Source organism: Hyperoodon ampullatus (assembly GCF_949752795.1).
Source record: "Hyperoodon ampullatus genome assembly, chromosome: 2".
NCBI lineage: Eukaryota > Metazoa > Chordata > Mammalia > Artiodactyla > Ziphiidae > Hyperoodon > Hyperoodon ampullatus.
The window spans coordinates 153,592,425-153,880,782 of NC_136915.1; the positions used below are offsets into that span (position 1 = coordinate 153,592,425).

Sequence of the window (288,358 nt, forward strand, 5' to 3'; positions counted from 1 at the left end):
AAAGCTAAACCTTGACTTAACACACAAACCCAATTGAGGAGAGGAGTACCCGTGTTGAAGCCCACCCATTGGCCGAGGACACAATCAGAGGGTTATTGGCAGGTATCTTCTTATCTCCCTGGTGCACTGAAAAAACTCAATTCATTAAAATAATAAAAAAAGATCTTGGTCCCTCATGTGAGCGGCATGTGATTTTTCCATGAACGTTCGGCTCAGAAGGCATCGTGCCTATTATACATTCCATTTATAAATCAAACGCCCCTCGCCCAGCGGCTGCACGCTGACATGTCAGCGAGGTTTGGGTCAGCCGCATACACTTCCACGTGCACAGTAGATTAAGGCAAAGAGACAGGGAAGCGGCTCTTTTTTGCCCCCCTTTTCCACCAGTAATAGGCAGCTTGAACGTTAAAATTGGGCTGAGACTCCAAAACCAAAGTCCCATGAACCATAGAAGCAAAGCGACTTGAGATAAAAGAATCTGTCTGTTCTCTGGGATCCATCACCTTCCTTTCTCTCGCCTTCATCATGTTCACTGGAAAGGAAAGGATACGCATGTGTGTGAATTAAAGAATATATCTAGGAAAAGATGGGATCAAACCTAGCCCAAGAAAGACTTTGGTTTCTAAAGTTTGGGAAGGTGGTTTGGGGGCTGGAGTCTAGGTCTCTGTCCATGCCCAGAAATGAAAACAGAAAGAAGACTCGCAGGTGGCCCATCAGAAGGCCGCGAGGGCCCCGCTGAGTAGCTCCACCATGAAGGCAGCACCTTCCAAGTCAGCCCTGCCAGCTTGTAAGTCACTCAGCTGTTCCTCACTTCACGTGGAACTAGTTTCATCTCATAGCCTCCCAACCATGTCAAAGGCAGGCGATTCACCAAGACCTGCTGGGGAAATTTTGTTAAAAAAATTTCCGACCCAACAAAGTCCATCAAAACTTTCCAGTCTTTGCTCCCTTGCCCTCATTACCATCACCCATTTCCCTATTACCTTTTGTCATGAATAATAGAAAACAAAATGAGAGGAGAGCAAAGGAGAAGAAATCTACTTGTAATCTGTAGTTCCTTTGGACTTTTTTACCCACTGTACCCTGAATGAACAGGGAAGAAATGAGTTCAGGGGATTTAAAAATCGACAAAAAAAAAAAAAAAAAGTGAGATTCTGAAATTGTACAGTATCTTTGGAAAATGACTACATATGGTAGGTATTGATCCTACATATAAATGAGGGAAAGCCAAAGGGGGAAATGAGATATTGAAAAGTGGTGATAACATAATATATTATCTATTTTTTTCATATGTCATGTCCTAAGACATGGATCTCCCTGTTCTCCATGCTCTGAGGGATATAGAATAAATAATTCAGTAAAACCTCTTAAAAAGGAAAAACAATGAAGATGATTAAAATAGACTATAACAAGTTATCTTCCTTAAAACAATAAAATACTGTCCAAACCAGTAGTCCATGGCTTGGTAAGCTAACAGGGCATATCTCTGACATTTCCCTCCCAAAGACCCTAGAGTAGTGGTCTAGAATTCAGATAGATTTTAAGGTAAATTGGTCATGTCAGAAATGTTTCATTGAAGAGTTTAATTATCATATAAACCAGTCTTTTTCATCTTTGGTTGATAGTAGAACCAGCAATTAACGTAGTTTTCAAAAAATATAGATTGTAGACAGGTTGAGCAAAACATCAAGGGATAGGGTTTGGGAAACATGAATTTGATAATAAAAAACCTCAGACTGTTGCAGTGTATATCAAAAGATGAAAACCACTGAGGTAATGACTTGGCCTATGTACAATTTAAGGGCTTTAAATAATAAATCATGTGTGATTACTTGAGCATGTGGTTGACATTTCAGGTTACTTTTCCTAGTAACAGGAATGGATCAGTGTTTTCACCTGGTTCCCTTTTATGGCATGACATTTGCTAAAAGTGGTAGAACTGAGGAAGGAAAAGCTGGTTGTCCTCTAACTGTAGGTCAACTCCCTGCCAGCAGAGAGAGATTATATAGCCTGGACTCACCAAACAAAGCAAGTACAGTATGGCCTGCCTCATCCTTTAAGACCTTTTAGAGTTGGTGTAACTCTTAGTATTAGAGGCAATGTTTATTACTGTTTTCATTAAATAGAGTAACTGAAATGAGGATATTTTTCTTAGATGGTACATTATGTATATCCACTGAGCATTTTTATGTTATAATCTGACATCATTTTCAGGATAGTTTCTAATTCTTTAGTTAACTGAGTATAGATGACTTATGTTTTCAAGGTAGTTATTCATCCAGTTTTGCAAAATCAGCTTCTGACTTGGCTGGCGACCTCACAGAGTGCATAAAACAAGCAGTGATAGTTGTGGCAGAATTAAATCCAATGGATTAATATTTAAAGTAATTAATTTGATGAGATGTAATGTTTAGAAACATAGAATATATGTCCTATTCACTCACAAATGTGCTGCAACTAGTCAAGAAGCATTTATCCCTAGAATATCATGCTAGACACACCAGTATAGATAGAACGCAATATTAAGATTGTTCTTTACTTTAAAGAATTGTGTGTGCTCTTTACCCATATATTTCCTTCATCCAGTGACTTAAGTCTATCTGGCTCTTTCCTTCAAGTCCTTATTTGTCAACCTATTACACACACTGATAGTCACAGCTTTATAAAGAAAAAAAAGTCCCAAGTTGTTCATACTATGATTTAATCTTGTAATAAAGCCTTTAGATAAATGCACATGCCCAGAATCATACAATATTGTAACTGTTAGATTACTTAGAGAGGTTCTATTCTAAATCTTTCCATCAAGAAGTGAGAAAACGAAGGTACAGAGAGGTGAGACACTCAGATGGCCCAGCTTGGATAAGAATCAAGTCTCCTGATTCCCGGTCCAGTGTTTTTCCCATTAAACCATGCTGCCCTGATAGTTACTAATTAACAGGGTTCAGATTAATTAAGAAATGGGAGATACTGACTCTTGACTAACAAATCTCATCCACCAACCTACAACTAACATAAGATGTGAGTAGAGGAAAAAGAACCCACAAAGAGGTAATCAATCACAAGGGATGAAGATTGATCTGCAAACTGTAAGAAGGAGAGAACTTTGGGGATGACTAAAAGCCCAGCCAGTCATGATTACTAACATGCAGAAAGGTGGAAATAATTCAAGCTATAAATGCCTTCATTAATAAAATATTTAGACAGAAAGTTTTTCATTTCTACGTATTTTGGGTAAGATTATATCTGAACCAAATACAAGAATTCACTTTCAGTGACAACACAGGAGACCTCTTTCTTAGTTTAGTCTAACTCCATAAGAGCAATAGGCCTACAGTGTACAGTGTGTCACATCTGGTGTATTATGTCTGCCAATAGAAAATTATTCTTGAGATTTTTTTAAATGTCAAATGAGACTTGTAAACTTCAAAATAGTTTACTAAGAATGGAAACTTATATTAGCAATCCTTGTGTTGCCACTGATTTATTTCAAATTTAAATTTTATATTATCAAAGTTATATATACATACTCTAATATTTCAAATACATAGTTCAAAGCCTTACTGTTTTTTAAAAAAAGAGTCCTCTGACCCCAGGACTGCTATCCAGAGGCAATCTCTCTCAATTCTTTTAGCTAATATACGTTAATATCATCTTTCAATAACGTTTACTTGTATGTCATGAATTTTCAAGATTAGGCATAAACAATTGCTTTCTCACCATAAAAATTCAGGATTTAGCTTTGCACCAACAATGATGCACCCATCACCATCATACGTATCATCATATGTATATACTTTCCCTTCCCCATTCCTCCAATATAGTTACATCTTAACTTTTGATTAGTTTATATTCAGTGTTTATAGTATTATTACTATGTTTATCCTAATCACAGCTGAACTACTTTATTAAATAATTTTTTTCTCACATTTTAACATCTCTGAAATCTGGATGTGTCTTTCATTTATGGTTAGCCAGACAGCTATTGTAATAATTGTCACTGTATATGCACAAGTCTGGTCAAAGCTGTTGATAATGTCATCACTTCAGTTGAGATTGTACATGAGAGGAACTACACATGCTGAGTTTAACTGCCACACAAAAATATCTTCAAACTATTACAGTATGAATTGACATTAAAACAAAAAATTATTGTGTACCTAAAAAGGCAAAAAAAAAAACCCACAATAGTGGAGCATAAATTTATTATTAGTGAAGCTAATATCTGTCATTGGAAGAATGACAGCAATTCAATATTTTCTTGCAAAGCATAACCTAGTGCTTTGTGTAGATCTAAGAAAAAAGATGCCTACAGGTAGAGAAACTATGTTATGTTGATTAATAAGAATATGGGAAGGTACCTTATCACAGCAATGCAAATGAAGACAGGAAAATATACCAAATCCCTCCATACAGAATGAAGAAATTTCAAAGCAACAAGAGACTAATGTCATTGATTCATACATCACACAGGACTAACATTAAGTAATTGTGTCATTATTTGATTACAGAGATTTTTCTTTCTTAGTAGTCTAAAATGTTGGTGCATTTTATAATTTATAGCCTCTTAGAGTCAACAAAATATGGAATGTAATAAATTATTATTATATTTATTTTTTTGAACATTTTGTTTTCCTTAGGGTTATTATTTCATTGTTTTCATTTGCATTGTTTTCTAAATGTTTATCACAAATTCATCCACAAATTGTTCTCTAAAAGTATAAATCTCTGAAAGAAATCAAGATCAGAAATACTCCCAGTTTCATCTGATTAGTTGCAATCTGAACTGGGTGCTCTGATGTCTATTTCACAGCTGATGTCCTATGATCCTCCATCACTAGCATCCTAGGAAACTTCTTTCTCCTTGAGTATGTGTCCTAGATAACATATCATTCCCTTTGATTTATTTCCTTATTTTGGTATACCACATACCCTAGTTAGTTCTGGGAAAAGGATTCATAGACTTCATATTTTTTGAGAACTTCTATGTCATAAAATATCTTTACTCTGAATGATAGTATTGCAGGATATAAAATTCCAGGTTGGAAATCATTTGCCCTCACACTTTTTACATTATTCCATTCTCTTCTAACTTCCGGTGTTATTATTATTAACTCAAATGCTATTCTGACCTTCTTTGTATGTGACTTGGTCCCCACTTTCCACTCCCTCTGGAAGCTTTATGGTCTTCTCTTTGTCTCCAGTGTACTAAAACTTTATGGTGATCTCTCATAATGTAGATAGATCTATTTTCATCCATTATGCGAGGCTCTTGGTGGGTTCATTCAATTAATAATAGAAAATTTCATTTTTCTCTGCTGATTTCTATTTCTTATGTTTGTTTATTTTCTCTTTCTGGAACTCCTATTATTTAAACATGGGAATTCCTAGACGGATATTCTAAATTAAAAAAATTTTTTTCTATGTCTTGTCTTTGTCAAATTGTTCTACTTTATTAGAAATTTCCACTATTTCATCTTTCCCCTTTATTTTTTTATTTCTCCAATCATATTTTTAATTTCAAGGATTCTTTTATAGTTTCTGAATTTTTTTATAGCATCATGTTCTTATTTCATAGGTATAATAACTTCTCATATTTCTGAGACTAATTTTTCTCCTCACAGCTTTCTTCTCTACACATGGTCTCTATTTCCTCCACATTTCTTTTTCAGTTATTTGGTCTGTCTTTCCTGTTAGAAGTTTTCCTCAAATGTATCTGTTCATACCTTATGATGGAGAATGAAAAAAAAAAATTGGAAGTTGTAAGAGAGCGAGGCTTCATGAATGATGGACTTCAATCTAAGATAATTTTGCTTGGCCCTTTCATTACTGGATGCTATAAATACTTTTGAGTCTCTGCTCTTGGGCTAGTCAGATTCCTCAGAGAAAGGACTTCCAATCTCCTGCCTGGCTCCTGGCATTTATCCCCTGTTGAGGGGATAAAGTTGAGATTCTCTCCTCTTTTATGATCATTCTAATCATCTGTTTTTAGAGGTTATCCCTCCCCTCAGCTGTGCTGGTGTCCTCCAGTCCAGAGCTCCTTGGGTTCACCTCTTCAGAAAATAAAACCCTTCCCTTCATATCATAGTGTGGAGGAATGGAGAAGGGGGGCAATTGCCAGTATTAGAATACTGATCTGGGGCTTAACTGATTCTTTAACAGCCTTGCAAACAATTCTGTTCTCAGCCCCATCTATACCTTAACTTTCAAAGACACCTTGTACTGCCAGCTCCTGCACCTTTTGTGGTTTGGAAGTTCAAATCCGGTTGCTTCTGTGCTTTTTTCCACTGCAAGCTTTCAGTTTTCATGGTCTAATACCTGTGCGTTGCCTTTCTAACTTCCAACACTGCATCATTGTTGTTATCTGTTCTCATGTTCTCTTTGTCCTTGATGATCTATGCCTTTAAAAACACCTTTATTTTCATTTTAGTATCATTTTTGGAGGAAGCTGTGGTAATCACATATGTTCAATTCATCAACTAGTTGAAGCCTCCTCTCTCCCATTAAACTGTGACATAAATATGATGTTTTTCTCCGAATCACCCATATAATGAAACTTGAAGGTGTTAGAAATAAGCTTCTATCATAAAAATTTGTTAAACAACATCAGTGACAGAGAAATGCTCATATAAAAAGGATTTTATGTATCTGTTGCTCTGGTAACAGAAAAAACCAAGGACATTATAGATGCAACAAAGACATTCTCTAGAGATGCAACAAGGCATTGACTGTTTATATTGACTAGTAGATGAGGAAAAGTAAAAGTTTTTCCTCTTGTCTATGTCTCCTGAGTTTTAATTAAATGTTTTTTCATAACTAGATATAGTCAGTTTTCTGTCACTACCAAGTGGAAAAAGGCCCTGAGCGAGAGAAATATAGTCAAGGTTAGGAAGCTGAGTCTCAACAATAAATCAAAGTGGAGCATCGGTCGAGTCTGGATCATCTGGATGATTCAGGCCCGTAGATTTTCTGTGATGGCTGTCTCCCCAACATTGTGCCACTCCACCCCTGCTGTGTAGCAGCCCACGTGCTTCAAAGGGCATTGACCCCACTGACATCTCCAAAGATGTAAGCAAGTCAAGGGAATCCGATCCCTGGGTCATTGAGTGACCTGGGCCTTAACACCATCCTCACATGGCATTCTACCGGTCACAAGGATTGACACTAAGCTCAGATCACTTGCTTACTAACTGAAGAAGGCATTCCTTCTCCTGAGGCATTTTCAAGAAAGCAAATAGCCTAGCTATTTTGGCAGCCTCTCTAGGCCTGTCAAAGCCAGTTTGAGGTTGAAGACAATATATTAGATGGCAGAGCAGAGAGGCAAGAAAAACCCCAATATTAGAGTTTTGATAAACAAACCCAGAAGCCTGACTACCTCCATATTTTCTATTATATATGGGTCAGTAAACTCCCTTATTTTTAAAGTTGGTTGAGTTTGGGTTTTTCTTTATCTTATCACATGCCTATATTTTCTAGATTGCCTAACCACTATTATACAGTTCATTATGAAAAAAAAAAATGCTCCTGAGCTTGCCCATGTTTACCCAATTAACTATAAAAGAGTATAAAAATAGTTCTGACATTAAAATTCAGATCTTGACAAAATGCATTTATGCCATGGGCTTATTTGCAGTTGAGTGAACTCTTCATCTTCATGAATTGTCTTTATTAGATAAAACAACAAATATGTTTACATATTTTTATCTTTGCCTGGAGACAGCATTTCCTTCTCTCCCTCTCTCTCTCTCTCTCTCTCTCTCTCTCTCTCCTTGATTAGTAGTAGTTCTGCTCAGGCAAAACTTTTAGAAGCCATTTACTATATCATCAAAATGAGAACTGTCAATTCATAAGCATTAGAAAGTGAGGAAACGATAATCATATTCCAACAAAACATTTTATTTAAATTCAGAAAATAAATACAGATGAGGATTACTCCACCTCAAGGTTTACTTGAAAGCATTTTTGAACTTTACTGCCCTAAAGATGAATATATTATTGATTAAATAACACTAGTCTAAACCAGCTCAAACTGTAGCTGTCCTAGTGTCTGAATAATGCAGACATTTATAGAAAATCAAACCAGATAATGGATGAAAATTAATATATTTTGCAAATGTAATTATTTGATGGACTACCTTCAGTAATTTAGGTAACTGTCAATTTTCCCTTTTATTTTGTGCAGTGTAATATTTTTCTAAACAAAATGAGAAACAAAACAAGTATAAACACATAAAACAGAACAATTCCAAGGCACAGTCCTTAATATTCTTCTCTTCTCTATTCACAGTCACTGTCTCGGTGATCATACCCAGGCTCATGGCTTTAAATAACATTTGTACACCAATTATGAGCAGTTTTAAAATCCCCACCCCTGACCTCTCTCCAATCTCACAACTTCTATCTCCAAATATCTTCTTTTTTTTTTTTTTTTGCGGTACGCGGGCCTCTCACTGCTGTGGCCTCTCCCGTTGTGGAGCACAGGCTCCGGACGCGCAGGCTCAGCGGCCATGGCTCATGGGCCCAGCCGCTCCGCGGCATGTGGGATCCTCCCGGACCGGGGCATGAACCCGTGTCCCCTGCATCGGCAGGCGGACTCTCAACCACTGCACCACCAGGGAAGCCCTCCAAATACTTTTTGACATCTCCATCTGGATGTCTAATCATTTAAACTCAGCATGACCAAAACTCAACTCTTGCTCTTCCCCTCAAAATCTGTCTGACTTTCGTCTTCCCTATTCCAGTGCAAGGCAACTTCATTCCTCCAGTTACTCAGCACAGAACACTGAGTCACCCTTGACTCATCTCTTTCCCCCAAACACATCTAATTTATCAGTAAATCTTTCCTGTTGGCTCTACCATCAAAACATACCCAGAATTGGATCACATCTCTCCACCACCAATTCCATTTGCCTATGTGGAGTCACTGTCACCTCTTGCTTGGATCATTGCAATAGCCTCCTATTTGGGGACCCTGCTCCCACCTTTGTCTCATAACTTACAAGATAGATCCTTTTCAATGTTAAGTCACATCATGTCAATTCTCAGCTCAAAATCATCCATGGCTTCCTTTTTTACTCAGCATGAAAACCACCACCTTCATAATGACCTCTATGAATAGCCCTCTACTTCCTCTCTGACTTCATATCCTTCTATGCATTTCCCCTTGATCACTCAGCTCCAGCCACACCAGGCACACCCTCACCTTTGATGGTCTTTCTTCCCTTTCTTCCACTTTCCTTCCAGATCATTGTGAGGTCATATTTGAATGAAACCCACCCTGGGGAGCCTATTTAAAATCGCAAACCCTCTTCTCTGCAACCACCTGTTCCAATTTCCTGCCACACTGTTCTATTTTTCTACTTTTCCTTGGCACTATCACTGTCTAACATTCTCTGCACTTTACTTAGTTACCATGTTTATTGTCTCTCTCTCCTGTCAGAAGATAAGCGCCATGCATTTAGGGATCTTGGTTTGTCCACTTGTGTATCTCAAACACCTTGATCAGTGCCTGGAAGATGGTGAACATGCAATACATATTTCCTGAACAAATAAATAGGAAACATAGACTACTATACACGCCTTACTTGTTGGCGACAAAAATGGAACAATCCTAAGACTGAAATTAGACCTTTTTTAGTTTTATAAAGGGCTTTACAATTTGCTTTATTTATTTTCCATTTCATGGAAACGTGAATATTTTTTGAAAATACATACTGATGCATGTAATACTAGTACTAATAGAAACTCATTAATAAATAAGCTTTAACATTTCATACATCCACACATAACACATGTCTACAGATTTCAAAGCTTGCCTATGGCTTCCAACCCCAGCACACTTCTCTCATTTGTCCTAACTCAGTCCAGGCAAATATATTGGCTATATCTTTGGCTGGCTTTTATCTTGAGATGAAGTTTATTTCTCCTCTAATTTTTACTCCCCCAATTCTAAACCTACAAAAAAGTTTTAAAAATAATATATACTCCTTTATCTATTGCTGCCTATTTTTAACATTTTGCCACATTTGCTTTCTTTCTTTCTCGTATATATTTTAATTTTTTTCCTGAACCCTTTGATAGCAATTTGCTGATATCATGATATTTCACCCTAAAATACTTCATTGAGCATCACTTAAGAACAAGAACACATCCTATATCACCACAATAAATGAATCATACTCAAGGAATTTAACATTAATATAATATTTTTACCCAATATAGTCCATATCGAAATTTCCTCAATTTCCCAGTAATGTTGTTTGTAGTCTTATTTTTTATATTTAGGATATAACCATAGACTCTGCATTATATTTAGATGCTTTTTTTTTTTTTTTTTTTTTTGCGGTACGCGGGCCTCCCACTGTTGTGGCCTCTCCCGTTGTGGAGCACAGGCTCCGGACGCGCAGGCTCAGCGGCCATGGCTCACGGGCCCAGCCGCTCCGCGGCATGTGGGATCTTCCCGGACTGGGACACGAACTCGTGTCCCCTGCTTCGGCAGGCGGACTCTCAACCACTGCACCACCAGGGAAGCCCTAGATGCCATATCTTTAAAATAGTTCCTCCTCCCTCTCGCCTTCTCCCTCCTCCTCTGCCTCTCCTCCCTCTTCTCCTTTTCCTCTTTTTTTGTCTGTGATGTCATTGACATTTCAAAAGTGTCCAAGCCAGTCACTTCCTCATTACTAGATTCAGGTTAAAGATTTCCGCAAAACCTCTCCCTTAAAATTAGGCTCTTGGTGGATACTTTAATAGCTATAAAAGTGGCAGTTCAATGAAGTGGTTACAAGCCTAGTCCATGCAGCCAGACATACCTGGATTTAAATCCAGCTCTACCACTCATGTACTGTGACAACTATTTAATAGTTTTTTGCTTCAGCTCCCCTATTAGATGGAGATGATCATATTACTCATAGTGTTATGTAGATTAAATAGGTTAGTGTATGGGAAGCACGTAAATAGTACCTGGCATTTGGCAAATGCTCTGTGTTAGCTCTACTTACAGTTTTCAAAAAATCTGGACTGATTTCTATTTAGTTGTTGAGAGGGGGACACAGGAAAACTATGAAAGGCCTAGCTTAGAATTTAATTGTCCCATTATTGTTTCTGGAAGTTCAGAGTGTTTTTTACCTCATCCCCTCTTGACAAATGGCATTGGTTGGAGATTCAGAAAGGAGAGTAAGGGTGGCATGTGTGTGCAACCCAGGGGAAAGGTTCAGAGATGAGCTGTCATCATCTGACACGCCTCTAGAGGGCAGCAGAGGCACTAGCGGCTCTCGTCTCGTTGCAAGCGAACCCCACGTGAGTCACTCCATAACCGGGGTAGGAGGTTGGCTGTAGTTGACAGAATAAAGGGGTGTGCGATTCTTTACTTGGGAGATGGAGCACATAACCACAAGTAACACCGACGTACATTATCATTTTGGTAAGAAAGCTAAGCTTAGATTTAACTGTTTCCGAAGACTAAATATATCACACTAGTGTGCATGCCTCATCCAAACCATGGTAACATGAAACTCACTAGGTCTGGTTCCAGCAATTTAATTCTTAGCAAGCAGCTAAGTGTTAAGAGTGACTCTGATATAATTGCTGCCAGTGCCAGCTCCCCATGGGCAGGGAATACCATCCTCTCCCAGCAGAACAGAGAGCTCATCGGCACGACTGCCACCTCTTGTTTAGTTTCCAAACACGTACAGGGGTTTTCTACTTCATATCAACTTTGACCTTACGGTTAATGTTTCTAACGATCAGAATTCAAGTGTTCTATAGCTTAGCTATTTCCAAGTGTTGAAATAGAGGTCTCCTAAAAATCTTTCAGAGTATTCAAAAATTGATTAAACTACAAATAATTAATTATCAGCAACATTGTTAGCACATTCTCAACATTTCAGATGGACAGTACAGGGTCATGGGTAAGGTCATGGACTCTGAAAGCAGATAACCTGGGTGTGAATCCCAGCTCCACAACTAACTAGCTGTGTGGTCTTGAACAAGTTAATCTCTCTGTACCTCAGTTTCCTCATCTATAAACTGGGGATATTGATAGTACCTACCTCATAGGGTTGTTAGGAATATTGAAGGAGTTAATATATGTAAAACTCTTCGAACAGTCCCTTGTACTTAATAAGCACCATAGAAGTGTTAACATCTATTAGCTAGGGTCTCAGGATCTTTGCCAGCATTCAAGCCTTTCCCTGCCCACTTCTCCCCTTCTCAACAACCATGGTGGCAGAGCAGCAACTAGGATTCAACGCACCCACAGAACATTACTCTGCACAGGTATCTGCAAAAAAGGAGCATTTCTCCTTTCACTCAAAACACACAGGAAGAAAACTGTGCAACTTCAGCATCTCCTAAGCCTTCTCCTTTAAGTGCCCTTGATCCATCTAGTCCCTTCCTATAAGCTCTGCATCATCTTCTCTGGACCAGCAAGGTTCTGGCTGATTTTCTTGATGCAGGTTTGGTTATCACTTGTTTCTCTCTTGATCACCTGCTCTAGCACAGCCATTCTAACCTCTTGAGGGAATACTTAATTGGTCACCCACCACTATGCACAAGCTTTTCCCCTCTTTTAACCGAGCAGAGGAGATAGACAAGAATTATACATATTCCCCATGTTAAAACAGAAAAATAGAGTTCCTTTAGTAAAAATAAAGTGAACTCCTTTAAAATTAAAAAAAAAGAATTTAAAAATGTTTTGGAAAACAGATATTGTTACACCAAAACCAAAAAATAAAAAATCACTTTAGTGATTTGGAGATGAAAATAAACTTTTTTTAAAAATAGGAGATTAAGAGGATGATGAATATATAGAAAATCAGATCAGCATTTTAAACTGACATTATCTTATGTAAAAACAGGATCTGTGTGAGTACATCTTGTTAAGAAAGACTTGTGGAATCACTTTTTACATAATTTTCTGAGAACGAGGCAGGTTCCATTGGTTAGAGTGGTTTGGGAGCAGTACAAATACACCAATTGTCTAGGTTTGGGGGTTTTTTTGCGGTACGCGGGCCTCTCACTGTTGTGGCCTCTCCCGTTGCGGAGCACAGGCTCTGGACGCGCAGGCTCGGCGGCCACGGCTCACGGGCCCAGCCGCTCCGCGGCACGTGGGATCTTCCCGGACCGGGGCACGAACCCGTGTCCCCTGCATCGGCGGGCGGACTCTCAACCACTGTGCCACCAGGGAAGCCCTACAACATTATTTTTAAATTAAGGTATGTATTATACGTTGTCCTTTTAGATATAATGCTACTGCACACATAAAAGACTCCAGTAGAGTGTAAGCATCACTTTTATATGCACTGGGAAGCGAAACAATTTGTGTGCCTCACTTGGTTGCTATATTTGTTTTATTGCAGTGGTCTGGAACTGAACCCACAACATCTCCGAAGTATGCCTGTACCTACCTGTAGCAGACAGTGTAGGCGTTTCTGACCCATCGCCTTTGGTAAGCAGCTGATGCTCTTCCTTCATGGATTCTCCCTCCACCCCACATTCCCGGCCACTCCTATTGGTTGTTAACCAATAACTCTGGGGGAGGGTGGAAACCAAGCTCCCTTTCCTAGCAGTTACCCCAGAGTTGCCCCCTAAAGTCTTTGGCCTGGGCTTCCCTGGTGGCGCAGTGGTTGAGAGTCCGCCTGCCGATGCAGGGGACACGGGTTCGTGCCCCGGTCCGGGAAGATCCCACGTGCCGCGGAGCGGCTGGGCCTGTGAGCCGTGGCCGCCGAGCCTGCGTGTCCGGAGCCTGTGCTCCGCAACGGGAGAGGCCACAACAGTGAGAGGCCCGCGTACCTCAAAAAAAAAAAAAAAAAAAAAAAAGACTTTGGCCTGATACGCATCCTTACTTGGCTCAACTCCATTTCCTGTCCTGCTTCCCCCACTCCATACTGGTCTCTTCTGGGGCCACCTCAGGGATAAATCCCTTGCATCTGAACCTCATCTCAGTATCTGCTTCTGGGGACCTAGGACTTCACATTTAACCCTCGCAGAGTTTAGAAAGGATAGAGGAGGATAATACACCTAAAGCACCTAAAACAGCCTCTGGCATATCGTGAGTGCTGTGTAAGTGTTAGCTATTGTTCTTATCTGAGGTTGGACCTCTAGTACCAAGAAGAGCCGAGGGAGCCATACAAGGACTTCAAACTAACATAAGGCCACAAACATACAACCTCTTGAGAATTGTTGAGGGAACTGAAAAATCCACATAACTGCTTTCATTTGCATCACTGGTTGCACCCTTGGCCTTAATTACAAGGGAATAAGTGCTTCTGGCTGAGTTGTAATATAAAGAGGCTGCCACTGTGTGCTCCCATGAGACCCACCACAGGCATTCAATTTAGTTAATAAGTATGGGTACTGAAGACTTGAACGTTCTCACTCCCATGTGCTACTTTTTTTTTCTTTGTAAGTGAAAAGTCTTTGGTTCGTCCTTTAACTGGGTTTCATGGAGTAGTTTCAAGGTTGCTTGTCTGAAGGTAAACAGCAGGAGTCTTAAGAACTTAATTTTAAGAAATTCAAAGAGCAAAGGATGCACTTTGTTCTTCAAGTTTCTTAAACCTATATTTCATATCCTTTCATAATAATTTGTCTTTTATGGATAAAATATACACAAATCACTTAGAAAAAAAGACATCTAAAATGACCTTGGGAGACCAAGTTCTGTTTTTAAATGGCAGGCACAGGGTATATTATTAAGATTTCTGTATGGTAGCATTTCTAGCACAGCTCAGAAAGAGCATTTACCATTTCTTTATTATTCAGTTCAAATATAAGGGCAAAGAAAGTTACTCATAGGATTTCTTTTTTTATGGTTTTCATTTATCAGCTCCTGGAAAAAAAAAAAAATGATATAGGCAAAAATCCCAACATGATAAAACCAGAACTAAAGTAATAGTGGTTGGGGGGAACCTCTAAGTGAATTATTATGATCCTAGGTCCTAAAAAAAATTATTCTTCTCTGGTTCTCTCACCTGACCCCACTACAGACTGGCTTTTGTCCACTTCACAGCACTTGAGCCATTAATGATCTCTTCCAGGACAAATGGAATGTTCTCTCTTCTACCCTTATTCACTTTAATCTATTTGTCGCCTTTGTTCGACTCAACCACTATCTTCCTCCTCCTCCATAAGCCTCTCTTCTCCTAATTTTGTCTGATCCTTTAGTATTTCCTTTCTTTTCAATTTTATTATATATTTTAAAAATAAAAATGAAAATGACAATTAGAGGTGAGGGGAAAAAAGCACGCCCCCCCCAAGCCAAACACTGTTATTTCATTGGATTCCTCAGGTTTTTTTCTTATTGGTTTTCACATACTATGTATAGGATTTTGTAATCTTTTTCTACCAAATTTTTATTTTAATTATTTCACATGTTGCCATATAATCTCCATGACCTCCATCCTTAATTCCTTTGAATAATTTCATCTCTTTCTTTGATTCGCTCCTCTCCCCAACAAATCTGCTGATGAACCAAGACTACTTTGTATCCCACATTCTCCTTTTTTTTTTTTTTTTGTGGTACGCGGGCCTCTCACTGTTGTGGCCTCTCCCGTTGCGGAGCACAGGCTCCGATGCGCAGGCTCAGCGGCCATGGCTCACGGGCCCAGCCGCTCCGCGGCATGTGGGATCTTCCCGGACCGGGGCGCAAACCCGTGTCCTCTGCATCGGCAGGCAGACTCTCAACCACTGCGCCACCAGGGAAGCCCCCACATTCTCCTTTTACATTCAACTCTCTCTTTTGTTCTAATGATATGAATACTATAAAGGAAACAAAACTCCAGGGTCCCACCAAAATACTTGTACCAAAATACTACTTATTCTGAAACTTAATCGGGCAATTCAGATCAAAGATGTAATCTTCTGAAACGCCTAAAACATAGGCATTTCTTTGCTCTAAAAAAAAAAACCAAACAAACCCAAGATTTTTTCAGACTTCCTAGAAAAATGACAGGTAGGTACAGGCACTTAATTAGTAGTTTTTAACAAGATACTAGATTAGCATTTTCCAAATTCTGCTCCAGATAAAATCAGTGAAATACTAGTAGATGTTCTATTTTAAAAAGGGGAAGGGAGTGAGAGGGATTTCTATTATTTAAAAAAAGTTGGAAAATCTTAAATTAAAAAAAAATTTTAAGGGTTTCCTTACTGAGAGAATTTTCAGAGCCTTTAATATATTAATCCCAGCACCTAGCACAGTTGGTAGGTGCCCAATAAGTTTTTGCTTAATACATGAATGTGCACTGTGAATCTCCAAGAAATAATACTACGTGTGACATGTAAATTGCTAAAGAAAAGCAATTTATTTGAGATATTTAAACAATTTAAAAGATTGTTTATTGCAGCATTGTTTAGACTAATTAAGAACTCCAAACAACCCTAACGTCCATCAACTTAGAGGTTGGTTGAATGAATTATGGCGCAATAAAAGGCCATGTAGCCATGACAAATTATAATATAGGTTAATATTTATTGACACTAAAAGATGTCAATGACATATGAGAAAAAGTAGATTCTAGAACACTGAAATTTTGTATGCTATCTGTCTAAATAGACAGATATATCATATATACATATTATATATATATATATGATGACAATGATATATACCAAAAAGCTTATAGTAATTATTTTTGTTTGGTGCAATGATTTTCACTTTGTATTTTATATCTTTATTATTGTGTATGATGGTTTGTGCAATGAACATGTCTTATTTAGTCAGAAAAAGCAATAAAGCTATTTCAATATTTAAACAATAAATAAATATAAGCAGCATCGATTGAATGGGATTACGCAGCACTTGGTGGCCATCAGTATAAAACTGCAGATAATAAACCAACCTTTTAGAAAGCTTTTTCAAGCTGAAAACTTTCATCACAAAATTATTTTTAAATACTCTATCTTGCTAATAGCAGCAATAACAAAATTTGTGGTGAAACTTATACTTAGAATCTATTTACTTCCTCGCATCCCAATTCTCAGTGTTACTTGAATATCTAAAGAACAATTTGACCTTCAGTGAGCACCTTGGGAGCAGAAGACAGCACCTGGGGCCAGGATTGGATTGGCTCTCTCCTTGTTAACTATTACTGTGAAGAGGATCTGTAACAACTTTAGCCTCGATTTCCTGAACTCTAGAATAAGGCTTAGGGACCAGATGATATGTAGGATTCCTTTAGCCAAAGTTGTATGATTTTATCTAAGATGTCTCATCTTAACTGTAAAGAAATGCAGGGAATGCTATACAATGATTTAAATTATCTTTCTATCCTCTTCACCAATGGTAAACACTACAATAAATCATCAAATAAATATATACACATATTTTTACATCAGTTTCACATAATGTATCAAAAGTTTTATAAATTTGTATGTGCTTTACCCAGCAATTCCACTTTTAGGATTTATCCTAATGAATTATTCAAGAATGTATATAAAGATTTAATTTGACAAAGATGTTCATTTCAAGATTACAATAGAAAAAAAAAAAGGACATCGACAGTATCCAACAGGAACTAGTTAAATAGATTACTGTACATTACAGAATACCACAATAGTCATTAAAATGATGTAGAAAAATATTTGTCATAGAAAGAGATTTACAACACATTTTTAAGTTGAAAAAGCAGGTTATAAAACAGCATTTACAATATAATCCGTATTTGTTGTAAAATATTTATATGTTAATAAACAAAGGGATGGAAGGATCTACAACAAAAATTTACCTGGCAATCACTGGGTTTATATGTGTTTTATAAACTTTATAAAGTTAATATACATTGCTTATGGAGCAATACAATTAGTGGACTTATGAATTTTTTCCATAGTTTGTTTCCCTTAGCACTCTGGATAACATAAATAAAACACTTATTGTCAAAAAAAATGACTCAATAAAACTATATCAGTAAATGCTTGCTTAAAGTGGTAATGTTAATAACCCCATCATCAAAGATGCCTAATCACTTTTCTAAAAATAATAAAATTGTGATAAGCACAGAAATGAATTTTTAAAATGCCTTTGAAGAAATGTTAGTTTCAACTGAACGTGGCCTTATATTTCTTGATCCACAGTAGTCTGTACATTAGATGGTACAGACAAGCCCCAGGGTCCATGACCAAGAGGAGAATAAAGAAAATCAAGATGCCATAATTCTGAATACTTAGCATTGGGTTATTTGAAGACTCACCATTCTGCACTAAGGAATAATTCCAAGTAGTCTCTGAAATGACACTGTAAAGCCCTTCTTAACATTCACACCTCTAAATTTCACAAAATAGTATAATTTATTAAAAAGCTGATGGGATCCCCAGAAGACTGACAATTTTTATTTTGCCTAGAATATTCTAAAGAATATCACTTACAAATATTTGCAAATGAAGCAACTGACAAAGGATTAATCTCCAAAATTTACAAGCAGCTCATGCAGCTCAATATCAAAAAAAACAAACAACCCAATCCAAAAATGGGCAGAAGACCTAAACAGACATTTCTCCAAAGAAGATATACAGATTGCCAACAGACACATGAAAGAATGCTCAACATCGTTAATCATTAGAGAAATGCAAATCAAAACTACAATGAGATATCATCTCACACCGGTCAGAATGCCCATCATCAAAAAATCTACAAAGAATAAATGCTGGAGAGGGTGTGGAAAAAAGGGAACCCTCTTGCACTGCTGGTGGGAATGTAAATTGATACAGCCAATATGGAGAACAGTATGGAGGTTCCTTAAAAAACTAAAAATAGAACTACCATACAACCCAGCAATCCCACTACTGGGCATATACCCTGAGAAAACCATAATTCAAAATGAGTCATGTACCAAAATGTTCATTGCAGCTCTATTTACAACAGCCAGGACATGGAAGCAACCTAAGTGTCCATCAACAGATGAATGGATAAAGAAGATGTGGCACATATATACAATGGAATATTACTCAGCCATAAAGAGGAACGAAACTGAGTTATTTGTAGTGAGGTGGATGGACCTAGAGTCTGTCATACAGAGTGAAGTAAGTAAGTCTGAAAGAGGAAAACAAATACCGTATATTAACACATATATATGGAATCTAAAAAAAAAAAAAAAGGTCATGAAGAACCTAGGGGCAAGATGGGAATAAAGATGCAGACCTCGGGCTTCCCTGGTGGCGCAGTGGTTGAGAGTCCGCCTGCCGATGCAGGGGACACGGGTTCGTGCCCCGGTCCGGGAAGATCCCACATGCCGCGGAGCGGCTGGGCCCGTGAGCCATGGCTGCTGAGCCTGCGCGTCCAGAGCCTGTGCTCCGCAACGGGAGAGGCCTCAACAGTGAGAGGCCCGCATACCGCAAAAAAAAAAAAAAGATGCAGACCTACTAGAAAATGGACTTGAGGATATGGGGAGGGGGAAGGGTAAGCTGGGACAAAGTGAGAGAGTGGCATGGACACATATACACTGCCAAACGTAAAATAGACAGCTAGTGGGAAGCAGCCGCATAGCACAGGGAGATCAGCTCGGTGCTTTGTGTCTACCTAGAGGGGTGGGAGGGAGGGAGACGCAAGAGGGAAGAGATATGGAGACATATGTATATGTATAACTGATTCACTTTGTTATAAAGCAGAAACTAACACACCATTGTAAATTATACTCCAATAAAGATGTTAAAAAGTATATATATCACTTACAGCCTCCATCATTTAAAAAGAAAAGATACTCTAAACTTAAAAAGATCCTAATCTCAGATTTTTTTTTAAGTCCTTTAGGAAAAGTCACTTTAGCTTTATAAATATAAGCAGTACATTGTTCCTGTTTGTCTCATTTTACTGTAGACTGGTGAAAGTTGAGCAGGCACTAGCACTGCTTTTTGAGTCAGTTATCTAGTAAAGAGGTTCCTGTTTAAAAAAAACAAAAAACAAAACCCAGGACAAACAAACACTATGTGCATTTAATCAACTATTCAGAAAGTTGTTGAGAAACGATTCAGAGGATTTAAGAAAGTGAACTAAGTTTAATATTATTTAGGTTAGATAAAGGACAGTTTTTCTTCCACTTGAAGTTCATTTAAATAACAAGACAGTAAAACGAAAATGAACTGAATCATCTTTCTTCCCATTTCCCAAACATGTCATTTATGTGTTGTATTTACAAGGTTTGTCATATTTACATAACACCTCTACTATTATTTATTAAATATTTTTCCTTTCAGCCTCTCTCCTAGGCAATAATAACCTATGAAACCAGAGATCTGATGGGCAAGTGTACACACTTAACCGTTCTGCCATCTAAAGGATCTTGCCTATTTGTCTCCACACTCACCTAGTCTAACTTCCTCATTTCACTGAGGAGCAGCATGTTAAAAAGTGTGCTTTTTACATATGTGTTCATGATCCTACTTGAAGAGGATGGCAGAGCAGTTGATGGACTTGAAAAACAATAGCAATGCACAGAATCTCTTCAGGACCTGTCAGCTTAATTGTCTGTAAGATACATGTATAATTTTAAAGATACTGCAAGTTGACCTAACTCTCCTATTACCAGTTTCAATTTTTTAATGGTTCTTAAATGGCTCAACACTCTCTACCTGGTATTATCCATTCATCCAACAAATATTTCTTGGGTGCCCAACTTGTAGCTGGCACTGCCTGGGTAAAGCAGTGGGCAGAACAGACAACATTCCTTGCGCTCATGAGGCTTACACTCTAGTAGATTTTTGTTGCTTTCTAAGTGTATGGCATGTTTCCTCTTCTAGATTCTAAGTCCCTAGAGAACAAGATCTGGCTCTAATGTAACTTTGACTCCTCCATAGCACCCAAGGGAGCGCTTTGCACTGTTATATCAGTAAATAATTGACTAGGAAAAGGATGCATAGCTCTTTGGTTTGTTTGACACTTTGACCCTGAGAACCACACTTATTAATCATTTTCCCTTTTTTCCACTTAATCTATTCTTTTTTCAGTTTTCAATTGTGCTGATTTCAATTTACAAAATCCTGAAGATGAGAAAAAACAGAGAGAAGGCTTGTGGTGGAGGAAAACTAGCAAATGATGGAGCAAAAATGCACATTTCATCTGTTGCATTCAAAGTGCTATAATTCAGAAACGTGTCAGTGAAATAAATGCCTGAATGTTTAATTTTTCATAAAAAGTAGCCTTTAAAATATATTCAGATAAGAAAATGTTTTGACCTGTGTATACTTTCCAAAATCATTCGAAAAATTATTGGGGTCTTAAATTTGCTGTATTTAAAAACACCGTTGCATACACTCATTTTGTATCAAGTAAAGTCACAAATCCTCTTTTTCCAGCTTAAGAAAATATATTGTATTTACCTTAAATTTTCATGATTTAATAAACATTTAATCTTACTAATTTTTAATGCTTAATAGGAAAGAAAACTAAACCAGAGATTTTTTTTCAAAGTGTTGCCATAGCTCGCGGTTGAGATGATGACGGTCATTTTTGCACGGATTCTTCTTCAAGAATTCAATTCACGGCTATCGACTTTTTTCCTCTTGTATTTTTCTTCCCTCTTATAAAAGAAATAAACTATACTGATATATTCAAATTCCGTGTAAAGATTAAACCTATAAGAGGCGTAGACTCAGGCTTTAAGGTTTTAAATATCATATCTCATCTCTTTTTTTGGTGGAACTCTTCTGCCCTCACGTAAATCGGTGGGGATTTTACACGTAGCGCAAAACCCTGAAAATCTGCCTCCAGGGGAGTTGTTCAAGGTTATGGGCCTTTGGTAACAAGTCAAATTCTGTACCCAGCACCCCTCCTCCAGCCACTTAGAGACACTGCTTCCCCCAAAATAAGAAAGTTGTTAACAGTTCTCAGTAAGACGGAAGTATGCAAAATCTCTAAACTTTGTTACAGTCAGTACTCTTTTTAAATGGGGAAAAAAAGGTAGCAAGAGATAAAGAAAAAAGTTTACAAGTCTAGATCAGGGCCAAGTATGTCAGTAATGGGCCTTTTCTTGGGTCTTTGTTGCCTTTTTTTTTTTTTTTTCTGATTTATTTTATTGAAGTATACTTGATTCTTAACCACTGCACCACCAGGGAAGTCCCTTGTGAAGACTCTTGTGATTTCATCGAGGGCCCACCTGGATAATCCAAGATAATCACACCACTCAAGATCCTCAATTTAATACATCTGCAAGACCCTATTAAACCACAGAAGGTAACATTTACAGGTTCCAGGGATTTGGGCCTAATATCTTTGGATGCCATTATTCAGCTACTACAGAACTGCTTGCATGTGTGTTGGTCTTTTCACCTTTGTATAATAAGGGTCTCTCGCAGTGTAAGCACATGATGTGTAGTCAATAAATGAAAATACACGCAGAGGTATAGTGGTATAGGCTAGGGGTCCACTATCAGTGGTCATTGGTATTCCTTCTTGGCTAAGGCTTTATTTCCCCAGGCCAGAGTTATTTCTTTTATGTGCTAATCTGTGGTTGGAAGGATATTTTACTCATGAATCAGATCAACTTATAGGTTAGAGAAATTAAGTGAAGGGGGCCTTCACGCTCTCATCGCTTCTTCTGAGCTATGGTGAGGCAAAGTAACCAAAAAACTCCATTCAAACTCCATTCCTTCCAAGCCGTGGGGTGGGAGGTAGTGGAAAAGGTGGAGGGGCCCTGGCAGCTGAATGGCGACTTTCCCAGAATGTGAGAATGCTGCGTAGCTGGCTGACAAGCATGAGCTGCATTAAGAGTTCTGTCATCAGTCTACAGGGCTGGTGAGTTGCCATTCCTTGGCCGTTTATTTTAAACACAGTATTCTTCATAAGCTAAGCTCCTAAATTCATGGCTATTACTTAACTGACCATTTCTCCATCTCGAGTCATTTGAGTTCAGTACAGGCATTTTTTTGAAATGAGGCTGTTTCTTTTCCAGCCACCTTCACCATAAAAATAAGTCTGTTCCAGCCACCACTCACTTGGAAAGACAACTCAGCCATTAAATGATTGTTTTGCTCAGCTGTTGGAAATCTTTTTCAGTAAAAGAGGAAAAAATGACTTGCAATAAAGTAAACAAGCAGATTACTTTGCACAAGTAATCCTTGAAACAGTCAATTGTTTACTGCATTATAATTGTTTGTTTACTTCTATGTCGGTCTTTTCATCTTTGTGCTGGTTAGAGCCGCCAGGAATCAGAAAGTTAAAAAACTATAGAGTCCCCAAATTTATCTAAGATTTGCCTAGGGAGGTGTGTATTTGGAAACTTCTGAGGCTTGAGAAAATTCTTTCATTAACATACAACATCCATCTGTCATAAAACACAATTGTCAAAATCGATTTAGGTGATGGCGACTGGCATAAAGCTCATCTAACGTAGTCTGGCATCTGCCAGAGGTTTTTTTTGATCAGAGAGGACTCCTTGCAGGTTGTCCAACAGGACCTACTTACCTCCTAAGAACATCTAGAACAACATTCTCCCTCTAGCCCTGCTCTAGTCACCCTTTCATGGCGGTCATACTTCTTGCAGTCAATGAAACTTCGGACATGTGTTACTAAACCAAACTTGGATCTGCTCGCCCATGCACCGTAAAGCCAATCTACTGACACTGGGTTGTGGTGAAGGAAAGTGCAGCATTTATTGCAGGGTGCCAATCAAGGAGTCTGGGTAGCTAGTGCTCAAAAGGCCTGAACTCCCCAGTGACTTTCAGGGAAAGGTTTTTAAAGATGGGGGCGTTGGGGTTGTGGGGATGCATGCTAGTGGACATTCTTCTGATTGGTTGGTGGTGAGGTAATCGGGAGTCAACAGCATCAACTTCCTGGTTCCAACCAGTCTGGAGTCCACGTGCTTGTGGTGAGCATGAAGTTAATTAACTTCTACCTGGTAGGGATTTCTGTATCTGCAAAGCAGCCCAGAGGATATGGCTCAGAATATTATCTATGTTCCTTGAGAAAGAACTAAAGATCCTTGACTTTGTTTAATGGCTAAACTATTATTATTTTGTCTTGCTTGACTGTTTTCCTTTCTTTCTGCATTTTCTCACTTCTCTGATTAAATTTACTGGGGGAAGGCCTAGGAGGCTAAAGTTTTTCTACAGACAAGAGGCAGGCGGGGGACCCTGTGGGGGTGGGGTCTGTTCTGAGAAGGCTCCATAGGGTCCTGCTCGATTACACACGCTGCTCCCTCTGCTTAGAATGCTCGTCCCTCCTCCTCTTCTCTTACATTCTATTCATCCTTCAGATCTTAGTTCAGTCATTACTCTCTCTGAAAAGCATTCCTAGATTAGGTCATATCCTCTAAGCACTGCCCTAGCACTTGAGACCGCTGACAGTTTGTATTTGTTTATATGATTGTCTGATTAATGTCTGCTTCCTCTGCCAGACTGTACAAAGCTCTGTGAGGACAGGGAATAAGTCAGTTTTTTTTGTTGTTGTTGTTACCGTTATATCGCCAGCCTTTATCACTGTTGCTGGAACACAGTAAGCATATCATAAATATTTAAATGGTGAACGAATATGTCATGGAATCTCACACTAGCTCTGCCACTGGGTTATTAGGCAAGTTATTTAACTTCACAGGGTCTCACTCTCCTCATTAGTAAGAAAATGCCTCTTACATTCCCCAAACTCTAGGATATTTATGGTTCCTGTTTTAAGCCTCCAAGATTTACTAGGCTAGAAAGCCAGCACTGTTATCTGCCTGCCGTGGAGAAGCCATATGCCAAGCTAGAAATTAGAATTACCCTCGACACCTTTGCCTTTTGCCCTCATGCCACCGCCTTGATTCCAGCTTTCCTCTACTCTCACTTAAAATACTGCAACTGCTCTCTTCACTGGTGGTCCTGTGTTTGGTCCTCTCCTCTTCCAGTCTATCTGCAAAGCTGCCAGCAGAACTGTCTGTAACACTGGACTGATCGTGGCGCCCCTCTGCTAAAACACTTTCAGTGACTTCCGCACCACCTGGGACAAAACTCACCTCTTGAGAAGATGCCCTTCCACTGCTCCTGCTTCACCTCCTGCCCTCTCCTTGAGAACTCATGCTCCACTCAGAACTCCTCAGGGGGCTGCAACTAGACACCTGTTTCCCATGCAATTCTCTCAGCCCAGAAAACTCTCCTCCTCTCCTGCACTTACAAAGTCCCATCTGTCTTTCAGACTCAGCTCAAACGTTACTGGAATGTGGCCCCTGCCTTGACCAAACCCTCATTCTCCAGTCAGAGTTTGTCACTCCTTGCCTGTATTCCCACAGAACACTTTGTACAATCCACCATAATAACACTTAGAGAGTTGTCTTTGTTTGCAGAGGGACATTTGGGTTAAGTGCATGGGCCTCAAATTCAGACTGACTGGAGGTTGAAACCAAATTCTGCAACCTAGTTGTGTGGCCTTGGAAATTATTCTGAGTTTTAGTGTCCTAGTTTTGGGAATGGGAGATATATAACACCTAACTTACTGGGCAGTTGGAATTACAGATTAAATGAGATAATGTGTTTAAGGCACTTAGCACAATGCCTGGCCCATAATGTTCAATAATTGTTGATAATTATTAATTGTAATTGTTGTTGGATTGTGAACATGTCAAAAGCAAAGAACCAGGCCTACATTTTGCCCATCTTTGTATCCCAGTGACTGGCCATAGTGGATGCTCACTGAATGCTTCTTGAAGTACCTAAATGGGAAAGTATCCATTATTTTTTTTTTTCAGGTAGGCCAGAGGCTTATTCATTTTGGGAATTTTATTGACGTGTCAAAAATTCTCCTAACCTTATGACATACTCCAAATCACATTTATCTTTCCCTTTGCTAAACCAGCCCTTAACTTACACATGCAACATAATGCGATCAAACTTGAGTTTTAAGTATTAGTGGTTTTGGCTAAATTCTCTCTTCATACGTTGAGTCCTTACTGCATGCACATCTATTTCAGCCTTTACACATTCCTCGGTGAAACAGATTACATCCTTCTTTCTCATATCGCATTCAAGTGTATAGGACTTACGTCCTCAGCCCTGTTCTATGAGCTTTGCGTGTCTTAAACCCTCTACCGTGACTTATAACCTAATTGACTTTTCTAAGATGACAGTGCGTGGTCAAACCGATTAGAACCACCGCAGATTCTAGCCGTGTACTCTGGCCACAGCATGGCATCGCCCCCAACAAGTCTAAGTCCCTTGACTGCAAGGTTATCTCCTTCCTTCTCCGCATCGCTGCCTGGATGCAGAGACTGAGGGAGCAAGCCTGACCAGTGCATTTCCTTTTCCGTCTACGTAAGTAACTTCCACCAGAGGGGCAGAGGCAGAGGAGGTTCACAATGAATACTTGAGAGACTCTCTGGAAGGTTTGAAGTTTCACAGGGTTTAAACATCTTTAACCTTGGGGAAGCACCCTTTAACCCTCCGCACATCAAACTTTGCTACTGCGGTTTCTCTTCGGTGTCCCCCGAGGACTCCTTCTAGGGTCCTTGACAAGGACAGTGGAACTAAACTTAAGGTTGAGAAGCATCTTGGGCCCCCAGCCCTTCAATTAACCAAGCGCGGGTCACGCTACGGGCTTCTCCCGGAGGCGTTGGATACCTGACCCCGGGCGACCCCATCCCGCCCACCGGAAAGCCGGCAGCGTCCAGCGCTCTCCGTGGAGACGCCGCGGAGGCGCAGACGCCTCCCGCCCTCCTTCTAGGAGCCGCCTGGGATGCAGATACTGGCAGCTGCCACACCGGAAGCGGCCCCGGGCGCGTGCGGGGCGGCAGCCGAGGGTCCCGCACGCGGGGCGGGGCCGCCGGGCAGGTCCCCCGCCTCCCGGGGGCGCGCGAGGACCGGGCGGGGCCGCCGTCCCTTCCGGGGAGCGGTGGCTGCCGCCGCGTCCGCCGGGCAGCTTTCCACCCCGTCCCCCCCGCGGCTCTGGGTGACGCTTCTCCAATAACAGCTCGCGGGGAGCCGTAGCTGGGGGCTCCGCCGGCGCCGGGGACCCTCCGCGCCAGCCCGGCCGCCGGCATGAGGGCCGAGGGCGACGGCGGTCTGGAGCGCTTCTGCAGCCCCGGCAAGGGCCGGGGGCTGCGGGCCCTGCAGCCCTTCCAGGTGGGGGACTTGCTCTTCTCCTGCCCGGCCTACGCCTACGTGCTCACGGTCAACGAGCGGGGAAACCACTGCGAGTTTTGCTTCGCCAGGTAGGGCGGTGCGGGCCGGCGGCGGCAGCGGGCGGGAGCCTGGGGCGCCGCACGAACGGGCGGGCGGACCGCGGCGGGAGGAAGTGCGTGCGGCCCGCGGGGTCCTAGCGCCGGCGGCTCGCGGGGGAGGGGGCGGGCTGCGCCCTTGAACCCCGGACCGGCTGTGCCACGTGCGTTAGGAAAGACCAGCCAAGTTCTCGCCTCACGTCCTGTTTTCCGACTCGCTCCCGCGGGATGTGCAAACTGGCGAGGTGCAGGGTCCTGCCCTCACACGTGGGCTTGGAGCCAGGCTTGCTCCCAGCGCTGGCACTCACTGCCCACTCGGTGCGTTGCCAGCGGGGCCCCAGCTTCGCGCAGCCACAGCCTGTCACCTTTAACTTGTGCTTCCTGCGATGTGTTCTGTGCCCCACAGTCTCTTCTGCCGCAGACTTGCCGTGTTTCCTCCAAGGAACTTAATGACACTTAATATTTCATGTAAAGTACATGGCCCCTCTTCTTTCTTGTCACCCTCTGCACTTGGTATTTGAAGAGAAGCCAGAGGAGTACTGACCACACACCCGTGGTTCAGAGGGCCTGCACTGGTGGGACGTATCTAGCCCTGGTTTGGGATTGGAAAAACATGGCTGCCGAGGAGATGAGGCAAAACGTATGGCTGGAATTGGTATTTAATTGTAGCATATCATGTATGTGTGTTTATGTGTATATCTTCACATACACCAACACATAATTATAGCTTCAAGCCTTATGATAGTTTCAGAGCTGAAAGTCACGTTAGAAATCATGAATGCAACACTCCATTTTACAGGGGAGAAAACTAATGCCCAGAGAGGAAGTGTCACTGTGTATGTGTAGTCACACCCATAGTTAAGAAAATGAAGTCTGGTGTCTTTAGTTCTGCCCATTTCCTACCTAGTTAAGTGCTCAATAAAATTACTGAGGCAGGAAGCATGGCATTGGAGTTAAGTTTGTACAGGGCCTTCCAGGACCCTGCTTTACTTTCTTTGAACCTCAGTTTCTTCATCTTTGAAGTGGAGATTCCTGGGCTAGATTAAGCCCACCTGAGCTCCTGCGGGTACTTTTGGAATACAGGTCTCAAGTCCAACACACGCTGAAGTACTCAATCTCCGAGACGTGTTCCAATCATTCCACGGTAAGACAGAGCAAAAGAAGGGACAAAAGCTAAATACTGTAGTAGTCTTGTCCAGACTCCCTGCCAGAGCTGTCTTCCGCTTGGGGGGACCTGGAAAGGAACTAGACACAGAATCATGCCGTGGGCAGCTTAAGGGCTGTATGTGATGTGGCTCTTTGAATTGGTGAGCCAAGAGCTAAAGGGTCATGGCACCACTTTGCGACGTTTGAGTGAAGTGAGCATTGGGTTTTCCCAAAGTTAAAAAGGCTGCTGTGTCTGGTCCCTTGATCTTCTGAGCCTTGCTGTGGCTCAGAGTCTGAAGCAGTGTGGGTGTCTGGAGTGGCAGGAGCAAAGCAAGGTCACCCAGCACAGAAGGGGCCTCCCTCCATCAGGGATCCTGGTGATTCCTGGGGTCCAGCGTGGGAGAGAAGACTGCGGTCCAGGCACATAGTAGGTGCTCAGATGGTACTTGCCTGACCACTCCTCCAGTGAATTAAAGATCAAATCCAGCTGGGTTCTCACTGGAGAAAGCAGAGCTGAGAGATTCTTCTCTTTTGCTGTGAGCCTCCAAACTCTGTCTACTACACACACCCCAGACCTTAGAACAGGAAGGTACAGTCGGGTGCAACTTGGCAAATCACCCTGCCATATGGGACAGTGTTCGCCTTTGTTTTCCCTTTTTCTGAATGACATTCATCAGTGTCACTGTTGCCTTAGATCCCTCACCAGGGCTACCCCCTCCCTGCATTGGGGTGGGACTGCTGCACCTCCCCCCGCTTTTCTCTGGCTTAGGTGAACTGTCAACAACCACAGCTCCTTTCCTCTCTTTCCCCAAGGACTCATTTGAAATCAACTAAAATAACACACAAGAAATGATGACATCATGATACCTGTGAAATTAGAGATATATTTGTACTCCACTCTGGTTTCCATTAAATGCGATTAGTTTGGAATTAGTGGCTAGATCATTCTCATAGATTTAGCACCATTTCCTCTGTCAACTGTCTGTATAGACCAAGGACAGATTATTCTGTCCAGCTGTACTAGAGGAAAGCATGTATGTCCCCACGATTCCCCCAGGGGGTAGGAGCAGAATTCTCAAATACTGAAGCATACAGGGCAAAATCCACGACTTCCCCTCCCCTCCCATAAAAAGAAAACTACACCTTATCGTTTCTTGTGCCAGAAGTTGAAGGTAAATAACGTTGCTTAAGACAAATGAGCCACTACAGATCTTCCCTATTGTATTAATTGTATCAGGGTTTGACTTATTTTGAAGGAAAATAAGTGATTTTTTTCAGGAATAAGTATGTTCTATAAGTTGAAAAATAATGGGAATTCTCTTAAGTCACAGTGGGGTGGGATTCTTACTGTCAGGGCAATGCAGACAAAAGTTTGTATGTGTATCACATTTACTCAGGGTGACACTTGGGAAGATGTGTATCTTGCCTCAGGTGCTAGAAGGCAGCCCCTAAAAATATAAATGTCTTCCAGTTGGGAGCTGTGCTCATCAGACTTCTCAGATGTGTTTTATGTACACATACACACACACACACGTTGGCCTGGCCAACATTTTGTGGCACATTTTTTACATTATATTTCACTTGGTATTTGACATCTTTTAACACTTGCTAGTATTTGTCTCAGAAAGGAAAAAATCTGTAACCCTGGGTTCCATCTGAATATTCATTGTGTGTGCAGTTCCTCAGGAGGGCGGATGTACCCCTCTTGATCTTTCATTCTCTTGGCTCATGGGTCATTTAAAGGCAGGAATATTGTCTTTTTTGTCTGTTTGTTCAGTGTATCGGGGCAAAGTAGGAAGGCCCACTTCACCTCCTTGGACTAGAGCTGTTGGAACCTGGTTTCAGGAAATTTATATTCTGTCTGGCTCAGTCAGAGCGGTTGACTTAAATATTAAAATGTTTGCACGATCAAAATACTGTGATTGAGATGGCCTATTTCAGCAGTTATACCGGTGTAATGTCCCCCCGATTTTTTTTCTGTAGCAGCATTCATCTCTTCCCCACTGTTTTACCAAACTGAAGTCATCTTTAGTTGATCTTAATCAGTATTAAGAGATGTGAACCCTTGATCCTGTTCTTAAGGTTCTCTGAAAGAGCCCTGGGCCTGAAGCTGCTCTCAGAAGGGGGTGTCACCCCCAGGGCTGCTGTGATTCTGCTTATGCCGAGAACATTCTGTGAGACTTGGAGAGTCTCTGAGGAGAGAAATGGCTTCAGATTGTTCTCAAATTATCTTGTTCTCTGAATGAAAAATTGTTCACACATGCTCCAATAAAGGATTCCCTCCATCTTTTTACATGTATTTTTAAGAAATGGGTAGGAAGATTAAAATATACAGACAACAGATTTCCTCTAAAAAGTTACATGAAAGAATATAAAGTTAAGCCATCTGTATAGTAGGTAATGAGGTATTGGGTTGCCATTTTCAACATTTCAGTATTTCAAGTTTTTCGTTTATTTAGAGACTACAAAGGAGGGACTTTGGGGCCAGATTGACTGGGTTTGAATTCTGGCTTCATCCCTTCCCGATGGTTTGTCTTGAGGCAAATTATTTAACCTCTCTGAACTCTCGGGTTCCTTTATCTGTAAACTGCACATTAACACCCACCTACTGAGCTGGCCCTGAGACAGTGAAGTCAAGTGCCTAGCACGGCCCGGACACTTTGGGAGCTGTCAGAACTGGCCCCGTGTCTTGCTTGTACGGACGTGTTTGATAAGCTCTCTTGGCTAAATGTTAAGTAGTGTGATAACATAGTCTTACTTCAGGGACTTTTTTTTATGGTGGTGGCATTGGGGTGGGGAAAACTGGGAAGGAGATACTGTACCTTGTTGGCCAGTGGAGTCATCATTCAGATGGCATGTTGACCCAGAGTTAAAAGTGGCAGTTCTCAACCTCGGGTCCCCCAGCATAATAATGGGTGTCTGGAATCAATTTTCAGTATTTTTCGAAACCTGACAGAACTGATATGATTAACCTACACAGATAAAGCTTTTTGAAAAAAATGAGGCTCGTGTAGCTCCAAAGTGCTTAGATACTTTAATACTCTTTTACCGTGGGATTAAACAAATGTTTGAAAAGAGAAATGGAGGAAACCAGAATTTTCCACCTAGCAAGGATACCATGGCTCCTCTCTGCTCTTTGCTTCCAGCATGATTCTTTCAGCTGTGGCAAGGAGCTGTCCTGCAAGACTTCAGATGTGCTGAGTGCCAGAACACACACATTTTTCATACGCGGGGAGCATAATTTCTGTTATAGCTTATCAGGGCTCAGTGACCAAGCTGCACATTTGGAAGCGATTTGAGATGAAAGAGACAGAACGGCAGCAGGATATCCTGAAGTGAAATTCAAACCCTGGTGAGTTAAAACCACCATCTAACACCTTTCCCTCCCAAAAGCAATTGCACAAAATCCTCTCACAAAAATCTGAAGATCCCATATAAAATGACGTTCCTTTAAGTCGTGTTGCTCTTTGCAGCTCATAAAGCATTTCCAGATACATTCTTATTTTGATCCTCCCAAGGATGGCTTGTGTAGAAAAGACCTTATCCCATTTTATGTAGGAAGTAAGTGAGAGCTGGAAAGGTTGTTTCCTTGAATTTCACATTTTTGGGGTCAGATATTTATTGAGCGCGTCCTAGGGCCAGCCTCTGTGTCCTTCATGGAGGGAACCATGTCTTCCTATTCTGAGTGTTGTTTTCCTTCCCTGTCCCTTTTGACCTGAATCTACCGTGTGGTTCACACCTGGACACCAGGACTTAATTCACTTCTGATTTCTCCTCAAGTGAATGCAATTTTTATCACCTCTTTTCTTTTGCTTCCCCTTCCCCCAAGAGATAATTCAACAGATGAATGCATTGTTTCTAAAAGTTCAACAGAGAAGTTGATTCAGCTGTCTTGTATCTTGTGCTGCTTTGGGTTCAGAGATTTTTTATTCCAATACTTTGGAATTTGCATAAGAGCTACATATATTCTTCTGTATTATCCACTATTACCTGATAAAATGTAAAAAGAAATACAAGGCTTTGGTCCTTTTGTGGGTTTGGGACATTTTTCAATATGCTCGAGTTATTTAAGACGAGTTTACCATCTTAGTCTTTATAGCTATGTATAAAGAGTTTGTTTCTGTGCCCTCTGGTAGGGCAGCATGAGAGTATAAACCCCCCGTCCTTTTTTTTCCTTAAACATACCCAGTCTTCAGAACTCTACTCTGTGCAAGGTTAAATGGGCATGGTTTGGAAACAGAATTCATGGTGCAGCTGTGCTAAGAGGCCCCAGGATGGTATTCCTGTAGGACAAGCATATGGCACACTATCTGTCAGAAGATTCTTTAAAAGATCCTCAGAAATGTCTTAAAGTTCTTTGGGAAGATCCAGGACTCAGGGCTGTAGTTTGGCAGCAACTGGTCTTCAGGAGAACTCAGAACGGGTGAGAACCTGAAGTTGTCTCTTACAGAACTTGAAATAGAAAAATGCAAAGAAAGTTTCTACTTGATTTTGGTGTTTGAAACGTACCTCTTTTGCCTGAGGTTATTATCCCCTTTCTTTTTCTTGTCAATATAAAGAAAATATGAAATAATTACAATTTTAAGCCACTTTATTTCTGCTTCCCAAGGAGGCAATCAGTAATTACCAATATCCCTTATGTAATTGGAGTCATCAGTAATAACTGAGGTCACTCCCACCATACACACACCTTGTTTTCTGAACGTCAGATGTGGAGTAATCACATTTCTCAGTTCAAGGCATGCTTTCATCTGATCTGCATAAGGACAATTTGACTGAAATGAATTTCTCCTCTGTTATTGATTCTGCATTCCCACTTCCTGTTCTCTCACAGACAGCCCCTCTCTGGGTTTGCCTACTTGTCTTTGCACCTGTGAGTATATATGTCCTGATCACCTCCAGGGAACTAGACAGACATGGAACAGGCCACCCTGATTGTACTTGACCAGATGCAGACTTTGCGCCATCCTTTGGTCAGTCTGGCGGCTAGGTGGTTTCTGGAGCAGTCCTCTTGCCCTGGAGAGGGGCCAGCTCTGGCACTAGAGGTCTCTCTGTCCCCTCTCAAGGGATTCGCAATATCAGCCTCTGTACACCACCATCACTCTCCCACTCACATCCCCAACCCTTGCATCTCTGGATTTCTAGCAAATCTGTGGTAGTTTAGGGGTGCAGCCCTCCAGCGGGGAATTGACTGAAGTAACTGCCTTTTCAGGGGCTGAACCCATGACCTTGGCCTCATTAGCACAGGCGCTCTAACCAGCCACAAAGCCACACACCTCACTTTGTGTAACTTCTGCTGACTCTGTTCCTACCACCCTCGGAGGCCTCCTTTTCAATTGCAAAGGCGTTCACACCAACACAATAGAACAGAAGGAAACCAGATCTCTTCTAGACTTCTCTGAAGGCCAGAAATATGCAATTTAGTAGGAAAATAATACCAAAACGTCTTGAGGGTTCAGGAAACAACTTATCTTTCTAGTCCGTGCACTTGCTGAGAATCCAGCTGTATGTCTCAGATTTTTCTTCAATAAAAAATTTAAAAATACTATGGAACTCCCTGTGCCAATTTATTAACGTAAAATCTAGGGACAAAGTGGAAGGTTTCAGATGACTGAGTGGAAATATGGCATGTACCTTATTAACATGGATTGGGTTTGCTTTTTAAAGAAGGAGAATCCGTAAGTGCTTATCTTTGGCAAGTTTATAGTCCCTAGAAACCAAAATAAACGCTGGCTGTGATAGCTGAGCCACCGGCGTGTATCAGCAAGTGCACCATGACGAACAAGGCGTCTCAGAGCCCCGGGAATCTGCACTCACCATGGGGGAGAGGAAAAATAAGGGCGACTCCCTTACCAAGAAGCGAATTTCACACTGAGGCCTGAAGACATAGGCATATCCTGGGGGGAGAGGTGGAAAGAAACTGGCTGACCAACAAGATGCAGTTTTTCATCTGAGTCAAGTGAAATCTCAAGGATTTTATATCCAGGCACTTGAAAGGAGTTACATTGCCATCTGTGGCAAAATGAAAAGATCTTGGACAGGAGGAGCTTTTTCTGTTCAGTCTGTGAGGACCAGGAAAGGCTCTTCAAGGGATATGGGCCCTGCGCTCACATCTTGCTGATTTTCCTCACCACAGCAATGTTTGTATAGGAAACACCCTTGTGCGATCCGACAAATCTCTTATCTATCTGTCAGTTGCACAAATGTGTAGCAGAGCGATGATTGCTGTTCACGGTGATAGCTTCACATGTTCTTAAAACCTCAACAGTAAGAGACATTTAATTATGAGCAGATGGTAAACTCCCTGAGAGCAGGGATTCTGTTTTTAATGTATTCAGCAAATATTTATATTTATGGAGCCCTCGCTGAGTTCCGAATCCCTAGGAAACAACTGTGCAGAAAAGGAACACCCTCCCTCCACAGAGCTTATATTCCAGTAGGTTTTATTCATCTTTATAAACCCGTTGTCGACTGAAGAAAAGCACAACATGAGAATTGTGAGTTAAGTTTTATTTGGGGCAAAATGAGGACTGTAGCCCGGGAGACAGCCTCTCAGAGAGCTCTGAGGAACTGCTCTTAGCAGGTGGGGTGTGACAAGGTCAGTGTATGTGAGATTTTGGTGAAGGGGCGTATTACATGCAGTCAAGCACACGTTTTGGCAGAAGGTTCCCGCCAGTCTCAGGAAGGTGGCTGCTAGTCACGACGAGCAGATGTCTCTGTTAATCATTTCAGTGCTTTTCTGGATATGAGAAGGTGTCAGAAATTGGGCTCATAAAATCTTCTGAAAATTTCTAACTATCTGAAGGCCTGTTCTGCCAGTTCTTTCCAGAGCACAGAGTGCCTCGTTCCTGATCTCCCCACTGAACTCCTTTCGGGGGTGTCGAAGGTCAACGACTGCAGTGGCTAGTGACTTCATCCTTGTAGAGGCAGATGGCAAGGACAGTTTTTAGCTGACACTGTAGTGCATTGAACTTTGTCATTTTAGCAGATTTTTTGTTAAAGGCAGTAAGGTTTTGGGTTGAGTGTTTTTCTTTTATGGAACACTGATAAAGTATGTCATAAAGAAAACTCTTAACAAAGAAGTTTCACCACACACGCTGGTTCATGACTTATGCAAACTAAGGGAGGGCTTTGATCAGATAATAGTTTGGTCTAATAAAATTGTGGCATCCCTGCATTGTGTTAAAATAACAGCACTTTGGGTAGACATTTTTTAGAAGTTGATGAAATTTAGTCTACTCATACACCTGAATAAATATTTCTAAATACTATTTTAAAAAAAACCTTTAGGGTTTCTTCACCTTAAAAACTTTCAGGCTCCCAAAGTAGTAGAGATTTAGAAACAGTCTACTTATTTCACTCAATATTTAATTGATTTCGGCACGTGTTCAGGCCTTTCAAGACACCTAGCTGCTAAATATTTTCTAGGCACAGAGGGGGAAAGCAGCCCACTGCCATCTTCTCTTTCTGTGCGTCTTCAGAGAGTGGCCCTGGTAGAATTCCACTGCAGGGTCAGTGCTGCCTGCTGGCACGCTCCCAGGGCTGGGCATCTGGGGTGATGTTTGGGTCCAGCTTGCTCTGCAGTGTTAGTTTCATTCCAGCAGCGCCTAACTGCTCTTATAGTGGTACATAGACACACACACACACGCACACTCGTGTGTCTTTGCACCCATAGCACCTTGTGCATGCTTCCTCATCACACTCGCTCCTTGACTGCAGAAACCAGGTCTTACTCAACTTTGTAGCCTAGCACTTAGCCTGAGGCCTGGCACCCCATAACCTCAGTAAATATTTATTAAATGAATAGTCTCATTTCTGCAACTTATTTTACTAGCGGTTCTTTGGACAGGCCTCATCACCTATCTATATATGTACATCATGTACCAATATATATACAGCTCTGCTTGTTCTTGGAAATGAATCCTTATAAGTAACCACAGAACCCTTCATTGATCCCTGTTTTCTTCAGGACAAAATCTTGACTGCTCAAGTCCTCCGTATTCAGTGCTCTTCCCACCCTGTCTAGCGTTATCCCTCGTTACTTTTTCATTTAAACCCTAAACAAAATCCGAGTGGTCTTTCCAGTACCCCACAAAGGTGCTGTGTCATTCCTCATTCTTTCCAGTGTCCCCTTGAACCAGGAATGCTCCTCTGTGCATTATTCCCCTACTTACCCTCTGACTTCTTCCCTGGTAGGGCCTTCTCCTCTAAGTCTGTTCATCCTGAACAGAGACCCAGCTCAAATTGCATCTCTTTTTTTTTTTTTTTCTTTTTCTGGCTGCACCATGAGGCTTGCAGGATCTTAGTTCCCTGACCAGGGATTGAACCTGGGCCACAGCAGTGAAAACGCCAGGTCGTAACCACTGGACCACAGGGAACTCCCCACATTGCATCTGTTTTTATGAAGCTTCCTCTTCAGTACTTCAGCCCACAATCTCTTCATTTTATTTAGTTAGTACTTTATGTTTATTTGACAGTTTACTATTTACTATTTATTTGTATCTGTTCAAATGATATATAAGCTTGAGTTATCAAGGTACAGTCCAAAATTGGGGGTAATTCACCTAAGTAAATTGACAATTCGATTTTTTATTGCTTGACTGTAGGAAAAAGGAATGAAGAGGATGAGAGTGTCACCTCTTAAAATTCTTCTGTAACCCATTAAGGTGCACTTTCTTGCAAGATTTAGAGCAGGTCACATGTTTCTTGGGCCAGGAGTTAATACTCATATTTAACTGCAGACGGCCTGACCATATTCTGGAACTTAGGTTTATCATTAGGTTATAAAGGTATTTTTACATGGTCTGTTTCTACTCTGTGGCCAGAATGTTGAAGTGAGGGGCATTGTTAGGAACATTTTAAGCTTTTAAATAGTTACATTTGTATGACTGATTTTGTCCTTTTCCTTGATATTTAATCACCTAGGTGTTGTAGAACTTAGGGCAACAGCAGTTATAGGAGAATCTAGTATTGTGTTCGTTACAAAGCACTGTTGATAACATCTGTCATTTATTGTACCATTGGAAGAAATGGTGGCTGTTGCATATTGTCAGTTCCTATATGAGAGAACTCATTGGTTGTTTCTTTCCTTTTTTTTTTCTTCTTTAAATTGCATATTTATTTTTTCAGCTTTAAAAATGTGGTAAAATATACATAAGACTTAAACATTTTTAATGCTTTACAATCAGTGGTATTAAGTAAATTTGTGTAACCATCACCACTATCTATGTCCAGAATGTTTTCATCACCCCAGACAGAAATTTCCTATCCTCTAAACATAACTTCCCATCACCCCAACCCGAGGAGGCTGCTCTGAGAAGGGTCGCTCTGGAGGGAAGCCCCTCCTCAGGGCCCTGCCTTTCCCCAGGACCCGGTGCCCCACTCGGCTGGCACCTGCCAGACACAACACCAAAACGCAGCCCCCAGCGGCAGCCTCTTCCCTAGCATTTTCTCAGACTTAAAGCCGAGAACAAGTTAAGCAATTATGTGCTGCTTTAACCTCCTCTCTCAGTACTGCACCTTCAGAATGAAAAAGTGAGGTGGACAGTTACATGTGATGTAGCATCCTTGATGGGATCCTGACACAGAAGAAACACATGGGGGAAAAACTAAGAAACTCTGAACAAACTATGTACTCTAGTTAATAATGTATCAATATCGTTTCATCAGTTGTAGCAAATGTACAACTAATGTAAGATGTTAACAATAAAGGAAATTGTGTGTGTGTATGTGGGGGGCTGTAATGAGGGCACTCCATACTCTTAACTTTTCAGTAAATCTAAAACTGATTGATTGCCACGTTGCAGGGCGTGTGGGATCTTCGTTCCTGACCAGGGATCGAACCCGTGCCCCCTGCAGTGGAAGCTCGGAGTCTTAATCACTGGACTGCCGGGGGAGTCCCTAAAACTGTGTTTTTGGTTTTTTTCTTAATATAGTCTCTTAACAAAGAAAGTGAGGCAGGTCTGTTGTGATGATCTCATGACTGGCACACACAGGATGTATTAGGTTGTTTATACATAGAGGTTGTAGAGTGATTACTAAGATCAAGATAATCAACACATCCATCACCTCACCTTGGTAACTTCCTTTTGTGTGGCAAGAATGCTTAAGCTCAACTCTTAGCAACTTTCAAGCATACAGTGCTCTATTATTAACTGTAGTGACTGTGCTGTACAGTAGATCCTCAGACCTTATTCTTCCTACAACCGAAACTATACCCTTTTGACCTGCGTCACCCCGTTTCCCCCAGGGTCATCGTTTTATAACAAGGTCAACCATTCAGTGCTGACCACCAAGCCCAGCTTTCTCCTTGTAAATCACAGCTCCTATTCCAATATTGGGGAAAACCTATTAGTTGCTGCCTTACTGCCCTAAATATTTCCCGCCTCCCCAGAGGCCCTGGGCTCTAACTTTTAACAAGCCTCAGAACAAAGCCTGATGCCCAGGGGAAGGTTCAGCCCTGCTCTGGGAAGACGCTCCCACAGCAAGTGGTCCCATTTTCACCGTTACATTGTGGATTAAAGTGCTATGTGGAGCATCTTTCACTGTTACACAAAAACCAGTACCCTGAATATTATCCTTGTCCCCTGACCAGGGTTATAATAGGGTTCTGCCACAATTTCTCCAATTTTTATTTCTCTCAAATGGAAATTTGCTAGTGTAACCACCCTGTCTGGGTGGGAGGCTAACTTTGTTTCTGATTGTCTTATTTCAACCCGTGGAGAAGTTACATTGCGCCACTGGGGCTTTTTTCCTTTTCTCTTTTTCATTTGGCTGGGACTGCCTCTGTTCAACAGAGCCTACTTGTCATTTCTTCTGTCACCGTTAGTTAAAAGTAATTGTTATTGCAAACCCACTCCATGCCAGTATCATTCTCTTTCATGGGGAAAACCCACGAAGCATTCATTTCAGTAGCAGAAAGGAGGGAGCTTGCAGGATCAAATCCTTTTGATCTCCACCAGCAGTGCCTGTGGCAACGCATTTAACTAGCAGGAGTTGTTAATTACAACCCTAACTTGTTGATCTTCGTGGCTTCCGAATTTTAAAAGCAAGAAAATTAATCACGGCGTGTGTCTCCTCCAGTAGAAAATGACAGGAGCGTGTCTTCTAAGTTCTGTCCCAGTCACTAATAATCAGATACTTGCGTTCTCCTATAACATTTCTTTCCTCCCTTTGTGGATAGAACCATTTCTTAAGTTCAAAGAGCCCTTCCATTCACAGCAGGATAGATGTTTGCCTGTAAAACAAAGGCTTTAGAAGCATAAATCCTCTAACTATGAGTCTGAGTGACATTGTACTGAATATATTTCAGGAGTTGACATCACTTAAAAAAAACACACACAAAAGAATGAAGGCTAATTAAAAGTCTAGTAGTCGTAGGCTTCACGGGTTATTTTCTCATTTAATTTGCATAACAAACCTATGAGGTAGAAACTGTATCTTTACAGTGGAGGAAACAGGTTCAGAAAGCATTCATAATTTGCCCAAGATCACACAGCACCTCAAGCACCAGAAAGAAAAAAGGACTTGAGATAGGGAAGTAGGGAAAGTAACTCATCATTTTCATCCTACATTGTGAAGCGGCAATCAGGAGGAGGCGGAGAGAAAGCTGAGCCTTTCTTTTTTAAAATTTGCACCTGGCTTCTAGAATATTTGCTTGTCAGAGTTAGAAAATACGGGGTCTGCCACTTTATTCTGACCATCATCAAGGTAGCTAAACAACCTAATACATCCTGTGTGTGCCAGTCATTCTTAAGAAGAGTTACATTGTAAAGTCTGCATTGCAGAGAAGAATGCTTCAGCACTCTTCTTAGGTGAATTCAGCACTCAGAAACACTCAACCCAAATGGATGACCACAGGCCTAGGCCAGTGGTTCTGCATTCTGGAAGCACGTTAGATCCGGGTAGTTCTCTAAAACTCTCAACACACATCAGTCTGCTGAGAACTGCTAGACACAACCCCACCCCCAGATGGACACATGCGGCCGAGGTTGAGAGGTTATGAGTGTGATTCACCAGTAACTTTCCTTTGGTTCCCTTCCTTTTCAGTTATTTCGCTTCATTCCTCCAAATGACCTTTATTAATCTTTTCTTTGAGGGCAGTTTTCTTTTCTTGGTTTTTGCAGTCTTTCCCCAAACCTCCTGGACAATTCAGATCAGGTTACATTGCAAATGAAAGATTTACAGCTGTGTCTTCTGCAGGAACGGAGTTTATTCTAAAAGCCTGTATATTCCTACAGTGAAAATGGATCTCCCATATGAAGTTTCTCTCTGGCTAAACTTTGCAGTCAGCAATAGTCAAACTCTCACAGGAGCTCTCTCTTTCTCTCTCAAACACATACACAGTGCACGTTCCAGCTCAGCAAATTTTAGTTTGGGTTTCAACCATTAGACTTAAGAAATGTGTACACCTCTCCCTATGAAAAGCTATGGGAAACTACCCCATTTCATCGAGGACTGCTATTACCAAATAGATCAAAGTGGATTCTTACGCCATTCGCTCTCCGTAACTGGCTTAGCTTCTCTCCTTTTCTACTGTGAAGGCAGTTTGGCTCAGGAGAATCTTTGCTAAGAAAATTTACATGTAGCCAGGTAGATGACTCCATAAGCATATATACAGCAAAATCTGCCTCTGAGCCAGGCAAGGCTTTTCTGTTGTTTGTGAGAGCTGCAGTGTTCTATCACCCAGGTCCCAGAGGACACAGTCCTGCTTGGACTGGCCCAGTGTCTGAGAAACACCTGGATTTAGCACACTGAATGAGACAGAGGGACCTTCTTTGCACAGACTGAATACAAAATTAATCCTTATTTTATTCCAGTCTGCTTCAGATGATATTGATTCCTCTGGAATAGTTGATTGAGAGACCCTCTATGGGGATGCCCCCTCCCCAGATCTCATTTTCAGAAATGATCCTGGATTCTCCCCATTGCATCTTTGAAGCCAGGTAGCATTAATGGGATACCATTGGAGCTGGGACATTATGTAGACCAGAGTAAAGAATGCCTCTATTTATACTTTGTTATTACTGTTATCCAGACACATAGATTATTTTTGTTTCATGTCACAGTACTCAAGGAAGGATATTTTTTCACGATGGAGACATAGTATGTACCTTGATGTGTGAATTCTGATTCTGCTACCTTCTGAGTGACCATGTTGGGTTAGATATTTCACCTCTAGGATCCTCAATATCTTCATTTGAAAAGCGGGAATAATAACTTCTTCACAGCTGATGGAATTATTGCAAGAGATCAGCTTTCAAACTTTTTGGTCTTTTTTTTATTGGAGTATAGTTGCTTCACAATATTCTGTTAGTTTGTACTGTACAGCAAAGTGAATCAGCTATACGTATACATATATCCCCTCTTTTTTGGATTTCCTTCTCATTTAGGCCACCACAGAGCACTGAGTAGAGATCCCTGTGCTATACAGTAGGTTCTCATTAGTTATCTATTTTATACATAGTCTCAATAGTGTATGTATGTCAATCCCAGTCTCCCAATTCATCCCACCCCCGCCCTTCCCCCTTGGTATCCATATGTTTGTTCTCTAAGTCTGTGTCTCTATTTCTGCTTTGTAAATAAGATCATCTGTACCAATTTCAGATTCCACATATATGCGTTAATATATGATATTTGTTTTTCTCTTTCTGACTTACTTCACTCTGTGTGATAGTCTCTATGTCCATCCATGTCTCTACAAATGACCCAATTTCATTCCTTTTTATGGCTGAGTAATATTCCACTGTATATATGTATAACGAAGGTCTTAAGAGCCCTCGCTACCCTTAGAAATTGAGAACTCCAAAGAGCTTTTTTAATTTACCTTGGTATTTATCAATACCATATTTGTATTAATAATTTAAAATAAAGAATATTATAAAGCGTTTATTTATTTTAAAATGACAGCAACCATTACTGTTAATGTTACTTTTTTTTTTTATGAGGACTGTTTTCCAGAACAAAAGAATTAATGAGAATAGTGGTGTTTTACAGTTTTGCAAATCTCTTTAATGTCTGGATTTCCAGAAAACAAGTGGATTCTCAGATATGCTTCTGAATTCAGTCTGGAGAATTATGTACTTTTGGTTGAAGTATGCGAAGGAAATCTGGCCTCAAATAAATATGTAATTGGAAGGGAAGGAGTATTTTAATAGCCTTTTCAGTTAATTGCAGATATTCTTTGATTCAACACTAGAACTCAGTAAGTGATTTTGTCTTAAAGACTAGTTGTAATGTGCAATCTGAAGCCATCTGTGAATTTTATGTACTCTGATACGTAAAATCCCTTAGTCCGTCTTGTACTTTGAATGACTCTTTTACCCATGCGTAATTTTTAAAACATCGTACACTGGTCATTTGGAAAACATTGGTTCACTAAATTATGTAGACCTTCTAAAACTTTATTTCATCAAACCACATCAAAAAATCATAATTATGAAAACCACCACCAGTCTCATCAGACGAGAGACTGTCAAGCCTAGGGCGACAGATGTATGTGTTCCGAAATTTTAATTTTTGCTCAAAAGCCCAAATTTTATCATTGGCAACAAATATTGCTAGTTATTTTCCTTGATGTGATGGGCTCACTTCATTCATTTCCATAATATAGCTGCCAGATACACAAGTCTGCATAACCAGTTTGTCTAAAGTTGTTCTTTCAGGTAAAAGTGGTATTTCAAGAAAACAGTGGCTAGTTCAGTTTATGGCTCCAGGGATGGCCAAGAGCTCTTCCTTGAGACAGCTCTCATCCTTCAGTAGGAGCAGAAATGCTTCCTGCCTTCTTCCCATTTCATCTCAGGATGTCAAAGAAAACACATACCAAAGAGTTGAGGTTTAGTGACATTAATATTTGTTACTGCTTCATTAGGGATAATCTTTTTTTAAAATTTATTCAAGTATAGTTGATTTACAGTGTTGTGTTAATTTCTGCTGTATAACAGTAATTCCGATATATATATATATCTATATACATTCTTTTTCATATTCTTTTCCGTTGTGGTTTATCACAGGATATTGAATATAGTTCTCTATGCTATACAGTAGGACCTTGTTGTTTATCCATTCTATATATAATAATTTGCATCTGCTCATCCCAAAGTCCCAATCCATTTCTCTCCCTCCCCTCCGCCCCTGTTGGCAACCACAAGTCTGTTTTCTATGTCTGTGAGTCTGTTCCGTAAGTAAGTTCATTTGTGTCATATTTTAGATTTCGTTAGGGACATTCTTAAGTGATACTGGCTTTCCCCCCCTTGCTGTAGTGTGTGGAAGTGAGGAATACAGTGACCACTCGGACAGTTTGGTGCCAGTGCTTTGATTTGTACTAAAGCATTGCAGGTTTCACCCTCCAGGCACCTTTCACCTTCTAGAGCGCAGATGTCAAGACATAAAAGGCAGTAGTAGTATTCTGGAAATAGTTTTCACCTCACGGACTCCCTGAAAGGGTCTCTGGGCCCCCAGTAGTCTACAGACCACATCTTGGGAACCACTGGGGTGGACAGTAGGAATTATGTAACCTCTCGCCAATCCTGACAAGTTAGCTCTTTCTCCCTGATCTTCATTGTTTGTGGCCGTGGACTTGGTGACTGGCTGGGCTGAATGAAACCCGGCCTTTGGGAGATTTATCATGTTGATGAAATCCCACTAGAGTTCTTCCTGAGCTCACCAGAGCCCATTTGCTTTTTTTCTCTCTGGGATGTTACCTTGAAACTGAAAACAAGCCTTGGTTTCATATGAGCTTTACTGCTGGCATTTGTGCAGGAAGATCTCTGTATATAATCCTTGTTTTTTTGTATGGTGTAGAGCTAATAAAGACATTATAATTTCCTAATCTTTTATATCAAGGGGTCTTAACTCTAGTTTCAGAGCTAGTCCATGTATAGACTTCAGGTGACTCGTGAGCCTTTGAAATTTCACAAAATTTTCTGTTGTTTTTTGGGGGTTGGGGAGAAGGTGGGTTGTTGGGGAGAGTTAATAGCTTCAGATTCTCAGAGAGGTTTTGTGATCTCCCCCCATGCAAAACCAAAGCTTAACTAGTGGTTGTTTCAGATGGACGTTGTTATGGGTAGCATCTACCCATCCATTGCCCATTTCCAAACGCACTTCTTTTTGGAAAGAATTTTCAAAGTTCCCTCCTTGGTTTTGCCCGTCTCTACATGCCATCCCTTTGGCATTCCTTCACGGTCCATGTCACTTAGCACTTGCTCACAGCTCACTTCATGGCTGTCTTCACGCACATCTGTCCTTTTCCTCTTGGCATAAAATGCAGGAGAGCAGGGACCGTGCATCTCGTCCAGATGTATCTCCTCGGAGGGTATTTCAGGCTGGAGAATATGCTCAGCCAAATCAGTGGGTTCCTTTTTGAACCACTGAGATGTGCAAACTTGGAACATTTATTTATACCTCAACCACAAGATGCGTTTTTCTCCCACACATTCTTCAGTCTGCTTCTTGGAACCCAAGCGCTGTCATGAAAACTGCAAGGCAGTCTGTTTCGTTCCAACAGTAGCACTTTTGGAACACTTTCCTGATTCCGTGGGAGTAGTGTGGTGACTACCACTTGCTGACGAGACGCAGAGGAGGACTCTGCAGCGTGATTATATGTATATCATGAAATATCAGCTCTCCGGGGAAGCTGCAGAAGGGATGGGTGTGAGGGGGCTCCGCTGCAGGGCAGGAGGCACCCCTGACAGTAGCAAGAGTGCTCTTCGCGGCATCAGCATTTCTGTAAGTCAGAAAGCTGGCTTCAGTGTGGTGGGTGAGAATCAGACAGCGAGCTTTACAGATAGTGCTCTGATTTAACCATGTGGTGGTTCCCCGCCTCAAAAAAATTTTTAAGAGTTCTATCGTATGTGGTTTAACTTAGAGGCTTCACAGTTTTTGAAAAAACTGTGGCTTGTCTAACGCAGCAAACATACCAGCACCTAACAGTTGGGAAACAGCAATATCCCTGTCCTCTGTGGGAAGCAGGAAGGTAAATAATATGGTAATGAACAGGGAGGACTGACCTAATTCTGACGAGGCAGAAGAATTGCTCAATAGGATACCGACAAGGTGGATGTGTGTACCAGTCAGACCTGGGAATATTTTATTCAGGAATATGTTCCCACTTGCTGGGTTGCATTGTTTTTAAACTTAGCTTCCCGGACAACATTTGAGTTCCTGACATCCTCCATCCTATCTTCTGCATCACTTGCGTCTCTAAATACTAAAAGTTGCCACTCACAGTGCATTTTCACCAGTGAGGGTGGACCCCAATCCTCCATCTGTACAGACGCAAACTTCCAAGATGGCTTTGTTTATTTCGGTCCCTGTCTAACAGGTGAGAAAATCAGGATGTAAGAGCCTTTGACTTGCCCCGAACTGTTGAATGATAGTGCAGGTGATGTTAACAGCTGTGGTGTCCCAGGCCAGGCTCATGAGTCAAAGAGCGTGTCATTCGTCTCTTTGGAAAGTGCCTTTCATGCTGTCGGGGTCGGTAAATGTTGGTGCGTGTCCTCTTTGACTAACTCACTCCTACTCAAGGGCTGAATCTGGTCAAACTCTCCTTTGGGAAAATGCCACCTATCCATGGGAGAGCAAGGTAAGGTGACTCTTGGCTCTGCTTTCGGACTAGATGGCTGTTGCTACTGCATGATAAAATGTGCAGCTTCACGTTTCCCTGCCTCTCGACACTACAGTGCCCTTTCTGTTTTTTAAGGAAAGAAGGATTGTCCAAATGTGGAAGATGCAAGCAGGCATTTTACTGCAATGTGGAGTGTCAGGTAGGTGTTGGGCCAGCTGGCAGGGAGGGCCTTGTTTCCTCGGAAGATCGGGACCCAACATCCTTCTCGTCCTTGTCACGGCATCCCAGAGCCCTCCTGCAGCCAGAGCTACAAAGCCTCCTTGTGGCATAGGAAGTGGCTGGGTCCCCCTGTGTGCTGCCAGTGATGACGGGCAGCCAGCAAGTAGCATTTTGGGGCCACACAGAAGATCAGAAATAGGGGAGCCATGTTGGATACAGGCATGTGTATCACTAAGGTTGACAGTCTGCCCCCCAAGACTACCAGCAACAGACGGAACATGCAAAGATGACCGATGAAAAATGTTAAAATGCTATCTTTAAAATTGTTTAATCTTTACTATCACAGGTCTGTATTTGTATATGTCCCTCTAGCAGGCCACACGTTGCACTTGGGCTGGTCTAACCCAGCCTGATTCCAGCTAGACTTAGGTGAGCCCCTGGCACAGCCTTTGTACAGCCAGAGGCGAGCTGCTCTGAACTTGGACCTGGAGACCTGGGGATGGTGCCTCGGCAGCCATCAGTGCTGAGTGGGTTCTGGAGGCAGGTTGCATGTAGACCATGGGCCATCTGGCTTGATGGATACGTCTCAAGGGAGTCTTGGAACACGGGACTGGGAAGCTCAAGGGGGAGTTTGGAGGAGCTCTTGGTAGATTCTTTGAGGGACGAGGAGTGGTGTTTTCCAAACTTTTCTACTTGATACTATATAGTTATACAAAATGTTCATAGATATTTTACAGAAAAAGTGTTCCATGTTCCAGCAATTTGAATTTGGGGAGAATATGATCTTTGATTTCAGAATACCCTCCCCAATCTATTTTTTTTAACAGAAACCTGCTGATACTCCTTGGGAAATGCTGATGCCATTAAACAATGGCTCTGTATGACAGGGAGGATTTTCAACATATCTGTACCTCTTGTTGTTGTTTTTCTTCCCATACTTGGTGTCATTCCCATCTGTCCCCTCCCCCCTCCCTGGTCTGCCTCATTACCCACGATTTCATTTTTTTCTCTCTCTCTTCTCCCTATGCAGCTGGTCTCTGAAAGTCTCCAAAGAGTGTTATTTGCCAGTGGGAGAGGTTGCTAAGCTCCGATGTCTAGCATGTCAGTGTCATCTAACCGTAGAGCTCCTGTCACAGGGGCCCTGGCGAGAATGAAACACAGGCTGAGTCACTGGCTTGGGAAGGTCAGCCTTAGTTCTGAAGGCCACGTACACAGTCCCTCTCCCTGTGGGCTTCCAGAGGCTGTCAGCCTGTGGGGCAGTGAGAATATAGATGGGTTTGTCGTTGAGTGTTTAGGGAGTGTGGCTTCTTTTGAAGAGGAGAGATCATACTTTGCCCCTACTGATCGTACACAGAGAATTCTATGGTTAGATTGCTGCGACATTGGAGAGATCAGTGAGCCCTGGAATGACATGATTTGGTTCCAGGCCTGATAAGTTAGCTGTTTCTGTATTTAAGTTAAACACTTAGAGAAGAAATAACTCATGACGTTCTGGTTCTTTAAAGAAGCAAGCTAGTAACTTACAGACAGTTCAGACTATTGAAACACAGAAGACTAGGAGGACATGGTCCCAGCTCTGCAAATGACTGGCTCTAGGAACTTCATAGGACATAGGCAATTCAAAGGACATCTCAGAGTCTCCGTTTCTTTAAATGTAAATGAGGACAGTGGCCCCTATCTTGATGAATTTTGTAAGGACCAAATGATTTGACAGATATGAAAGTTCTATGTAAACTGTAATGCTGTGTACAGGCGTGAGGGCTTATAAATAATAATATTACAGTAACTCAGGCTGGACGGAAGCTTAGCTGTATGCACAGAATAACGTATACAGCATATGTTAGATTTAAGGGGCTTGTTTTTTTCTTTTTTTTTTTTAACTTTTTATTTTATCTTGGAGTATAGCTGATTAACAATGTTGTGATAGTTTCAGGTACACAGCAAAGCGACTCAGCCATACATATACATGTATCCAATCTTCCCCAAACTCTCCTCCCCTCCAGGCTGCCACATAACGTTGAGCAGAGTTCTCCGTGCTATACAGCAGGTCCTTGTTGGTTATCCATCTTTTTTTTTTTTTTTTTTTCCCGGTACACGGGCCTCTCACTGTTGTGGTCTCTCCCGTTGCGGAGCACAGGCTCCGGACGTGCAGGCTTAGCGGCCATGGCTCACGGGCCCAGCCGCTCCGCGGCATGTGGGCTCTTCCCGGACCGGGGCACAAACCCATGTCCCCTGCATCGACAGGCGGACTGTCAACCACTGCGCCACCAGGGAAGCCCGGTTATCCATCTTAACTATAGCAGTGTGTACACGTCCATCCCAAAGTCCCTGACTGTCCCTTCCCCCCACCCGAGGGGCTTGTTTTTTTCACCTAAGAGAATGGATGGTTCCTAAGAACTTGAGATCCCTAATGGCGTACATTGTATGAGTAATGCTTGTTACAAAATGCTTGTTAACTTCTCTGATGCACTGTAAACTCTGCACTAATATAAAATATGAGAATCTGTGAGATGCTGAGCTACCTCGGGGTCTCCTGAGCGGGCCGCTGAGCTGTCCTCCATTAGGCCTCACCAGATGGCATTGTTTTGATGAATCATCGTGGTCCAGGTTGGGGTCTTGAGGTGGCCATTGTGGTCCCCCTGGCTTTAGGACCTAGTCTCCCAGATTTGCACACTCACAGTAAGAGGTGCCCTGCCTTGGAAGGTTCACAGTGATCGAGTTCATCAACCCATGTTAACCAGATGCCTCTTTTTTCTTTTCTTCTTCTTTTTTTTTTTTTTAAAGAAGGTTTTCTTTTCTTTTTTTAATTTTTTGGATGTGCAGCGCGGCAGGTGGGATCTTGGTTCCCCCAGCAGGGATCGAACCCGTGACCCCTGCAGTGGAAGCGAGGAGTCTTAACCACTGGACCGCCAGGGAAGCCCCCCAGAATGCCTCTTTATTACTTTACAGTAAGCAGCTTGAAGTCTGTACGTTCTCCTCCTGTAGACAGATTGTACAGGTTAAAGCATAATGCTATTGCTTGTAGCAAGGAATCCCAGGATGGGGGATACAGTGCTGTGACTATAAGTCACGTTGAAGGTCTGGGCCAAGACAGCTTGCTGTGTCCAGCCTCGTGACGTGCAGTCTTCCCCCCGTGTCGCCCAGGTTCCGGGCTAGGACACAGTCAGTCCTCAAGAGCACTTCTGCAATTCAGTTTTCCTGTGCTCTGTGAAGCATCTCTCGTGACAGAAGTAGCCTCCTAGAGGACAAGTGATAACGCAGCTCCCAGAGCCACTCGTTTTCTAGAGGTGAGGCTGGATTTGACCTGTAAGTTTCGCTTTTGTTTCATCTCTCTCCTGTTGTGGAAGGAAGAGGCTAATAGTCATTAAGGTGTTCTATCCTACGGTACTGAAAAACTGAATAAGTGCAGGACACTGTATTACAATGAGATAGAATGGTCGTAAAGGTTTAATCAAAGTAAGTGCCTAGAAATAAATGGCTGTATAAGGGCTTCATCCATAAAATCATTAGGGAGGAATCTGGGGCATTTGCTCCAGAGAAAAATGTATTCAGGGTTCTGCCCAAGGGACTGCTTGGATAGGATCAAAGTGGAGACTCTGCTACAAGTGGCACAGAACAAGAGCAGCAAGGAAGAAGGTAAATGAGTGATTCTCCGCCTAAGAAAGCATGGCCCTCAGCTGCTAGTCATTCACTGGGCCTTCTTCAAAGGCAGACCCCACCCACCTGGAGTCACCAGCGGGTCGGTACCACACATCAGATGATGGGGTTGGAAAGGAGGTTATCAGCAGATGAGAAAACTGTGTCCACACTGGTTGGGTGACCCACCCAAGGGGACACAGCAGCAGAACCGAGACCAGACTGTGCAGGCTGCCTGGGGAGGGCTTTCACTGCTTTCCAACACTGTGCTTGGGGGTGCTGAGGACCCTCCAGGAGAAGAGGCACTGGGGGAATGTGTCAAAGACTGAGAAGTGGCCTTTCATTGAGGTGAAAGGGAAGACCCCTTCCAGTGGTGTTGTCTTTCCAGAAACCTCTCCAAGAGTGTAAGGCACACATCCTTCCACAAGCGCAGCATCTTAGGAGACCCTCAGCACTGTGTTTACTCTCCCCGGGCCCTCCTCTCTAATTGCAGGGCTTTAGGATCGTGCTTTGTTGTGTACAGTTTGGCTCTGTCTTGTCCCATTTCCTTTCCTCTTCATTCATGTGGCTCAGTGTGATCCTGCCAGAGGAAAGATTTTAACTGACGATGCATGAAAGGGTAATGGGAGGAAATATAAAAGAAATAGGAATTCCTTTTTAGTTAGGCTTGGTTTGTAACCTGTGTGGGTTTTTTTGTTTTTTTGTTTTTTGGGGGTTTTTTTTTGCGGTACTCAGGCCTCTCACTGTTGTGGCCTCTCCCGTTGTGGAGCACAGGCTCCGGACGCGCAGGCTCAGCGGCCATGGCTCACGGGCCCAGCCGCTCCGCGGCATGTGGGATCTTCCCAGACCGGGGCACGAACCCATGTCACCTGCATCGGCAGGTGGACTCTCAACCACTGTGCCACCAGGGAAGCCCCTGTAACCTGTGTGTTTTAATGAACTATATTTATTTTTATAACTATGCCTGGAAAGCTAAGTGTATTATTCACTCACTTAAGACTTTTTCATTAAATCGTACTATGACACGTTGAAGAGAATAGTTTTAGAAAGTTATTACATAGAGGAATTGTGGAGTAGAACTTTCTAGGGTATTATTTCTTAACATTAACAAATAGAAGAAAATGATTTGTGTTTTGTAAGTAGAGGTGATAGGATTATGAGTGTGCTTTTGAAAGTAGGAAGAGGCATATCCCAATGGAGATTTAAAAAAGCATGTGTGAGGAGCTTGTGATCAAAGATTCGTGAACATTCTTGACTTTTATCATCGATTAGAAAGTAACTGAAGTGTAGAAAGTGTCCAAGAAGTGCTCCCATGACCCTGTCGTTGTTTGGGTGATTAGTGAGTGGGGCCAGAGTCATAGGTTTAGTCCTGATTAATTTCGCTTTGTCTTCTTAACCCAGACACAGGAACCATCTTCAACAGAGCCACTCTTTTTACTAAATGGTTAATACCACCAGTAGGAAAAAACGTGTAGGAATGAATGGGTGCATCCCAATCACTCTTTTATGGGAAGAGAAAACAAAGCAGGTGTCCTTGTGATGGGGGCTCAGCAGTGTCTGTCATCTTGGTGTGAGATGGTCACTAAGCCCCTGATTCCCTCTTCATTCTTCCTCTCGCAGAGAATGGTAGGAGAGAGCAGCAAGCCTGATATTTTCTTACTATTCCACATTTTAAGAAATCACCTATGCGTGCTGCTCCACATTGCAGGAAATCACCTATGCGTGTGTACAAGTAGACATGGTCTAGATTGAAAGCCCCATTAGAACAAGAGAAACACCAAATGCGAGAGTTAGAAAAGGGGACGTCACGATAAAAATCCGGTCTTCTTACGCAGGGAGGCAATATATCGTTTGCTCAGCAGAAAACTGGATGACATAACAATCACTCTTTTCTTCCAGTGTTGGAAGTGCCGGTGTACCATGAAACAGTTTTGCAACTCTCTTTACACATCTTTAAGCATTTTTGTCCATGCGCAAAAAGGAAAGTCATGCAGAGCTGTTATTACATTGGCTGAAAATGAACTAGAAGTTTAAAAATTGTACCAAAAAATTCCCTATCTTACTTTTACGATAGATTTAATTGTTCAAATTAATTGCACGAATAATCTGTGCTCAATATAGAAAAATCAGAAAGTAAAGACTGAAAGAAGAACAGAAAGAGTAACCATGCTTCATAATTTTATCCTTCCAGAGAAAATCACTAGTAACACTTCAGCATGTGTCTTTCTGAATCCTTCCTGTGCATGTATTTGTATATTACTTTCCTGGGAAATGGGATCCATTTGAGTTTATATAAAATTTTATAAAGATTGCAATCAGGCAAGGAGTAACAGCTTGAATTTTGAAGAAAACTAGTAGAGAAAGTTTTGGAAAAACGGGCAAAAATGTTTTTAAAAGCATAAAGCGTTGCAAAATCATTCTGTGTACAATGAAACTGCCAGTACTAAAAAACAAAACAAAACAAATAAAGCACTATTAATTGATAAGACTTATTCCTATCCATCAGGTTAGCTTAATTTTTTGTTTCAATTTTGTCCAATCTGATTGTTTATAATTTCTTATGGGGAAAATTGGGGCAGATTATATCAGGATATGCTCAGAACCTAGGGGCAGATTATATCAGGATATGCTCAGAACCTAGCTGACATTTCTACCAGATGTTCTTCTCCCCGCCCGGTGGTTTTTTTTTTTTTTTTTTTTTTTTAAGAATTACAACTGAGTAGTGCCATTGTGGCACATCTCTGTCATTTCCACCTTCTGACAGAAAGTGAAAACTTCTTATCACCTAGTAAATTTCCCTTGATGAAACTTATATGATTCTGCACGTCCTTGAATTTACCCAACTGTCTGATTTAACTGCTCTGTGTGGGGCTGTATCACATTCTGGGTGCTCTTACTTTTACCTTGTGTTCTGATATAGTCATAAACTACTTGAAGTCAAAGACTCCATCTCCCACCTCTGCCTTTACGGTCAGTCGAGGGCTTATTGGGTGAATGAAAGAACCAGTAAATGAACAATTACCAGCGTTTGTTGAGAGTGCAATGTGTGCCAGGCGCTGGTCTGAATGCTTCTTGTGGGTTAGCTTATTTGCTGGATCCCCACAATGACCCTTTGTGGTTGGTTGCATGAATGCCTAATTATCCCATTTGAAGATCCTATATTTGTTGGTAGTCTTCAAGCTTTTGTGTCTGATTATCACCGTTGGAAAGCGTAAAATCATAGACTCAGAATTCTGGACCTGCTAAATAACTTAGGGATCATGTTATTGACAGCCAAGGATATGGATGCAGAGGGATTAAGAGGCCTGCCTGGTGTCACATAGCTGCTGCGCTGCAGAGCGGGGGTGAGAATGCAGGTCTCCCCGAGCCCCAAACCAGTGTCCTCTTACCTCACAGCACTCTGCTCGCCTCCAGACCGTGCCCTGTAGTTAGGTTCCCTTCCCTTTGAAGACATTAACATCAATAAATGTCTACATTGTATGTTGCTTTTTATTCACATTAGTTTGACATTAATTCTATTAATAATATGTAAGTCATATTAAGAAGTGTTAGTATTAAACTTGTTTCTCCCAGGAGCTCATTGTTACAACACCAAAAGACACCACCTACAATTCAGAAAACTAACATCTTCAAGGCCCTGCAGAGACCTCGTATTGGCGTTCCTGGGGTCATAGTGGACACGTGTGTGTTCATAGTTGTCAGTTATCCATCTGTCCCCAGCTGGTGGTCCTCACTTCCCTTGGATATCCCAAGGCCAGGCTTGAAGCCCTCTTTGACTTTCCCTTTTTGCCTTGCATTTGGGGAGGGAGCTGGTTTGTCGGCTGGGAGCTAGACCCACCTGTTCCTACCACATTGCCTCATCACCGTGCTCTCATTTTAGGCTTTGGCTAAAAACAGATCCTCTTCTGCCTTGTGCATATCTTGTCATTTCTTTCTCCCCCTGTTCTTAGTTATATTTGGCATGGTGTTATTTAACTCTGCAGAACATCTTGGCACAGAACATCTTGGCACAGAACTTGAGCCAAGGGTCTGTGCCACGGGCTGCCTTAAATCATTGTGACATCGTGTCTTTCCTATATTTTGCATGGGGGAGGGGAGAGAGACATCTTTATTCATTCAACAACTTTATTGAGTGCCTAGTAAATACCAGGCACTGTTCTAGGTTCTGGGGTAACAGGCGTACACAAAACAGACTAATAAGGTCCTTTATTTTAGTGGGAGCGGGAGGGAGACATAGTAAACCCAACAACTAATCAGTATGTAATATGTCAGGTGGTGAGAAGTACTAAGAAGAAACAAAAAAGCAAGGAAAGGGAGAGTGTTGGGGAGAGTGCTGGTTTCGACAGAGTATTCATGGCCGGTACCTTGAAAAGGGGCATCCGAGCAGAGACGTGGAGGAGGGAGGGAGGGAGGGAGGCGGATGTCTAGGGGAAGAGGCGTCTAGCCAGGAAATACCGCAAGTGCCAGAGATCTCCTGGCAGGAGCAAGCATGGTCTGTTCAAGGAGCAGCAAGGAGACGTGGTGGCCAGCGTGGAGTGAGGTGAGGGAGCATGGTGGTGGTGATGAGCTCAGAGTAGTGGAAGCGGGGGGGCACGGGTCAGCTTTAAGTCTTGGCCTTTCACTCTGAGGTGAGAAGTCATTAGAAGGTGCTGAGCTGAGAAATGGCAGGATCTGAGCTGTGCTTTGCAGAATCAATTACTCCGGCTGCTCTCTGGAGCAGAGTCGGGTGGGGGCAGAGGCAGGTGTCCAGGTAGAAGGCGAGTAGCCACCGGGCGAGGTGTCGGGTCTGCAAACCCAGTAGAAAGGTTGGGGGGGGGGGCGGTGAGGCAAGAAGTAATCAGAGGTTAGGTGTATTCTGCAGGCAGACAGGATGGATTTGCCAGGGAGATGAATGTGGAGTGGGAGGGAGAGAAGAGAGGCAGCCAGGAGGACTCCAGGGTTCTGGCCTGAGCACCTGAACCATCAGACTTGCCATTTTCTGAGGCAGGAAAGGCGGAGGGGAGAACACAACGGTACCCAATTCCGTTGCGACAAAGAGTGTCTGCAGACTCGCACTGAGTCCTCTCCCACAGCCTCTCAGCCCCATCACGCCACCGCGGTGGGCTTTTATTGGAGCCCGTGTGGTCCAGGCAGTTCCCAGTCACCCCACAGTAACCCTGTCACTGGCGCCGGCTTCATTCTTCATGCCCAGTGCTCAGTGACTTCCTCCACGGCACCCGTGTCCTCCTACCTTCCTCAGCCTTCCCGTCTCGAAGGGGGCATCTCCACCCTTCCAGGGGTGAGCACACGCCCTTTACCCCCCAACCTGGGGCAGAAAGCTTCAAGACAAGGGATAGAAAGGAGTACAGTTCTCCTCTTTTATCAAATGACTCTTCAGGAAGTCTGTGTTCCTGAATATTCCCAAGAGTTGCCCTGGCCAGACTCTTAGAGGGCCCTTGACAAAGCCCTCATTTGTGTTTTGTTTTTATCACCTGTAAAAGGGTGCTGTGCTGTGTCTGTGTAGACACACACAGACTAGGTGCTGTGTGTGTCACTTCTTGGTTATTTGCCCTGACGTGAGAACAGAGCCAGAACAGAACCGTAGGTAGCAGAGCCAAAGCAATGGCTAATGCCAAAGTCACTCACCCCTGTGACTTGACAGCGACCAGAGATAATGGAAAGGTGTGTGTGTTGTTTGGAATGATGAGGGGCACGAGATGCTTGATGAAACAACACAAAGCAAATTTTCTCTTGCCAACAACCTTGGCCAGGCCTGAGTCAAGGTTATACAGCCACAACTATCTTAAAGGATGTTTTCATCTCTAGCTTTTGTGAGCATCATCGTGTTTTCCAAAAGGAAACATATTTCACTTGACCTTAGTAGGACTTATTGCATCCTCTCTTCTCGAACTTTATTGCAGTATGTATGTGTGTGTGTGTGTGTGTGTGTGTGTGTGTAATAATTGTTTTTTTCACTTTCCCAGAGAGAAGATTGGCCCATGCACAAGCTGGAATGTTCTCCCATGGTTGTTTTGGGAGAAAACTGGAATCCCTCAGAGACTGTAAGGCTAACTGCACGGATTCTGGCCAAACAGGTGAGGAATTGGGATCACGTTCAAGTGTGTTTTATTTTTATTTTTCTTAAAGGTCAGAAAGATGAGTGAGTGACCCATGTGATCATCTCGCGTTAAGTGTCCTTGGGACCCCATTTCCGGTCACATCCAAATGGATGGGGTTGGGAACAATGCTGCACGTGTGAGCTGGTTTGTTTGACCTGTGCAGCTAGGATGTCACTTACCCCAGGCCAGGAACATAGCCACAGTTACTAAATTCTGACCTTTTTATGAGACAGGTTTACATAGAAAAATACGGCCTTTCAGGGCGTGAAAACCTGACTGACCATAATTAGAGCGTCCTAGGGAACCAGACCGGCCTTCGAAGCTTTGCACTGTTCCCATCTCTCCCCAGACACAGAGTGCACGCTGCTCCCCGCTCCCTCCGCCCCCATCCTGGGCTGGGTCCTGCTCCTCTCGTCCTCGCTATTCGCCCTGCCCTGGGGTAGAACAACCAGCATGGCGTGTGCAAGGAGAGGAGAAAGGAAAGGAGCAGAAAAGTAGAAATCGAGGCAAGGGGAGGGTGGGGATGAAGACAGCCATCAACAGTGTCCTCCAAAGACGAAGCCGGGGCTGGCGGTCCTGACTCCCCCCAGTTTGCTCAGGCCTTATGGATTGCATGATAATGAGACGCCTGATCTTGACAGGACCAAACTAAAAGGAGGGGCGGAAAATGCCATAGGACTTGTCCTTGTGACACGATGAAATGGGCCACACGGAGCTTAGAAGGTGTCTGTCCACGGAGCTGCTTGCTAGTGATAAGCAGGGGGCAGGGCCTCGGTACTGTAACTCTTTTAAAGCTGAAATTTCACCTGCCTCTTCTTTCTGTCTTCCCCCGCCCCACCTCCCTCCGTTTAAAACTTTGTTTTTTCCTTCATCGAAACCAAATGTGATCATGACCAGCTCATATCTGTCCCCAGACCAAGTCAGGCTCCTCAGCATCGTAAACAGAAGGACATTTCTGACCTCTGAAGTCATGCTTCTGTTATGTTCAGCCTGGGTCAGGTGCTTGCAGACATGCGCCTTCGCTGGCATCAAGGCTGGCTTGTAGAGTGAGACCGAAAAATCAGAATGCTTTTTTGCTGGAGGAGATTAACTTTTGGGTCCTTACTAAGTGTCATCTTTAAATATATGCCAAATACTTGGTCGGAAGGAAAGGGTGGGAGAAAATGGTGTGACTGGGTGAGGTGTCAGGGTAAGTAAGCCATCCGATTTGACCCATAAGCATCTTGGGAGGATTGGGTGACCAGTCTGCTGGTTCCCCCGCAGCCCCACCTCCTGACGTTATTGAAAGTGTAGTGGTTAAGAATTCAGAAGGAGCTGGTGCCCTTTCTGAATAAAAAGTTTTCCCAGGCAAAATGACTTCCTAATCTTGTAGAAATGGATCCCGTGAATGGGAAGATTTCCACTCTAAAAAAGAACTATTGGGCCTCCCTGGTGGCGCAGTGGTTGAGAGTCCGCCTGCCGATGCAGGGGATACGGGTTCGTGCCCCGGTCTGGGAGGATCCCATATGCCGCGGAGCGGCTGGGCCCGTGAGCCATGGCTGCTGAGCCTGCGCATCCGGAGCCTGTGCTCCGCAACGGGAGAGGCCACAACAGTGAGAGGCCCGCGTACCACAAAAAAAAAAAAAAAAAAAAAAAAAAAAAAAAAAAAAAAAAAGAACTATTGAAATGTTTTGGCACCAGGAGGGTAGTCTGAAAGCTATGATGAGTTTATACCAGTTTCATTCAACTTTTATTATAATTACTACTATGACTAATAGTCTATTAAATGACAAGTTACCTGGCCATCTTTTCATCCCTATAGGACTTGATGATTAAAAAAAAAAACAGACCATTTGTATTCTAGTCACTTGCAAAGGATTCAGGGAGACAGGCTACCCAACTACCAAGGGGAAGCATAGCATGTTAACTAGGAAGGTGAGAGCGCCCGGCTGGACCACCTGTATACCCAAGTTGAATAGCCCGATTACAAAGACACGGCCTTGGGCCAGCTCTTGAGCTCGGCGTTTGAACTCTTGTCAACACCAAGTTTATTCATGTTCTCAAAGCCTGGCGGGTTTACTATTGTCAGCTCCTCTTGGGGTGTCTAGAACAAAGCCGGCAACACGTTTCAAGTGAATCTGGGCTCACGGATACAACCCAAAGTGTTCTTTTTAAAACATGGAATTTGAGATCATTTTAGCTTATGCTTAAAGAAAGTGCAAAATGGATGGGGGGCTTGATTTTGTTCCTTTTTAGAAGGAGAAATAATAAATGGGACGGTTCATCTGTAGACTCGGTCCTTTTAAGTCAGGGACCTAAAAAGTTGTTTTCTAGCCGCCGTTCTTTCCCATAACAAGCATTTTTGAGCCTACTGTGTGCATAGCATTATCAGGGTGTTAGGAACGTGGCAGATGCTTTTAAAAAGCTTTTCAAAAGCGTCCTTTGGATTTGGATGTTTAGGCAAAAGCTCTCAGAGCCCAAATGGCAGACTCCTTGGCCAGCTCTCTTTACTTCATTCAGAGCTATTGCCTTTTTCTTCATGTTGATGTACAAGTGAAAGCACTGTTTTTTGCACGAGGTGTTGAAATCTGTGTCTGTGTGATTTCTTCCCCAATTACTAGAAAATCCACCCAGAGAGAACACCTTCAGAGAAATTGTTAGCCGTGAAGGAGTTTGAATCACGTAAGTCTCCCTGTGACTGGCTGAGGAGTTATCTTACCCACACATTATCTGTGAATTAGACAGGATTGAGGAAAGGAAGAGATAGCTGGATTCTTAGTGGTGGGGGGGATTTTACAATTACCAGTTTTTATTTTGACTTGTGTGCTGTTTTGAAAAATGAATATAACTTTTTTTTCCTGAGTTGCTAGGACTGCTAGGAAATAATTAAGGGGAAGTAGGAACTTACAGGATGAATTGTTACATCCTACGCTATCTCCTGCTGGCTCTCCTGGCATGCTGAGCAGTTTTTGGATCTTTGTTGAATTGCAGTCCTGTAAACAGCTGACGTCCTTACTGAAAGGCATTAAATCAAGGGCTGTCCCCTTTCTCGATCATGACATAGACTCCAGGGCCACTCAGGGGGCCCTTGACTTGACCAAGCTAGTTATCGGTCATCGCCACTCATTCCTGACCTCGTTGCTAATGGTCAGTTGAAATTCCCTGTCCTGAGTGATTTCCAGTTGTCAGAGGAAGAGAAGAAAGAAATGGCGCACTTTTCTTGCCCTAGGGTTTATCTGTTAGACCAAATGAGGAGGAGGAATATTTCCTGGGGGCTCCACGTATTTTCTTCTCCCGCTTCATGCCATTTACAGTACCAAAAGGATATAGCTAGAAATCCAGAGTTTTCTCCCAGCTGAATGACGGTTTATCCACAGATCTGGATAAATTAGACAATGAGAAGAAAGATTTGATTCAGAGTGACATTGCTGCTCTCCATCACTTTTACTCCAAGCACCTTGAGTTCCCTGACAACCATAGCCTGGTAGTTCTCTTCGCACAGGTAAGAATGCGAGCATCAAGTGACACGTAGTCTAACCTTTCCCCGCCTGAGTCCCTCTCCCCAGCACGTGGTCGGTGAAGATGAACGAAAGTAGAATGATGGCATCTGCTTGGCAACATGGTTCTTGACCTGTCGGGCCCTGTTTTGCATCACCTGGCTAAGTGTCCTTGAGCAGATCAGGGTGGCACCTAGGAAGTTGATGGTGGCACATAGGAAATTCACCCTACCTCTGCCTCCTGCTGCAGGAAGGGTTTATGAAAACAGAGGAGTTGCCAGTGCCTCAGTACCATGGCATACTGGAAGCTCTTTGAATAGAAAAGACCATTTGAGGTTCCTATGTTAAATTTTACTCTTCTCTTAAAGCTTCCCTTCTGACAGTAGTGGGCTTTTTTTGGTTGGTTGTTTTTGTTTTGTTTTGTTTTTTTCCTCCTACCAACACTGTATGGATAAATAGAGGCAAATGCAGATGGCCCCAGGAAGGACAGTTACCACAGAGAGGGGCCCAAGTGGGTCTACGTACAGGAAGTCTTTCCTGATGGTTGCTAAGAAATCCTATTTAGAGGAGCCTAGGTTTACCAAAATCAGATACGATAAAAAAAAAAATTAAAGAGGCTTCTAGACAAGAGCAACTGAAAGGTGCTAAGGCTGGTTGCCAAATCAGCCATTTGGAAAGGCCGAGGCTCCGTTGGGCACGGCTAGGACACGAGAAGACAGTGCAGCCGGCACCCTTTGGCTGAACGCAGTCTGGCTGCATCAGTCTTCTGTTACTGTGAGGGTGGCTTTCCCTGGCATGACTTACCAGATCGGATTTCTCTCCCTAACGTACCCTTGCGTTTTCCCCTCCAAGCTGAACGTGTAGTTGAAGGTGACCTTCCCAGAAAGAGAGATACTGGAATACTGCTCTGTGGGCACAAGTAGTTACATTCCCCTGCCAGAGCCTTCAGTGCCTAGATGGATAAAAGAGCTTGGGTAGATACTTACACATTTTCATCTTAGGACAGAGTAAGCATCGCCTATATACCCCTTGACCCACTAATTCCATTTTTAGGGATCTAGCCTAAGGAAGTAATCAGAGATTATGGACAGAAATTGACATGCAAATTATCTATTGCGTGGTTCTTTTTAAAACCAAAAAAAAAAAAAAAATGAGAAGTAAAAAAAAGAGAAAAAGAAAAGGAAGTACATATTATAAATGTTCAGCCGTAGGAGTTTGGTAAATAAATTTTGGCTTAGCCTTACGATGGAAGGTTACATAACCTTTATAAATTACATTTCAAAGAATATCTGAAGATGTGAAAAACATTGATGATAAAACATTAAGTGTAAGAGCGGGGGAATGTGTAATATGAAAATTTACTTATGTAAAAAAAAAGTTGAAATGGAAGTTCACTGTTGGTTATCTCCTGAGTTACGGAAAATTTTTGCTTTTTTGTTGGATGATTTTTCTGGATTTTCTACAATGAGCATGGATAACTTAAGAAAATACTAAAAAGGAGAAAAGATGAAAAGCACCCATAGTTCTCCCACTTTAAAAATTGCACATATCAAGAAAGAAGTGAGTCATCACCACTTCATTCACCTACTTCAACCCCTCTGCGAGAAACACAGTTTGATGAGTTCCTTGATAGACTTTATGTGGATATATTTCTATTGTGTGACTGTCATAATCAGAAAAAAATGCTGTTCTCGGTAAAAGAAGAAATGGGTCCAAGTTATGAGTGTTAATAGACATAATGAAAAACCTTCCTGATTTCATTATATGATCCTGGGATTATTACAGCATATTTCCCTAAGCATCCTAAGACAATGGATTTGGGTGACAGTACAAAGTTGAGGAATTGACTTCCCTTACATTTTTTAAAAAGCTAGATACATGACTTCTTTTCTGGATTAGATGAGGCATGGTTCTGTGAGAAAGCAAGAGAGATGAAATAAATATAGGTATCTTTTCACTGCTAGCTGTGGAAAAAATAACTTTTTTCCAATACAGTAATGCATGCTGATGGGACTTCTCAATGTTGACATAGTAGATATGGGACCATAGTTACCAAAAATCAAGGCACTTGGTGTCACAAGCAGAAATATATTTGTGCTGAAAATGACTCAGAGTCCTTGAAATTTGGACTGACTCAGAAAATCCTGGAGATAGATACAGATATATATATATATATATACACACACATGAACACACACACATATATAACTATAGGTAATTAATTCCTTGAAAGACTTTATACTTATCAAATCATAATATCCACTCTGAGATTGTGTGTGTACACATAGGTGCACATACACGCACACATACATATCTTTTTTCCATATATAAATTTGAAAAGGGACATTCAGTACCCTCAAAGACAACTTTAAAGCAAAAGTGAAAAGTGCTGTTCCAGCCCCATACCGCCTTCTGGTCCTGCCTTTCAGCCCTCAGCTGCATGTCTGCTGTTCCAGCCTCTGAGCCGTTTCCTCTCTCTGGTTCGTGGGAGGGTGTTGTGGGTTAACTCGTGGCCCAGCAGCAGCTGGCAGCAGAAGGTGACTGCACTCCTTCAGCAGCGCCGAGGTGCATTTTAATCACCGGGAACATATGCATGGTTGGGAAATGTATTTTTGGTGTGCAGCCTACATCTAGTCTAAATGCTGATTATGAGAATAGCTTCAGGAAGGCACTTAACGCCTGATTTGACTTGAAAAAACGGACGATGGCCTATGCATCTTTCTTAACAGGCAAATTCACTTTTCTTCCCTAGGAATATTTCAGAAGGGAGGGAAAGCTAGCAGGCAAATTGCTATGCAAGTTGGCTTAAACACCATTACCACCTCCCAGAAAGGAACAGTGATGACACTTGTGCTCACAGGAGCCGTTCTTTGCAATGAAGAAACACACTGTCTCCTCCACAGTGAGAGGAGGGCGGCAGAGGGAATAAAGCCGACCAGTGGTCGTGCACCACTGAAGCCTGAAAGCATTTGGAGTCATAGACAGTCCAGCTGAGAACCTTGAAGAGGAAGAGATTACGAAGCAAAGGGGCAAGTCTCCTTCCCCAACCTCCCAAAGCTAGTCAAGAGCTGTCGGTCCCTAGATCAGTGGTAAAATTGCTAAATTCTCTCATTCATTCTTCCACTTTGCAGACGTTTGTTGTCATCCTGTGGGTACCAGCCACTGCTGAGGCATGTTAGTATCCAGTCTGAGACTGGGTATAGAGCATTCAGTTCCTGGTACGGTGCGGGACGCATAGTTCATGCTCCAGTAAATTTTGTTGAATGAATGAAGGTGCTGATTTCCTCTTAACATAATGTTGGTTGATGGTCACTGATTAATGATATGATAGTTGGTTAATGTCCTGATGACAGAATAGGTTAGAGTACCTGAAGCTGGCACAAAAAATAGTATGCTAAGTCTTCTACATAAAAATGCCCAACACCTCAGCATTTCAAAAACTGTATATTGTTCTCCTAACCTACAGTCATCTCTTTTTATGTTGAAAATTGTAAATACTGATTGTAAATGTGTTGAATTGTAAAAACTGCAAGTCAAACCCATCAGAGCCTTTACTTCTCTATGTGCCAAGATTTCCAAGCCTTTGACACTGGCCCTTCAATTTTAAGTAAAATTGAAACATTAAGAATCAGAGATCAGAACAATTTTAGAAGAAGCATGGTACAGTGAAAAGAAACACTTGTGTTTCTGATGGCTTTGCTATCAGAATGTCTAGTTTGAATTTTGACTCCTGTTCTGCCACTTGCTACTTACATGGCCTTGAACAAGTCACTTAATCATTGACTTCCCTGAACCTCAGTTTCCCCATCTGTAAAATGGGTTATGCCAGAGTAGTAGTATGGATTTATGAGAGGGTAAATATGCAGCACCCAGCCCAGTGCCTAGCCCAGAGTAAGTGCTTGGTGGGTGCTAGTTTTAAAAAGCCCATCCATTGGCCTGAAATGCGCCAGTGTGGTGTGTCTGGTAGGAAGGAGCCTGGCTGCAGCTCACGGGGTGAAATCATTCAGCACGCAGGCTTCACAGACAACCTCATAGCTGTGGGGGAGAGCAGGGCTCTCAGCCTTTGCCAGTGGCTTTGGGTGAGTCACTGCCCCTCTCTGACCTTATTTTCATCATCTGAAAAGTAAAGCGACTGAGTCCCCTTCCAGTTGTGAAGTTTTAGATCCAAATGAAAAACACCCACTGAATTAACTGTCTCCCAGGAGCCTGGGTGTTCCTGGAGAGCACGGATTTTGGCCCGTTCTTCCTTCTCTGCACAGGTGCCCAACATATAAGGGTTCCTCAGTGGATGTCTGTGGAAAGAGTGAGTTTATGAAACAGCCTGAAATTGGGGAAGTATCGTCCTTATTTTCAGCCTATGAGCTCTAAATTAGACTTCCAGGATGTTGTGAGCTGCCCTTGGTGATTTTCAATGTAATATTTCTTTTCAAAGATGAACAAATGGCCCAGTAGTTGATGTGGCTGAGGCATGAAGGAACATTCTCAGTCCCAAGTAACTTCAGGGCCTTGGTCCCCCTGCCTCTCAAGGGGATGGACAGCAGTTGGATTGGCTATGTAAAGGCTATTTGCCGCCTCACCTTATGAGCTAGGTAGCAGGTTAAGTGACTCCTTTTTTTAATGGAGGAGAACCGAGGGCAGAGGGACACGGTGATGGGCTTAAGATCCCACACCGGGTCTGTGGCATAATTAGGATTAGAGTGCAGATGTCTTGACTCCCATGCAGATGTGCAGACTTCAGTCCTTGGAGCCTTAGTGGTTTGTTGTGCTCTTGGGCTACCATGGGCAGGTGGGCAGGTGGGCTAGACTAAGGGTGCTTCAGCCCTGACAGTTCTGCTTATATTTGTTTACACATGAGACTGATCTGTAAGCTGTGTTTGAACATAAGATATCTTGGCCAAAAGAAAGGTTTTCAAATCACTAAATCAAACATCTTCCTAGTTAATTTGTTAAAGGTCAAAATTAAAGAAATGATTTCTATCCAGAGAGAAGCTTTAGCTCATTTTTTAAATTCTTCTCTCTCCCCCTCCTTTCTCACTACAGGTTAACTGTAATGGCTTCACAATTGAAGATGAAGAACTTTCTCATTTGGGATCAGCAGTGTTTCCTGAGTAGGCTGAGTGTGACTTCATTTTTTTTCTTTTTACTTATTTATCACTAACTTGAATTTTTTTGATTTTTAAATAAGCTCCCTAATTGCATGTGGCAGACGTGAAACTCCAAGTGAATTAAGTCCCCTTTTTAATTATGCCAGATTTCAAAATATTTCCCCTGCATTTAAGGATCTGAAGGTAGTAGTTAAGACAACAGTTGCTTGGTAAGTCCTGCTAGGTAGAGAGTTGTTATTAAAGAATATTTTAGAGTGTGCATAGAAGGAGCAGCCCAGGCCCTGCTGAGAAATTTGCTTTTTGCATATCTGTGGTTCTGGGAATCTTTGGGTTTCTTGCACTCAAAGGAAAACATTAATTGCCAAGAATTGGCTGTAGACTTATGTAGAGACTATGTAAGCTTCTTGTCCATCTGTCCTTTTTGAAAAATACCAGTATAGAAACAGCACATTTTGGAGGGAGGATATGCTAAAGTAGTGAACTAGGGAAAAATTTCAAAGAGCTGTAGGATTTTTCTTTATGTTAGGAATACTCAAGTAATTCAAGAAAGGCCAGCCAGTTGAGCAATGGAGATCATTATAGCTCTGATTGTAATGGACTGCCAAGCATGGCTTTGCCGTTATCTATTTGATGGACAGGATAGTCTCCTGTCCATAGATGCGTCAGTCCCCTGACATCAAGCCTTGGCTTCACAGATGAAGCAAAGGAGCCCTTCCTGCATCCCCTGTCTTGAGTTCCTCCACCCTGTAGATTAGTTTCATTTAAAGTGATGTTGCTTGATATAAACTACAGGAGCCTCTGCCTCTAGGTTGAAGCAATTGCAGGAAACCCTTAACACCCATGCTTTGGCCATGGATGGCACGTGAGCCCTACATGTCTGTCTGTTGCTGCCCAGCTCTGTGCATCGTACGGGTCTGAAGGACAGAGAAAAATCTGTTCAGGTCCATGTCCCCTGATCAGCTGTCACAGGCTTTCTTGAACCAGAGAAACAAAAAGTTTATTTCCGTAGTATTACTGTTTCTGTGGCCAAAATGGTGTTATCTGCAGTTTGAATTCTGATGGTGAGGAAAGAAGTGGTTTGGGGAAAGGTTCTTTGGGACCTTTGCCCTTGGGAAAAGGAAGGAGAAAAAGAAGAGAAAGGTGATTAGACCCTCTTTAGAAGGCTCATCTTGACATCTTCAGCCCTGAAATGAGCTCTGGAATGTCTGCTCTTGGTATGTGAAAGATCGAAAGCAAGGCTAAGAGTGGTGGTGCTTGAGGTTTCACCCTGTCCAGCAGTTGCCAAGAGAACGGCGGTACCAAGAGCACGAGTTGTGATAGGTGTCCTGCCTTCGGGCAGCTCCCCCGCCTTCATGAGGAAGATCACCAGGAATCTGTCTTGAAATGAGTTACTTAGTACTTTTGCAAAATGGTTCTAGAAACCTGCTCTTCCACTAAGAACAACTTCTGGTGCCTTTCTTTATCCGATTTCCTAGTGCCTGATTCTCTGTGCATGACTTGCCGGGAAGCAGGGTGGAGGTGAGGCTCCCCACAGACAAGACAGGGAAGCCACGGCATGGCCCTGCCCATGGCAGCCGCCCCCTTCACCCGGACCTCTAGCAGCCGCTCCGCTGGTACACGACGATCCGGGGGCAACTCCTCTGCATCAGGCTCTCCAACCCCCTTGCTTTTTTGTGTTCATGGAGCAAACAGGAGAAGGGGTTTTGGTCACTGAGGGTCAGGCGAGTCACACCGGCCACCAGAGCCATGATGCACAGGGATGTGAGTGCCCATCTGAGCCCCAGTTTGGATCCAGGCAGTTTTAATTGGAGGGAAGAAATCCCTTTGGCAGAAATCATATCAGCATTGTGATTTCCAAGGCAGCATTTTCAGAGATCAAGCACTTTTCCCCTGTAGTTTAGACATTTCTGTTCTCAGAACTTTGACCTTGATATAATCAGAAAGCTCAAAGCCCTCGCATAGGCGACTCTCTCTGTCCTCACCGTCCCTGCAAAGCAGACCGCAAGCAGCCGGAGCAGCAATGTCCCAATTTTCCAGATGAGGAAATTGAGGTGCAGAGACTCAGACGGGCTCCTCCAGGTCTCTCAGGGAATCACACACCCTCACTCAGGAAGCCGGTATCTCCCGCGGTGGCGATTTCTCAACATCTAAAGACAGCATGTTAGAAGTCATCCTCTGATATAAAAAGCTGCCTGGCAGTGACAGCCCATTTGTCTTGTACAGTGTCCAGTGGAGGAGCTGTTCACTGTAGGTGTTGAGTTTTGAGTCCTGCATTTAACAGGAAGGAATTTGTTGTTGTTGCTGTCTTTATCGTTGTGGGGCGGGGGGGTTGGGAGGTCGTTTTTGGCTTAGAAATCACCGTTTTGAATTGCAGATCTCACTTTTCAGTATTGTTCAAATTCAAGATGTTAGATATTGTCGTAAATGCATGCACAACAACCTCTTAGACTCTGATGGCCAGCTATTAGATTTTTTTTAATGTCCTACAAAGATCCAGTTTCTGTAACTTAGCAAGTAAGTGGCCAAGGAGTTACCTGAACAGTCCGTCTGCCTTCCTGAGAACATTGGATTTTCTCTTCTGATTGACAGTGTTGCACTGATGAATCATAGTTGTTGCCCCAATGTCATTGTGACCTACAAGGGGACCCTGGCAGAAGTCAGAGCTGTACAGGAAATCCACCCGGGAGAGGAGGTGAGTGCGTGGCTGAGGGCAGCCGTGGTGGTGAGTACCATCCTCAGTCCCTCCAGGGTTCAGGGTCAGACCTGTGGCTTGATCCAAACTTTCAGCTTCCATTTGGCTCTCGCCATGTCCATCTGTGGCCAAAAAAAGAAACCAGGGAAGAATAGATTCGAGTAAGGTTCCTCACAGAGATTTATAGAAAATTGAGACTGCCAAAATGGCCAAAATGCAATCTTAGAGTCTGTGTATTCCCATTTCCAAATAATTGGGTTTGAGTTTATTTTTGATTCATGAATTTTGGCCTGTTCCCCCCCGGCCCGCAAAGAGAAAAGCAACCCAGCAGTAGCTAACTAAAGTTACAACTCCAAATGACATCAACGGTTCACGTCGTATCAGTTCCACATCTGAACTTGGGAGGGTTCACTTTCTAGGAATGGAATGCAGATGGCCGGGTATACACACTGATGGGACAGGTAGAGGCAGTCTGTGGCCAAGGGCCACCATTAGCTTCCCTCCCTAACTTAGGGATATGGAGCGAATCTGGTCAGTGATTCCCTCTCCTTTCCTGTGCTGTGGGTCCATAACTACCATGTCAGGTGCCTTGAGAACGCTGGCCAGGCCTTGCCAGATGTATGCTATACTTTCTTAAAGTAAATCTTAATATCCCTAGCAAGACACATGAATTTTTAGGGCATGTAATCACCCACTTTAGATACATTTCAGTTTAAATAATCTCTAATGCTATTTTTTAAGTCGCATGTCTGGATATTTCGAATTTTTTAAATATCATGATTAGTGTAGGAAATGATATGGGCCTCGGTTTCTCTGGACATTGTTAACTAACCCACAGCTAAACTGGGAGCCCCACGCCCCAGGTACAGATCAGACTTTCCACCCTTTGTGGAGTTCGTCCTGAGGAAGGCATCTTGTTTTGAGTCGGTATCCTAGTTTCCGAGTGTCTTGTGGAGGCTGCCCGGTGCCTCTTTTGTTAAAACAGCCGATTGCAGTCAGTAGAAACCTAAGTCACCAGGACCCATGCTTGGGGCTGCCTGGAGCAGTTTGTCACCTGGACTGGCTGCGTCTGGGCCGCGAGCGGCCTTTGTCGCCATCTTCTGGGCCCTTCTGTCTGTTGCACTATGTGCCCATCAGTCATCTCAAAGAGATGAGGCAGGCTCTGGCCACTGGGGCAGGGCAAGGCTTGCTCCTGTTGTTTTGCCCTCCTGCTGTCACAAGTCAGACATGCAATCTCCTCCTTTTGGGCAAGTCACTGTTTTGGGGGTTACCTGCTCTACAAAGGGGAAAAAGCCACTCCCTGAGGTGTCAGATGAGCCACAGGGTCTCTGTTACTGCCTGTTGCACTGGGGAGAGCTCAGGGCACCTGCAAGCACCTGGCCTGTGTGGGTCCCCCACCCTCGCCTGCCTGCCAGTGCCCGAGGTTACTGGCACAGTGACGGCTTTGGGACCTCCATCTGTTCAGTCAGACGTTTGCCTGATGGTGTGGGACGAGCAGCGAGTGCCATCCCAGTGAGTAGATAATGGACAGTTAAATGCCGGCCTCCTCCATATGCTACAAGTCTGTTATAGAGCCCGTTAGAAAAAAAGCAAGGACGGGAGAACTTGATGAGCCCAAAGGTAGGACTTTTCCAAGTTCTCTGGCCCAGCTGGGTAAGGCAGCAGCTTGCTGGTGGCCTAGGAGCTGCATCCTCCCTGTGCTGGCCTCTCCCGGCCTGCTGAGCCGAGCTTCCTGCTCCATTGCCAGCTGATGGCAGGATAAAGGGAAACATACCATGTGTGTGTCCATGTCCCCCCTGCACCCACCCAGCAGTGCATCTAGGCCATCCCGGGTTGTGAGATCAAAGAGGCTAAACAAAGACCAGGAAGAGAGAGGGCAGGGCCAATCCCAAGGATGAGTAGACTCTGCCCATCGTGGCCTTTGCTTCTATACACAAGACAAGGGCATCTACTGCTGGGCCAGATTCACGGCTTGCTCTCTGGGGAGGAAGGAAACGGGATGCTTTCAACCTTCCAAATTACCGTGTTAGTGATTCCTTGATTCTGTAGGAGATGGGTAGAGAAGCCCTTTCTTTTCACCACAAGGAGGTGAGCAACACTAGCGGGTGCTCAGTTTAAGGAATTCAGTGTGTTAAGGTAAAAGACTGTATCCTGAGCTCTGGCCCTCCTGTCCCTGCAAGGTCAGCATCAGGAATGTTTGCAGAGCGACAGGCAGGATAAGGCGTGAGTTGGCCTGTAGCAATCTGCAGCATCAACTTTTTGGACCCCCTTAGGTTTTTACCAGCTACATTGACCTCCTGTACCCAACAGAAGATAGGAATGACCGGTTAAGAGATTCTTATTTCTTCACCTGTGAGTGCCAGGAGTGCACCACCAAAGACAAGGTAAACTCCCCGATCCAGCACAAGTGCTGACTGTGCTCTCTCTCTCAGGGCCTCTGTGCCAAACGAGCACCCCTGTTTGACTTGGGGCGTCTCCTCCTGTCGTATTTTTGAGGCTTTAAACCCGCCTTACTAGCATTAGCCCGGGGGAATCCAGTTAGACCAGATCTTTGTTCAAACCTGATTCTCGCAGCTGATTAAAACATTTCCATCACATTGTTCAGATAAGAGAAGGATTTGCCAAATTGCTATGTCTTGAAAAGAAATGGCTGCTCAAAAGAGAGGGAAGGGAAAAAGCACATGAGAAAGAAACATTTTCAAGCTTTCCCACCTATTCAGCAGAATCTGAAGAATTTTTTCTGGCATTGCGCAAATTATTTTGTCAATGGCACCCCTCCTTATTTCTATTCTCTTGATTTCACAGATGTCTGAACACACATATCTGCCCACAGCAAACATATTCTCGGTGTCTTACCTAGATAAGGAGGGTCTAGAAAATAAATATTTTTGTTTATTTATTAAAAAGTAATGAGTATTGAACTTCTCTTAGATCCCCTGCCTGATTCCCTTTCATTCTTTTGTAACTTTAGAATGGGTAAGCCTCTACCTCTGCATGGGAAAACGTGCTGTTTGAGAGGTTTCCCCATCAGTATGGTTTCCGTGGGAAGTAACCTGTGGACACTTTCCTCAGGATAAGGCCAAGGTGGAAATCCGGAAGCTCAATGATCCCCCAAAGGCAGAAGCCATCCGTGACATGGTCAGATATGCACGCAATGTCATTGAGGAGTTCCGGTGGGCCAAGCACTACAAATATATCCTTTACAACCAACCCTCCTTTACAGGGAGTGTTGGGGAGCTGGGCACGGGGAACGGGAGAAGAATGGGTTTCAGATCCTGAATATTGGAGGAAGGATGTGTCCTGGTAAATGTTTAAAGATTTACTCGCCATCCATCACTTCGAGGCAACTACATCAGCATTTCATGATGTTGACCTTATCTGTTTCTCCTCGTTTGACTAGTTTGCTCAGGAGTGCATCCTTGTGGAAGACTTTTATTGTCTAAAACTGCAGAACAGTTCCTTGAAGACCCTCACTGACTGGGTATCTTCCTTTGGGCAAGGCACCTCACCAAGGGTTTTGCTGTGTAACAGATGGAAACAGGCTCATAGATAGCAAGTAATTTGCCCAAGGGACACAGTTCGCCAGGGCCGAGCCAGGTTTTGCCCCAGGTCTGCTAGCACAATCCATATTCTTAACCGCTATGGTATAGCATTTTCTTGGGTGTTGAAAAGGCATTAGATTCGTACTGAAGAAAGAAAGAAAACCAGTGACAGGAAATTGGAGAAAGGCACATTTTCTTCTGAGTGTAAAAAAGAACGTTCCCATGGTGGGGACTTTTTCCTTAAGAACTTTAGCGAAAATTCTCAGCTTGGGTGAGGATTTAAATTTAACTAGAAAGTTGAAGATTTTTGATTCTAATCAACATTGTTTACAGCTGAAAGGAGGCTCTGTTCCCTGTGGCTAAAATTCTTTGTGTTTAACAGCTGAGGTCTCCCGTTTCTCCTAGTTTTTTTCTTCCAGAAAAATATGACTCCTTTCACTTTTGCCCGGCTTTCTGTAATTTACTTTTTCGGAGGGTGAAGCTAGGGATGGAGTGAACAAAATAGTAACTCCTTGCCCCTGGGGCCTTGGGAAGCCTCCTAGCTGATCTGCCAGGCCTGTCCTTTCCTTGACTCCAGAGCACCCCCTAGTGAGCTGCTGGAGATCTGCGAGCTCAGCCAGGAGAAGATGAGCTGTGTGTTTGAGGACAGTAACGTGTACATGCTGCACATGATGTACCAGGCCATGGGCGTCTGCTTGTACATGCAGGACTGGGAGGGAGCCCTGCGGTACGGACAGAAAATCATCCAGCCCTACAGGTGAGTGCAGTGGCTCTTCCCATCATCTTAGCACAGAATGGAAGTGGGTGATTTAGAATGGTCCCTTGGGTGTTCTATCTTGATGCTGTCATGTTGGAGCATGCCAGGAGCAGCTTTCTCTCCTCTGTACACATCTGGAGGTGCAGGCACAGGGTGCTTCCGCTGGGCCCGGCCTGTGCCCTCCACCACCCAGAAGAGGCACCCAGGGAGGCAGGCTGAGGTGATGCAGGGGGTGCTGGGGCAGGATCCCTCCCAGGACCCATTCAGGGTACTCCGTCCACAGTAGTTAATTCAGACCAGTATTAAAAAGCCACCGGGTTGTTTTGTTTCCCTCCCATGCCTTCCAAGTTAAATGGCACTTAGTAATCCATTAGTGGTTTTCTCTCCCCTTCTTTTGCTTTTCTCAGGGTGCAGCATCAGGTTTGCAAATGGGGAAACTCTGGGACTGGTGTGTTGTCTGTGGTTATTTAATAACCTCCCCTAGATTTGAATAAAATAAGTTGGGTTTTAACTTGTAGTAATAATGAATGTTAACCGTGGGGAAGTTTCCATGTTGAGAGGGTTAGTAAACCTTAAAGTGGGTGACAGAAGGAGGCTCTGAGTAGCCACTTCAGGGCCTGGATGGCCTAGATCAGACCACTGGGGTGTCTGTTAAACACATGTACGTTATGCATTTACAGGGTCCTCTCCAAGACCAAGTGGATCAGAATCTCTGGGTATTGGACTTGAAGTGTCTGTGTTCCAGAAGCACCCTGAGGGCTTTTGAGAAGCCCTCAGTACTTCTTCAAGTTCTAAGATTGGGAACTGTAAAGTTTATGTCCAGTCTGAATTTCCACTGCCCAGTCGGCCCTCCACTTACCTCACAGTGCCCTGATTAGCCAGCAGGGGGAGCCCGTGGGGGAAGCCAGCTCCTAAAATCTGCTCCTGGAAACAGAATTTGATACTTCAGGGATAATCTCAAAGCCTGTCCTTCTTCCTGAGGTGGGTGAGGAAGTCCTCTAGGCCATGTACACGTCCCTCTGTAGATCTATAGGGAGAGAGACAGAGAATGAGAGTGAATGTTGGCCTTGTGGTTGCTCTCCCAGCAGGGCTTGCTGTGCTGGACCCTCTGTTAGCTTAGGGAGCTCTACTGGGGGGCCCAGCCCTGGCCTTCTCTTGGTTGCTGCCTCTAGGGATCCCTCTGGGCAGCAAGCTGCCCGCTGCCTAGGAATACAGCTAGAATGTATCTGTTTTGGATGGACTTTGAGGATAGAGCAGGTAGAACAGACCAGCCTGTAAATAAACACCTTGAAAACACACACACACACACACACACACACACACACACACACACACACACACACACACACACACACACACACACACACACACACACACACACACACACACACACACACACACACACACACACACACACACACACACACACACACACACACACACACACACACACACACACACACACACACACACACCCCCTGCCTCCTGGTCTCCGTTCCTAGGGAGATGGCTCCTTCCTAGGTAGGCCCCATCAGTCAGCCTTCAGTTAAAACCAGAGAGAATACCTGCTGTCTACAAAGCCTTCTCCTGGGCAATAGAGAAGGAATATCTAGAAGAAGTAGGAGGTGTGTACCTGACTTCAGAGAGCTTATATATAATTTTGCCAAACCAACTGATATCATAGAGTGTGACAGAAAGCCAATGTCTTGAGACATTGGTATGTTTGTATCTTTAAGTATACTGTCTTTTTAATATGAGGGGATAGGCCTATTGTCCTCATAAAGAGGGAATTTTCCCAATGCCCTGCGATGCGTGCACCTAAAAGACAAAAATCTGGGGCTGGGACTGAATGTTGTGTTTATACATGTTTTTCCATAGGATCTCCCCTGTAGTTTTTAATGTGGTTTTTCAGAAACACACAAACTGCATAAAATGAACTGCATCCATGATGGGTAGACAGGGTTGAACCATCCATGCCCTCCACCCAGCACCTGCCGGGGTCTGGAGGAGCCTGGCTGCTGTGGAGAGTGTGGCCATCAGCTGGGCGACCACAGCTCACTGCACCCGGCCTGTGGGCTCTCGGCAGCCATTGACAAGGTGGCCTGTTGTCTCTTCTGTCCTTCCAGTAAGCACTATCCTCTGTACTCCCTCAACGTGGCCTCTATGTGGCTGAAGCTGGGAAGATTGTACATGGGCCTGGAGAACAAAGCTGCTGGGGAGAGAGCTCTGAAGAAGGTATGTGTGTGATGTGAGGTTAGGAGGCCCAGTGCCGGACAGACTCCTCACACTTCCCTTCCTGCAGGACTCGGGTGACTGACAGAGTCGTGGGGAAAGACTAGCCCTTGGCCGCCCTCCGGCCATAGGAGTGGGAGGCGGGTGGATTCAGCAGGCGGCAGGGTAGTAAGTAACTGAGCCTTTGGCACGTTTGCATCCTGACCCTTCTGTTGGGAAAGGGGTGTCCACATTGTGGTTACAGGTTCACGGCTGTGGGGAAGGGGGTACTTGCCCTTTGTCCCCTGGGAAGCCATGGAAGTGCTATAAGTATGTGATCATGGTATGAGGCTGGCATTATTAAAATGTCTTTTCTGGTCCACTATTACTGATAAAAAGAAAGAAAAAATAAAAAAGGGGCCATGGATAGGTCAGGAGACCGTAGTGAGGGAATTCTCCAAATTTCTGCCCTTTAGGATTTACAGATTCGTGATGCCTGATTGTGGTGAAATCAAGGCAGTTGGGTCTGGAGAGGCCCTCAGCATGAGGATTATCCATTTGCAGTTTCTAAAATAGGCTTAATAATCATCGTTAGCGTTCATTGAGTATGGTTATGTGCCAGGCCCTGCCGCTCACAGAAGCACAGCCACCATCCCGAGTATTGGTTCTCATTGCTGTTTATATAGGAATCAACAGTTGATAAAGTACAATCTTTGGGACAGTTATTATTTATGTAGAAGACAAAAGTTGATAATCTGTAACCTTTGGACAATCTGTTCATACCTGTTAAGAGAATCTTTGTGAAAGTTGGGGCCGTGGACTAGGCCTGGATGCCTAATTCTCCAGATTCCCCAAATCTTCCCAATACAGTATACGGGAAGATGGAGTAAGGTCCGACGTCCCAAATGGAAGGGCCAGGGCTGACCCAGCCTCGAAGTGGGAGTTAAGGATAAAATTTTCTGTTTTTAAGCTGTGGAATTTGTCTTCTAAGATGACATTTATTGCTTTGGTGAGGTTGGAAAAAAATTAACCAGTTAGGTCTCAACGGCAGAGTGCTGTTAAGTAACGAATTGCTGATCAAGGAAGGATAGAGTAGATCTGAGGAAGGAACACGAGTCCTGACGTGAATGCAGGGGGCAAGGAGAGACATTTAAACCAGGCGATTCCTGAAGGCTCACACTCCTGTTGGTTTGAGATCTAGGAAGAGAATGGTAGAATAGAAAGGAAGGCCCGTCAGAGTCACAGGCCATCAAAAATTCCCTGTTTGGGGGACGTGGGAATAATTTAAGTTTTTCGATCTGTGAAGAATACAGTTGAATACAAAAGAGCAAAATAAATTATTATGGATTACATTAGATATGTAATTCCTATGTGCCAGGCACTATTCTAAACACTTTATGTGTATCAACAACTCTGAGAGGTATGTGTTATTCCTATTTTACAGATGAGGAAAGTGAGGCACAGAGTAGTTAAGTAAATTGCCCAAGGTCACACAGCTAGAAAATAATGGAGCCACTGGAAACTCTTGCACTTAAAGAAACCTTATTAAATATGTGCTCTCTGGATTCCTCACATGAAACTTGTGCCTTTTTAAGTTTTTAAAGAATATGTATAAAGATGTAAGCATGCACTTTTTGAAAGGGAAAAACGGTTTAGTCCTGTCTTACACATTAGTAATATGAACTAAAATCAAAAAGGTTTGTCCCTAAATCAATTTCTCTATCATTTCTTCAGCTTACTGAAGAATGTTTTCCTCAGCAGTAGAGACTGGGTGACTAGTTGGGTGTGAGAGAATCTTGTCCTCTTTTCTTTTTTTTTTAAAAAGCCAGACTCTGGAGGCTAACACAGGCTCTGAAAGCCAGTTTGCATCCTGTGCCTTCAAGCAGAGAGGTCCAGCCTGAATTAAAGTTAGCCCGGGGGAGGGGCAAGGGGACTGGCTTCAGGCTCTCAACCCCTGTTCTCTCTCTCCTAGGCCATTGCCATCATGGAAGTAGCTCATGGCAAAGACCATCCATACATTTCTGAGATCAAACAGGAAATTGAAAGCCACTGAAACTATGCTGACATTTTAATTTTTATTTAAATCCAAGTGCAGAAACCTTCGAGGATTTCACCGTTTCACATCATACACGTCATGCCAGCATCTCTGTAAACTCATTGGAATGAAAACACGACTTGCACTTAACCTTACAAATGGCTTACTTGGATGTTGGTCTTAATCTTTAACCTTAATATCAAATTAATTTTTGAATGCTTTTTTCCCCTAAAAGATAATGGCATGGTCTCATATATTATAATATACATTTTAAAATGCAGTTACTTTTCCCTTCATGCCTACTGTAATGTTCTAAACAAACATGAATAATGAAAGAGAATTTAAAAAGGTAATAGTATGTGAAGTTTGTGTATTCCCCTGTCGGTCGGGGTGGGGGAGGACGTCGAAGTGGTGATGGAGCCGGGTCTTGGCATGGATGTTGCACCTGTTCTGCATCAGGCAGGGAGCCCAGGCATGCTCACCCCCAGGAGTGGGGTCTGCAGCCTCGTTAGCCTGCAGCTGCTTTCCCTATACAGTGCCCATGGAGGACGACAAGACCCAAGACTGAGAAGGTGCAAGAAGGGAAGAAAGGTACCAGTAGCTGAGAGCAGTTGAGTGATATGGGTGCCCCTCCCTGGCAGGAGAATGCGTCAGTTTCAGTTTTTTCTGTCCAGTGTCTGGTATCCCTTCAGTGCATAATGATTCTGTGCTCAGGGTAAGCCTGAGCAGGAGAAACATTTTTTCCTTACCGACTCCATGTTCTTGAGCAAACGCTGATCTCTCCCTGCACGGCCGGCAGGAATCCAGCTTCGCCACAGCCTGGACCACAGCAACCTGCAAGTTTCTCAGCAGCTGCTGCAGAGAGGGGCACAGCCCTGAGCACCGCAGTGCAGGGATGTTTCTTAGATGAGTTTCTTCTGATCCAAAGAGAGGAACCTCCTCATTAGGTAATAATTAAAGCTTGATGGAGTTTACACTCAGCTTTCTTTCAGATTCATGGTCTGCAAACAGCTTGGAAACAGCTGTGAATCTGGTCTGTTATCCTTCCTTCCTCATCTACAGACACCCACACACATCTCTCACTTGCAGTTAACTGCACACAGCGGATTCAGCAGGTAGAATGCCTTCTCTTGTTCAGTGAAGTGCATTAAGATGTTTACTGAACACCTACTATATGCAAAACATGCTCCAAGTGCATAGAGATGAAGAAGGCATAGTCCTGGCTCTGGGGAGCTTAGTGTTTTAAGAATGCAAATTTACTCTGTAGCTAGGCCTAAAATAAGCTTAGCCCAACATCTGTCTAGGTTTTATAAAATTGGTAAAGGTAATAATTTCTCAATAATTTTAAATTCTATGAAAAAGTGAGCTGTTCCTTCTTTCTCAGCAGTCCTACCACCCAGAGGTAACCACTGTGATAGTTTGCTTATGTGGCCCCAGTGTTTTCCACGCCCGTATAGTATATCTGTATAAATAGATTTAGAAAAACAAAGGCAGAATGGTACTGACATATTTTGTAGTCTGCTTCTCTGACCTAACAATAGGGACCCTTTTCATTTCAGCATTTACAGATTTGCTTCATTCTCTTTAGAGGCAGAACGTTGCATGGAATGTGTATGTCATAATCTGTTCAGCCATTCTCTTATTTATGGAGATGTGGGTTTTCCACTTTGCTGCTATTATAAACGACACCACAGTGAACAGTCTTAGACGTATAGCTTTGCTGACATGGGGTACCATTTTTGGAGACAGATTCCTAGAAGTGAAATTTCAGGATCAAATAGTGGAAACTTTTTTTATTTGAATAAGTATGGCCACATTTCCTTTTTAAAAAACTGTATCAGGTACCAATAGAATATAATATTTTTAGTATTTGTTTTCCTCTACGCTCATAACACTGTATTGTTTAAATTTTTTTGCCAACATAATGTGTGAACTATTTTGTTTATATGCATTTATTAATGAAGTTGGGCACTTTTTCATATACTTAGGAATTATTGTGTTTCTTCTGTGAGTTGATATTCACAGCCATTGCCTATTTTGTTATTTATGCCGTTCATAATAATTTCTAAGATCTCAATGTATATTGGGATATTAACTCTTTGTTGTGTTGACAATATTTTCCCCTGGTTGTCCATTAACTTTATTTTTCATGACACTTGTACTAAGGCAGATTTTATTTTCATTTTTAAATGAAGAAAAGAAATACAACTTTGTCTATGATCTATCTGGAATTGTTTTATTTAATACATTGTTTAATGGTTAAGGGATCTAATAGTACTCTAAATTTTTTAATGTTCAAAATTGCTAGCCACTTATGCCAGCATTGTTTATGGAATGATTTCTTTTCCCCTGCTGATTTGAAATGATACCATTATCATTTCCCTAAGACTTAGGTTTATTTCAGCAGTGTTTCATTCCATTGATCCGTCTACTATAGAAGTAAAGTACTTTTAATTATTGTTGCACTGCAGAACTTTTAGTATCTACTAGGGCTAATCCTTTTGCATTCTCTGGAGTTTTTCTGACCATTCTCCCATGTTTAACCCTACAAAGTACTTTAGAATCACTTGGCCAAGTCCTCTCATGGCCTTTCCCTACTCCCCCAGCAAAAGTACTCCTGGAATATTTATTAGAATTGCATTGAACTCATTGGTACTCAGAGAACTGACCTCTTCATGAGTCTTTCTATCCAAGAATGTGATGAGTTTATCAGTTTGTCTACATTTTGCCTCTGAAGTAGTTTAGTTACGTTTATACAGGTCCTGCACATTCTTCTTAATTCCTAGATTTTATGTTTTCTATAGCTATTAGGAAAGATCTCTTTTCTTCTATATATTTCTTAACTGTTAAGTCTGACAGGTTTTCCCTATTTGTTGTTAAAGATTAAAAAAAAGTAAAATCACATGAAATTGATGTGTTTGATCCTGTTTTTGTCATTTTATTGCATATTTGTGTTTTTCTTATATTTATCTTTTGCCCTTTTGAGTTTTCTTTTCTCTCTTTTTTAATTTGCTTCCTGCTAGTACAGTATTTGGAAGTAAACAGGGCTATCTACTCATGGTTAGTTTTATGTCTAAACTATAGGGTAAGACTACTTTTTCTGTTCATCAGCCAAAGAAACTGAGTCCATTTACTCATTCCATGAATGACAAAACAAATTAGTGTATGTACCTATTCTCTTGCCATTCTACTTGACTTCTCTCCATGTTCATTGGTATTTTGTCTAGTATCATATTTTTTTCTGTTAAAGTAGATGCTGTACAATATGATAAAAGTTATAGGTATACAATACAGTGATTCACAGTTTTTAAAGGTTTTACTCAATTTACAGTTATTATAAAATGTTGGCTATATTTCCCCTGTTTTACAATATATGCTTGTAGCTTATTTTATACCTAATAGTTTGTACCTCTTAATCCCCTACCCCTATATTGCCCTCTCCATTCCCTCTCCACACTGGTAACCACTAGTTGGTTCTCTATATCTCTGAGTCTGCTTTTTGTTGTTCTTACATTCATTAGTTTGTTGTGTTTTTTAAATTCCACATATAAGTGATTTCACACAGTATTTGTTTTTGTCTGACTTATTTCACCAAGTTTAATGCCCTCCAAGTCCATCCATGTTACTGAAAATGGCAAAATTTTATTCTTTTTTATGGCTGAGTAGTATTCCATTGTATATATGTACCACATATTCTTTATCCATTCATCTGTTGGTGGACACTTAGGTTGCTTCCATATCTTGGCAGTTGTACATAATGCTGCTATGAATGTTGGGGTGCATGTATCTTTTCGAATTAGGGTTTTTGTTTTCTTCAGATATATACCCAGGAGTGGAATGTAGTTCTATTTTTAGTTTTTTAAGAAACCTCCATACTGTTTTCCACAGTGGATGCAGCAATTTACATTCCTACCAACAGTGCACGAGGGTTCCTTTTTCTCTGCATCCTCGCCAGCATTTGTTATTTGTGTTATTTTTGATAATAGCCATTTCTGACAGGTGTGAGGCGATATCTCAGTGTAGTTTTGATTTGCATTTCCCTGATGATTAGTGATGTTGAGCATCTTTTCATGTGCCTGTTGGCCATCTGCATTTCCTTTGGGAAAAAAGCCAGCTCTTCTGCCCATTTTTTAATAGGGTTTTTTTTTTGATGTTGAGTTGTATGAGCTGTTTATATATGTGGGATATTAATCCCTTATTGGTCATAACATTTGCAAATGTTTTATTCCATTCAGTAGGTTGTCATTTTGTTTTATCAGTGGTTGCCTGGCTACTGTGTAAAAAGCTTCTAAGTTTAATTAGGTCCCATTTGTTTATTTTTGCTTTTATTTCCTTTAGGAGATGATTCAAAAAAATATTCCTGTGATTTATGTAAAAGGGTGTTCTGCCTATGTTTTCCTCTAGGATTTTTATAGTATCTGGCCTTACATTTAGGTCTTTAATCCATTTTGAGTTTATTTTTGTATATGGTGTTAAAGAATGTCCTAGTTTCATCTCTTACATGTAGCTGTCCAGTTTTCCAAGCACCACTTATTAAAGAGACTGTCTTTCTCCATTGCATATTCTTGCCTCTTAATTGACCAAAAGTGTGTGGGTTTATTTCTGGGCTTTCTATCATGTACCATTGATCTCTATATGTTTTTGTGCCGGTACCATACTGTTTTGATTACTGTAGCTTTGTAGTATAGTCTAAAGTCAGGGAGCATGATTCCTTGAGCTCTGTTCTTCTTAAGATTGTTTTGGCAATCTGGGGTCTTTTTTGTTTCTATACAAATTTTAAAATTATTTGTTCTAGTTCTGTGAAAAATGTCATTGGTAATTTGATGGGAATTGCATTGAATCTGTAGATTGCCTTGGGTAGTATGGTCATTTTAACAATATTGATTTTTCCAATCCAAGAACAAGGTATATCTTTCCATCTGTTTCTGTTGTCTTCAGTTTCACTCATCTGCATCTCATACTTTTCAGAGTACAGGTCTTTTGCCTCCTTAAGTAGGTTTATTCCTAGGTATTTTATTATTTTTGATGTGATGGTAAATGGGATTGTTTCCTTAATTCTGTTTTTGCTAGTTCATTGTTAGTGTATAGAAATGCAACAGATTTCTGTGTATTAATTTTGTATCCTGCTACTTTCCCAAATTCATTGATGAGCTCTAGTAATTTTCTGGTGGTGTCTTTAGGATTTTCTATGTATAGTATCATGTCATCTGCAGACAGTGACAGTTTTACTTCTTCTTTTCCGATTTGGATTCCTTTTATTTGTTTTCCTTCTCTGATTGCTGTGGCTGGGACTTCAAAACTATGTTGAATAAAAGTGGCGAGAGTGGGCACCTTTGTCTTGTTCTTGATGTTAGAGGAAATGCTTTCAGTTTTTCACCATTGAGTATGATATTAGCTATGGGTTTGTCATTTAAAGCCTTTACTATGTTGAGGTAGGTTCCCTCTGTACCCACTTTCTGGAGAGTTTTTTATCATAAATGGATGTTGAATTTTATCAAAAGCTTTTTCTGCATCTATTGAGATGATCATATGGTTTTTATTCACTTTGTTAATGTGGTGTATCACATTGATTGACTTATGGATATTGAAAAATCCTTGCATCCCTGAGATATCAATAAATACCACTTGATCATGGTGTACGATCTTTTTAATGTATTGTTGGATTTAGTGTGCTAATATATTGTTGAGGATTTTTGCATCTATGTTCATCAGTGATATTGGCCTGTAATTTTCTTTTTTGTGATGTCTTTGGTTTTGGTATCTGGGTGATGCTGGCCTCCTAGAATGAGTTTGGAAGTATTCCTTCCTCTGCAGTTTTTTGGAATAGTTTCAGAAGGATAGGTGTTAATTCTTCTCTAAATGTTTGGTATAATTCACCTGTGAAGCCATCTGGCCCTGGACTTCTGTTTGTTGGGAGTTTTAAAACTACTGATTCAACTTCATTACTGGTGATTGGTCTGTTCATATTTTCTATTTCTTCCTAGTTCAGTCTTGTGGTGTTGTACCTTTCTAAGAATTTGTCCATTTTTTCTAGGTTGTCCATCTTATTGCCATGTAGTTGCTCACGGTAGTCTCTTATGAGCCTTTGTATTTCTGTGGTGTTGATTATAACTTCTCCTTTTTCATTTCTGATTTCATTGATTTGGGCCTTCTTTTTTTTCTTGATGAGTCTGGCTAAAGGTTTATCACTTTCATTTATCTTTTCAAAGAACCAGCTTTTTGTTTCATTGATTTTTTTCTATTTTTTACATCTGTATTTAATTTATTTCTGCTTTGATCTTTATGATTTTTTTTCTTTTACTAATTTTGGGTTTTGTTTGTTCTTCTATCTCTAGTTGCCTTAGGCATCAAGTTAGGTCATTTGAGATTTTTCTTGTTTCCTGAGGTAAACTTGTATCACTATAAACTTCCCTTTTGCTTTTTGCTTTTGCTGCGTCCCATAGATTTTGGATCGTCATGTTTTCATTTTCATTTGTCTCTAGGTACTTTTTGTTATCCTTTTTTATTTCTTCAGTGATCCAATAGTTCTTAAGTAGCATATTGTTCAGCCTCCATGTGTTTGTGTTTTTTCAATTTTTTTCTTGTAGTTGATTTCTAGTCTTATAGTATTGGGGTCAGAAAAGGGGCTTGATATGATTTCAGTTTTCTTAAATATACCGAGGCTTGCTTTGTGGCCTAGCATGTGATCTGTCCTGGGGAATGTTCCATGTGCACTTGAAAAGAATGTGTATTCTACTGGTTTTGAATGGAGTGCTCTATACATACCAGTTAATCCATTTGGTCTAATGTGTTATTATTTTTTGTTTTTGTGGTACACGGGCCTCTCACTATTGTGGCCTCTCCCGTTGCAGAGGGAGCCGTTGCACAGGCTCTGGACATGCAGCCTCAGCGGCCGTGGCTCATGGGCCCAGCTGCTCTGCAGCATGTGGGACCTTCCTGGACCGGGGCACGAACCCATGTCCCCTACATCAGCAGGCGGACTCTCAACCACTGCACCACCAGGGAAGCCCTAATGTGTTATTTAAGGTCTGTGTTTCCTTGTTGATTTTCTGTCTGGATGATCTGTCCATTGATATAAGTGGGGTGTTAAAAATCCCTTCCTATTATTGTGTTACTGTTGATTTCTCATTTTATGTCCATTCATATTTGCCTTCTATATTTTAGGTGCTCCTGTGTTGCGTGCATATATTGGGTTGGCCAAAATGTTCATTTGAGTTTTTCTGTAAGATGTTACAGAAAAACCCAGTGGAACATTTTGGCCAACCCAGTATATTTACAACTGTTATATCTAGTTCTTGGATCAATCCCTTGATCATTATGTAGTGTCCTTCTTTGTCTCTTTTAACAGTTTTTTTTTTTTTTCGATACACGGGCCTCTCACTGTTGTGGCCTCTCCTGTTGCGGAGCACAGGCTCTGGACGCACAGGCTCAGCGGCCATGGCTCACGGGCCCAGCTGCTCCGCGGCATGTGGGATCTTCCCAGACCGGGGCACGAACCCATGTCCCCTGCATCGGCAGGTGGACTTCTCAACCACTGCGCCACCAGGGAAGCCCAACAGTCTTTATTTTAAAGTCTATTGTGTCTGATAATAAGTTTGCTACTCCAGCTCTCTTTTGATTTCTTTTGCATGGAATACCCTTTTCTATCCCCTCACTTTTAGTCTGTGTGTGTCTCTAGATTTGAAGTGAGTCTCTTGTAGGCAGCATATTCTAATATATGGATCTTGTTTTTGTATCCATTCAGCCACTCTGTGTCTTTTGGTTGGAGCATTTAGTCTGTTTACATTTAAGGTAATTATCAATATGTATGTTCTTATTGGCCATTTTGTTAATTGTTTTGAATTTGGTTTTGCAGGTCTTTTTTTTCTTCTTTTGTTCTCGTGATTTGGTGACTATCTTTAGTGTTATGTTTGTCTTCATTTTTGTGTGTATCTATTAAAGAATTTTGGTTTGTGGTTACAATGAGGTTTTTATCTAGCAGTATATATATATATATATATATATATATATATATATATATATATATATATATAAATAAACACACACACTCTCTCTCCTTCCCTCACAATTACTGTTTTTGATATCATATTTTTTATCTAATTGTTTGTGTATCCCTTAACTGCTTATTGTGGATCTAGGTGATTTTACTACTTTTGTCTTTTAACTTCCCTACTAGCTTTCTGTGTGGGTGATTTCCTACTTTTACTGTATGTTTGCCTTTACTGGTGAGCTTTTTCATTTTGTAATTTCCTTGTTTCTAGTTGTGGCCTTTCCTTTTTAACCTAGAGAAGTTCCTTTAACATTTGCTGTAAAAGTGATTTAGTGGTGCGGAACTCTCTTAGCTTTTTCTTGTCTATAAAGCTTTTGATCTCTCCATCAGACCTGAAGGAGAGCCTGGCTGCGTATTCTTGGTTGAAGGTTTTTCCCTTTCATCATCTAAAATGTCTCGTGCCACTCCCTTCTGGCCTGCACTTTCTGCTGAAAAATCAGCTGATAGCCTTATGGAGATTCCCTTCTGTGTTATTTGTTATTTCCCTTGCTGCTTTTAATATTCTGTCTTTATCTTTAATTTTTGTCATTTTGATTATAGTGTGTCTTGGTGTGTGTGTTCCTCTTTGGGTTAATCCTGTATGGGTCTCACTGCACTTCCTGGACTTGGGTGACTGTTTCCTTTACCAGGTTAGGGAAGTTTCCAGCTGTTATCTCTTCATATATTTTCTTGGGCCCTTTCTCTCTTCTTCTGGGACATTCCCCTATAATGTGAACATTAGTGTGCTTGATGTTGTCCCAGAAGTCTCTTAAAATGTCATTTCTCTTCATAATTTTTTTTTCTGTTCAGTGGCAATGATGTCCACCATTCTGTCTTCCAACTCACTGATTTGTTCCTCTGTATCATGTAGTCTATTGATTTCTTCTAGTGTATTTTTCATTTCAGTTATTGTATTCTTCATCTCTGGTTATTCTTCATATTTTCTAATTCTTTGTTAAAAACTTGGAACTGCTTGCTCTGTGCATCCATTCTTCTCCTGAGTTCTTTGATCATCTTTATGATCATTACTCTGACCTCTTTCTCTGGTAGATTGCCTATCTCCATTTCACTTAGTTCTTCTTCTGGCGTTTTTATCTTGTTCTTTTGTCTAGAGCATGTTTCTCTCCCAACTCTTTTTGTCTAAGTTGCTATGTGTATTTTTACGTATGTGGTAGATTAGTTATGTTTCTTGACCTTGGAGAAGTGGCCCTCTGTAGCAGATGTCCTATGTGTCCCAACAGTACACTCCCCTCTTGTCACCCAAGCTATATACTCTAGGGGTTCCCCCTAAGAGGGCTGTGTGGGTCCTTCTGTTGGGGCAGGCTGGCTATGTGGATGGTCTGGTAGGCTTGGTTGGTCCCTATCCCGATTGGTTGCCAAGCCCTGCCTTGTGTGGATGCTGCTGGCTGCTGGTTAGCAGGGCTTGCTTGCGAGGCAGCTGGCTGCAGAACCTTAGGCAGCCCAGGCTAGTGCTGGTACACTGATGGGCAGAGTCAGGGTCTTGCCTGCCCATGGTGGGTGAAGCCATGTCCTGGATTTAGTGCTGAACTACTGGCAGGCAGGGCTGGTCCTGGAGTTTGGCTGCAGGGCCCAGGGATCCTAGAGCTGGTGTCAGATTGCTGTTTGGGGTGGGTGGGGCAGAGGTGGAGACCAGTTACTGACACAGTTAGGTATGGGGTCTGGGGTGTCCCAAAGCTTGTGTTGCCCTGCTAGTGGGCAGTGCCAGGGCCCAGCTGGTCCCAGGGTAGGGTCTGGCCTCTTTTGGGCAGGCTTGGTCTGCAGGCTGCAGGACTGTGGTTTTCTTATGTCTGGTGTCTGCCCTCTGGTGGGTAAGGCTGGTTTAGAGGTTAGTGCATGGCTGGTCTACAGGCTAGGCAGGGCTGGTGCCTGTCCACTGTTGGGGTGGAGCTGGGTCCTTCCCTTCTGGTGGGCAGGGCCCTGTCTAAAGGCATGTCTAGAGGTAGCTGTGGCCTCAGGAAGCTTTTAGGCAGCCTCTCTACTGATGGATAGGGCTGTGTCCCTACCCAGTTAGTTGTTTGGCCTGAAGCATCCCAGCACTGGCCCCTACAGGCTGTTGGCTGGGGCCAGGTTTTGGCACTAATGAGCTAGATGTAGGATACCATGATGGTACGAGCCCCAGTGTCCACACAGTAGAATACACCTCGCTATGGCTGCCACCAGTGTCTATGTCCCAAGCGTGAGTCACAGCCACCCCTGCCTCTCCAGGAGCCTCTCCAGGAGACTCTCCAAGACCAGCAGGTAGGTTTGGCCCAGGCTCCTATCAAATTACTGCTTTTGTCCTGGGTCCCAATGTGTGAGAGATTTTGTGTGTGCCCTTTAAAAGTGAAGTCACTATTGCCCCCAGTCCTGTGGGCCTCCAGAAATTAAGCCCCACTGGCCTTCAAAGCCAAATGCTCTGGGGGCTCATCTTCCCAATGCAGGACCCCTGGGCTGGGGAGCCTGATGTGGGGCTCACACCCCTCACTCCTGTGGGAGAACCTCTGCAGTATAATTATTCTCCAATCTGTGGGTCACCCCACCCGGGGCGGGTATCGGACTCGATTATATCGTGAGTCTGCCCCTCCTACCCTTCACATTGTGGTTCCTTATTTATGTCTTTAGTTGTAGAAGATCTTTTCTGGTATGTTCTGATCTTATTCATCAATGGTTGTTCTGCAGATACTTGTGGTTTTGGTGTGCTCATGAGAGGAGGTAAGCTCAGAGTCTTTCTACTCCGCCATCTTGCTGGGCTCTCCTATCATCTTTTTTTTCCCAAACTTGATGTAGTTTTTCTTTTAAAAACTATCATTGTTTTATTGCCACAGTCAGCTTAGGTACAGCACGATCTATGTGTTTAGTGAAATTTGCTTGTCATCTCCTTTCACCCAGTGTGGTTTACAGTATCCTCATTTTCATGATGTGAAACAAGCCGGGACCTCTGTAGGCGAATGACTCCTTGTACAGTGATAGGGCTGAAAGTGGGTTCCTCACTTTAGTGGTTATAATGCCCTGCTACTCATCAAAGGGACGTAAAGTATCCACCCTCATCACCCGGGGTTCACCACATGTGTCTGTGGCAGTTGAGTGGCTGAAAATATGGGGCAGGGCAGCCACCTTTAAAGCTAGAGATGAGTTGTGCTGTTGATAAAGTTGAAAGACAAAAGCAACGATTTAGGTCTTCTATAGCAGCCTGCTGCTTGGCTCTTCTGGGCCAGCAGTTCGGGCTCTGAATAAATGACAGCTGCGGGGGGACTTGGCATTTAATAAGGGTTGTCACTGCAGCTGTGAGTAAGCTCCAATTCTAGGTTCTTCGCTCCATTTACCTAACAATCACCCCTTTCAGCTTTTTCCTAACTATGATGACTTTTGGAAATTTCAAACTGATTCTTCAGTGTGATCCAATTATACAGGAATGAAAAGTGGGTAGAAATAAATGGGCTTTGAAGAAGTGAAAAGGCAGATCTTCCCAGATACGTTTGCCTATGAAAATAATCCTAAGAGAGAAGATGCTTTCAATGAATGCAAACATACATAGGACAGAAAAGATTCAGCTGTTTTCTCTGGAAAAAAAAAAAAGTTTATTGCATTTGGAAGTCAATAGATATCTTTTACAAAAAAGGTTAGAATAAAGATCTCACATTTGTAAAGGCACATATGAAACATTTTAATAACAAGGGCAGTGAGAACATAAACAATACACAACTAGGACCAATAGCTAAAGACTTTATAAAAACAGATAGGAAACAGTGCAAAAATACTGTCAAAAGTCAGTTTCATACACCTCTTAATTGTGTATAAAACTGGCAAGCAAAAGCTTATTTACTGATATAAAAAAGCACATAGAATAGCATGCATAATTTCATTTAAGGCTTTTAATATTATTAAATTGAGAGGGAGTCTATACCAAAGTAAAGTTGACATGTGAATATTAATCACTCCCCAACTTAGGGAACGTCCTATAAATGTCTCACTCCCTCTCTCCCCTTACAATTAGTTTGTAGTGAAGAGACTGGGCCTCCATCTTGCAAGGTAGCAAGTGCCCACCACGGGGAGAAGAATGTGTTATCAGGATCCCAAGCCCCTATCTGGAATGCATTTCTCACAGCAACAATATGATAGGTGGTTAAATGTCCAGGTCAGCCCATGCCAGCCAGATCTGGCTGACACCGCCCTGCTCTTCAGCCGTGTTGTTGGACATCAGAAGGCTTCTGTGGGCTGACCTAAGACCCTTAAGAACAAACTGGTTTCTACATGAGGGACTTGTCTGTACGTTCGAAATGAGACCTATTAAATGTCAGTTGGTTTGAATGATAAAACAATTCACAACATTTTATAAAACACAGACCAAGGAAAGCATCAAAATACTGAATTAAGTCTCACAACAATAGTCCAGTGAAACAAAATAGATCAGCATGTTACTTGATGTAACACAAATTACTTAAGGTTATCTAATAGTCATCTGCATATGTAAACCTTTTTTTCCCCATTTACATGTCCTCAAGCAAGTTAGCTGACTATTGAAGGAACAAAGGACATACACAGGAAAGCATCTCTGGTGAAGAGGAACCTTACTTTTGAAAGGATAAGGTTAATAGATTGTTAAGATTTCAAACTGGCAAGAAAGTTCAGTCAAAGGAAGTTGCGATAACATTTTATGGTATTCCAAGTTGGGGGAAAAAATGGCTCTGAATGACAGCTCTCAGTTCTAAGCTGAAGGTATTTATTAGCTAACACTACATACAGTTCAGGGAGGTGGGAGGCCCCCTGAGAAATGCTGAGAACGCCAAGCACCTCTGCTCTGAGAGCCAGCTGAGCTCAATGCAGAGCAGGGTTCCTGAGATGTTAGCAAGCTAGTTCCACCCTAAGGCACAAAAAGACCCCAATCTAATGTTTTCAGCTTTTTCCCAAAACCTGTGTCAGGTGAAGCAGCCTCTGTGTTTCCCTGAAGGAGGAGGTGAGGAATTAAAAATAGGACACATTGCAGACTGGATGAATAGCATGTCCTGCCCCTCCCTAGACAGTGGAGAACGGATCACAAGGTAACGTATAAACGTCCCTGCGGAGCCCAGAGCTTCACCCATTTCACCAGATTGGCCAGGCTGCGTAGAGGTGACGGTGAAGGGAACAGAGTCAGCTGGAGAAGGCTAGAAACGAATTAATCCGACTACACGTATCATGATGCCAAATGCAGCCGCTGTGGCTCCATGTCAGTGCGCCTCGAAGCCTGAGGGAGTGGTGCAACCTTTGTCCTAAACAGGACGGACCATCGATCCAGCTTGTCTCCCACTCCTAGTACTGACAGTGCCCATCGCCAAGGGGAGATAGGGGTAAAGACAGCTTCCTGGTTGCCGACAGCACCTAGCTATTTTCATTATGGTGATTTCCCTTTGCCAGATTTCATTCCTTGAAACTACATAAATGCCAAATTTTATTTTTTGAAACTATATAGGCTTTTCAGGATTAAAAGTAGATTTTCGAATTACATTATTTGGAGAGATTTAAGAGAGTGATTACCTATGACTAGATTCAGCTGCTTTGTAGGGGTTGCTAAAAGGGTAGGGAAAGGAAAGAAGAGGTGTGCTGTCGAGAGCTGATCCATAAAGCAAATGAAAAACAAGAAAAGGCCGGCGTAGCCCTAAGTGAATGGGGTGCTCTTGGAAGAAGGTGACATCACAAAGCAGTCCCACCTGTGTCGTCAAGTGAGACAACAAACTGCCGTTACTACTGATATATTGACGTCTACCTGCTTTTTATGCCCTGATTAGAAACACGATGTGCTGGGAAGGGGGATCCGCTCTGCAGCACTACTGGGCCAGAGGAGAGGCGCATCAAGATGCACAGGAGGGGCTTCCCTGGTGGCGCAGTGGTTGAGAGTCCACCTGCCGATGCAGGGGACACGGGTTCGTGCCCCAGTCTGGGAAGATCCCACATGCCGCGGAGCAGCTGGGCCCGTGAGCCATGGCTGCTGAGCCTGCGCGTCCCGAGCCTGTGCTCCGCAACGGGAGAGGCCACAACAGTGAGAGGCCCGCATACCGCGAAAAAAAAAAAAAAAGATGCACAGGAGCTGTGATAGCTAACTCCAGAGCCGTGTGTTTGAGCAAATCTTCTGCTAATAAGGTTGCAAGGAAAGGGAGGGCCACCAGCAAGTGAGGGGAGGTGGTCTTTCTGAGCAGCAAATCTAGGCAGGCATCAGAACCCAGAACATTCGTCAAGCTCCACTGCAACAGTGAGGACACGATTTAAAACTACAAGCGAGGGTACGGACTTCCCTGGTGGCGCCATGGTTGAGAATCCACCTGCCAATGCAGGGGACATGGATTCGAGCCCTGGTCCGAGAAGATCCCATATGCCATGGGGCAACTAAGCCTGTGCACCACAACTACTAAGCCTGCGCTCTAGAGCCCGTGAGCCACAACTACTGAAGCCCGTGCGCCTAGAGCCCGTGCTCTGCAGCAAGAGAAGCCACCACAATGAGAAACCTGTGCACGCAACGAACAGTAGCCCCAGCTCACCGCAACTAGAGAAAGCCCGCACACAGCAACGAAGACCCAACGCAGCCAAAAAAAAAAAAAAAAAAAAAACTGTGTGAGGGTGAAACAGATCTCCCCACTACAGCGTGGTCTTTCCCAGGATCACCACCTCATCTCCATCCCTCTGGCCTTATAGAAAGGGAGGGGGTAGGAGAGACATCCCCGAGTTCAGAAAATTGTGAATCAAGAACTTTTTGATAGAAACTCCAAGGCTGGTCTGAAAAGCCTTCCTCTTCCTCTTCCCATTTATAGCTCTTCTCTGGGCAAGCTTATGGCATTTTTTGGAAAGAATGATCTTGATGGCCCAAAGCGTGGCAGAAGGAACAGTGACTTTCTAGATAGATGCATTCTCACGTTCAGGCTGCCCATCAGCTTTTGCCCTCCTGGCTTAAAACGAAAAGTTCCTTGAATTTATTTTTTAAATGAGAAGGCTGATCAAAGCTCCAAACAGTAGGAACTGATGCACATCCTCCTTTTTACTGCACCAAGCAACAATAAATTATGCAGTCCTGTGAAATCGATTAATGCCAGATATTCAGTGCCAGGCTCATGGACATTTTAATAGAGAACCTTTTAGTTTGGCCTTGAGGAAGAAGACATAGCTATTTTAAGCTGGAAAAAAAATAAGGTAGTAAGTTGGATAAAAACACTCACGCATCTGAGTTTCTAACAGAAATGCAAAAGCTGAGAGCAGGCAAGATAAACGTCGAGTGTTGGGCAAGCAGGCCATCGAGTTCTTAGGACCCCATGAAGAACAGCAATTTTGGGGGCAACACATATGAGTTGGCAGAATTTGATTGGATATACCTGTCCATTTCTCCCAGGCATGTTGCTGTTACTTTCAATAGATGCATCAGTAAGGTCTTTTGCCCCAAATGTCTTAGAAGCTGAGGCAAAGACAAGAACCACTGTGCTTGCTTGCTCAGAGTTCACGGGAAGTATCAAACATAATTTAACATCCTAGAGATTTCCACCCTATAGGGCCGAGTAGGATTATTTCAACCCTATAGGGCCAACTAATTTGTCACCGTAAAGCTCTAGACCAATGAAAAATTTTTGCAGTCTCCATGAAAACCCCAAATTTCTCCATTTGGAATCAGTGCTAAATGAGTTGTTACTTTGCTCACAAAAAGAAATCACTAAGTAAGAGCATGATGAGTGTCTGATAAAATCCACAGGCAATAAAATAAAACACAGTTGCAGAAGTATCTTTGGTAAAACAAGAGGACACTATTCCCACAAAGACCCACCTTAAGAGCCCAACAGTAATTACTTGGTGCTTCTGGAAATTTCTTACTCTGGGATCCTGACAGTTACTCCCGACACGAAGGAGGAATGAAGGGTAGATTAACACTAATATGGCTCTGCCTCAATCCCCAACCCTTGAGTCTAAGCTCCCTGGGACACATCTTAGAAGGTCCCTGCATTTGCCCACCCCCTGACCTCAAGTGATTGACAGATCTACCCCCCAAAGAAAATCAATAACTATACCCACTTTCTCCATCCCACGCACCACTGGAAGTGGGGAAGAGAGATTCAAAAGCACATTCTGCTTTGTGACTCTCGACACCTCGGGCCCACATATTGTGTTCCACAACCACTGGGCTGAGGTCAGCTAATACAGACAGTACATCAAGAAAGGATGACAGCTAAAAACCCCATAGTCATGTGCCTGATGGCCAACCCTGCCTATGAGAATCCAAAGCGCACTCTGCAAAGAGTGACTCCAAGCCCCAGGAGATGGCCCACTCAAGTGAGGCAAGGGTTGCCGTAGCAAGGCAATGAGTTCACAAAAAGAGCCAAGCCGCCCACTGTACATGCTTTCGTGTTCATTAGCACTTGAGAAATGACATATGGTGCGCTGGGATCCATACTAATCGGGGAGGAGAAACAAACTTAGGTTGATCCATGTGAACTTCCTGTTATTCTAAGTAAAATATGATCCAAATATTGGAAATTTCATAAGGGTCAACCTATATTAAGCTGGAAAAGATAAGAAAGGTAGGCAGTTGCATAAAAGTGCTGACTTACTGTACCCACTGGTGTTTCTAACAGAACTACAAAAGCTGAGTGTAGGCAGGATAAAGGTTAAGTGAGTCCTGGGCAAGCCAGTGGGGAAGGCCCACAGGATGTCACCCAGCGGAGCCCACCAAGACCCTCTCTCCAGGCCGACGGGGGAAGGGGCCAGAGATGGCCGTGGGACTCGGAGGCAAACAATAACTGACTAATTACAGTCCAAAAATAGTTCCTCTTCTCAATCTAGGACCACAAAAGTTGTAGAAGTAAAATTCTCTCTAGTTAGGGTTCTCAGAAGTTTATTACTCAGAATATACCACGTCTGACATCCCTGCCTAAAGCTGCCAAATCCTCCTTTACTTCCTATCCAGGGAAAGTGGTGTATAAATGTAAATGAGACCAAAAGGTGGTGTCCCCTTAAAGCCCAAGGAAGCCAGTAAAGCACAACAGGATACGGTTCGGCTTTTCAAGCAGGCTCAGCTCAAGGATGAAGACGTCAAACTCAGCCCCCCTGGTTCAGGGACCACAGTAAACAAGGATGAACACTGGGTCAATATATCCAAATGGGAGTGGATGAAAGAAACAAAACATTTCCACTGGAAAAACTTCAAAACCAGAGGCCTGAAAGTGTTGGATGGCTTTGTTGTAAGATGGTATCTTTTTTTTTTCCCCTCCATTTTTGATTTTCTCCCTTCAAGTCGAAACTGCAGCAACAGACCCCGATAGCTCCAGCTTCAGACTTGATACATCGTCAGGAGCTCACTCCAAAAGCTCTAACTAGATAACTAATTTAATACACTTTGCTTCAAGGTTTATTCCTTGGCTTGCTTCCCAGATATAAAGCATCTCTGGGCAATTATTATGCAGATGCCACTGACAGGACTTCAAATGGCTGCTGCTAATTTAACAGGAGATAGGTTGGCATTTACTGGAGATGTGAAAAGGAAGGCAAAATGGGCTCAAGGGCCAAAAGCATTTGTTTTTAAAGACAAAATATGGGGAATCACTTTTAAATGTTTTCCTTTGAGTTTCAATACAAACTTTGGCTAGGAAATTAGATACTGAACCTACTTCTGTGCATTTTGTGCGTTCATGAATATTCCCAGAGCACCAAGTGGCAACAGTGGATGAGTTGAAAGGAGGGCCGTGAGTGATGAGCTCAGAGACAGCAGATCTACACGCTGCCCACACGAGACATTTTAACACTGCCCACATTGGGGCCTGAGAGACGAAAGAGAAATACCGATGTGGTTCCTCAAACAATAAACCAGTAACGGCAGACCAACTGTTAAAACATCCCTAACAGCAGAGTATCCCAAGGATAGATAGTCCCTAAGGAAAAGGAAACAATACCTCTTTGCTTGCTGATGATCCATTTCTGAGTGTCTCCTAGTGAGGGTTACGAGCTCTGATCCACTGAAAATACACGTCACACTAGTGGTTTTCTTTTTCAGATCACACAGCAAAATTCCAGAATCTATGGCGCTCAGCTGAAGTTCTACTCCTTGACTGATTCTTTAGACCTTGGAGGAGAAGGTAGGAGGCCCTCCATCGCCAGATACTGAGTCCAAATACAGCGAACCACCACTATAACACCTGGCCAGATGTGAAACCAAGTTGATTCAAACTCCAAAGTAGTTCATCAGGAATCTGCTTCCACACCCGCCTGTTGTGGTGACCGGAAGCCACAAAGGCGCACTCTTTCTGGTCGATTGGATGCCATTCTTTCTTTGCATTTGCACCTCAGGAGGAAAAAAAAAAAAGGGAGCAGTGGAAGAAGGCATCATGGAACACCCGCAAAAGTCAATTTTAAGAACAAAGCCACAATTAAAATTTGCATCAAGAAAAACTAGACAGTAGAGGGAAAAATTCCCCAGAAGTCAGCAAGAGGGAAGATGTGCAGAACATGATTATGTACTAACCTACAAAATTCAGAAGGACAGTGACCAACGAAGGCACAGAAGGAGACGAACTAAGGACTGAGCTTCAAACTGAGGGCAGGGTTAATACCACAACTGACCAGAGTGGGCTGTATGGAGAAAAGGAAAGCTGCACAAATCTTACCATCTTTCAGCAGGTGGGCCAAGATTTGGGCTGCAAGGTCCTGGGTGGGCTTAGTTCTGCTCCTGCAGGCCAAAGGCTGGAGATGCTAGCAGCACAGTGGGGATAACACTTGGGGTAGCTCCTGGCAGGGCCCCTGCCACCTGAGTGCCAAAGAGCCCCCATACATCAGCTTTCCCAACCTTTCCCTTTATAACCTTTCCATGCCACCCAGCACCTTGACCTTCAGATCCCCCGTCTCCTCTCTCTTCCACACTGGTCTGTTATCTTCTCTCAATCAGGCAAGAAGCCTAGCTGCACAGACGGCCTGGCCCAGGGCCTCGAAGGCCACCAGACTAGGGTCCACTGAGCCAACAGGAAGAAGCAGCAAATATCAAGGGTGCAGTCTCCAGCAGGGGAACAGGCTCCGGAGCCTAGAATAAGGAGTGGTTGAGAAAGATACAACACAGAGTCCTCATTCTTCCCAGGCAATGGCAATCGCTGCATTGGAAAGGGAGCGTTTCCTCTAGCTGTTCCTGTCTTTAACTCAAGCCTGGGAGGAAAAAAGAGACTACTGAGGGAGAGGGCAAAAAGGGGAAAGGGAAGGAACTGCCCATCAAGCCGCAGGAGCCCCCAAATATAAGAAAAGAGTGTTGTTCTTCTCCTTCAGGAAAGGGTCTTAGCCCTTATCTTTATATTTTAGGATGAACTCACTTTCTTGCCATCTTTGATTTGGACGTGAGCAATTAGGCCGACAAATTTCAGGGCTGGTTACAAATCTGGCTGCAACTTCACTAGAGATGTGTTCCCTTATGCCTCTGTCCCCCAAATAATCCACCAGGCAACCCTCCCTACTGACCTATTACAATGCAGATCAGTCAAAATGTGGTTCAGATGAAAAGTACTATATTATTGTGAAAACTGCATTACGATGATTCACAAAAGTTATTCCAAAGGGGGGAAAAATAAATTATCTCATATAAAATAATACATGATGTTTGTGAATGATCTTGGCTCCTGTCTTCAGGGAGCCCGTGACCTGCCTGCTCCGGCCATCCGCGCCCTGCTGGGGGAGCAGATGTTGTCTGGAGGTGCTTCCCCATCTGTAAGATGGAGCTCAGTGCCTCTTCCAGGAGCTGAAGCGGGGGGTTAAATGAGTCTGGAGTTTTGGAGGAACTGGATGAGGACCTGGTAGACAAACTTGTACTGAGCGATGGTCTGGATCATGAACATCCTTTGCTCCCTGAGGAGCCTCAGCATCATGGGTACTTCCACCTTCTGCAAGAAAAGAGAAGAAGATCCTGAGATGGGGGGGGTGGGGATGGGGGCGCTTCCCTTGGCTCCTTTCTCATTCCCTCATCCAGGAAGCATTCACTCGCTGCCCCTGTGCAGGTCCAGGAGAAAGCCAAAGACAGCCCCCTCTAGGTTATCCCAATGAAAGACCCCAACAGTAACTGGAGAAGCTGGTCGTCATGTACCACTGGTGTGATATTTTAACTACAGACCAGTCCACTAGAGAAAACAGGCTGGAGTTAAACCCGATTGGTACTCTTAACCCTACCATGGCCCAATGGTAGGATTTAAGCCCTTTCTGGGTCTTCGTTTCTTCATCTGTAAAATAAGGATAATGATGCTTTCCTCCAATGGCAGCGTGGCCTTGGCCAAGTTAGTGACATTCCCTCGGCAATAACACAGGGTGATAAACAGTACCCTCCTCAGAGGATCAAATGAAGAAATACATGTAAAGCATTTAACACAGTGTCTGGCACATAGTAGGCTCTTAATAAAGACTACTCACTGTCTTATTAATATTAATGAAATAAGAACACTCATGCCCATCCTGCTACCCCACAGGATCGCAGGCATAACCAAGTGAGATAATTTACGTGTAAACCTTTAAAACATCAAAGCACAATCTCTGGACACCAGTCATGCATGTTTGGCGTGAAAGTCTTTAACTAACGATATCTTGAGTATTAAATGAGATTGCCAATGTGTAAATTCTTTGAAGATCTCCAATGGAAAGGAATTAATACAACAGATCATTAGTGCCATGGTGTCCCCTCACTTGTGTCACTTTCATCCTCCTGGACCAGCCAAGGCAGAAGCACCATGGAGTCAATGTGCCATCATGACCTTGGTATACTTCCCCATGCTCTGGGAGCCCTTAATCCAGGCAAACGACCACACCCACGAAGTTACCAAGGACTGAGCAAGCATCAGAAATAAAATAATAAAAACTCAGCTGTATGTCTTTTCTTACTTTACTTTCAAAAGTCATTTCAGCTATTTCCAAACTTTGTGTAGCTACAATACCATACATGCCATCCTGTTTAGTCGCTCTTCTCCAAAACTAGTTAAGTAATACCACAGATTTAAAAGGGACAAGTCCCTGGTAACACACAAAGAGAAAAAGGCATGTGGATCCTTAAACTGTTAGTCAAAATACAGAGCCTAGACCATAAGCTTCTGATGGTAACTAGTGGGTCTGTGCCTAAACTCTACTCCAAAGTGACTGACATCATGATACACAACACAGAGCACCTAATAATGAACTTAACATAATGCATGATAAGCATTACCCTGTGTTGGGCACTGAATATAAGGATAGAATAAGGCTGCTCCTACCTCATACCCATCAAAGGCTTTGACAAGAGAGGCAGGGTCACACAGAAGCTAAGAGGTCATCTCCCTGTGCCTCAGTTTCTCTTTGTTAGATGAGGGTACTAACAGAACCTCTCTCGTAGGGTCATTGTGAAGGCTACAAGCTGTAAGGCTCTTGAAATAGTGTTGGCACATGGTAAACACTACATACACGTTAGCTGTGGTTATTATAATATTTTCATTCTTGTTATCATCACAACCACCACCACCTCCTCTCCCACCACCATCTCCTTTACCTCTACCATCTCCTCCACTTCCATCTCTGCCACCACCACTATCATCATGGTCATGACCATCTCAATAGCCTGTAAGACTCAGCCCCTCAGGCTGACTCAAGGACAGTATACTAGCTGATACAGGGCAGTTTGGAGACAAGACAAAGTTCCCCCCGGTCCTCAATGAAAGAATCCTTCAGCTTGCCTTGAAGATGCACTTCCACAGGCTCTGCTGCCCACCGTCCCTACCCCAAGGAATCTGGAGGCAGCTGATGCTTGCTCCATCTTGCTTAGAAGACATCCTCCCACCCCCCCTACTCTATGAAGGAGGGATAACCAATTCAGAAAAGCAGCAAGATCAAGACATCTTGCTCTTTGGCTAGTGAGAACCTGACCTTTTGTAATACAGCTAATCTGGGACAGGTGGCCAAGAGAGAGTATCACAAACCATGAAACTGGTACGTTCTGAAAACAAATGTATGGGCATTAAAATGTTACAGCTAACATTCAGTGACCAAAAAACAACAGGGCACAAAGAAGCTTCTCAGGGCAGCCCAGGAGAATCCCCTCACAGCTACCCGACTTCACGGTTAAGCATCTTTGCTCCAGGAAAAAGAAAAGGCATTTCACTGACAAAATTAAAACTCTATGGATTATAGACTAAAATATAAAGTATCCTAAATCCAGAAGCCATGGAAAGAAGACGGGAAAGTTTAGACAGGAGAAAAGTGGGACAACCAACTTTCTATTGATTTAGCAAAATCTTTTGTTTAAAAAACAAAGAAACGGTTCCACTCCTCTTCTAAAATAAGGGTTTGAATTTTACGAGCCAGGTCTGAAGCAGAACAAGTAGAAACCTTTTTTCTCCCTAGCCGTCTACCAATAGCAATTATGGGAAATGGGACAGATAAGGCTGGCTACATGTGCTAGGGGAAGGGAAGTGAAAAATATGAGTCATCTTGCTATCTTTGAATATCAGTGGGAACAGAAGTCCTTTTTGGACTGACCACATTCCAGTAAATGTTCTGGCATGCAACTGGGCATTGAGGAAATCTATGTCTGGATACACCATAGAGAATTTAATCACCCTGAGCCCTCACCAAGTCCACTCAAGGCCCTAGTGGCTGAACCCCTTACTCTGTACCACGCTGGCTCTGACATCTGTTATGTTCCACTGGGCCAGTGACATCTGGTGATCGATGAGCCTTCATGTCATCGTGTTACTGAGGCTCAGCCTTTGATGGGTCTCCAAAGGGCTCTCAGAACATGGCAATCCTTCATGTCAGACCAGACTGACAAAACAGCTTCTCAAGTTGAAAAGGAGGAAGGGGGAACAGAGGAAGAGCACGGGGGAACAGAGGAAGAGCACATGGGGAATGCAGAAAAGAAGGGGAATGTGGCGAAGAAAGTGACATGAGGAAAAGATCTCTAAGTGGGGAGGGGATGATGAGACCCTTCTTCCTCCCCAGGAACCCACTGGCGCTGCCAGTGGAGCTCGGCTATGCTTGAGCCACATGTACCCAGATTCCACTGCATCTTCATCCATCTTCCCAGCAGTGAGCGGATCTGGGACTTAGTGGCGAGCTATTCACTCTACTAGAAACTCCTAGAGACTTCTAGTAGTGACAGAGAAGCAAACAATCAAGAAATCTCCTGTGAGACAAAACGATAAAAACTCATAGATGATGAGATTTCTGTTATGTAGACTCAAGTGATTCCATGATGGGCATTTTGTTCCCCAATAGAATGTTTGTTTGTTTGTTTGTTTGAACAATAGGCCACATGTGATATAACTCCTCTTCTACTTTTTAGCAGCACAAACATTCATATGTACAGACTGAAAGTTTCCAAAATTAACCTTTTATAGGCAGGGAACTTAAAAATCCTTTGAACATATTTAAACTTGGCATTTATTGTTTTCTGAGAAGTTTGAATATAACAAACTCCATGGGGCAATATTTAATCTGATCTTCAAACCATTGAGTAAATACATATATTGTTATATAAATTCCTTCACAGAACATGATTATAACATTTCCTGATTTTAAAACTATCAAACCACTTCAGAAGTTTCCTTTGATTCTCCAAGCTGTACAATTTGTAAATTGAACAAGAATCAAATGACACTTGGCATTTGGAGGCAGAGTGAAGACAGGAAATAACTCAGGGCCAGGAGGTGAAAGACCTCACTTCAAACCTTGGCACCACTGCTTAAGAGCCACCTAGCACTGGACAAGCCACTAGATTGTTTCTGGACCTCAGCATCCTCATCTGTAAAACAGGAACGGGACATGTGCTGCTAGCAGTGATTAAAGAACCTAAGAAAAAAAAAGTGAAAGCCATCTAAAACCCCTAAAGCCCCCTGTGAGAATAGAAGGCAGAAGAATTGTTCTTTAGCCTTTGATTGCTATTTGTCTCATCTCTACAAAATCAAAAGCCCCTCGGTGTAACTCCCTGACCTACAGCAAGAAGGGAATGCCACACACCGTGTGGGCACAAATTCAGCCGCAGCCCGCGTCTATGGGAGAAAAGCTGGGCCTCCAGCCTCAGCGAAGGCAGGCCACGTCTGTGCCCTCGGATTATCTACCTGGCTCTGCTACACACCACTGCCAGTCTAGACAAGAGCAAAGAGCCCCCTCAATAAAACTCCCCACTAAAGAATGAAAAATGTTTTTAAAGTACACAGATTTTCATGTAGGAGTTAGGTCAAAACACATCCCAGAAATGCAAGACACATCTATACTATATGCGACCCAATAACCCACTGTGGAAAATTACCCACAATAAAACCAGACCTTCTACGAAACACTGCAGACTTCTGGAAGTTGATGCCAGCGAAGATCAGATTTTCTAAATGTTGCCTTTCTCACAGTTTCAACTCTTTTTCTATATTATCTGGGTCTCTACACAGAGCAGTGAAAGGCAAAAGATCAGGAAGGTTGTAAATGTCAGAGTCCAACTAGGAATCATGGGTCTGGAAAACTCTCGTCAGGAGAGAGGAAATTAAACAGTGGAAATAGAAGGGCACAAGTGAAGGTTTGGCCGTGGTGTCAATTGGTCCCCAAGGTGGAGGATTCAGAAGCCCAGAATGACTTACTTCATTATGCTCCAGGCAGTAGATCATCAGCTCAGAAAGGATGACCACGCCGGTCCTTCCCACCCCAGCACTGCAGTGGACCACTATCGGGGGGTGCTGGTTCTTGGTGCTTTCCAGCATGCTGTTGGTATGGCGACGGACCGACTGGATCTCCTCCAAGTAGGCTGCAAGACAAAATGCAAATCTTGTCACTGATGTCCTGCATCGCTTTGCATACAAGTGAGGGGAAAAAAAACTGACTGTGAATTTTTTTTTTTAAGTGACAATAATTTAGAGTACTTACAAGACACTAATTATTTGGCTGGTACCCACTCTACAGTCCTGGATCCAGAAAGGACCAGCTGGGAGTCAATTAGTCCATGGGAGAATTTGTTCTTTAAATTAAATAGTTCTTTTTTAAAAATTAAATTCTGCCTTCCCCTCTGCAAATCCCAAAGTCCCCCAAGCAGATGATTCTCGACATTACTTACAGCAATTCCTACTATTAACAGACTGGGATCAGACACCAGCTAGGTCCCCTTGAAATGCCCGCCTGTCAGAGCCAATTTCTGGTGGGAAGAGCGTCCATCTGCCCTTTCTTCCTTCCCCTCACTGAATGAGTGAATGTCAGCTGAGGCTTGACTCCATTTTTAGATTATAAAATAGACTTTGGGGAGCCTGATTTTCAGCTTGGATCCCATGTGATTATGTGAGTAGCTCAAGATAACCCCCCTTTCCTGGAGGCAACATGTGGGTGGGGTGTGTGCCACGTGCCCCGTCAACATCTGCTTAGCCCCACAGGGCTGTGCAGGAGACTGTTTACTACTCCAACTGGGCACAAACGGAAAACTGCTCAACCCAAGCCTTAAAGACTATTTTTTTTTAATGGTCATGAAAAAAGGAAAAGTATATAAATGTAATCCTCAAACAATCCAAGAACTGGAAAAAGTCAATTAGTAACTGAGATTTTATAGTAGCTAGTTCAGGGGAGAAGCAGAGTTGAAGGTTCCTAATACTCAGAAAATCTCATCCCAGTGCAGCAGTGTAAAACCAAATGAGGAGAAAAACTCAAACTGCTGAAGAGAAAACAGCATCCAAACCATTCTCATAATTTTTTAAAATTTATTTATTTATTTATTTATGTTTGGCTGCATCGGGTTTTCGTTGGTGTGCGTGGGCTTTCTCTAGTTGCCGCGAGAGGGGGCTACTCTTTGTTGCGGTGCGCCGGCTTCTCACCGCAGTGGCTTCTCTTCCTTGCGGTGCACGGGCTCTAGGCGTGCGGGCTCAGTAGTTGCGGCTTGCGGGCTCTAGAGCGCAAGCTCAGTAGTTGTGGCTCATGGGCTTAGTTGCTCTGAGGCATGTGGGATCTTCCCCAACCAGGGCTCGAACCAAGGTCCCCTACATTGACAGGCAGATTCTTAAACACTGCACCACCAGGGAAGTCCCCATTCTCGTAATTTAAAAGCACCAGTTTACACACAATGACTAAGAACTCCAATTTCCTTTATAACCTTATTTAATTAGTAATCTGAAATAGTTTACCCAAATAAACGTCTACTACCATCACCATCACCACCACTAATAATGTAAAATGAGATAGAACAAAACAAAAGAGGGAAGGCAATCTGAGGTGACTAGATAAGGTAGTTGCTATTGGTACCAACATGAGCTAAATACTGAGCATGGAATTCCTTTCACAATTTTTTTTTCCAAAGGGGAAAAGATACTAGGCAATAACATTTTCTGACGGCAGGCAACGTTCACATACAAGAGACAAGGTTTTTCTTGTGCTAAATTTAAGAAGAGAAGTAAAGGAATATTGATCAATAAAGCTGATGCCACCATCAAGGGGAATTTCATGAAACACAGAGAAATTAGATTTAAGCAGATTCTTTCTCCAGCAATCATATTAATAAAGTTCCTTACGGTGTAACTCAGTGAAGACCTCTGGAAGACAGCTGGACCCAGTTCCTCTGCATCCAAGTAATCTCATTTAAACACAAACAAAAATCTCCTAAAATTCTTAAAAACCTAAAGAGCCAACATTTCTTAAGACCCTGCTCAGCACACTTGTCCTGAGTTTCTTAGAAAGGTACATTAATAAATACTGTTTAAAAATATTCTCTATATTTTTCTGTAATTTAGACTGGCTGTCCTTAAATTGGTTCTGATTTAAAAGATTTGATTATAATTTTAACCATCTTATAAAACCTTTTATCAGATCTGTTAGCCAGTCATCAAACGGATCTACTTTTATTGTTTCCATTTTCTGAGTCTTGCTTCTAATAAAGCAATTAGCAAAACAGTACCAGAAAGGAATAAAAAGAACACTGTTATGAGGAAAGAAAGCTCTGCAAAGGCCACTGTGCTCATTAATATTTTGAGCTGCAGGTAACTGTTTGACCTCAGGCCAACCACCAACCTGCTCTAGATCTCATTCTAGATCCTTTGATTCCAATCATCTTTCTTACTCTCAGTGTCCGACTCCTTAAGAACCATCATCACTTTAATGAAAAATGAAATAGCTGCATTGACAAATAAGTGTGCATCAGAATCTTTCTGTTGGAACTTGTGAAATGGTACTTTTAGGTACTTGAAAACCTATTCTCTCTTCTCTCTCCCACCCCTCCTACTCTAAGTGAATATCAAAATAAAAATCAAGGTTTTGACATTCTCCAACCTCCTTTTGTTGTGGCCACAGGTCTTCTGCCAGCTGGTGAGTCAACAACATAGCAGGTGTAGTAAACTGCAGGGCACCCTCAGGCCTCCTTCCTAGCTGGGTGAGGAAGGAACGGGGTTTCCCGCAAGTGGAGGATGTTTAGGCAAGTCTGTGGAAGGGAAGGAGGCTGCTGCAGCCATCACCAAAAGCATCAGATCTCACCTCTGGGCTGTGATCACCGGCCTGTCTTCGTCATGAGACCGCAAGAGCCTTTAAAACAAAGACTGCTTCATTTCTGCGTTCTAAGAGCCCGATTCAGTGCCTGGCACATGGTGGACACACACCCAGCTTTTGGCCTTACAAATAAAGTACTGCATACAATCTGGATGAATTAGTTTCTAAGATAACCATAGCTTGAAAAATACACATAAATTAATGAATCCAAAAATGATAGTTTCAAATACTACAAGTTGATTTCAATAATTCTTAGTATGTTTAATCGTAGGTATGAGAAACTACTAATTGGGATTTACTGCTGTAGGAAATACAGGGCTTCCGAGATATAAATTTTCATGAGAAATTTTTAAGGTTGTTTTTTCTTTATTATTGCTTTGTGTTTCTGTTTTTTTTTTTTTTTTTTTTGGTTGTGGTAAAATATACATAACATAAAAATTTACCATTTTAATCATTTTAGTGTACATTACATTAAGTGTACAGTGGCATTAAGTATATTCACAATGTTGTGCAAGCATCACCACTATCCACTTCTAGAAATTTTTCATGGTCCCAAACAGAAACTTTCTATCCATCAAACAGTAACTTCCTATTCCCCTTCCCCCTTGCCCCTGGTAACCTCTATTATACTTTCTATCTCTATGAAGTTGCCTATTTTGGATAACTCATGTAAGTGGAATCACACATTTGTCCTTTTGTGTCTGGTTTATTTTATTTAGCTTTTCAAGGTTCAGACACGTGACATGTTATCAGAATACTAAAGGTCTAAATCAAGGTAGAACCAATTAGTTTACCACATTGGCTCATCTGCATAAATGGTAAAGAGAATATGATAAATGCCATGTATTAGTCTTCTCTGTTCTACACATACTACTGAAGTATTATATACTGAATGTTGTAGTACTTTTGCCACTTAAGAGAAAGTAGACTCTCTTTCCATTTCACCTCCAACTGATAAGACCATTATCACTGTTGGTAAAACCCCGACAGGGAAGAAAAGACTTACACAAAAATCCTTGGACATCCTCTGGGCAGCCGTGATCTGGCCAATCGGTATATTGCAAATGCCACACTGTCCTTTCCTGCCCGGACAAAAGGTGCTTGACCTTTAAGCCTGTGGTTGCATAGCAACCAGAATCTGTTCGGAACTTTGTGGTGACCTTGAACTTGCCATAGGTGGCTGAGCTGTGCTTGGAACCCAGTTTGGGCCAGTATCGGTGGCTCTTGGTTCGTCCGCCTTCCTGAATCAGACACAGAAGCAAAATTGGACATGAGTCAGGGGAAGCTCTTATCCTCTTAATCTTAAAATCTAAGGACAGCGGAAAACTTGAATGGCTTCTAAGTCACTGACTCAGTAGCATCATGCAGTGTCTATCCCAGAGTAGATACCCATACATTTTAGCTAACACCAATAATAAGATTTACCATGCAGTTATATCAATGGAAAAATCTAAAGATTCACAACTGGGCTGCAGTTGAATGTTAGAGAGAAGAGCCAGGGTGAAGACCAGAGGTGGGAACAAGCTAGGTGTGTTCAAGAAACAGAAAGGTCTTCAGTGTGGATGGCAGAGAGGAGGTTAGAAGGCCTCCTGGTCCACGGTAGGGAGTTTGGATTTCACCCCACGGTCAGTGGGAAGCCATCCAAAGGTGATGAAGTGACCTTAAGCAGAGGAGTGACAGATCCCAGTAATCGTTCTAGGTCATGCTTCTCATGTCGGATGCTCGGCCCTGGGCTCTCTCTGTTACACCCCACCAGCCACTGACACTGTCTTTATCATCTAGTGTCAATCTCACGGTTTTATTCAGCCTGACCCATTTGTTTTAGTTCCATTGACAACTGAAACAGAGGAAAACTGGCTTTACCCCTCTTTTCTCTCCCTTAATTTTATAATCTTTTCTGGGGGTATGCATTCTCAACCATTTACAAAATGGGGTCTATTTTAAAGTTCTGCACAGTTTTGATATCATAGGAGTGGGAGCCGGGGTGGAAGAGATGGCAGCTTAGAAGGGGACCCAGCGGAAGGGGGTGGTGCGAGAGGAGAAATGCCCAGCGCACGGAGCTGGGGGAATGAGTGGCAAGTGAAGGCTGGCCTGCTCACAAAGCAATACAGCTTTGGGTGACACAAGTCATCTTGCCCTGATTCTTTTGGTTGAATTGAGTCTTCTTAAATTTGAAGCACACCTGCCTCTTTTATTTAAGCATCCTGTGAAAGTAGGTTTATCTGAGGCGTTTAATTTATAGAACTGCTGAATACCTACATCAATTACAGATTTCAAAAGACTGTTAAGTCTCTGGCTGCCTCACAGATCACTGGATTTTGTTCCTAAGACTGGTCCCTTCTTGTCACTCAGGTTTCAGCTCAAATGCAACCTCCTCAGAGGCCCCTGGGCTGCAGTCTAATCTAAAGTAGCCCCACAGTCACCCTCCATTCCACTACTGGTTTCATTTTTTTCCATGTCACTTACCACTACCCGAGCTGACTTTGTTCACTTTTTACTGTAAATCCCACCGGGATGTAAGCTCCCTGGGGACAAGGATCATGCCTGTTGTGTTTACCCTGGGGTCAGCACAGATGGTAAGTACACTGTTTTAAGTTGAATGAATCCCTTCCAAGGATGTACTTCGATAAAGTGATAAAACTAGAGATTTTCAGGAACATTTACTCTTTGTGGGAAGGTGGGACAAAAGGTCAGCCTAGAGAAGTACAACTGGCCCGAAAGAGCCCAAAGTCTTTCATCACTACCTTCTAATGGGCTGTTCTGGAAAGCATCTGCTCAGAAGAGTTACCGAAGGGGACATGACTTTTTTTGTTTCCAGTTCTTTCTGTTCCCCATCCTTTTAAAGTTGTTAGGAAAGGGATATGCAATACCATACATATGGTAAAAAACAAACAAACAAACAGAAAACCCTTTTTCCTTAAATGACTTCAAAACATAAGTTAAAATTTAATGAAAGGAACAAAAGGAAGTGGTTAAAATAAAATTTTAAAAAAATCGAGACTGTGACAAGAGAAGAAACCCAAAACGTCTTCCCCCCAAGAGAGCAAGCTCCAAGCGAACTGCTATACGGAATGGGGGTATATGCCAGTTTTTGGAACACCACGTAGACTTCTCTAGTTACAAGGGAAAAACTATGTTTGACTTGGCAAAGGAAGAAAAAGAATTTTTTTTCCTCTCCCCAAAGAAAGAGGCCTCTACAGGAACAACAGCTCTGGTCTCTTTTCAGCTGATAAGCAGGAGGGCATGGGAGCTGGCCACGCCCGGGGTTGGGAATATACGCCGATTTACCCAGAGCAGCCCCAAAGTTCTCAAACTCCAGTGGAAAGATCATTGCTTTGTTTGGCACACGGAAGTGAGCTGGCTGAACTGAAGTTTGGTTCTTTTTTGTTTGCTTGTTTGTTTAATTTTAGTTCATGGTGATCCAAGGAAAAGAGTTAAGAGCTGGATAAAAACGGGATATAACAATAAATTATCTTTGGAAAACAAAACAAACCTATATGCAAGTAAGGAGAGAAAAGAGATGCACATCAGAGAGAAAAGGATTTGCAGAGAAATGGTGCTGCCGGAAGGAGGATGAGGCAGCAAAGTCATCAACACAAAGCCCACCTTCTGCCCCCCGCCCCCGCCGGGACAGATGGCTGTACGGCCATTCCCCCTTACCTCCTCTGCGGTGACCATGGCGATCACATTCGCTCCCTGCTCCCACACCATCTGCCAGAAGTCATGGCATGTGTGCGGCAGAGGCCCCTGAGTGGCGATGTAGTGCCATTCTGCCCCACCAACCACCACCTGGAAACCAAGGCAAGCATTAGTGAATAAACCCCAAATCCAGGATAGAATTACATGCTGACCACGGGTCGTTTTGTAGCCACCTGAAAACCTTGAATAATGTTTTTAGGCCAAATGTGTTAGTGCTATCATCAAAAGCCCTGACACCATGGATGGCTAGTGACACGTGCTCACATGAAAATACTTTTTGCCACTCAAGCTTATTAAAATATACCTCATCATTTTTTGGTCTACAACCCACAGTAATTATGTACAAACCAGTGCATATTAAACATATATATAAAACATATATTTATATACCCACATATATAATATTACATGAATATATGTATATAACCTAACAATTTGTTACAGAAATAATAGTTATGTTTCCAATGTGCAATGTACTGATAATTGCCATTCTTTTCTCCTTTTTCTAGTCTATTCCATTAAAAAACAAAAGAAAACAACAAAAAAAAAACCCCAACTGCTCTCGACTACTAAATTGATTTCATATACCACTACCATATTGTGGTCCACAGTCTGAGAAACAGTACTCCATGACATCCTTTTAAATAACAGAAAAGTCTACCATGGAATAACACTCCTTTGGGAGCAATGTCTTTCTACCACTGCCCTGGTATGAAGTGTGTCCTAAACCTCTGTTGTACCCGCTACTCTGTACCACATACAGTAGAGGTATCATGAACGTACTTAAGCCAACAGTACATGATATTTTATCATCACCTTCCCCTCGTACAATACCACAGCATCCAACTGAACTTTGGAGTCATTAGATGATTTTGGATAATAAAATCATTACCCCACACAGCTCAGGGTGATCTTGGGAGGATAATTCTGCAGCTATAAATATTAGCAGCAGAGACGCATCAATAAAAAGTCACGCCTCAAGTGTGAAAGCTCATGCTATCAGGGTGAAATGGTGGCCTCCGGAGGGATTCTTTCTGGGTTTGCCTCCATTCCTGTGCCTTGATACTGCCAAGTCAGGCTCCCTTACACATTCACCAGTGGGGATCTCAAGATGGTGCTAGGGGCAATGAAGTGATCACTTTTTGAAACTTTTTCTCTCATTTATTTTATGAAACTATATACTAACTTGATTCAAACAAAAACAATGTCAGTTATTGTCTCATTACACAAGGCATGTTTAGGTCAAAGCTGGCAAGCAAAATCCATTTTCCCAGTACTGGTGGGAGATAACACTCATACATTTGCTGGCTGGCTGGCTAGGAGTTTGGCTTATCTGTGGAATTGTGATTTTAAACATTGGCCTCTCTGGCACCCAACATATAGGAGCCATAAATACTTCCAGAGTATGCTGCTGCCTGGGGCCTTTCAGCATATTCCCAGTATTGACAGGAGGGTATTAAAAACTGCATTAAAAACACAACCACCAAAGCTACTGAGGTAGATTTCACAGATGTGATTCCTCGTCTGGAGCAAATAAATCTCTGTTCTGTGTTAACGGCTGCTTGGAACCCAGGGAGAAAACATTGGCAAGACATACAACTCTCTTCCAAAAACACAAGGACAAGTTCTTGCAAGCTCTCTGGGTCTATTAAACACACCCATGTCTAACCCGGATCCACAAGATGAAATGTGGGCCTCAGAGAATGTGGAGGAAGGGATGGAAGGGATGTTTACAACACCCACTGGGCACAGCGCATGCAGACTGACAGCTTTTTCCACAGAGCAGATGGAAAATGGGGGAGGAGATCTGGCCAAAAGAAGAAGATAGTATATTACAGCTGTGGAAGATTTTCTCAGACAGTCTAGCAAGATGCAGCTGTGTGATCTGCATCTTTGCATGCATTATTTTGGTCATTGTTTCGTTATCTAAACTAAGCTCATGAAATTCACCACCGTCAGTTTCCTTCAGAGTTTCCTGGGGCTCAGTTTTTACTGTTTCATTGTTTTGAGAGTTCTCACTCTGAAAAATAAGAGTAGAATACACAATATGATCCATGAGAGTTACGCCATCCTATTTCTTTAGACAGGACTTTCTGACACTTAAAAAATATATGTGGTTATCTATGCTGGGTGAACAAAAACACTACACCCAACCACGGTACACTTCCCATATTCTGTATCAAAACCGTTAGAACTGATACATGGGCCAGACATCTGGCTGTATTTTAAAGGCTCAAAGGAACCTACCTATAATTTGGCTGCAGTTGAAAAGTCCAATGAAGAAAGGAAATAAGGCCAGATACAGGTTTTCTAAGGTTACTGATCACAGCAGACTACGAATCTGAACCTTGTATTGTTGAAAAGTATCCTGTAACAACTGTAACAATTATACTAATACAATTCACATTAGTACACAGATAATTCCCCTACTTCAGAGGTCAGAGCAAATGGTGGCATTCTAAACAAATATGCTCTGTCATTACGAGCCCTGAGGAAGGTAAGCTATTTAGGAAACACTTCACTGTATGCACACATGTATCCATAACTCTAAATTCTAACTGACGTAAAGCTAAGCTGACCAATTTTAAAGTCTATGAAATACTGAGATATGAAGATTTGGAGTATTTGAAATAGTAACAAAAATTTAATGACTCAAATGCATTGAATAATGTGGCACATCTTGCAAGATTCATTATCAACCACACCGTTATGGCTTATGTTTAAATTAGCGCACTCTTCTAAATATCATGCAAATTTGGGACTTCAGCTCTGGGACTTGAGCTCTAAAATGCCTAACCAGTAGTGTACAAGGGAGAAACAGTAAGTTTCTGTGGCTCTTGAACATCATAACTCCAGTGACAGAAATATAATGCCTGTGATTTCCAAATTCTCCATCATCTGCAAATTACAAACTGAAAGGGCTAATCCTCAGCTTTACCTGTGAGTTTTCGGGAGAGTTACAACGCACAGAGAGAAGAAAAAGTTAAACCCTCTGTAATGAGCAAGCTTCAGAAATAGCTGACCTGAGGTTTTTTCCCTGAGGCCGCTGGGCTTCCTTCTCTCTGTGCAGTGATAGGCATGGCCTTGCAGTTGACTAAGAAAAGCACAGGAGTTCAAAAACACTCCCTTGGGGTTTGGGGACAAGCCAAGATGCACAGTGGCAGCCCGTATGTTTTCTCCTCCCTGCCTTTTTAACATTAACCCAGCAATCTTCAACCAGCCTTCCCAACACGCCCCTCTCCACCTCCCACTTCTTACCTTGATGTGGGAGGCGTTAATGTAGCCTGTGTTATTTTCTTTGGTCGGTATGAGCTCTACGCGGTTCTCCTCATAGGGGACAACCTCCCGGATACGGCTGCGCTCAGCATTTTCTGGCAGAGCTGCTGTGCTGAAAACGCCATTTGCCTTTTTCTTTGGAATCTGCTCATATTCTGTGAACACCATTCCCTCTTCGAGCTTCTTCTTCAGGGTTCTGAACTGCAACAGAAATTGATCTCCAGCTCTCTGAATTATCTTATCCAAACACTCCAACCAAGCCACCAGATTTCTTAAAAATATTTACAGTGACAATGCTAATAAGTAGTTTCAAGATGGACAACTAAGGTTTGATTATTCGGTCTCATTACTGACCATATTGCTAGTGTCTCTTGTCCAATAACCAATTTCCGTCTCACTCATACCTTAAACAGAACAAATCTGCCAGACCAGGCAAGAGTTGAAATTCAAAATTAGTATTTTTGTTATTATCACCTCTGTTTAAAGTTCTAGTGATAAGGAGATTGTTCATCTTAATTACCCAAACGTCCGTCCCTCCACTTACACAGCTGTTCTTAGCTAAATTTTATGATGATACTGGTCCACAGTCCTCTAGTCGTGAGGATTAGACGCCCCACCTTTTATTTTTCCCACGGTCAAGCTACTAATAACAAAACATGGTATTAATTAAATGATCCCTCTAAAGACCCTTCTGGCTCTAAGAACATGCTAATACTTCATACATGCTGGCAAAACCTAAAACCCTAATCTTATTGTAATGCACTCTATGACATTCACATGACCTGTTTCTTAACCTGACAGCAATTTCAGGAACTAAAAGAACATGTTTCTTCACCTCTGAAACACTACCACGCAACTTCTGGTTACTTTTCAAAACCAAAGTTCCCACAGTGCATTACCCTAACAATTATAAATCAGCCATATGTTATAGCCAAACAAGGGGCCAGCGTATTAAAGAATTCTATAAATGCGTGGGTAAAAGAATCACTCCCTAATAAAGGGTATTTGTTCACAAAAATCACAGAAATTGAGAGCTACAGCAACTGCTTAACTTCTCCACTTTGCAAAAAAATAATAAAGACACAGGCCCAGAGAAATTGAATGACTTGACCAAGGCCACACAGCTAGGTAGGGGCTGGTGTCTTTAGGGGTCGTCATGGCACCAACCTGACAAAGAAACATGAGATGTTGAAAAGGATCAATTTAATACAGCACAGACCAGGTCTTGCTAAGCTTCAAATTGAAGAATGAATTCGTCAAACACGCCTTCGTGCTGGCATGTCTGGGCGAGGAGAGAGCGTTGGAATCCTAAGACCACAGAGAATGAGTCACATGTTTGACAAGCCCAGCGCTTACCCTCTCATCCATGGGAACTCGGGTGGCATCAACGCGACTTTCTTCCCGCCCCGAGCCCCGAGCAACCGAGAGTCCGTTCAAGGCTGCCAACATCAGTGGCCTCTTCTGTGCCTCGAGGCCTGCCATCTTCTGCTTCTCTAGATTCTTGCGGCAAGAAAAGGCATGTTCTCATTGTTTGTAATACCAGGAGAATGCTGGAATGTGTTTTAATCTCCCCAAATCTGTAACTCCCCAGCCAAGGAATGCAGACAATCACCATTAGCAGGGCAAATTCAAACACAGTCTTCCCATTATTCCCACTGTGCCGGAGGAAGCCGGTTCCTCCAGGCCTCCTGAGCTTTTATTTAAAATCGAGGAATGAACGAACAAACAAACAAACAAGAGCAAAGACTCCATACAAATACACCCTGCCACGGGGCTCACAAGAAAACAGTGTACATGAGACACTTTAGGAAGATAAGGGCTGAAGGAAGACAGGACAAGGAAAAGAGAAACAGAAATTCATGAATAATCAAACTTAATCCCACTGATGGACCTTTTATACAGATTAAACAGTAAAAACCTTATAAAAACTGTTTGCTGCATTCTTAAGAGGTTGGATACATACATAAATAGACAAAAACCTTCCGAAGTTTCCATTCAGAGGGGCTAAGACTGAGGGTGTTAATCCTGTATTGACTCTCTCTGGTCCCCGGGATATCATCCCCAAAATGAGAGCTGCTGTGGTTTAGCAAAGTCACTAATACCACAGCCTGGGGCCACCTGAGATGCCCTACCCAGCAGCACCCTTCATGCTTCATCCAGAAGACCCACAGGAATGGACACCATGGCCCCCAGTGACCATGGTGGAGCACCACTGGATGTGACTAAGCCATGGGAGAATATGGATCTAGGGGCCGAGCAGAGGACTTAGGGGAAGGTTTGGTTGTTAACACCTGGCCCTTGTTTGTGGCTTTTCAACTCCTCTCTATCTCACCTGCACAGACACTCTGAAACTGGATCTGTCGGGGCTCCTGTTATTTGGTCTATGGCTGTGCTTCCTCACGCCCTCTAAACTGATTGAGGTACCAACAAACCTCCATTTACTCATTTCAGGCAAGGCAATGGGAGCATTTTCCACCAAATAATTTTGTCTTAGAAGACAAAAGAACAGAGAGACTTCATAAAGCATAGAAACAGATGAGTTTTACAGAGTTTATGATTTTGATCCACACGAAAGTGAAACCAATTTGCAGGTTCCTTTGGTTGCCACAGATGAAGGAGTCATCTTATTCCTGTTTTCTTTTTTCAAACCTTTAGGTATTTTTTTTCTTAGTCTGTCATTTAGACATCTACTCCCCAGAGAAGTATCTTGATGGAGCCACGGTGCAGATTATTCTAATTGTGGGTGTAGGGGATGGCATTACACCCCTACATGCATCCCCTCAAGGCCACCTACAGTCAGAATGGAGCCTTGGGAACTATATCCAATATCCTGGGATAAACCATAATGAAAAAGAATATATATGTATATAAATATATCCGAGTCACTTTGCTGTACAGCAGAAATTAAGCACAACATTGTAAATCAACTATACTTCAATAAAGTTAAAAAAAAAAAAAAAAAAGAATGGAGCCCTGGCCTTTATGAGTGATTCTGTCAATAAGATGCTTGGTCCAGTGACAGGGCTGACCCATCAGACAAACAAAAGGAGCATCTCAGAGGAAGATTAACTGTGAGAAAGTGAGAAAGGTCCCAAAGGTATAATATTCTTAAGAATGGCCCTGGTTTCTCAACCCCAGACAGATTTTGAAATTTTTGGATTTAAATGTGGTGGTGTGTGTTGGCGGGGGGGAGGTGTTAGTTTACTTGTTTATTAGTTCGTTTTTGTGAGGGAGAATTTTCCCCCCATTATCTCTTTTAGTTGAGAATGTTTTACTCCTCTGCAAAGTTGTAAGAGAGCAAATTTTTTTTTATAAATGGTCCTGAGGTCCTCCCAACAGTCCTTCTGCGTCCTTCCCACCTGCACCATAAGGTAACCCCAACTGGGCCCAAAGCCCAAAGAAACCTATTTGTCTTTCTTGGGAAAGGATTACTACCTACCTAATGAAAACTGAAACCCCAGTGATAACCTATTTCTCTTAGGTCCTCCTCACTTATCCTATCAGCTTATTACCAGAGATCAAAAATAATTAATTCAAAGATCTGATTTGGTCTTTTCTCTTCCCAGTACCTGATTTTGGGTTAGGTGACTAAAGACAGTGAAATGTCTTCCAGGCAGCAGCTGGAGCCAGGGGAAGCTAAGACAACAGGCCTGAACTATCCATCAAATGGACAAGCAGCTCCAGAATTGGAGGGAGAGACTTGCCTGCAGGGCAAATTCTCACCATAGCTGTCTCCCTCCAGTTCCTATTTGGTTACATTTTCTCATTTTCTTATCCTAGGGAGGCCCTGACAGCCTTCTCTTCTTAGCCATGCCTAACAAGCCAGGCAAAGGCTACCCATGGTGGGGGGGTGGGGGCGGGGGCGGGACAGACAGCCATCTGAGATGTGGGGAGGTCACTGGGGTGAGTTTCTTCATAAAGACAATAGAGACCCACCCCAAGCGTCAGTGCCAGTGGTGGTCACCACCTTGCCTGGCTCACTGAAGACCCTCCAAGTCCTACTCTGAGGTTGGGACACCAGCCAAGGGCGGCAGCCCTTGAGCTCACAAGTGTGTAGGATTTGGGAAAAAATCAGAGAAGGGACTTCCCTGGCGGTCCAGTGGTTAAGACTCCATGCATCCAATGCATGGGACCAGGATCTTAGCTGCTGGTCGAGGAACTAAGAACCCACATGCTACGAGGCACAGCCAAGAAATAAACATTTCTTAAAATTAAAAAAAAGAAAGAAGAAGAAGGTACACATTTAAAAAAAAAAACAGGAAAAATGACATAGGTCTGGGGTAATGATGTTCCTGAACTAGTTAAGGGGTAAAATTGGCCATTCGCTCTTACCCAATGGATGGGATGCGAGGACACGTGGAAACAGTGGAAAAGGCCCTTGCTCCTTTGGGATAATGCCTGAAGCACTATGTAGGGAACCAGTGCCATGAATTTGGCTACAGGCTTTTGTTTAATACAGGTAACAAGAGAAGAGAATGAATACAACCTAAGTGAGGCTAGGGGACCATGTAGGCAGCAGCTGAATGCTTAGCTTAGACTGATGGGTTCTTGATACCGAGTTGTGTTAGAGGGGTGTGAGGCCAAGAAGTGCTGAAAATCCCTTTCTACCAGTGATTACTTTTCCCAAACTCAGAAAGCTCTGCCCCCAGGCACCCAGCCCGCATCTCATTCCAGCATCTCATTCCATCCCCAGGAAAAAGCTCCCCCGCAAGGCACCTAGCCCCGCATCTCAGCCCCAATGGTCTTATTTCCCACAGGCACAGCACAACTTTCACAATTTCCCTCTAGGTGGAAAAAGTTACACCTGTACCAAATTCTTAGCAATACTCCATGGATGGCCAAAACCGAGAGGCTAAGAATGTTCTTAAGGTTTGTCTAAACTAGGAACGTTGCTATGGACTAGATTCCTAAACCGAGGGACTTGGCTTCCTTAAAACGTTGGCTCTTTACTCTTCTTTACAGGTTGATTCCCTCTGGAGAACTGGGAGACTTATAAATGAAGAAAGTCTAATGAACTCCATCAAAGCCCATTTTAAGTTACAACTGCTCTGGAGTTCCTAAAATAAGCCCTGGCTACCTTATAGTTCAGCTGTGGTACATGCAGAGGAGAAGTCAGTCTAGGTTTGAATGGTTATATTGAGAGGATTTTTTTAATTTTTTAAGGGAGTGAATACTTCCAGGACAAGCGTGGTGTGTGTATAAATATGCATGTGTGAATTCTTGATAGAATAAGAATGGTTAATGGAAGCTCAACGGTAAACTTCTGGGTTTATTGTAATTCTCTTGGATTTGTGTTAAACATCTCTCGAAAGAAGCTTTGAAAATAAAGCTGGATACATCATGGACAATATTGATGAACGATCCTGACATCTAGATCTACACAGAAAGCTGTGCTCTGAAGGGATGTTGCTCTTTTAATATCTAATTGGGGGAGGAAAAATGCTTTCCCCTGGAAAAACCAAAGTACCAGGAGATGGAGGAAGGTGAGCTCCTGGCAGCTCATGCAATGGGAAGTCTGACCCTGAATAAACAGCAAATGCTGGCCCAGACACCAATCTCAACACCACCAACCTGTAAGATCCTGACTCTCTCACAGCACTTTGCACCAAGCACACCTATGAGAAGCCATGAATGAGAATGGAAGGTTTATGTGAAAACAAAGTTTTGTGAAATGAAACACTACCTGTTTATATGCCAAGTGCTTTTTAAATCCCTACCACATTCCCTGAATAAGCCTTGCGCTTTCTTCAGTGCCCAGAGGATGTATGTCTAAATCATGGAAAAGGAGCAGAGGGGGGCTGCGGGCGAGGGTGGAAATCAGCCCGTTCAACTGTCCCTTGCAAGATGCCCTGGGAGAGGAAGCCACTTACCCGGATCATCATCTCTCTTTCTATAATGCTGTCCTCCAGGGAGAACATTTCAGACACAGGTCTCTCCTTCACAGGCTCTTTCTTGACCCGCTCCTTCACACTTGTCAGGTCGGGCTCTGAGATGGATGGACCAAGAGAGGACCCATTGACGGCCATCTGGTCAGCCCGGGAGATACTGATGACCTTGGCTGGCCCCTGCCTCAGGACCCTGGCCCTGGCGATGGCGGGAGGAAGGCACACCTGGTCTTGCCCCAGCGCCCCGTTGCTCACACTTTTCCTGGGTCCAGGGTACTCCGGTGGGGGCTTGTTTGGAATGCGGGCTAAGGCGGCTTGTAGCTGGGCGCTGTACTCCATCTTCTCGCGGAGCGCGGGGATCTGGGGCACTGGGTCCGGAGCCTCCTCCTCTTCCTCCTCGCTCTCACTGCTGTGGATCAGCATCGTGGCATCTGAGAAAGTCTTCCTGTGGTGATACTCGGGAAGCTGGGGGACCTCGTGGCTCCCCGGCACCTCCTCGGGCGGCCCCGGCTCTCGTAGAGTGTTGCGGCGGGCCATGGGGATGTTGAGTGACTTCAAGGTCATGGCTTCCATGCCCCGCACCATACTGCTCATCACCTCCAGGCTGTGGCGCTTGTGCACCGTGCCGTGGTGCTTGGTGGCTGTGAGGGGCTCGCTCACCTCCTGGAGAGACTGATGCACCACCGGGGAGCTGTCCTCCTGGAAGGTCTTCACGGACAGCTGCACTTTGCGAGTCACCAAGTCGGGGCTACTGCCGCTGACGTACTTGTGGCGGTGGCTGGCGAGGTCCGGGGTGCTGGTGGCAGGGCGGGGCCGTGGGTAGGGGGGTGGTGGCCGGAAGAGATAGTTTTTGAGCATGTGGGCCGTGTTGTAGTTATAGGTGCCCTGGAGCTGCATGTTGGCCAACTCCGGGGTGCTCACCGTGTGTGAGATGGCGCTTGCCCCGGGCTTGCTTGGCACCGTGGTATTCTTTGGGTTGATCTGGTCCGATGGACTGACCAGTTTGTTACCGTAGCCCCCCTGGGGCCCATAAGGGACAGTGTAGGGGTGCCTCTCCCGCATCTCGGGCTGGCTGTACACCAGATCCTCTGGCTGGTTGTAGGCGTGGGTGTTGATGATGTTGAGGTTTCGCAGGGACTGGCTCTGGCTGTCCGTGTGAACAACCCCCCTCTTCATCTGCCGCATGACTGTCTCATAATCGGGGGTCGGCCGGTAGGACGGCACAATGATGGCGCTGTGCCGGTGGCTCGGGATGTAGTCAGCCCGCATGATGTCACTCCCAGGGATGCTGAGGTTGGAGGACACGGGAGAAGCCTGGATGAAGCTTTGGGAGCAACTGAGGGAGTTGACGCTGTGAATGCTACACACACTGCCGTTGGTGACAGTGCCATTTATATAACTTAAGTCCAGGCTGTTGTGCGAGTTGCAATACAAGGCTTCTTCATTCCCATGGAAGATGCTGTCTGCAAGAAGTCACACAGAGGCACATGAATGTCCACACCATCCTGCTTCAATCAAGTTCATCCTCACACTTACAGAAGTCATAAAAAGGGAAATCTCATGGTCTCCACCCACATATTCCATGGAAAAACTGGTAATTTCTTGGGCAAGATGCCAACATATGGAAGGAACATTTTAAAGCACACTAAAAAGAAAAAGAGAATCTAAACAAAGAAAGCTATGCACATACGGAACCGTTATCACCTGGGTTAAGTTCTTTATTTGGCCATGAGCTTTTAAATCAGGCACCAACAATGGCCCTCACATTGGGAGACCTGTCCTCTTGTTCAGGGCTCAGTGACAGAACTGGATGTTTGGGCCAGGAAGTCAAGAACTTTAATAGGGCAATAGATTTGAAATTATTGAGTACTGGGAGCTGATCTTCCTGACTGCAACGGGAAAACTCCCTGTATCTGAGGGACTGCCGAGCCTCCGTCAAGGCACAAGGCAAATAACAGTCAGGATGCCAGCTTGCGTGGCTGCTTCATTCTGATCAGCAACCAACGGACAGCAAAATAAGAATCAGGAGGTTTTTTTAGCCACTGTCTAAAACCCTCCTCTAGAGTTGGTTTCATCACTGAGGTCAGTTTCACATGAAAATTAATAATACTTTAAAGTGGTACCTAAAGAGATAAAAAGCAGATTTCTAAAGTAAGGCCCATTCTGGGTGTCCAGTGTTCCTTTAACACACACACACACAGACACCCCTAGGCAGGCAACCTCTTGCCAACACACTTTTCTGTGGGCAAAGTATATTCATTTTTTACACTATAGATTTAAGCATGAGCAGAGTAGAAGAAAGCAAAGGCAGAAAAGATTAAAAAGCAGAAAAGGTGACAAAACACTTGGCTGCCTGAAGGAGGGGTGGGAACACAGACCAGATGAGATGATATAGGCAAGAAAAACTAGGAGAACATGTTGCATTTATCCACCTTAATGGGGTCTGGTGCCCTCCCATAGAAGCAGGGTAACTTTGCTAGTCTGCTTATAAAAAGTTGTGTTTTACTAAATTACATCATCTTGATTATCTTAGTCTCCATGGTCACATTTAGACAGTGCAGAAAGATTCAAAACAGCTAGCATATGATAACCCAGAAACAAATTATCCATTTACCATATTGTCAACATCCAATGTTTAATCCCATTCCTTTTTTGAGATACAGTTAGTGTAATGATTACAGAGCCTGGCTCAAGAGTCAAGACACCAATATTCGTATCCAAGCTCCCCAGTACCCTTTCTGTACCCCAGTCTCTGTATCTGTCAAATGGAAATAATAACAGTACGTATCTCCTAGGTTTATTTTGAGGATTAAATGAGACAATACAGTGCAAGTGCTCAGAACAAGTGCTTAAGGAGAGGAATTGCTCTATAAATGCTCATTCTCAGAATAATTATTATTGGAATGGGTTTTTTTACACACTTTGCATGGGAGTGTTTAGGGAGAAAAAGAGGAATAAAACAGTTTAACAAGTGCACTGAGAAAGGGGCCAGTGGGAGAGATCGGAAAGGAGAGTTAAAATGAGGGGCTGAGGTGAGGGGCTGAGCGCTTCCCTGGTGGCGCAGTGGTTGAGAGTCCGCCTGCCGATGCAGGGGACACGGGTTCGTGCCCCGGTCCGGGAAGATCCCACATGCCGCGGAGCGGCTGGGCCCGTGAGCCATGGCCACTGAGCCTGTGCGTCCGGAGCCTGTGCTCCGCAACGGGAGAGGCCACAACAGTGAGAGGCCCGCGTACCGCAAAAAAAAAAAAAATGAGGGGCTGAGATTTTGTGTGTATTTCTTTCAGTTATTCTGGATGCCTGTGTTCTCTGTCACCTTGAAAACCTGCTTGACTGTTACAAGCTCTCTGACACTGACCAGGAGGGTGAAGAGTATTCTGTGGGGCTTAGCTGTCACTCTCCTCTCTATCCCACTTACAAGAAGGAAGAGGAGAAAGGAACTTGCTCACTGCCTTCCCCCAAGTCCCTCTGGAGTCAATTCTGGGGAAATCTTCCTCTCAGGGGTAAATGATATTCTATGCCTTTCACAAATCCAAGCTGTTGCCTGCTGCCATTCAGACCATGACAAAGTTAAAATGAAAGTATCACGGTCACCCCCCAAAAAAAGTCTCAGTGCCCATCACCAGTTCTCAACTTTGCGTCTTAAGAAGGGACATCGGCAAGCCAGTTACCTTGAGAAGTGTGTGTTTCCGAGTAGTGTTCGCCACACTGGACGTGCATGGGAGGCAAGATGTACGGTTGTTGCCGGGGCTGAAACAGAGAACACAGCACAGGTGGGAGGCCTTGGCACAAACGGCCGTAACGCGCGCGCGAGCACCAGCGCGAGCACACGATGGTCCCCATCGCTCACCCCGCCTGCAGGGAGGCACGCTGCAGATGCTCCGCCCTCCACACTCAACCCCACCCTTCCCTAAGCATCTGCACCCCGATCTCATCACCAAGCTTAGGACTGGAGAAACAAGAAGGGGGGAATGGGGAGGCTGGTTCAAGGGGAGACAGAGGCTGTAATCAACACGAAGGCACCTATTTGTAACGTATTTTCTAACACACCTGCAAGGCTCCCAATGCCTTTTTTAAAGGAATAACTCAGAAGATGTATTTTATTATGTTCCACCTAAAACATAATGAGAGTAAGGGGGAAGCCTGTTTCCTTCTATTCAAAATTGGGTCCCTCCTGAAGCCACAAGTTCGAACCCATCAGCATAGTTGTACCTAGGACCCTAGTTCACAGGGCCACATCAGCCTCAAATAGGGCCAGGGGAGGGTTACGATGGGCCCACTTGCAAATTTATATAAAATCTGAAATGTGATCCCTAACAATGAGCGTGCAGGTCCCAGGACCACTTATTGACCCTCCCATTGCAGAGGATCCAGCTCAACCATCTAGCTCTTCAGTGAGGGCTCTTCGCCATAAGACTCTTAAAGATGGACATTTAGACTCAACCTGAATAACTCCGTGCTGCAGAGGAGGGTGAAACTTTTAGAGAAAACACCAAAATGCTTAGAGAGCTTCACTAACTGGGGAGCTGAGAAAGGAAATATGATTAATGGCTAATATGGTCTAGAGCAAGTCATTTAACCTCAGTAGGTCTCAGCTTCCTGTCACTCAAATCAGTCTCCTCCCTCCAACATTATCCATTTTATTCACGTATTAGGGTTCCAGATAAAAATATGTTTGAAGGAAGAGTTTTGATACTAAAAAATAGTAAGCTTGTAAACCACCAGACAGGATGATCTCTTATATTTCTATTTGATTATTTTAAAATTAATCTTATAGATATTAATTTAAATGTTACTGCTTTGGGACAGAAGCTGAGATCAAGTCAAAAAAAAAAAACCCACAAAGCCAGCAGGGGTCACACTTTCTCAGTATTCCTCAACAGAAGAACACTACGCAGAGTCCGAGGCTGGGCAAATAACTCATCTACTATTTCCTTTGCTACAAATAATGTTTAATCATCAAAGGGGCAAATAAAGAAGGTAGTGAAGACAAGAAATCCAAAAGTTAAAGAGAATCAGGGTAGAAGAAATAAAGAATTGAAATTAATCTAAGAAAGTAGTTCAGAGTATCAGCTCTTCTAAATATTCCCAAATCTCTCTTGGCTGGTTTTTGAGTAGCAATTTAAAAATATTTTTCCGCTTTTTGATAATACGTAAGTCAACTCAATTTTTCCATGATTGGACAGCCAGTTTTTAGGTTTAAAAAAACAAAACAGAACAAAACAAAACAGTAGGGAGGGATTCATACAAGGGAACAGAAATACACAGCAAGGCAAAGTTGGCTCACCTCTGCCTTCTCTTGCTCTTATTTAAAAAAAAAAAAGAAAAATCCTATAAGTAGGTGACTGTTTATGAACTGGCATAAGTCTGTAAGCAGTACAAGTGGGAAATAGTAATAGCTAATCCTCCAAACACCATTTCAGGATTATTTATTGACTCTTTATATATTTCAACATATTATTCTGTTTCTTTCCAGATCTGCTAACACAAAAACAAATTAGATGCCACAATATAGGAGCCAGAAGGGCAAGAGAAAAACAACAATTAGAAGCCCTTGTTATCAGCCAGGAAGCCCAAAGGAGACAATGTTCTCTGGTTTTACTCTCACTCATCCCAAGGAACTCTTGCTGAAATGGTTTAATCCTAAGGGGCAGAGGAAAGGGAGAAGCCAGGAATCTGGCTTCCTGTAGATTATCTTCATCCAAACAAAACAGGAAAGCCTCTGTATCTTCTCTAGGTAATTAGGATGAGATCAAATCACAAGATAGCCCTAAAACACTTTGCTTCCCCTGGTGTTTCATGGACACAAGTGAACATTTATCTCACTAGTAAAGACATGTGGACTTTAAGGAAGAGAAAAGGAAAATAATATCAACAAAGGAGAAGAATTAGGAAACCAGTGCCATGAACAAATCTATTGGTACTTCAGGGGAGAAGCCCAAAGCAGCCCTCTACATCTCCAAGGCAAAGACCTCTTGTGCGATGTTGCGCATTAACACAGAGATTAATAATATTCACATGGGTTTGCAGGAATTATCAATATTATGTGATATGATGATCAAACTCTAGAATTCTAAGAGTTCATGTCAATGCATTTTCCAGAAGAAAAAAAAAATTCCTAAAACAGTTCCTTTTAAAAGACAAGTGAAAGATGTGCTATAGGATATATATTGTGTATAAAGAAAAATTCAATTTTATTCTCCCATCAACTCAAAGGAACTGTTCAACCTACAAACATTTAAAGGTCACATGTTTATTCTGATTTTGTGTAAAATAAATCATAATCTAAAATAAAAGAATTATGACGTAAAACAAGTAGACATTTTAAAGGAAACTCTCCCACGTCTTGCTATATTATCCTTAAGTAATTCTCAAAATAAAACACAGTCTAAGACAGAACACATGCATTGAAATGAGTTGTTTCCTTATTCACATGATTAGTAGAGCAGTTTTTTAAAAAAGGCTAATGGTAGGTAGAAAAGTGGATCAACTCAAATTCTGTTGGCCTTAAAATTAGAAAATTAGTTAATTTTAATTTTCTTCCCCACTGAATACTCTACCTAAGACCATCAACTAGACTCCTTCAATTTTTGCTCATTTAAAGTAGACATTTTCTGACTAGCTTACTAAACTCTGTCTATGGCAGTGAATATAAAAGAATTTGTGGAGATTATAACTGAAGACATGTCTATATGCAAAAATCAGAAATAGTGGATAAAGATAGATAGATAAAGATAGATAAAGCAAGTGGAAAAAAACACACAGTAGGTTGCGTGCTCAAGGAACATGGTCTCAGCAGCCCAGACTAAAATTCATGGGGGTGAACCCTGAGTCACACTTAGAAAAGTGACGGACATGGGTGGGCACAAGAGGGACAAAATGGGTGTGCATCACACCTGCATAGCAGACTGATACCCTTCTGTGTTCTCACCATATCTCGCCTGGTCATGAGGTCATGACCTAGTCATGATGCCTTAGTCATCCCTCTCCTCAAGTTAACAACAAAGGGACACTCACACCCCGACAGTCAGAGGACTTGATAACTGAAGATTTCATACATACCAGGGAGGACCGGCTCCAGGTGGGCTGGCGTCTGATAGGGGGTGGAGAATTTGATTGTCTACATGAAAAGTTGAAAAAAAGTGAGGATGGTTATTATTATTTACCATGTACAAGAAGACCAGAGAGACAAGAGAGGGAGAAGAGGGGAAAGGAGAAAAGATGAGTTAAGAATTACAGCAAAACATAAACATTTTCTATTTCTGGGTGCTGAAGCTAAGAACAATTTCGATTTTGCTTTTGTTCTTTTTTTATTTTCAAAATGTTTGGAACATACGATACTTCTATAATATGTTTTACAAAGTAATATTAGAAGAATGAGGCTTATTTCTAAAGACAAATTATAAGGGAAATAAAAATCAACAACAGTCTTTCAGAGGTTAGAGAGTGGAGACCTCTGGAGAAGGATGCTGTTCAGATGATGCTGATTTCATAAAACTCCAGAGGGCTATCCCAAGCCTTCATGTAGCCCATGCTGAGGCTCTGAAACTATCAATATATACAGAATTTACTGTCTATGTGGGGTAGGGGGTATGCTTTTTAGAGAGCCCCAGTTTTTATCAGATAAGAGGTTAGGAACCTCCCATACATGGTTATGAAGAAGAAAGGAATGATTATTACAGAAGTAGAAAGGAAAACAGAATTTCCTTAATTTTCAGTCTAATATGTGATGCTCACTCATGTAAGTAGAAAAGGCCACAAAAGAAATACAAATACTCAGAATATTTTATGTTAAAGCCACTTGCTAAGAAATGATCAAACCAGAAGACTACAGTGAAGACTACACTTCTCAAAATAGTTTTGTTTTTAAATTCACCTGACAGAAGTCAACTATAGAATTCTTGTTAATGTCAAAGACACCCCAACAAATCAAAGGCAACAGCAGAGAACTGCAAAGATGTGACCTATAGGGAATCTGTTCAAAAGAATGGTGTGTGTGTCTATGCGCGCATGCGTGTGTATGCACGTGTGTACCTATAACAGATATGGTGGCTTAAATTGCTGCTCTCTAACTAGTGCTCTTCTGATTTACGTTTGCAAACTTTGCTGGCAGACCTAATACTATATAGTCATCTCTTGGTATCCAAGGATGATTGGTTCTAGGACCCACCTCGGATACCAAAATCCATGTATGCTCAAGTGCTTTATATCATCTGGCATAGCATTTGCATATAACCCATGCACATCCTCCCACATACTTCAAATCATCTCTAGATTACTTATAATACCTAATACAACGTAAAGAGCTGCAGTTCATAGTGAATTTAAGTTTTGCTTTTTGGAACTTTCTGGAATATTTTTTAATATATTTTGATCCACGGTTGGTTGAATTCACAGATATGAAACCCACAGATACAAAGGGCCAACTGTACTATCAAATATACTTTCAGACTCTGACAGTGGCCAATGGCAAAGACTGGTTTGAAAGAGCCTCCATCACGTAGAGAAAAAAGTCTGTCAGGACCTGATGCTCCAGTTCTAAAGCAGCACCTTCTTCAGCAGGAACTGCTCTAGGACAGTATTTTCACACTCTTGCATGTGTCCACTGGGGAAGTGGGAAAGCAGTTCTTCTCCTGCATTTACATCCCGAGGTTCTTTGAAACAAAATTAAGCACCTTGGGCGTCCCAACTGCTGACGTACTCTGCTGAGGAACGTCTTTTGAAGGCAACCAAAGGAAAGGCTATGATAGTGTGAGCCCGGCACGCTATATCCAAGGTCAGGTCACAGTGAAGTTCCCTCATCAGACTCCCTTTATCACCTTTATTTCCAAATTAAATTGAAAAACACACATATGGATTTGTGACATCTATTAGCGTCTTCCAAGTCTTCCTCTAATTACCCTGGCCTCTCATTTACAGGAGGGTGACATGACCCAGAAGCACACGCAGGGTCAGCCAACTGTGTGAGCAACACAGGGCTGAGGATGACAGCAGCTTCTTCTCTTTCAAGTTGGCTCGTCACTCGGCTACCTGCTTCTGAACACACTCCACATCTGACACGAAGGGGTGCCCCGGCAAATTGGGAACCGCTCGGTTCCTCCAAACTCATGGCAGAGGTTGGAAAGGCACTGATGTCGGCCAATCCGTTCAGGAAGTCAAGCATTCACAGTCAATTTGCAAATCATTTTCTCCCTAGGCATATAGACTACATAAGACAGTCTTCATCATTAAAGCTCTCTCCCTCCCGCCCGGCTTTAACTTGCCCCTTTAGCTTCTACAAGGAATGAGGAAAAAGAGTCAGTATAAAAAGCGATCTACACCATCCCTAAAGCACAAGAATTTAAGCTGATCCAGGGAGAGGGTGGACAAGATGTTTACTTACTCAGTGCAGATTTTGTTTTGTTTGTAAAACTTGTGCCGTGTAGCAAACAATCGAGATATATACTTGGCATTTTCGATATCATCCTTGGAAAAGAAGAAACAGGGGAAAAATAAACGTTTGTTTGATTGTATTGGGCTGGCCAAAAAGTTCATTCGGGTTTTGCCATACAACACCGAAGGAACTTTTTGGCCAATCCAAATATATGCATTTCACTAGGATTCCTCTGAGCAGGGACACATCCCTTCCTCCCTTCATGTCAAGCACAAAATAACCCCCTGAGCCAGAAACCAGTGTGCTGAAATTCAGTGGCGGTCATGCCTATGAAGCCCACCCAAGGATGGCAGACAATACTGTCTGCTAAAGAATCCTTTATGCTCAATGCGCTGGGGTTACACTGATGATCTGGCGTGTCTTTACATAATGCCAAACCAAGTGCTTTAAAAATCAGTAAATGAATCAAGGCAGAGCGTAGCACGAACGCCAAGCATCATCACATGGGAGGCAGGGAGGTGCAGGGAGTGCCCTGGCTCTCAAATAGGCACTCAACAGAAAGGCAATCACCCAGTTTGCTTCAGATCAGCCTTGGACTATGATGGCAAAGAAAATCCAAACCAGCCAGTAAAAGAAAATACCATGCAATATCATCAGGGGTGACTAGTCAAGGGCATGCCAGACAATGGGATCCACCACAAATAAGGCTGGTGGAGGAACCCAAACCCTAGAGACAAAACTCAGCTTGAAACCCCAGCATTGTGAGCATGAAGTCCCCACCACCTTCCAGAAATGAGGGATGACAGCACTGGGCAAGTATTGGAAAGTTATGGGTTCAACAGAATACTTATTCTCTCATGACATGGAGAGCGAGGAAAAGATATTATAAGTTGAGAAGACAAACAGCAAGCTGCCTGTGGGACCCTGCCTTCACCTGTCCGTTTTGCTTACCGTGTGAAAGAGGGCAGTCTCCTCTTTGCTGATGAGCTCCACCAGGATAGTTGACTTGTTGTGAGTGATATTCCCCATGTCATTCCACCTGCACAGAAGAAAGCCAACGGCGTTTGCCCAAAGACTTTCTAGGCATTTATGACAGCATAGGAGTGTCACCTGTTATTACTGAGTCTCATTTTACAAATTATGATTTAACCATATTTTTAAAAGCTAAACGTCCCTCCTCTCAAAGCAGAAAAGGAAATAAAATGCCACACGCATCTATTTAAGTAGCTAAAAATCCTATGTAAACGACGTCTAGATATTGCTGTTAATAAAGTACACTTTCCTTTACGACCTAGGAGGAAAATATGCCAGAGACTTCCACTGCCTTGGTTTTCACACTTCCAAATGGACAGAGCATTTCCCGTGATCCCCGTTTTCAATGCTGGAGGGGGATGTCATTTAAAAGTCATGTGTGGAATTCCCTGGCGGTCCAGTGGTTGGGACCCCGTGCTTTCACTGCCAAGGGCCTGGGTTCGATCCCTGGTCGGGGAACTAAGATGCCACAAGCTATGCAGCGCGGCCAAAAAAAATCATGTGTCTCCAGGAATCTAGGCTGAAGGATGCACAGAGGTTCTGTGTTGTGATGTACACTACAGATTTGATTATGCCACTTGGAAAAAATGCCTAGGGAGTGTTTAATGTGCCTACATTTCTGTGATCTAAACACACACACACATTTCCTTCCCTTTCCTCATGGAGATCTTATCTAAAATGAGATACACAGAAAGAACCACCAGACAAGGGAAGGTAAGCTCCTGCTTCCCATTCTACTTGGAGCCAGTTTCTAATCATCTCTTACACTACCTACCCTTCACTCTGCTCCCCGACCTATAATTCCCTGCCCACCGCCTTCTCCCACCATCCTGCTTTTGCTCACTACACTTCTGCCTCTGCCTGCATGATTCCTTTAAGACTCAGAAGAAGTCACTTTCTCCAGGAAGCCTTTCCTCAGCCCCAAGCACCCACATGCCAGGAAAGAGCCTAGTGTAGTCCTCTATCAGTCACCACATTGTATCACAACTGTTCATGTCTGTGACCAGATCCCTAACTAAACCAAACTCGATCATAGGCCCTCGTGCCCCGGGCAGAGATTCTGCTTTCTTCACCTCTGTATTCCAAGCACCAAGTACACCTGGCACACAGCATACAATAGATGCTTGCTGAAATAATGAAAAGTAATGAGGTTGTCTCGCATCTGTATAGAGTACAGTTCTTTTATCAACTCTCTTAGGTAGACAAGGCGGCTATTTACGTTCCACCCTGGAGATGAGGCAATTCAGGCCAAAGGGGATGACTTAGCCTCACTCACTCTGCTCATCAGGGACGGATGAGTTCTATACCTTCCAGGTTTTCCTCCAATCAGCTTTCCGTTACACCAGTACCACCTGTTTTTACATACATCTACAGGTGTTCTGCACAGTTGTCTGCTGACTTACGATTCCATTAGATCACATCTATGTGGACTCACAGCTATGTGCTCCTTAGTGAAAGTCTCAAGAGATAAGAGATATGTGGTCTCCTCTAGCTCCATTCCCCCAAATCAACTGCCAAAATTCTGGGTCCACTCCTCACTCCACCATATGACTTCACCTTAGTGGCACAATTAACATGACACTGTAGTAGAAGTAAATTTCCATCTTGTAAGGGTTCCAAGGCAAGGGCTAAAGGAAGCAGTCTAGAAGCAGTTCCTAAGGAAACTGAACAAAACCTGTGAGGTGCTTATGATCAACAAACTTTCAAATTGCTATTTTCTATTTAATCTAGATAGCCAGAATCCAAGATGTGTCTGCTTCTCTTCTCCAGACTCAAGCACTGATTTAGCTACAAAGAACTGTGTGGGACAAAATGCCTGGATAGCTTTACATGGGCATAAAAGTGTATAGTTACAACTCTGCACATATTTATATATTTTGTTTAATTTGTTGTAGGTATATGAGTTAACTGAATATGTCCAATAGTCAAAAAGCTTATTCTGTAGCTCCAAAGAGCTCTCTCCCCACTCCTGTTTCAATAATGTCTCTATTCAAAGAGCAAGAGAAAATAAATGGACAAAAATAATGGCAGGGTGGGGACCTAGGAAAATAAAAGCCAATTAGGAAGCTTTTAGTGGGAAAACTTTTTCAAAATGACCTGCAGTAACTGCTGATCCAGAAAATACACGGCTGGCCAAGAATTCACTTCCAGAAAGTGGACCGTGCTTTGCCTCTAAGATCTGTCTTTGATCATCTGCCCTGCATGTGCAGCTCTGCCTATCAGATGCACACACAGGAAAGCTGTCTTTCCGGTAAATAATAGGCCATACTGCCCTCATAAATGAAAGCAAGCATGCAGTTTTTCGGATTGTTGATACTAAGACGGGATCTGTGGGCACCCATACAAGCAAGCTCATTGACATGTAATGCAGGGGACACCCTGCCACTTCCCTATGCTGCTTCTACTCACGTTAAATGGAAAAGAAGGTTGAAGGGTCAAAATAATAAAAAGTACCCAAGTCCTTTCAGTTATGATAACAAATTGATTGCTTTTTCAAAACACACTTTCACAAATAGACCTCTTTCGTTAACAGAAAAATTAGTTTGCACTTTTCTGGGACATGTGGTTAGGTAGAGGGTTCAGGGCAATGGAAGGAAGCCAGTGTGGATTTAATGACTGGTCACGGGTAATCGAAGCAAAGGTAATCCCATGGGGGCCTGACTCATGGAAGAGCCCATCTTCAACCAGACTCACAGAGTTGTGTTCCACTCTTTGGCTCAGTGGAGGTTCAACTATACATTTCTTGGGGTCAGATGGAAAGAAAGAACATCCCCCATCCCCAAACAAACCCCCAGGGAAAGTGAGATGAATTTCTCCATAACCACTTAAATCCTGCAGAGGGGGCGGATCTTACCAGAGTTGAGAAAAGCTCAACTCTGATCCATGGTCTGCCTCTTAACCCATCCGTATAACTTTCATACTCCATGGGGTTTGCTAGAGCACCTCGAGGGGAGAAAGGAGAAAGACAAATCAGACTACCTGTATATTACTGCTTGTCTTCCAATTCTGTTTCTCACGAAAATCCCCATAAAGAAAATGCCCAGGTGCACACTGTTTCCATGATTGTCCTGCATAAGATCAACAAAAGATCGTTGTGATGAAACAGATCCCCAGCGGTCTGGCAGCCTACCCATGGGGACCACACCCCGTTTCTCGCCCGTACGTGGAATGAATCATAGAACGGAATGGGGTCAGAAAAGCCACTAGGTCCGAAGGGACGCATTGCACTGCACATCCTAATAGACTACATAGATACCTTTTTTTCTTTTATCTCAGTTTGTCACAATACATTTCCTGTTTAAGAAAGAATTTTAGGATTTTCTCAGATTTGTTGGCAGTTAAGATTTTCTCTTTCATGAGTATCTATTAATATCTTTTCTAACCCTAGTTTTTGGTTTTGTAAATCAAAATTATACATGCACATAGTTTGATTATATCTGCATACTGCATATGTGCAATTATTTACACATACAGTTTGAAGAACTGAATCCTCTTTAGATCTTATTTAAAAGCAGCCTTGGACTCACCATTTCCTCTCCCTTAAAGGCATCCACTTCCACCACTTAAAGCCCTAGAGTGTGTCTATTTGCATCCACCATGCTTGGCCTTCCAATTTAGAACCTCATGTTCCTCAGTTCTGGGATATTTTCTCAAATTACTACCTTCTGTTTCCCCTTTTCAATCATTTTAGAACTCTCACTGTTCAGATGTTGGACATCTGGGTTGGCCCTCCAATTTTATCTCCTGCCTTCCACATTCCATTACTTTGGGTTTTTTTGGGTGACATTTCTCTTAATTTAATCTTCTAACCTATCTATTAAGTTTTCCATTTCTGATATCATATTTTAAATTTCTGAGAGTTCTGTTTTATTTGCCGAATGTTCCCTTTTAAAAGCACTCCATTCCTTCAAGAAGGTAATATATTTTTATTTTTTATCCTTGAGACTCATAGGATGGTATTTTGGGCAGGGGGCCCTTCACCCTGCAGACTCTCTGCCTCTTTCACACTGCTTCATTCTCATTGGGTTGACATCTTTTGTTCCTATTAGGGCATCATGGGGGTTGATGATGCTCGGCTGTCTATTCATGTTCCAGGGTGGGATGCTAAATGCTGGTTGGGACCTTTGTGAGCACAGGAAGGGCACGTGGATGATAGGCTTCACTGTCGGGCAACCTGCTGGGCCCTGTCTGGGGGAACCCAGAGGTCTTCGGTCTGGTCTCTCGGTCCAGTCAGGTGCCTCCAGCCTTCCGCCTAGAAGAGTATAACCCGGCTGCCAGTGTTCTTGAGAGCAGAGTGGGAGCAAGGCTCAGCATCCAGGGAGTAAACTGTCACCCAGCCTCCTGCTTTCACTCGGGGGACATCCTCTTTGTGGAGTAAGTGGAGGGCCATTCCCAACTAGGCCTAAGATGGAAAAGATAAACCCCTACCTCCCTCAGAATACTTGATCCCACTTAAGACACAAAGATGACAGTGTCCCTTCTCAGGGACCTCTTCTCAACCCACCTCCCAAAGCTTCCATTCAAGTAGGCGTCTTCTAAAAGAGAGAGAGAGAAAGGGAAAGACAACTGCTGATGGCAAAAGCTGAGACAGAAAGAACTGGGGAGGAAAAAAGGACCTCGGGGACTTCCCCGATGGTGCAGTGGTTAAGAACCTACTTGCCAATGCAGCGGACATGGGTTCGAGCCCTGCTCTGGGAAGCTCCCACATGCCGCGGAGCAACTAAGCCCGCGAGCCACAACTACTGAGCCTGCACTCTAGAGCCCGTGCTCCGCAACAAGAGAAGGCCCCGCTCGTTGCAACTAGAGAAAAGCCCACACACAGCAACGAGGACCCAACACAGCAAAATAAATAAATAAATAAATAAATAATAAAAATTTTAAAAAGAGGGCCTCAGTAATTATGAGAAGTTCAAAGGTAAACTGTATTACAGAAAAATCTGTGAGGGAAAAGAAGATAGGTGAAGTAGAGATGGGAAGAAAAAGGAAAATTCTGCAGAAAGACTTTTCTGGGCATGTTGCCAGTAGGTGGGTGCAGAGGTCTGGTGGGAGTGGATGGGGACATGGGAGGAGCAGGCCACCAGGGTGGAACAATGGAAAAAACACAGAACGGATACCCGTCAGAACAACTTAGCCAAGGATTGAGGCTCCAGACTCTGCATGACCCATTCCAGAAGCTCCGTCCCTCCATGCCCACGTGCTCTGACAACACAGGAGGATGCAGGCTGTGGCCAGCCCCGTGTTTGTGGAGGGGGAGGGGCAGACCTGTCAGGAAATGGAAGGGACCCCCGCCCTGAGCCTTGAAAATTTTTGAGAAACATGGAAAAACCCACACTAAACATAAAGGTTCTTCCCTGGGACATATCCATAACACACTTTTTAAACGTTACTTGGTCAAGAAGGACCTGTACTAACCCAAAGGGACCCCATCCCCATGTGCAGGCTGCCCCTGCATACTTTCCTGGTGGCTTTTTCACTTAGAGCTGACCCCATCACTGCCCACATGGCTACTGCTGCCCCACCCATCATCCTTGAGTCGCCAGGAATCATGTGGTCTGTAGGTGGTCACCTGAGTCATGAACAGATATGTGGCGGAGGAAGAAAAAAAGCAGCAGCCCAGCTGAGTTACACCCACTGGCAGTGAGTCAGCCGTGCCTATCTGCCCACTCGGACTAAGCTCTGGTATCTCCCTTGTACTTTTCCCACTAAAGGACAGACTAGAAAACACATCAGAACCAAGCATGGTGGATTTCAACACTGTCTCCACTGCCTCTATTTCCCACAGTTCAGAATGACTAAAGACAACACAAGCAAATGACCACCATGACAAAACCTCCAACTTCCAGGGCCTGAGAAGTCAGTTTTCTAGAAGTGGAGAAAAGTTTACTCTGATTTTCCAAAATGTCATGACTATATATGGGCTGGTGAAATGGAAGTGGGATGCAGATGGCTTCATAAGGTATTACTGCAAGGAAAATGGATTACAACCCTATGAAAGGCAGCCATTAGAGAAGCAAAAGGAAATTAAACAAATCTGAAAAAGAGCCATTTAGCCTTTTTTGCAAGCTGCGGACACCCTGCTCGCTTCTACTTGATACACATGGGCAGTTCTCATTAAGGCAAATTGCAAGCGTGCAACAGAGGGGGAACAGAACACTTATACAACAGCCAGCGGAGCCAGTCTGGAGTGAAATGTTTATGCTGAAACTGCAGGCATCTCCCAAATTGCCGAGATGTGCCAGTTGCTTTAGGTTTCTGATAAAACTCTAACTTTTGTAAAGTGGGTCAGCAGAGAGAGGAAAATGAGTTTGGATGATGGGCTCAGCTCTGTAAATGACCTTGCACCATGACCCCCCAACCACACCCAATTCAGGAGGTGGATTTGTTGCAAAGGATGGGATGTGCTGTAACCGTTTCCTAGGCATAGTTTCCAGACAACACCAAAGGGGCTGGGAACCCACAACAGAGGCTCTGTAGAGCTGGAGAAATAAAGTATGACTGCATACAGGAAATGTTATTCTTCCTCACAAACAGTTATCACTGCATCAGCCCAAAGAAGAGAAAAGAAAAGAAGCACGGGCAAGAAAACTGCTGGGGAGGGTCTGTATTAAGGCACGCATGATGTTTGCTCCTTGTCCCACTGGAAGGCTGGATGTGGCCTCGATAAATTCTTGGTACCAAATGGGCTGATGTTTGGTACTCAGAAGGTTGTCTTACAAATGAGATATTCTGCTGAAGACCACGGAAAGCTTCAAACTCTCTCTGTTACGAAAAAGGGTTTGCTTTACCTAAAGTAAACTGGACTTGCCAGCTAATGCCACGTAGCAGTAAGAAAGCCAAGTCTTCTGGCTCTCTGCTCTCAATAAACACTGGTTTTTCCAAACGCCTGTGCTGTTCTGAGATGGCTGAAGCAAGGAGAGGGTATGCTACCTTCACAGGGAAGATTTCCTGTCCAAAGCCATCCAAACGTTCCACCTCATTGATGTACATAAGCTCAGCTTCTGCTGGCAGGATTCCACTAAAATCAAAAGAGCATCAAAGGAGGAAATGGTTAAGAGCAATAAAGTCAGTGGAAGATCCTACCCTCCTGGTGGCAAATTCCAGAACTGTGGTTTTAGTTCTGGGAAAAGCCATTGTCACCCAACCAACTGTGCAGGCATGGTGCATTACTAAGTAATGCATTAACATATTCCTCAGTAGCCTTTTACTCAACAGGGAATAATAAGAGGAAGGTAAAATATTTAATTAAGAGCCACAGCCCTATAAACACTAAATAATTATTCCAGACATCCTGGTGAATAATGCTGTCTGCTTTAAAAAAAAAAATGTATTTTTCTCCCACCTGGGAAAAAAATCTCCACTGTTAAAAAGGAAAGAAGGAAAAAGGAAGAAAGGCAAAAGTTTCTGAGGATGACATTTTGGGAGCCAAGTAACCAAGAGAAGAGTCTAGGACCACTGCACATGTCCCAAAGAGCTCCACGTAGCCCTGATCAAGCTCTCAGGGATGCCTTAAATCTCACTCTTTTCCCTGCTGACCTTGACTTTCCCACCCAAAGCAGCTCTTGAGGTCTGCACTCAGCCCAAGCAGTCCCAGGCTTCCCAGGTCTGGCAACAGTTTTAGGAAGGTCACAGAGAGGAATTCCTCAGGCCAACATGTGGGCCAATTGGTGTTAACGAAAAAAAGGAAAAAGGAAAAAAAAAAAAAGAAGAAGAAAGGGAGGGAGGAGGAAAAAACAAAAGGGAGAGAGAGAAAAAAAGAAAGGGGAATGGTAGCACAGTTTTCAAATCTACATGCACTCTCAGAACAGAGCTGAATCACTTGCTACAAGAAACAGAACTGTGTTGACTCAAGCCGGGGCTTGCGGGGAAGGGCCAAATGTCTCCTGCCTCGGACAGGATGGTGGCCACGTGCTGAACCTGGCAGCCCCCGACTTACCTGTGGGCTTTGTGTTCTTGGGCCACCTTCTGTGTCAGCTCCTCCAGAACAGCTTCTTCCAGGGCCAAATCCTATCAAAATGGAAAGCAGTTAAGGTCACTTGCTATTTTGCTTGCAAACCTTAGAAGCTCTCTTTTTTCTAGAAGTTGTTCCTGATTAGCTTCACTTCCTCAGTCTCCCTTGACTCCTTTGACTTAAAGGTTGTCATTTTTAGGACAGAGGTTCATTCTTACTTTTGTAACAGGGCTCTCCACTATGACAGGCTATTTCAAGGCATATTTGGGGTTGCCATCTAAATTCTGGAGGATCTGGGAATAGCTCTTTTTTCATTTACCTTCTTCCCTATCTGCCTGCCTCTTGGACTTTTATTAAAAATGCTTTGTAAGAAACAGAAACAGACTCACAGACTTAGAGAACCAACTTATGGTTACCAGGGGGTAGGGTGGGGGGGAAGGGATAGTTAGGGAGTTTGAGATTGACATGTACCCACTGCTATATTTAAAATGGATAACCAACAAGGACCTACTGTATAGCACAGGGAAACTCTGGTCAATATTATGTAACAGCCTAAATGGGAAAAGAACTTGAAAAAGAATAAATACATGTACATGTATTGAATCACTTTGTGGTACACCTGAAACTAACACAACATTGGTAATCGACTATACTCCAATATAAAATTAAAAGTTTAAAAAAATCCTCTGTAAGTGCTTACACGTTTTTAACAATGAGGATATACAGGCAAATGAGTTTCCAGGTCATCATCCCTTCCAAAGCGGAGCCCAAGAAGGGACTGTGCCTGGCCTTTTTATCCACCAGCACAATCCCAGCAAACTAATTCAGAGCCACCTGAAGTCAGAGCTGGCTCATTCAGAGACCAACTGATGGGGCCTTGGGAGCAAAAGAGGCCACGACAGCTCAACCGCCGCAGCGGAGCTCCAGAAGGTAACAGGTGGGGAGCTGACCAGCTGGTGTCTTGACCAACTGAATCCCAGGCCCCTGGACCCGTGCTGTGCTGGCTCCCACGGGATTAGAGTCAACTGGACACATTGCTTCCCAACTCCCCTTCAATGACGGCAGGAGTAGTTAAAGGGCTTGTTAAACATTTAGCAGGAAAGTGAGATGGAGTCTGGAGGAATACATCCAAGACGGGGAGACCAATCAGTTCCTGAGACACCGACAGGCATGGAGATTCTATAGCTCATCCCATCCCTTTCGGTGGCTCCAGCGCAGATGCCGCTGCCCTTCCCAGGTGCAACTTCCACGCCCCCCAGGCTGGTGAGCACCAAGGAGGGCACAGATGTGCTCCGTCTTCCTCTGAGCTCCAGAGGGGGCGTTAGAAGGGGCTCCGAGCTGTGTGTCCCGGTGAGCCTTCCAAGGCTCATCAAAGACACTTGAGGGGGGGACTGATGTTTTCACAGAAAACATCCAAAACGCCTCATTCCCTTGGTTCTAAAATATCATTTATATAAAGATTACATCCAATTTAACAGCTTTTCATGAAACATTACCCCCAAAACTGCAAGAAACATCCCATCTCAAATGATGCAACTGGAGAAAATCAATATTTCTTAAAGCTGGAACATGCGAGCCTAACTATATATTGGAAATTCTATAGCTCCGCAGATGGTCCTGAGAAACCTTAGAGAAGACGGAGGGAATTGCTGGCAGCTCTCATTTTTCATGTGTTACTGATTAATTTGCTCTTTTCTGTTTAGCCATCCACTGAAACAACTCAAGTCCATGATAGGAAACAAGCTCGATGTTTTCAGTTTTATGCTGTGGAATCACAAAGATGCCACGTGGCTTAGGAATCCAGCTGTGTCTGTGCATCTAGGTACCGAGTATTAGGAATAACTCAATATTAATTTTGAAAAGCTAATAAAAGGCATGTGGCAATAGAATAAAATAAAGATAACTGAAGATCAAAAAGTGCTCCAATAAACTGCTGTCTCCTACTTTGAAAGAAGAAAAAGTCCGAAGGGACCCCTCTACTATTGTACTCAACCCCACCGCCTCCATCTGTGTCTGGGGCCTCCCTGAGGTATGTGGTCCCACCACAGGGCCAGGCGAGAGTGGCTGCGCTCGGATGAAAAATGGCAGAGAGCGAGCCTGCACACAGCTGCACACCTGGGGAGCACCCTGTGTACTTAACTTTGTTCTTTGCTCGGCTGCAGAAATGCCATTTGACAAATTCGGTTACTTTATAAGATCAAACACAGCCATTCATCCCATCTTCCCTCCCCCACCAAAGGAATGCATTCTTCCCTTTGAAAGCTCTAGTGGAACCAAGCAGAAAGTTTGCAACTTTCCATGGCTCCCCACTGCCTACTCAATTAGGTCAACACCTGGGCCTGGCATTCAGACCATTCTTCAGTGTGACTCGGCCGTCCCTTCAGACCTCTTCTCTCAAGGGTTCAAGACCTCAGGCCGACTCTTCCTAACACAAACTGCTTTCACGTCTCACCCCATCTTTCAGGTCCTGACGCACCTACCACTCCCTGGACAGGGCTTCCATATTCTCTCACGTGGGACAGAAGCCTTTCCCCCTCTGGACCTACCTCTTCCGCCCTGTGTGTCTCTCTAGAGTTCTTACCATAGTCTACCTATTGTCTTTCTTACATAGTTATTTGGACACTCATCTTACCCTTTATCGTTGTCTCCCTCCCTCTACTAGATGACAGGCACCTAAGGTCAGCAAGCAGCAAGCCTCCACACTGCCTCCAGAGCCCATCTCAGGGCTTTGAACAATGCCAGCTTATAAACTCTCAACATACAGTAGACGATCAATAAACATTGACTGAGCTGAGCTGAGCTCAATATGCAACGTGTCAGTTTCATATTGTCAAGCGAGGGTTTGTTTTTGTTTTGTTTTAATTTGTATTGGTGTATAGTTGATTTACAATGTTGTGTTAGTTTCTACTGCACAACAAAGTGAATCAATTATACATATACACGTATCGACTCTTTTTTAGACTCTTTTCCCATATGGGCCATTACAGGGTATTGAGTAGAGTTCAAGTTACGCGAAGCCGCTGAATGATAATTTATGCACTCTGCTTGCCCTCTGTCTGCTCACATTTCAAAGGACATAGAGTACTGTTGCCTGGAAATCACACTCTTCAGCATCCTGTGCTTGTCTAACAGAGACAGAAAAATCATGCTGATGATAATAATAATGTGAGGACAACGATGATTATGATGACAACTCAATAAACACTCACTGAGAATTTACCATGTGCCCGATTAAGTCCTTCACATGCATTCTCTCCTTTTATCCTCACAGTCAGATTAGGCTTGTTATCCTCATTTTTAGATGAGAAAATGGAGGCTTTGGTTAAATAACTTGCCCAAGTTTGTACAGCCAGTAAGTGGCACAGCCAGGATACGGGCACAGAACACTTGACCCCTATACTCTAAACCTCCTGACCACAGGCCACAGTGTATCGAGGCTACAACAGGGGTCAGGGTCGTGGAGCGGAGGAGAGGATACATGACTGATGGCAGAAGCCTAGGAAAATTCACGAATCAGATATGCATGCTGACATCAGCTTCTGCCACGTCATCCTGAGGGCTGTCCGACAGGACTTTCTGGAACGATGGAAATGTTCTATACCCAAGCTTTCCAGTACAGTAGCCATGAGCCACATGTGGCTATTGAACATTTTTTTAAATGTAGCTAATGCAACTGAGGAACTAAATTTTTAATTTTATTTAATGCTCATTAATTTCAATTTGAATGTAAATAGCCACCTGTCACTAGCAGCTACTATACCAAAGAGGGAAGTTTTCGATCCAAGGACAACCACATCAATATCTGTCTGGCACAGTGAGACTGAATGAGGTGTTTGCTGTTTTAAAAACTGATTTGCTTAGAGCCCAGCACAGACATGGTCTTACTCTGAAAAAGGTACGATACACAAAATAACTCCTTCTGCTGCTTTACAGCACTTTAACCTGTCAAAGCATTTTACCACCTACAAACTCATACATCTCATGCTCGTAATCACCTTTGAAAATTCTCCTGATCTCTGCCTAAAGGCTATGTGATAAAGACCTTGAATGAGAGAAAGGTAAAAAACAAAAAAAAATTGTGAAAAATCATCAACCCAATTCATTGTCTCCGTTTGACACAAACATACACGTTCTCTAAAATTCTAAGGTATCACTTTCACTTTCCTCCCGCGGAGCACACCAGAAAACATCCTGACTTTTGAGTGAGCTTCTGAGATGTTACAGATATTGACACCAAGTCCTATGAAGAACTTCTCAGCTAAGTAATACGCTAATCTCTTTGAATGGAGGTTGATTTAATCGGTGGAATTAATAAGGCATAAAAAACAGCAGGCCCAGCAGATAATACTGCTATTATCTTGGTGGGAAGAAGAATAAGGAGAGAGCTATTCATAAAAAGTTAGAGATTTTGCAGTATTTCCCTAACCTAGAAGAATAAGGTTAAGTTTTCGACCACTTTAGAGAAAAGGTAACCCTTGTACACTGTTGGTGGGAATGTAAACTGGTGCAGCCACTGTGGAAAACAATAGAGAGGTTCCTCAAAAACTAAAAATAGAACTACTATATGACTCAGCAATTCCACTCCTGGGTATGTATCTTGAAAAAAAAGAAAACACTAATTCTAAAAGATACATGCACCTCAATGTTCATAGCAGCAATATTTACAACTGACAAGCTATGGAAACAACTTAAGTGTCCATCAGCAGATGAATGGATAAAGAAGATGCGGGGTGTGTGTGTGTGTGTGTGTGTGTGTGTGTGTGTGTGTGTGTGTGTGTGTGTGTGTGTGTGTGTGTGTGTGTGTGTGTGTGTGTGTGTGTGTGTGTGTGTGTGTGTGTGTGTGTGTGTGTGTGTGTGTGTGTGTGTGTGTGTGTGTGTATGGATACACACACACAATGGAATACTACCCAGCCATAAAAAAAGAATGAAATTTTGCCATCCTCAACAACATGGATGGACTTGGAGGGCATTATACTAAGTGAAATAAGTCAGACAGAGAAAGACAAATACTGTATGATATCGCTTATATGTAGAATCTAAAAAACTACAACAAACTAGTGAATATAGCAAAAAGAAGCAGACTCGCAGATATAGAGAACAAACTAGTGGTTACGAGTAGGGGAGGAAGGAATGGGAGGTACAAATTACTGGATATAAGAGAGGCTCAAGGATGTATTGTACAATATGGGGAATACAGCCAACATTTTGTAATAACTGTAAATGGAAAGTAACCTTTAAGAATTGTATAAAAATTTTTTAAAAGTTTTTTTTTAAGTTTTGGACCAATTAGATTCATCTCATCACTGACACAGGAAATAACTGCAACCTTACTTACCCTAGTCTCTCAAAACTTAAAACCTTTGTCGCCAGACCCTCTACTTTCTCCCATATGCCATAGTAGTTTAGATGCCAAGCTCTGCCCACTGTACTTCCAAAATATCTTTTGCATTGTTTTTTCGTTTTTATCTTCACTGCCAACACCTAATTCCTATGTCTTGCCGAGAACACCACAACAGATTCTTACCTGACGTCCTTCCGCAAACGGTCTCATTACTCTAATCCAGTGGTCCTCAAAGTGTGGGGTCTGGAACCCCTGGACGGAGCCCACGCGTTCTAACTCCTCAGATGGTTCAGGCTTCTCTGCCACCGCTCCCCTCCGCACCCCTGAGCGGCCGTCAGACTGGCCAGCTGACTCCCACCCAGTTACGCAGGCCGCCTCACCTCTGCTCCTCCACCCTCTGTCTAGAGCATCCCTTGCTCCTTCCCTCTCTGCCTGCTGCAATGCTGCTCATCCTCTAAGATGCAGCTCACACACCAGTAGCCTTTCAACCTACCCTCAGCTCCCAAAACAGGTAACCTCTCCCCACATAGAATCCCTATCATACTTCGTGACACTTGGATTTGCATTAGGATTTTGCAAACTTCCTATTGACTCAGCCACTTTGTCGTCGCCCTGAGAACAAGCACCGTTTCTTATATAACTTTATCCCTCAGGGGAAAAAAAAGCGGTAAACGCTCGTGATTTCTAAAATCAGAGCCGGAATGTTGGAGTGGGTATAGCCTTTCCCTAAAATGGTTTTTCCAATGTTTTAACTTTCCTCGTGAAAGCTCTTCTCAATTACTCCAAAGCTACCAAAAAACAACCAAAAATACTCCAGGGATAAAAACCTAGCCTCATCCCTAATTTAACCCAGGAATAAACATTTTACTTCATGGACGCATTCAACAGACTTTTATGCATGCAAATTATGTGCCAGACAACAGTGGATGAGATAGATAGGGTCCCTGCTTAAGGACCATAGAGCTGACATTCCAGCTGACAATAAAAATGAAAGAATGAACACGTTCAGATACTGAAAGAGCTCTGAAGTACACACATAAAAAGGCAGGAAGTGCTGGATGGTTGGAGTGTATAATACAGATGGTCAAGGAAAAGAAAGGCTTCCCTGAGGAGGTGGTATTTGAATCAAGACCTGAATGACAAGTCATAAGAAGACCTGGGGTCGAGCATTCCAGGCAAAGGAGGCACAGTACAAAGGCTCTGGGATGGGACCAAGCTGGGTGTGCTCAGAAAGGAAGATAGAACATAGCAGTAGAGGCTAGTGTGATGGGGCCGGGGGCAGGGAAGTGTCTTGAGGAGGTATGAAGAGGCATCTTTACCTTTCTCAGTGTCTTACAAAACTTGTCCCTACTTTATAAATGCAGGGAGATTCTCCCTAGGGAATATGTGTGTAAATTCCTCTGAGATTTTCAAAGGAAAGAATTAAATATCCAAAGAAGGTAGAAAATTAATTAAGAAAAAGGAAATTACACTTACCATTGGAAATAGCACATATTCTCTGAGGAAATCCTGAGAGTCAAACTGATTATAGTCTCCAAAATCAGCTGAAAAGAAAAGAAGGGTAAGGAGGGTAGTCTTTATTATATGACATTAAAGATGGAATAAAATAGGGTAAACTTATCACCACATTTACTCTCGCCACTTTATCCTACTTCTGTACTATTATTAAATAAAAACAGTGCCAAGATGGATTTGATGTTACTACCACTTTTACATAGCAATAATGTAAATATCAGCACGTGAGCACTGCTACATAATTTTCTAGAAAGAATGGGGCAATTTGAAAGTGATTCCTAAGCTATTTAAAAAATTTAAAACAAATCTATATTTATCTTTTTATTAAATATTCACCAATACATATCTTAATAATATCTGCCAAGGGGACTTTTTAACTCAAGGTTAATTTAGAGAACTGAAGAGCCAAACCCATCTGCATCTCCTCATATATTTGCAGCTGGAAATTCCCACTGTAAATCACCCTTGGCAAGCATCCTTGCAAATTTTTACACCTCCTAAACAACTCCACATGTTATAAGATGCCCAAAGTTCTGTTTTGTCCTATTTTCATCTCACAGTTGTAAGTCTGAGCACATGTAAAATGAATACAGTGAGCCTCTATCATAAATCTATAAATGTCTTGCTTCTAATCCTACTTGCTCTCAAAAAAAAAAAAAAACTCAAAGCAGCATGAAATTTTAATTTCATGTAAAATGTTTAGCATCAGGTAGACATGGATTCGGGTATCTTTTAGGTAACAAGAACTAGAGAGTGAGGGGATCCACACAGAAGGCCGTTACCAAGAAGGCAAAGATGCATCTACAAACTCAGCACATAACTAATTAACAAGGTGAGGCACTCAGGATCACCAAAGATCGTGAGCTCTGCCTAATTCCAAGGTCAGTTATCTGTTGTCATATTTCATCACAACTTTTATCTCTGTTGATGTGGCTTTCTAACTGCCCATAAGGGTTCTCAGAAAAATTATTTTACAAATATTATAGCTAGAGGAGGTTTCATCAGACTGAACAGTGAGCTTCAAGGACCCAAGGAAAAGGGAACCCAGAGTAAGTTCACCAACTTCCTTCAGCCTGAAAGCTATCACTAGGGTCCTCCAATATCCAGGATGCCTGTAATGAGCCCAATGATTAAAGAGTGAGAGGGGAAAAAAGAGAGTGAGTGAAAAGGAAGCATTTTAAAGGAGAAAGACCCAATATGAAGATGAGGGACCCATTGGATCTTCTCTCTCTTCTCCCCACTAAGGGTGTCTTCTCCACTGTTTTAATGATTTTTCAGTTATAACCACGGATGGTTTCGTTATATCATTCTGGGCATTGCTCCTTCCCCTTCCAGTGTTAGGTGAACAGATGAGATACAACATATTTTGCACACTTCCAATCCACAGGGGAACAGGAGAAGCTAACTACTAAGAATCATACATCCAACAAAAATCGCTAACCCGCTAATACCCCCAAAATGAAAGTTATCAAGGAAAGGCTGCCTCTTTAGACATTTCAAACCCAAAAGGTTTAACTTCAGTGCAGTTACAGATGGGAAGTTCAGTTCTCAGCTTCTACAACAACAATCCACACAGCAAGGACTTGGCGGCTGGCAGGCTTGCATTTGGACGGTACCTGATTTTAAAGAAAATCATGACTACAAGGGAAACTTGTCTCTCTTTAAAAATTATACTTTTATCTTGTTTTCAACATGACTAAAGACAATGAAGCTACCCCTCAATAAAGAGTAATGTATAAATATATGTAAAAAATTACATGGTGTGTTACGTAAATATGTGTAACAATTTAGAGAAGATAAAAACATAGGTGTCTGGTCAATCTAAGTAGGACAAGTTGAAAGATAAATGTACTCTAACACACATTTGTTGTTCCACATTACAAGCTTGCATTTTAAATGTCTCTCTTTAACTGTGTCGGAATAAGTTACACTACAATGTTTTAAGCTCTCACACTTGAAACTGATGTGAAAGTCACACAGTCATAGCGTCAAGCCACAAAATATGACCACGTTGGGCAGTGAAAAAATTCTAAGAAAATGTTCCACCAACCCTGCAATGTAGCTTTACTTAGAGGCGGGATGAAAGCTGCTGTTTCTTCAAATAAAACTAAAATTATACAAGCATGAGCAATTTGCAAACAGCTTTGAGAAATCCAACATCCTGCCTCCAAAAATCACTATCTCTGCATTTTTAATGTAAGATACCTTGAAATGAAAAGTGAGAGTTACTAAGGGATCGTTTAAGTAAATTTAACTTTTCCCTCTGAGAGGCCAGCAACACCAGCATCCAACAGAAGACGGACTGTCACACACCGGTCCCCACTCTCTTACCTTGCACAGCTAAGCCCGCCAGGCGGATCACCTGTTCCAGTGTACATCGCAACCGCCCTTCAAGCACGTCTTTTTTGACTTGCAGGTAATACTGATATCTGTTCATGGAAACAGAAGAACAAATAACCTTAAAAACACATACTTGGAATACATTCCCACGACATCGATGCCTCTGGATGTGAAACCTTATGTACACAGCAGGATACACAGGTGATGTCGATAAAGGTCAGATCTATAGAAGATGGAAAGTGACCTCTGCCTGTGTTTATCTTTGTTTGATGTGGCAGGTGCCACGTCCCGTTCACTCTGAGTTTGAGAGCGTTCTCATCACATCATTTCACTGTGGGCCGGCAGGATGAACTACTGATAAGGACCAGCTCTTCACAACAAGAGACCAAGAACGAAAACGCTCTTCCACACTTCGACAACCACAACAGCACAGCTGCCAAAGCCATATTCAACAGTGTGTGCACTCCTGAAAAACTTCTGGAGACACACCATTTCTTAAAACCCAAGGCTTGGGAGAGTAGAAGACAAATAGGCCAAATCATTGAGAATTCTGCTCATGGACAGGATAAAGCTTTTCAGAGCCAGGCTCACCCTCCACATCTGTGACTCACAAAAAATCTAATCAAATGTGATACAGAGCCTTCCAACCCAAAGTACATCCTCCAAGCAGCAAAGTTCAGACAGACAGAATGTGCCCATGCACAACATCAACCTCAGACTAGACCACTGTTCTAGAAACTAATACAGCGTTATTGTTTCCTCGCCAGTAAAATCGCACTTAGAATTACCTAAGCACTTAGAAATCTCCTCATCCCAAGCCTTTACATCCCAGGACTCCACTTCCTTTGACCATACTCTTAGAACACAGCTACCTCTAGAACAGTCACACTTTTTAGGCATTAATTCTTGGCAAATGCTAACAACCTTTTTGCTCCTGGTAACCATAACTCTGTACTTCTTCAAAATTTTGGCATGTCAATCAAGGGAACTCAGGAGTGACCCAAAGCCCAGCTCTCTTGGAGAGAGGCAATCAGCCCTGAGAGCTAATTATTACTGCCTCTACCTTGATATCATGGACATCATTACATATCAATCCAACACCTATTTGAGCAGAAGAATCAGGCTCGACAAAATAGTCTCTACTTCTCTCCTCTTGGGTTTACGGGACAGGGTAAAGACAACCAGGTCTGTCTCTGGTGGGAAAACCTACACTCAAATTAGAAGGACCAACACTCGGAGTTATCTAAAGTTTTTTTTAGTCAAACTTAATGTCTTAATAGAAAAACAACCTATTTTTCCTACTACCATTCTATCTTTCACCTAAAATATTCAAAATCATTTTACAGGGTCCAGTATCGAATCAATAATTTGCCTTCTTGTCAATATCAGTTGGCTAAATCGATTAATGTACATAACAAGTACCTTCACTGCTTTTCAGAGACAAGTCCCTGGTACCTGTAGAAAACCTTTGTGTCCACTCACCACTCTGAGCTCAGTGGACACTGCCCTGACCTCACCTAGTCATTATATCCTTAGCTGGTTAGAGGCATCATGGATTCTAAATCCTAACAAATAGGAACAGAGGTTTCATATAAGAACTTGGGATTAAAAATCTTTTGTTGGTAATGAAGTGGCAGCTCTGCTGTTTCTGAACGTGCACAATTTGGAGCTAATACTAGATAGGATACTTTGAAAAATCCTGTGAAGTTGAAGGCACCACCTTTGTGTGTGTGTGTGTGTGTGTGTGTGTGTGTGTATTTTTTTTCTTTGTTGAGGGAGTTTCTGGCAATAATATATGATAGAGGGAAAAGGGGAAGTCATGACCTCCTCTTCATTCTTCATAGGAGAGAATCAGAGTAAATGAAAACACTTTGAAGCAATAATTGTAAACGAATTAAAAGAAACAGCATGAGAATGAATCAAAGTATTGAAGACTAAAGAAACCTGAATTGCTGCAGTTAAAATATGCCATGTTCCCTTCTGGCTTCCTTTCTTCCCCTGTTCACTAAGGTCAAGTCCCCAAGCTCTGGCATATTTTTCAAATGTTTCACACAAGGTGAGTTACCATCACAGAAGGGTGGTTCCATGCATTCCCATGATCCACATGCCTGCTGTGTGCCTGCATGTCTCCCATTTCAAGGGGAAAGAGACAGCCAGCCTGCACATGGCAAGTGCCAAGGGTCGCAGGTTCCACGGTTTCATTCAGCAAACCAAGAGCTCCAACAAAAATACTCTACACTAGCACCTTTGCTTCAAGGAGTGTGCACCCTATCGAGTCCAAGCAAAGCTCAGGGCTTTTATAACCTTACAGATTTATGCCTAAAAACATAATCTAATGATGCACACTATTAGTTCATCTCCTAGGAGAAAGCTCAGTAAAACCTGAACTAAGAGGGAAACACAGACTTCAGAAGCCTTCTTCTCATGCAAAGCTACAGCACATGTTTTCGGTTGCATCCTCCATCTTCCTTCATGGTTTTTCCTCAGCACCCACTGCCATGCTCTTTCCCTGTCACCAGACTGGTTCTCGGTTTTCCTCTGGTGCCTGTCTTGTGCCTCAGGGCCAGTTCTCCAGGAAACAGCAAAAGGTCCACTCATTCATGTGAGGAAACTTTTCCTTCAAGAGATTTTAGGAATTGCCTGGGAGCCATTCATAGAAGACCTCTTATGTTTATAACCTAGCCAGTTCTCAAAAAGGAGAACACCTTCCTGTAGAAACCCAGGCAAGCAAGGGGGTCCTTAGTCATCAAAGACCTTTTAAGTACCAAGAGTTCACTGTGAAAGCAGATAGGTCTTTGAAGAAGAGCCACTTAGAATCTGAAGACCATACTTTCAAAACTGGGGGAATAAGAAGAAAAGAGGGATGACGAAAAGTGTTGACATCATCCTATGGCCAGAGGAGCCCGCTGTGTCTTTCTTCAGAAAAACTAAAGGATATTTTTTTTTTTTTGTTAATAAAAACAAAAAAAAACAACCAAAGAACTAAAAAAACCAAAACCTCACAATAGGAAGGAATGTTAGTGTTTATTAAAGGAAGGTACAATGGGAGTCTAAAAACAACAGCAAGAACAACACACACAAAACGCAAAAACCCAAACAAACCAGAAGACACAATTTCAAGGTGGGAAAGGATGGTAATGTTTGCCTACTCCTCCGTCCTATTCAAACAGTGTTTGAAACTCTTCTACATGCATTCACTGCTTCGTATCTGCAGTTGTTTCGACTCATTTTCTGCTCTCCAAGCCCAGGAGACACATGGATATTAACAAATATTCATTAAGCACTTCCTATACGTCTAAGTCGGCTAGATTCTGAGGACATCCTGGAGAAGTCTAAGACAGTCTGCCCTGCAGGGATGCTCATCATCTCTCGGGCCACTGCTGTCACGTTTCTCTCTCCAGTGCACTATATAAGGGTTTAATGTTTAAGAACCAATGAGAAAAGCATCTTAAAAGGTGTTATCCTAGCATTATCTGCCATAGCTAGGGCCTTTTACACGTCACCTTGGAGGCAAAAATGATCAGCTGAGACCTTGGGAAATATAATCCACAGCACCCAGCAAAACAATAGTTAAAGTTTTCTTAACCTGCTGATCCCAACTTTCATCCACAATTATCACTTCTATAAAATGTATAAGCAGGTTCTATCTATTATAGATCCATCCCACGCTAGGCAACAGCGAACCCCAATCCACTAGCAAGGAACACCAGGATTGTTCCTGGTCATTTAGGTTAAATGTAGGCTTGTGCTGGTAAGCAAAACCAAGGAGCTGAAGAATGCAATGCCCCTTCCTGCAAGCCATCCAGACTACGAGAGAATCTGAACAGCGTTAATGATATGGTGTGATTGTCATTTGAGACTGTGGATATTACTATATGAGATCACAGAAACAGGAATGGAATCTGAACCACTTTGCTAATTGATTGTTTGCTACGTTTCTGCTCAAAAGGTACTTTTATAAGATATAATAATTCTATCCTATATGAAGACCAAATTAGAGAATATGAGCTGAAATGCTATTTCTAGAATGTTTGGTTTTTGCTTATTTTTGATTAGAGATTCAATTCTCACAGCAGCAAAATATAACACTGAATCCTATTTTGGAAACATGCAATTTCATGGAAGTATACTCCACTCCACCCTGTCATAGCTTTGGGTGGAGGGGAAAAGAAAAAAAACCAATCCTTGTGCCAGGAAAGTAAGTATTTGCCAACTTTCCAAAGGGATCCTCTTTGAAAACCCAAACCCACAAGGAAAGCTTTTAAATATTTTTTATATTCAAAGACCTGGAAATAGTCCATCTGACTGCTGAGGTCCAATGAATGGTTTTAGGTGAAGATTTTGCTCTCCCTCTAAGAATTGGTGAACATAATTATGCTTATTGAACAAGGGTAACATTTCTATTTTCAGTTTTTTGTTTTGTTTTGAATCTCCAGAGATTAATTTATGGATTGGATGCAAGTTTCCCTGAGTGAAGCAGTAAAGGCTTCCTGATAATTGGTGCTATTTATCAGGAAACTGACAGACACTATAAACCCATCCCTAGAGGTCTCATCTATCTGGAATACTTCTATCCAAACTCAAGAAAATATGTGACTTCTCCGTGTTCTTTCCTCCCCCTAAGATTTTGAAAAGAAAGTTTAAAAAAAATGCCACACTGAATTAAATCAGTAAAGCATGCATTCAGTACTTCTGCCAGTGGTATCAAAGGACTCTTTCAGAATTACTCCCCATAACATTACCCTCAATGTTTACAGATGTACCGCTAAGATCTTTCATCTTTTATTTTAATTTATATATGAAGGCTTTATCTAAGCACTTATGCAAGTATATTTCACAGGCAGGTCTGTTAATACTTCTCAGATTGAGAAATTCCACACGGTATTCTGGAAAGTATGGACTGTACTGCCACAGAACCACAAATAAGGCAAGAGAACCCAGAGGCCGAGTACGTGCTGCTTTTAAAATATTCCTCCCACCCCTCTCACACGTGAAATATTCACTCCAAGTCCAGTCCAGCAGAAATGCCTCAAATAGGGAATAGCCATGAAAATCTGAAAACTTTAAGATGTGATTTTGGTTATGCTTCTACCCAAGGGCTCAACGTAACTCAGCCTAAATCACAGGATGGTGGAGACAGGAGGATGGGAGGCCACTGTCACTGTTCTGAATGCTGCCACTCTCCATGGGGCCTCCCCTCCCAGAGCATCACAGCCGAATTAACTCTGCGACTAGCTTTGGGATCAGTGAAATGGAGGAGGGAGTGACACATGCCAATCCCAAGCAGAAGCCTTCCAAGCCCGTGCCTGGTTCTCAGCTCTGCCCCCTCTGCCCTGAGACCTGCAGTGTCCAGGTAGCACTGCTGCCTGGTTAGCCTGAGCACCAGGGGAAGAAGGCAGTGGACACAGCACACATGTAAGGTAGCAAGAAGTGAGCCTTTGGCTCTGAAAGCCACAGAGAGGTGGAGGTCATATACTATTGCAGCATGACTTAGTGTAAGCTACTTAATAAGGGAAGGATCTCAAAATCTCACGCCCAGCTCTTCTGTTTCTAGAGAAGAAAACTCTGTTGAGGAAGGAGAATGACTTGCCCAAGGTAACACTGCTCCTTGAAGGCAGGACACAAACCAGAGCCTGGAGCTCCTTTTCTGCATGGCAACCTCAGAGGTGATGAGAGTGGGATGGGATTCCCAGCCATGGTAGGCAAGTCATCAATTTCACTGAAGTCTAAAAATAGAAATGAAAATACAAACACCACTGCTGGGTGATTTTCATGATCCCAATGCTTCTAAGGAAGGGCTTCAACAACCAAGCTGCCCTCCCCTCCCTCGTCTGTGCCGCAGCATATGAGACCAGCACTGACATAGAAGCTTTTCTGTAAAAACATGTTACATGACATGTTTCATACTTTGGCCCTTGGATTATTCAGATCTGTTTTTTTCTCCCAGCAGCAGCCTCTGGGATATTTCACTTTCCTCCTGAAGGTAGAAGAAAGGGAAAGGAGACTGAGTTATGCATTCTAACGACTCATTGATAGCTTCATAAGATGCACAGAGGGATAAAAGTAAAATCTAGAGATCGGGGTCTCCAATTGATAGGCTTCTACCTAGAAGGAGAGGCTGTACGCAGAAGCCGGTGCAAATTGGGCCCTTAAATGTATATGTTTCCAAATGCAACATTTTAAAAAAAGTAAACAGCAGTTCATCATCAGTATCACACACAGTCTTGACTGCCTTGCTTTGAGTAAAGATACTTCTATATTATGGATCATTAAAAGTTACCCAGACTTCACTCTGTTAGTGAAGTTACCCAGACTTCACTCTACTAAGGTATTAATAACACTTGAAGCTGTCTGATCGGCACATACCACCCATGCATTGATCTCTTTTACCCCCACTGCCCAAGGATATCTGAGACAGAAAGAAAATGCTCTTTCGTAGTTAAAAACAGGTCAGTGGAAGCACACTGCATGCTCTAACTGTGGACCTGCAGTGTCACTGCTGCTGTCAGACAGCTACATCTGCCTTTCCCTCCTCTACAGTTCAAGGTCAGTCAAACCCTCTTATCTCTTCCCATGTGCATGGTCAGTAGGGATGTGACAATTTAGAGAGAGGGAGCACATCAGTACCATCCTTAAACTCCTCAGTCTGTGAAGCTTTTCCATAAAACTACTGGGGTGGGAGGACCAGAGAGAGAAACCAGATTGTTTTGTCATTGTTATTATTAAGGAAAAGGGTAAGACTTAGAATGTCCTTTCCCCACTAGAAAACTCCCTTTACAATCAGCAATATCAGAAGAGTCTTGCTAGAATGTACTGGAAACCTAGTTCTCCCAGGACAGTGCAGTAGGTACCAAAACGCTCGCATTGCTTTCTGGTCAGCATTATATTGGGCAAATAAGAAATAAATGTACAGGCTTTCTACCATAAAAGACAAACGTGGGAGGTGGGGGATGTTGGGGACAAGCTGTCCTAGAATTCTGGGACACAGGACGGCCAAGAGCATAATTTTAACTCTTAGATTGACAGAGGTACCAACACAAGAGAAACAGCACATTCCAGCCATTTCAAAGAGTGTTCACAGCTGTAAATCCAGATAATGGACAGGGTGGCCCACCCTGCTCTCCACCTGCCAGGGCCAGATAAACAGTACATACACGGGCATGGAACCAGACAAACGGGAAGGCTTGCCTCCCTCGGCCCCTCTGTCCTCAAAGCCCCCGAGAAGATTTCAGTTTGTGATTATTCAGGTATAATAACGTGTTTGGTTCCTAAGCCACGCACTATCTAAAATCTTTTCTATTTAATGAATGTTCAAGTTGACAGTCAATTAAAACTCTGCATCATCAAGCAGCTGACAAAGTCAACGTTCCTGCAACTATGCAAAACCGAAATAAACCAACAGGGAGGAAGAAAAGAAAGGAAAAGGCTAAAACCATAACTCGACAAAGAGAACCTTAAAAGGAAAAGTTTTTCTTTCTGCCTTATTTACACCACAAGCCAACACACGTGCGTACGTGAAAATACAAACACGTGCACACCCTCAAACACATACAGACAAGATTGTCCTGGCAGAAATTCAGTTCCAGAGGTTTTCAACATTCACTGATCAATATCCTATTTTGCCAGAGACGCTTAACTTCTTACTGAGACTCCTTAAGTTTCAGTGAGTCAAAGGATTGCAATTCTTTCCTAAAAAGGATAATGTTTGTTTAAATGCACACAAACACACACAGGCCTTAATGCTAGTGAAAAAAGGCCAATAATAGCCAAGTGTTGCAAAAGAGAAAAACACGCCACAACCTGATCCTTGCTTTCTGCTCTTGAACTCCTGCATTAATTACAACAAATTACAGGGAATCCAAGTACAGTTTATATGTATGATAAACTCCCTAATAATAGCTTATAATTTAATCAGGGGTACTCTTTAAAATAGAAAAACTCATTCTCTGCAATACACCCTAGAGAGAGAGCATGAATACCCTGACGGCACTTCTTTCTGTCCCATTCTACACTATTGGGTACAGATTCCTCTATAGCAATCACACCAATGGAATTTTAAAGAGCCAAATAGGTTTCACTGCTGTGGACTGTGATGCCTTGAACTAGGAAGACAAGGCAACAGCACTAGAAAATACCCAGGCTCAAAAGAAAACACTGTCCTCAAGTGTGTGATGTTAAAACAGAACCTGAGTCTGTTTTGCTCCAGCTTAAAAATCTCCAATGACTTGGAAGAGTTCAGCAGTTCCTCAAAAGTTAAATATGGAGTTATCATCTGACCCAGCAATTCCACTCCTAGGTATATATACCCAAGATAACTGAGAATATGTGTTCACAAGGAAACTTGTACACGAAGAGCAACATCATTCATAGTAACCAAAAAAGAGGAAACAGTCCAAACGTCCATCAACTTATGAATGGATAAACAAAATGTGGTCTATCCATACAATGGAATATTATTTAGCCATAAAAAGGAACAAGGTATTGATACATTGCTACAACACGGACGAACTCTGAAAATATTATGCTAAGTGAAGTAACTCAAGACACAAAAGGCCACATATTGTATGATTCTATTCATATGAAATGTCCAAGAACAGGCAAATCCATAGAGACAGAAAGTAGATTAGTGGTTGCCAGAGGCTGGGAGACAAGGGCAGGGGGAAAGACTACTAACGTTATGAAATTAGATAGTGGGAATGGTTGCACAACTTTGCATACATAGTAAAAACAACTGAATTGTATACTTTAACATGGTTAAAATAGTGAATACCATGTTATGTGAATTTTATCTCAACAAAACAAAATATCCAATAAACCTAATCAGGAAAAACTTCAAACTCCTGATACAGAACACCAGATTCTTCATGATCCACTTAGAACTGCTTTCTTTTTAATTTCATGTCTCACCACACAGCATATACTTGAGTTGTAATAAGTTTACTGTGCTTCCCAATACCACCCCCTTCCTGTTTCCTCTGTCTGAATGCCCTTGCCCATCCTTCTCCATTTGGACCATCATCTACTCAGCCTTCAGAGCCCTGTTGAAATGTATGTCCTTTTGTAAAAGCTTCCCAAATCCTCTCATCCAGTTAGTGAACCCCTCTCCCAGCTCTGAAAGCACGTCACCCAGGTGGTACCCTGCACTGTTGTCAGCACCTCTCCCGCTCCACACAGACTGGGGACTGGGTCTTACCATTTAATGTCAGTACCTGGTGCCAACTAGACACTCGATAAATGTTTCTGAGTAGATGAAATACTGACAGAGAAACAAAGACAGAGGGAGGAAGCGAGACTAGTCACCTCAAAGGAAGATTATTAGATGTTATTTCTATGGTATGAAAGAGGCACCTGAAAGTTTCAGAAATGTAACCCATCACATATCTGTTTTTAGGCAAAGGGAAACAATATTCCTTCAAAGACCTAGAATAGTCAACACAATGTTAAAGGAGAACAATCATGCTGGAGGAATGACACTACCGGACTTCAAGACTTACTATAAAATTACAGTAATCAAGACAGTGCGGTATTGGCAAAAGAAAAGACAAATAGATCAATGGGGCAGGATAAAGGGCCCAGATACAGACCCACATAAATACAGTCAACTAATCTTTGACAAAGGAACAAAGGCAATACTATGGAACAAACATAGCTTCTTCATCAAATGGTGCTGGAACAACTGTGAATCTACATGCACAAAAATGAATCTAGACACAAACCTTACACCTTTCACAAAAATTAACTCAAAATGAATGACGGAACTAAATGCAAAATGCAAAACTATAAAAATCCTAGAAGATAACACAGGAGAAAATCTAGATGACCTCGGGCATGGCAATGGCTTTTTAGATACAACAACAAAGACACAAATTCATGAAAGAAATAATTAATAAACTGGACTTCATTAAATTTAAAAACCTCTGCTCTATAAAAGACAATATCAAGAGAATTACAAGACAAACCAGAGACTGGGAGAAAATATTTACAAAAGACACATCTGATAGAGGTCTGATCCAAAACATATAAAGAACTCTTAAAACTCAATAATAAGAAAACAAATAACCCAATTAAAAAACAAGCCAGGATTTCCCTGGTGGCGCAGTGGTTAAGAATCCACCTGCCAATGCAGGGGACATGGGTTCGAGCCCTGGTACGGGAAGATCCCACATGCCACGGAGCAACTAAGCCCATGCACCACAACTACTGAGCCTGAGCTCTAAAGCCCGTGAGCCACAACTACTGAAGCCCACATGCCACAAGTACTGAAGCCCATGCTGAGCAACAAGAGAAGCCACCACAAAGAGAAGCCTGCGCACTGCAACCAAGACCCAAAGCAGCCAAAAATAAATAAATAAATTTATTTTAAAAAATAAAAACAGGCCAAAGACCTTAACGGACACTTCATCAAAGAAGATATACAGATGACAAATAAACACATGAAAAGATGTTCCACATCATAAGTCATCAGAGAAATGTAAATTAAAACAACAACAAGGTACTACTGCATTACCTATCAGAATGGCCAAAATCCACAACACTGACAACACCAAATGCTGGCAAGGATGTGGAGCAACAGGCACTCTTCATTCATTGCTGGTGGGAATGCAAAATGGTACAGCCACCTTGGAAGACAGTTTGGCAGTTTCTTACAAAACTAAACATACTCTTACCATACAATCCAGCAATAGTGCTCCTTGGTATCTACCCAAAGGAACTGAAAACTTATGTCCACACAAAAGCCTGCACACAGATGTTTATAGCAGCTTTATTCATAATTTCCAAAATCTGGAAGAAACCAAGATGTCCTTCAGTAGGTGAATGAATAAATAAACTGTGATACACCCAGATACTAGAATATTATTCAGCGCTAAAAAGAAATGTGCTATCAAGCCATAAAAACACATGGAGGAAACTTAAATGCGTATCACTAAGTGAAAGAAGCAAATCTGAAAAGGCTATATACTGTACGATCCCAACTATATGACATTTTGGAAAAGGCAAAACGATGAAGACAGTAAAAAGTCAGTGGTTGAAGGGGGAGGATGAATAGACAAAGCACACAGATTCTTAGGGCAGTGAAAGTACTCTACCTGATAATATAATGATAGATACATGTCATTACACATTTGCCCAAACCCATAAAATGCACAACATCAGAAGTGAACCCTAAGGTAAACTATGGATTTGGGGTGAATATGATATGTCAATGTAGGTCTCCTGGGGAAAAATTCTGGTGAGTGATACTGATAATGTGGGAGCCTGTGTGTGTGCTGGGGCTGAGGGTATATGGGAAGTCTCCGTACCTCTCCATCAGTTTTGTTATAAACCTAAAACTACTAAAGAAAAAAAAAAAAGACTTAACAACAACAACAAAAATACTCCTTTAGCAGGTGAACCATTTGTTTACTTGTAAATTACTTACATTGCTTTCTGAGCTACCATGCAGCAAAGAAGGCGCCTGGGGATAAACTGCAGTCTATGACCAACAACAGCATGAAGCAAACCCTCGTGATGGCAAAAGCAGCACAAGTCAAGGAGGAACAAAGCTCGTTCGAATTAGCACTCCACACGTTCTAACGACTCCTCTACACTGCCGCTGTAAAATAGGAGTTGTAGCCCCCTTACAACAGGGATAACGTCTTAGCTCATCAGCTCCAACGACTCACCTGCCTGCCCCCAAAATCAGGTGTTCATAACATTACCTACAACTCCAGTGTGGGAAAAAAACACTTGGAAACTGGGTGAGTCAACTGCCCAAGGTCTGCCTTCCTGGTAAAGAGCCAGGTTTGTGGCTAAAAAGTTTGCATAATATTCTTAAAATTTTGGTGAGCTAGCAGATGAAAGAGCGGTACTGTTGTTAGTGATATGCCTGATCTGAAGAAGAAAATAAATAAAAATCAGTGAATAGGAGGCAAGAGGATCTTCTCTGTGGCTGTCAAGCCATGGAAAGACATGGAGGAACCTTAAATGCCTATCACTCAATGAGAGAAGCCAGTCTGAAAAGGGTACACACTGTATGATCCCAACTATATGACATTCTTAAAAAGGCAAAACTATCGGGGCTTCCCTGGTGGTGCAGTGGTTGAGAGTCCGCCTGCCGATGCAGGGGACGTGGGTTCGTGCCCAGGTCTGGGAAGATCCCACATGCCACGGAGCGGCTGGGCCCGTGAGCCATGGATGCTGAGCCTGCGTGTCCGGAGCCTGTGCTCCGCAACGGGAAAGGCCACAACAGTGAGAGGCCCGCGTACCGCAAACAAACAAACAAACAAAAAAGGCAAAACTATGAAGATGGTAAAAAGGTCAGTGGTTGCAGGGGGGAAAGATAAATAAGATAGAGCTATAATCCCTAATTAAAGGTATCTCCTACATTCCCACAACTCAGCAACTGCCAAACGAAGCTAGTTCTTCTGTCGATGAGGTAATGTCCCAGAAATGAGGAGAAAATACTAAGGGCTTAATAAATGTTTGATGAATGAATGATGGAATGAAAGTAATTAACTAATTATAAATCCAGAGAGACTATGATAAAAATAGAAGTTCCCAGCCTATATTAAGTCACATGGTTAGACCCACAGGGTATCTGATTATTACTGGTGACCAGGAAACCCAGTATGGATAGAGGTGAATGGGGAGACCACTGGGTACTAGAATGCTATCTTCTTCAAGCCATTTTCCTGCTATCAGAGCAGGACAGCACGAAATGGAGGCCTTCTTCAGTTCTTATAAATGAAATGTGCTGGTCTACCCAACTCTCACACACCCACTGGACTCAAGAAACAACTGAAGATTCTATATTGGCCACAAGGCAAATGACAAGCCAAGCCAAGGGAACACCCTCCAGCTGTGGGAAACTTTAGTCTAAAATAAGTGTTGGAAGGGAATAATCTGTCACTGACTGTGGGGTTTTTTTCCATTCACAGTGATGGGCTGAGAATCCTTCCTGCCTTTAGCTGTCTTCCTTCCAGCATCTCTGTCATCGAAATCATGATGAAATCCATTGTGCTAGCTCTTAGTTAGGGACCCAGTTTTGTCCCTAACTAAGACTAGCCAAATCTAATTTTACATTCTGGCTGCTGTTTTTACTTATTGACCAATTACGTTTTAAATATTTTTCATCACTAGGCTTCAGGCTTTAGTGCTTAAACTCTGCAGGTGCCCAGTTACCCCATGCTCTCTTAGTCACTTAATGCACACTTCCTCATATTCACAGCTTAAAAATGCCTGAGACCTAACAGGGTGACCCATATTAAAAGTATATTTTAAAACACTGATAGAAAAAAAAAACCACATAAGCTAGATGGGTTGTTCATCAGAAATAGCAAAACAGCTGCTATTTCTGCTCAGAGGTCGGAAATATAGGAGATACCTTAAAATCCTGATGGATGATCGAAATTTCCATTGTGTGGGCCTATTATGACCAACCTCACCTCACTTTCTATTTGGCCAATGAGATTCATGTTCAACTTCTCCCCAATCACAGCACTTCAAAATCACAGACTTCATATATTTCGAATGATGACAGGCTCATCATCTCTATCAAGCCATAAGCACTCTGAGGGCAGGAACACACCAGTCTTCGTTCAGTGATTCACAGACCCAACAGATGATCCCGGACATGATAACTGCACAATAAAACACTATGATCATTTACTGACTCAGAGAAGCCCAGTGGGTAAAACAGAATGCTTTTTTTGGAAGTCAGCCACCCAAATAGTTGGCACAGAAGAATACTAGACTCAGCAGCAAAGCGAAACCCCCAAATCACCTATTCCCCAGGTAATGCATAATAAAGCCTTTCCCAGCCACCAAACTGGAGTAATCCATTCCATCCTCTGTGTTCCCACAGCATTTGGTAACTCTAACATGCCTCATCAAGGCAATGTGTTTAATTATGGGGATTTCTTTCTGCCACCTGGGCTACTGTATGAGCTTATTTTGTACATCTTTGTATTTCACCTCAACATCTAGCATAAAGTAGGTCTTCACTGTACCTCTACATTAGAACAAGACATCACGCCAATCATACATGATGTGGCCTTACCTAAAAGCCAGTTAATTACAGACTAGCTGAAAGAAACTTTACATTGTTCCTAGGGTTGTCTGAAAGAAATAATACAAACATACCACATGTGCATCAAAACCTATGGAAGACCTGAATTCTCCACGATTGAAATTTTCATCAATTTCTCTAGATGTTAAGAAATCAGAAGATTCAAATAATCTTTAACAATAACAGTGCTTTCCATTTGTAGAGTTGTCTTCCAAGTGTTTTCATGTGTAATACGACACGGCACTTCATATACACAGCCACCTTTGAAGACAGTCACTACAATTTCCCTTTTACCTGTGAGGAAGGGGAGGCTCACAGGGGCAAGGTGACTTGCCAAGACTTCTGATCTTACAGTCAAGTGCTCTTTCATGACAACATTGCGCCTGCGTAGTAAACTGGCACAGTCTGTAGTTTCTGTAAGTGTGGAGCATAAACCTCAAAGGAAAAATGGGAAGGAAGAAAAAAAGTAAGGAAGACTGTAAACACATTACAACATGAATCCACTGACCACTTACTGGATTTTTACTGCTGGAAATGAATACTACTTTTCTTTTGCAGAATCTTCAAAAGCAGCTAAGAAGATCAAATGTGGCAACAACTGCCAAAGATAAAATACCAAACCAGCAAACATCTCACTGCCCAAGAATCTAGCATCTTCCTATGCTGTGCTTTCTGCCAAAATTGTCCTTGATGTTTTCAGGCATGAAAATGTCTCTTTACAATTCTTCCTTTCAAACCCCTTCTGGGGCTCTAGGATCAAAGGACTAGATACTCCATGTGTTGAATGCAATTTTACAATAATTTTAGATGTCCTTCCTTCTGTTAGAGTTTCAGTTTACTAACTGCCCCAGTCTCTACGCAACCCCCAGTACTTAGTAGACTTTAAGGTAGGAACTTTTAATTCCTAGAAAAGAAAATGATGACCCAAAGTGACAATGAACTATACACAGGTGGAAAGAAGCCCTTTGTTTAGGTATGGGGGCAGGGAAAGGGGACTGTCAAGCAGAGGACTGTAATTCCCACATCAAAGAAAATTCCTCATTCCTCATTTCTTCCATTTCATGCAGAAGGCTGCTAGAAACACATTTCTCTTTTTCACTCAGTTTAAGAATTGAAATTTTTCTCATTAGAAACCAGAGTAAAAACACATCAAATGTTTCTTTAGGAACCAAAAACCTAGGTACACAAAACCAAGAAGGTGCCAGTTCTGCAGAGTCAGTAGCTGCACGGGGCCTGAGGCCATGTTCAAAAGACAGGATTCCTACAGAAAAGTACAAACTCCCCCTTAAACAAAAAGCTCAGCGGGCTTCTCCTAAAAAATTATGACTGCGGAAAATATATGGCCTGCTATATTTTGTTCATATGTTCATGAAATCACTGCAAAATCCATTGGTTAGTAATCATAGTAAAAGTGCTCAAATTCTACTACTACAATGATTTCTGAACCTCTTATAACACTTGTATTCAAAAGTAAAGCCAACGTAGACCCAATTTACTGGTAAAATATTAGAAATGTACAAATAAATATATTCAATTATGTATTCATCCATTCAATAAAACTTAACGAGCACCTACTACATGCCAAGAGTGGTTCTCGGCACTTGGGGTACAGCAGTGGCTAAAAAGTCCCCATCCCTGCTCTCGTTCATGTAGGTTACATTCTGGTGGGGAACGACAAGCAATAATTAATTAATAAATAAGTTCGCTGAGATAAAATCAGGTAAGAGGTATAGAGAGTAACCAAGTGCAGGTGGTCAAGAAAGGTCTCTCTGATAAGATGAACTTTGAGCAGAGATCTGAAAGAAATGAGGAGCTAGCCATTGGCAGGGGTGGGGGGGGCAAGTGTGGAGGATGCTCTCGTTCCAAGCAGATAAACAGCAAATACAAAGGCTTGCAAGAAAATGTGTGGTGATGTGTTCAAGAACGGCAAGGCGGCCAGTGTAGCAAAGAGTGAGCAAGAGGTCAAACAGCAGGAAAAGGCGGATGAAAGACAGGGAGAGATACAGATCGTAAAGGGCTTCTAGCGCAAAAGGTCAGGATTTTGAATATTCTAAGATGGCAAATCCGTCGAAGGAGCTGTGCAAAGAAGCTACATAAAGGGACATACGTTTAAAAGGATGGTACTGGCTGCTGTATAGACCTCGGACTGTAAGGGGCAAGGGTGGAAGTAGGGACACCAGTCAGTAGAAATGACCGTGGACTGAGGTAGAGCAACAGCCATGGACATGGGAGGAAGCAGTCAGATGCTGGACATATTCTGAAGGTCGGCTACAGGGTGTACGAGAAAGAGAGAATTCAAGGATGACTTCAACAGTTTTGACCTAAGGAACTAAACTAAAATCTTTAGATAAAGGCCTCTCCTTTTTGGACAACTGGTAGACTACTTTTTAACAAATAGATTTGGGGGAAATGGATTTAACTGTTGGTTTAAAAAAAAATTATAAGCAGATTATGTTTTACTATTACAAGTTCATCAAAATACTTCAAACATTTGATTTAATCTTTTTTAAGTTTGGAGGGGGGTGTCTTTGATATAGTAATGGATTCACTCTTTTTTTCATCATTCTTTTTCTTCTTCTTCCTCTCCCTTGTCCCCCCACCCCCAAATCTTCTGCTTTGTATTTCTGTAAAAGCAGAATGAAGTTCTTAGATATTTCTACCTGTTTTCTATGATCTGAATTTTGAGGCCTGATCAACAACATCAAGAAGGCCCATGTAGCAAACGTGGAGTGAGCAAAAGGACACGTGGTAGGAAACGGGAAATGAAATACTACTCTCATCCAGCATCTGCAAAACCCCTGCGAAGCCCAAATCACGGGCACTTCCCATTTGATCTCCATTATAAAACCGCCATACTTTAAAAACAACATCCTCATCATCAAATTAAAGAATAATAACACTAAAAAAAAATCTGCAGTATAACTTGATGAAAAAACATGCACTGAAAAGATTAGGGAGAAAGAAAAACCAAGTGTAATTACTGTGTAATTACTAGTTACTAGTCCATGCATTTTCTGTTACTTAAATTTTACCTTTATGAAAACTCATCTAGAGCCACTATCCTCTTTACACTGGCAACTAAGTCCTGTACACGTTCCACATAGACCTAGGTCCCAAGCATTTCTCCACTTTCTCAAGTTAGTACATTCTGTATAATTTCCATCAATTCTTACATAAAGGAATGACTGATTTATAGACAGACATTTCCTCATCAAAGTCATAACCATAGATTTAAGTCAAATCTAAAGAAGAATTTGACTAAAAACTTATTTAAAGAAGAACAAACATAGTGGACCCTTCTATAGTTTATTATATATATATATATATTTATATAAATACCTTCTATATGCTTATCATCTCTATGAAGGGACCTGTAATAATTATTATGTGAAAAGAAACCATTTTGGGGGAACTGCACAACATTGTTTCACAATTTTTTTAGAGAATTTGGTATCCGATTTTAATCATTCAGTTAACTAGGTACCATATGCTCTTATAATTCCCTGAATTTTATAAAAGGGAAGGAGACATTCATAAACAGCTATAAATATTTCAAAAATGTGACCTGCGTGAGGGAAGGCAGGGACTTTGGCTATTTTGTTCACTGCTGTATCTCCAGTTACTAGAAGATTCCTAGCACACAACAGATGCTCAGGATATACTTATTGAATGTATACACACACACATGAATGAGTGAATGAAAAACCTAAGTGACTAGTATATTGCCCAAAATGGTTGTCTAAGCTAACTCAAATATAAACTATAAAAAATTGTGTTGTTATACTAGTTATTCCATGCTAAGGATAAATATGTGGTATTTAATAATAAAATATTTTGGGGAAGTACTAAAGGTGGATAATTTTTTTTCAAAACATAGGGTTTTATGATGAGAAGAAAAAGTAAAAGTGGTCTCTTTATAACGAAAATACTGAGTACTCTAGACTTAAAGATAGCATTTTTCCTCAATGACTACCAGATTAAAACTCTAAAGAAGAAACAGTATAACTTAGTTCCAGGATATAGAGAGAGATTTCATACCAGGAACCTGTGACCCAATAGTAACAGGAAAATCTTGAACTTCAAAAAATTCTTTTTTCCAAGAAATCAAAAAGCTGATTCAAAAAGATATAATTATTTCTATAAGATAGAAATTTTTAACCTCTCCTGTGGTATAGGAGATAGTATTTAACAGATTAAGAAAATAACAAGAGAGACTAACTGGTTTCCCCAAGGTCACACAGCAAGTTAACAGGGGCACCAAAAGCAATGCAGAACTGCTGACTCCTGGTCTTCTCTATTTCTGGCTGAAACCACATTTATTTAATAGGATTCAACAAGTGGATATGTCTTTGTTGGCAGAGAGGAGAAATGAACTTCATCATCTCTATCTTACGGATGTGGAAACTGGCTCTCAAGAGGGTAGAGAGCCTTCATGATTTACAAGGAGTAAAGGGGTGAAGCCAAAATACAAATTCAGGGCTCTTTCTGCTACAATGTAGCTACTTCCTACCACATTTTAGAACTCCCTTGAGGAATTTACACTGCAATTTTCTTCTCCTCTTATATAATTTCCTAGGAATGTTCTCCCTTCAGACCCTCCACCTTTACCCATCAGTGAGCCCCTGCTACTTATGGGAGTTACCTTACCCTTTAGTTATGTGTGGGAGAAGACAGCCTACCACCTTGTCTTCCCTTCCAATGGTCCTGATTCACCTATCAAAATCCAACATCTTCTTCAAAGTCCAATTCAAAATCCACTGACACTTCACACTTCGAGTTACCTTTATTGTCAACTTGACTAGGCCATCGTATCCAGATGTGTGGTTAAACACTATTCTACAGGTTTCTGTGAAGCTGATTTTTTGGTAAGATTAACATTTAAGTCAGCAGACTTTGAGTAAAGCAGATTATCCTCCATAATGTGGGGAGGGCCTCATCCAACCTGTTGAAAACCTTAAGAAAGAGACTGACTTGGCCCAGGGAAGGGGGAATTCTGCCAGCCACCCACCTTTGGACACAAACTGCAACTCCTCCCTGGGTGTCCATTCTGCAGGCCTACTCTGATGATTTTGGATTTGCCAGCCCCCATAGTCCTGTGAGCCAATTCCTTAAAAGAAATCTCCCTCCATTGCTACAGATCCTGTTAGTTCTGTTTCTCTAGAGAACCCTAATACACTTTCCCAAAGTTTCCTCTTACCATTCCACCCATGAAAGGTACCGCCAGTTGGCATCACGGTATACTAGTGATACCTTCAGATATTTTTATATGACCATCTAATCTTCCCTAATAGACTGAAAAACCCATAGAGAACAGGTGCGCCATCTCGTGCCACTCTACATTTTAGAGCATCTTACACTTAAGGACTAATAAATGTGCTGAATGAATGTCCAGAGATGAGTCTGGAAGGCAGAGGAGGCTTCCAAAGCAGGAAGGAAAAAGGAAGAGGGAGATACTTCCAGTACTAGCAAAAAACAGAAAGAACTGAGCAGCTCGGGTGTCAAGAAACATTGAATAGACCAGCCAAACAAGTATAAAAGGTGAACGGAAGGAAGTAGAAGGCAGTAAGGAAGATACCGCCTTGCAATGCTTCAAATGCCGGTGTATGTTTATCTTTGAGGCAATGGTAAACCCTCAAATCAAAAAGGTTTATTCTGATAAAAGGAAAGCGATGAAAACAACCACCCTTAAAAAAAAGGTTAGAGTTGGTGTGTAAGAGGTACGTACCACAAGATGGGTGGGAAAGATACAAGTTAGGAGGCCAAATAATAATTATGATAATAGTGTCAGGTACTATAAAGCATACTTTTCCATTTACTAACCAGATTAATCCTCACGAGATCTGTTCGTGAAGAAACTAAATCATAGAAAGGATAAATAACTCACCCGAGGGCATACAGAAGGCAAGTAGCAGAGCTAGAATTCAACTCCAAGTCTGTCCAACTCAAAAGCCAGTTGTCCTCACCACTTCACTGTATCTCAGGCCAGAGGTAAGAAAACATAAAGCAGGGACAAAGTAAGCTGGAATGGATTTAAATGGAAAGTGGGGTACAATAGGGGTAAACATAGCTTCTGGAGCCCCACTGTGTAGGTTTGAATCACAGCTCTATCACTTATTCATATCTGGGGACAAGTTACTCAACCTCTCTGTGCTTTAGTTGCCTATTCCATAAAATTAGAAAAATAGTAGTACTAACTCTAAGAGTTATTGTAAGGACTAAGTGACTTAATACATATAAAGATCTTAGAACTGTGCCCTGGCACACAGTAAACATTTAACAAATGTTAATAGTCATTATTGTTAATATTAAGAAAGATCAGTAATTGTAATGATCTGCAACTTGCTTTTATGTTTACTAATGTGCCCTAGTGGCCTCAAGCACAGTAGGCACACAATATATATTTATTTTATAAATAATGAACTCAATATAGGGAGCAAAGAGAAAGCAAGATCAAGTAGCTAAGATTTTTAAGCCTTAAAATTTGCTTTTTATTTTCCTGGTAGTAATAAAAATTTTACAGAACTGCTAGATAAAACTACTATATGCATGTTCAGCAGAAATGAGTCCACTTGTCAAAGCCATATGCAAGAATGTCCATAGGATATGTACTAGAATGTCTATAATACACATACTAGAAATGTAAACAGCAGCACAGTTCATAGTAGCTCCAAATTGGAAACAATCCAAATGTCCTCTCAGTAGAATGTGTAAATTGTAGCATATGCATATATTGGAATATTAGGCAGCAATGAAAAGGACCGAGATCTAACTATACATATATTGTTATATGGATGACTCTCACAAAATGGTGATTAAAGAAGTAAGACACCAAAGAGAACATACTGTATTATTCCAGTTAAAAAGTTAAAAAAAAAAAGTAAAACTAATCTATATTTTTAGAAGTCAGGATAATGGTTACTCTGGGGGGATAGACTGAGAGGGAACATGAGGAAGGATGTGAGGGACTGGTGATGTTCCGATTTTTTTTTTCTTTTTTTTGGCTGCGTTGGGTCTTCGTTGCTGCACGCAGGCTTTCTCTAGTTGCGGCAAGCAGGGGCTACTCTTCGTTGCAGTGCACGGGCCTCTCGTTGCGGTGGCTTCTCTTGTTGCAGAGCACGGGCTCTAGGCACGCGGGCTTCAGTAGTTGTGATTCGCGGGCTCAGTAGTTGTGGCGCACGGGCCTAGTTGCTCCGTGGTATGTGGGATCTTCCCAGACCAGGGCTCGAACCCATGTCCCCTGCACTGGCAGGTGGATTCTTAACCACTGCGCCACCGGGGAAGTCCCGATATTCCAATTTTTGATCTAAGGACTGGTTACATGGGCGTGTTCACTTTGCAAAGATTCACTGAACTGTACCCTTTGATTTCTGCATTTGCCTGTATGTGTCACCCTTTAACAAAATTTACCTTAAAAATGATTACTGGTAGAGAAAGAAGATGACAATGAGACTCCAAGTGGAAGTAACTACCAGAGCATGGAGGAATGGTCAGGGCCTGGTATAACAAATGACGTAAGGAAAGAGAGCCCTGGATGACCGTAATTGCCAATTTATGACAGGGAAAGAATCACGGAGCTACCTGCAGAAAAATGAGGTATGTAGGGAAGGATTTAAGGTCAGGAGAGGTAGCAGGAAGGTAACAGTTCATCACTGTCTGCCTTTCTGGATCCTACAAGATTTGGTTGCGCAAGAGTGTGCGAAGTGCCCCAGGTAGAGGTGATCAACAAATGGTACTGTCATCATCACCCCAGGGAGCCTGAAGCAAGACTATAACACGCAAGCAGAGGGGCTCCCATGAACGTAGGTTCCTTAAGAAAAAGGCTGTATTTTGCATATGCTCCAGTGCCGTGCACACAGTAGATACTCAGTATATTCATGAATGTGTTCTAGACTGTCCTCTGTCAGCAGGAAATCAAGAATAAGATGTGGGTAAGTGGTACAAAATTAAGATATCTGTCAGAAATTACCTCTAAAGTCTGAAGATGATTAAGCTGTATGGCAGGTCATAGATAAAGAAAAATTTAGAAGGGCAGAGTTCTGGCAAAGTGAGGACCAGATAAGGGAATGGCACCAGGAGCCCAGGAGGGAGGGAATTTCAGGAGTGGATTCGCCATGTCTAGTGTTGACCAGGAGTAAAGAGAATAGGAGTGGAAAAGGCCCCCGGTTATAAGGTGGGGTGTCCCGTGGTAACCTTCAAGGGGCCCATGTGAGCCAAATCAACGACGTACATAATTTCTCAAGGGTTCAAGAAGGAATGGATGAACAAAAAATAGTGGAAGCAGTAAGTAAATAAACAGAATACACGCAGGAACACCAGGCGTCTGAAGGTAAGAGAGATTTTAACTGGTAATTAGGAAGTAAAAAGCTGTGAAGTGAATATTTTGGGATTAATTTTTGAAATAGAAAAAAAAAAGCCTGGTTGAAAATAGAAGGCAAGGAATCTATGTGAAGCAGATATTAAAGATACTTGAAAATTACCAGAAACTGGACCCAGATTGGGGAAAGCATTGAGAATCAAGAAAAAAGGTTGAAGGGTCAACCTGCTTGCAGACAGCAAACACCCAGTCCGTGGACCCAGGTGAAGGGTGGGAGTAGAGAAGCAGCAGCTGGAACATATTAAACAAGGATGTGGGCACAGGACAGCACTCCGGAAGCAGACACCTGCCTGGGCTTCTTTGCTCTGGATCTGATCAGACTGGTTTCTTTAAAGAAGAGTCACATTTGATGATTTGTACTGTCCTTTATCATGACAAAATTCTGTGTTTCTTAAATGAAAACCATAAAAGGAGAATCTGTACAATGGCCAAATGAGTCTCCTTCAAAATATTAGCAAACATTACTCTAGACAATTAAATATACATATATAGATGTATACACACACACACACACACACACACAGTATTTCATTCCTGATGATCAAAAGTTAGATTGATTCTCTCTCATTTATTTTAATGCTTTCTAATCCAATTATTTATATATTGGGTCAAGGGTAAAGAGAGGTAAAATGTTTTAGTCCTGGTGTGTGTGTGCATGTATGTATGTTTTCAGGTATAATGCAAGCATTGCAGAGCAATGAATAAGAATCTCTGTAATTCAACATACCCCTCCTGCAGATGTTCAAAGCTCTAAATGGATTTTCAATCATACTGTAGTTATAATTATACAATGTTACAAATTAGCAAATAATCACATTAAATCAGAAAGGAAAAATGCCTCCTTTAGTGTATAATGGTTATATAATTCATGATACCCTTTTGAAAATGAACCAGATGTAAAGAATACAGTTTTCCTTTATCTGTATTTTCCAACTTCCTGTGGATAAAAACATTTCCAAGCCATATTTTTTTTTAATAAGAGTGGAGTTTTCTTGGGAAAGTGTCAGAAAATTAGCTCTCAGAATAATACTTTCAGTACTCATAACAAAGGGGAGTACTTCAAACATCGTGTGTGTGTGTGTGTGTGTGTGTGTATGCAACACAAAGCCTCTCCATGTATATAGTAAGGAGGAGGTCACAGAAGATTCAGAAAATTAAGATAACTCCTATCTAGAACTGAGCATTTCTACCTTTAAATTTTTTATTATTTAAGTATACTGTGCTTCTGGTTGGTAGTTGGAATCAAGGACTCCATGAACCAGTCTAAAAAATAATATCCTTTTTAAAAAAACTAATCATGAAAACTTTGATGTTTTTACAACTTTGGGATTTTATTTGGCTGGATGTTTTTATTATCGTTTCTCAGTTCACCTATTGTTTCATCTTACATTTACCTAAATTCAGTAGAAATTGACAAATTAGAATGGCAAGAGAGGGGAATTCCCTGGTGGTCCAGTGGTTAAGAATCTGCCTTCCAACGCAAGGGATGTGGGTTCGATCCCTGGTCAGGAAACTAAGATCTCACATGCCGTGGGGCAACTAAGCCCACGTGCCACAACTAGAGAGCCCGTGTGCCACAACTACAGAGAAACCTATGTGCCACAAATAGAGAGTAGCCCGCGCACTGCAATGAAAGATCCCACATGCCACAACTAAGACCAGAGGCAGCCAAAAATAAATAAATAAATATTTTTTAAAAAAAAGAATGGCAAGAGAATTACTGAAATCCATATACAGTATTCTCAGTTTTTAAATATTATTTTTTTAATTAAAATTAAATTTACAATTTCAAAGCCTGAGTAAACATTGGAAAAGGTCTCATACAGAGTTTTAGGGTCCTAGAGTAGTATACACAATTTAGGCCAGTTGTTGTTACCACTTTTATTAAGGATGCACATAATGCTAAATTCTTGTACAATAAATAACATTTAATGACTTATTTAGGGATCTATCATACATTACAGTATGTAAGATCTATTACGCATTATCAAAGTTTAACTAAACGACTAAAATGTTAGACTCTGAAGTATGCGAAATAAAAACTGACCAAAATTGCTGAAGAACCTTGAGTTCTCCATTGTGTTCAGGCCAGGAACCCATGAAGATGCCCACAGTTAGTCTACAAGTAAGACCACACCATCTGTCGTCCAAGTTCCTCAGCCTAAAACAAACACTGAGACTCTTTAATTCCTTCCCAATTCCTCCAATCCATCCTGAGAGTCTCTAACATCTATTTACTAACGTAAAACACCAGCTACAGCAGAAAGAACATCAAGATAGAGTTTACTTCCATTTAACCAAAAAAAGCGTAAAATTCACCTGTGGCACTAATTAAAAGATTTTGATTCAGGCAGTCAGGAGTGGGGTTCAAGAATATGCATTTTTTAAAGGTACTGATTTTTTTTTGAAGTATAGTTGATTTACAATGCTGTGTTAATTTCTCCTGTACAGCAAAGTGACTCAGTTATATATATATATATATATATATATATATATGAATATGCATTTTTAAAGAATGCCACAGGTGATTCTGAGCCATGCAGGCTAAGGACCAAACAAACATTCAACCAACCCAATTTCTTACTTTTGTTTTGTTTTTTTTTAAATAATCATCACTTACCAAGAGCCTATCATCCCCTTAAATAATCTTTATTTGGAATCTGTTTATCTTCTTCAAACTACACCCTCTTCAAGTTACAAGTACTGCAAGATTAGCATCAGGTCATCCTGGCCCATCCTGCTGTAGCCAACCTGGCTTCATGACCCTGAACAGCTGCTCTGACCATCTGTGAAGCTGCAGGCCAGGCCTGCCTTATCCTGTTTCCTCACACTCGCCTGTAACCTCAGCCCAGAAAGCAGGACCAGCCTGGGCCTTCTGGGCAAGATCTGCTCCCTTGTATGGGACTGGGGAAAGGGTGGGGAATCTACTTAGGATGATAACAATACAGTTTTTGCTTAAATTAGTTTTTGCAACTCTAACTTTAGGAAGTGCCAGAGGAAATAAGGGACAAATTTGAACTTAATTTCAATGACATCAAATACTTTGTCTTTGGAGGGTAATTTTGATTTCTAGCACTCATGTGTCAGTACCAAATTTGTACTCAATAAGAGTTTCTACTAAAGCAGGGTTTATAGCGATTTGGGCTCTGCTAATCATCAATTAGGTACCTAGCCCCTTGGTAGAACTGTAATGTCACAACTTGGCTAGGCTGAACTACACTTCCCAGAATGCTCTTCCCTGTATGTTTCCTGTTACCATGGGCCCGGATTGATTCTTCTACCAGGTGATTGACAACTATCCGCACAGCAATTTCTCCTTACCTTACACTATATCTTTGTTATTTAAAAAACAAACATTATTTGAATACCCACTATGTGCTGAAACCCACTATGTGCTTTCTGAATTAATCGTCACAGTAACTATGCTGGTATCATCTCTGATTGACAATAAACACAAAGGCTGAGTTTGGGGAGGTTTACAGAGCCTGACCAAGAAACAAATACCTGCAAACTAGGTCTTCTGACTACAAATCTGTGCTCCTACTACAGCAGTTTTGTTTTTGAACTATATTTTATTCCCAGCTATTATTTTCCTTGAAGATTAGACCGAATATGAGTTCTTTGCTGATTCCATCAATCATTCAAAATATACACACAATGCAGTCTGGCAGATACATAACATGCATTCATATTTTCCCACCAGTATCCATCTTTTCACAATTGGTCATTTATTTCAAGGATCCAAATTACTGACCTTTTCGAGTTTTCCTTCGATCTATGGGTTTCTCTCTTTAGCGATCACTGTTCAGGTCTTCTGAAGACCTTCAAAACATTTGTTGTCCTGGTCAAAAACATTTGTTTCTAACATTGCTTCATCTCTTTGATTGTCTGTTAAAGTATCATGCAGTCTGGCTTGCATGTCAGTGAAACTCACGTAAAATTTGCTGGGCTTTGCTCTGAATAACGGTAACACCTTTTTATGCTGGCAGGAAACATTTTTACGCTGGCGACACATCTACTCACTCTGGCCAGCTGCAGCACAAGATTGACGTGTTAACCTTGAGAGCTGGGCTGCTGTAAACTGAAACACGTTGCAACGTGCCCCTGCTATGAGGACTCCTCCCCTCCTCTCACAAATTACACCAGAAAGAATAGTATCATCCTTTCACAGTCACACCTGGGAACTTGACACCAGCTGACACCTTTCTACTGTTTATTTCCAATGTCTCAATTTTCCACTCTTCTAAAGGGCTTAGTGTCATCTGAAAGCTTGGCACTTTCACTCTGTGCCCAGGGCAGCAGATCACTGATAAAAATGTTAAATAAAACCCATCTCAGTTCCAATCTTGACATAATGCTCACCCCATTCAAAGAAGTGCCTGTTTTCCCGTACCCTTTGTTTCTGCTGTCTAAACTACTTCCTTCCCTTGGACAAAACACATCTCTTCTAGTACCACAGGGTGTCTTAGCTATTGCAGGGCAAGGGACAGGAGGATGGGCCAAGGCTTTTGGAAGTTTAAATAAATCCTCTCCCTGGGCTCTCCCACGTTTGCATTCTTGGTTCACCTAAAACCATTCCAGTATTGGCTGAAGAGCCCGACTTCTCTGTCTCTAAGCAGCGGTGTGACTATGGGCAAAGCCTCTTTATCTCTCTAGTTCTTACTTCTTTCACCTGTACAATAAAATAACTGGTCTCTGGAATCTATGGCGTTTCACATTTGGATATAAAACTATGATTCTGGTAAAACTATGATTCTGGTAAATCTGTCTTGATAGATGGCAAACTACTTTCTCAAATAGGCTATGTTTGCTTAAGATTTGGGTGATTTTTTTTTTATTTTTTATTTTTTTGGCCTACAGGACATTTGGTACCTTTGTGACGGTTGGAATCTTTTATGAGTAGTCAGAGATGAGGCAGATATTGAAACAATAATGGGGAAAACTCTGAAAGACTTAAGCTACATCTCCACTACATAAAGTACAGAACATGTCATCTAGCACCCTGGTGCGATCTGACATAGAAACAAACTTTTCAGATGAGGATGTAAGGAAAATGATACTCCCACATCCAGCTGAACCATCTTCAGTTTCTGGTAGGCGGCTAAAGTGTTAAGACGGCTGGACTCTGAGTGGCATAAACGCGACTGGGCCAATGCGGAGGTGTGGGTTGATCCCAGTACTGAGAAGCACTTCAAGTTATATAGAAAGCACAAGTATCAGCAGTCACAACCTAAATGCCTACAGGGCCAGCAGGTCACGTGAAGGAGTCCATGTCGCTGACTGTAACACCACAGGGAGTCGGGGAACTGGGCAAACTAGACAGCCTATACCTATCTGTAAGGCATCCAAATTCAATTCTTTAAAAAATGGTCCAGGGCTTCCCTGGTGGCGCAGTGGTTGAGAGTCTGCCTGCCGATGCCGGGGACACGGGTTCGTGCCCCGGTCCGGGAGGATCCCACATGCTGCAGAGCGGCTGGGCCCGTGAGCCATGGCCGCTGAGCCTGCGTGTCCAGAGCCTGTGCTCTGCAACGGGAGAGGCCGCAACAGTGAGAGGCCGCATACCAAAAAAAAAACAAACAAACAAACAAAAAAAAGGTCCAGGTAAAACAAAACCCACCAGTAGACCACAATCAGCTCTCGTGCTGCCAGCGTATGATCTCTGACTTTACGGGTACTTCAGCCCTCTGGATTTCTTTGCTGACACTTCAGTAGGAACTAACGGCCCCACCTCCCATTTCTCTGGTAACGCTGGGGAGTAGAGGGACATGTGGAAAAGAGTATTTCTCTGGCAAAGTAATGTGAAAGATTCAACTACTTTGATGGACGAAATCCCCGCTTATTAGTAATAAAACTTCTATTAGGGAAAAAAACCCACAATCCTTTTTCAGAGAATAATAATAGAGCTCCCTTCATAGGGTTGTAGTGAGGACCGAAAAAGGTAATCACTTAAGATACTTAGTGCAGCACCTCGTACATAAATGCTAGCCACTCTCATGATTATTATTATTAAATTCTATCAGGTGATGGAATACAAACTACATTCTTCCATGGAACCTCAGAGAATGATCATATTCTCAGGCTGGGTAGGTTTGGCCGTCTTGTACTGGGCCAGAAAACAGCTATACCATAAAGCACAAAAAAGGATTCTGTGCTTTCTAGATGCTGCTGCTGCTCTGACACTGTAGGCCTCTTTAACGTGGGAATACAGCACATCTGCCACTTCCCTCCTCCTTCCCCACCCACTCTGCCCCGACTTAAGGTCCCTGCACTGAGATCCCAGAAAAAGTAGAGCAAAGGATTCTAAAACATCTACTACTTCCTGTGCCTCTCCCCGCAAGATTTTTTTTAAAACCCCCGTATTGAAATGAACACACCATTCCCAACCCCACCCATTATAATGATACCCCTGCAAATCCTAGGAATACTTTCTAAGGAAGTGGATGTCTTTTAAAAATCCATAGAACACAGCCGGCATGCTTTGACATGACAAAACACCTCTTCCCATCGCTTCTGTTTATTTTTCCCCTCCCCACCCCTCAGCTGAAGGTAAACACTGCTGTGTGGGACCATCATGTTCTACCAGCTTTTTAAAAAAAAAAAAAAAAGAATATTCTACAATTTTAAACCCTGCTCTCTTATAAATCTTTATTGTTTCATGAGTCGAATGTTGGATCTTTCTCAGTCTTCTGCAATGTAACTCTGATAAAGAACCATTTGAAATCAATGAATGAGTGAATAAACAAACGAATAAATGTACGTCTGAAAATCAAGGAATACACAAAGAACAGAAGTATTACCCTTGCTTAAGATATCAAGTTATTTTCCAAACAGCTCAAGAGAAGCACATGATTTTTGTTTGCTTTTGAGAATTTCAGAATAGACCATCAAATACTAGTAAATACACGTTAACCGTAGGACTGAAAATGAGAATCTTAACACTTTAAAAGCAAAGGGTTTGTTTTTTTTTTTTTGAGGTATACTATTGATACTTCACCTATTTGGCAGAAACTTTGCTTTACTAATGGTTAAAGCATAGAGAAGCATATCTTGCTTTACAAAGGGTGAAAATCAAATGCCAGATGCATTAAAGAAACCTAACATTACATGAAGGCTCCTTTTGAAATATGAATGATGCCACGGACCTATTTCCATTTGAAATTCCGATTTTTCCATTTATTATAGAACACCTACAATAAATAATAATAATGTCAAGTGATATTATTAAAGAACACTGATTTATTTTACCATTTGTTTTCTCTCCCCTAAAGGGAAAGAATATCAAAGAAACACCCAGATTGTGTTTAAGTGTTAACTTCATTTTATTTGTGTAGACCTCACTGTTCTACTGGCAGTGTGTTGCCTCAATAGCTATCTCCCTACATATTTTTGCAAACTATATCTTTTTCTTGTGAGGGAAAAGAGAAGGATAAAAAGTAATTCCATGCATTTGGAAGACTTGGTATGATGAGGTAGGCACTAAGGTGTGCTTTTGATTTAATTAAGAAAAGTATAAACTTTGTGGAGTCATCTTCTTCAAAGCAAAACATGAGGAAATCCTAGTTGAGGATTGAGATAAGCTAATTGATCAGCTTCCCTAAAGGAAATTCAATTGATTTTATAACAGTTCCCCAAACTCTGCAGGATTTTCCGGTTAAGTCAAGTCCAGGAGCAGAAATGGTTACCAGGACCTCAATTTTATTTTCATATTTGCAGAGACAGTGAAAATGTTGTGTTCCCCCATGGTTTTTGTTTGTTTGTTTGTTTTTTTACCTTTTCTCTTTGATCACACCCATAACAGAAGACTCAGATCTACCCAGAGCTAAGAGCAAGTCACAAGGCAACAATAAAACAAGCAGAGATGAATGAACAGGGATGGAGGTAGGAGGCTTTCCTGGGCCGGACTGGCTACAAAATCTGCAGAGTCTAGTGAAAAATGAAAACGCAGCGTTCATTATTCAAAAATTAAGAATTTCAGGGACTTCCCTGGCGGTCCAGTAGTTAAGACTCCGTGCTTCCACTGCAGGGGGCATGGGTTCGATCTCTGGTCGGGGAACTAAGATCCCGCATGCCCCGAGGCGCAGCCAAAAAAAAAATTATTAAGAATTTCAGAAGAACAACAGCAGTGCACTAAGCCAAGTGCAGGGCTTTTCTGAGTGTGGGGCTCCATGCAACTAACTGCACAGGTCACAGGTCCATGAAGCTGGTTCTGGTCCTGGAAGACACTTACCAGGCTCCCTGGGTAAGCTTTACAAACAAACTCCAATCTCCAATAAGTCAAATATGTGGAGATGAAATAAAAGCTGCTTGGAGATACAGCTCTTTTCAGGAGAGAGAGGACGTGTTGAGATCTGTTCATTTTGTACTCCCACTGACTAGCAAAGTGTCTCACAGGGAACAGGTACTTAAAATAAAGGTTGAAATGAAAAATAATGCAAATGGCAACTAACATTTTCATCAACTCATCTCCTTTGGGAAAGCAATTCTCCCCTTCAAGATTGCTCTGCTTGTTGCAGACAGCCATTTTCCTCTCTCATCTCATCATACATGACATTAGCCCACACAGAATGATGTTTGAGATTAAATCCCAGTATAAACAGCATCTTAAAATATCTAAAATATCTGGCAGAAACAACTCCGTTCTCAGTCATCAGCAGAGAGAGAACAAGTTCTCATTCACCCGCTGGAGCTGGCCAGGAGGAGGGTTTGCCATTCTCAGCAAATTATATTATCCACAGGGAATTCATGCTGAATTTTAAGTCTGATTTGAAGAGAGTCCCTATTTCCCAGCCCACGGGTAAACTTTAAATAGCCATTAAAATGACATTTCAAAATAATAAAAGAATTCACAGAATGGAGGAACAAAATAAATGGTGTTGTAAAAGGAAATGGAAACGTTACCATAATTAGAGCTTTTAAAAGAGACATTTTAATCACTGGTTGAACACTGACTTGTTTACAATAGCACTCAAGGCAGATGGCAAGAGACTCAAAGGGAAACCATAGGTATTTACTAGAAAGGTAAGGTGAAGAAAGCTTTTGTAAGGTCATTGGAACCACTTCTTGGAACCTAGTTTAAAAAAAAAAAAATCAAAACACCAGTTTGACCTTTATGGGGATGTAAGGCTTCATCTAATCTGGCTTTGCCATCAATATAATATGCCAGAGGCCCAAACCATGTAATTGGAAGAAAAGGGGGGTTACCATTGCCCCCCACCACGATTGTCTAACAATGTAATAACGTAACTCTCTTGTCACTCACCATCACAACAAAAATGCACTCACGCTCTTTATGGTACCTAAACAGTGCAGCTTTCAATGTGGGCATTTATTTGCAGTTAGTGGAATGACACGTTTTCCAGTAAGTTCTTCCCAGACAGGAGCTACATTTAACATCATAGAATGCCCCCTACAAGCCCATACAGAGATTAAGTATTTTTCAAAATCCTTCTGGAAATAACTGCTAGGCAGTTTTACCAAGCAGACTAGAATATAGCCTCATAGTCCAGTAATTTAGAGAACTTGAGACGTGTAAGGAGAATGGTGATTCCAAGAGTAGAGTGACCCACAGAGGCTGAGAAGTGCAGAAAACACAGAGGCAGCACCCTCTAGATGGAGAGAGCTTGGAACAGGTCCCACAGACCTGAAGTTTCCACCAGAATTCCACAATGTGTCAAGACTGTCCTTGGCCGGTAGAGCAACTGTGCTGGCCACAGCAGTGGTTCCACTGCTTTGCATCAAAATGATGCTTACCTCTAGGAAGGCGGATGGCCGCACCTCAACAGCAGGCTACAAATGTGTTCTGGAAAAGTAGGAAAGGTATCTGCCCTCATTAGGACAATTAGAAGCCCCTTAGCACTATGCAAACAGACCATTCAACAGGAATAATGCAAAGACAAACATGTTCTGATAACAGAAAAATGTCCCAGAATTGAAAATTTTAGAAACCATGTATGCAGTCAGCAACTTCAACCTTGAAGCCAATTCACTCTTCAAAAATTACTTTTTCTCTTAAAAGTGTTCTCTTTAGTATTGAAAAAACTAAAGAGGGACTTCCTCACTGGAGGAAGACTTGGAAAAACCCCAGACCTAAACGAAAAGCAGTGATCTTGGCCAACAGCTTTCTGGTTTCCCCTGGCTATTATTAAGGATCCTTCTGTTTGACTAAGAATTTCTCCACCTCTCACAAACCATCTTTTTTCTTTCTGTGTCCAGAAAAAAATCTGAAAACCATGTGTTTATAATGAGCCTGTTGCTATGCACATCATTAAAACACATTACAGAAATCTTTCCTTTGAGTCAGGAGGAGGACAGGATGGGGGAAGATGAACTCCCAGCCAGAGTCCCTTTGCTGAGCAGACAAGCTGGCAAAAAGGGAGATGAGAAACAAAGCAAAATGGAAAAAAATATGGTGGTCCCATCCCTTGAGTCATTTTAACCAAAGGAGGAAAACTAACATTTTTAAAGCCCCAAGGTAATGTATCTTACAGTTTGGAACAGGGCTAACAAACTCTCTTCCTAATCTCTTTAATTCCTATGGTTTCACGACTCATCCTCCATCTGTCTATCAGTGTATCCTTTTCACCAGCTTTTTCACACTTCTGTAAGACTATCAGGAGTTTTGTTTTGTTTTGTTTTTTCCCCCTTTATGTGTACTTCTGTGTGTATTCTCCTTTTGATATCTGGTCTTCTATTCAGTTACCACCTAAACGTAGGTCCTGAACTGTCCATGTCGCCCCCTACTCCCCATAGTATCTTGGCCTTTTTCCCTCACTTACGAAGAGATTTGTTCTGCAAAAGTCATATCCTGGGAACGAGATGAGACAAAGCATATCAAAATTAACGTCAAAAAACAAAGATTCTCGATTTTCTAACTTTAAAAACCTGGACTTGATCATCTTAAGTCAATCACCTTCTTAAACAGTTTGCAATCAACATCCTTCTCCAATTTTTGTTGTATTGTTCCAAATACTGCATTAACCTGCAAGTTTCCAAGGGTAGGACTGTCTGAAGATGAGAAATGAAATATACATCTTTTAAATATATCTTTCACCCCTGTGTGTCTTTATATGGGTTCACACACACACAGGCACACACACGTGCGTGCATGCACACACACATGTGCACACACACACAGAGTATTAATTCTAAGCTCTTTGTCCTTAATCAGAAAAGAAATGGCTGGTCCCGACCAATGCTATAGAACCTGTTTTACTTTCAAAGAGAAGTAGCCAAACCATTGCAAACATGTGTTGGGTGAAAACAACTGTGGTTGGCTCCAGACAAAGGCTTATTTTTTAAGCACAGATGGTTGAATGGTTGCCTCCTCCAAACGGTTGCCCACAATGAAAGACAGATTTCTATTTCTAATCTATGCAAACATCTTACTCTGCGGGGCATCACAAAGACTAACTGTTCTGTGTCAGATGCTGGGGATCCCAGGTGCTCTCAGAGAAGCCAAAGCCCACCTCCACCTGAGATGCCTGGTAACTCAGATAACAGGGGCTGACTGGGGAGTGAGCCACTAACCAGCTCCTTGTGAATGCTGCTGGGGCCTTCCGTCAAACATTCCTCTGCAATCCCGCACCCACCACTGCTTCTCCTTGGCTGCTCTGCCTGGAGGACAGTTTCAATATTCAGTTGAGACCCCAGATGCTTCTAAAACCTCCCAGGAAGGCTCAGACTCCCAAGGGCTCCTAATTGACTATTGGTAGCACTCTTCGCCTTGAATTCAGCTCTTCTGTTCATCTCTAATATCAAACCCAGAAATCTTGAGCACTTAGAACTGTTATTCTGTTCAAACCAGTCTCCTTGACCCTCTAGTCTATATGCCTAAAACCCAGGGTGAGTCTCAGTGGATTGCACCTGGGTCATTGCTGGTGTCTCTCAACCTTCCCAAGTATATGTATTCCTTTCTTCTTTCTTTTTTTTCCGGCCATGCCGTCTGGCTTATAGAATTTTAGTTCCCCAACCAGGGATTGAACCCGGGTCCCCCGCAGTAAGAGGGCTGAGTCCTAACCCCTGGACCACCAGGGAATTCCCTCCTTTTTTTCTTTTCATTCTCCCTCTATCAATGTTCCTTTCTTTATTTACAACACTTTTCTCTATTATTTCTCCACCTCCCTTGCTCTGACCCCCCCTGGCACATTCCAGTTTTAGGGCCCCTGGGGACAACAAAAATTCCTGCAATGCTGGGGGTGGGGGGAGGGGGAGGACCAAAAAAAAACTCCTCGTGCAAACCGGCTCCCAATTTTAAACATCCTTTCCTATAAAGAGAAGGTTATACCTGAAATCTACATAGGTTAGTTCCAGTGTTTAAGTCTAAAAAATGTCCTTCAAAGTTTTGAATTATTTTCTGTTAGTTTTTCTGATCAAACAACAGTAACAGAGTTTGCTTCAAAACCCTGTGTCGAAAAACACTTCTTTCCTTCCTTATCAAACTTCTTAGGGCTTCCCTGGTGGCGCAGTGGTTGAGAGTCCGCCTGCTGATGCAGGGGACACGGGTTCGTGCCCCGGTCCGGGAGGATCCCACATGCCGCGGAGCGGCTGGGCCCGTGAGCCATGGCCGCTGAGCCTGTGCTCCGCAACGGGAGAGGCCACAGCAGTGAGAGGCCCGCGTACCACAAAAAAAAAAAAAAAAACTTCTTAAGTGAACCAACCTAACTGAGCAAAAAGAAATTCAAAAGTTCCTACTCTATACCTCAGTTTTTGAGATTTAAACACTTTTTGTTTCAGCTTATAAATGCAAGTATTGACAATCAAATAATGCAGCATTAAGTTTACTTATCTGGAAAATCTAAAACTGTAAAGAGCTTTAGAGGTTCACTAACTTATTGATTCCCAAGTCTGAATGAACATCAGAACTACCTGAGGAATACTGTTTATTTTAAACAACACATCCTCGTGAACCCCAGTCTGAGACATTCCAGTTCAGACTTCTGGTGCGGCCCTAGAATCCATATTTATAATAAATGCTTGGGGTAATTATGATCCAGCAGGCCCTGGTCTGTTTGAGAACCACTGATGATTCCAACATTCCTCCCAATATGGAGGTCTCCTCTATAAGACACTACATGGGCTACCACTCTGTGCTACAGCATTTTCAGAGACTGGGGCTCTTGCCCTTTTATAAGTCTGCTTACTCCACTTTTACATGGCTTTATTATGAGAAAGTCTGTTCTTATGTCGAGCCAGATAACCAAAGTCTTTCAACTCCTTGAACTTCATTATTACCAGCCCTAATTTTGTGCTCTGGAGCTGACACAGAATTCCCTCCCCATGAGAGTCCAAAGGCAGCTACTGTACCCTTGCAAGGCTTCATTTTTCTAAGCTTAAACAAGCTTTTTTTCTTTAACTTCATAAAGCACAATTTCTGAGTCCCTCGCCATTTCAACTGCTCTTCCTCAACGGACCTTACAGGATAAATCTGGCTAGAGGAACACCACTTCATTTTTTTTTTTCTTACGGGCTGTACTTTTCCCAATATGCATTAATTTATAGTCCATGTTTCATCCTTGGCACTCATTCTCTTGCATTTAATGGTCCAAGAGCCATGAATCAGCAAGTATTTCTTATTACCCTAATGCGGTGTTCCTAACACTGTGTAAAGTACTCAAGGATTCAAAAGCTGGAGGAAATCATCTTGCTTTGATTTGACTTGAGGAGATTTGAGGAGATAATTTCTTGGACAGAAAGGACTTCAATAAATGAAATCCCTTGAAAACACTGCACAATGGTACACAATCAAGTGCTTCAAATGAATGACACCTGAAAGACTGACATAGGTGTCCTGGGTCAGACTGTCGGCTCTCTCGTGGCCTGTGTTTATAGAAATACCACCTATTTAACAATGATTTGGGTTAAAAAAAGAAGAAGATGGACACCTTAAAATGTAAATAAAAATTTCAACTCCATCTTTATTTCAGACATTTAAAATCTAAGAAATGACACATGCAATAATCAAGTAGAATACTGTTCCTTCTACCTGGGATGCCACTGGCATTGCTTCCCAAGCACTCTGAATGCCATGATCCAAGTAAAAGGCTTAAAGTAGAGGGTTTATGCGATTCCCTTCATTACCGGAAATAACACAGTGATAAGGAGACACCCCCCCACACCTGCATATTTTAACGAACACCAACAAAAACGCACTCGTTTCATTCACAGAATCGCAGACTATCAGAACGGTTGGCACCCATCCAAATCCCTCACTTCACAGATCAGGGAAAAATAGCACTTCAAAGATGGCACGTGGTTTCTCTCCCAGTTAAAGCAGCCAATGAGCAGGAGGGCGGGGCTAATCCCCAGATCGCTCTGCTGTTGGCTTCCTGCCTCCTTGTATTCAAACTACAAAACCAAAACTCTTACCCTCTCAGCGCTTTCCTCAACTCTATTCCCATCTTCAGTTACCTTCTCAATCCTCAAATCCAGAGTCTGATGATGCATTTTGTTTGGGGACATTTGAGGGAAGGACTGGACCAAACGGTTTTAGGTGGTTAATTTTTTATGAAATCCTAGCATATTGATTTTACCCACAGTCTATGATGCTAGACACAAAATTCTACGTGCTTCAGGATCACCGCTACCTCACTAGCAGTATAGGGAACCGCTGGGGTTAGCTACACAGATTCAAACAAAAATTCTGAAGCTGCAAAGCAACTGGTAAACAATTCCCAACTATGCCACCCTCTTACACACACACACACACACACACACACACACACACACACACACACACACACCCTTAAATCAACCAGCTCATCTATTTCATCTGAAGCCTCACAGTTAATCCACATCCTACGTGGAACACGGAGGAAAAAATGTACCTACCTTGTGGCCTCTTGCTGAAGCCACGACACATCTGGCACATAAAACATGACTCCAAAGAAAAGCAGAGGCTCATTAGCAAATTTGTCCAGATGTTTCTTCAGAGGTTTCTCCAGCTCCACCCATCGTGCTTGCTGGCTCTTGCTGAGAAACCAAAGGCCAAAGTAGTGCGTCTAGATAAAAGGATAAAACAGCATCAGTTCATGCTTACAAGGGGCATCCTGAGACCACACAGGAAATAAGACTCCAGCACCTTACCTCCCCTTTGGTGCCTCAGCCTGTACACAAGGATCCAGCTTTTACTTTTGAACTTTGGGATACGTGAAAAGAAACCACAGGTACCCAGTACTGTAATCTACCCTGAGTCTCCAAATGCAGTATTCCTACCCATTGCTGCTGTTTGTACATGTGGGTACTGATGCACCTATGCTAGGTAAGCGGGGGTGATGCAGAGTGGGGACAGTGTGGACTTATTCTAAGATCTCAAGGCTGACTTCCCTGTGCTAGTGAAGCACAGGAGCAGAGGCAAACACAGCTTTCTCACCTGCTACAAAGTAACTTACGGTTCAACTCCAAAGATGAAACCTGCCAACGTTAAGCTACAGCAGTGTAGATATTTTCATACAGTACCGGATTGGAACAGAAAATTGATTCACTGTTTAGGCTTTTTTTTTTTTTTTTTTTTTTTGCGGTACACGGGCCTCTCACTGTTGTGGCCTCTCCCCCTGCGGAGCACAGGCTCCGGATGCGCAGGCTCAGCGGCCATGGCTCACGGGCCCAGCCGCTCCGCAGCATGCGGGATCTTCCCAGACCGGGGCACGAACCCGTGTCCCCTGCATCGGCAGGCGGACTCTAAACCACTGCACCACCAGGGAAGCCCTCATTGTTTAGGCTTTAATGAAGTACTTTTAAAAAACATCGGCCGCGACCACTTCATTATACATGAACTGCAGCGAATCCCTCCCCTGCATTAAGCAGGGAGAGCGGAAGTAGCCCCTCTTCACAGCTGCCACAGGAGCCCCTGGTGGTTGTTCTTGGCAGATCATGGGGGGATTTGAGAGATGAGAGTGAGATTTTCACCCTTAGACTTGAAGCCTCAACCAGGTTAGTTTTGAACAATGTGCTAAATGATTAAAACAGGTACTTTTATGCATCCAATCCTGTCTTTACATTAATTCATGTTAGGATTTCAGGATTAGCATAAGTCACTAAAAAATAGATCACTGCTTTTGAAGCGTTCTTTTATATTCCAATTATAGCCTAGAATGGTTTACAGCACACCTGGAAAGCTGCCTTCAAAGGAATCATTTCATTACAATGTTTAATTTCCAAAGGCATTTTTGTGCCGACCTTCCCACTCCAGCTGGCTGCCACCTCAACAATACTATAGATCAATCCCCATCACCACCCCACCAAAATCTGTAATCAAGTTTTGACTCTGACTTTACCAGAAAACCAGACACATCCTTCCCTACATAAAGCTGCAGATCCAAAATACTCCAAAGGATATTTTTAAACGGGTTTTTACTTTCAGATGGGACCATTTCCTCCATGATTTTCCAAAGGGCAAGTCCATACCAGAAATCTATGCATTTCTTGAGCAACAAAATGCCAATGAACAGAGCCGAGGTTATATTTCTATCAACTTAGACCAACTTGCTTGAGTGAATTCTGACCCTATTGTTCATTTCCCAGCTCCAGTGAGCCCATTAGTTGTTCCAATGGGACTGATGACGTAGGGGAAATGAAATGTGGCTGAACAGAAAGAAAATGGGCTTTGAAGTCAGTTCATCTCCAAGCTTTTACACTCTCTGTCTTGATAACTTTATACAAGTGATGCAGCCTCCGAGGGTCTCAGAGCTTTCTCATCTGTAAAATGGGGATGGTGATTACAATCATCACCCACAGGCTGTTAGGGGTGTAAAGGAGATAATGTCTGTCCACGTGTGCGTGGCCCACATTAAGTAACTACTTCATAAATGGTGACTTCTGTTGCTGCTCCTATTATCACCATGGTCATCGTCCTCAGTAAGTGAAAGCAGGCAAGCCTCAAGAATCTTTGTCACCAGTGCTATTGGCATCTCTATCAACCACAGAATCAGAAAACAGATGTTAAAAGACGCAGACGTAGAGAATGGTCTTGAGGACATGGGGAGGGGGAAGGGTAAGCTGGGACGAACTTAGAGAGTGGCATGGACATATATACACTACCAAACATAAAATAGATAGCTAGTGGGAAGCAGCCTCATAGCACAGGGAGATCAGCTCGGTGCTCTGTGACCACCTAGAGGGGTGGGATAGGGAGGGTGGGAGGGAGACGCAAGAAGGAGGAGATATGGGGATATATGTATACATATAGCTGATTCACTTTGTTATACAGCAGAAACTAACAATACACTGTAAAGCAATTATACTCCAATAAAGATGTTAAAAAAAGAAAACAAGTTATCTAAAGATAAAGGAGAAAAAGCAAGCAAAAGCAGAAGCTGGAAGGCCTATAAATAACATAAAAATCTAAAAGGTATAAGAAAAAAAAATCACAAAGCAGTGCCTCCCCAAAGATTTTCTTTAGAGTCTCATTATAGGTGTTTATGGGACACTGGAACATCACTGATGCTTTCCTAGGGGATCTATCATGGGGGCTTAGGCTAACCTTAAAATGAGGCAGTCTGGGTACTTAATAAACTGTCTGAAAAGGGTCCAAGGCAGTTCTGCATTATACTGAATTCCTTCATGGAGCACAGCACCATATGAGGGTATTCCACCATATTGTGGATGGCTTGTAGTGAGTTTGCATATGATAAATGAGGTAATATATGTAAACAGTGACAGGCTATGTGATAATTATTTTAGTTGAAAAAGAGCCCTTTTATAAGCATAGGTGGAGAAAGGGAGGGCAAACTTTGCAATTGCTTAACAAGCCAACCATGATTTATTATCTTTCACTAAAAGGAGTCTTCACATTTGGAGGCATGATTTTATGGTCCATACTTCATTCAAATTGTAACATTCACTCAAATTAGTAACATTCAAACTATAAAGGGTCCACAATAACTGCATAAACATTCTACAATTGATTTTGAAAAAAAAAAAAAAAAGATTTAATGTTTACTTCTCCTATGCTTTGAAGGCCGGTATTTTAAATTTCCTTTTCTCATTCCCACCCAATCATTAAACCAGACCTGATCGCTCCGCTTCAAAAAAAAAAAAAAGCAACTTCCCTCATGGCACAGTGGTTAAGAATCTGCGTGCCAATTCAGGGGACACGGGTTCGAGCCCTGGTCCGGGAAGATCCCACGTGCCACGGAGCAACTAAGCCCATGCACCACAACTACTGAGACTGTGCTCTAAAGCCTGCGAGCCACAGCTGCTGAGCCTGCGTGCCACAACTACTGAAGCCCGCACGCCTAGAGCCCGTGCTCCGCAACAAGAGAAGCCACCGCAATGAGAAGCCCGCGCACCGCAATGAAGAGAAGCCCCTGCTCCGCAATGAAGAGAAGCCCCCGCTCGCCACAACTAGAGAAAGCCCGCGCGCAGCAACGAACACCCAATGCAGACAAAAATAAACTAATTTTTTTAAAAAACCACCCTAAGAATATTCCATGGAGTACACATACACATACATGCATGCACAAAGATACATTCAGGCACACGTGCACACACAGAAAAGGAAGATGATGAGGTACAAAAGAAATCATTGTATGATAATAGTCTTGAGCCATAATTAACAGTACAGAATTCCAAATAACAAGGTAAACCACTTCCAATGCCAAAACCTAATCCATGGCGTAAGATATTTTTGTTGCTGCAATACAGTCTTTTCCAGAGGACACAGGGTACTTCTGGGTGGCTCACCATGCATTTATCCAATGAAACAATTATTTAACTATTCAAGAAATGGGGTTCCAATGCAGAGGCAGGTAATCTGGAGGACACAGTTTCTACATACTATGGCCAGAACGACCTAGTTTTAGAAGTGCTGTATTGAGTTATTTAGGAGGAAGGAAAGTTCATTTATGAGTTCCCCATCCGCACACTGTTTTGTGAGGCTCTGCCCCAAGTAACCTTCTCCATTCCCACCCCATCCCCCCACCCCGTTCTTCCCCTAGCCACATCCCTGCTCTGGAGTATTCAATGGAGGAGAAAGACCCTGTCTCAAAGTTCTTACCCTGTTCTGTTCAAGTTCACAAGGCAACACATTTATTCAGCCATATCTACAAAATGCATCACAGAAAATGGAATCAGAACCTAACCACTCACTTAAACTAACATGTGCACCAATCAACTTCCTGTGTATCAGCCAAGGGGCCATTACTCCCATCAAGCCCAGCTGAGACCACACCAGGCCTGTTCATACGTGACTTGCCAATTTCAACTCCAGCTGAATTCTGAAAGCTGAGCTTCGCTGCTAAACACTGCCAGATGGTTGAAGGAAATGTGGTGGATTCCAAATAGAAATGGTAGAAATGGCTACCTCCTCCATGACCAAAAGGATTCCACAGTATTGCCCAAGAAAATGCCTGAGACACTTGTTTGGTTTATCTCCAAAGCACCAAACATAAACCAGGTCCATCTAATCCTCAGGATACCTCTGTGTGGACTCTAAATCCCATTTTATTTCTCTAGTTTTCTTTAGAAAACAGCTCTGTTGCCATGAATTCTGCAATGAGTTCATTGCAATAAGAAAAGACAGGGCTTCCCTGGTGGTGCAGTGGTTAGGAATCCACCTGCCAATGCAGGGGACACGGATTCAAGCCCTGCTCCAGGAAGATCCCACATGCCACAGAGCAACTAAGCCCGTGCACCACAACTACTGAGCCTGCGCTCCAGAGCCCACGAGCCACAACTACTGAAGCCCGTGCTTAGAGCCCATGATCCACAACAGGAGAAGCCCCCGCTTGCTGCAACCAGAGAAAGCCCGTGTGCAGCAACAAAGACCCAACTCAGCCCAAAATAAATAAATAAATAAATAAATTTATTAAAAAAAAGAAAAGACGGATGAACCGGCTCCCAGGGAGAGGAACCACATCTCTGAATCAATTGCTAAAAATGCAAAAATGCATTACTAAAAAAATAATGTAAGAAGAGCCACATATATTGTCATTTTCAGATGAGTAGTTTACTGGTTTATTTGGTTTGGAGTTTTGCATTTTAACAGGGAAGGATAAATGTATGTGAGCCCTCAAAAACAGGCTAGTTTCTTCAGTGGCAGATTGGCATGTGAATTCTTCAGTGTCATAATAAGAGCCCTCTTTCGGTATCATGAAAAGATTGTAGTAAATAAGGCCTTTAAAAACAGTTTGGGATGTTTTTGATTGATTTCTTCATTTATTTGTAAATATGGTGTTATCCCCCATGGTAGCTATTAATAGGGAAAGATATTTTTTGAGGGTTTTGTTTTTCTAGTTTTATGACAATGACACAGCTTTAATGCTAACTATTTATAAGGGTTACAGACACAGTCTTGGCAATTACTAGGGATTAAATTCACGATCTTATCTCAAGCATTTTGAAGAGTTAATCATCCAGAAGCAAAAGTTTAAAATACTTTCCATTAGGCTGTAATAGGGTCCCTGTAGTAGCCAGTATATTTCAGTTGTAAATTAAGAAACAAAAAGGTTGAGACACCTTCACATAAAATATATAGGAATTACATACAAGCATTCAAACTTTCACGGAGGCATGGAAAATACTTCAAAAGATGACTAGACACAGACTCTGAAAACAGCACTTCACGCAATTACATTCCAAATGCTTTGGAAAATAAACCACCATACATCAGTTGGATAACTGCAAAAAACAACTTGCATGCAATCAACCTCTACTCTGGATAGTCTGGGATTTCTATAACTGGCACGTCTATAATTAACAACTGCACCATCTTCATTTTCCTAGTCAATCTTTTCATAAAAGTACAGGAAAAGGAACTGCAGAGTAACACAGACCCAAGAGGCAAATCTCATAGCCAAGAAAATTCACTCTTCTGAGGCTGCACGACTCACTCCAAATATACAAAAAGATGAAGACCAGGGGATTACTTCACCTACAATCTCTGTAACTAGAAAATAGACACTGGCACCAATTTACCTTACAGAATTGACATTAAGCTAGTAAGATTTCACATCATAATCTTTACAAAGACAAAAAGCAATGCAAAATTCAGAAGCTTCCCCAGCAGAGTACTCTTTAATCAGTTCTTAATTATGGTTGATTATTTTAGTCCTCTGCAGATACAAACATATATAGATACACTTAAGCTGGCTATAAAATACAGCAAATTCCACTATTATCTGACAGGGCCAGGGAATGAAATGTTCGAGTACACCCATTATCACAGATAAATTTCCAATTCCCAAAAGATTAACATAAAATCAAGCCATAGAAATGTCCTTAATGTAGGTTAGCTTTACTTTGATGAAAGGAAATGCATGTTAAGATTCTGTATTTTTGTAAGCTCTAGCCATTATGAAAAGAGCAAAATGTGAGACGTTTCTACCATAGCTGATAGCTCTGGATAAATCAGCTTTCAGTAAAGATGAAAATATAAATTTGCAAAAGAAAAGGGGAATAACTTAGAGGATAATCACCAACGCTATGAAATTGTTATGGATTCTTTTTAGGCTCCTTTAAAAACCAGGGCTCTTAGTTTAGCCTTAGAAGAGGCCCAAGAGTTATCAAATTTATTCTTCCCCGAAGTGCTGGATTTCCTAATAAAACAACAGTTCTCTACCTTGAATAGAGTATAGCCATGAAGAGTATTCTCACATACCTGTGTTAAATTATTTATCCCTCCTCCATTTATTATTTTTTAATTAAAAGTAGAGTCACGATTATCCCTAAAGGAAATAATTCTAGCATATTTTTATGTTTTATTGGAATTCTTTATATTCCTTATTACTATTAACATGGCCTCCTTGCTTTTCTTAGAACAGCAGTGCTTAGTAGAAATATGTGAGCCAGGTATTTTTTTAATGTGACCTGAATTTTTAAAAATTATTATGCTAACACTACTTTGTTTTATTTATTTACTTATTTACTTACTTACTTACTTATTTATTATTTTGACTGTGCCGGGTCTTTGTTGTGGCACGTGGGATCTTCGCTGCAGCATGAGTGCAGACTTCTTAGTTGCAGCCTGCGGACTCAGTTGTGGCATGCAGGCTTCTTAGTTGCGGCCTGCAGACTCTTAGTTGCGGCATGCAAACTCTTAGTTGTGGCATACAAACGGGATCTAGTTCCCTGACCAGGGACTGAACCTGGGCCCCCTGCATTGGGAACACAGAGTCTTACCCACTGGACCACTAGGGAAGTCCCTGAGCCACATATGTAATTTAAAAATTTCTAGTAGCTACATTTAAAAAGTACAAAGAAGTAAAATTAATTATAATAAATTTTTTTAAAGAAGTAAAATTAACTTTAATAAATTTTACTTAAAATGGTATAGGGACTTCCCTGGTGGCACAGTGGTTAAGAATCCACCTGCCAATGCGGGGATACGGGTTCGAGCCCTGGTCTGGGAAGATCCCACATGCCGCTGAGCAACTAAGCCCATGCGCCACAATTACTGAGCCTGCACCCTAGAGCTCACGAGCCATAACTACTGAGCCCACGTGCCACAACTACTGAGCCCACGTGCCACAACTACTGAAGCCCGCATGCCTAGAGCCTGCGCTCCGCAACAAGAGAAGCCACCGCAATGAGAAGCCTGTGCACTGCAACGAAGAATAGCTCCCGCTCGCCACAACTAGAGAAAGCCCGCGTGCAGCAACAAAGTCCCAATGCAGCCAAAAATAAATAAATTAAAAAATAAAATGGTATATTCAAAATATTATGCTTTCAACATGTAACTATTATAAAAATGACTAATGAGATATATTAACTTTTTTTCATACTAGGTCTTCAAAATCCGCTGTGTATGTTATACTTACTACACATCTCAGTTCAAGCTAGCCACACTTCAAGTGCTCAATAGCCACATGTAGCCAATGGCTATCCTACTGGGCAGCACAATCTGAAATTAATAACTGTTCAAGGAACTGAAAGATTTTGGCTCAGTGGAAGATCATAGCTTCTAATGATCAAAGCCATCTAAAAATGGAATGAGCAGACTTACAAAAGGGTGAGAGCCCAGACTCTGGAGGGACTGTAGGGGGTCTAGACAGCCTGAGTGGTGTCTTTTTTTTTTTTTTAAACTTTCTATTTTATATTGGAGTATAGTTGATTAACAATGTTGTGTTGGTTTCCGGTGTACAGCAAAGTGATTCAGGTATACATATTCATGTATCTATTCTTTTTCAAATTATCTTCCCATTTAGGTTGTTACATATTATTGAGCTGTGCTATACAGTAGGTCCTTGTTGGTTACCCATTTTAAATATAGCAGTGTGTATATGTCAATCCCAAACTCCCTAACTATCCCTTCCCCCCGACCCTTCTCCCCACCCCATAACCATAAGTTCTGTTCTCTAAGTCTGTGAGTTTGCTTCTGTTTTGTAAGCAAGTTCATCTGTATCATTTCTTTGTTTTTTTGTTTTTTTTTTAATTTTTGGCTGCGTTGGGGTCTTTGTTGCTGCGTGCGCCCACTTTCTGTAGTTGCAGTGAGTGGAGGCCGCTCTTCGTTGCAGTGCACAGGCTTCTCATTGTGGTGGCTTCTCTTGTTGCGGAGCACGGGCTCTAGGGGAGCAAGTTCAGTAGTTGTGGCTCACGGGCTCTAGAGCGCAGGCTCAGTAGTTGTGGCGCACAGGCTTAGTTGCTCCACGGCATGTGGGATCTTCCCGGAGCAGGGCTCAAACCCGTGCCCCCTGCATTGGCAGGCAGATTCTTAACCACTGCACCACCAGGGAAGTCCCTGTATTTCTTTTTAGAGTCTGCATATAACATACTATATTTCTCTTTCTCTGTCTGACCTGAGTAGTGTTTTGCAGAGGAGACCACCTTATTAAGTGCTTCCTATGTGCCCAGCACTGAGATACGGTGGCAACTTTGCAAAAACTAACTCATTTAATCTTCCCAACAACTTATGGAGGCTGCTACTATTACCATCTTCATTCACAGATGAGAAAACAGAGGCACAAGGTGGTTAAGTAACTATTCAAGATCACACAGCAAATCAGTGGCAGAGCCAGGATTCAAACTCGGACAGTTTGGTCCAAACTCTCATTCCTAGCCACTAAACTCTGCTGTTTCTCCATGTATTTATTTTTCAAAGATAAGGATTAGTCATAAGGCAACATTGTTTTAGCTATTTCTCTCTTAATCTAGGGCAATGATTTTTCAAGCCATGTTGGGGTGTGTGTGGGAAGGGCACAAGGAGATGGGGCTCCAGACACCCTATCCACCCCCTCAGCAAACAGAGCAGCTCCATTTTACACACTGAAGTTCCACCTAAGATTTCATTTGAGGAAGAGGAAATCCATTGATCCAAACATATTGTAACTATATTATCAGAATTCTAATTTTCTGAGCCTCCTGTATCTCCCGAGCCTCTTCCTTTAAATAGAGTTCCCAGCCAGAAACTCATACCTAATTTTTTTTCTGAACTTATTTAAAACAATTAAAAATTTTTTTTCTTAAGGGGTTCACGTTATTTCCTCTTGCCAGGTTATTGTTATGTCCACCTAATTAGCATCTCTGTTCCTCCTGTCACCCAATCCCCATCGTTTTTCGGCTATTTGGTTCTTTTCTTAAAACTCAAGGTGATCATGTCATGCTTCACCTTGAAATCTTTTTATGGCTTTCCATCTCCAGGCAGTGTTTTATTACTCAAACGATTCTAAGAGTATTTACTAGAAGGCTAAATTAATTGTGAAACACTGAGCTCAACACATTTATTTTCTTAACTGCAGAACTTACGAGAGTGTTTCCCAAAGCATCTTCTTACCACGGCCCCTTTTTCTGCCACTACACATCCCTGGGAATTAGAGCGGTGGAGTCAGTCTACCTGAATTTGAGCCAGTCCAGTGACTACACTGTGGTCTCCCCATCCATAAAATGGGGACAGCAAGAGCAGCCACCTGACAGGCTTGTTAGAAAATTTAAATGAGTTGATCTCTGAAAGGCGCTCAGCACAAGATGTGGTACATTAAAAGGTGGTGATTATTTTTGTGACACATTTTAGAAACAATGTTCTACAGGATCTAGTTAAAACTCCTTAGCCAGGTACATCAAACCCTTCAAAAGCAGACTCCACCTACCTACCCACACTCCTATCCTCCCCTCCATGACCCCTACACACACACACTCACACACACACACACACACACACACACATCTGTGCAAACTGCACTCTGCCCTTCCCTGAAAATTCCATGTTCTTTCCTGTTTCTGTACCTCGGCACAGGCTGTTCTCTTTGTTTTGTTTCTTGTTTTTCCTATTCTCCCAACTCCAGGGTTTCTGGAAGCAGGGACCCTGTCATATTCTGCTTCCCCAGGGGATGACTGTGTTTGCTGACTAAGCCAGGCCTGGGCACTCTGGATGCCCTAGGAAATGGCAGCACAGCTGTGCATTCAAAACCAAATTTGACCCTGAAAACGTTTAGCATATCAGTTCAGGGATTTCTGAGCATGAGCCACCTGTTGTGTTCGCTTTGCTCAGCCCTGCAAGAAACACTTCTTTGCTCCAAACTCGGATGTTTCGGTTTGTTTGGCCTCACTGTGCATCGAGCCCATGAACCTGCATTCAGTAACAGGAGGATGAAGTCATACAGGACACGGGCAACTACTAGTAGAGAGTCAACTGAGACCTTCGGTGACCCAAGGTGACTCAGGATGACATTTCATTTTGTTGGAAGAGGAATATGTGTTTAACACTGAAACATGTATACTTTTCAATTAATGTTTGCGTATAATATTTGCTTAAGAAATCAGTTTATTACATTAAAAAAAGTTTACCATATGGACACACGTCATTATACGTTGGTCAAAATCCACACAATGTACACCACCAAGAGTGAACCCTAACCTACACTATGGACTTGGAGCATATGATGTGTTAATGTGGGTTCACTGACTGTACAAATGGACCACTCTGGTGCGGGGTGTCGACAGTGGGGGAGCCTGGGGGGGAGGGGACAGGAGGTATAAGGGACTTTCTGTGCTTTCCACCCAATTTTGTTATAAACCTAAAACTGCCTCAAAAAATACAATTTTTTTTTTTTTTTTTTTTGGCCGCACCGTGCAGCTTATGGGGTCTTAGCTCCCCAACCAGGGATGGAGCCTGTGTCTTGCAATGGAAGCATGGAGTCCTAAGCACTGGAATGCCAGGGAATTCCCTACAATCTATTTTTAAGTTATCTAATAAAACATAAATTATAATTAACATAGATCAAAAATTAAATCAAAATTAATTTTCCTTTCCTAATATAAATCCACTGTCAAGTTTAGGGTACACCTAAACTACAGAACACTTCTAATGGCAAATTCACCCCACTCTACTTTCCAAAACTTCATAAAGACTAAACAATTCATTGTATTTTAGATGAATTTTTTCTTTCTTCTCTAAAGCACCATCAGCCCTATTTGAAAAATGACCCACATACAAAGTCAAGTGACTGTGGCAGACCCCGTGTTCACACCCTACCCTCTGCTCTTGGGTGGAGCATGCATTCCTCCTTGAGGTGTGCCTGGGCAAATGAAGAACAAAGTATTACATTGCTCTATCTCATCCTTCAATTCAAGAGGACTTTCTATAGGACTGTTTCACAAAAGGCCAATACCTTCAATGTGATCTATCACAGAATGAAGGCATAAAACCAAAAGAGAAAGTGATTTGTTCTAATGTGGATGCACCTGTTTAGAGCATGTCAAAATAAAGCCAACATTAAACGCAAACCCCATCTTAGCATTAGAAGATCAATCACCCTGCAACACACACTGGACAGTAGAATCTGGACTTCACTGCTCTGTCCTTTGTGACAACCCAGTTGTAGGATAATCCAGGGTTGACCTTTGCCCTCTCACTGAGAGAAACAATACTCTGCTGAAAGTTAATTATTATTATCATACACATCTCCAGACACCCCTCACTTTGCACCTTACACTCTGGCTTTACCTGGTGATTCACAGAGATGCCTTCTCAGGCTCCCAGAATGGTGCCTGATCCATGGACATCCATGGATCGTCAAAAACCCAGTTCCCCATGCCCAGAATGACCTGCCTTCTTTTCCACCTACTGAACTCCTGGGCATCCTTCAAGTCCCTGTTCAAAATGCGAGGGCTCTGTTCATATTGCACTGAGGCTTCCTCTCCCCTAGCTAGGGCTGCGGTGTTCAGTGGAGCAGGCCGTGCACTGCACAACTCTAAGGAGAGCCACTGCCTTTCAGGCCAGCCCCTGCATTGCATTTAGTGCGGATCACATTCAGTCTTACCTGGTTTTTACATGCTGGATTCCTCTACTAGTCTGTGCATATCTTGAAGGAAAAATTACAACTTATTTATCTTAGTTTCACCAAGTCCCAAAACAGTGTCTGGAACACTGCAGTTGTTCAGTATTTTCTTTAATGAAAAAATGTTTTTCAAAACTCTCAAATTGGAACAATTATACATTATTAGACGCAGCCCTATGCATTTGCCATACTACATCTCTTCTAATATTTACAACAGCCCTGTAACGTAAGTGAGGTGAGTATCACTATTCCCATCTTATTGCTGAGAAAACTGATTTCCAGAGAAGTTCAATAACTTTTCCAAGGTTATCTAGTAAGTGACAGAACCATAACTTGACTCAAGTTCAAGACTCCAAAGCCTGCACTTGTAACTACTTAACCACATACTATACTGCTTCTAATGCATGCAAAGAATACTTAGTTGTTCTCATTTAAGTTACTGGGAATGTTCAAAAATAAAAACCACTGCATATATTTTCAAATGATCTATAATGAAAATTTTTATGATAATTTAGACCAGCCTCTTGGCCAACTGACAAGAGCATTAAGGTTTTTCCTTTATGCCGATACACATGCATATGTTTAAATATGTGCACCCTAATGTGCTACTAAGAAGCAAAAAAGAGCCAATTATCAACCAGCAAGGTCAGAACATTTCACGTGTTTATTGTGTCAGCTACCAAGCTACATATACCTGTTGGGCAGGACAGTCTCCTCCACAGGAAGGTAAATGTCAAAGGAAGGCCTGAACACTGAAACCAAAGTATAAACACGAAGACCAGTAGGAAACAGAAGTGCTCAGGTGAAACAGTCCCCCAGAGGACAAGAGGCAGCCTGTGGAAGATGCCAAGCGGAGAGGAAGACCTTCCTTGACCCCAACTCCTTTGTGCAAATGGAAAAAGGGTGGATCCTGAGAGGTGAGCAAAGAGATCAAATAAGATCACTTTCAATAGGGACCGCTCCCCTCTTCTGCATCACCCTGAGAACTGGGCAATGGTGTCACAGGGCCCAGGACAATCACAGAGCTCTTCCTTGCCCTCGGGAAGGCTTGACTCTCAGGGGTCTGCTGTCATTTCAGCACTGGCAACCTTTCAACCACACCCCCTTACCTACCAGCCCATATGCCACATGCGATATGCTCCCAAGACACAGATGCTTGAGGGGGTTTCTCTCAAAAGTCCCTTGTCCTAAATGTCTGTAAGACTGAAAAAAAAAAAAAAAAGCAGGGCTTGCTGGTTACAAAGGGCACATTGCTCTAAGAATCTCTTCTAAAGAGAGATAACGTGACTGTCTTAATGGTGAACCCTGGGTTTGCTTAAAGCCCAAAGAAAACAAGGTCATGAGGAATCTTAAAAGGAACAAAACCCCCATTTTACAAGCTCCCACAAAAAAAAGCCTCGCTGGTCATGCTCACTTTAAATGCTCTTTCTTTTTTTTCCTCTTTTCCCTCTTTGAAGAGGAAAATATGGAAACAAACAAACAAAAAAGCAGCTGCATCCACCACTTATGTGGTTTTCTCCTTGATATGCAGCCGGAATGACAAAATCCCAGCTACCCACTTGATTGTTTTAAAGAGAGTAAATGGCTTTGGGGAGGAAAGTCTCATAACAACCTCCTCATGGGCTGAAAGCAAAGGGGAGCCGCCACCCCCAGCCCCCAGCCCGTGCCCCGTGCAAACTCTAGGGGGTGTCCCTGCTTCTCACAACATCAGAGCAGGTCTCTGCATCCACTGAAAGGTGTTAAGATCTAGGCCGTGCTAAGAATAACAGGATGCTTTGAAACCAGGCTGAGGCTGAAAAGCCTGGCAGGTGCCAAGAGAAGGCGGCTGGTCCCTGGGGTTGAGCTCTGGCGCATCCACCCACCATGCTTGCACCCTTACCTCCCGCAGCTCCAGCCTCTGGGCCACCGCCTCCAGGCACTCCTGCCCCGTGCTCTCCACAGACAGCGTGCACTCGATAACGTTGCTGTCCAACAGGCGGATGCGGGTGACAAAGCAGTTCTTGCTCAGGACGTTGTAGCGCCGGGTCCGGCGGAGCTTCAGGCCGAAAGGCATGGCTCTGTGGCCCTCGGATGCTGCCCTCCTGTCCTGACGCCCACGCCCCTGAGACGGCCTTAGCAGCTTTGTGACTGGGCGATGACACTAGCACCCGTGCTCCTCCAAGTGCGGGAAAAGGCGTCCATGCCCAGTGTGGCGCTCTGGAGGGTCGCTGCAAACAGAAAAGCAGCAGCAAGGTCATCACCTGGAAGGGAAGCTCCAGGCGGCACATATTCCACACACACAAGCAGGTGCCCCTGATAGATGAATGTCCAGATTCAAGAGCCCGCAGACTCTTGCTCCCAAGCGCCTTGGTCTAACCCGTGCAGTTGACCTTACCTTACAAGGGTGATATGATAAGACCCACTTTATGGCTAGAGTAACTGATGTTCAGCGAGATTAAAAGAACTCATCTAAGAACGCAGGCGGCCAAGCCAGAATTCACACCAGTGTCTATGCGACTTCGATTCACATGTTTTTCATCGTACAAGCCTGTCTGCTCAAGAAAGCAGAAGTAGAATTTGAACTGTTTTTTTTAAACTTCTAAATATATTATCTCATTTCAGCCTCATTAACAACCCTCTGGGTGTCGATTGTACAATCCCTATTCTAGAGAGGAAAAAAGTGGGGTTCAATGATTTAAGCAACTCCCTGATCCTGAACTTAAAATCTTATCTTATTCCTCACTCTTTGCAACACTGCCTCTTTACTTCCATTAACATTATTTCCGTTTATTTTAATATTTATACTTATTTTCTCATTTACTTTATCTTATTTACTTTATTACTGGATGATAGAAAATGGAGTGAATATGCATTTAATTATTAACTAATTATAAATTAGTAATTAATGATTAACTACTCAGCAACTTTCTTTTTTCAAAAAAAAATGAATACATGAATTTTTTAATGCACTTAAAATCACAACTCTATCCTTTTTTCACCAGATATTTAGACAGATGTGGGGAACCACCCTGCAATCATTTTGTTCCTTTACAGAATTCTTGATGCAAAAGCCCATCACCAAATTACAGATAATTTAACTTACTAATAACAAGATTTACTGACACCCGGATGTCCCACCAAATGGCAGCAGTGACATTACTGCCATGGACAACACGAGAACAAAGTAACAACAGTAAAAGCGGCTTTACCATTCCGCCCTGTGCCAGCAGTTCTCTCACTGGGAGACTCGTTAAACTTAGCTTCCAAAGAAGCCAGAAATGTCCACACGGTCTCTCTGTTCAACTTTCCGTTCTCCACGAAGCGCAAAGGACTATCTCTTGCTCATATGATTGTTCTGTTCATTGGATTCCCTAAGTCAGGCAGGCTTTATGCCCTTTATCCACAGAATTACCTCTGAGCCCCCTGACACTTGGATAGACAAACAGGAATAATTACTTGTAGGAATTCTTGCATTAATAAGTAAAATGGCTTCAATATTTAGAAATCACTCCTTGTCAGTACCCCAGGCCTCACAGAGGTTGTCAGGACACAACCCTACAACACAGTAAAACACACTCCTGAGACTCCCTCGGCCAGTCTTTGATGCCTGCCCTCGGCACATTCCTTAGCGTGACAGGTACGTGTTTTATGATGGCTTAAAATACATATGCTAGAGACTTGGGCTTGGTAAAATAGATTAACATTTCTAAATCACTTAATGTTGGCAGAGTATCATGTTTACCTGCAAGGTAGGCCAACCTGATGATCTCCTGGTATCTGCAGAAAAAAAATATGGAGGGACCCACCCAGAAAAGAAAAAAAAATAGAGTATCAGAATTTAAATACAGAGTCCTTAAGAGTCTACTACTCCCACATTCCATCAACCTGCTAAAACACAGGGCAGAAGACACCAAGATTCAACTCCTATATTAGCTAGAGAGCCTCCAAGAGAGAAAAATATTTGCTCTGTGGGCACAAGTCACATTTCTCATCCTGGGCCGGGCACTTTACATTTGGGTGTGTCTCACCTTGAACGCCTAGGAAGGAATGTGGCTGGCTTGGTGCACTTTTATCCCAGGCACTGCTAAACACAATCTCAGCTACATATTTGACAGGACACAATCCACAACGCAGTTAGTGAGATAAAAAGTAAACTGCATGGGCTTCCCTGGTGGCGCAGTGGCTGAGAGTCTGCCTGCCAATGCAGGGGACACGGGTTCGTGCCACAGTCCGGGAAGATCCCACATGCCGCGGAGCGGCTAGGCCTGTGAGCCATGGCCACTGAGCCTGAGCGTCCAGAGCCTGTGCTCCGCAATGGGAGAGGCCACAACAGTGAGAGGCCCGCGTACCACAAAAAAAAAAAAGTAAACCGCACAACGTGTACAGATGATCAGTTTTTATAATAAATAAATAAACGGGAAAAAAATATAAGTTCACCAAAATGACTGTTATCTCAGGGCTACATGGTGACGGTATCAAACGGAACTCTTATTTTATATTTCATATATAGTCATCCCTCTGTATCCTCAGGGGATTGGTTCCCGGATCCCAGCAGATACCAAAATTCGAGGATGCCCAAGTCTCTTATATAAAATGGCATAATGTTTTGCAAAGAACCTATCTCGTATACTTTAGTTCATCTCTAGATTACTTATAATACCTAATACAATGTAAATAGTTGGCCAGCTTGGCAAATTCAAGTTTTGCTTTTTGGAACTTTCTGGAATTTTGTTTTAAAAAATATTTTCAGTCCAAGGTTGGTTGAATCAGCAGATGCAGAACCTGTGAATACGAAGGGCCAACTGTATTTCTGAATTGTTCTAGCATTTTACAATTGCCTTATGTTTGTAAATAAAGATTCTTTTAAAATATATTAGCTACAGAAAATGATATATATCAGGTGCAACATCTGACAATTTGGCAACACACCTCCTAGAAAATACCTATTTTAGGTTTAAAGAACTTTTAAAATCTTCAATTTGCAAGACACTTGCCAGGTAAAGTGTCAACAAAAAGGTTATAAGAAAACTGGTCTGGTCCCTCTAAAAGTCAGTGTCCCGAAACAAGAGCTGAACAGGAGGGTTTGGAGGCAGGTTGGTCTAGAGTAAGAGAAATTCCAGAGTTATAAAAGCAAAATGCAATGTGTGAGCCTTAAGCAAACCCAGGTTGGAAAAAAATATTTATCAAACACATGAGACCATCAGGGAAATCTGAAATAGAGAGTAGAAATGAGATGATATGAACATATGATGGTTAACTTTCTTCTGTTTTTAATAGTGGAATTGTGGTTACCTAGGAGAATGGCTTTAGGAGATGCCAGTGGATATATTTAGGGGTAAAAAGGCACTCACGTGATGAGAGGAGGGAGAACTGCAATTGAGCTGAGCGGTTCTAAGAGCCAAAGTTTAATCTCAGGGAACAGAACATTCACAAACCTTGGTGTGAGAACTGGATTCACCCAGAGAGGCCTGGAGTGAGTGCCCAGTTACTAATCCTCAGTTTACTCATCTGGAAAGATAACCTCAGCCTCAGTCTACTCATCTGGAAAGATAACCCCTACCCCAAGTTTGTGAGGAGTTAATGAGAAAATGTTTCCGGGGTGCACTCGGTAAGTGTGGGCGTGTTCCCTTCCTATGCCCCTCACAGTGAGCTGGGTTTGCTCAAAGGATAGCAGAGCAGGTGTGAAAAGGACTTGAGTACCTTGCCACCTACTGTGGACAAAGCCTTTTAAATAGAAAAAAGGCAAAACAAGGAATATAGAGTTTAACATGAAGCAATGACAATTCCATGGGGAAACTTGACCATGTGTAAAACGAACCATGGACTCTCCCAGAACTGCTACCTTGTCATTCATTCCCCCAACTGACATCTGGAGCAGAGAGGAGCCGCTCATTCGACGAAATGTCCCATTACGAGCCCATTCTCAGTGGGTTAGAAGACTGTAGCCTTCTCCTTAATCCCTTATTTCAGTCAATAACATGTGTATAGTGTCTGGTGTCAGCAACTGGCTTTTTGGGGTTTTCTTTTTTTTGGTAGAAGATTGATTCTAAACTGCCTTTGGGGGACTTCCCTGGAGGTCCAGTGGTTAAGATTCCATGCTCCCAATGCAGGGGGCCTGGGCTCAATCCCTGGTCAGGGAACTAAGGGCCCACAAGCCACAACTAAAGACCCCCCTTTGTCTTTGGTCCTATAATCCACTAGGCTGTGTCTCTACAGCTGCTTAGCGTATCCCAGTCTCTCTCACACTGAAGAATCGCCCATAGGTGTCTTAGTTCCCAGTTAGAATCCTGAAGGGAAAGATCTGTGTCAGATTCTCTGTCAGATTCAGCTCTGTGGTCTCCTGTGACCCTAAAGTGGAGCTTTGTACATGGCAGAAAGCTAAATAAATATTTGTTGTTACAATGAAAGAAAGAATGGCGTGCGGCCGCGTTTGAATGGCCCTGAGTGGGCTCGGCCGGGGACCCGAGGGCTAGTCTGGGCTGCCGGGGCGCAGTCGGTCAGCGCCTGGGCTAGGCGGAGGCGCCGCGGTACCATGAGGCGCCGGTTTTTAAGAGATTATGGCATCTGAAACCCACAATGTTAAAAAACGCAACTTTTGTAATAATATTGAAGATCATTTCATTGATGTTCCTAGAAAAAGGATCTCTAATTTCACTAATAAGAACATGAAGGAGGTTAAGAAGTCTCCAAAACAGTTGGCTGCTTACATAACTAGAACAGTTGGACAAGCTGTGAAAAGCCCAGATAAACTACGTAAGGTGATCTATCACAGAAAGAAAGTTCATCATCCTTTTCAAAATCCTTGCTGCAGAAAAAAGCAGTCCCCCAACAGTGGGGGCTGTGACATGGCAAATAAAGAGAATGAGCTGGCTTGTGCAGGCCGCCTCCCTGAGCAAGTGCGGCAGGGTAGTCGACCATATCTGGTTAGCCCCAGTGATTCTGGTTCTTCACAGACAGAAAGCCCATCATCAAAATATAGTGGGTTTTTTTCTGAGGTTTCTCAGGACCATGAAACAATGGCACAGGTTTTGTTCAGCAGGAATTTGAGATTGAATGTAGCTTTAACTTTCTGGAGAAGGAGAAGTATAAGTGAACTTGTAGCTTATTTGGTGAGGATAGAAGACCTTGGAGTTGTGGTGGATTGCCTTCCTGTGCTCACCAATAGTTTACAGGAGGAAAAACAATACATCTCACTTGGCTGCTGTGTAGACTTGTTGCCTCTAGTAAAGTCACTACTTAAAAGCAAATTTGAAGAATATATAATAGTTGGTTTAAACTGGCTTCAAGCAGTCATAAAAAGGTGGTGGTCAGAACTATCATCCAAAACAGAAATTATAAATGATGGAAATATTCAAATTTTAAAACAACAATTAAGTGGACTGTGGGAACAGGAAAACCATCTTACTTTGGTTCCAGGATATACTGGTAACATAGCCAAGGATGTAGATGCTTATTTATTACAGTTGCATTGAGAGACTTCATCTACTAAATAGCATTTGGTTATTCGAAACATCCCTGGACTATATGATTTCCCCAAAAAATGTCTCACCTGAGAACTGTGAACTGTGGAAGAAATCAAAACCATTTTTTCCTTTAAAAAGCCACATAATGAAACCACTAATGAAATGCTAAGGATCTACTTCACATTGAAGTGGGAAAATATCCGAAAGGAGCAGCTTCAACTTCAATGAGGTGAAAGTGCACTATGAAGATTGTTCACCTTTGCTGCAATTTGGGATTTATATGGTTATTTGGTAACATTGTTTAAGAACTACTGGGTCTTAATGCAATCCTGCATAAGAATATAATTTATACTATGTGAAAAATAAGACAGGACTTAATTACTAGGAATTATATAAAGACCAATCATCATTACTTTTTTTAAGATTGTGTTTTATAAGAAAACACTTAAATGTGTGCAGCTACTATTTTCTTATGTTGAAAAGACTTTGAAAGTTTAAACCATCATAGCAGATAATCAATACTAAAAGTTTTTTGTTCACACTGAGATACTGTGTATGCAGAATGCCTTAATTATTAATAAGCCAATGTGTATGATACCAATATCTGTTTAAGAAAATTAAAACCAACCATGCTTCTGGCATGATAAAATCATGGAATTAAATCAGGGGTTTCCATTCATGTAGAATGTTGTTGTTAAAACTTATTCCACACCATTCTTAAAACCTGAGAATATTTTTAGTATCTCTGATTTTTTTTTTGCCAGAATCATCATGTCATGTGTGTATGTGTTATTCCCATACATAAGAAAAAGGTGAATATGTATTTGTATGAATGCTTAACTGGAAATGTCCATGGAGTTGGCTAATTTATATTCACTTTTTATTGTATATAGATTTCTAATATTTTCAGTTCTGTATCATTTAAGTTTTCTTCATTTGAGTAAATTCACTAAATATTTCTAAAAAAAAAAAAAAAAAAAAAAAAAAGAATGAATCCTAAAAATAGTTGAGATTTCGAAACCAAGGTAGGACAGGGGCCTCCAGGTGACCCCAGTGAAACTTGAGGAATCTGAAGCCTCAGCTAGGACTGACTTGGGGGCGCTTAAGAGAGGCTTCAAACTGTGGAGAAATGGGATGAGAAGTTATTCAGCTCACTGGTATTTTGGGGGAAAAAATTTTACCCAGATTTTGAAAAGAACATTCCCACCACCCAAGTTTCCCTTCTCCAGCCCTTAATGTGCCTTGTCCTGGGGGTGGTCTCGAAGACTAGAGAGATGCCATATCCCCTGGAAGTTCTATGCGAAAACGACAATGGAACTACCGATTGGATAGTATTCTAGTGTGCCCATGACTGCCGAAAGCAATTTGTTGGGATATTTGCTGGGTAAACACCACACTTAAAGGCCTTTTATGGAATAGGCAACAGTGAGAGAGAACATACAGAAAGCTTCAAAGTCACTTCTAAAACCCTCTCCTGACTAGCCCATCAGATTCCCCAAACCTCTAATATGTATATATCCATCTTTGACTATCAGCTGTGAATTTCCAGTACCTGGTACTCTTCTTTTTCTTAAACATATCAACAAAAACCCTGCAAGTTGAAAACACAAAGCAAAGACAGCTTTCTCATAATACAGAAAAAATTGTTTGGCTGATTTAATAAATCTTTAAATAAGCTGGGTTAAAAGTAGAGAGATCTTTCATAATGTCAACCAAATACAGCTTAATCTTCTTTATTGATTTACCTGTACAGTCTTTAGAAAAATGAAAGACAGAAATTAAAACCCAAATCTTCAAGATGGTCATCACACTTTCTCTTGATTTCCCATGCTATATTACACATACTTGACATTTTTTTTCTCCTAAATGTAAGTTCTGAAATCACTAGCAGAAGCTAACTGCTGTTCAGCTGCATTCTTTATTTACCAACAGCCTCTGGAATTTTTCCAGTATTCCATATTATTACAACTCCCAAGCACACCTCACAGAACTATGTAACCCTGGTCTGGGTGTGAGAAAGGAAAAATTGATGCAACTAGTCCATCCTGTGTATAAACCTGCAAAAGGCACAGCTTAGTTTTGAAAAATACTATGTCATTTTCCTAAGGAGAGTTTTAAGAAAGAATAGCGTGAGCGGGGATGAAAATGTCTTCTCTGATTCCCCCTTTAAAGAATAGCAGACAGGAAGTTCATTTTGTCCAGTGAAAAATCAGACTATTAGCTTGTACTATAAATTTGATATATACCCATATATCAAATTATTTTTAGCCAAGTAAAAGTTTTGTGCAAGGTCTAAAACACAAATCTCTAACTTTTAGTGGCTAAATAACTACAACAACAAAAACAGAATGGTCACCTTTTAAAGTCCCTTCATTTCTCTCCTACTAACTCACTCTCAAACATTCAACGGTGAGATGGAGAAAAATGTGTCCCAAAACACATTTTCCAACATTCCCAGGCACTAACCATGTGGTTGGCCTTTCAAGCCTTTCTTAAGCTGTATTTAAGGTGAGAAGAAAGATTCCTGCTATAGAACCCCATCACAGGGATACCTCACCTACATGAAAGGTAGCTACACAGCAACATCTATGTAGAATATCACTGAAAATCAGGAAATGGAGCCAAAACAGCCTTTGAGCATTCATATATCACAAAGCCCTTAAGTCCAACAACATATACTTTTGCTTGGGGAAACAAAAAACACCCTCACAGTTCATTCACTGTAACTTTACATACCTTGCTTCTTAGCCCTTAGCAGATGTTAGATAAGGAAAAGCACCTTGACAGGGCACAAAAGTGGCAATGAGAGAGGTGACAGGTAAACTGTAAAAATAAGCCCTCCACAGCATGGAAAGCTGTATTGAAAACACCCTGTAGTAAATGGGAACGATTAAATAACATCCAGCGGACTCGGGTTAAGAAGGCAGAAAATGAATATATTTTTAAACAGTCCCATTCATGGTGGTTAAGAATAACAAGAAAAAAAATGGTTCTTGAGAGGTAAAGCTTCCATTACCTGGAATCACTTTTTTCCCTAAGCAAGTGGTTCCCTATCTTTTATTCCTGCTCTAACACTCAGAAGCAAACCAGTTTCAAGAACTGGTTCCAAGAACTGCCATTTTTAACTGGGGGAGAGGGAAGGGAGGGGGACAGAGGAGGGGAATGGAGGGAGGGGAGGAGGCCTGCAGAAGGCGACTCTGGGAAAACGCGGAGTTGAAAAAGCCCCCCAGGTAAATGTTTCAAAACATCATTTCCCCACTCCTTGCTTTCTGAGGTTTCTAGAGAGACATGATCTTCCCACAAGAAGGACCTTAAAATGTGAAATTTTCCATTTTTCACGTTACTGAAACCTTTAAGGCATTGAAAGTACATCTTGAATATAAATAAAATAATACGTCGTCAGGATTTGCTTAAAAGGAACGGGGCGGGGGAACTGTGCGCGCAGTGGTGGAGGGGGTTTGGTTACAGATGAAGCAGTGCTGGCCATGAGTTGACAGCTGTTGAGGGTGGGAGCCAGGTATGTCAGGGCTCATACCACTCTCTACAGTTTTGGGTGTGCTTGAAATTTTCCGTATTAAAAAGCTGGCAGGTTTTTTTTGTTGTTTGGTTGGGGGTTTTTTGTTTGTTTTTTTAATAAAGAAGTATTTCTTAAATGGTACTTTGTAACTTAACCTGGTATAACAGTTAGCAGTGCCCACTTTGCAGAGGTGTTTACAGAAAAAAGGGGTCCGATTTTTCCCTCTACCCTAAACCCCCTCTTGCCCTTCCAAAATAAAACTTGTATTTAACTAGATCAAATTGAGAGTAGGAGTTTTTCGTTTCATTTTTAGAAGATGACAGGAAAAGTTTTGTAGGTAAAGTGACAAGTTGGATAAAATACAGAGAACAATGAATCAGACCTAAGAGAAGGGATTCTTCTCTGTCCAACTTGCATAATCACCTGTATCAAAATACCTGACTCAGGCTTACTCCTCAAATGAGCTTTCTCTGTTTATTCATGCCAGGAATGCTTTGTCCTAAGAGACTCCACCCTTCTTTGGGAGACCGTTGAATCTGCAACTCTCAATTCCAGTTCTTTCATCTGTCAGTGTCTACACCCATGGTGATGTGTGTCCTGGAATGTCAGAGCTAATCACAACCAGGAACCAGAATAGGAGATTCCTGCATGTGTCAGAACCCCACGAAGGCAACGAGGGGCACCTCCATGTTTAAAGGAGATATACGATGCCGGGGTACCCTGCTGAGCTTTATCTCCAAAAGCCCTATGAGATGGCTGTTCCTAATACCCCATTTCACAGACTAGGGCATTGAGGCTGGAGAGGTTAAGAACTTGCCCAAGAACCTGCTAGGTACTAATGACACTATCTGACCCACCACGTTCTTATTCAATGAATCATTCTAATAATATCTGGAAAGTGGGTTGGAAACCATGACCTGGTGATATAAAAATAACAATGACAAAAGCAAGCCACCACATTCTATAAGGAAGACTGCGACATGCCATCTGCAGTCTGCCTCTGCTCACCCACAGTGGACTTGACTCAGCTACGGTGGAGATGGATCCTGAGGCAGGTGACCCATTTTCAGCCCTAGGATGTCATATCCAGAGGGCACGGCAGAAGAATCAGGGTCCTGTTCAAGTCACATCACCGCCACCCCCAATGCCTCTTACCTGGACGGCTTTCCTGCTACAGTCCTGGTCTGTGGTCTGTGCCACCCAGTGTGGGTAATCCTGGCAGGTCACACACAACCTCTTCAAAAACCAATTTCAGAAACAATCGCAAGAGCAGCCGGAGAGGTTTTCCAGCCGGGTCAAAGGACTCACTTGTCAAAACAAAAGAAACTGCTGAAGGTAAACACACCTTCAACTTGCTTCATCCTCCTCTGGGATTTGCGCCCTGAAGGCACAAAGCCCATGAAGAGAGGGGCTCTTCGTGAGAGGCTGCTGCAAGTGACGTCCCTCGGCCAAGTTTCCACACCTCCCTTTCCTCCGCTTCCTTCCTGCCCTGAGTTCCCTCGACTTCCCTCACAAGTCAAGGGCTTTCGGATGGGAGGACTCATCTGTGTCACTTCCTCTCCAAACATAAGCAGCGGCCAAAGCATCTCTGCCAGTTCTCTCCCCCTGGGTCTGCGCATCCAGTGCCCGGCTTCCCTGGGTGCGTTGCCTTGTTCCTGGGTTTCTCCAGCCCCACCAGTGAGCCTCTCTCTCCCCGATGTGGAGTAATTTCCACGCACAAGCCATTTATAAGCTCTATCACCATGGCTCAGCTGCCTCGCCTTCTGCATTCATAACATGGGGGTGATAAGAGTCCCCCTGCAACACACAGAGTTGTTGGAGGACTTATAGGAGTTACTACTATATAGGGTGCTGGTCCAGCGCCTGGCATGTGGTCGGCACTATGTATGTTTACTCTCACTGCCCTTATTATTGTTGCTATTTCACTAAATATTGCAGAAGCCTAAGGAAACCCAAAGCACCTGCTAAGTCCCAGAAGAGAAAAAAATCTGCTTTCCAACAAGCCAACAGTTACAGAATGTTTAAAGTTAAGGCTATTCATCATAAGGAGACAGACCATGAATGAAAAGCAACTACAGGTCCCACTGATTGAGAACCGTGACAGGGTGCCTAGTGGGTTTCAGATATGTGACCACTCCAGTGAGTCAAGAATACAACCAAGGGCTTCCCTGGTGGTGCAGTGGTTGAGAGTCCGCCTGCCGATGCAGGGGACACGGGTTCGTGCCCCGGTCTGGGAAGATCCCACATGCCGCGGAGCGGCTGGGCCCGTGAGCCATGGCCGCTGAGCCTGCGCATCCGGAGCCTGTGCTCCGCAATGGGAGAGGCCACAACAGTGAGAGGCCCGCGTACCGCCAAAAAAAAAAAAAAAAAAAAAGAATACAACCAAGTGGGTTCTAAAATGTTATAATGCAATCACTTCTCCAGAGCCAAGATGCTGAATCCGGGGGGAGAAAGAATGAAAACAGGTATGAACTAGTGTCAGCTATTAAAGAGTTGCATAATCTCAACTGATGTAACCAAATGTTAATCACTAATGGGAGAAAACAAAGCTTCTAAATAGATGGTCATGCGACACGTACGTCCCTTCATGTAAGAAGACTACGTACACACATGCATGGCAAACCCATCCTAACTGTCCTTTCTTCTCTTTGTCCCCTACCTGGTAGGTAGACACATACACACGCCTTAAGTGGGTACTTGGTAAAACTTATGTTGTACTAAGTAGCTCTCAGTAACAGTACAAAGAAAAGGCATCTGTCTACCTCTAGCAGAGTAACTTCACTGTTGTAAAAACAATTTGTTCTCATCCTACGATTCCTGTTACCATCAGTGACCTCAAACCTGAAGATCTTCTCAGCTGCCTGCATCTCGCGGAGCAAGTCTGGGCCTCAGGAGACAAGACACTGTCCGTCTTGTCTCTCCCCCTGCATGGGGGACGTCTGTGCCCTGTGGGATGTGAGCCTGGTAAGGACCAGGAGGGCAAATGTCAAGTGCTTCAGTTCTCAAGTGGGACGTTTAGCTCTTAAAAACTGAAAAATTTACACTTGTACACTTTCTAACAAATTCATATCTAATAAATGCAGCAAAGACTATACAGAGTAAACCTCATTTAAGAGGCCCCCCTTTGCTCTCTTGATTTATACTTATGTTTCAAAATGTTAAGGATTTCAAATTTCCCTAGAAATAAACACCATTTACTGAAATCTTTGTACATAAGCAAAAAAAAGAAAAGAAAAGAAAAAGAAATTCCTGGGAAAATAAATGCATATCTGTTCTTCCACTAGATTGTAAGAGGGCAGGAACCAAGAATGTTTTACACAACTTTTGTAACCCCAAATCCTTCTGCACTATAATTAACACATACTCTGACTCAGTAATGCCACTTTGGGGAAACTAATTGGAAATAAAAGCAATGAATCTTAAGGATTACATATAAGGATGCTGCAGTAAACATCATCTGTAGTAGAGGGTGGGGACTAAGAACAACCCATAGTAGAGTTATGTCCAAATAAATTCTGCAATTGTCACATTATTTGGGGTATTATACAGTTATTAAAAAATTAGTAACATCTGAACCTATGAACTCAGAGCAACAGCCATGAAAAATTCTGTAACTATTGGCTTGTTTGAAAAGTTGCAGAGTAATACGTAAGGGAGAAACAAAGCAAAGCCAGTCATCTTGCACATGTTTATGGTTATTTAAGCTTGGAGGACGGTGTAGAACATTTCCATCCATCCTCAGGAGGACGAAAGGGGCAGCAGAACATCTACTTTGTCTTTACAGCCTTTGGAGTATTAACATCTTATTAGTATTTTAAACCACTTAGCCTCTGCCTCTCCTAAATTCTATATGAAGGCAATTTGGAAGAAGTCCTCCTTCAGGAGTAGTATTATATCAGCTATCATGTATCATTTCAGCTATAGTATTATCTGAGTGATTACTATGTGCCAAAATTGGGCTGAAGACTTTTGCAGGCCTCATATCATTTAATCCTCAAAATCCCTATTTACAGATACGAAAACTGAGACTACATAACCTGTAGGCTACATAACCAGTCCCAAAGCCATCAGGTGGCAGAGACTCCCTCCAAGCCCAGTCTTTCATCATTAGATTATACTGTAAGATGCACATTTGCTATATATGTCCTCTTCATAAATATCAATATTTAGCACACTGTCTCATTAACCACATGGCTTTCAGCACCATATATAATCATCCCTTGACTAAAAGCAAAAGGAAAAAAAGAAAATTGCTTGGGATCAAGCATTCCTTCTCAAAATTAGAACTGATTAAAACCACTTAAATCTTGGAACTTGCATGAGTTTTCATTCTTTTGAATTACTAGAGTTCAAAATGTCATTCTTTTTCTACTTTAAAACTTTTAATAATCTTTAATACTTTCTGATTATAAATTTATTATAAGAAAGTTGGAAATCATAGAAAACTAAAAGGAAAAAATAAAAGTCACCCATAATGTCACCATCCAGAAATCAATTTAAAACTTTTGTATATTTTATCCCATTCTTTTAATTAAGTGTATTTTAAATTTGTTAACATAGTTGGGATTGTACAACACTGAGATTTTTCTTTTGTCTGATTCCTACTTATTATTTTCCCATATATTTTCCCAATTTTCCCTAAAAATTTTTCAAAAACAAGTTTAAACTGTTACATAATATTCTATGGGATAGATCAACATTTATGTAATCATTCTCCATTGCTGAAATGTTAGGTTGGTTCTAATTTTTTTGCCATTGTTCTAAAAGATTTGCCTAGACCTCTGATCCTTTCTTTAGGTTAGATTCTTAAGAAGGAGTGTTATCAAGTCAAAAGCTATATGTTTTTAGAAGTCTCATTGCGTACTCCTAAATCAATTCCCAAAGGATTGTAAAATGAACAAGCCATGACAAATTGCTAAGACTTCCAATTCTTTACCTGTAAAATGACTGAAATACTGTGTTTTCTTAAATACTTTCATTGAAAGCTGCATAAGGTAAACAGAAAGGAATCAAACGTGGAGTCAAAAGAACCAAGATCACGTTAAAGCTTTTTTCTCTTACAGGGTTGTCTTCAACATGACTCCCCCAAAGGCAGAAAAGCTTCAGTAAAGGAAAATTTCAATCCACAAGGGATACATCAAAGCCTCAATGCCCCCATATGACAGGAGGTCTGGGCAACAGAACGCCTCCCAATATCCAACCTGCAATAAATGGGATCCCTTCTCTCCAGAGCTACAGTGCTGTGTCCCATACCACGACTTCAGAAGCAGCAGTTCTAAGGATAGCTTTTGAGAAATAGAACATGTTGCCCCCCATCAAGTGGTAACTATGGAAATTACTTGGCCTGAACATCAAATGACTGTACTTCCTTATATTTATATATCATTTCCTCAAAAACTATTATTCACTCAGCACAGACTACTAATTGTGGGAGATCTCAAAGAACGAGTAAAGACACCCTCTCTGCCTACCGAGTCGTAGGAAATGCCAGGTAAGGATAAAACCAAGAGCAGCAGATACACTGCACAGCTGGGAAGAGATTAGCCCAGACAGAGCAAGGGCGAGACGGAAAGAAGGAGTAGGTGAACATGCACACCAACCATCTGGAGACTTCCAGGCTTCAGGATAACTTACAAAAGGTAGAAAGGGAAATGACAAAGGTTCGTGGCTCAAGAAGACCTTCAAGTACGCAGAGGATTCTGGCTAAACGTTCTGTCCAAGCTCATTTTATCTCACATAAACACAATAGTTAAGACAGAAGAAATGGAAGGTCCAAACACAGTCAGCACAAGAATAAAAATTAGAATACTCTATGGATCTTACTATCACATACGATATTTTGAAACTGTTCCATTTACCCAAACACTGGAACCATAGTCATTAGTTCTCAAGAGCGGTTAAGTCAGAATGGTAAATGGTAATAGAGCAGCTAAAACAGGCAAGAAGTGAAGAATGAAGATTCCATTCTACTACCTGCTCCTGGACACCCTGAAGAGAGAGTGAGCTGACTTGGAAAAATGTGATGACACTTCGTCACTGATATACAAGGTTAGAACTTTTAGATGGTGGCTAAACACATCAAAGAAAAATTACCCAGGGTGACCATATTTCAGGAACTCATTCCAGTAACAATCTTCACTGTGTTGAAATTTCTCCTGTGTAAAATATACTTAAATCTCTAATTCTAATTTTATCCATTTCCTCTTAAAGTCTTTCACCTTGAAAAGGGCAACTGGGAACCATCATCTCTACATCACACCTCCAAACATTTAATACTTAGTATGACATGCACTGCCTCAGATTCTCCAACTTAAATCATCTTTCCTTTCTTAGCTTCTCTTTTTAGGTTCATCGCCCTTTAATTATCTCTGTAGTTCCCTATTAACTCTAAATTCTTATTTTCTTCTAGTTGCAGAAGTGAAATAAGACAAGTAATCTTTACAACCTATCTCATTTTCAACAGAAAACACAGCGCACACAAGTGGAGTTTTCCCATATCTTCACTTGAAGGAAAAGATATCTCACTAGAGGAAGAAACCAAAAAACCAACCAACCAACCAACCTAGTCCTGTTCTGATTTGTATCACATAAAGAAGAATAGGACAAACGAAAAAGAAAGTATAAAATAGGTCTGGAATATGTAGGTTTAATTCCTTGCTCTATCTGGTTACTTTAATCCAGTCAATAATTAGAAATTTAGAGCTAGAAGCTAGGAGATCGCTGAGTTTAACTGAAAAATCACTTCCCAACTGAAAAATCACTTCAAACCGAAGAGGAGAACAAGACTCAAATGCTAAAAGCTCCATGTTTGATGAAAGTAGGGGATTTCAGAAACCCCGCAACAAAAAATACAAATCCAGAAGGAAAAAACCTGGGAGAGCAGGTTAAATTGGCCCTCTGTTAGCCTACCTCTGGGAGGCATAAGGTAGCAGGTGTTTTGTTTTGCGTTGCGAGTGTGTAGGTTGTGAGTAAGGAAGATGCGGAAGTAGGGCAATTGCTTGAATGTCTTTATAAGGAAGTGTTACTCCTCCCGGTCTAGCTGGAACAGGAAGTCGGAGGGCTCCAAGAGGGAGGTCTCCATGAGGGAAGAAGGAAGGGAGAGGGGTGTGAAATGATCCGACAAGACTGGATCATGTGGAAAGCTGTGTAAGAGGAGTTTCATAAAGCCATTAGAGATGTGTGGGAAGACTTAGATGTTTAAAGAAAACCAAGCAAAGGAAAAGGTGAAGCATTTACCAACTCGAGGAAAAACAAAAATGTGTTCAAAAAAGAAAATGCAATCTCAACACCACACTTGGCTTAGTGTAAACATTACTTAACATATTTATACTGAATAGAAAGCAGTGGACTGAGTCTAACCAGAGTATTCAAGCTGCTAATCATTCTGGAAGGATGGTGGCGAGGAAGACTCAGTCTAAGTGAGTTCAAGTCCTTACCTCTCACTGCCACCACCACCAGCATCCTAGCTAACATTATTGAACACTTACTGTGTTTTTTATTTTTTAAACGACTGAGCACTTATTAGTTGGCCTCCTGTCTCTCCCAGGAGTCAGGAGGCTGCCACAACACAAAAGGCACCATGAAGCCTCCCAGACTGAGAAAAGAGGGATGTTTCTCTAGGAAGGAAAGGTCCCCTTGAATGTCCTGAAGTCAGCCTTTGGAATTCCTTCAGCGAGAAGAGGAGCATCCCGCTCAGTTTCAGGAAGTCTGTGGTAAACGCCAGGAACAGGGACCCGTTAGAAGAGACTAGATGAATAAAGAAGGGCCCATGGACACTGAGCTGGAAGAAGTGGACCCGAAGAGAAATCTGAAATACAGCTGACCTAGACCTCCAACTCCCGATGTCCACCACTCAAATACTAGAGGCTAATCTAAATGCAAATACAGATGGCTTTTGTACTGAGCCTAAATCCATGAAGACGGATGACCACGAGGGCTAAAGACACCCCGGCTTTATATGTAAGTGGTGATTCCTAGAGCACAGACATGTACAGATGCTGGCACCTTTATGGGTTCAACGAGTGAAGGTCAGTGAGTTCTGGTCACTAAGTGTTCATGGCCAAAAGCCAAACTCCTAATTTTACCAGAAGTTATAGTTACCATTTATGGAGCATTTCCTCCACACTAAACTCTGTGCATATATTATTTCTAGTACTCACATCACCAACCTTGTACTAGGCATCATACCCATCTTACATAGATAAGTAAACTGAAGCTTACAAAGTTTAAGTAACTTACCTAAGACAACACACTAGCTAGCAGTGGAATTCACACAGTCTCCATTTGGCCATGTGGTTTCCATATTCCATAATATCTTACAGTATGAGCCTCTATTATGACTCTTCTAGAGTCTGGAGGAATACAGGGAAATTAATCTCTACCAGTGGAGATATATATAACTCAGAGCTCATGACCTACTGACAGTGTTGAATACAATTAGTTACCACATTAGAGAAATGCACTCTTTGAATTTCTAGGGTTAGGACAAGAGGAACAAAGTTGTTAGATGACCCAGGGTCAGGAGAAAAAGAAAGAACCGAGATTAGAGGGAGTGGAGGGCTAGAAGCCAGGTCTTTACTCCATGTGGGCCTGGCGTTTGCTCTAGACACATGCCTGGCATTTACCAGTATTGTTCCTTCTCTGTTTCAAAAACAAAAACAAACTCCCTGGATCCTGACATTCCTCCCACTAATGAACAGAGGCTAATCTTGATACCGTAGGACTGACTGAAAAAATAAACCAAAATGTGGGAAAGTTCTTAGACATTTACACAACAAACTGGCATATCCCAAGTTTTAGCTTTGGCACTTCTCAGGAAATCTGGAAAAGCTGACCCACTGTCACCAAGAGGCACCAACCTTCTACTTATTCATGTTAATTTGTGCACTTTGGTCAAACTCTCCAAAGCGTCTTTTCACTCTACCAACAGAATAATAAATACCAGATAAATATGTGAGGTGACAGATGTGTTAGTTAACTAGATGGGGGAAGTCCTTTCACAATATGTATGTACATCAAATCACCACGGTATTCACTTTAAATATCTTAGTTTTATATGTCAGTTATACCCCAATAAAGCTGATTTTTTTTAAGTTTTTAATAATACCAGAAAAAACTATATGCTTTTATATTCTCACGCGTAAATGCAGAAGTGAACACAAATTGCACTGCACCCACTCTTCTTAAGCTAATGCCAACATTAAAACAAATTCAGCCAACAAGGACCTGCTATACAGCATGGGGAACTATACTTGATATTTTGTAATAACCCATAAGGGAAAAGAAGAATATATATATATATATACACACACATATACACACACACACACACGTATGTATAACTGAATCACTTTGCTGTTCACCTGAAACTAACACAGCATTGTAAATCAACTATACTTCAATAAAAAATAAAATATACTGAAAATGACATCTATGTAGACGCATTTATTAAATAATTCGAGTTGCCAGAAAAAAGAGAAAATATCTATAAAAATATATAGGACACAAAAAAAGGTACCCAATTAAAGAAAACTAAGAGAACAAAAGTAGAACCAGATATTTTTGTAGTACAAATATTGAAAAAGCTAGAAAGTTTTTTTTGAAAATGTTTAGACCTAGTGTATCATTTTCACTGCAATCTTTTACCTATAAACATAAAGGGGAGTTTTTTAAATGAATTTTTAGTGCACTATAGTTGGCTTACAGTGTTGTGTTACTTTCTGCTATAAATTTTAAAAAATAAATTAATTAATAAAATAAAATAAACAAATTCAAGTAAATTAGACCTATTTGCCAAGGCATATCCTAAAGTCACTGAGTCGTGGGTAGTTCACATATGACTAGAGAAAGGAAAGGAAAATGAAGGAAGGACCAAGCAGGAAACTTACTGAGAGGTCTCAAAAAATAGACTAGAATTAAGGAAGGTGAATCAAGGACTGTGAAATGCAATTATGAAAGCAACAGGGAAAAACCTTAAATCAACCTACCCTTTGCAAATAACATAGGAAAAAGGTAGGAAAGCATCGTGTTGCGACATAACATGCTTAACAGTGACTTAAAGAGAAGCCGGCTTTGGGGGAAGGCCTCTCTCTGACATGCCTGGGAAGAAGAGGCAGCGGATGCTGTGGGTATGATCCTCAGGCCACATAATCAGCTGCATCTGAGGGAGGGCAAGGGTAAAGCACTGCAGGATGGCTTTCCCACTCTGCCACGACATCCCTCCAATAGTCCAGGCAGAGTAACGAGGGCAAACGGATACAAAGCAGAGCTGGGACCAGAAGTCCACACCTAAGCACTGAACCCATTCAGCCCAAAGACCTCACCTTTACGAGAGGATGCTACTGGTGACATGGGGGAGAAAGTGAAGGCTCTGTGTACACCATACAGCATTCAAGCCAACCTTTGAAACACAAGAACATTTCTATCCAAACATGAATTTTGTACTGACCACAGGCCATCTTCCCACTTACGAGCCAAGAGAAGTAAATAAGAGTCAAATTTGTTGTCTCTGTTCAATTAAGGTTATATTTTAGGACAATGGCCTAACCCACATTTTTAAAAGAAATTCATTATTGCAAATATTTATCAAGGACCTACAATGTGCCAGGCACCATGCTACACAGTACAGATAAAACTACTTAAAACAGATACGGCTGTGCTGTCCTCAGGAAGCCCACCTACCATAAAACACCTTAATCTCTAAAACAACTGTCTGTACAGGCACTCAAAAGATTGAAATCACTAAAGCATCCGAGCAGGGCAGTATCCTAGCTGAGCATGTAAAAATCACCAAATAATGCACTGGCATAAGTCTCATCTTTTTTCTTAAGGACATCGGCCCTCCTTTAAATGTCAAATACCAGAACACTAAGGAATACCGTTAACTTTCACTTATCCAGCTCATTTCTACTGAGTCACCCTGCAGACACTGCAGATACCAAGATGAGTACAGTCCGGTTCTTGTCCTCAGGAAGCTCATAATCTAGTAAGGATGAATTGTTAGGAATCAGAGAGGGCAAAGAGCATTCTCTGGAAAGAGGTTTGCGAGCTGTGTTCAAGAAGATTTTTGCAAAACTGACACAGAGTAATATTATTGCCTTTTTCTCCTTACAAATTTCCCCACTGCAAGCTCTGACATCAGAGCAGGCTCTTGACCTCTCTGCTATGGTGGAATGTACTTCATCAAAACAAGCTTGCTGCCACTTCTCAAATTACGAAATTCACTCTCCCCTCCCACTAGGGCATTCAAAGACATCTGAATTTTCCCTGGTCTGTGGTGTGGCTAAAGGCTGCTCCCAAAGACTAAATAAGGTGATATGAAGAAGGCCCTTTAAGATATCTGGTCTGTGCCTTCCTGAATACTGAGGAGGAGGAAGAGGATGGTGATAATAATGATAGTGATTGATAATCGCAGCTTCAATGGACTCAGCATTGACTATGTATCAAGCATTGTGCTAAGCAGTCTCAGATCATTGTCATTTAATGCTCATGAGAGCCCTATTGGATAGGTCTATTATTTAATCCCCAGTTTACAGATGAGAAAACTGAGGATTGAAGAGGTAGAGACTTTGCTCAAGGACACAAAGCTAGAAAGTGGCAGAGCCAAACCCAGGTGTTTACCCAGTGTACCACGCCCTCCCTTAGCTGCCTTTTCCCCACATGCACCAACCACCTGCAAGGGGCAGGAGCCCAGCATGCCTTTTCTAATCCCCAAGCTTTTAAGTGCTATTGCCTCTGAGAGGTCCTACTTTCCAGAACTCACCCAGTTGACTCCTACTTGTCTTTCAGAACTCATTTGGTGTCACCTTTCTAGGAAACTTTCTAGACTGCCCCTCTCTAAGGTTTGATGTCTCTTCTCTGGATTTCCCCAGCGCGTGGGCACGGGCCCTCTCTCTCAGAGAACGTGCCATTCAGTCCTGAGCTGCTCAAGGTCATGGGTCATTTCATACTCAATTTTGGAGCTCCAGAGCCTTGTGGAGCGCTTATGCAAAGCAGGCATCAAATCAACTGTGCTGGTTGGTTGAACAAATGATTGAGGAGAGAGAACTGAAGTTAAGGGCTTATTCCAGAACATTCTTTGGAGCCAGAGATACCCAAGTTCAAGTCCTAACTTGATTTCTTACCAACTTGACCAACTTAACTTTTCTTCTTTTTTTTTTCCCCCCATCTTAACTTTTCTAAGCTTCAATCTCCTTTATAAAACAAAGGCTAAGAGTAGCATATAGCTCAAAAGGCTGTTCTGAGGATTAAGATTTAGAAGCGTAGCTCAGTAAGAGGCATATAGTATGGCTCAGTAAAAGTCAGCTATTAGTACTAGTAAATTACAGGTCAAAAACCAACTCGCCAGTAGTAAAGGACTTGGTACCTAGCTCCTCTCTTCCCTCCAATCTCAAGGCTCTGAGCAGATACAGAGTTACTCCCCCTATAATATGGTTACAGGGTGGGAGAGATCACTTCCACAAGCAAGCCGGATCCCTTCCAGAGCTAAACATTTAAAAATTACTTAGGTTTTTCAATAAAGCTTTGAGGGGAAAAAATGTTTCACACATAACCTTGAACTTAACCTTTTCTCCCAAGACAAGCATTTCCCTAGGAACTCATGACCTAGCTCAGAATAAAGCAGTTGCTACACTAACAACTACCTTTGACAGAGCACTATTAGTAATTGTATCATGCTGATCACTAGTTCAAGTTGAAAAGCTTAGTCATTTCATACCATATTGGTCAAAACATCCTTGGCTATAAATTAGACCACAGAGCGTTTCCCATTTTGCATATATAAGTGACAATACCATGAAAGATGTCAGAATTCATAGTTATATTTATGCTACTTTAAGAAATGCAAGTTGCTTAATATGGTCTAACCCCATATTCAGTGCCATAGGAACAATTTGCTTTTCAAATTACATTTTCTTTAATAGGTTTTAAAACTCCATAGACTTCATGACAATAATTATGTAGGACTAGGAATGGCCTGGAAAAATTCTAAGATCAAGCCTCATTTTATATGTTCTCTTGACGCTGTAATGCCATATTAGTTCATGGATAAAACTGCAATCTAAGAGCTCTACAGTGGCTGCAGACGGCCAATGCTGCTGAAATATTCCAACTTTTATTTACCGGCCTTGATAAAGCACCACTGCATCCCCTCCTAGGTTTACAATGAAAACTTCAGAACATGGAAAATTGGTTTTGGAAAGAGACCAGATGAGATGCGGTACTCATCTACGTAGTGGCCAGAGCAAACTTGCACCTTTTTCCTTCCATGCTTCATTGTTCTTGTACACACCGCCCCCCTCCAACAAAAGGCTTACTTACTACAGTAGATCTTAGTCTAAAAAACCAGAACATTAAGGAAGAAATTTGCCTTTTATACACAATTTTAATCTACTCAGAGGCACAGTGAGATCAGTGAAGATGCTGTAAGTTGATATGCTGGCCCATGTGTTAGACCTATTTTATGTACAAGAGCAACACATACAAGGTCACATATATATATGATGAAAAGCTGCTCAAATCTGAAATATTGGCAGAATGATTATATTGGGAGCAGCTTTTACAGAACATATTCTTATAGGCATGTGTCAAAGAAAGTAAGAACAACTTCTAAAGTAATGGCACTCAACTTGCGTGAAGATAACCAAATAAAATTGCTGGGACACTCCACCAGTGTCCTCTCTCCCATCTGTAGTGCCTTCCTTTTCCTCTTTTTTCTTATTCTCTCTTCCTATATTACACTAGTGGTCTTGGCAGCCTACTGCATGGTCTAGCACCCCCAAGGTTATAGAGGTTGAGGATTCCTGCCATATAAACTTATGCTTTAATGTTTTCTGGTCAAAATAGGAGCCAGCCCTGGATATACTTCTCTTTACCTGCTGAGTTAACCAACAAACAGTATGCTCTGTTGTGTTCCATCATCTAACTTTAAGAAGTTAGAGCTGCTCTTTTTTCTGAAGGAGTGGAAAGAGAAGATGCTAGGAAACTGGTTATATAGAGGAAGCTCTTACCTGAACAGCAGCGAGGCAGAGAGAAGGAAAGCTGACAAAATACTTGTGTAAAGGAAGAATGGCCTCTCCTGACATTTCTAAGGCCAAGAGCCACTACTACACTATTGGATGAAAGAGAGGCAGTGAGGGCAGGTGATTCTGTTCCTTGACAAGATTCAAGGAAAGGAAGGAATGAAGCATAATTAGCAACGATGACCACGTGTCATCTTCACCACAAGTAAACTTAAGGGAAAGAGACGCCTGCAAGACCTGGAGTTCCTCTTGTCCGACTCATGAAACTAAACAGGTCTTAAAGATTACTTAACTCACTTTAGATCAACCAGCAACAGTCTGAGAGCTGGGACCAGCATTGGTGGTGAGATGTTTTCTCTCTCCTTAGCCTCATCCCGTAAAAGAATGGAGACACATCCAGTTACTCATTAAGGTGAAAAAGATCTAAAGACTCAAGAGCTTGGGCTTTGAAGTAAGAAAGTCCTGAATTTGAATACTAAGTTTGAATTTTAACTAACTGTAAAATCTTGGGCAAAGCATTTTAACTTCTCTGAACCTCGGTTTCCTCATCTGTAAGATGAAAGTAAGAGTAACTACACTTCACAGGGTTACTGGAAGGATTAAATCAGACTATACATGTAAAGCAGTTCAAGTATTTGGACCACAAATAAACCCTAATGAGGTTTCTATTAATATAGCTATTACAACTGGAGGAAAGATGGTTAAAAAATTAGCACTCAAGAAATAAAAAGATTTGAAAGGTGACTCTAAGAACTAAAATTTATTTGATAATGTCTGAAAAATAGTTAAATAACGTTAAGGTGAGAAATAAGAATTAAACAGTCAAAATGTCTGCAATAACTCAAAGGAGTCCAAATAAGAAAGATTTGCCATCAATTTGAAGTAGATTTGCCATCAATCTACTCCAGGAGAAAACATATTTAAACAAGTTATCAGATTACGATAGGTCAGGAAGAAAGCTTCACGACACAGTTAGCAAATGCTATTCTAATATATTTTTCACACCCACAGACAAACAACACTTCGTGTTTCTTTTCTAAACATAAAAATAAACTCTACTGGCATTCATGGTCCTGAGCTTAGAATGTATTCAGTAATTTTCCATGTCACTTTTGTGCTCACAGATTTAGAAATGCACTTCAGTTCCTAACAAAAATATTTATGCTCTGAAGTATTTATTGCTTCTGCTTAACTATATCCCAGTGTACAGATGAGAAAGGTATTCGAGAGGAAATGTGGAATAGTGTGCAAAATGTTCTAGAGCAGAAGGTCAAGCAACGGAACATACTTTACTTTATAAGTGTAACAGGATAGGGCTGAAAACTGAGTGAGGCTTAGCCCAGCCCCGCCTGGGGAGCTCAGCCCAGGTCCTCAAGGCAAGGAATTCTAGCTCCAGAGCACACAGACCGAATGCAGGACTAACACCAAGTACTGGAAACCCACCCAGACCCCAGCCAGGGGAAAACGGGTTCCTATTACCTGCCCCGCTCCCCCAACTTCAAACAGGTTAGCAAATCAGAGGTTTTCTGTTTCTTTTTTTAAGCAACACCTTTATTTTCAAATAAAACATTACAGATGAAAGCAGAACTGACTTGCTGACACCCATATATCCTCTATGACGCTCCCCCGCTCTGACACCTAGCCCCAAGTCCTGGGACCCCTAAAGTGACCAGAAAACACAACTTGAAAAGACAAACTAAATGGGAGCTAGAGAAAGATTGGAAGACCCTCAAGAAAAATTTATCTGGAACATGTAAATTTCCATCATTCAGTTTTAACTTGATTTTTTTACTATACAGAATTGCTTTGGTAAATCATAAAAAATCTGCACAAGAATATACCAATTTTCATGGTTAAACAACAGGGAAAAAAGAATAGTAGAATTCAATCAATCTAGCTCAATCTAAATGTTTTTTTAAAAAGTTATAGGGCTTCCCTGGTGGCGCAGTGGTTGAGAGTCCGCCTGCCGATGCAGGGGACACGGGTTCGTGCTCCGGTCTGGGAAGATCCCACATGCCGCGGAGCGGCTGGGCCCGTGAGCCATGGCCGTTGAGCCTGCGCGTCCGGAGCCTGTGCTCCACAACGGGAGAGGCCACAACAGTGAGAGGCCCGCGTACCGCAAAAAAAAAAAAAAAAAAAAAAAGTTATAAAACTGTCAGAAGAAAATACATTACAAATGTGAAGGTATGGGTCTTTCCTAAATAAGATCCTGACCTCAGAAACCATATCAGATTTTATTACATAATCTAAAATTCCTGAATGGCTAAAGACAACATAAAGCAGGTTAGAAGACAACCACTTGGGAGAAAATACTTGTACCATATACAACAGACAAAAAGTCAATATCAAAGAAATCCTATTAATCTATAAGAAACTAGAAAAATGGACACTTTATAACTGAAAGACACAGGGTTAAAGAGCATATGAAGACACTCAAATGCTCTAATTATCAGGGAAATGTAAATTAAACACACATAAGGGGCCATTTTTTTTAACTCTCAAGTTGAAAAAAAATTAGAGATTGATCATTTCCAGTGCCTATGAGAATATGGTGCTTGTTATGGGAACAGACACAGGTAAGACCTTTTTAAGGGAAACCTGTAAAAACTTAAAAAGTGTGCATTGGGCTTCTCTGGTGGCGCAAGTGGTTGAGAGTTCACCTGCCGATGCAGGGGGCGCGGGTTCGTGCCCCGGTCCGGGAAGATCCCACTTGCTGTGGAGCGGCTGGGCCCATGAGCCATGGCTACTGAGTCTGCGTGTCCGGAGCCTGTGCTCTGCAGCGGGAGAGGCCACAACAGTGAGAGGCCCGCGTACCGCAAAAAAAAAAAAAAAAAAAGTGTGCATGACCTTTAATCCAGTAATTCTACTTCTAGGAATCTATCCTACAAGATTCTACATGTATTTATGTAAAAGGCCGTTTGCCTTAGCATTATTTATAATAGGGAAAACTTGATACAACTGAAATTTTGTATGGAACATGGTGAAAACATTTAAAAGAACTAGGATGTGTACATACTCACAGGACAGGGAGCTATTACCACACATCTCTGTGTGACAAAAGCCCAACGTAGTTTCTAATTTGTTTTTTAAAATTTTCTTTACATTTCATGTTGTCTATGCACACGCATAAGAAAAGGTCTGGGAGGACATACCCCAAACTGTCAGCTGTTGGCAGGGTGAAAAAAGGAGAATATAAAACTGTATCAGGGACTTCCCTGGTGGCGCAGTGGTTAAGAATCCACCTGCCAATGCAGGGGACACAGGTTCGAGCCCTGGTCCAGGAAGATCCCACATGCCGAAGAGCAACTAAGCCCATGCGCCACAACTACTGAGCGGGCGCTCTAGAGCCCGTGAGCCACAGCTGCTGAGCCCGTGTGCCACAACTACTGAAGCCCATGCACCTAGAGCCCATGCTCCGCAACAAGAGAAGCCACTGCAATGAGAAGCCCGCGCACCGCAACGAAGAGTAGCCCCCGCTCGCAGCAACTAGAGAAAGCCCGCGTGCAGCAACAAAGACCCAATGCAGCCATAAATAAATAAACAGATAGACAGATAAATAAATACAAACTACTATAGCACGTTGTTCCCAATTTAAGAAAACACACATACACACACGTACACATACCCATGCATACATGCAACACAGAAAAGGACAAAAGAGGTGATGTAGTGATTATTCATGGGTGGTAGGATGCTGGGTGGTAGGATGCTGGGTGATTTATTTTCTGCTTTAAAATTTTTTCTATATTTCTTACATTTTCTACAATGATCATTATTACTTTTATATTTAGAAAAATATCGTGTTATGCTTAAAATGTTATAATGAAGTGCTTGCGGGAGCTTTAAAAATCTTGAAAAAATAGTATTTATTTCCTGTCCCAAGTATAATATAATAACTATTGAATATAACAGTATTTAGAATTCTGTCCCAAGAACTAGACCTAGGGCAAAGTCCTCCTTGCTCTTTCCATTTTAACTCTGATTCTCTAGACATGGCTCACAACCATGATACAGATTAATTTTAATAAAAGCATATAATTAACTACAGGCTCTAAACGTTGTCCCAGGTCACTAAGACCTAGAATAATTATAGAAGGTATCATGGAAGAAGGCAACATTGGGCTGAATCTTAAAGAATTCAGAGAAAAAGAGGACATGAACCCAAAAGTCCCTCCAATTACCTCACTATTCATCTCTTCTCAATCTGATGGCTCTCAGTGTTTGAAAATTGTCACTTAAACACCTAGCTTCCCAAAAGAGACTCATATATGACTCCATAATAATGAAATATATACTGAAACATATCTAAATATGCACACATATATTTAATAGTGTATATTTTTAATGTCTCAAATTCCTACCCCAAAAAGAAAGACTTCAAGGCCAACAGTCTACAAGGTATCCCGGTAACACTGCTGGTGGTGTAACTTTCATGGCAAGCAATTTGGCAATATCTACTAAAATTTCAAATGCACAAACCCTTTGACCCAGCAATTCTACTCCTAGAAATTTATTCTAAGACTCGTATGTGTGTGAACAGATTCTTTGTAATTGCAAGATCTGGAAACAACCTAAAACCCCATCACAGAGGACAGGTGAAATAATGGTGTGTACATAAAATGGAAAAATTAATGAGGAGGCCCTATATAAGCTGAGATGAATGGCTTCTAGGATAAGAGACAACACTGACATAAGAGCAGGAGTGATGCACTAGGTTTGTGGAAACAGTCGGGGGAGAGATATATACGTTTGTATGCATACAAAATATCTCTGGAAGACTACATTAAAAACTATTAACAATTGGCCTCTAAGAGGGGAACCTGAGGCTGGGGATCAAGGGTACGTTTAAAATTCTGCATTTTGTTCATCTTTCACCCCTTCAAATAAAAATAGATATAATTTAAATTTTAAATTTAATACATTTTATCTCTGCCCTCAAAAGAAAACTTCAAAGCCAACACTTTACATAGTAAAACTGCCCATCTGTGTGAACTCAGAAAGTCTGCCAAAGTTCACGTCACTGTAATTTTTTAAATGGTTAATATGTCAAACTCTCTGTAAAGTTGTTATATGACTTCTAATTTAAGTATAAAATTTCAAAAAATGCCTGAGACAACTCCAAAAAAGAAAATAATACTCAGCTTTGTTTGATGTCTGATACAGAAAACACTCTTCATATTACAGGAAACTCAACTTCAAAAGCCAATACATTTCCTACAGGAACTCTTGGTCCTGGGGACACATCTGTACCAGCCCCTTGAGGAGGGAAAGGGCAAACGGTCCTACCTGCGAGTGTCTGCCAGCAACTCTGTGTGACATTTTCTCACTGTAGGCAATGAATCACAATTCCTGTTGATGGCATTTTGGCTTATAAAGTATAACTTAATTCTAAGACAACTGTGAGGATGTGCCCAAGAATAAAAGTTCTCCGCAGAACATTCTCCCAATTAAGTACCACATACTCACATGTGTCCATGCTGCTGGTATATTTGTGGCAATCATGAAAGATATCTGAAAAACTATCTTTTAGTAGTCTGGGACAAAAGGCGTAGTCACATCCCAGATTCCCAATTAGAAGGGGCCATAGATCTCCCTCACTCCCTTGCCAGGCAAATGTGCAGTCTCCTATTCAACATCCCCAAGGCGACTCAAATTTTGTTCAAACACCCCAACTTTCCTCGTTCTTCCATAGGACTCAGCTTCACCTCTCCTGAGCGCTCTCTGCTTGAGGCTTCTCAGAATCAAAGCCGCCCTGGCAGCAATACCATCCTCCTCCATCTCAGTAAATGAAAACTCTTTTTTGGTTCCTAATACAAGTGGCTCGAAGACAAGTGGCTTCCTGAATACGTTGCTTACTGAATAAATCTCTCTCGGGAAGTCCAACGTCCTAAGGTATCAGGACCACCGAGGGGCAGACAGAAATGAAAGTTCAGCAATCAATTCACCACTGGTCTCACCAGATTTCCACGTCTATAAGGAACCTTGGCTACCACAGAAGCAGAGCGGATGAGGGGATAATTTGTCACAGCCTATCTAAGGTCTTCATAAGAAAGTCTGAAAGAAACATGAAGCCATCAAGGCCTGCCTGGCCTGGCATGACAACATCTGTAGGGCATGTCACAGTGCCTCGGGTCCCTGCATTATGACTATGAGGAAAGCACAGAGCCATTCCAGGGGGTGAGCGCAAGCATTAGAGGAAAGATTAAAAGACACCTGGGGCTTCCCTGGTGACGCAGTGGTTGAGAGTCCGCCTGCCGATGCAAGGGACACAGGTTCGTGCCCCAGTCCGGGAAGATCCCACATGCCGTGGAGCGGCTGGGTCCGTGAGCCATGGCCGCTGAACCTGCACCTCCGGAGCCTGTGCTCCACAATGGGAGAGGTCACAACAGTGAGAGGCCTGAGTACCGCCAAAAAAAAAAAAGACACCTGGTATTTGGTAATTATTCATTACTGTGGGGAACTATGTCAAACACTAACAAGAGTAGTTGAAGAAAACTAACTACAGTAAAGATTAAAAAGTATTTTAATTGACAGGCTGTGCAGTTTTAAGTCAACATCAAAGTTCAAGGAATATTGGGACAAACAGTTGATATTCATCTGGCAGAACTGGAAAAAATGTTAAATTTTCTTTTCATATTTTGATTATATTAGGGTGTGACTATAATAATATTATAGTCTCATAAACCATGAGAGAGCTGGTTAAACAGAGAAAACTTAATCGATGAAAACGTACTAAGAATTCTATGAACAAGTAGCTATAAACTCTTTAAGAAGGGACCCTATTCATGTTTATCCCTGTTGAATTTCTACCTAACACTGTGCCTGGAACATATTAGGAGCTTAACAAACACTTGTTAAGGAAATGAATTGAGATCACCAGGTGTAGAATAGAGAAAAATTAACTTAAAGCCATTTTCCATGCCATGTACTCAATTCTAAGAGAAATTGTTGTGAAATGTTTTTATTGTGTTGGTTAAGAGTCTGGGCTTTAGAGACAGAGATCTGAGTTTAACCCAGTTCTGTTTCCTACTAGCCAGGTAAATGATGTACGCCTGTTTTCCCAGGGGCAAGATAAGCCTCTTCTTGCTACAATACAACTCAGAGAGTGGCAAGGATTAAATAAGAAAAAATATATGCAATGAAAAATATTTGTTATATTAATTAAATATTTTTATCATTTAAAAGCTAAGGAGGGTTTCCCTGGTGGCGCAGTGGTTGAGAGTCCGCCTGCCGATGCAGGGGACACGGGTTCGTGCCCAGGTCCAGGAGGATCCCACGTGCCGCGGAGCGGCTAGGCCCGTGAGCCATGGCCACTGAGCCTGCACGTCCGGAGCCTGTGCTCCGCAACAGGAGAGGCCACAACAGTGAGAGGTCCGCGTACCGCAAAAAAAAAAAAAACTAAGGAAAATGATAGGCATTTTCATCTAAGCTTTGGGGAAAATATAGCATCTGAAGGTCAAGGAATTAGAAGAAATTATCAAAGAAAATTATCAAGAAATTATCAAAAACAGAGTTATTTGATTATGTGAAAGTGTTCCATAATGACACGTAGCACAATAATGTTAAAAATAATATCACAGAAAATATATATGTGGAAAACATAAATGAAAGTGTTATTTTTTTTTTATTATTTATCTATTTTATTTATTTACTTTTGGCTACATTGGGTCTTCGTTGCTGCGCGCGGGCTTCCTCTAGTTGCAGCGAGCAGGGGCTACTCTTCGTTGCGGTGCATGGGCTTCTCATTGCGGTGTCTTCTCTTGTTGCAGAGCATGGGCTCTAGGCACACGGGCTCAGTAGCTGTGGCTCGCAGGCTCTAGAGCTCGGCTCAGTAGTTGTGACACATGGGCTTAGCTGCTCTGTGGCATGTGGGATCTTCCCAGACCAGGGCTCAAACCCATGTCCCCTGCATTGGCAGGCGGATTCTTAACCACTGCGTAACCAGGGAAGTCCCAAAGTGTTATCATTCTTATATCAATTATTTATATAGGATGTAACCAGATTTCCCTCAAAGTTTTTTAACAAGACAGTAGAAAAATTAAATGAGAAGTTGTTGAAATTTGTAATTTAAAAAACCTACTAACTACTACATATAAAATAGATAAATAACAAAGTCCTACTGTATAGCACAGGGAACTATTATCAATATCTTATAATAACCTATAATGAAAAATATGAAAAAGAATATATATATATGTATAACTGAATCACTTTGCTGTATACCAGCAACTAACACAACATTGTAAATCAACTATACTTCAATAAAAAAATTAAAAACCTGGGCTTCCCTGGTGGCGCAGTGGTTGAGAGTCCGCCTGCCGATGCAGGGGACACGGGTTCGTGCCCCGGTCTGGGAAGATCCCACATGCCGCGGAGCGGCTAGGCCCGTGAGCCATGGCTGCTGGGCCTGCGCGTCCAGAGCCTGTGCTCCGCAACGGGAGAGGCCACAGCAGTGAGAAGCCCACGTAATGCAAAAAAAAAAAAAAAAAAACCTACTAATATATCTTATAGGTAATATATAGTAGTAGCCTAACCCTACAAAAGTAAAGTATCTCAAAAGAAAATTCCAACCCAAAACAACAAAATCCAATTAACAGAGGGGTTCTGAGTTTTAAATTCAAACTGTGAAAAATAATCATATTCGTTTATATTTAGTGAAATCTACCATTAAAGAAAAATATAAATATGGTTTTGCTAAAAATAAACAATAGTATTAACAATAAACAATAGTATTAACAATAAGAGAGCAAGCACTATTTATGTTATTATTTAGTATTTACTATGATACTATTCTAAGTACTTCATAAGAACTAACTTCAAAATAATCTCCAATGATACATAAGAGGTAATCTGACCTAAACTTATATCCAGTATTGAGGTTGGCATGGGAAAAGACGTTAGAAGACATTCTGGGCATGGCTTCTTTGTCATAGCTCAGTAATCAGAGGACTAAACCTTATTTAGACACAGCTTCCCCTCTTCCATTCTTATCTCCAATATGCAGGTGCATAGTTGCAAGACAAGATAAACTTTAAAAACAGAGTTTAAGGAGCAGAAAAATAAAATCCAGCATTGCATTTTCACTTCAAATTTTGGTTCAGGATTGTTACATTTCCACCGACTCCCCAGGGGATCGTTCTTTCCTCTCAAAGCAAAGTGCAGCACCTTAATACATAGTCTTGTGCTCCTACTATTGCAATGTCCGTCTATGAACAACCAGTTGGGGCAATCAGCAAAAATCATATGACATATTTAGCTGCAGGAAGAGCAGAGACTAACATCAGCAATAATTATGAGTCATTTCATTTTATCTGCATATAAAATATTTCTATCTGTTCAGGAGCAAACATACCTGACGTCACATACTCCAGTAAGGTTTGCCTTATGTCTTTTTACTTGTTTAACTTAGCTTACAGTTGAGTCTCTGAGCTTTCCCAGTAAGGACAAGCCTAAGGCAACAGATAGTTTCTGGGACTCTATGCATTTTGAACACAGTGCTTTCTCGTTCCTGGGAAGTGTGAGAAATAGTCAGGAAACTCAGGTACCTTCCCCCAAATGCAGAACTAGGAAATGGTGATTAGAATGCTACCAGTGATGTCACCACTTCCCAATTCCTCCTCACTAGTTCTGGAAATGAGGGAGAGTCAACTTAAGACTAAAGTCTTCCAACTTACATTACAGAACGTAAAGCACTGCCCCTGCCTCTGCCTGAGTCCTACCTCTGAAATGACCTTCACACTTCACTGGAGGAGTGAGAAAATACATGAGGACTGTGACCCCAGTCAATCACCATTTAGCCAGACAAGGACCCTTTCTCTCGCTGCTGCATCCAAGCACCTCGCCCAGCCCTGGCAGTGGGGAGCTGCCCAAACCTATCATGACTGAGAACCAGCTCATCGGGAGCTCCTGATACATTAGTCTCCCCTAATCCTTAGAGCAACATTCTGGAAGTCTGTGTTCTTCCCACCGAACCAAAACTGCCTCCTGCCCTCTATCAGCTTCCCATAGCTGTCACATCCAACTTAAAGCAACCAAATGACAGGCACCAGAGAAACAGGCTTTCAGAAACAGGAAGTCCACAGACTGATGTCCCAGCCCGCCACTAGATTACATAGTTCCAAGGTACCACTCTGCTCAGCCATGGCTGAGTTCCACTGAGGCAGAGACCAACAGGTAATCAAGATTTACTACACCCCAGGATAATGGGCTAGGTCCAGAATTCTAGGGGCTCTTTATGCATGAGGTAAGGTACAGATCGAACTCTGAAGGACAGTAGAATTGGCTCCATTTAGGAAAAAGATACCTACTTTAGAGCAAGGAAAAGGGTTTGGTGTTATGCACATAGGGGGTAAAGGAAGATGGGGAATTCAGGTTGACTCAAGTCCGTAGTGTGTTTAACTCGATAGGAGGTGGCACCGTCCCCCAGGGTGGGAATAGAGGAAAAGGAAGAGGTTTGAGGAGAAAGCCAATGAATTCTGTGGGTGACATTCTGACTTTAAGATATTTGCAGTCAATCACATGGAAAATCCAATGGGCAGCTGGAATGTGGCTGCCCAGAAGAGAGAAGGGTCTGAGCTACAGACGAGCTCAGAAAACAGTGTCAGAAGAGCAGAAGGTCACATGTGAGACCACACCTGCATTCAACAGGTGAGCAGTGGAGGAGAACCCTCAAAAGACAGTGAAAGGGAACACCCAGGGGAGGAAGAACATCAGGGGGGGCCCAAGAAGGTAATGCTTCAAGGAGGCGGCCATGGTCAATGTCAAATTCCAAAGGAAGGTCAAATCAGATGAGAACTGAGAAATATGCACTAGCCTTTAGGAGATGACTGGCCCCTCTGCCAGCCATAGGCATGGAGCCAATGTCTGAATGAGAGATGCAGCCATCCCTCAGAACTTTCTCGAAAACCTTAGCTACAAAGGAAAGACTGCCCAGTCTCTGTCTCTTTTTTAAGAGTTTGTATAAGCAAAATATATTCCAACCTGGACCGAACTGTCAGTTCAGAACAGATTTACAATGAACTCTCTAGGGGTAAATCCAAGCCAGACAGACACTGGCCGTGTCAGCCACGCATCCTTGGCTCAGACAACAGATTACTCTGCAGAAAGGAAATTAAGACCAAGATTACTAAGAAAGGAAACCGGGGCCCTGATAACGAGTGTGGAACCATTAACACAATTAAGGACCAACTTCTCAGAACTGGCAAAAACTAATTTTCTTTTTGGAAAGATAAAGGCTCTTTCTAATGTTTATAGAATGTTCTTAAGTAGGCAAGAGCACCAAAAGCTTCAGTTGGCCATAAGACACGGTAAATCTGAAACTGCCTCTTCGTGGTGGAGGCATTCTGCTGGGTGACCACCGCTAACTCACCAGGAATAAGAGGGCTAACTCCTTGCAACCCACCCAGCCCAAAACAGCCCCCTGTGAGCGGAGAGAGACCTCTAACTTTTCTTTGCTCCCTTTGTTTGCTTTTATTTTTTATCTTTTTCAGTCCAGGTGACTGGTCACCATAAATAAGAAAGTCTCACTGTCACGTGCAGCACAGCAGACAAAAAGACACATCTGCTCACAACAGCACTCATTTAGATGGATTTTAGATGGATCTCTAGCTACACAGCTGTGATCGAGTTAAACAAAAATTCAGAAGCAATCATTCTACTAGTCCCAAAAAAAACACCAAACTATTCATAGATAGCACCTGTTTTCTTTGCAAGTAATGACTCATAAAACTGTGCTTTGTAAATTTTATTTGCGAAAGAAAGAAAAAACCCTTCACAGTCCCACATATTTAAGAGAACAAACTATGGAAGGTAGATGGTCTGAGTCAAAGGTAATGAATGGTTAACCATTATTCATTCTGAGCAGTAGGTCTCATCAAAGATTAGGTGCTATGTCTGGCATTTTGCAGGAGTTAACCATTAACTTACTGACTAACAAAAGCCCGGACAATCCTTCCCAGCCCTCATGCCTGCAAACCAGACAGTGAAAAGGCAGGAATGCCTCCTGTTTCTGAGGCTGCAGATATGGTTAATCCCACAGCAATGCTCTGTCAATAAAGAACATCTCAGAAGCCAAGACCTCAACATATGTACCTTTTTTCAATTAATCCTGAGTCAGGAGAGGTTCACCCTGGAATATTAAATTCTAGAATGAAAATCTCAAGAGGTGTACATAACACCTTTTAACCCTGAAACTACAAATTAGCTGTCACAGAGCTAAATTTACCCTTCGCTGGGATGTGGGGGTTTTAGACTTTACCATTATTTTCACCACATTGATTCCACCAACTTTCTTTTGTTACATTCAGTACTAACTAGCAATACAGTAGGAGGAAAGATCATTCATTTACATTTCTTATATGGCTACTTTATCAATCCTTTCTAAATACACTAGGCTCTGCCACTATGAGATGGTTTGGCGTTCTGGGGGAAATTTAAAAAAGCTCACAGTCACTTCAACTCTTCCTTCTTCACCTCCCTTGCCCCCTACAACCTCACCTCAAAAAGCTTAATCAGGGCTTCCCTGGTGGCGCAGTGGTTGAGAGTCCGCCTGCCGATGCAGGGGACACGGGTTCGTGCCCCGGTCCGGGAAGATCCCACATGCCGTGGAGCGGCTGGGCCCGTGAGCCATGGCCGCTGAGCCTGCGCGTCCGGAGCCTGTGCTCCGCAATGGGAGAGGCCACAACAGTGAGAGGCCCGCGTACCACACACACACACACAAAAAAATCTTAATCAGATTCCACGGAATAGTGCTCTTGGGGTCAAAAATGACCCCTCTACATTGGGCAAATGGCTAGAGACCCTCTCAATTTGTTTGCACTTTTTCTGGGTGGTTCTAAACCTAGGCCAGTACACCGTAGGTACTCTGAGAATGAATGATACGTTTTCTAAGCAGTTAAAGCCAGGGCCAGGGTTCCTAGCATTAGCTTCTGATGCTTTAATGGCTCCTGGAGTTAGGTTGATTGAATAAACTTTTGCATCTCTGTGTGGAAGAGAACACACAATCACCTTGAGAAAATTCCCCCACGCTACACCAAGGCAAGCAAGCTCACAGATTTAAAGCTACTAAATAGTAAAATACAAAACAATGACCAATAAGCACAGGAAAAGATGCTCAACATCACTAGTCACTGGAGAAATGAAAACCAAAACCACAGTGAGATACCACCTCATACCCATTAGGACGGCATTATCAAAAATCAGAAAATAACAAGTGCTGGCAAGGATGTGGAGAAATTGGTACTCTTGTACCCTGTTGACTGGAGTGTAAAATGGTACAGCTGCTAAAGAAAACAGTATGGAGGTTCCCCCCAAAATTAAAAATAGAACTACCATATGATTCAGCAATCCCACTTCTGGGTATATAACCGAAAGAATTGAAAGCAGAATCTCAAAGAAATATGTGCACACCCATGTTCACAGCAGCACTATTCACAAAGCCAAGAGATGTAAGCAACCCAAGTGTTCATTGACAGATGAATGGATAAACAAAATATGGTCTACACATTACAATGAAATATGATTCAGCCTTAAAAAGGAAGGAAATTCTGATAAGGTTACAACCTGATGAACCTGGAAGACATTATGCTAAGTGAAATAAGCCAGTCACAAAAAGACAAATACTGTGATTCCACTTTTATGAGGTATCTAAAACAGTCAAATTCATAGAGACAGAATGGTGCTTACCAGAGGTTGGGGGGGAGGAAAAGTTGTTGTTAGTGAGTATAGAGTTTCCATTTTGCAAGAGGAAATAGTTCTGGAGATCTCCTGCACAACAATGTGAGTATACTTGATGCTACTTAGCTGTTAACTGGAAACTGGTTAAAATGGTAAATTTTGTTTTCTACCACAAATCTTGAAAAAAAATTTAAAAAACAAACCAAAAAACCCTAAAAAAAAGGAAAAAAAAAAGAACGCTGGTTCAAACACCAAACTAAAGGGATTTTAACCCTTGAAGTACATCTGATCTATATATTTAACTAAAAAATGATCCAGTCTGGAATAGGAAGCAGCAGAAAAACCTAAAGGTAGTTGGGGAAAGCAGTAGCGCAGAGGTTAAAAACTGGCAGCCTGAGAATGTCATGCAGTCCATCAACACCCAGTGACTCATCTGTTCAACAGGCACTTACTGAGCACCTACTATATGCCAGGCACTGTTCTAGATGCTGTGATTACAGCATCAATACCAAACAGACTAAAGATCCTGCTTACATTCTGTTGTTTTGTTTGACCCAGATACTTTTATTTTAAAATTTGAATTTGTTGCCCCTATTTAAAAACCAAGACATCTCACCCCAAAATGCAGATCTCCATTAGCTCTTGAAAAAAAAAAAAAAATCTGATAGCAATGGCTTGAATTTCAGCCTGGCAACAAGGAGCTGGGACTGCAGTGACTACCGCATTGCCAGGGGAAGGACTCTCTCGTTTACTGTGGTCCCCACCACTCCCTTTGTGACTACAGGCGTGCTTTCTTCATTTATTCTTCCAGCCAAGCCCTAGAGGTGCTGAATCTATAACCTGCACTGTATTTTGCACCCAGGGTTCCAAGTCAGACTTCACAGAGTTAGAATTCCACATCTGCCACTACTAGCGAAGTGACTTGAGCTAAACTCTCTGCCTCAATTTCCTCATCTGTAAAATGAAGTGATAATAATGGTACTTACTTCATAGGGTTGTCACAGAAATTAAATGAGACAATGGATGCAAAGGGTTTAGCACAGTGCTTGGCACAGAGTAAGTCCTCATTAAATACTTGCTGTTTTTATTTTTGTGTGTGGTTTTTTGTTGTTACTCTCATCATCATTACCATTCTTATTAGGGCAAGAAAAACGATTGGAGGGAATCCCAGGACACATCCAGTTGTGAAAGACCCCCTCCCTGTACCACCCACACTCCCAACAATTTTTCTTTTTTCTCCTTTTCTTTTTTTTAAATCCAGGATAATTTTGAGAGCTGACTTAGGAAACCCAGGTGGTCTTTTTACCATCCGGCCACTTCCAGGCTACAGATTCCAGAGCAGCAAGCATATTCAACATATAGCCCCGAGGAGCAAAATTAATAGTCTGAAAACACCACATTTTAAAAGGTAATAAACCCACTGCCTGAAATAGACTCTCAAGCTCTCTGCAAAGATATCACAAAGTGACCATGATTTTAGGATGTGCTGCATACATGAGTTTTGTTGGTGCATAAGAACCACTCTGGGCCCCTCATGCACCCTCTCCCCCGTAGCTGGATCATTTGGGGAAAGATTTTTCAAAATTGCAAAATGAGTTTAGAGCAGTTGTGGATAGGTATAAGTATGAACCAGCAATTTTCCACATGAAAAGCACCTTAGGAATTTGTTATGCAGATTCCAAGAAGCTCACACTAGAGAGTGTGATTCACCATGTCCGGGGGCCCTTGCAGGAACCTAGTTGTTTTTGTTTTTTTTTTTTTCTTTTTGGCCGTGCCACGAGGCTTGCAGGATCTCAGTTCCCTGACCAGGGATTGAACACAGGCCATGGCAGTGAAAGCTTGGAATCCTAACCACTAGGCCACCAGGGAACTCCCAGCAGGAACCTAGTTTTAACGAGTTCCCAGGTGGGCACAGTTGGGACTTCGATGAAATACCAAAGGGTGCCAACTCCTGCACCATCGGATCCAGCTTTCATCACCCCATCGCGTAGCTCACCAACTGCTGTACTGTGCACAAGACCACACAGTCAAAACTCTAAAAGAGACGTGCTTGCTGTATGCTCTCAGGATCTCATGTAACAGCATCCCAAGCTCAGCGCGAGGGCCAGAACAGGTACTAGAGGCATTTCTGTAAGTCACATACTAAGCAGAAACCCTCTTCACCCTGTTCAGTCTCCTGGCCGTGTCTCTTCTCCAGTCAACCATAAACAACTGTCCCTCTCTCTCCACCATCCATACCAATGACCGAGTGCAGTTAACAGCAAGAAAAGAAATTCTTCCCAATACGTCTTCAACCTTATCAAAATGGCAACATGCCCAGGGAATGGCATCTCTTCAATGTCTTCTGAACAGCCAACTCCTCAAAATTCCGCAGAAGGATCCCTCCATAAGCAGAAAAAGCCTTATCTCAGGGATTAAAAGACAATGAAAAACTTACACACACTATCTGAGTTTTTAGAAACTGTGTTCAGCATACTCTTTGAATTTTTAATTCCATAAAAGGGAGTTTTCCTCTTTACTTCCCTCTCTCAGGAAATGTCTTGCTATATCACTGCCCTTGGAAAAGTAGCCTTTGGCAAAATACAACTTTTCTGGCCAAACGGCAATTGGGCTGATACTCTCACCTAGGCCTTGTCCTATATCTGATAAAGAGGGTAGTAGCCAACTTTTCAAAGAAACTCCTAACATCTGGGTATAATTCTCCTGAACCCCTCCTGCCCAACCACAGAAGCAGGAAGTACACCTCCACCTCACCCCAGAGGAGCTGGGCTCACCCCAACCCCAGGTTCTCAAGAAAAATCTCCCTGTATTGGCACATGCATAGCTGACAAAACCAGTCACAGAATAAGAACACATTGTTTGCCTCTCCGGTTTCCCCACCACCTACTTCTACCAGGTGACGCCACAGAACTGACGCGGTAGAATTAATTTCTGTGTGATGTTTTCTGCTTTGTCTTTGGTTTTTACACTTACAGTGTAAGAGGCTGAGGTCTGTATACAAATTGAAAAGTAACGTAGAGCTCTCTAGACTATTCTTTACAAGGATGACAGTGACCAATGAAATACACTGCTGTCCCCACCAGAACAAGTTTAAAAGAGTCATCACTATACAATGCATGCCAGGCAGATAGTACATTTGCCAGAAACCCAGCATTCCTGTACAACAGATGGTTTATGAAGGTATGTTGACTTTCCTGCTGGGCATCATTCTTGCCAGATTATCACCAGAGCAAAGCAAACACAAAATGTGTTTTGGTAAAGTGTGTTTGAAGTTACCTACTACGAAAAGCTTACGGGGCAATCCACGTTGCTACCAGGACTGTACATATTTATTTTCTCTAGAGACAGAATCAAATGGAAATAGAAAGGCAGTTTATGTTTGAAAACACAGGATTGACTTGGAAACAAGAAAAAAAAATCAGTGACACAGGCAGGTCCTAAGTGTCCCATCCAGGAAACTTCTTATCTTTCCAAAGAGAAAAGTCATATACACATTCTTGTGTTACCATCATAACCCAGCTTAAAAGCAATTCCCATTCTCCACCCCACTCCACCCACCCTTGGAACAAAACATACTCAACTCTTGGCTTCCTGAATATGCCCTGCATCTAAGGCATCCACACTCCACCACTGTCTCAGCTCTTGTTATCTCTCTTCCTGGAGACATTCTTTCTTGTCTTCCCCATAAATATGTCCTCCTCATCCTTCCAGACCCAGCTCTTGCTTCTGCTAAGATTGTCTCATGTCACCCAGGCAAATGTAACCAGCCCCACCTCTAAGCTTCACAATATTTTATTCATGTCATTTATAGAGCAATCGTCAACCCTGCGTATCTTCTTCCTGTTGCCTCTGTTTCTGTGAAACATGGTAGGTGCACTGTAGAAGTTTCCCCAAAAAGCAAACTTCATGCATGCATTAAGAAATGCATGATATTTTTCCCTTCCTGAAATCATTATTGCACCAGAAGTTAAGAAACCTAAGTGGAAAAAGGAGGCTCCTTCCTCAAGTATATCTCAAATGAACACCAACCATCAAGATTAAAACTAGTTAAAGACAAAGTCAGTCCATACACTGAATCTGAAGACGCTTGAGATGCTGCTTCTAGGTCAACTCACCAAACTTCCTGAGGATAACACAGCGAAAACAGCTCAAGAAAGAAATGTCACTTAACATTTAACACATTTAACACTTAACACAAAAATCTTATCGCAGCAATAACCAGGAGCCATAAATGAAAAGATGCAAGAACACACCAGCCCGGTGAAGCACATCTTTCTTCTGAGATGAAATGGAAAAGGGAAGGAAAAAAAAAAACTGGAGGCAGGGAGAGAAGGGAAGAAAAGAGACTTAAAACATGTAAGGTTTATAATAAAATCCTCTAAAGAAGGAATCATGCTTTGTTATCTTCTTTAACCCCCCAACTACCCCTGCTATTCACCCAGCACAAGGTAAACAGCAAATGTTTGTCAAAAGATTGACCTGGGTGCTGTAACTGAAAATCCAGCCATGATGGACTTCTTTTCCCAAGGATGAAATTATTGTTTTAGGGGGGGAAATGGAGAAGCACCACACCATGTAAAATGTCAGAGAGATTTCCACCCAGTGAAAATATGACTCCAGCATACCCAAACCAGGAATCTCTATTCACCAGGACTAATAAAAGACATCCTGGGCAGATTCAAGGCAATCTTCTTTAGAATTTGATAAATTATTTGCCAGGACAACAATATTTTATTTCAATTCTTTGTTCAGTTAAAGTCATGAAGTGGAGTAAATGTTGTATTACATTAACTGTTCCAAATATAAGTTCGTTTGTCTAGAACACTATTCTTCTCCATTATCCATTATTATACATGATGAATTCTAAGTCCCTTCTTTAGAGGGCTTTATTATAAGCTTTAGGTATATTTTAAGTCTCTTTTCTTTCCTTCTCTTCTCTCCCTGCCTCCAGTTCTTTTTTCCTTTCTTTCACAAAATGAAAAACAGTAGCTAATGATCAAGTAATTTATTCATACAGAGAGGATGAAGCTTCAAAAGCGAATTCCCATGGTTTTTCTTGAGCCAAGGACTCAAGAGAAATCATCTAAACCAACCAAAATCCCATTGGACACATGGGTCAGCTGGGTCCAAGTGGGAGAAAATAAGGAAGGGATTACAGTTGTCTGTTCTCTGCTCTACCTCTAAAGACCACAGCTATGCATTCTTTTTTTTTTTTAACATCTTTATTGGAGTATAATTGCTTTACAATGGTGTGTTAGTTTCTGCTTTATAACAAAGTGAATCAGCTATACATATACATATATCCCCATATCTCCTCCCTCTTGCGTCTCCCTCCCACCCTCCCTATCCCACCCATCTAGGTGGTCACGAAGCACCAAGCTGACCTCCCTGTGCTACATGCACTCTATTTTAAGTTAGAGTCAACTATACTGAAACAAAATAGAGGAAAAATTAAAAAGCGAAACTACATTCAAACAGCAAAATAAAATAAATGGTAACCTGATGAAAATGTCCTAAGAATGCCTGCCCTATGTTCTGTTTTATATTCCAGAAATGTTTGTTGTAAACTATTCCGCCTTTAATTATTAAAAAACAACAACAACAAAGAAACAAAAAAAAACCTCCCCCCAGAAGCAAGTGGGAAGCATGTTCCTAGAGCAGCATCAACTGCACTCCTGTATCAAGTTTTCACCATTCTAGTACAATTATCTGATTCTGAGCCTGTTCCCCACCCCTACCCCAACTGGGAGCACCTCACTCATTTTCATAGTCCCTGTACCATACCCGCAGTACAGTCAGTTCTCAATAATGTTTGCCGGTCCATAATAAACTGAAGTAACTGCCTAATATTCATTAATATTTTCCAAAGTCAGTTTGAAAAAAGAAATGTCCAAATAATAACAAAATCTTATTCCCAATACTAAAGCACTCTTATTTGTCTAATAGGCTAACACTAAATTATTCTTATTTACTCATTAAATCTATCCTGCCTAGATTTCTGCTGGGTGAGAGAAATTAGACAATTGCTTGTCTAAAGCGGTTTTTTAGTAGCATATAAAATGAAAGTTCTTTCACATTAATCTGGATTTTTAATATTCACAGAGAGTTTAACCCTCCTACCCCATGAAATTTTTGAGGTATAAAAAAGCAGAGCTGTCAGGTATGAATTACAGCCCTGCCCATCATTTGGTGGCTCTGTCACGATAAGATGCAATGATAAGATGAACAGGATCATGCACGAAAGACAAGAAGGAAATGTGTATTGACCCCAGAGCTTACTATGTGAAAATGTTAGGGACTGCTTATCTAGAGGCACTGCCACTTCCCTAATTTTATTCTCTACAGGCTACATCTAAACAAAAATTTTAAAATAAGGTAACAATAAAAATGACAAAAATTAGAAGGTATTCGAATGCTTTTGCTTTAAACCAGACTATAATAAGCAACGAAATCAACTCCAGCACCACAGAAAACACAGAATACCCTGGGAACAAGAGAAGACAGGTTTGGGACAGAGAAGGTTAAAAAAAAATTGCAAATTTTTAGCAAAACAGAATTCAAGTACTTCAGGATGTCTGGAACCTTAAAAGCAAAATGTCAAGTAGTTCAGCAGCAGGTGGGAATAGAATGGATATAATTACATTCTTCATCAAATCCACCCATGACCACTGCACTGCACCAGAGATTCTGATGGCCGTCATTCCACAGTGGAAACAGAAGAGCAGGCTAAATGCAATCTAAAGCCCCCTTCCAGTCTCCACTTTTACTGTTCTCCATGCCTCATATACTTTCCTCCATCACTTTGACTTGTTGAGTTTATTGGGATCAGTCTTGTGATTAAGAGCCTTGTAAATAAATACAAAACATTTCACCAGTTCACTCAAATGTTTTACTGCCTGACCTCCTGAGTGGAGGTTACACATGGAGCCCATGAAAAGAATGTCATAAGCATTCTTTTCTACCCACCTGGACTAAATGGTTATTTACCCCAGGCTAGTATCTCCTTAAAGGGGCTAAAATGCCTTCTTTGCTTTATGTAACACAAGGGGAAAATAAAACAGATTCACAATGGCTGCCAGGTCCACATACCATTTCACAGAAGGAATTTTAGGGAAAGAGAGTCATTTGTTTTCCTAAGTAGAGAATAAAATTTATCTTTGCAAGTGGCAGTCTAAAAAAAAAGCAGCGAAATGCAATTTTTAAGAAAAAAAGTTTCGTTGAAAAGGCATGAATCAGTGCAAGGTCCATGGCACACATGGCATGTTAATAGTGTAAATAAAAAGACCTCTCGTATAAACGCATACACATGTATGTTGTTTCCATAAGTATTTGATAATCCCTTAGTTAGTGGCAACAAGGACTTTTTAGTTACCCACTCCAGCCCAGGTACAGAAAAGAACTTTCTGAAAAAAACAACAAATCCAATTAAAAGAGCAGATCCCTGCCAAGTGAGGAAAATACATTATGAGTACTAAACTGATGACAGTATAAATAAATAGAAACAAGAGCAAAAAGAGTTTAATAAGAAATTTATTAAAAGAGGCAAAATAAGCCGTGGGGGAAAATATGGGCAACATTGATCCCCCAATTGTTTGACAAAGGCACCTAAAACCCTGTTTCATGAGATTTTCGTTTTGTTTTGTTTATATTTAATTTGCAAGAAAACACAAATCAGAAACTTCTTAGATCATTTTTTTCACAAGTATGCAAGATTTCGTATCAGTATTGTAGCAACTGAAAGATTCAAAAGTAGCTGTAATTTAATATGGGATGGCCAATGGTGGGGAGGTGATACAATCACTGCTAAGACAAGCTTTAGATTAAACAAGCATCTTCTTTTCAAAAAGGAAAACTTGCAAAATGACTGACCAACAGTTAGCTACTTCAACAAACACCAATAATTTCCTATGCTCAGAAAAAAGAACAAGCAGGATACAAACATCCATCCAGACCAGAAGAATGAAACCAAGAATGCATATGCAGTGCATGCTTTATATCAGATTCTGAAACAAACTCACTTTCCTAATTACATTTGGCTTAAACCAGCATTAAAAAAAAAAAAAGAAAATTGCTAACATTCCTTGAGTCTAAACCAAATGGTGTGAAATGGAGAAGGTTGCCTAGAAGTGCAGTTAGCAAACTCCAGGCTATTTTCAATAAAGGACATAGAAAGCATAAATGAAGAGCACCAGAAGGGAAAAAAATAGCAAGAAAGCTGTAAAAACTTTACTTGTAAACAAAAGATAACCAGTTGTGAAAATAAATGCCATGGCGTTTTTAATGATTTAACATGCAACTTCATGTTTAATACTTAATACTTGTCAGTGATATCAATTACATTTAAAATGCTGGCAAGATAAGACAGAGGAAAAAGAAGCAGCCACTAGACCTATTAAGAAGCAGGGAGGACTTCCCTGGTGGCACAGTGGTTAAGAATCCGCCTGCCAATGCAGGGGGCACGGGTTCGAGCCCTGGTCCGAGAAGATCTCACATGCCGCGGAGCAACTAAGCCCGTGCGCCACAACTACTGAAGCCTGCGCGCCACAACTACTGAAGCCTGTGTGTGCCTAGAGCCTGTGCTCCACAACAAGAGAACCCACCACGATGAGAAGCCCACTCACCGCAACAAAGAGTAGCCCCTGCTGGCCACAACTAGAGAAAAGCCCACACAGCAACAAAGACCCAACACAGCCAAAAATTAATTAATTAATTAATTAATTTTTTTAAATGGAGGAAAAAAAAAAAGCAGGGAAATACCAATAGAAGATTTTTTTTTTAATTGCAGTGGTGATCAGGAGCTGATTAAGTACCAAAATAATGAAAATTATTCTGACTTGACTCAATCATACTTATGAGGCATCTAAGCATACAGGAGACGAATACACTATTAATCCTTGAGTGATCCTGACATTTTCATAGCACAGGATCTGCAGGGACAGGCATGACCCATCTTTACAGAGGCAGTGACCTTGGACCTTGTATCCAAAGGTCAACATAGTCTCTCATAGGAGCACATCTGCTGCCCCTCTCCTGTCCTATCTTCCCATTTTCCCTATACATCCCTTATTGGTGGTCTTTCCTAACCAAGAATGAACCCAGAGTAATTACTTTAACTGGCTTCATGGATTTGACAACTGGGGGACCTGAGGGCAGTTTCAATGAAGGTGCCCAGAAGAAAGGGACCCCAGGGGTCCAACAGCATTCCCCAGACAGCTGGCCCCAGGAGCACCGGCCACCACTACAAAGTCTGGAACCCTTCCTCCTGCTGGGGCTGACCAAGAGCCTCCTGGCTCTGGTTACTGAGCAAAGACCCAGGAATCTCTTTTTTGCACTGAAATAGTATTTAAAAGAGGAGCTTCATTCTATAGTGTGCGACATAAGAGGAAATGGGCTTTTCTCCAGGTAGCTGAGAACTTAAAGCACCAATTAACATCTTTCTATAGGATAATCAGTTCCTGGTTCCCGGCTAATTGATTTACAAACAAACTTTTGAATCAATCCTTGATAAAGTGGGCTTAGAAGCTGAAACAGGATGCATGTTTCAAAGCAGTAAAAGCGAAAGAATGACAATTTGTATCAATAAACTGTGTGTGTGTGTGTGTGTGTGTAAAATAAATAAAGACTTTGGTTAAATTAAAATCTAATGAGAGTGGAGAGTAAGCAACATACGGTATGCTTTTAAAAATATGAAAGGACTCAAAATAGAATAGGATCTTTATGTAATAAAGATCTCATATATACTGTGAAATCTATTTTTTCAGACTACCCCTATCCTGCAACTCCTACACATCAGCTTTGGCTCTCTGTTTGGAAACCACTGACCCACCCCCCCAATCTTCTCTTGTCTCTCTTGTCTATCACCTACTGCTTTCTAAAAGAGATTTCCAGCCTAGAGCTTGAAACACCCTGAGTGTCTTAAAGTATTTCAAAATAAGTGATGAAATTCTGAAAACAAATCAATGTAATAAGTGTATGCTATAAAGAAATCTGCCCTGGAGGGCATCAGGAAACCTAAAACCCTGGGAGATGATGTTGCAATTCCCAAAAGGATACAAATCACAGCTCAGGAGATGCCAAAGAGGCACATATGTATTAATAACATACAGCAATGCACACTTTAAAGACCTACACAGTAACAATAACCAGCACTAAATCTCTGAGATCTGGAATCCTTTTCCACAATACAAAGATACTTCTGCTAAATTCTACTCATTCTCTTATCCCAGTGATTTCCAAGCTTTGACAGGGCAACACTTAACACTATCTAAAATGACCTCAACGACCAGGGCGAAACTCTGAAAATACATCCAAACAAAATTAGTATTAATTTAAATGAATGCAATAATAAGTACATATACAACATACAGGATAGCCCCTGGGAAGGATCAGAGGTAAATACCACAGATTCATTCAAATAAAATTAACTATCACTGCAAAAAAAGTTTAATACTTAAATATGCTAGTTAAATCTTTTCCTGGACAAAAATAAACCAGGCAATTAGTAGTTTCTTCTGAGGAGAGTAACAGCTCCGAGGTTTCCTTCTTTGCTCTGACCACAAACTCAACCACAGAGTTGAAACAAAAAATTTTCCAGAACTATTGAATTTTCGAAGGAGTGTAAAAGCTAGGAACCTGAGACCAACTAGGCCAACTAGGCCTCATGATGAAGACAAGGAAACTGAGTCATGAGTGGCTAGGTAAGTTGCCTAAAACCAAAATAGCTAATTAGTGGCAGAAGTAAGCCTCAGGTTTCTGAAAGGCCACAGGAGTGCACTTTCCACTAGACCACATGGGTGATGATGGGGGATGGCCGGAGAGCTCACCAAAATTCAAAATGGACTTGGCCCATTACACATCTGCCCAGAGTGGTTTCGTCTTACATGGCCTAAGGGACTCTCATGTAACAAGCTAGAGTCACTTCATAATGGTGCTGCCTTTTTAATGGGTAGTGGATTGTTAGATATATGTGTAATCAAAGTGATTAAAATCAAGCTGTAGATAAAGTGTACACATACTAACAGTAACTCAAATACCATGCAAAGAAGTCTATTTGGTTTTCTAGGTAAAATAGTAATCTATGGAAAAAGATCATTTTAATATATTCAATCACCAGTAAAATATGCACTATAAGGAAACTACCTTTAGAATCTGTGTAGGAACAACTCATGGTAGGTACCCAGACACCAGAAAGATACATATTATTTGAGAGAGACAGAGCTAACCTTAGTAGAAAAGCAATTCTTCGAGCATAGCTCCCAGGAACAAAACACAGCAATGAAAGTTACCCAAGATCTTAACCCATCAATGACTGGCCCAGACACGGCAGAGAAGAAGGGGCATTTTGATTGGCAAGACGTTTGAAAATCTAGGGGGGTTTGTTTGTTTGTTTGTTTTTATTTTAAGCCTGGGATGTGTGGAAGAAATGATAAATGAAAGAAGGGAGCCGGAGGGCAGAACAGAAAATTAGAAGAAAAGAAAGTAATGAAGTGGTAAACAGAGCAGGTGATAAAAGTCGGGAAAGGCAAAATGGTGTCTATTATCCAAGAGGGCAGCAGGAAAGCCCCCTGCCTTCAATGCGGGTAAAGCTCTAGTCAAGACATAAGACTCAGACCAGATGTTCCAGGGTATCTGAGATTTCTGTCTGGGGGCCAACAGAGGCTTCTGTCTACGTATCAGGTCTGGTCTTTTGCTTTGCCTGTTAAGGAACTTGATTTTGAGTTCAACCAGAAGTGACCAATGTCAACTGAGAAATTATACTGAGAAGCCAAATTGTCAAAGGGACTCTGCTCACTCTCAACCCAGAAGGACTAATGTCTGGGCAAATCAGTTTAGTACTCAAAAATTCTAAATAAAGAGAAATAGATCACTCTACCTATTGTTACAAAACAAGCATAGCCTGTTACATGCATTGATACTTCTGCTGCCTGTTCAGGGTGTCCCTTAAACATTAATTACATTTTTAATTCTTCTTTTTTAGCATTCCCTTTCATCAACCAAAAACTCCTATCAGCATAACAATATTTCCTTCTAGCAGGTACATCCAAGATTCTGAATAGTCAAGTAGTTTAAAAATGGACTGGATTTCATAGTAGCACAGAAATGCATGCTGAGATACACCTAACCAACCACAATCAATCAAATAGAAAAATCTAAAAGGTAGTTGGGGAACATAGTTAAGCAGGGTCTCAAGTCTTTGGGACAAAAGCTGTCTGGTGGTTTTTAAATTTTTTTTCTCTTTATTGCTTCCCCCACCCGGCCCGCAGAAAAATCTGTAAAAACATTTAAAAGGTCAATATACACATAAAGATGAATGGTTACAGGATTGCAAATGCTAACAGTGATAAGCACATCTTTCTAAAGCTCAATTAATCAAAATTTAATGAGCACTTCAGTTATTCCAATGATGGAATAAAAGACCTTCACATCAAAAGAAAAAAAAAGACCTTCACATCAAGTCAACAATATCCTAATAATACGTATTTAATATTAATCTATATAACAAAACAATGACTAAACATGAGCCTTATAAATTATAAAATCTGGCAGCATGTAAATTGGCCCGTCCCTGGAGGAGTGGTTTTGCCAACAAAGAATATAAAAATATATACATTATTTTCTGTGATGCATTAATTGTTCTCCTGGGAATTCAACCCAAAGGAATAATCTGAAAGAAGAAAGACACTACACATACAAAGATGTTAATGGCATTTTATTTATAATAACAAAAACGCTGGAAATAACCCAAATAATCAATAAATGGAAATTGCTGTGGAATGGAAATTCAATGAATTAAATACACACCCGTTAAATTTATACAGACATTAAGATGGTACATGTACTTCCCTGGTGGCACAGTGGTTAAGAATCCACTTGCCAATGCAGGGGACATGGGTTCGATCCCTGGTCCAGGAAGATCCTACATGCCACGGTGCAACTAAGTCCATGCACCACAACTACTGAAGCCCACGCACCTAGAGCCAGAGCTCCGCAGCAAGAGAAGCCACCGCAATGAGAAGCCTGCACACAGCAATGAAGACCCAACGCAGCCAAAAATAAATTAATTTTTTTAAAAAAAAAAAGCAACGAAGACCCAATGTAGCCAATAAATAAATAAATAAATAAATAAATAAATAAATAAATAAATAATTTGGGCTTCCCTGGTGGCGCAGTGGTTAAGAATCCACCTGCCAATGCGGGGGACACGGGTTTGTGCCCCAGTCCAGGAGGATCCCACATGCCGTGGAGCGGCTAGGCCCGTGAGACACAACTACTGAGCCTGTGCATCTATAGCCTGTGCTCCGCAACGGGAGAGGCCTGCGCACCGCGATTAAAAAAAAAAAAAAAAAGATGGTACAGAACCAGAGGAAAGTATGCCAAAAAAGATAACTGGGGAACAAAGCCAAATAAAAAGTATTTTCTCAATATATTATTCTATTTGAATATTATTCTATATATAGGACATGAATATAATTATACAGTTAATAGAAAGTTTAGAAAGAATATAAAAACACAGTGGCCACGTTTGAGTGGTAGGATAATTGGTGTAAAGATTCTTGAGACATTTTAAGAACTGAAGTGCGGTTGTTTTAAAAAATGGGCTTCAGTGTGATACCCACAAGCACAGGAGTCAAGGACAGTAGGTCCTAATCCCATGTCATGGATACCTGATCACAAGCAAAGTATGGGCCTGTGAGACCAAGGTCCTCAAAGCAGCCAAGAGAAGATGGTGGGTCACTCAAAAGGTAGCTACCCCACTCCCCAAATGCACCTGTATTTGACAACTGAGCACACCAGTGTAACAGAGTGTATTGCCTATGCTTTTCTTGGGGACCTGCAGCAAGAAGACAGGAGGGAAATCAACATGGTTTTTGCCGCTGCCCTCCTTATGAACAACCTCAAGCAACTCATGGATATCAACAAACATGTACTAACTACTATATGATAAACAATGGGTTATAAGAACCCCGAATCTGTGTTATATCTAAAAAGCATTGAACATTCAATGCTGGTGAAAGACAGAGTCAGCTGGATTCAGGTATGTTAAAATTGTCTAGTAGTCACAGGTCTTCTTAGGTAAATAACTACAAAGTTGTGCCTGACAGTCATCCGTCAGGTTAAGTAGAACAAAATACCACAGACCGGGTAGTTTATAAACAAGAGAAATTTATTGCTCACAGTTCTGGTGGCTGGAAGTCTGAGATTAGCATGTCATCATGGTCGGGTGAGGGCTCTCTTCCAAGTTTCAGACTTCTCATTGTATCCTTACATGGCAGAAGAGGCTAGGGAACTCTGTGGGGGTCTCTTTTATAAGGGCACTAATCCCATTCCTGAGGGCTCCACCCTCATGACCTAAGCATGTCCCAAAGTCCACACCTCCTAACAGCATCACCTCTGGGGGTTAGGATTTCAACATATGAATCTTGCAGGGACATATTCAGACCATAGCACTATATAAGTGCATTCTACTTTTAGGCCAACACACAGGCAAGGAGGGAAGGAAAATGGAAGAGAGAGGAAAAAGTACTGAGGAGTGGACAGGGTAACACTAACTAACTTGGGGCAATGCTGTACAGGGTCCTATAGGTGGGACTATCAACCCCAGACCTAAAAGCTATATTCACATATATTTGACACCTTTAGCCTCAACTCTCTCAAAATACAGAAATCGGTAAAGAGGAATACACGGCAAAGATAAGCACTTCTTTTGTCTTTAAAACTATTAGCAGCTTGGGACTTCCCTGGTGGCGCAGTGGTTAAGAATCTGCCTGCCAATGCAAGGGACACGGGTTTGAGCCCTGGTCCAGGAACATCCCACATGCTGCGGAGCAATTAAGCCCACGCACCACAACTACTGAGCCTGCGCCCTAGAGTCCACGAGCCACAACTACTGAGCCCACGTGCCACAACTACTGAAGCCCGCACACCTAGAGCCCATGCTCCGCAACAAGAGAAGCCACCGCAGTGAGAAGGCCGTGCACGGCAACAAAGAGTAGCCCCCGCTGGCTGCAACTAGAGAAAGCCCGCGTGCAGCAACGAAGACCCAACGCAGCCAAAAACAAATAAATAAATAAATAAACTGATGTATAAAAATAACTATTAGCAGCTTAAGAAAACATTTACAATGAGCATGACAACCTTTGAGAAAAGTTCAGTAGTAACTTTCTGCTTGTAAATTCAACCTAGATATGTAACCATTCAATATAAAACAAGCATCCTATTTTAACTGCACTGATTTTTAAAAGCTTCTGTTCTGTAATTACTGGGTTTCTTCTATATTAACATAAAGCATCCTCATTCTCACTTACTTTGAGCCTCAGAATCCAAATTTTCCCAAAAGATTTAATTACAAAATCAAAACTTCATAAAGCAACGGGTCCTCACCTCATCTTCCAAAGAAATTTGCAACGAATTCCAAGAAGACTTACACCAAATGAACTTAAACTGAAATAGGAAACCATCTCAGGAACAGAAACCCAAGACTTTCATGGCAAATCTATTCAAATTCATTATTTCTTCAACACTAATCTGAGTCCTACTATTCACAATATTAATACTCTAAATACTCACACTTTTAACATTCTGCAGTCAGCACCTACTACTGTTCAAACAAACTCCGGTTGACACACTGATGTCTGGTTCACGTGTCAACTTGTTTCCCACTGAGTTGTAGTATTTCTTACAAGCTTTACCAGGCTGCCTCTAAAATGGATTTCTCAGTTCTGAGGATTTTTGACGTTCCTCCACTAAATGAGGTGGGAGGCATTTGCACTCCAATGGTAGTTGCAAAATCCAACCTATCATTCCCAAATTCCAGCACATCACTTCCCATCCTCACACACACACACACACACACACGCCTGCTTATTCTGCCTATGGACTCTGGATTGAGTGGCGTGAGGATTTCTCTTATCTGCTCTGCAAGTCTTATTGCCTTTGCTGTGAGGTCTCAGATCCTTACATGAGGAAATATAACCAAGGACATTGATGGGCATGTCTAGATACTAGTATTTCTAAGCAGAAACCAAAGACAAGTGTAGCAGCAGGCAACAGGACACTTGTAAAGTAAGCCAAGTGAGAGGATACAGTTGGTAATAAAGTTTTAGTTTACACTTTGAGGCGGGAAAACTGTAGGAAAGACTGATTCTTAAGTTTCAATTGGTATTTTCTGCTATATAAACCATAAGGCCATAGAGGAATCTGAACACCGTGGAATGAAAGCCGTCCAATGTTAGGCAACAGAACTATAAACAAATCTCCTCTCCTAAGACTTTGAAATATGCAGCAAAATTCAGCAATTTGAGTAGGTTCAGCCTTTTACCGAGTTCCACAGTAATAATTACTACGATTTGCTTTGGATAAAAGTTATAAAACCTCAAATCAAGTGTATGTTTTCTTTTTACTTTTTTTTTAATTGTTTTAATGTAAGGATAAAGATGTGTTTCAGAAACAGTGTACTGAGAAGAACATGGGACCAAGAAAAAAAAGATGACAAAAATGAGTATTTCTTTATATTGATTTTCAGAAACCAGGAAAGGAAATTATAAGTGGCCCTAGTTGTATTTGATTTAATAGAAAAAATAACAATATAATTTGTTCTAAAAGTTTTTGTTTTAAAATACCATCTTTAATAATTACAAAAATTAAGCTATAAGCAATGATGAAAATTGTATACTTAAATGTTGATGATGGCACTATAAACTGATAGCCTTTTTAGAGAGCAATCTGGCCATATGTAACAAGATCTACAAGCAATTCATGCCCTCTTACCCAGATGGCCTACTTTGGAAACTGTATCCCAAGAAAATACTCTGCAAATAAATGTAATTTGTTCAACAATGTTGACTGCAATGCTATTTATAATTGTTAAAGTTGGAAACAATCCAAATACCAAACCATAAGGGAAGAGTTAAGTCAATGATGGTATAAAAGATGAGATTATTGATCCCAACTCTTTGCTCCCCTCCTCCTCTCCTGTAATATATCCCATCCATGTCCCTGTGACTTGCCTGAGAATCCTGCAAGGTGAGTATAGGTCCCCAACTCACTGGTTTTTGGCTTGGCTATGGATATACTTTGGCCAATGGGATGTGAGCAGACAGCATATTTGCCACCTCCATGCAGCAGCCTTTTTTTTTTTTTTTTTTTGGCCACGCTGTGAGGCATGTGGGATCTTAGTTCTCTGACAGGGATCAAACCCGTGCCCCCAGCAGTGGAAGCACGGAGTCTAGACCGCCAGGGAAGTCCCCACGCAGCAGCTTTAAATGAGATTGCATGCTTCTCACTATATTCCTGCCTCAGCCATGAGAACAGCATGCCCCAGACAGGGGCTGTCCTTTCGCCTGGGTTCCTGAATGAGAAGACATGTGTGGAGCGGCACCAAGCCTGGTCAAGCCACCAAGAGCTGCAGCACACTGCAGCACCCATGTCACATAGACAAGGAATAAATGTTTGTTGTCATAAGCCACTGAGATGCTGGAACCTTTTTTGTGACCATATCAAAAGCTAATACAACAGTCATCAAAATATGGCAAGTTATAGAATTGCTGATATAGGAAGACATACATTTGAAAAAAACTTGTGAAAAAGTAGAAGATAAAACTAATAGGCATTTGCCAAAGACATCTATATAAAATAAAGCAAGCCAACAAGCACCAGAAATTGACTAACTTAGAATGATGTAACAGTTTATAATTTTTTATTTTTTGGCTGCGCCACGCGGCTTGCAGGATCTCAGCTCCCTGACCAGGGACTGAACTTGTGCCCCCTGCAGTGGAAGCACGAAATCCTAACCACTGGACCACCAGGGAATTCCCTATAATTATTTTTTAAAATGAAGTATGTATTTATAAATCTTTAATTCTCTTTTATTTTTTTTTTATTTATTTTTTTTTTTGCGGTACGCAGGCCTCTCACTCTTGTGGCCTCTCCCGCTGCGGAGCACAGGCTCCGGACGCGCAGGCTCAGCAGCCATGGCTTACGGGCCCAGCCGCTCCGCAGCATGTGGGATCCTCCCGGACCGGGGCACGAAACCGTGTCCCCTGCATCAGCAGGCGGACTCTCAACCACTGCGCCACCAGGGAAGTCCTAATTCCCTTTTAAATGCTACCTTTATACCAATATATTTTCAGTAATTCTATACAGATCATATTTATAACAGAAGTAATTCTATCCAACACACTGTTTTCTGCATTAAATGATGTACAGATTAGTGCACACATATGCTAAAAATGAATCTAGTGCAAAAGGTTATTCAGTTTTTGAAGGTATGAATTCAGGGTTCATCAAATTCTTTTGTCAGACTACAAGGAAGGGAAGTACAAAAAAAACAAAAAAAAAATAGACAAAAGCAAGAGTTATTTGCCGGGAGAATCCATTCCCTAGTCATCAAACACTGTGCAACGGCAAGGTCTGAAAAGACATCAGCTATCTGAAAATAAAGTTGTGCTACCTTTGAATTTATCTTTATGACCTGTTTGAAATTCCGTTACATTTGTGTGACTCAAGAGTCATAAGTGTTCATTATAACAAGCACCCACATTCACAGAAATTTATCCTAAAATAAATTCAATAATGATTTTAAAAAACTGTTAATGTGAAGATTCTCACAATCATCTTCTATGGAATAGCAAGAAATATAAATGTATATATTTTCAACAACAAAAAAATTAAGGAATTCACAGTATGTCAATTATATGTAGATATATAAAATATTAATTATTAAGACAATAAGAAATACAAAAATCATGCGTATATGTGAGGGAGTATATAAAACTATAAAAATATGTCTACGTATAAGCAAAGACTAGAAAAACATGAAAAAAATTTTAAATAGATTTATAAACTTTTACCAATTTTTTTAATTGAGGAGAGAGAAAAATCTAATGTTTATATTTACAAAATCTGTACTTGCTATGAAATATTCAACACATCAATGTCTCTCAGCTAAGAGCAAGGTGAAGTATGCTTAAAGTTTCTAAAATCAATTTCTGATAAATATCTTTCTAATTAAGGCAAGCCTGGATTAGTAAAGAGAGTGTATTAAGCATAATTTCATCATTTCTTGATAACTTGAGGTCATCGATTATTGTACTATATTCCCTAAATCAAAGATGATATTTCTGACAGCGCTGGGGAGAAGAGTGTGCGTCCTTCCTAGGCACTGAATGAACAAAAGAACTACTGCTGATTGGTTCTAGGTAATGTTTTCTCTTTTGCCTTTGAAAGGCAGTGATGCAGAGTGGTTACAAGTACACATTCTGGATTCATGCCCAGATTTGACACTGAGCTCCATCATTTATGTACTCGTATTTGCATGCCAAAGGTGTTACACAGTAAACTAGTACTTACTAATGTACCATCTTGTGCCTCAGCCTTTTAAGCCCTAGGTTTCTCATCTATAAAATAAGCCAACAAGAGCACTTACTTCACAGAGTTGTTATAAGGATCAAAAAGATAATCCATTTAAAGTGCTCGACAAAATACTTGCAAATGGTAAGTAGTAAATAAATGCCAGCTAATAGTAGTCTCTCTCTGCTGGTCATCTAAGGCGTCATCAAGCTTGCTTCTTACCACCACCAAAAATGACTTCTAATTTCCATCTCTCTCCACTGTTCCTTCAGTCCTCAGGCATCACTCGGGGGATAGGGCTCCTAGGAGTAGTTGGATAACCATCTTTAACAGTCCTGTCCTAAAGAAATATAATGTGGACCACAAATGCAAGCCAGGTAATTTAAAAATCTCCAGTAGTCACATTTAAAGAGCAAAACAGAACACATGAAATTAATTTTAATAATAGGCTGTATTCAATTCAACATATCTGAAATACTTTGACATGTAATCAATTTTTAAAATTACAAGATATTCGACATTCTTTTTTTGTACTAATTCTGCAACATGTGGTGTGTACTTGATACAGCACATCTCAGCTCAAACTAGTCACATTTCAAATGCCAAATGGTCACAATGTGCCTGGTGGCTACCTGATGAGTTGCTTAGTCTTTTAAAGATTAGGACAGCAGAAAAACATCCCCACCTTCGAAAACATCAAAATGTGTTTATTAAACAAACTGATGAATGGATGAAAGGAAAGAAGGAAAGAAAGAAAGAAAGAAAGAAAGAAAGAAAGAAAGAAAGAAAGAAAGAAAGAAAGAAAGAAAGGAAGAAAGAAGTAAGGAAGGGAGGAAGAACAGATGTCCCTAACCTGCAGAGACTTCTGGGCCTAAGGTTGTGGTTAAGAAACTGAACTATGGGGCCAGAGAGAATGAGTTCAAATCCACTTCTTCCACTTCATAGTTGTGAGACATTAGCAAATAACCTCTTTAACTCTCATACTTCTCAAGGATAAACTATAGATAAAAATAACCTCTCTTTCATAAGATTGTTATGAGTTGAAAGGCTGTAGAGAAGAAGAGTTTTCTATACCGAAAGCTGTGCTTTGTAAAAGGTCAGAAATGAGAGTGGGAAAAATTGATGAAGGAAATGCTGAGCTAATAATTAGCTAGAGATAATAAAGAGGTCATGGAAGAGAAAAACTGGTCATGTGATAGTCATAGAGTCTTTGTTAAATGCCCAGTTGCACAAAACAACTGCCACAGTGGCAGCTATTAATAAAATAATTGCACTGACATTTCTAAAGCCCTCAATGGTTTATACCTCCTTAGCCTGACTGCTTTCTTTTGGCAGTATGATAAGTAAGGGGGTGGGAGGAGGGTGGCGCTGATCACCAGAATTTGGAGAATCAAGATTTTTCTGGAGTGTATATATTAATCACAGCTTCTGGCCTCAATCACACGGATTACTGAAGATATATGGATCTTTCTTTGAAGGATGTATTGCCTCAAATCCAACCTGAACATTACTCTTCCCTGTATTATAAATACATAAAATTAGACTAAATGTTTACTGTTCCTAAAACTTTCCCTGAAGGTTGGTTTTGTGAATAAATTCCTGATATTTTATTTTAAACTTGCTCTTGTTCTGTGCTTGTCCCCCCAAAAGTTCAATTAACAAAAAGTATAAAGTTAGTCTGGTCTGCTAATGAAGACTTTAAATGCTTACTCGTATTAATAATCCAAGTCACTCTACTCTCTAATTTAGATGTTGAGTTTCTTAAAGACAACAAACAAGTCTCCTCTATTCCAGGGACCTTCTCAGCTGAGATACTTTTTCTAGAAAGTATTTCATATAATATTCATGTGCCTTGAGATTACATGTGTTTCATAAAATCGATTTTTTTGAAAGGTCCTAACTAAAATAAATCCAGCTTCAACACATTTTTGTTTATTGCAAGACTTCTTGGAGTCTTTAACACGCTCATGTACACAGACTTCAAACCGCTATGCTCAGCCATTATTACCATTCTAGCAGTCTAAAAATGAGAAAAATTAATAATGAATTGAGAGAATCAAACAACAGGGAGATAGTCTATAATTATCCCATGGAAACAGACATCTTTACAGACCTTTGCACTGAGTTTCTGGCCCGATGGGCTGTGCACTGTGCATTTCTCCCTTTTATCATCCCTGATACATATACAGTAATTAACCTATCAGAATCCTCCAGATGAAGGCAATTTATTATAAAGGAAGGGAGTGAGGGAGGGAGAAAAAAGGGAGGAGAAAGGATTGCAGTAGGGAGAAAGAGAGGAGGAAGGAAATTTATCTGAATAATGTAGTAAAGTGTAAACACCACTTCATATTCACAGGCCAAGCTTAAATGCCTAAACACGTGCATGAGGATGAAGCGACATGAAACACACACTTGTACCAAACCTAGCCCTTGGAAAATAAGCCTCATTTTGAAAACAACCAAACAGCTGCTCGGCAGAAACACAGCACAAATCATCCTTCCCAGCCTTTATTTTTAGATGCCTCTTAAGAAAAACAATAATTTTCTAAAGAATATAATTAAAACCGGTAGGTGTCACTTCATTATTTTGGAGTTTTAATTCATTTCACATCAGTCACACTTTTTTCCCCCTTATAAATCACATAATTATATAATATTCCATAACAAATTCCTTGCCTTTGAATAAAAGAATTTATATGATCTTTTTAAAACGTACAGATTTTAAAACAGAACAATCCACCCAAAATGACAGTATAACCGACAGGTTCAGACACAGGGGGTCTAAAAGTCAGCCCCATTTTTCAAATGATAATTTGGAGACTTGTGTATGTCTTTAAAAAAATGTGTACCTTCGTCATGTAAAGTACAGTTTACAAAATGTCTAATGGAAAAGAATATGCTTAATAGATCACAGGATTTCATTGGCAGAAACGAATGCTAATTGCCTGCTGGAATCTTTAATGAAACCTAATTGCTGGCTTGAGCTGTCACCACTGACCCTGGTAACAGACCAGTACACCCTTCAAAAACCTAACACAGCATAATCCTCCTTCATTACAGTTATTATAGCTCTGCAGTGGGACACGTCTGCCACAAAAATAAACTTTGCTGCCTCTCCTCTACAAGGGTGTGTCGCTTCTCCATCCCAGAGCAAGTAGCGTTGATGGCATAAGTCACCCTTACAACAAGCGGTACCACCTCAGAGCCCAGATCTACTTCAAAACCTAGACTCACACATCCCTTGGACACTGCTACAGAGACCATCAACATACTCCATGGTCACGGGGGGAAAGGACTAAAAACTAAGAACAAACCAAAACAATTACACCATCACCCATCACCATAAGGTAAATGGGAAAAGCAGAAGAAATCATTTCTAAAACTAATCATGGGTTTGAATTAGGACATCCATGTGTAAATCAATTCAATCTACAGTCTACATTTCCGATATTGAGACCACAAGATATTCCCCCTTCAATCTGAAGTTTTTTCAGACACGCTCTGTTTAAAAAAATTACTTCAATTAAAAACATTAATCTTACATCTATGACTCAACAGTTTCAAGCATTTATTGAACTTCTACTCTGCAGCAGGTGCCAAGAACCCAAAGATAAATAAATCACAAAACATGTCCCCGAAGAGCTCACAGCTTTGGGGAGATAGATGAACAAACAGCTATAATCCAATGTGATGCTTATCAGTAGAGAATGGGGAGAGGATCAAGGGAAGACAGATCAGGGGACAATGAACTCTCCCAAATGATAAAAAGGGAACGTCAGACAAAACATCTAAGAGGATGTAAAACTCGTACTAGACATTAAGGAACAGAGGAAATTGTGATGTGACCAGATGGGAAAAGGAATTCAAGGGAAGAGTAACAGTAACAGCATGAGTCAAATCCACAGTGTTTCAACCATGAGAAATGTTGCCAGCCCAGGCTAGAAAGTTAGGTTAGGTGGGAAAAAGAGCTATGCATGCAGAGCCCTGAATGCTCCGCTAAGAAGTCTGCATTTGACTGTGGGCAGTTTCATGTAGTATTAAAATTAAATATTTTAGACATACAGGAGAATATAGTAAACATACATGTTCCCGCCACCCAGCTTAGGAAATAAAACAATACCACATCTTTCCTCACCTCTGCCACCACCCATCCCCTGTATTTGGTGGTTATTCTCTTTCTGGCATTTCTTTACCAAGTTGACCCTTGAACAACATGGTGTGAACTACATGGGTCCACTTATACTTGGATTTTTTTTTTATAGTAAGTAACTACAGAACTACTTGACCCGTGGTTTGTTGAATCTGTGGATGTGGAACCACGGATATTGGGGCAGAGGGAGCACAGCTATAAGTTACATAAGAATTTTCAACTGTGTGGAGGGTTGGCGCCCCTAACCCACATGTTGTTCAAGGGCCAACTGTACTTTTACGACAGACATATGTGTCTCTAAACAATATCAAGTGGCAAGAAAGATTTCAAGCAAGAGACTGAAAATATCAGACGTGTTTAAAACAAGACTTTGCAGTGTACGGGGTGGACTGGTCTCTGCACTGGCAGCGGCAGGACAGGTGACAAAGAGATGTCGAGATAACTGTCTTTGCTGAAGGACTGTCACGATGGAGAGAGGAAGGGCAAACTCAGCCTCGGAGTGCATTCCTGGGGCAAGCAGGAGGCAGACCCGAATGAACAGTTACAGGTGACCAGCCGCAGAAGAGAAGCAACAGGCTGGGACAGTCTGTGCTGGGGATGAGGAGGGACGTGGAGAGGAGTGAGGCGGGTGGCAGCTACTGGGCAGCTGGCAGGCTAATGACAGGGATGAGGCAGGTTAACCAGGACACAAGGCACAAAGAGGTAAATGCCAAGACAAAGCGGCAGAGGGGCCTGGCCAGGGGGTGAGATCGGGAAGGCTGCCCAGAGGAGCAGTACTTAAGGTGGACCTAGAGGATGCTTCTTTTTTTTTGCGGTACGCGGGCCTCTCACTGCTGTGGCCTCTCCCATTGCGGAGCACAGGCTCCGGACACGCAGGCTCAGCGGCCATGGCTCACGGGCCCAGCCGCTCCGCGGCATGCGGGATCTTCCCAGACCGGGGCACAAACCCGCGTCCCCTGCATCGACAGGCAGACTCCCAACCACTTAGCCACCAGGGAAGCCCTTGAGGATGCTTTTGACAGGTTAGGATGGCTGAGCATCACGATCCCTGCCCATAGGTGACATGTTATTGGGCCTGTTCAGGAAACAGCTGCAGCTTGGCAGAACCCTGGGGAATAGTGGGACATAAATCTGCAGAAATCAGAGGACCATTTAGGGATTACTTGTGGAGAACCTTAAAGGTCAATCTGAAGTATATATAGTGTATCATGTAATTCATAACAAACTCACTTTCATGACCATGACATCTGCCTTAGTCCCTTTTACTTGAGAACTGAAATAATGACCAGAGCCAGTCTCGTGATTTGGGTGATAACATCAGTGACATCATTGCTGCTTATTACATGGTTCTGTATGCAGAACAGGCCGTCTTGGTTAAGGATAGGTTGGTATCCACTGTGACACGGTGTCATGAAGGGTCTCTCTTTCCTTTTCATTTTAAAAACTAGTAACCCAGAGGTTGAATAATGAGTGATTTGCCTTTTTCTCTTTAACATAAGGTACAAAAGAAAATAATGCATAGAAAGGAAATTAAGCATATTCTAGTCAATAGTACATCTAAATTTGTGAAAGCAATTTTGTTTTATGCCTTAACCCCCAAGTATTCCAACTTATTAATCTTTTTGTGATATTTACATCCCCTTGATCTGCAAGGTTTCTTAGGTTTGAGAAATGAGGAAGAAGATTACCATGTTTTTGAATGTATACAAGTAAAACAAAACAACAATAAGAACCAGAGTATCAGTGACTTGATAAAATAGCCTAGGGAGGGGCTTTCCTGGTGGCACAGTGGTTGAGAGTCCATCTGCCGATGCAGGGGACACAGGTTCGTGCCCCGGTCCGGGAAGATCCCACATGCCGCGGAGAGGCTGGGTCCGTGAGCCATGGCCGTGGAGCCTGCACGTCCGGAGCCTGTGCTCCGCAACAGGAGAGGCCACAGCAGTGAGAGGCCCGCGTACCGCAAAAGAAAAAAAAAATAGCTCAGGGATGTGATTCATCTCCTCAGATGAACAAATAAGATGTGTATCATAAATAGCACTGATATCTGTTTAACTTAAAATCACTTACAGTCATTAACATGATATAATCTTCCCAGAGCACCACACCTCCTATTAAAGAATAAATTCCACACCAAACTCGGCTCTAAACCTTCAGGTCAGTATTTCAGAAATGCATTCATTCATTGATTCTTTAAACACTTAAAAAAAAAAGTCAACTCCCTTTCATTCTCTGCAAAACAGCAATAATAATAGTACCTACTTCACAGGCTGTTGAAAGACCTAATAAAATCATCGAAAGTGCTGAGAACACTGGGATAGAGTCAGCACCAGTAAAGGTAAGCCGTGGCTCTTTCTAGCCAACCTCCATACAGGGTAGAGATTCTGAACCAAGTAAAACATGAATCCTGCCAGGAGAAGCTTATAACTCAGTAGGGGAAACAGGGAGGTAAACATATATAATATGGTGAGACAGAACTTACCGATAGAGCTAAGTGCAAAGCGCTCTGGAGCTATAAAGAAAGGAATGCCTAACTGGTCATGGGAAGGCATTTTAGGGAAGGAGAAGCTTTAGCTGAAGGCACAGAGACTAAGCAGGTGGCAAAGGGGAAGAGGTCGCTCAGGGTCGGAATGTAAGGAACAAAGGAGAGGGGATTACACATCACCAAATCTTAGGGCCCTAGAACAGAGACAGACAGAGAGAGAGAGAGAGAGAGAGAGAGAGAGAGAGAGAGAGAGAGAGAGAGAGAGAGAGAGAGAGAGGGAGGGAGGGAGGGAGGGGAAGAACAGCAGATGGGAATGGGAAGGTACTCAGAATAAAGAAGCTTTCATACAGGTAACAAGAAGCAAAATAAGAATTTAAATACCATAAAAGGTTTGTGTTTTAAAAAACTCTTTGAAAGAGTAGATGAAGAATATATGAAAGACAGCCTTTGAAACTCTTGAACAATCCGAAGAGGCAGTGGGGATGGAGGGAAAGGAACAAATTAAGGATATTTTAGAGACACAGACTCAAAGGATCTAGGGACTGACTGGGTCTGTTATTGGGATTTGAGGGTCAGGGTTGGGGGGTGCTAACAAAGCGTGACATGTTGAAGAGAACTCCAACTGCCTGGCTTCAGCAGCCAACTCAGTGGATGTCGCTAACACAGGACATACAGAAGCAGCAAATTTTGTGGCAAGAAACTAATGAGTTCAATCTGAGACAGGTAGAATTGGGCATGTATATCAGATAAGCAGATGGAGAGAAGTACCAGATAAACCAAAGCTTGTCTGGAACCAAGCAGAGGGGTCTGGATGGGAGAAGATAGCCAAGCAAATCCATTAAAATGTAAGCATCTAATTCATGCTCGCCATGGGTCTGCCTAGGGATAAGTGGCCACTAAGTGACTCCCAGCCTTTCCAGAGCTCTAAAGCAACCAGAAACAGAATCATTCAAACCAATACAGTGAAAAACTTAAGTGACGACCACCCCAAGGCTGACTGGGATGGATGGACCAAAATGAGATTCCTTGGCTCAGCGATTCTCAAAATGCAGACGATCAGAGGACCAGGAGTATTAACACCACCTGGGAGTTCCTTAGGAATGCAAATTCTCAGGCCCCACCCCAGGCCTTACAGAATCAGAAGCTGGGGTGGTGTGGGGAAGAGCAGCAATCTGTGGTGAAGGAGCCCTCCAGGTGATTCTAGACTCACTAGACTTTGAGATCTACAGCCTTAGCTAATGCCCCAATTACTTGAGGGGAATGGAGTGTGAAAGAAAGAACTCCCAGGAGACAGGTTTCCAAAGATTTGAGGAAACTATATGTTAGGAAAGGATACACTCTGCACGAAGACAAGCACCAGGAACTTTTGCTAATTTTCTTTTTTTTTTTTTTTTTTTTGCGTTGCACGGGCCTCTCACTGTTGCAGAGCACAGGCTCCAGACATGCAGGCTCAGCGGCCATGGCTCACGGACCCAGCCGCTCCGCGGCATGTGGGATCCTCCCGGACCGGGGCACGAACCCACGTCCCCTGCATCGGCAGGCAGACTCTCAACCACTGCGCCACCAGGGAAGCCCGCTAATTTTCAACAGCGAAGCAAAGAAGAACAAGCCAGTGGTCCTCACCGTAAAGCTTTCTAATTTAGGAATATCATTCAGTACTAAAATCTCAAACGTTACAAACATGAAAAGGATGCTCTGCTTCTCAGAGGATGCCACACCACCAGCGAACCCTTTCTCATTTTCTCACCAGACACCTCCCTGTTGAGCAACATCAAGCATTTATGGGATGGTCGCCTAGGGTTACAGGATCTCTGGATATGCAACAGGCCTCTGGGTCAAGCTCATTGACCAGATCCAGGATGAAACCCTTGAGCTGGGCCTAATGGAGTCCCCTAAGGAACTAAGCTAAATCACCCACATATCAAATCTTACACACAGGATTCATCTAAGCGTGGACACAGTATGTTTTTTCCAGTAGCAAGGACCATAAAGCAAGTCCAACAAAAGCTTGACTGGAGAGTAAAACAAAACCAAGCTGAGGCATATGGAACCAACAGGAAAAAGGGAAAGGAAATTAAAACAATGTTAATACGCCATTTATAATCCAACTTAGACACATAACCACCCTTATCCCACAAAAAGGTACTTAGTCACTATTACCTTTTACCCTCAGCTACTCTAAATCCTCATCCACAGCATTGCATCATATCCTTTCATTCAAAATTATAAATAATTCAGAGATTATTTATTTTCATAATCGGTGTGCATGCAATACATGGCAAAGGCAATGGCTGGTCCTAGCAATGTGATTTCCTCTCCCCTTCCACTGCAAAAATCCCAACCTGATCTGCATTTTCTTAAACTTTCTCCCTCGACCACTCAAAGGGGTCCTCTCTGACCTGGGACCAGTCTGCAATCCCGTATGCAGGATCTAGCCAATTCTTGACTATAACAATCCATTCTGCTTCTAGAACAGCTACTACACACCTGCCTTACTGATGTTTTAGGAGTTGTTCCTTTCTTCTAACATTCCCTCCTGCTGGGAGGTTGATACGAAGATCAATGAGTTAATGTTTGTCAAAATACTTTAGGCTTCTCGGATGAAAGGCAACGTTAAAGTTCAAGCGACCTGAAGCTGGCAGGACACGAGAGGCATTGCAGTTGCCTCCTTATACTTGGGCTTCAAAGAAGGAAAGCAAGGCTGCAAAGACACTCATTTGTGTCGATCGGCTAGCTTTTGCACTCTTGCTATAAAGGCAGGCGGATTTATTCTAACATCATTTAATTAACTGGATTTCAGCATTAGAAACACAAGGATCCTTGTATTAGCACTGGACCCTCGTTACAGTAAGTAGTATACAGGGAAAAGAATCCTTTTCTCTGCCCTTGTCTACGTGGCTTTCCCTCCCAACTATCCTACTGCCTGGTCCTGCAACGCTCAACCTCGTCATATATGAGAGGCCAGCAGCTGCCAGCCAACACGTGTGCTTTGAGCCAATAGACCAAAAAAAAAAAAAAAGGGTCAAAGACAAAGCTTTATGTGTATGTTGGCACACATGTGAATTCAGGCTGCTGGGGAAAAAATGACACACACAAAGAGCACATTCATGGCCACATATAACTCCTGGAACATATAAATAGCCATCCTTGACCCAACACCTACTCTGTGAGGGAGGCACTGTTAGCAGAGGGACATAGAGCATTACACAGAATTCCCCACAAATATCCTGGCAAGTTAAATACTACTGGCCCCATCTAAGAGATGAAGAAATGGAGACTTGGAAGGGCTGCGAAGTTCGGCCAACACCACACAGCTAAACGATGGCAGAGCTGGAATACAAACCTAGCTATATCTTGTACTCCCAACCCTGGATCCCTGGCACCAGCATATCGATAGCCTGGAAAAGCTGCAAAATATGCTATACACACCCCTTGGACCATTTAATAAGCCCTCCCCGGGGCTCAGACAGAGGAAGAGAGAATTAAATCAATAAGAGGAGACCACAGAGTCTTATTTTAGACATTAACTTTAACCTCTTCTCTACCAAAACTGGTTTGTTTTCCCTCGTTCTTTTTCAGTCAGCACAAGCAGCAATAACTGAATTGACTAAAGAGTTCATCTCACCTCTTTCTCCTGCCTTATCTCTAACAAAGTGCACAGTACTGTTCTGAGGCTTAGAATGAGTTCCAAAAAATGCACAGCATTTGGTGACTAAGTCAAGAAGTTCGAATGCAGGGTCACAGCTGACAAAGGATAAGAATATGGAACCCAGGTGGGGGACAATGTGCAATCAAAGGGTTTATGTTTGCTTCCCTGGAGCCAAAAATGGAAACCCTTAATAAGGAGGGAAGGCACTGGGAAACAAAAAAAAATTTTCATAGTTCTCGGCTTCTGGCTCTTCCATTCAGGACAAGTAAGAATTCTCCCCGAAATTCTGATTTTCCTCTGAATTCTTTAGGTTCCTCCGCGTGAAAATAGTCAAACTGCCCTTTCCATTACAGCTGTCCGTTCCACATGGTCCGCACAAACCTAAATAACTAAAGCATTAAAATTAACTATGTGTTTAAGGCAATGATGGAGGCTGGGCAGCTACCTGGGATTAGCAAGAAAAAGCTTCCCTTGAGCCATTTCTCTCAAGCAGGTTCTATACCTTCAGGAAAACCCTGGTCAAGGGGCCGTTCTTGAGATAAGGTATGGTGTTTGCGGGGAGCTTAGGTAAACACCCGACACTGTAGGAAGTCAATGTGCTCTTCTCACTCTGATGGACTGGCCTGAGGTCACCAAAAGCTGGACTTCTGCCACCTCAGCCAGGACGCAGCCACTATGAATAATACTACAACGCCACTTCAGCCCCGAGAAGTGGCACCCTTGAGAGGCAAACCACGTACAGGAGGCTCCCGTACTATAAAAAATTTTCTAGGCAGGATCTGCTGATTCCTGGACGATTAGGCTACAACAATCTCCTAGAAGACATTCAGTTTTTCATAAAGTTTCAGAGGAAGGGAAAGTCATCCTTCCAACTGTGCTGGGGCAGTAATGACTTGGAAAAGTGGAGAATACTACAACAAACACAGTGACACATACGTGAACTCACTCTGCACAGCAATGGCCACCCATTCGGATTAGGCAAAAGAGCACTGTGCTGTTCAGCTCCCATTCATTAACCTATCATTCTAAGGCCCAAGCTTTTAAGGCCATCACCAAAAGATAAGGCAACTTTAATACGGGGCTCTGTAAGCTACAGTATTATCACCTATTGCTGTCAAGTGGCTCTTTAAAAGGGAATCAATACCATTCTAATGAAACCAGGCCTGGCCAATTAGTGCTAATGAAAATTTAGATGGTCCCACAACCACTGCTTGTTGTAGAAACAGCATCAGGCATGAAGGCGTGTCCAAAAAGAGAGATGTGTGCTCCTCTGGAAGCTACTTGGTTCCTGTACATGCTTCCACTTTAATTTCTGATATTAAAAAAAAAAAATGCTACCCCGGCTACACTGAACCAACCTGGCCATAAATCCCCCTCCAGCCCCCAGCTAGCTACTAGGTATGACCTTTTTGTACTCGTCTTTTGGAGACTCTTACCTTGCACAAGCTCTTTCCTCTATGCGAAATGCACTTTCCTAATCGGCCCTCCAGGTGAGCAACACCTCAATCCTCTCAGCTCAGCGCACACCTCGCCCCCTCACCTCCGGACGAAGGCTTCCCAGGCCCTCTCAATACGCTCTACTTCTAGATCAGCCTGAGGGTTTCCTCCGGGACGCTGCAGTTAGATCTTGTTTTAGCATCTTTGTATCCCTTGTTCCTAGCCCAGAGGGGAAACTGCAATACTAGATTCCTTGAATGAATGGGTGAACTAACCCATTCGAAGAAATTCACACATTGGTGGAAATCCTGTAACCCACCCGCAGCCAGCAGTCTAGAATTCCTCACCTTCACAAAGAGCCTGCAACAGCCAGTCCCTGGACAGACTAAAGACGAAACCCCACAATCTCCTTAAGTTGTAGCTGGGGGTGACGGCAACTAGAGGAAGAGGAGAGCAAAGGGGGACAGGGGCGGCGTTACCTCACTGCTCCCTCCAAAAGGTGGAAAATCCCTTACAAGCATTCAAACCCCAGATGTAGCGGTCATGCCAGGAGAGAGGGGAGACGGTGCATTAACAACAGCCTCAGAACTTGTTAATACTCAGAACTTCGAGAGTTTGAGGTGGAGACCTGTTCTGAAATTATGCGGCCACAGGTTTTCCCGAAGGGCCGGCCCGACCACCCAAGTAGGGGCCAAGAAGCCCTGGGGTTTGGTGGCTAGGCTGGGGCCTAGTGGGAGGGCATGCAAACTCCTCTCCCTCTCAAGGTCCTGTCTCTTTAGGGGGCAGAGGAGGGTCGCGGAGACAGTCCCTCTCCAGCCCGAGAGGCAGCAACGTCTTTGGCTTCCATCCTCCGGCCCGCACCATCTGGGTATCTCCAGCTGCCCTCACTAGGCCCTCTCTGGTTCCCAAAAAGGAGAAGGGAATGGGGAAGAGGGGGCGAGAGTGTGGATTTCACCACCAACTCTCCAGACAGCGCTCACCTTCCACCTAACTCCCCAGACAAGCTGTGCGCCGCAGCGGGCGGCTCCCACCGCCACTTAAAACTCCTGCGGCCCGGCCACCTCGCGCCCCCGCTGCCCTGCCAGGCGTCCCGGGCCGCCGATCCCAAGTCGGCGTTGCCAGCGTTTGCCCAAGTCACGGCAAGGCGCCCGAAGCGCCCAAGAGGCCCCCAACCCCGGGCCCGACTCCCCGCCCCAGACGCCGCTTACCTGCTTACATGGCCCTATCGGTGCCCCGGAGTCCCGCGCGGAAAGGCTGTCCTCCGCGGCGGCGGCAGCGGCGAAGCCCCAATTCCCCCAAAGAATTGATTCCAGTGGCTGGCGGTGGAGGGGCGGAGGGAAGGAGCCGAAGGAGGCGAAAGAGGACGGAGGTTTCCGCCGCGATCCCGGCGCGAGAGTTGGCGCGGGGGCGCTCGGAGAAGGGGAAAAGGAGAACCACCCCGGCTCGTGTCTGTCCCGCCAGAGGGAGGCTGGGACCGGGAGGATGGGCGAGGTGGGAGGGGAAGGACCGACAGGGGCCACTGAGTGGCGGCCGCTCCCCGAAGACCAGCGCCGGGAGGGCAGGCGGCGGAGCGAGGAGGAGCGCAGCAACCTGCCCCCGGACTGTGCCCGCCGCGCCCGGCCGGGGGAGAAAAAGTTGGGACGAACTTTCAGGGGCCGGGAGAGCCAGAGCGGCAGGAAATGCGAGCGGCCGAGAGAGGAGGGAGGAAGGGGCCGTGCGAGTGGGAGGGGACGGAGCAGGCGCCAGCGGCCGCGGCTCCCCCACCCCCGGGACGGGCCTGGCGGCGCGGGGGGGAACGCTGCGCGCGCGCCGGGGGCGGGGAGGAATGCGGCTGGGCGGGCGCGCGCGGGGGCGCGGGGGGCGGCGCGGAAAGGGGAGCCCCAGCTCCCGAGCCCCAGGCGCGCGTCCTTGGGGACGTCACAGCGCTGGAATCCGAGGAATGCCGGGCTGCAGGAGCTCCTTCTGCAGGCCCGGGGGAAGTCGCGCACTTTTAATGTGGTGGCTTTGGAGAAGGTTTTCAAAGGTGAGGGCAGAGCGGGGAGGACGGGGTGAAACTCCCCGGAGTAAGAGACGTGGGAGTGGGGAAGGCAAAGCGACCACAGCGACCCCGCCTAGCGCCGCTCCCGGCGGGGGCGAAAGCGGGGAGCAGGAAAAATCCCACCTAGATCTCCGCAACCTGCAGAGGCGGGGCAGCGGCGGGAACTTGCCCACCCCGACCAGGAGCAAGGACAGTCCATCTTATTTGGGGGAACCCTCCAAGCAGGATGTCCCCATGCGGCCACCGCACAGGGAAAACAAACCAGGAGAAAAAAAGGTGGCTTCCCCAAGTAGGCAGTCTTAAAGTTCTCTGTCCAGGACACCTGGAACCTCTGGGTACCGGACCTGGCGTCTTAACAGCCCCCAACCCCACCGCCGCCTCCCTGAATCGCAAAAGCAGTTGGTGCACGCAGGGAGTTAGACTATGTCGTTTTCCCGGTTCTTTCCGTGCCACAGATCGCCCCACCCAGCCTGGGTAGGCACTGGGAGGGAACTTCCTTAGCATTTTCGGAGGTGGAGTTAAAGAGACGCAGCTGGTAAGATGGAACAGGCACCGAGCCAGGCCGGGGAACCCGGGTTTTCGGACCTGCCCTGTAGTGAGTGTCCCAGTTCCTGAAAACCTTGACCTCTGTAGCTGTAAGATTAAAGGATTTGCCTATTTTTCTGTGGTCCTTTGCATTGCCAAAATGATGTCTTAGGAGTCTGTTCTCTTACTCAAGCCCAGTCCTTTCAACCTTTCTTAGGTTGAATAGGGTCCTTGAAGTCATTGCCACTGAGGATGTTGTCTCAAATTCCTTCAGTGTCCCACAGCTCAGAAAAATTCCTGGACTCTTGGGGCAGAGCCTCTGGCAGCCATCATGTACAAATTTGTGGTCACAAAACTCTGACTTCTCTGAGCATTTGCTAATCTTCAAACTTACAAAGAAGGGGAGAACTTAAAGGGATGGAAGGAAAAGGTTGAAGGGAATTAAGATCAGTTTCTCCAACTTTCAAGAAATAGCTGGATAGCTTCAATATGGGCTTGCTGGATTTCCAAAGAAAATTAAGGAGTGCCTTACTGTTCACCAGGAAGCGTGGAAAGCACTTTATGTGCTCTTGTATATTATCCCCATTTCCGAGATGAGGAAAGTGAAGTGTGAAGAAATTACCTGTCTCACTAAGGGTCACAGAGCAAGTAAACTATGATAATGGACCCTAGTCTGTCTGGCCCCAAAATGCAAACTTATAAACCCTTCAAAATTTAACCAAAATAGGGTTAAGATTAAAGATAAGAAAAGACCTACAGGCTCTCAAGGTAGGAGAGATGAGAGGCCTCTTGAGGTCTTCCAGGAAAGGAAGTGGCATTTGTATATTTTTGCTTTAAAGTCACTGTGACACCAAACTCTTGAGCACAGCAAGCTGAGACAGTCGTGGTATAGATGAAAAAGAACTTGTCTGCACACGCAGTTTTGGTTCTGCCTCTGACTAGCCGTGTGACCCTGAGCAAGACCTCTAGGCCTGAGTTTAATTTTTAAGTGGAGTGTGACATGGAGGTCAGAGCCTGGTTGAAGGAGTTCATCTCTGAGGTCTTTCCCAGTCTGAACTGGGATGAATGTATACTCCTCCAGGAAGATGGCATACCTATGGAAGAAGCTAAGTGATAAAGCCAGGATGTCTTGGGGAAAGGACTGCCTTCACACTGCCTTCAGAATCAAAATGAATGTTGAGAATGTTGCTGAGTGTTCAATAGCAACAAAAAACAAAAAAATAGAAAACCATCAGATAAGATTAAGTACTACTCCTGTGGCTTCATTTTTATTTTAAATAATTTTACTTCTAAAAAAAAATTAACCCATTATTAATTTAAAAGCCCATAAAGTGCATCTGACCAGCCACATTTCTCTTTCTTTGGAATAGATCACAGAAAGGCAATACAAGTAAGAATGTTTTTTAAATATGAAGTCCCACTTCAAATTTTAAAAGGCTTTCATTCTCTAGATAAATATATAAAAGCTAGTCACAAGCTTCTTTCATAAAAGAAAAAAGCAACCCATTTCCTGTCTGTATTACACTTGAGTCTTCTCAATATGCATCAGAATAAACAGGAGATTGATTGATGGGATAGGCCCCAAACACATCACTACACATTTATTTAAAGCTCTGTAATTTTAGGAACTTGTCAGTATTAAATAACCCCCCAAATCTTTCAACTGTTTCTAAGCCCAATTTAAACTACAAATACAGGCCAAATCTCATGGGCTGCCATGATTCCTCCCACCTCCAAAGTGTTCCTCACATTAATTTATTAATTTTATACCTTCAAAACCATTGAAAAGGGCTTCCCTGGTGGCGCAGTGGTTGAGAGTCCGCCTGCTGATGCAGGGGACACGGGTTCGTGCCCCGGTCTGGGAAGATCCCACATGCCACGGAGCAGCTGGGCCCGTGAGCCATGGCTGCTGGGCCTGCGCATCCGGAGCCTGTGCTCCACAACGGGAGAGGCCACAACAGTGAGAGGCCCGCGTACCGCAAAAAAAAAAAAACCATTGAAAAGCAAAACAAAATAAGTTCCCCAATCAAAGAAAACCGGAAAGTCAGCAGGCTCTCTTATGAAAACTCTGACAATCTCTAGGGGCCTTCTACAAAACGTAAAGACATATATAAGTAGAGAGAGAGAGAGAGATTGTTTGTTTTTTGGTCTCGCCATGTGGCATGCGGGATCTCAACCAGGGATCCAACCCGTGCACCCTGCATTGGGAGCATGGAGTCTTAACCACTGGACCACTGGGGAAGTCTGAGATTGTTTGTTTTTATCCTAAGTCTAATTTCAGTTCCTAAAAGGGTATTTGGCAGTGTACAGTAATGGAAGGAAAGAGAAATCGGAAGCTTTTTCAAAATACACATCCTCTCTGTAACCCCTGCTCCCCATGTCTTATTTATCTTATCCCCTTGGTCTAGGGTAAGAGACTTCAGTTGGTATATATATAGGTTTCTATATATAATATTTTTAGGCAGTATTTTATTGACATATAATTCACACTCAATAAAAATGTACCTGCAACTTTACTTTTTCATATGGATACATCCATATGACCACCACCCAAATCAGGATATAGAAAATGTCCATCACCAGGACTTCCTTGGTGGTCCAGTGGTTGAGAATCCACCTTCCAATGCGGGGGACGAGGGTTGGATCCCTGGTCAGGGAACTAGGATCCCGCATGCCTCGGGACAGCTGGGCCGTGGGCCACAACTACCGAGCCCACGTGCTCTAAAGCCCACGCGAGCCCACGCGCCACAGCTAGAGAGCCTGCGCACCACAACTGCTGAGCCCGCACTCTGGAGCCCTCATGCCATGGATGGAGAGAAGCCTGTTCGCCGCAACAAGGGATCCTGAATGCCTCAACAAAGATCCTGCGTGCTGCAACTAAGACCCAACACAGCCAAATAATTAGTTAATTAATTAATTTTAAAAAAGAAAATCTCCATCACCACAAAAATTTCCCTTATGTGACTGTTCAGTCAGTAACACCTCTCTAGGCTAACTTCTACTACCATAGCATAGTTTTGCTGGTTCTCAAACTTCATATAAATAGAATTATATAATGTGTGTGTATGTATATGTGTCCACGTCACAATTTGCTTATCCATTCCTCTGTTGATATTTTGGGCAAGTATATTTTGAAACTATTTCCCAAGTAATTCTGTTATGCCTGACCCCTCCAATTCAGAACCATTGACTTACAACAAAAGTAATCATAAAATAAGCCTAGATTCTTAACACCTACAAAAAATATTAAGTAGCAGAGAAAGAAAAACAAGAACACTTTAGAACAACCAACTTTAAGAGTGTTTTAATGGTAGTACACATTCAGAGCTTCTTGTCCATAAAATTTACTGGAAATAGACTATAATATGGACTTTGTGTTATCTAGTGGCTTTTTTAAGAGCTATGTGATTATGCAGAGCTGTTGCGTACACACACACACACAGCGCACAATACTATGTAAGTTCAAATAGTCTTTAGTGTGAATGGCATCCCCTGGAGTTGTGCACCATGGTGGCTGTGATATTAGGAGTTCTCGTTTTAGAGATAACTTCATGGAGTCTGCTTTGGAAGAATCATTTCTGACACAGAAGACTGAGTCCTTCCCTCCTGGTTGCATCTTTGAGGACTTTCAGTTTGGGGAAGAAAAGTGACTTTTTTTTTTTTTTTTTTTGGCCTCATCATGAGGCTTGTGGGATCTTAGTTCCCAGACCAGGGATTGAATCCATGCCCTCGGCAGCAAAAGTGCAGTGTTCTAACCATTGGAACACCAGGGAATTCCCAAAAAGTGACTTTCTAAAGCTCAGATTTCCCCACGTTGACTAAAGGCAGGAAGTCACACTCTTCTCAAATATTGGTAACATAACAGGAGACTTTTGTGGAGGCATGGATAAGATGAAAGTGCAAAATATCTGTTTGGGTTTGTTCTCCAGCCTCTTTTGGAGGCCCGCCATACCTGCACCCTTTTATGTCCCATACTGTCTCCATTTCCTCATCTTTCCTCATGTCTCAACCCTGCCATTCCTTATATACTGTCATCTCTGGCCATCAAGCCTTCTGGTCACCACATTACCTCTCCACTTCATTTCTCTTTCCTTTATCCATCTCTCAGGAAAAGACTCCCTGCCTTCCAAAGGGACTATCCTCTGACCTGAGTCAAAGAAATGAGGGACCCCAGATCCATGGCTGTCAACCTAGGCCACAAATGAATTATTGCCTTGTTACTTCCTTCTGGAAAGAATTCCAAAGATTTTTAGGTTTTGTTTTTTCGAGCTGGGAGGAGAAAGATAAATCTGTCCTCTGGGACACTGTGCCAGCTCCCCTGGCAACTGTGGTTGACCACGTGGGCGATGGTATCAGTTAGAGTCATGTACACCAAGCAGATTCACTCTAGGCAGGTCACTAGTTTTTCCAAGGAAAATGTACAAGATGCAGCCAATTGTTTATTAAAAATTCCATACGACAGCAATATATGTTAATCAAGTATACTCTAGAAAGGATAATTCACACACATTATCACTACTTTCAGCAAGATTTAAAAGAAAGAAAACCTAGGCACTATTAAGTATCTTGCCCATTTCAATGTATTCATTATTCTCTACTAATTTCACCTTGCATCACAAACACACTTTGAATCACATCTTTTTTTTTTTTTTTTTTTTTTTTTTGTGGTATGCGGGCCTCTCACTGTTGTGGCCTCTCCCGTTGCGGAGCACAGGCTCCGGATGCGCAGGCTCAGCAGCCATGGCTCACGGGCCCAGCCGCTCCGCGGCATATGGGATCCTCCCAGACCGGGGCACGAACCCGTATCCCCTGCATCGGCAGGCGGACTCTCAACCACTGCGCCACCAGGGAGGCCCTGAATCACATCTTAAAGGTACAAGCTTCCTAGTCATACTCACTGGTCTCCGCTTGCTGACTTTCCCTGCTGCCCTCGGCCCCAACCTTGTCTTCCAGCTTTCCCAGCCCTGATGGGAACACACAGCTTACTTCCCACACTGTCATGTGCACACACACGTCCAGTCATCACCATATCCTCTTTGGGCATGCTGCCAATGGAGTGTACCCACCCCTTACTACTGAAAACCATCCACCATCCATCCAGTGAAGAAGACTTTCACTACCTCCAGAATCTCTTCTGGAGGGCTTCTTCATTTCGATTTAAATCACTTTAAACTTTGTAATGGAATAGAGTCATTAAAAAAAGGAAGGAAGGAAGGGAGGGAGGAAGGAAGGGAGGGAGGGAGGAGGGAGGAAAGAAAGGAAAGAGAGAAGAAAGAGAAAGAAAGAAAGAAGAGAGAGAAAGGAAGGAAGGAGGGAAGGCTCTTCATAGTCATTTACACGATTGATAAACTCAAAAGCATACTCTAATGTTGGCTGCAACGGATCTGGTACTTAGGGCCAATTGTCTTAGTACAAATTCCTTATTGTTCAAGCAAAAAAGGAAGATATTGGCAGGATACTGGAACATGTCATGGAATAACAAGAAAGAAAGAAGGGCGGGACCAGAGAACCCTGAGGGTACTCTGCTTTCCTCCCTTTGGCTGGGGGGATACTATCTTACTCTTCTGCCTGTACCCAGGCTTGATAGCTATGTGACCCTGGACAAAGTACTAAAGCTCTCACACCTGAATTTCCTCACCTGTAAAAAGGGGAATGATGAACATATCTATCTCATGGGGTTGTAGTAATAAGTAGTAGTAAGATTGTGGTAAGTGAGTCAATCAGTAGGAAACCCTTAGAAGAGTACCTGGTACACACTGAGCTCTCAGTATGTTACCTATTAATATTATCATCGATGTCCTGCTGTCTCTGCAGACTGGATTTCTTGCCTTCAGCCGGAAAATCCAAACTTGAATCTCAAATCCAAATTCCCAAGAGAAAGAATATGGCTTCCATTGTGAGTCTAGGGTCTTGAAGAAGGAACAGGCTATTGTGGCTGGGCTCAGCCCTTTGGGTGGGAAGGACTGTTCTCAGAAAGGAGGAGTGGCCAGGGAGGCACCTGAAAGCACAATAATAAAGGAAGGGAGACATTTTTTACCAAAGTCAAGTCTCGAAAACCTCTGTTCACTCTTTATAATTGTCTACACCATCTACGAAAAGGGCCAAACTTGGCTTCTCATGTGTAGGGAAGAAAGTGACCCCCTAAGGAGGCGAGTGACACAGGGCTGAAAGGAAGGGAACCAATATTCATTGAGCACTTGCTATGCTCTAGGAGCAAGGCTAGGTCCTGTATATACACAGTCTGAAGTAATCCTTGTGACAGTGTTTGCGTGCTTTGGACTGAATTGTGTCCCTCCAAAATTCATATGTTGAAGTCCTGACCCCCCTGCAATATGGCTATCTTTGGTGATAAGGACTTTACGGAGGTAATTAGGGTTAAATGAGGTCATAAGGGTGGGACCCTAATCCAATCGGACTGATGTCCATATAAGTAGAGGAAGAGATTCCAGAGCTCTTTCTCTCCACACGTGCACAGAGGAAAGGCCATGTGAGGACACAGCGAGAAGGAGGCCATCTGCAAGCCAAGGAGAGAGGTCTCTCCAGAAACCAAGCCCAACAGCACCTTAATTTGGACTTCCATGCTCCAAAACTGTGAGAAAATTGATTTCTGTTGTTTAAGTCACACAGTCTGTAGTATTTTGTTATGGCAGCTCTAGCAGACTAATACATTGAGGTTAGCATTTCTGTTGTTTAACAGAGAAATAAAATGAAACCTCAAGACATTAAGTACCAGTATTTAGACAAGTACTTAAGTACCTAAGTACGTGGCAGAACCAAGATTCAAATATGGACCTCTCTAATTCCAAAGTTCATGTTCTTTCTAAACCATCCTGTGGCTACAAATTTTATTGAGTACCATTATATGTCAGGAATAGGGTTAGGTGGTGGCCAAGCTTGTACGGTAAAACAGGGGCAATAAAACCATCAAAAGTGTAGTGTCAAAATTCCCCATTACAGTAGTTGATCAGAGGACAGCTCTACTTGGCTTATGTTAAATTTTACTAATAAGAAGACACATATCCAGGGTACGTATCTTCAATTATCTTAAAACCCTTTTTTTCCCATATTTTTCTGAGTGCACCTAGTAAAAAAGGGGAAGGGAAGCTGCTGCCATATGATCAGGGAGCAAATCCTTTCAAAGAACTCTAATTCTCACTACTATTTATTTCATTAGCTCCCAAGATTCCCACGAGTTAATGTCCTCACTTATTAGCTACATGAAGTCCAAGAAGTGGCAATTTGGGTCCATGGTCCTTCTAGCACACAGGAGGTCGCCTTCGACTAGCATGAGGTCACAGTTTCTGGGAGTGTGGAGTCATTTCTGTTCACACTGACTCTTCTTCTAGTGTCCTAAATGCCACATTTAAATAAAGCCCCAGGGACTTCCCTGGTGGCATAGTGGTTAAGAATCTGCCTGCCAGTGCAAGGGACGCAGGTTCGATCCCCAGTCTAGGAAGATCCCATATGCCACAGAGCAACAAAGCCCGTGCGCCACAATTACTGAGCCTGCGCTCTAGAGCCCGGGATCCACAACTCCTGAGCTGGTGCGCCATAACTACTGAAGCCCACGCACCTAGAGCCCGAGCTCCGCAACAAGAGAAGCCACTGCAATGAGAAGCCTGCGAACCGCAAAGAAGAGTAGCCCCCGCTCACAGCAACTAGAGGAAGCCCGCGCACAGCAGTGAAGACCTAACGCAGCCAAAAATAAATAGATAAATTAATTAATTAAAAAAAAAAAAGTCCCAGTAAGTGGTAATTCATTAGTTTGTTTTTCCCTTGCCTCTTTGGTTCTGAGCTTATTTTTTAATTTAATTTAAACACCTAGGTGAAATTGTCAATAAATAATAATACAAACTGTACTACCAGATTTATGGGAGTAAAAACTAGATGGACTTCCAGATGGATTACAAATTCAGAGAGGACTGGAAAATTAAGCAAGAAAAGAGTGCATTTGTTTCTAACATCAGCTGCTATAGCCAGAACACCCCTCTGAGAGGTATGGGCCATGAAAGGAATCTTCTGCTGTGATTAGCAACAAGGAACAACCTTTTTGTGGGGAGGGAAGGATCAGGTCGTGTTTGGGATGGCTTTCTAAAGAACATGGATGCTCCAGCCTGCAGGGGTGAGATAGGGTTACCCCCAAGTATGGGCAGGGCTATGTAAGTGAATCCAATATCACTAAATCAAAACCTCCCCTAAGACCTAACTGCTTCCTGGCTGCCTCTTCTAGAATGAGGGGTGACTCAGAGTGTGACTGGCACTGTGACTTCAAATATTTCTGAGTAATTCCCACGGACCTAGACAAGGGCAATTAGAGAACTGGTTTGGAATGACCACTGAGATCGAAAGATACTTCTGGTGGCCAGAAGGAGAAAGGCAAATTGCCTAGGAAGCTCAATTTTGAGGTATCTTCTGCTACAACTAGGAGACAGAGGTACCTTCTGACATTCTAAATCTTAGACACTAGAGCTTACTAATGTAGGAGGGTGCATCCTGGGCTTCCCTCTATGATGGGCACCTTTGATGTCATGGAATACACAAAGACAAAAATTTTAAATGGTGAAAGAGAAACTGAATTTTTAGTGATAGAGGAAGACCCAAATGATCTGGCCACTGTCTAGCTACCTTTCTGATCTAATTTCCAACTACTCTTTACTGTCTCCCTGTGCCCCCGGGGTGCATTCTGCTATTCCTTGAACATACATTCCAACTTCTCTCCCACCTCAGGACCTTTGAATGTGCTGTTTCCTCTGCCAAGAACTCCACTCCTCTAGATGTTTCCTGGAAGGTTCCTCACTTCATTCCTTGGATAGATATTTTGCAGCCATCCTATCAAAATAGAACCTCTTCACACTCCATTCTCTATTCCTTTACCCTGCTCTAGTTTCCTTGGTAGCACATTCACTACCTGACATTATATTATCTATTTGTGTTTATTTGTTTATTGCCCCTCCCCGCCCCTCCAGAAGCTCCATCGCAAGTAGAGATTTTTGTCTGTGTTGGTCACCACTGTATTCCACTGCCTAGTGCATAGAAGTTCCCAACAAATATTTTTTGAATGTTTGAATAAATAAAAATTTTATTATTTTTATGTGATTATATGCAGTTATTTTCCTGTGCTCAGAATTCTACAGGTACTATTTTATTTAATCTTAACAACAACCCTACGAAGTAAGGGTTACACTCTCCCATTTATAGATGAAGAAATTGAAGATTAGAGAGATGAAATAACTTGTCTGTTTTTGTTGTTATTTCTAGGTGGTTTCTGTGTTTGGGAGGTTTTGGTGTTGGTTTGCTTTTAAGGACCTCAGTCACAAGGAGACATCCAGACTTATCCCCATTTGGAACACACTCCATTCCTCACTTTATACACTGCCTCTCTTTTGCTTATTTTATAAGTTTTCCCTTTATGCCCTGTTCCTAACTTGGTTCTCCTCCTCCAGATTTGCATCTGATATAGTATATCTGAGGCAGTTAATTATAGTTAAGGGTCTATACTCCAGCTAGTTTGCCTGGGCTGACCTCCTGGCTTTGCCACTTATTAGCTGTGACATTGGGAAATTTTTGAACTTTTGATCTCCCTCCATTTCTTTTTTTTCCTTCTGGGGTCCCTAATACACACACTTTGACACTTACCTGATTCTCCACGTTTCTTTTCTATTTTCCATTCTTTATCCTTACCCTTTCCTTGCCTCCTGGGGAAACTCCTCAACCTAACCTTCCAGCTCATATTTACTAGGCACCTTCATTATTTAAGCAATCCATTGAATTATTTATTCAATAATTACAGGATATTTTTGAAAAATTAACTTTTATTCAGTTTTATGAGGTATAATTGACAAATAAAATTGTAAGATACTTAAAAGTATACAACGTGATGACTTGATATATGTAAACATTGTGAAAGGATTTTCCCCATTAAGTTAACATATCTATCATCTCACATATTTACTTTTGGTCGGGGTGAGAACATTTAAATTCTACCCCTCTTAGCAAATTTCAGTTATACAATACAGTGTTATCAACTATAGTCACCAGTTACGCATTAGATCCTCAGACATTATTCATCTTTTAAATGAAAGTTTGTACCCTTTTACTAACCTCTCCCTATTTCCCCCACCCTCGAGCCCCTGGCTACCATGATTCTACTTTCTGCTTCTATGAGTTTGACTTTTTTTTTTTTTTAGATTCCACATGTAAGTGATACCATCAGTACTGTCTTTCTCTGTCAGGATTCATTCTAATTCTTTTACTTTTCTAGTAAGAACTGCTTATTCTCACTTCATGTTTCCAGTATCTTCTCTCACCTCTTCAAGCATATTTATTATTCTGGTTTTAAATTCTTTTCCTGTTTTCCATGAGTTCTGTTTTCTCTGGTATAGGTTGTTCAGTTTGTTGTTCCTCAAACTCACAGTTCTCAGTATTTGCCCTCTGAGCTCATCCTTGTTCCTTTGGGGCCATTAGCTGCCTTGATTAGCAAAATGCATCTGTGGAGGGGACAGATGTCTATAACAACTTGTGCTGCTCTAGATGAATTGGTGTGTATGTCTGTTATGTGCATTTGTGGGAGAGGCACGGTACTGTGCTCAATTGGTCTCCAAAGAACTTCTGAATAATCTTTTCTTGGAGGCAGCCACTCTGTATTATAAGTGGGTACCCACAGAAGGATAAGAGCCAGGAGATGTATGTGTGGAGGGGGCCTTCTCAGGGACTGGTCAGACCAGATACACTCATTGCCATCTGCTCATAACCATACCCCATCCAAGCTCTGCCTTGTAGTTACCCCACTGCTTCTGAACTGTGTGCTGAAATCCTGCCTCTACAGTACCCAAAGGAGGGGCACATCTACCTAGGGCAGCACAAGGATGAGGAAAAGACAGAACTAAAACATTTTCCCCCAAACTGATTCCCTACTTGTGACCCCAGGTCCTACCCACCTCTGGCCAGTTTCCCTGCCAGGACATCAAGTCAACTTCTGTCCACCCCAAGAATTTCTTTCCACAGCTAATTGCTGAGCACAGCTCCAAAGTTCATCATCTCCTGTGGCATCTCTCCAGGGGAGAACACTCAATTTGTGTTGCTTTTCTATCTTGCCCTGAACCAGAAGCCCTGTAGGCTTCCCAAGATCACCAAGCTGTAAGCGATGGAGCTGGGATTCAAACCTTGATCTTTTTGACTCCAACACTTGTGATTTTAACCCCTATAATATGCTCAGGGTTTGCTGAAAGGTGATTGGGTCAAAGTATCCATCCAACTAAAAAATTATTTCATTCCAAATCTGTCCCACTAAACAGAACCTGGGCTCCTTAGAGAAATGGCAAACTCCAAGTCTGAGGAAAGAAATGTACAAGAAAGGTACCAAAAGAACACTAGGGTTGTAACCAAAGGACTCCGAAACCACCTTGAAGAGACTCTCAGTGGCTACAGATGGACCGATTTTAGCGTCGATAAGGGTGATAAAAACAATTAGTTATACATTTTCAACTGCATTGAAATCCATAAGTTCATAACAGTACAAAGGAAAAAAACTAGTTAGTCATCATTGGAACCAAGTCATTATTTTGAAAAATGATAAATGAAGGCATAGAGATAAATCGTTCATCTTGCCTTTCCTAAGAAATTACACCACTGGTAACCAAGCAGTAGATGAGGAGGGATTTTACATTATGGAAATATCCTAGATAACAAGTAAAAGGGATGATAAAATTAGAATATCACCATTTTGCAACCTCTGATAAAGTAACGGATCTAGGCAAGACCTTCAATGGTTGCTAACATCACAAAAAAAAGAGATAATCAGACATCAGACTGTCACTATTTTGTTTTGAGAAAGACAACCTGTACCTGATCAGGCCTCTAGATAGATTCAGCTACCAATTTACAAAAAAAAATACAAGTCAGAAGAATATGTTCAAACAGACCTCAGAGATCAGCATATGAACAATTGGCAAAATGCAGGCTGTGGGAAAGTCTAGAAGAAAACTTATTTTTTTTCTTTTTTTTTTTTGCGGTACGCGGGCCTCTCACTGTTGTGGCCTCTCCCGTTGCGGAGCACAGGCTCCGGACACGCAGGCTCAGCGGCCATGGCTCACGGGCCCAGCCGCTCCGCGGCATGTGGAATCTTCCCGGACCGAGGCACGAACCCGTGTCTCCTGCATTGACAGGCGGACTCTCAACCACTGCGCCACCAGGGAAGCCCAAAAACATTTTTTTAAAAACAAATACATTTCAATGGCGGCGGGAAAAAATAGGGGTAATCTATAGATTAAAAGAGACTTAAAAGACATATCAACTCTCACAACATGTAGCCTTATCTGTATCCAGATTCAAATAAACAAAATCTAAAACAAAAAAGCTATGCCGTTTATGAGGACTTTTGAACACTGATTAGATATTAAGGAATTACTATGAAATACTTCAGATGTGATAACTGATATTGTTTTTATGTTAAAAATAGAGTCCTCTTCTTTTAAATATATATATATTTTATAGTTGAAATGTTTTATCTGGGTTTTGCTTCCAAATAGAACAGGAGCTAGGAAATGGATGGGAGTACAGATAAAGCAAGGATGGCAAGTAGTTTATGACAGCTGAAGCTCGCTGATGGATACATGGGAGTTCATTATACTAATAGGTTAATTTTGTATAAGTGTGAAATAATAAAGTTAAAAGTCTAATAATAATAAAAAGTTTAAAAGGAAAAATATAAGAACAATATGTCCTCATTTCAAATAATATTGAAGTACATAATGAAAAGATGGGTTGCCCGTTTTCACTTCCCATTTTCATATTAACATTCCCTGGAGGTAATCACTTTAATTCTATACTGATACAGACAAAGGCTTTATGCTTTATTTTATAGATATATACGTTAAGTGCAAGAAAAAGCTGAAGTGAGGCATTAGCTATTACAAAATGCTGTCAGCCATCCTACATTTTGGGTGGGATATACACAAGACTATTTTAAAGTCTGGAATTATATATACCAAACAATATAGAGGAGAAAACTACATTTTCATTTGTAGTAAAATTGAGATTTGAAGGTATCAGAATAAGTTCAAAGGTACCTCCCTTTGGAGAAAACACAATATAAAATTTCCAAACTTCAGAAAAAAATTTGTTTTAGATTGGATAAGAAGGAATCTTCACTTAAAACAAGTAAACAGGGGCTTCCCTGGTGGCGCAGTGGTTGAGAGTCCGCCTGCCGATGCAGGGGATACGGGTTCGTGCCCCGGTCTGGGAGGATCCCACATGCCGCGGAGCGGCTGGGCCCGTGAGCCATGGCCGCTGAGCCTGCGCGTCCGGAGCCTGTGCTCCGCAATGGGAGAGGCCACAACAGTGAGAGGCCCGCATACCAAAAAAAAACAAAAAACAAAAAAAAACCAAGTAAACATAAGTATAGCTTAGGGCTCCTTTAGATTGTGAACGCCACTACTGATTTTGATTTTTACATTTTATTAAATGTATACATAACTTCTCCAATGCACACACATGCACACACCCCATGATCCATGATCTGGATGTGAAGTCAGGAGAACTGAGTCTATAGGTAACCTGTATGTAGGGCACCAAAATAACTGGTCAACCCAGTTTTTAAAACTATCTGTTTCAGCTAGAAATATTCTATTAAAATAGCTGATAAATTAATCACTGTAGACCTGTCCAGGAAAGAGGAAAAAAGAAAGGTTAGCAAACATAAGAATATAAATAGAGACCAAGTATCATAACTACATGGACCTTATTTAAAAACAGAGAGAGAAACACTTAGCGTGTGCATTGATCTATCATCTCTTTTCTGACAAGAAGCAGAAAAATGGACTTGTAGGGCCCTTCTGCATGCCAGGTACCACCTACTCCCATCCATCTGCCAGGCCAGCTCCATATGTTCTCTAAAACCAATGTAATCTCTTTGTGAGACTTCTTTTTCCAATTAAGGAGAGCATCTTTTCCACCCAATTTTTCTGCAAACTCCTTATAAACACTTATATGATTGTATTTGTGTAAAATTTAATCTATTTATTATAGATGGTATATAGATTAATATTGACTAATGTTAATTACTCTTTTCTGTGTGCATAGTTCATATTAACATTAATTCAAAAGTGTTTAATAAGCCCTTACTGCTTGCTAAGTGTTCATAATACACAGTTGAATAAGACATGTTTTGGGGGGAACTTTATAAACAATCTTCTATATTTAGACTAAAGCAGGTCTTTGTTGTCATTTTTGATAACTTCCTATACTTAATACAGAATTATGAATGAATACAAGCTTTTTGATAAAGAGGAAAGGAGTTTTTTTTTTAAATAATAAAACTTGGGAAAAATGTTCAATAGCTACTTTCCTTGAAAGAACATTATTGCCACATTTTTCTGTATTCTTTCATTTTAAAAGGAATCATTCAAATTAAATGATCCTTGACATAAAACTTCAAAAAATGTTATGACATCATCAAATCATGAAAACAGCATGAAGATTTAGGAAAATAGTCCTTAGTAGGAGCACAAAAACACCCTTTCTGGCTAAACTAGCACTTTGCTGTAAGAACTGTAAATGAAGGATATAAAAGGAGTCTGACTTCAAAATTCCTAATGTTTGAAAATCGTACAACAGAAGAAAACAATGTTAAAATAAGGAACGAAAAATTTTAGCCTAAATAATAGCTGTTCTGCAAAGTGAGTTACATCTTTATGTGTGTTTTATATCTGACTGAATACATGTTTTTATTGATTTGCAACCAGCAAAGCCATTGGTACCCACTTTAGTGTAGAAAGCAAGTACTCTAGAAGAAACATTGGGGAAAACTCCCTATATTTGGAGGAGTAGTCATTTCTTAACCAAATTCTGTAACCAAGAAAGAAAATATTAATACATGGCCATATAAAACTATCAAGTTCCTCAAAAATACACAGAAATAAGTGAGTTATAAAAAGTTGGCAGGGGCTTCCCTGGTGGCGCAGTGATTGAGAGTCCGCCTGCCGATGCAGGGGACACGGGTTCGTGCCCCGGTCCGGGAAGATCCCACATGCCGCGGAGAGGCTGGGCCCGTGAGCCATGGCCGCTGAGCCTGCGCGTCCGCAGCCTGTGCTCCGCAACGGGAGAGGCCACAGCAGTGAGAGGCCCGCGCACCGCAAAAAAAAAAAAGTTGGCAGGACAGGGATGTGATTCGTGTATGAGATCCTCCACTAGAGCTATTGATGGCCATGCCTGGGCCACTGGAGCACAGGGTGCTGGCCTCACTCGATGACCCCTGCTGAGCTCACCGACGTCTTTGCAAGAGTTTGCAAGGGGAGAAAGTGACATTTTCACTCCTACTAAAATTGAGATCTCATCAGAGTAGTTCGGCAGTGCCTCACTTTGGAGAAAACCTAATATAAAAATTCCAGGGCTTCCCTGGTGGCGCAGTGGTTGAGAGTCCGCCTGCTGATGCAGGGGACATGGGTTTGTGCCCCGGTCCGGGAGGATCCCAGATGCCACGGAGCGGCTGGGCCCGTGAGCCGTGGCCGCTGGGCCTGCGTGTCCGGGGTCTGTGCCCCGCGGCGGGAGAGGCCGCAGTGGTGAGTGGCCCACGTACCGCAAAAAAAAAATTCCAAACTTATGAAATAAATATATTGGGGGATTGTTTCTCATTCAAGGTAAATAGCCAAGGCTCTAACCATAGGCTCATTTATATTATGTGCACCAGTATTGATTATACGTCAGAATTCAATATTTACACAAATTAAACACACACACACACAGTGTAGTATTTGGACTTGAGGTCAGACATCAGATTATTACAAGTTGTAACAACTGGCCATGTGACTCTACAATTCACTTATAGGCCCTTGTTTCCCAAACTATACAGTAAGGAAAACTGGCCTAAAGCCTCCTTTAACTCTAAAATTGTATGATTCTCTGATTTCTCTATGATAAATCTTCTACTACGTCAGTGGCATAAGTTCATAGTTCCCTTATATGCCTCTTCCCCAAACTTCTTATTTTGAAAAGCGGTGGTTTTGGCTAATGCTCTAGGAACTACACAAGTAGTGGACTTCTTGTGGTTCCTATGGCTCCTGTACATCTGGGTTTTTCTGGACATGTCAATAAAAAATAAGTTTTTAATTCCCAAATACCAGTACAGAATTCTCCATAAGTACTGAGATTTTCTACAGGTAAAATAAAATAACGGTTGTCTTTTCTAAAAATCTCTGGAAAAGTAAGTTAATATGTAAAATTTTCTCAGTTTGCTGTGTTTCTCCAAACAGTCTCTTAAATTTCCAGGGGCTGCCCCCGCTTGTCTATTAGTGGAGGAGAGCAATATAAAAAGGTAGCAAATTAATGTATATGGAGAAATAGAAGACTACTGATTTTTAGTTCACAAATTTATTTATGCCTATAAACTTATGGCTTTAATATTCTATTCCTACATAAACTATCATCATTTATTAACTCAACAACTATATCTTGAACTCTTACTACGTGCCAGGCTTTGTGCTGGACACTAGATACAAGTAGATAGAACCAGACAGGCTTTGGCCTCATGAAAGTTACATCTAGTACGGGTATAAACATTAAATAAATTGTTATACCAAATATATTTGTAATTACAAATTGTGCTAAATGTAATGAAGGGGGGAAGAAAACAATATTCAGAGAGAGAGAATGAATCTCCTAACTTAGAATTTGGGATACCTGAATCTTCAAAACAATTTATCTTTTATGTAAGGTGTCTCCTATAGATCAGATGTGATCTCTGAGGCCAGGCTGAGTGTATTAGTTAGGGGTCTCCAGAGAAGCAAAACCAATAGAAGCTATATATATTATATATATGGAGAGAGAGAGAGAGAGATTTATCCTAGGATTGATTCACATGGTTATGGAGGCCAAGAAGTCTCATGCTCTGCCATTTGCAAGCTGGAGAACCAAGAAAGCTGGGGGTGTAGTTCAGTCCAAGTCCAAGGGCCCAGTAATAGGGGAGCCAATGGTGTAAGTCCAGGTCAGATCTGAAGGCCTGAGAACCAGGAGTGCAGACATCCAAGGGCAGAGAAAATGGATGTCCCAGCTCAGGCAGAAGGAGCAAATCCCCCCTTCCTCTACCTTTTTGTTCTATTTATGCTCTCAGTGATTTGGGAAATGCCCCCCTCCCTGCCCCCCATTGGTGAGAGTGGAGTAACTTCTTTACTCAGTTTATTCATTTAAATGCTAATGTCTTCCAGAAACACCGTCACAGACACAGTCAGAAATAATGTTTTACCAGCTATCCGGGCATCCCTTAGCCCAGTCAAGTCAACACATAAAATTAACCTTCAAATACTATGAAGAAAAAGTGAAAAACAATATTAAGGGAGAGAATAACCTAGAACTTGGGATATTTGAATCTTCAAAACAATTCATCTTTTAAAAAATTTTTTTATTTCATTTTATTTTTTTTTGGGCCACGTTGCCCGGTTTGAGGGATCTCAGTTCCTCACCAGGGATCGAACCCCAGACGCATAGCAGTGAAAGCACCGAGTCCTAACCATTGGACCATCAGGGAATTCCCTAAAACAATTCATCTTATATAAAAAGCAGATGTTATCTCTAAGGTCAGGTTGGGGGATGCAGAACATCCTTCCTTTCTTTATCCCTCTCTTTTCTCTTCCTTCTTCATCCCCAGGTTCCCAGAAACCAACTTCTTTCCTTCCTTCTCTTTCAGAAACAAACAAACAAAAAATTAGGCTCCCATGTGCATTCAGTTATGAAAACCAATACCTAGGAGATTCAGTAATCACCTGGACTTAGCCATGATAGTGGTCACCATGATAAATGGTGAATGGTAAATGAGAACACGTTAAGTAAATAAGCAAGCACACCAGACATCAGAACTCACAGAGCAAGGCCATGGTATCAAGCCCTATGTTCATTTTTCTGTCCTAGTTGTGCTTGGCTTCTTGGCAGTATTTCACTGAGTTGACTACTACCTCTTTCCTGAAACACAACACCTCTGGGCACACTCTTACTCTCTCCGCCCGCACCCCCTTCGAAACTCTCTAGCCACTCTTTCTCTACCCTGTCTCATCTCCTTCTCTCCTTGATTAATCATGTTTATTCATGTGACTTCAAATGCCATTTGTAAGAGATGCCTCCCAAATTTATATCTAAAGCTGAAATCTTTCTTCTGAACTCCAGTCAAAACTAAACTCTTAATTCACATTCTTTAATCCTGTTCCTCTAGCAGTCTACCCCATTGGATATAGTAACATCATCATCCACCCAATTGTATGAGGCAGAAACATAGGAGCATCTGTGATGCCCTGACCTCCTACCTTCTTCATTCATTCCATCATATAACCTTGAATCAGCCCACATTTTCCCATCTCCTCTGCCATCATACTGGGCCAGACTATTACCATTACCCACCTGGACCACTATAGTAACCTTCTATGTGTTTGTTGGTCTCCATTCTCTTCTCCACAGGCAGCCATCTTTCTCCAGGTTAAAAACCTTAAATGACCTCCTACAATAGTTTGAAAAATAAGTTCAAGTATTTTACTAAGAGTCTTGTATGATCTGACCTCTGATAACCTCTCCAACCTTATCTTGGGCCATCTCTCTTTTGCTCACTGTGGCTAAAACATCCTGGTTTCTTTTTCACACCCTTATTTATCCCAAGCTATTTCCTATCTTGGGGCCTTTGGGTATGCTCTTCCCTCTGAAAGGAACATAATTAAACTCTACTTTTCATATAGTTGGTTCCTTATTCATTGAGGGTCAGTTTACTATCACCTCCTGAGTTCTTTCCTGGTGACTCTCTGTATCAAGGTCCTCCAGAGAAACAGAACCAGTGAGAAAGAGAGATAGATGTACAGAAAGACAGATAGGTGGAGCTAGGTAAATAGACAGATATTTTATGGGGTGTGGAGCATGGGGATGGCAAATCTGAAATCTGTAGGTCAGCCCAGCAGGCTGGAAACTCCCAAGCAGGAGCTGGTACTGCAGTCATGGGGCAGAATTTCTTATCTTCCTCAGGGAAATCTCAGTTTTGCTCTTAAGGCCTTTCAACTGATTGGATGAGGCCCAGCCTCATTATGCAGGATTATCTCCTTTATTTAAAGTCAACTGAAAAAATAAAAAATGAAGTCAACTTAATTGTAGATGTTAACCTCATCTGCAGAATACCTCTATAGCAACATCTAGATTAGTATTTGATTGAAAAATTGGATACTATAGCCTAGCCATGTTCACACATAAAGCTAACCAGCATACCCTGCTGGAAGTATTGGACTCTTTTTAATCTTTATTTTTATGTGGTTGGCATACACATTTTAACTCCTCACACCAGGTACCTTGATCAGAGCCTAGAATTTTTTCCTCATTACTGTTCAAGGCTGGACTAAGGCACTCTTGATGTGCAATAGAATTTCTGGGCTAGGGAATTTCTTCCACAAATTTCCCTTCATCCATATTTTTCCAGTCTGAAATTTTGCGGGTTAGAGATAATTTGTGTCAAACACTGTCAAAATGTAAACTCTACAAGTGGTAGTAATAATTATCCTGTTATTGGAAATTCTAAGCTGGTCTTAGTAAAGAAAAGGAAAGGGGAAAGTTAAGTTTGTCTACAGCACGGTTTTGAGTAGGATTCACTCTGACTCTCATAGGAAACAACCTTCTCTGACCCTTTTTCCATCTAGTCCCTGCTGTTTACACCTGCTTGAATTTCCTCCTCTTTCTTTACATGGCTTCCTATGACTCTGAACATTCTTTTTTGTACTTAAACCTGATTATTCTAGAATACTTAATGTCTGATGTTCCCCAGATTATCATCCAGATGTGTTATCTATTATTTGTAAATCCTGAAATTTTCCTTGCAAGAAGATAGGGTTTTTTTTTCTTATAATGATTTATAACAGGGTATATACAATACATATTCTTATACAATAATAGGATGAGTACACATTATAAAATGACAGAGGAAAATATTAGGGAGAGGCAGCGCCTCAATCACTTTCCAGTATAGGCAATAATTAATAATCATGTCCTATTGAAAACAATGCAAAATTCCCCCCTTCCCGAAGAATGGGAGAGAGATTAAAAACACAGAAGTTCACTAACTGTAGTCAAATGACTTTAGCCATAATTACGCTAAGGTTCCCAAACTTGGCAAAATCTAGGGTATTGACAAATTGGAAACAGATCAAGACCAGAAATAATTTTCATATTAAAAATCTCATCAATATTAAAGTGATACCCACCTGTAATCTTTGCATAATTAAGTGATGAAGAGGAGGTTAGCTGGGTTGTGAATCATGTAGGCCACTTACTTTGCCTTTTTCTCCTGATAATGATCTTCCACCCAACTGACAGCACCTTGGGGGAGGGGGAAGGCAGGAGTGGGGACAGGATATTATCTTCAACTTAGTCTACCTCGTAGAAGTACCAGTAGAAGGGAACAGAGGTTGAAATTAATGAGGTGGAAATGAGATTCTGAATTATCAGTGCATTTCAATGATCTCTGCTCACCCTTGCAGGTTGACTGCACTCAATTTCCTTTAGGTTTCCCTAGGTAGGGAAGTCTAGACTCATGAGAAAGAATTATTTCTCTCTCATGGACTCTCTATTCCCTATATCCACCTTTATTACTTTTAAGGGAGATTTTAAAACTTAGGGAGACCCAAGTAGAAAAATATTTCTACTTTTTGTTTCATCTAAAAAATCTTTTTATTTTATTTTTATTTTTAATTTTTGGCTGCGTTGGGTCTTCATTGCTGCATGCGGGCTTCTCATTGTGGTGGCTTCTTTTGTTGTGGAGCACCGGTTCTAGGCGCACGGGCTTCAGTAGTTGTGGCGCACGGGCTTAGTTGCTCCGCGGCATGTGGGATCCTCCCGGACCAGGGATTGAACCTGTGTCCCCTGCATTGGCAGGCAGATTCTTAACCACTGCACCACCAGGGAAGTCCCTAAAAAGTCTTTAAGGGACTTCCCTGGTGGTCCAATGGTTAGGACACCGTGCTTCCACTGCAGGGGGCACGGGTTCGATCCCTGATGAGGAACTAAGGTCCAGCATGCTGTGCGGCACGGCCCCCCCAAAAAAAGTTTTGAAGACATTTTTGTAAATAGAGGGTTTTCTGTGGTATCTTTGGACCATATCTCTGAAAAGTCCCTCTAGGTTACTTCTCTGCATATGCTCCCCGAGTAGAGTAAAGGAATGTAAGTAGCATAATATACCCTCCACGTACTCACTTTTTCTTCAGTTCCTCTCCTCCTTGCTGGAGAAATAGCTTCCATTCTTTCAGAATGCTTTTAAATTCTAATGTCAGAGAACTTTTGCAAAAACCAAATATGGACTTGGGTTGATTGCACTGGATTAAGCTGAAATAATATCATGCCTGGATGCAACAGCAGTGAAAAGTCAGTTATGTTCCACCTCTGTGGATATAGTTAAACAATGATAAAAGTCAGGCAGGGAGATCATAAAGTTATTTATTTTTTTAAGAAAAGAAAGAAAAGTGCAGCCAGGAAAGAAAGAGAGGGACTTTTGTCCCTAGTTGACTAGCTAGCTCAAAGAATCTACCAGAAATAGTGAAAACTGCAGCAGCTTCATGATGGCTTAGAGGAACCAGAGCACCCTTGCGTTGAAGTTCTTTATAGGTAAGGCTGTTTTGAGATGGACCTGGAAGGAGGCGAAAGATTGGGTTAAAGAGGTGGGGAGAGAGAATTCCAAGCAGAGTTTGAAAGGGGGCACAAAGGTCGGAATGAGCACAGTGGTAGCGGTTGGGGAGTGTTGAGGAAGGTTGTTTGTTTTACCCAAGGGAGGGGCTGCCTCAGAGGAATAGGACACCAGCCTCTTCTTCTCTGAGGGAGGGTCGGGGACACGCCTGAGCATGACTGCCTAGTGGCCTGCACTGCTTCTGTCTGGCAGAAAGCCTTCATTAAGAGCTTTTGAACTGCCAAGGAAATTAGTCCCCAATTCAGCTGAGTTAAAAATTCAGCTCTCCTCCACCCCACCACCAACCCTTCAAGATCCTGTCCTTTGGCCATAAGACCTTTAAAATTGCGGCAATAATGGGGCAGAGAAGAAAAGGTTAATGGTTTTCCCTAAGCGATTAATTTGGGCATGCTATTTGAATAATGAGTGTTCTAGTATTCTCTTTATTTTTCACTAAAAATTCAAAGCAGACTCATAACTATTCCATACAAGGACAAGTTCTGGAATTCTCTCTCCCTCTGTATCTCTCTCTCCTTTTCTCTTTGTTACACACACACACACACACACACACACACATACACTCTCACTGCCAGAGTTACAATCTCTCTCCCTCACTCAGAGTTTCCATAGGTTCTGACCTGGGGCCCGTTTACTAGCACTGCATTTGTTGGTGAAGGCAGTAGAGGAAATCTTGACGTTTGACTTTCAGCTCATAGTAAACATTGGACTGTGTATACATGTTGCATAGGAAAGCACAGAATCACACCATTTGAAATAAAATCTGCCATTTTCCCCAGAAGAAAAAAAAATCATGTTGCCCCAAGAATCTTGTATTGTTCTTCTCTTCTTTTTTTTTCCCTCTTAATTCCTGAAACCTACCAAGAAGATCCCAGAGAATGATTACAGTTTTCCAAGTTTGGTTCTTAGTTATTCTGAAATACTCCACTATGGGATCTACATGGGTGTGTGGATCTTTATTAGATATGGCCTTTGCCCAAATGCCTAACTCAGTCTGTTCTCCTCCTGTTATCTTCAGGTGAAATCCAAGTCTCCAGGAGGAACTTAAAAACAACAACAACAAAAAAAACACACCTGGTCTGGCACCCAGAACCCTAAGGGCTGAAAGCCAGAGTGGATTGTCCTATAAGAATCAAACCATTCACCGTCTGGCCTTCAGGTTGGGTCTGCCAGCCAAGAGGGAACAGGAAGCTTGTCTCTGAGTCCAGGACTATGGAATGCAAACCCCCAAGCAGTTATTTGCTGTGGTTTTAAGCTTTGTCCTGGAAGGTAAGAACAATGTGAACTCTCTTCTAAGTAGCATTCTAGTCAATAAATACC

General features: G+C 42.2%; 3 protein-coding genes across 3 annotated transcripts; 2 read left to right on the forward strand and 1 right to left on the reverse strand.

Moving 5' to 3' along the window:
- Positions 1-26,919: 26,919 nt before the first annotated feature.
- Positions 26,920-75,864, forward strand: SMYD2 (SET and MYND domain containing 2; the record flags this gene model as incomplete). The annotated part of the gene is made up of 12 exons (XM_079697478.1): positions 26,920-27,092; positions 45,943-46,006; positions 55,626-55,736; positions 58,361-58,421; positions 59,117-59,241; positions 64,277-64,344; positions 66,931-67,033; positions 69,307-69,417; positions 70,106-70,224; positions 71,153-71,332; positions 73,459-73,567; positions 75,516-75,864. 12 exons carry the CDS (start codon positions 26,920-26,922, stop codon positions 75,594-75,596), a joined length of 1,305 nt encoding a protein of 434 aa, XP_079553604.1. The 3' UTR covers positions 75,597-75,864.
- A 19,478-nt stretch (positions 75,865-95,342) lies between these two features.
- On the reverse strand, positions 95,343-195,127 carry PTPN14 (protein tyrosine phosphatase non-receptor type 14; the record flags this gene model as incomplete). The annotated part of the gene is made up of 18 exons (XM_079696991.1): positions 95,343-95,471; positions 100,170-100,333; positions 104,048-104,282; positions 106,702-106,830; positions 109,999-110,217; positions 111,373-111,516; positions 115,887-117,364; positions 119,570-119,648; positions 122,961-123,018; positions 125,281-125,363; positions 126,223-126,310; positions 129,283-129,371; positions 133,231-133,318; positions 134,237-134,307; positions 141,069-141,136; positions 143,439-143,536; positions 180,695-180,864; positions 194,954-195,127. The coding sequence occupies 18 exons, from the start codon at positions 195,125-195,127 to the stop codon at positions 95,343-95,345; spliced, it is 3,564 nt and encodes a 1,187-aa protein (XP_079553117.1).
- Positions 195,128-199,610: 4,483 nt separating this feature from the next.
- LOC307048961 (KATNB1-like protein 1) lies at positions 199,611-200,525 on the forward strand (the record flags this gene model as incomplete). The annotated part of the gene is made up of 1 exon (XM_079698257.1): positions 199,611-200,525. One exon carries the CDS (start codon positions 199,611-199,613, stop codon positions 200,523-200,525), a length of 915 nt encoding a protein of 304 aa, XP_079554383.1.
- Between the last annotated feature and the right edge of the window lie 87,833 nt (positions 200,526-288,358).